Genomic DNA, 288,358 nt, shown 5'->3' on the forward strand with positions numbered 1-288,358 from the left:
CAAAAGGGGTGGCCAGTCATGAGAAAACACCTGCTTATCACCTGAGATGTCTGCTGGATCCAACAAAGACTGTACTGGGGAAAGGATTGGGCCCAGACTAGGAAGGAGTCTAGTCTGTGAAAGAAGCTTATTGGAACATTCTTGAGGGTGAGATATTACCTGTAATCAGTTTCTTAATGTATTAAGCTTAGACTTGCGTAGTTTTGCTTTATTTTGCTTGGTAACTTACTTTTTTCTGTCTGTTATTACTTGAAACCCCTTAAATCCTATGTTTTGTACTTAATAAAATCACTTTTGTTTATTAATAAACCCAGAGTAAGTGATTAATACCTGGGTTGGGGGGAGGGGGCAAACAACTGTGCATATCTCTCTTTCAGTGTTATAGAGAGAGGACAATTTATGAATTTACCCTGTATAAGCTTTATACAGAGTAAAATGGATTTATTTGGGGTTTGGATCCCATTGGGGTCTGGGTGCTGGAGACAGGTAACCTGCTGAGCTGTTTTCAGTTAAGTCTGCAGCTTTGGGGGCGTGGAAGGTTCTGGAAGTCCTAAGCTGACAGGGAAAATGGTCTCAGAGGTAATTTCAGCACATCAGATGACAGTCCCAAGGGGGTCTCTGTGACTGAACCCATCTCACACACATGTCACAAGGTAGCGCTATTATGTACATTGTGTACAAGAAGCAATAGCTTTGAATGATTTGTGATGTAGGAGACAACATACCATGTGATTATATAGACAGTAGCTTTGCAGAATTTTCCTCAGCCACCCACCTGTGATGAGTAACTTATTTAACAGGTAAGTTAAAATATCTCTCGTTTTTTTGTCACCAGGAAATTATGGGTAATAGACTTTGTGGCCTGCAGTAGGAACTCCCTGAGCTGGATAACATTTGATGCACATTGTGAACAGAGCTGACACCTTTCACTTTACTCCCATGCAACCAGTTAAAACAATACAGATCTCCATATTTAGCTCTGATTCAGGGAAGCACCTAAGCACATGCTTATATCCATACCTGTGTAGAATAGCTCTTAAGAACATGCTTAGTCTGTGTGCTTAAATCTTATTGACTTCAATGGCACGTACTTTTAACAAGTACTTAGAATTAAGCAGATGTTCAGGTGCTGTCCTGGATAGGGATGCTTTCCTAAATCAGGGCCTCCAAAGTGTATTGCACATTCTATAGACACTCAGCAGAGGTCACAATGCAAATATACTACATGAATTCACCACTTGTAAGATGGCAGCATTGTCTGTGATAAAATGATGCTGAAATAGATATTAAATAGACGGGCCCCAGCTGCAAATGTTGAATCTGGATCCAAACTCCAATAAAGACTGTGTTTGGTTCAGGTCCATCTCTAATAATTGTTCTGGAGTAACAATTTAGGAAAGTGCAAACTATGCTTTGCTGGAATTGAAGTCAAGATTTCAGCCTGTGGCTCTCGTAAGTATCCTAGTTTGTCTCTGGGGAGATAACATCTGTTCTGCTTTGCTTTCCTTATGAGGGAGCTGGAGAACAGGAACCGGAACAGCATTTCCAACCCCAGGGCTAAGGTGCCAAAATGGTTGCTTCACTTCTCACCTCCTCTCAGAGGGAAATTATCAGGGATGAGTAATAAAGCAAAGCCCCCTCAAAATGAATGAGACTCCTTGGGAAAATTAGTGCTTAGATATGTTAATCTGTCAGCAAGACTTAGGGTGACTAGATGTCCCGATTTTATAGGGACAATCCCGATATTCGGAGCTTTGTCTTATATAGGTGCCTATTACCCCACACCCCCATCCCAAGTTTCACACTTGCTATCTGGCCACCCTAGCAAGACTAGAACTCTTTCTTAATGTACCTTCCTGGAAGTATGTCACTGGTGCATGTGAAGAGGGGCATGGGATAAGGGGATAGGCGAGAGCCAGGTATAGGTCAGGTGAGTACTGTGTAAGCTTCCACACGCAGTTCTACTTGAATTCTGACCTGCAACAGCTGTGTGTGGCTCAAGTAGAGACTAAACTGTCCTCAGCTGCATGGTAGCTTTCAAAATGCCACAAGGGGCTCTGTGGAGGGACTTGGAGAGAGTGCAGAATTGTCGTTGACTGTCCAGATAGCAGAGCTCTGCTGGTGGTAGCCTTTGATTTTAAGGTTGTGTTCTTGTCAGAGAGACAGTGGAAGGTCACTTAAGTTCCCTCTGTGCAGTCCTTTCTTCTAGGACAGCACATTCAAGCAGTGACCTTCTTTCGTGGCTCATTGAGAACCACGAGGACGATGCTAATGTTAATTTAGTCAGGGGTAATGTTATTGTGGTTGTGATTTTCCCACCTGACTGCAGCAATCCTGGCAGCGCTTTCCAGTGCTATAGAACTTATTAGCTAGAGCTACCGTACTCCACTTTTCATTTCAAGGTCTATTGCTTCTGTATTGTATAAAGTGCTGCCTCATTCTCTGGCAGAGAACAAGCAATATGCTCATCCGGGAAATGTAATTATTTGAAAGTCACGCCCTCATTGGCCGCCTCAAATTTCGGCTGCTGCTCATCTAACTGTAGTTCTCTTAACAGAGTTAATGGGAGATTTAAGCAATCATTCATATTTCTCTGATTTAGATAGTTGCAGATGGCTTGCTCTAAAAGCCCATTTTTATTTTATTTTTTGCTTAGACTCAGGCCTGCTGGGTGCCTGCATGGTAGTGGTAGCTGCTTAGCACCTCTTAACACTGGGGCCCTGTGATGGAGAAGACGGCTGGCAAGTATCCCTTCTCCTTAGCAATGGTACTCTGAACAGTGCAATTGAACCTCATTCTGGGAAGAGCCTTCTTATCAGAATGGTTGATGCTTTGATGGCCTTCCCAGCAGCCACACAAACCTATCTTTGTTTCCAGTACTTTCCTGGAAATACATTTTCCTTGGAAGGAGAGGAAGGGAGGCTGGTCAGGAAGCTGAAAGGATATGATCTCCATGCTCAATACTCTTACATTTTCTCATGTACCCAGAGTGGTGAATTTCATTTCTCTAGCCATTTCAGAAAGTAAACAATTGGCCTGGTTATACAGATGCCCCAGGTAGCTTACAAGGCCTGATCTTAATTAGTTTTCAGTCCAAAAGCATAATCTCTTGAAGAAATTTGTCTCTAATATCTGAGATCTGAGTAAGAAAGATTTAAAAGGCTCTTACTGTAGCTCCTTTAATGAAATTTATTTAATCTCTTTATTAGAGCATTGCAGAGATATCTAACTGTTTATGAATTAGATCGTCTACACTTTACAACAGATTATTGATTGAATCAGATACAATGCATCAGGAGAGTAAAAGTTGATATGTAAAATAAAACAAAACCCCCATAGCATTAGCATGACCAAACTGCATTGCTGAGACTAGATATTTTTATTTTCATGGTTTGTTGCTGTAGCATGTCCCTTGGCTGAACTCTAAACTTTGTTACATGTGACATAATAAGGACTCAGCAAATGTGACTGAACACACTAAAGAGGAAAAGATCAAATTATGGATGAGCACAGAATCCCAGAGGCGCTACTGGTGCTAATGATTCATATTCAAAATGGATTTTGTGCATTTCACTATGGGCTAAAGAGGGCAAAGTGGGAGAAAAATCAAATACTGTAGTAATAAAAAGGCCTTACAATTGCCTAAGTTAAAATACAGCCACTTGTTAGAGGCAAGTTGGGAGAACAAAGGATTTTTTGCTTTCTTTCCTTTTCCTTAAACAGGTTTAAGTCATAAACAAGTATTTAGAAATTTCACTCAAGAAAAGCAGAAGAATGAAGTTAGGATATTTTTCTATATTAAGGAAATGTCATGTAATGGACCATGGTTCTATGAGAATGAATCTCTTGTCACTTGTTTGTTTTTCACCTGAATTTGTCCCTGTTGGAGAAATGTACTTAATGTTAAACTATCAGGAGACAGTATTCCCAAAGTTTTTCCGCCGCTTGTGCAGGGAAAGCCCCTGGCGGGCCAGGCCAGTTTGTTTACCTGCTGCGTCCGCAGGTTCGGCCGATCGCGGCTCCCACTGGCCGCGGTTTGCTGCTCCAGGCCAATGGGAGCTGCTGGAAGCGGCGGCCAGTTCGCCCCTCGGCTCGCGCTGCTTCCAGCAGCTCCCATTGGCCTGGAGCAGTGAACTGCGGCCACTGGGAGTTGCGATCAGCTGAACCTGTGGATGCGGCAGGTAAACAAACTGGCCCGGCCCGGCAGGGGCTTTCCCTGCACAAGCAGAGGAACAAGTTTGGGAACCACTGGGCTAGTGGATAAGGCACTGTGATAGGAGTCAGGAGGCCTGGGTTCTATTTACAGCTCTGCTACTGACGTGTTGTGTGACCTTGAGCAGGGAATCACTTCACCTCTGTTTCTCCTCCCATCCTATATCTATTTAGACTCCAGGATCTTTGGAACAGGGACTCTCTCACTGTGTATGTGTGTGTATTGCTTAGCACCATGTTGAACTTGACTGGTGCTATTGTTTATGCAAATAAATAATAAATGTTAACATTTGTTTTTGGAGGAAAAAGGGAAGTTGCAGTCACGTAACTCTAGGAAGAGTTGGGCCGTGTGTGTGTCTCTCTCTAGGATAGCTGGCAAAGTCGCAATGTACTATGTTGAAGTAATAAGATTGTGATACAAGAAGCCTATCAAAAACCAAGAAATGCAAAACTAAGACTGATGTCTCACATTGAATCTTGACTGGATCCTTGTGAAAAGAAAAGCCCAACAGTAGGAGTATAAAATGGAGCATCAGCCTTATAGTTAACTTTCCTCGCTTCTGTTGCCTGGAGTCAGAACTATAAAGTTATTGACTATGCATTGTAGTTTTATGCAGTTTTCTTGTTTTTTGTTTTCAAAAGGTATTTAAATCTATAAGAACCCTTTTCAGACATTATAGCCTTTCATATAAACATATAAGTCTCAGGTAGTTACATCACATTTATTTACTACCCCAGAGGAATTTAATCTTCTGGAGCCACTGTTGACTGTCCTATAACTAAGATCTATAAAACCAAACAAACCTAGATTTAGCGTTTGGCATCCTTGGAAAAGGGTATCCTCGATTTTGCTGTAGAAAAGGTAAGGCAGCAGGACAAGCTTTCCCATACTTCCCTGTGCTTTAGTCCTGATGTGAAGGGACCCATCCTGTTTTGTGAGAAGGGAACTCCTTAGATGGCTGAATCTCTGGCCTCTTCTGAGATAGCAAAATAGTGCTAACGGTTATTATGATTGTCATAGTCATTGAGGTCAATGGAACTTATGTTTCTAAGGCCTGGGCTAGGCAGTTTTAGTACAGATTTAACTATTTAGTTTTGATGTATGGGTTTTTTTTAAACAAAAATTTTATTGACAGACCTGTACAATCCATACCACAAATGCATTTGTACTGGTATAAAAATGCCTCATACCAGTATATTGTTAGGCAAAAAGGTGCTTTTCCCCAAGAATCAGGCAAGCACAGACAATACTGAAGGGGTTTATTTACGGTACCGGGAAGACTGACAAGCAGCTTCAAAGATATGATGCCATAGTGGCCAGTTATATACTTTTTTTTATTAATTCATTTGCGTTTATTTGTACATACAGAGGCAGATATTGTTACAAATCAAGAGAGAACCCTAAACAAAGATAAAAATAAGAACAGTATATATGTATAGAGGTCATTCTATTGCATTAAGCCTCCATGGCTACCTTGCGGGGGAAGAAGGCAGGGCTGAGGGTGGGGGAGGTAGGGATGAGTGCCTACAGATATCCAGTGGGCTGTGAAGGAAGGGTTTGTCCTGTTCTAAGAACTGAGTTACCAGATGGGCATTGACCATATAAGCTCAGCTAAGTTATCAGGTTTTGACAGAAACTATGTCCTTGCTTTTCAGCCGTTTCTGTCTTTTCTGCTGGCTGAATTTTAACTCCTTCCTGACAATTCCCTCCTTTTGACAAATCGAACTTTTAAGTGAGATAAAGTCAATACAGTACTTTAAATACTTTGATATACATGATTTGTTTTAGGGTTGCTTGAGGAAGGTGGGGGGGAGGGAGAGGGGAATTGGGGAAGGGGGTAAAGGTAGGAAACATAGTAAGATTTTTAAGCGTGTGTTTAAAGTACTCATATACGACAAGAGAGGTTAGTAACACAAATACAGAAGCGGCAGCTATTATTTGGATAATTGTCCACTAGGAGATGGCGCTGTAAGATGCATTACAAACAGGATTTTTTAGCTGGATGATGGTTTGATTGAAGAGCTGGACCTGAATGCGACCTTCGGTGACGTGGTTATGAATGGTGATAAACGCAGACGCAACAGCCAGGACCATTTTTAGAAGTAGCTTTTTGGCCAGTTGAACTGGTGTATTGTCCAGATGTATTGAGGAGCTGTTGTCATTCCAGTGAACACACGGCCAGGGAGGTGCACATCACCTAGGGTAAATGAGTCAGTAATTTGCAGGCACATGGAAGCGTTTGCCTGGCACTGTAATGGTCTGTACATGTAATAAGATGTAGTGGTGATGAAACACCACTGGGTAGGGGATACTTGGACAGCAATTTTATTATTTGCAAGAGGAAGGACATTCATAACAACAGAAGAGGACAAGGTTAAAGGACAAAGGGTAGAACAGGAGCACACGATGTAACTGTTCTTTTCTCAGCAACAGTTTGAGGTTATTATTAGTGTAGCATTGTCAGGGGATGATGTCAGGTATTTAGATAGCCCTACTTTATACACTACATTATTAGCTACATATTTAATAGACTTGAAATGGAAAGAAGAACTAAACACATGAGTAGGAATGACAGAGAATACATAAGAAGGAAATTGAAGGATGAGGGTGAGTCTGGAGGAAGTAGAGAGGCTACTATTAGTTGTGTAGAGATGCCTGCAATGTGGGCAAGGGTGGGGGGAGGAAAGGGTATGGGATGGGGGAAAACCCAGGCATACATTTAACATGGGTTTTTTTGCAATGTTAAACAGAATACGAGCCAGCATATCACAAGCATGACTTTTAGCTTGTGACTTGGCCAGGTTGACTACAGCATTTGGGGTTTTTTTAATGATTTTGTAAAAAAATGTTATGGCTGTATTAATTGCAGTTTGGGCATAAGATAACCCAGTGTTAGTATGCTTAAGGGCTTGGGTGGTTTAGCCTTTGACCCAAGAATTGTATGACCTTGTATTTCAAAATTGGGGGTCCTATATGTGTGTGCCCACATCCCCTGAAGCTAAATACCCAGTTACAGTCCAGATCCAGTGAAATGCTTGGAGGGAGCTGAAGACTGCTCCCAGGCTGTGGTAGTCAGATTGAGACCTTAGAGCCTGGATGTTTTTGGAGGCGAGCTGTAATCACGATAGGTCCCAGGTGGTCTGGTCTCAGGGTAAGCCAAGTGTTTGGATTTTTATTTATTTGCTGCTGTTTATTGTAGGGAGTTGCACAAACTGGCCAGCTTTGAAACCGGTATTTTGTGTAACATGTACCAAGGGGAGATCCCAGGAGGCTGCATTAGGTTTGTTTGCTAGGAAGATTAACGTGGGGAGTTACATTTCATAGAATCATAGAATATCAGGGTTGGAAGGGACCTCAGGAGGTCATCTAGTCCAACCCCCTGCTCAAAGCAGGACCAATCCCCAACTAAATCATCCCAGACAGGGCTTTGTCAAGCCTGACCTTAAAAACTTCTAAGGAAGGAGATTCCACCAACTCCCTAGGTAACGTATTCCAGTGTTTCACCACCCTCCTAGTGAAAAAGTTTTTCCTAATATCCAACCTAAACCTTCCCCACTGCAACTTGAGACCATTACTCCTTGTTCTGTCATCTGGTACCACTGAGAACAGTCTAGAGCCATCCTCTTTGGAACCCCCTTTCAGGTAGTTGAAAGCAACTATCAAAACCCCCCTCATTCTTCTCTTCTGCAGACTAAACAATCCCAGTTCCCTCAGCTTCTCCTCATAAGTCATGTGCTCCAGCCCCCTAATCATTTTTGTTGCCCTCCACTGGACATTTTCCAATTTTTCCACATCCTTCTCGTAGTGTGGGGCCCAAAACTGGACACAGTACTCCAGATGAGGCCTCACCAATGTCGAATAGAGGGGAAAGACATCCCTCGATCTGCTGGCAATGCCCCTACTTATACATCCCAAAATGTCATTGGCCTTCTTGGCAAAAATGGCACACTGTTGACTCATATCCAGCTTCTCGTCTGCTGTAACCCTTAGGTCCTTTTCTGCAGAACTGCTGCCGAGCCATTCGGTCCCTAGTCTGTAGTGGTGCATGGGATTCTTCCGTCCTAAGTGCAGAACATTTGTTACCTAAAAGGATACAATATAAACAAAATTAATTTATTTATACATTTTAATTTTGGTTTTATGAACCCATGTTGGAATTTCTTGCACTTTTACAGAGGTATTTGTATGGGCCAATACCATGTGCAGGCCGGAGTATTTTGGCTGAAGTACTCCGGGGTTGTATGTTTTTACCATGACCTGATTTCCCTCCTGTTCATTCGCCCAAGAGGGGGTTTCTGGAGGGTTTTGGGCTTAAGCGGGTGCATTTTTACAAGGAACCAGTATGCCTTGCTGAAGTAAAGAGTGAATAATGTTACCTACCGCATCCAGGTTTGAGAGGGTATTGCTTGGTAGGTGGAGGGAATTGACTGGTAGCCTGGATGCGTGGGCAAAGATGAGTAGGCATTGAACTGCAAGACAGCTTATTTTTTGCCCAATCAGAGGGGAACCTGGAACATAACTTTTGAAAAGGGTTAGATGTATCCCAAGTAAGAGCCACAGATTTGGCAGTTGCATCAGAAGAGAGGGATGTATTGTTGTGGAGGGGGATGGTATGAGTATGCATAAGTTTATTAGTAACTGTACTTTGAGCGAGGTTAAGAGTTGCTGCAAGGTCGCAGAGGGCGACCATGTCCAGAATAGTCCCCTTTGCATTTGGAGCTACATTAAAAAAAGACTGAATCCAGAAGAATAGATTAGATTTTACAAGAACAGGATAGCTTTTATAAGCTATGAGTTGAGCGCCTCCTACCCCTGAAATAATAATATACTGTTTAGTAGTGGGGAGGGGGAGTTCAGTAATGGAAACAGGAGCTTTCGTGTCCACGAGAATTGTGCATGGCCGACCCCTTATTTATGCTTGTAAGTGTGGCCGTGAAGGATTTATATCTGCATCAGCAGTATTGACAGGCAAGGGGGGGGCTGCTGGATCCTAGCGGGTCATGGAATTTAAAAGCCTGGCCATTTTTTTTTTTTACTTAGGTGTGAGTAAGGGTTGGCAGCTAGCTGAGACACTGGTTGGGGCCATTCGCCCAAGGCTACTTGGCTTGGGCATCCAGCTGCTCAGTGTTTGGTTTCCCCACATACAAAACACTGTGAGGTAGGGGGGAGGGTGGGGACGGGACCAGGACCAGATTGAAAGGCAGTGAGGTGCTGCAGGGATTTAACTGGCCGTGATTCTGTCCCTGACTAGGCTTCTGGTTTTTGTGTTTGCAGTTTTTTGGGGGTATGTTTAAAACATTTACAGTTATAACAGTTTACTTTATTTTTTGCTGTTATTATGGCAACTCGAATAGATTTGCTTTTTATTTTTTTGGCCTGTTTGGCTTTGCATTTAGAGGCCCACATACAGATGGATTTATAATTAGAGCCTGGGTTTACTCCCAAATTAAGGGCTGTTTGCAGGTGGGAGTTAAAACCTTTCTTTAACATTTTTAAAAATGCCTGATTTGTTTTTTGTTTTTGTTTTTTTTTGAGGTGGGGGGTCTGCAATGCCTGCATTGCTGGAATACATTTCCCATTTTTTCCCCATAATATTGAGAGGCAGGCTCGTCCTTTCCTTATACGCAGCTCACGATCAGTCCCCAATTACTGGCTCTGTTCTCCAAGGCTTTTTGGACAGCTTCTTTACACTCAGTGCAGGCACGGGTTATATTATTTTTAGATTTAAATTTAACAGAGGCCCAAATGCCGTTTCAGTGTCCTTTTGTAGGGATCTTGATTCATGATAGATTGGGGCAGCTAGCTTTTGTTAAGATATAAAGATTTCTGGGATGTAATGTATAGGTGGTAACCATTTGGCTTTTTTTTTTTTTTAAGCATATTAAGTTTAGGTTTTTGGGCTTTAGATTAGGGAGACTTTTTAGTAAGCCCCTCATTTCCTCTGTGCTGAGAGGAGTGTACTTATAAGTATTATGAGCCACTTTGTTTTTACCTGTTCCTGACTACCGAGTGGTCACTTGGAGAGGGGCCAAGGGAGCACTGGCACCTAATTTTGGGTTAAAGTGGGGGGAGGAAGTGAAGGGGACCAATTATTTTGATTTTTTTTTGCGTGTGCCAGGTTCCAATTTTGAATTTGTTTTTTAAGGTGTTTTCAATTAATTTTATTTTGGTTTTTATTAGTAGTGCTGCTTGAGTCAGGGTTAGTAAAATTACCCTTCTGTTGTATGCTAGCAACCATACAACGTGCAGAGGAGTTTTTTTTTTTTTTAGTTTTTCTTTTAAAGCCTTGTTTTTTGCTTTAAGCTCACTCAGCTTGCGGCTGCTATTTGCCTTTTGATTTAGCTTTGATGTAAGAGCTTTTTGGAGTGTTTTTAATTTTTGTAATTTTTTTTGTATTTGCAATACATTATTACGATTAAAAATTTTTTTTGTTTGACTAGATCACCATAACACGCTATTTATTGTACTCATACCTTTATTTTATTTATTTATTGAACCCTTTTATTTATTTATTTATTTATTTTAAATAGAATTAATGAGTCTTCCTCCCGTGCAGGGTATTATTGATGTTCCCTGGGGCCAGTCAATAAGTCTTTTTTTTTTTTAGAGGGTATTATTGGTGCACCCTGGGGCACGCCAACCAGTCTCTGCCCCCCCCCACCATGGAGGGTATTGTTGACGCATTTTGGGGCAATTTATAAGACATTGTATCCCAGCTTCCTGAAACCCACTTCAGCGGCACTTCAGGGGAGACTGACTGAGCACACCCTTGTCCTCAGTTTACCGCAGCTCACACCCTGGTGCTCAGTACTTGGCAGTGCAGCCTTCACCTCCAGCGATCCCTGCACCCCAACAATCTTGGCCACAAACACAGTTCCGTTCAGTCCTCTTGCCTGTGCGTCCTATATGAGGTTCAGATTAAAAAAGGGGTGTGGAGGGGTGCCTCGGGGAGTTCCAAACCAACGTGTGCGCTAGAGGTGGTGAGTAAAAGGGTACTTACCTCTATTCCGGGTTGTGAGAAACTTTTTGAGGATTCCCATCACACCCTGCTCGCTGCGCCAAAACTGTTAGGCACAAAGGTTCTTTTCCTCAAGAATCAGGCAAGCACAGATAATACTGAAGGGGGTTTATTCAGTCGGGAAGACTGACAAGCAGCTTCAAAGATATGGTGCCATAGTGGCCAGGTATATACATTTTTTATTAATTCATTTGCATTTATTTGTACATACAGAGGCAGATATCGTTATAAATCAAGAGAGAACCCTAAACAAAGATAAAAATACAAACAGTGCATATGTGTAGAGGTCAGTCTACTGCATTAATTATTTATGGCTACCTTGCGGGGGAGGGAGGCGGGGTGGGCAGAGGGTAGGGATAAGTGCTTACAGATATCCAGTGGGCTGTGAAGGGAGGGTTTGTCCTGTTCTAAGAACTGAGTTACTGGGTGGGCATTAGAATAATAGAGTATCAGGGTTAGAAGGGACCTTGGGAGGTCATCTCGTCCAATCCCCTGCTCAAAGCAGGACCAATCCCGAATTTTTGCCCCAGATCCCTAAATGGTCCCCTCAAGGATTGAACTTACATCCCAGGTTTCGCAGGCCAATGCTCAAACCACTGAGCTATCCCTCCCCCCAATTGACCATATAAGCTAAGCTATCAGGTATTAACAAAAGCTATGTCCTTGCTTTTCAGCAGTTTCTATCTTTTCTGCTGGCTAAATTTTAACGCCTTCCTGACAATATCTTATTCTCCTTTCCCAAAGGGAATAAGCTACATTGATATAAGCACCGTTCTACTGGTATGAACTGTCAACACTAGGAGAGTTGTATCACTTTAAATAGACTGGTCTAATTAAAAGCAGTCCAACTTTTATGTGTATTTAAGACTTAAATCACTTAGGCACTTTCAAAGACTTTAATTGTGGGGACCTGTCCAGTAGGGATTGCACTAAGGCCACCAACCAAGCTTTCAGTCAATTGTCTGCTTCCACTTTGTGGAGAAGTGGGACCGAGGGATGCATAACTGTACCTCTCACTGCGGAGGCCACAAATAGTCTTAGGAATAAGGATTCTATTTTTTTAAATCCTGAATTCTAGTGATCACCCTGGCTGTTTGCTACTCTCCTTCCTGAAGCTCCAGCCAGCCTTCAGTGGAAACCTATGTGGTTTTGTGTCTGAGGCGATGTCCTCACTGCAGAGTTAACACCTGAATAAGAGTTTGGGTTGCCCCAACCCAGCTTCCAGCCACACACACAAACCTCTGAGTGGAGCTGAGTGGTGCTTTTAACCTGAGCTAGCTGGCTTGCCTGGGGCTACAGACTAGAGCCAGCTTTAATTCAGGCTGGTAACCTGCCCGCTTTGCAGTGAGGATGCAGGTTAAACCACTCAAGTGCTGATCATCCTCCCATGCCTTCCCACAAATCACCCTGTGTGCCCAGAAGGAGACACAGGTTCTCCCACCACTTACTGGGAGGGAATCATGGAGTGGCTCACTTTACTGCAGCACAAAGAGCCATAAGCTATGTCTCCACAGGTCTTGGTGACACACACATGGGAATGCAGCACCAGTGAGGATGCTGTGGCTAGGCTAACGTGAGTGCTGTGACCCAGGAATCTCTAGGTACCAACTAGGCATGGGATGCATAAAGTGTACCAGGGATCCCATGGGTCAATATATGAATAATTATTCACTATAGCAGGGATCAGCAACCTTCGGCCTGTGGCCCGCCAGGGTAAGCCCCCTGGAGGGCCGGGACAGTTTGTTTATCTGCAGTGTCCGCAGGTTTGGCCGATCATGGCTCCCACTGGCCACAGTTTGCCGTTCCAGACCAATGGGGGCTGCGGGAAATGATGTGGGCTGAAGCTTGTGCTGGCCGCGGCTTCTCGCAGCCCCCATTGGCCTGGAATGGCGAATCGCGGCCAGTGGGAGCTGCCATTGGCCAAACCTGTGGATGCAGCAGGTAAACAAACCGGCCCGGCCCGCCAGGGGACTTACCCTGGCAGGCTGCGAGCTGAAGGTTGCTGATCCCTGCACTATAGGGTGTCAGGTGAGGTCTCTACCCAAAGCCCATTGTGAATGTATGTCTGGATAATATGTAAGGAGTTATATCTGTATTGAAAATTAGGTTCTTAAATGCAGGTAACCAGGAGGGGACACGTCTCATACTGGTTCCTTTCACTCAGGAGGTAACAGATGCTTTTCTCTGTGTTTGGTCATGTGCATATTGGGCATTGTGTATGTCTCACAATGGATGTCTGTTTGCATACTGAGTCGAATGCTAATCAAGAGATTATGAAATCTTTAAGAGGATATTTACAGGAAGAAATAAACACAGAAGGGGATCCGGTTTATGAATAAAGACAATGACTGGGGAATATTGGGGGGGTGCAGCGGTGTACCCTGGATCCTTCACTGAGGAGGCACATTGACATTGTGTTTGTCTTATGAATGGAGGTCCTGTAAAACACTAGAAGAAGGCTGGGTGAGCATTGCTTTATAAGACATGAAAGTGTCTAGTTAAGTAAGTCTAGGTTCTAAAATGCATGTTATGGTTTTATTTTATATGTAACCATTTGTTTCCAATACTTCTACGTCAGGTCATTTGAAGTGCTATTCTTTGTTTCAAAACTTTTTTTTTTACTTTTCACTATAAACATATCTACATGCTGCGTGTTAAGCAGAGCGGTGATCTGAGGTGGAGCTGGTAAACTCGGGTGTATTGCTTCTTTGGAAGCAGCGAATCTGTGAATTCCGTGTGTGTCCAGTGGAACAGGAGGTGGGCACTTCAGTGAGATGCTTAAGAGTTGGAGCATGCCTATAGCTAACCTGCAGAGATTGAGAGTAGGGCCTGTGTAGGCTTAGAGGGGCGAGCTTGTGTTGCCCGGGGCAGGTGGAGTCAGGGACCTGAACCCTGGCAGGCACAGACAAGGCTTCCTCATGCTAAGGGCAGATGGTAGCAAGGTGTCTCTCAACCCTGGGTACCCCTGGAAGTGTCATAGGTGCCAATCACCCATTTTAACTCTGCAGTGAAGATATACCTTGAATATGGGGCTGGGGGCCAGGAATCCCTGCACTCTCACTGACTTTGGTCTTTAGCAAATTACTTATTCCCTTCATTTCCCCATGTGTACAATGGAGGTGATAAATACCACTCCCCCAGGCATGTTGTAAGGGTGACTAATTGTTAATGTAGGCAAAGCCCAGGTGCTGTTAAGCATTTCTAAATATTCATTAATAGCAAATCTGTGGAAAAACTCCACATTCAGAAATCCCCTACTTTGCACTTGTTTCCTGCACTGACTGTCCCCAGAAGTCTTCTGTAGGGGAACCAGTGAGCCCTGCTTATTTCATAGGTGATTTCCCCCCTCCCCAAACTCCTCTCTCCCATGCCCTCCTGCACTGTGTGCCTGGGATACTTCAGCAGGGCTGCGAAAACAGTTCAACAATCAAACCCCAACCCCACTGAGGAGGTGGAGCAGGAGTGGTCATTTGCCCTCAACTTGTCTGAAACCTTTATATAGACCAGATTCAGATTAAATTGCTGAGCACTGCTCTGTTTCACTGACTGAACTACTGTAAATGATGGGTGTAACTGTGATCATGAATAACACAAGCAAAGCTGTTACTGTCAGGTTAAACCGAATGGGAGACCAGACATGGATTTCCAATGCAGAAGCAGCAGCAAACCCATAATTAAATAAAGCAACAGGTGGTGTATTTTTAATTTTTAAAAACAATTACTTTTTCATGGCTATTGGGTATGTCAGAAGGAAGCCTCCTAGTTCTCCTTCCAGACCTGTCTGAATTCTTTGTGCCAGAGTAGTCTCATTTTTCCAGACACACCACCTACGCCAGTTTTATTTCATTCCCGACTTGCAGAGAATGTTAAAGACTTTGGAACCTCCTGCAGTAAAACAAACCATCTGATTAACATGCCAAGCTGTACAATCCAGGAAAGAACTTTCCCAAGTCTCCAGTAAGAGGCAGTGGTGCTTATGAAGAGGAAAGGACACAAGGACTTTCATTCTGTGTGGGCATCCACAATTTGCCCAACTGATGGCAGCCTTGGTAACTTGGCAGGAGCCCAAGGGCTCTCCAGAACTTAAAATGGAGTAGATTGTGGCCGTCCTCACCTTTTTAATAAGGAGCAGGCTGCTTGGATTAAAATGGACCTCATTGTAGGCTGAGGGTCTGTTGTCTCTGCTGTCAGGTCATCCATTTTTAAAAATGAGTGATTGCTCTTGACCAAACATTTCTACACTTTAGCCATCTCACTGAGGGACATCATAATTAGGGATGTGTGTAGCTGTATCTGAAACTCGTACACAATCTGAATCCTATTTTGGATTCAAAAGAGTTCGATTAGTTTTAAAATAATAATTGTACAGCTGAGAGGTCTTTTTCTTGCATTAGTTCTGAACCTGTTAAAACCATGACCTTCTGGGACTCTCCTCAATGGGGCTGATTTTTACATTGGTGACTAAGAGTCTGATGCAGCCTTCTCAACTCCACTTGAATTCAGTGGGAGACTAAGGGCACTTCACATCCCACGGAATTGGGTCCGAATGCAGTTCAGATATGTTCAAATAAGGATCTTAACCTGGGACTGTCCTAACTAAATTGAACCAGCAAATCTTTTCAGGCTCACTCACTGAATGCACTGTTGCATTGGAATTCATTGTAATGACTATGAAAGGTGACTTAAAGGGAAAGGAAGGGGTGTCATATTGTTTTGTCTGGTGCCCCTCCAACCTGTAAGGCTGCTTTCAAAATAACGTTTTTTTAAAAATAAAACCTATTTGTATTACAGTAGCTCCTGGTCCCAGTCCTAGCTGAGATCTTTGCTCCATTGTGCTGAGCACTGTACCAACAGGAGACTGTACCAACAGGAGACTGCCTGCCCCAAAGTGCTTACCATCTAAATAGACAAGACTGATGACAGGTGGGAGAAAGGTATAGTAGTGTCCCCATTACTCTGCTAATCCAATCACTCTGTTCTGCTAATCAAAGGACATAGTGTACACAGTGTTTTGCAGTGTGGTCATTCTCACTCAAGCTAGTCTAGTTCTAGTGGAGTATCTCAAGTGTAGTGGAACAGCTTCAACAGAAAAGACTGAGAGAACTCTGCCCCAGAATAGTCACTAGTCTGGTGGTTAGGCACTCATCCGTGGGACCTACGTGTGAATCCCCAATCTGGAGCATGGACTTTACTCCCCTTCCAGGTGAGTGCCCTAACCACCAGCTTTTGGGCAGGGCACCACCATTTCTTTGTGAATCTAGCCTTTCACTTCCAAATTTCCTTTTGCTTTTATTTATTTATTTTTCAAGTTAAAGATGCCCAAAGCTGAAACAAAGAATCTTATATTGAGTAGAATGAAACACCTTGTTTGACCTGATTACAAAATAACCTTTTCAGACATAAAGTAACTTTTCAGTTGCTGGAATATTCTCCTACACCCACCCCCCAAAAAATTATTTTCAGGTTGACCCAAAATGATTTTTTTTATTTCTTTGGAATTGACAGAGAACTAAAAAAAATAATAATAATAATAATAAAAATCAACTCTTAGCATCATATTAGAATTGTGTGATCTTTGTATTTCTATTTTTCAGGCTGAGAATACACTTATTAAATAAAAACATAAGAATGGCCATACTGGGTCAGACCAAAGCTCCATCTAGCCCAGTATCCTGTCTTCCAATTCCAGGTTCCCTAGAGGGAATGAACAGAACAGGTAATCATCAAGTGATCCATTCCCTGTCACTCATTCCCAGCTTCTGGCAAACAGAAGGCTAGGGACACCATCCCTGCCCATCCTGGCTAATAGCCATTGATGGACCTTTCCTCCATGAATTCATCTAGTTCTTTTTTGAACCCTGTTATAGTCTGGGTCTTCACGACATCCTCTGGCAAAGAGTTCCACAGATTGACAGTGCTTTCTGTGTAGAAATACTTCCTTTTGTTTGTTTTAAACCTGCTGCCTATTAATTTCATTTGGTGATCCCTAAGTTCTTGTGTTATGAGGAGTAAATAATGCTTCCTTATTTACTTTCTCCACACCAGTCATGATTTTATTAGGGTGACCAAATAGCAAGGGTGAAAAATGGGGACGGGGATGAGGGGTAATAGGCATCTATATAAGACAAAGCCCCAAATATTGGGACTGTCCCTATAAAATTGGGACATTTGGTCACCCTAGATTTTATAGACCTCAATCATATCCCCCTATAGTAGTCTCTTTCCCAAGCTGAAAAGTCCCAGTCTTATTAATCTCTCCTTGTATGGAAGCAGTTCCATACCCCTAATAATTTTTGTTGCCCTTTTCTGGACCTTTTCCAATTTCAATATATTTTTTTGAGATCAGGCAACCACATCTGCATGTAGTATTCAAGATGTGGGCATACCATGGATTTATATAGAGGCAATATAATATTTTCTGTCTTATCTATCCCTTTCTTTATGATTCCCAACATTCTGTTCGCTTTTTTGACTGCCGCTGCACACTGAGTTGATGTTTTCAGAGAATTATCCACAATGACTCCAAGATCTTTCTTGAGTGGTAACAGCTAATATAGACCCCATCATTTTATAAGTATAGTTGGGATTATATTTTGATGAGGTTTTGATATTTGCACAAGTGGTAAATAGAAAGAATCACTCAGAGATAGAATTGATGCTATTACAGTACTTTTTAGGAGTTAATGCTAAAGCCTTAGTCTTTATTAATATTACAGTGGTGCCCAAAGACCATGATTAGGATCCTATTGAGCTATGTACTGTACAAACAGTTAGTTGCTGTCTTAGTCTTCTTTTCAAACATCTGCTTTTGATTTCATTTTACCTTTCCAAAAACCATTAACTACCTATTTAGATCTTTTGTCAGACCAAATGCCTGTGATTCACAAGGTACAGCACAGACCTGGAATTCTACTCTCCCCTTCTTTCTCATGCACAGTGGAACTGTACAATGTCTTCTGTACCCAAAGTCCTCTAGATTTGAGGATTTGGCCCCAACTTGCATCTGGCATGTTTTTAGAATGTAAATATGTTTTCAGTCTCAGAATAAAAATGCATTATTATTTAAATAGCACAATTTAGTTTTGATTAAAAAAATTCAAGACTGCCATTTTCTGGAAATTGTATTTATTAGCTTTGAAAAACATTCAGGGAAGACAAAAAGACATTCACAGTCTACCAATAAAAACTATTAACCACAGTCTAAACCGGACATAAGTAAAACAATTGATCAGTTTCATTATTTTTACATGAACATGAAGACATGACGAAACTACATTTTACCTTTCACGTTTCCCATAAAAACTTCCATGGCAACATTTATAATGCAAGGATACGAAATGGAAACATTTTATGCAGAATGTAAAATAGGAGTGTAATTTGGCTTACATATAACCACAAATGTAGAGAGACTCTATGATATCCCTGAAGGAGAGAAACAGACCTACACAGTACAGAATCACACTCTAAGCAAAGGTTTGTCTGCTTATGGACAGAATAACAGATTTAATGTAAGATCTTGTACTGAGACTCCCTCATATTCGGGCTTATGTATTTGTATTACATAATAAAGCCATAATCTGCCCCCAATGTGCTAGGTGCTGTAAAAACACATTGTAAGAATTTACAGTGTAAAAAGATGAGTAAGGATGGGTGAAAGGAAAGATTAATATCCCCATTTTGCAGATAGAGAGCTGAGGTACAGAGATGAAGTGACCACCCTCCTCTCTCAACCTTTTGCAATGGGATTGCTAACAAATGTAATTACCAGTGTTCATGTTTGCAGGATTAGGGGCTGTGTGCTGACCCTGAACTGACTGAGTATGTGACATCCTGACCCACTCGTGTCAACAGCAAAATTCCCATTGGCCTCACCGTCACTTTATTTTCAAAAAGAAAAGGAGTACTTGTGGCACCTTAGAGACTAACCAATTTATTAGAGCATAAGCTTTCGTGAGCTACAGCTCACTTCATCAGATATTCTCTTCAAATTATATTATGTTGAGAGACTTAGTGATGCAGAATGCATGTCCTAATAAATCAGTCCATAAATATAAATGGATAATTGGGTATCTGTTTTGTACACTAGAGGGCAATGCTCCTTTCAACCCAAGTGACTAGTTGCTTGAGCAGTTTTTGTGGGAGATTTGGGGGGGTGGGTGAGAATTCTTCAGAATGTTTTTCAGATTTTTGATGGAACTCCTCAGCTAAAAACAAGTGTGTCAATGTTTGAAAACTATTTTTTGGCTTAAAAAAAAGTTCAGTTTGTATAAAACCAAACCCTGAAAAATGTTACTGAATATATTTCACTTTCTGTTTTTTCATTAAAATCTGAGAATTCTGACCCAAATGAAAATTTGTATTGAAATTTTCATGGAAGTTGAAAAGCTATTTTTTGTTTGTTTTTTGTTTTTGATGAAAAAACTTCAACCAGCTCCACTAGATACCCAGTCAGGCTCTGATTTCACAATACTTGAAATCTGCTTAATTTTAAGCATGGGGAATCATCCCTCAGAAGGCAGGACTAATGTTATGGCCATTTAAATGTGACTCAAGCTATTAATGCAAAGAGACAATCAAATCTTTACATTCCTCCCCACTGCCCTCTTTCCATAGTTTATAATAATCACTTAAAATTGAAACTATTTCCACACACACATCTATCTTTCTCTCCTCCCCTTCCTGTCCCTCCTCCCCCCGCATCTTGGTACTTTCCATATGATAAACATTGCCTCCTGTATTTTAAAGGAGTAAAAAGTAATATGGCTGGCATTTAGCAATAACTACTTTTAACTGTTTAAAAGATCCTTGTTTGTACATTTGCTAAACTAACCTCCCATTGGTGGAACAAGACCTTAAAGATATGGGGAATGAAATGCACTGATGTTGGTCGAGCTGTGGGTGCTCACAACCTGTGAAAGTTAGGCCAACAGTATCTGGCATTAACCTTCCAAGGGCCCTGTCTAGACTAGGCAAACAGGCTGGGGGTAGAGGGCCCAAAAGCTAAAAGCTAAGTAGAGAGGGGCCTGAAAGGGATTGTCTGGAGCATAGAATAGCAGCACTCAAAACATCTTAAAGTGGCAACTAGGGTTGCCAATTTTGGTTGGATGTATTCCTGGAGATTTTGTCACATGACATAATCTTTAATTAAAGATGAATCTTTAATTCCTGGAGACTCCAGGCCAATCGTGGAGGGTTGGCAACCCTAACCTAGACTTAATTGGTATCACAAGGATGAACTAGAAGAGGCATCAGAGTACTAGGCCTAAGAACCCCCATAAGGTAAGTTTACCCTAGTACCCCACTATGGGACTGCTCAGTAGGGGGTTGAGTTAGAAATTACAGGGTTTGTCTTTACTTGTTATTGGCTGAGACACTACCAGGCGTACTGGTATCCTGTCTTTTCTGCTAGCCCTAGCAAATCCTTTCATTTGGGAGGTGGGTAGGAGTGCTCATTGGGAATCCACCAGCTTCCAGAGCCCTAGGGTCTAGTAGTTGAAATGTCAAAAGAGAGACTTTGCACATACGTGGTTACATGCTAAGGTCTACTCTAGGGCTCCACCCAATGGATGGCTGGAGTGTCCATCACAGAATAAATAGAATGCCACCCTTATAAAATGGCAATGTCACCTCGGGGCTAGAGAAAGGGACTGGTAGGCAAGAGATCTGGTTTCTACTCACAGCTGTCACAGATCTCCAGTGTGACCTTGGGCAAGAAACCTCATTGCTCTGGGCCTCAGTGTACCCATCTACAAAATGGGGATAATATTCACATTTCTAAAGTGCTTTGATTTTCTTGGATAAAAATCTCTAAGTGCCTGGTATTAGTATTATCAAATATGGTTGCTTACCTAGACTTTTTCTCAATGACTTATAACATTTTTATATGAGCTTGGTGCTTGTGAAAGTGCTAGGTTGGCAGCCCTACAGAATGAAGTTCTCTGTCCCTGGAAGAATCTCAGCATGGGCCATATGAACTATGTAGTGTGCTTCAACTTGGGCTTGGTGGAATCATCCTAAGGGTAATAAAAGGTCAGTCTCCATGTCCAGCCAATTTTTGTCCTCTCTAAAGAGACTGTTAACAAGCTTCCAGCTGTAGTGACACCTCATTACTAGAAAATGGACTGGACTGAAACAAGCAACATCCACTACTGACTTCAAGTTAAATCCTGCTTGCCTTACTTATGTGAGTAGTCCCACAGGCCTCAAGGCAAGCAGAATCTGTGCCCTGATTTGTTTAAACAATGAACTAGTGAAAATGATTTTCCCAAAGCATTACTGTAGGTCAGTGGTTTTCAAACTGTGGGTCGGGACCCCAAAGTGGGTCGCAACTCTATTTTAATGGGGTCGCCAGGGCTGGCATTAGACTTGCTGGGGCTCAGGGCTGAAGCCAAGGTACGAGCCCTGCCACCCAGGGCTAAAGCCCTCAAGCCATGGTGGCAGGGGTTGGGCTTTGGATTTGGCCACCCTGCCCTAGATGGTGGGGGTCAGGCTTCGTCCCCCTTTCCGGGGTTGTGTAGTCATTTTTGTTGTCAGAAGGGGGTCACGACGCAATGAAGTTTAAGAAACCCTGCTATAGACAATCTAATGAATGGCCAGTAAAACACTTTCTTTTATAGAACTCAAGTGTTCTGGCGTATAAATTAGTAAACTATAACATATAATAGAGATGGCAATAAATAAAATGTAGAAACCTAACCAGCAAACCTACTATAACTATTCCCTGATGGATGAATCAACATAAGTTATAAAGAGCTGACTATGCTGAGAAGAGTTATAATTCAGCTGAATTAGTGTCATGGAGATGTCAAATGTAATTGCGGGGGGTTGGGGGGGGGGTGGGACCGGAAGGTGGTGGTGGTTGTTTTTTTTAATTTTAATTATTTAAAGAATATGTCCTGGACACTGAATTAGAAATGAATGTGATGGCAGAGTAACCAAAAGAAAACAGCAATAACTATAACTAGTAACTTGGGCTGATATTTTTTTTATCCAATTAAGTCTACATTGTATTCGTACTGTACATTTTGTCTTATAGAATGCAACTGCCTACTGAATTGCTTCAATATTTGCTGTCAGTGTATCTAAAAGCACAAGTTAAGACAGTGCAGACCAAACTTGACAAATATTTGACACATAGACAATAAAGCCTTGTCTCCACTAGGGTTTTGGTTTTGATCTTTGTTTTTAAATCTCCCATTGGTGCAGTTTTCAGGGTGGAGGTAACAGTAGGAGTGTTAGTGTTGAAAGCACAGGCAATTTTACCATCATGACATACAGATCTGCTCTGAGCAGGGTTAGATGGCATGATAGTAAAAATGCTTGTGTTCTCTCTATGCTGGCAATATTATCCACGGAGCTGCACTAGTGGTAGTGCAATGGTGAGAGATTTCCTGAGAAATGCTTATGTAGACATAGCATTAAGGGCTTGATCCTGCAAATCCTTCATGCATAGAACTCCCTGCGGCTTTAACTGGAGTTCTGGGCAAAGAGCCCACAGGACCAGGCTCTAAGCAGGAAATTGCCACAATTACCTGGTGACAGCTGTTAAACTGATATTACTGATAACTGATCTTGGTCAAGGGGCTCAGAAGAAAAGATCACCTCAGGCCAAGATTCAGCATTCAGGTTTGAGGTAGTCTCCTAATCTAAGGGCTTGTCTACACAGGCAATTTACAGCGCTGCAACTTTCTCGCTATGGGGTGTGAAAACCCCCCCCCCTGAGCACAGCAAGTTTCAGTGCTGTAAAGCGCCATTGTAGACAGTGTTCCAGTGCTGGGAGCTACACCCCTCGTGGAGGTGGGTTTTCTTTAGAGTGCTGGAAGAGCTCTCTCCCAGTGCTGCATCGCAACCACACAAGCCACGTTAAAGCATGGCAGCGCTTTAGTGTTGCCAATGTAGACTAGCCCTAACTCTCCAAATCATCAATTTTCAGTGTCGGCTGAGTCATTCCATCAAAGGCCGTCACTGCACTATGACACTTGATCCTATGTTGTTTCAAAACAAATATTCCCAAGAGTGATTTTTCATGAAGACAGTGCCGTCTGGTGGCCAGATGTGTTTATTCCTGATAGCCCTAATCCAGAGAGAAATCTGGGGCCTCTGGGATTCTATTCTTTTCAGAACAGAATAATATTGGAGTGCCTTCCAGGAGTGCAACATGTCTAGCATCTGCTACATGTGGTTCATTCTCTCCCTCTCAAATTCTCCCCGGAAGGAGAATTGTGGGTTTTGTTTTGATAGGGCTTTCTTTTGTTTTGTTTTTTTAATGTACACAGTGCTGTGTGTTTGTTAGACAAGGCAAGTCAATGAAGCTTGCCTTGCATTTGGAGCTGAAAGTGGTGAAGTTTATGATGGTCCTTACTTCGTGTGGGAGTTGACTCCACAGTTGTGGACCAGTCCCCAAGAAAACTGTCCCTCGCACAGTTGAGCTTTTAGGTGCTAACTCCGTGGGTGCTGCGAGGCTGGAGCTCCCATGGGGAAAAATTAGTGGGTGCTCTGCACCCACCGGCAGCCAAGCTCCCCCCACCCCCACCCCCACCCCCTCCTCCTTCCCTGAGCACACCGTGTCCCCGCTCTTCCCCCTTCCAGTGCTTCCCACCTGCTGCCTAACAGCTGTTTGGCAGCGCTTAGGACTTTCCAGGAGGGAGGGGGAGGAGGCAGTAAAGAGATGGGGTGGGGACTTGGGGGAAGGGGGTGGAATTGGGGCAGGGTGAGGGCGGGGCCAGGGGTGGGGCCGGAGGGGTGGGGGTCAAGCACCCACGGGGCAGAAGGGAAGTTGGCACCTACCTTATGATAGAAATTTCAATTGTGCCTGAAAAGTGGAGTTGTCAGCCACAGTCTTCATCCCAGAGCTTTAGGCAATCTTTTAGTTGTATTGGGCCTAGGCATTCAGCACCTTGAAGATAAAGCCCAAGATCTTGAATTTGATTCACTGTTCTATGGGAAGTGTGGAAAGGAGAGGGTTTGATGTAGTGGCTGAGGAAACATGCTGCAGCATTCTAGCTGGAGTTTCCTAAGAGCTGATGACTTCATGCCCAAATGCACTGCACTGCTTGTGACACACAGGCCCACTTGTGGTTCACTACTTCATGTTAGCAACTCTTGTCAGGCCTGACATTCTCATTACAGCTCACGCACTGGTGTCATGATATTTAGTTAAAAGGTGACATGTAATATAATATGTCTATCTAATGAAATCTAATAACACACTGGCCCTTAATGTCACTGTAAAATGTTTGTAACACCTCCGTAGGTGAAATCATGGATACTCTCTGATGATATGTCCAGGAGACTATAAATAGACAAAGGTGACAAACAGGTTTCTTCTATATAAAGGGGAAAGAAAGTATGGTGGCAGATACCCTGTCTAGGAAAGAGGGTTCTGACCTACTGCCTCAAAGTCAGTGGATGGCTCCCAGGCTGGGAGCTACAGTGGCAAAGCATTGTGGGACACTCAGGGTTACAGGGTAAAAAGTAACACAACTTCTCACTGGTCTGGATTTCACCCCGAATTCTGTGATACTGCTGTAGTCCAGACTGGACATGACAAAAGTATGTATAACCAAGGTCAGGATGAGATGGTGTCTCCTACCTAGCTGAAAATGATAGCATCTATGAGTAATGCTTTCTATTACATGAGAGCTTAGCATCAGTGAGGAATCCAAGAACACTCCTAAATTACAAACTGAACTGACAAATTGTAGGGTGTGTACCTTCAACCTAAGTGTACTGCACCGTCGCTGCAAACTCCTCAAAGTGCTTTCTTCTGCCCACCACAACTGAGGAGACTATTGATGGATTCATTCTCAGGCAGGTTAGGAACACATTCTGCATTAATTTCATATTAGCCTTTTGGCTAAAATATCTGTTTCACAACTGATATGTTCTCTAGTGGCAGAATCTGTCCTGCACATGATGTTGTTTAGTAACTACAGGAGCCATTTGAGAAGCTTTTTCTCCTTCACAGCTTGTCTGCTCTTTCATCTTACCCATACTGCCAAATTCCTCTCAGTGAAGCTGCATGGGTGCAAATCAGGGCAGAATTTGGCCTATTATGCTGAATTTGTGACATCACAATACATTCTGTATGTGGCAATTTCAACTTTAACATTAGGGATGGTGACATCCCTGCAGGATCTAGCAAAAGGCTTAGTTAGGCTATGAGAGAGAAAAGCCCTCTTTTAAAACATAAATATCTTTACTAATAGCAAAGTGTAAACAGGAAAATCAAACTATACATGTTTGGGTGTTCTTTCAAACTTTTTTTCAATTTTGATATAGTATTAAGGAAGGTCCACCTTTAAATACAAAGTTGAATGTGATGTGTTATAACATGTGTCTGCTTCTGGCTTGCAAGTGATAACTTTTTGTAAAACTTTAATCAGACGCTCTACTTTGCTTCTGGAAACAAATGTATTTTTGAGTAACTCATAGCATCAAAGTAGCTAATCACAAGTAAAGGCAAGTTTTACCAGTTTGGGCATAGACAAGTCCTTGCACATTTCAGGCCTAATCTTTAAGGTGCTGAGCACTTCCTGTAGGGTGCTGAATTCCATCAACTTTCCTTTAAATTAGTGGGAGTCAGGAAAGCTGAGCGTCTCCTCAGAATTAGGACCCTCAGGGCAGAGACAAAGCTTAATTTGGGCTGTGGTTAGTGATTTGGTCGAAAGCTAAATTAAAAGCAGCAACTGGATATTTTCCCTTCTGTATTGCTCAACCCTAAATTTGTTTGAACATATGGGGAAAAATAATCCTTGTTCTAACTTCTTTGAAAACAATTGAGTTACAGCTCCACTTAATTTGGCTCATTGAGTGACAGAATTTAGGAAAAGTGCGCACGCTCTTGCTCTCTTTCTGACACACACACACTGGTGGGCAGTGTGACACCCTGGCACCAGGGTGGTGTGATGGCATGGAGGGGGGTAGAGTGACACCCTGGCATAGGGGTGGAGTGGGGTGTGTGTGGAGTGACACTTTGACCACAGCATTCATATCAACAATGTTCAAGGCACAAAGACCTCCAGGAAGTTGTCATTTAGCAGTCCTCAGCAATGTGTGTCATGGTTTGGGGCTGCCCACATTGACATAGCGGACTGTCTCTGAAATGTTGCTGAAATTCCGCTGCAGCACAAATTCCATGTCCAGTATGAAACTGGCTCAGAAGGCTCCATTGCCTTAGTGGTAAATCAAATCTGGGTTGACGTTGAGTGGGGTCTCAGAAAAGATAATTGTCATTTTCTCTATGGACCACGAAGCTCGCCACTCGTCCTCTATTGGAAATCCCTTGTCCGATAAACTTATCCACAATGGGCAACATCAGGGCAGATGACCATTTGGTTGATTAAACAAGTCTTTATTTAACAGTAGATGTGGCATATCATGCAATTTTGTCACGAGCTTTGCTATGCTTTCCTCTTTGTGAACATTGGGTGGAGCAATATTGCAGAGACCTGGTGACCATGGTAGAGGAGTCATGCCCCTGGCACTGGGGCAGTGTGAGGGTATGGGGGGGTGGGATGAGTGCTGGCAGTGGGGTGGTATGATGGCGTTGGGTGGGATGCTTTTATGCCTTGGCATTGGGGCAGTGTGAGAGCATGGTGGTGGGGGTGGTATGACCCCCTGGCACTGGGGCAGGTGCGGGGTGTTGTGGGAGCGGTGGGATGCCCTGGCACAAGAGTGGTCTGAGGGCGTGGGGAAGTGGCATGAATCCTGGCACTGAGGCAGTGTGAGGGTGCAGGGGGGGTGATGGGAGGGCATAGTGGAGGGTGGTGGGATGCCCTGGCATTGGGGTGGTGTGAGAGCATGTTGTGGGTGGGAGTGGAGTGATGCTACAGCACTGGGGCAGTATGGGGGTGTGATGGGGGGCAGTGTGAGGGTGCAGTGTGACACCCTGTCAGGGGGGCAGTGTGGGTATGCCCTGGCAGGGGGGTACAAGACTATGGGGGGGTGGGGAAGGGATGACGCCATGGGGCGAGCCCTGACACTGAGGCGATGTGAAGGAGTGGGGGAAGAAGGAGCAGGGGAAGGGGCCGTGTGAGGCCGGGGGGTATGACGCCGTGGTGGGTGGGGGATTCCCTGGCACGGGGGCGGTGTGAGGCCGGGGGTGCGCTATGATGGGAAGCGATGGGTTCCCTGGTACTGGGGCGGCGTGAGGCGGGGGGCAGCGCAGCAGGCAGAGCCCCGCCCGCTTGGGCGAGGGGCACAGAGAGGGCGTCTCCCCGCCTGCCTCGGGCGCCGCCGGCAAACCCTGGGTCCTGTGGCGGGCGGGAGAGCTCCGGGCCCGGCCAGCCCCGCCGCCTCCCCCGCCCGGGGCCAGGCGGAGCCAGCCGCGGGAGGAGGAGCGGGTGAGAGGTCGGCCAGCTCCGGTCGCCCACAGAGGCTGAGTCCCGGGCGGAGAGGGCGGCGGTGAGTGCGGCGGCCCAGCAGGGGGTGGCAGGGAAAGGGCTTGGCTCGGCTCGGGTAAGCCCCGCAGGCGCTGGGGGGAAATCGCGGCTGGCGGCGACCCGCAGAGCAGTGGCCAGCGCCGTGCCCGTGCGGCCGCTCTCAGCGCCGGCCCTCCCCGGCGTATCTGGCTCGGCGGGTGAGGTGACTCTTGAGACCCCACCGCCCCGGCATGCCTGGCTCTGCGGGTGTGGTGCCCGAGACCCCCCCCCAGTTCCCCCCACCGCCCCGGCATGCCTGGCTCTGCGGGTGTGGTGCCCGAGACCCCCCCCCCCCAGTTCTCCCCACCGCCCCGGCATGCCTGGCTCTGCGGGTGTGGTGCCCGAGACCCCCCCCCCAGTTCCCCCCACCGCCCCGGCATGCCTGGCTCTGCGGGTGTGGTGTCCGAGACCCCCCCCCAGTTCTCCCCACCGCCCCGGCATGCCTGGCTCTGCGGGTGTGGTGCCCGAGGACCCCCCCCCCAGTTCCCCCCACCGCCCCGGCATGCCTGGCTCTGCGGGTGTGGTGCCCGAGACCCCCCCCCCTAGTTCCCCCCACCGCCCCGGCATGCCTGGCTCTGCGGGTGTGGTGCCCGAGACCCCCCCCAGTTCTCCCCACCGCCCCGGCATGCCTGGCTCTGCGGGTGTGGTGCCCGAGACCCCCCCCCCCCAGTTCCCCCCACCGCCCCGGCATGCCTGGCTCTGCGGGTGTGGTGCCCGAGACCTCCCCCACCCCCCTGGCATGCCTGGCTCTGCGGGTGTGGTGCCCGAAACACCCTCCCCCCCGGCATGCCTGGCTCTGCGGGTGTGGTGCCCGAGACCCCCATCTCCCTCCCTGCCCCGCCCCGCCCCTGCTGAGGCTGGCCCTGGAGGAAGGTGCCTCCTGAAACACCCCCGTCCTCCCCCACGCCTGCGCGCCGTGGCGTGGCTGGCGGTGGGAGAGTGAGGGGTGATATTCACATGCTCCTCCAATGTGGTTAGCACACAGGGCAAATGGTTATTGAACTTCTCTCCCTGCATGGAGAGTGTGCCTGCTTATATGAGTGCCAGAGTTGGAAGTGATGGCAGGGTATTGGGAGTGACTTATTACAGGAACTTCCCAGCAGGTGTGGAAATAGCGCCTACCCTGGCTGGCTAGCCTAGTTTTCCACTTGCTGCTGTCCCTTCAGCCACTTCCTTAGAGTTGAATCAACCCCCACGCAAACACCTTCTGCCCCATCTTTGTGATACTGCTAAATTTATGGGGTAATAGTCCTTGATACTGTTACAGGCAGGAAAAGGAAATACCTTGGTCCTGGATGGGAACAATTATGACAGAACTTAAAACCTATGGTAGAACACATGGTCTGGGGATTGTCTGGTGATAGTTGTCACTTTATTACTTCATATTTACTATATTTCCCCCCAAAACTAGTGGCAAAACTAGTCTTAAGGAAAATGTGGTAACAGAAAGAAAGAAGGGAGTTAATTAAGGTGTCCTGTCATGTTTAGTGTTTGTCTGTTTGCCATGTTTGGCCTGTTTGCTGCTGGGAAGAAATATGCAACTTGTTGAAAATTCCATCTGGATCTAAACTCTGTTATCTATCTTCTCATCCTTATTACCTGTTTATCCTCTACTCCCCAAGCTGCTTTTGGGGACAGAATATTTACATTCACTAGTGTAATGACAGTTGTTTCAGAGGTTGGTATACTGTCTACAGATACACTTTTTGACATCAGCTAAAAGATTATTTGTTTTAAGAAAGAGTTTGGCTCTGCTTTTAAAGTGTATTAAACCTTCAAAATATTGCACATCCTCTTATGCTTGTGTGTAGCAATCTCTGGTGTTTCAGCTGCAGAAGTGAATGGATAAATCAGATAATGACCAATCTAAATCAGCAAACATTTTAGTTAGCAAGTTTGTGCTTTTTTTAACTTCCCCAAATTTCAATTTTGCATTAAAGCCAACATATATTTAGACTGATTTTATTTAATTTCAGTTAGTTACATATTCCTACTAAAAACCCCACTCATTTATTAAAAAATACACTGAGTATGTAGCTATAAAAGTTCTGCTTAAACAAAAACATATTTGGAATAAGTATCTTGTCCATCCATTGTGAATACTGATTAATTTTTATTCAGTATGTCTTTATAGTGTATGTTAGTGATCTGAGCATGAGGCTGGAGTCAGAAATTGCTGTGCTCTAATCCTAGCATTGACGCTGATTTGCTGTATGGCCATGGACAAATCACTTACAGCTGTGTCTCATTTTCCACATCTGTAAAGTGGGAATCACAAAATTCCACAAAGGAAAGTTGTGTTGATTAAGGCCCCAGTCCTGCAACTATTTGTGTGGGCAGACAAGAACTTCATTGGGGCACTGTGCTGGTCTAGTAGTCTGTCTTCATGCGACAAGTTGCAGATTAGGTCTAATTAGTGCATTTAGGTAGAAACATGTTATATTATTAATCAAAATGTGCCTCACCAACACTTGTGACTTGTCTTATATATAAATTGACTTTAGTCATTCTTAAACTGCAATATCTTATGCCAGGCTAATATTCATGATGTTTTTAATGAGAGAAAGTCTTTAAGATCCATTTAAATGATGTTTTTATTGTATTTTTTAGCATTATGTATAAAATAATATTTAAAGTGATTTGTCACATTTTCCCCAATATTGCAATTAATTTAGAGCTAATCATAATAGGTTATTAGTTTGTATTTATGTTAATTGTAGATTAGCTTGAAAATAAAACTCCATGAGTAAGTGACCAGTACTGTATAGTAGTAGTATTGTCTGCTGGTCCAACACAAACTAAATGAGGTTAAAGGATTAGTATACAGTTAATGACTTCTAAATCTCCTATTTCATCTCGCCATTGTATATTTTAGAGTAATTTGGGAGCTTTTTAGTCAAGTGCTAAATGTCAGAATACATTTCATGAATTGCTTTCCCTTAGAAATTTAGTGCAATAAAGCAATCTTATCTGCATAATTATAAAGCTAATCAAGTTACATACATTTAGTAATGAAACACTTTGAAATTGTTCTGAGACTTCTAACTTCATCTCTTTTTTGGATATATTGCTGTCTCAGAAGTATACACACTTTAATTCTATTTTTAATCTTTTAGCACAGATACTGAGTTATAATAAACATACATTTTCAGCTACTTGTTTCATTTTAAATAATATGTATAATTCAGATCTGTAATTATGTAGTAACTAATTCTGTGGCTACTAAAGGTCTGAATTCTTGGGCCCTGATCCTGCAAAAGCTCAGGACCTTGGAGCCTAACTCATAAACAATGTGTCTATGGCTCTAAGAGTACAACCTGTGGAATATCTTAAATGCTGGCTTCACAGCAGGCTTACGTGTTCTTGGGATATTGGGTCTGTCTTGGAAGATATTGAACATCATAAGTTTTACAGAAGGTAGTAGCTCAGTTGCTGTACAGACAAAGCTCCCCAGCTCCTGATTCTTGGTCTGTTGGTTAGGCCCTGCAGCAGAAGCAAACCAATAGGAATTATTCCAGCAGCCTGGTTCTAATGAACTGACCTACCCTATCCCATAATACAAGAACAAAGACAGACTAAATGAAATTGACAAATTTTAAAATGAATAAAACGTCCTTTTTATGCAATATAAAATTAACTTGTGAAACTTGCTGCCACAGAAATAAGTAACTTGGCAAGATTCATAAAAGGATTGAAGCCATCTAGAAATGAAATTAGCATCTGCATTTATAAAATAAAGGATAAAAATGACAAGGGCTATCAACCCTCTTGCTTTGGTGCAAGGACCAATGGCCTGCACCTGCTTAAATTGAAATCCGTAATAAAATGTATTAACTTCAGTGAGAGCAAGGAGCAGGATCTTTTCTCAAATCCTGAGTTGGGCTGAGGACTTGCAATTCCCAGTGGTACCAAACCGGCAGATTGTTTGGCATCTCTCTGGATTCGGTCCAGTTTTATCACTGCTGGACTCGGGTAGCTTTTTTCCCCTCAATGTGGTGATATTGCTCCTGCCGACAACACCCTGTTCAACTTGTCACAGCAAAACTTTTGTCTTTTTTGGGGATGGGGGGTGGGGGTGTTTGTGTTTTAACTTTCTGAAAGACACAAGTTTTGTTGCTCAGTTACCAGTGTAGACATAGCCTTAGTAACATTACATCAATAGGTGATGATACTGTGTCCATGGGACAGAAAACCACATATTGCTGCATGTTCCTGGCAGGAAAAATCAGTTTAAAAAGGGGGCGGTGGAGGGCTGCTGCTAGTCAGAACACAATTGTGCTACTTTGGTAGTGTATACTAGTATCAGATATATGCGTAGGTCAAGAATTTTGTCCCTGCTATTTAGATGTCAGCTAGGCTTGTTCTGTTTATACCATCTTTCTTTCCATCCCTTTTCCATATTTTTTTTAAAACTTGCAGTACAAACATTTCAGTTTGACATGATTTAGTTTCAGGTTTAGTCATAAACTTGTTCTAGGCATTATTTTTTCACTCTGCTTCATGTACAACCGTTCTATCATACAACATCTCGTAAAAGTTGACAGTTAAAGTGAAGGGTGAGATCCTTGGATGTTTGGAGAATGTAAAACTGAATTTTATCTTGGTGGGTAATGTATATAGAAAACCCATTCTTTCATATGGGCTAGTATTTAAACGTTGACTTTACAGCTGCAGAGACTGGTATTTTCAGTTCCCTGCCCAATCGTCGTCTTGCATTTTGTGACCCACCCTTGTTAAACAGGGAATTGTAACACGTTAAATGAAGTCCTGCTGGATCTTGCATTCTTAATAGATAGTTATCTGTGAATGCTCATGCAGGTAGGTGTTCTTAGGAAAACACAGTGTCTGGAACAACTTTTCTCACTTGCATGGGTGGAGATTGGGCAGTTTGTATTGAGGCTCAAAGGCAACTGTAAATTTCATTTAACTATTTGAGATTAAATACTCACATGTAAGGCAAAATAACAAAGGTGAGTTATACTATTCCTAGTGTTGATATAGGATACAAACAATAAACCTTAATTAGCCTTTCATTGCTAGAAACTGTAGGGAGGTGCGGGGGGAGCCACAATTATTATGGTTCTAAAGGGATTGATTTCCTCCGAGCCAGATTCTGATACCTTCACTCCTGCTGAGTAGCACCTTGCTCTGCAAGTAGTCTGATTGAATTGAATGGGACTGCTTGCAGAGTAAATTACTACTCAACATGAGTGAGGGTGTTCAAATCGGGTGTGAATGAGGAAATGTTAAACATACTGTAGGTCTTGGCTAAGTGGCAGCTTAGGGGATGTGGAGTCGTAACTGTCTGCAAGTATTTGAAGTATGTCAATACCAAGGAGGGAAAAGAATTGTTGATTATGATTCAAGGGGCTATAATTAGGAAAAATTGGGTAACAGTAAAAAGGGAAATTGTAGGCTAAATATCAGGTGGAATTTTATGACCATGAGACTTGTTGCTATGTAGAATAGTCATCCAGCGGAAGTGGTAGAAACCCTGCTTTTACAATTAAATTGAACAAAACCAGAAGAAAATGTATTGTACAATGCATAAGTGTTCCCATGGGGAAGTATAAAAGTTATATAATCTAGTCTTACTCAATGACTCTTTCTGTTTGATCCAGGTTGGCATTCATCTTTGTGCTTTAATAAAATGGCTGGAGCTAATTGCTTATAAATGAACACTAGTGCACTTCCACCATCCTCCATCAATTACGTCAATTACATATTCATCTGAGAAGCCAGAACTGCTTTTCTGGTAGGGTATCTTATATTATGAGTATTTTTTGTGTGTGGTTAAGGCCCAGAACTGTACACCTCAATGTATCTCCATTTCCTTTCCTGCAAATGAGACCTCCCTAACTCAAAGGAGCGTAGTGCGGTTTGGTTTGCTGATATTCATAGTGCATTGAGGTTCCTGAGTGGAAGTCTCTCTGAAAGTGTAAAGTATCTTCTCTATTTCTTCCTGGAGGTAATTTTCTTTCCTTTTTTTAAAGTAACACTGTCAATATCTATAGACTTAAAGATGTAGCAATTTAAAAACATTCACTCCAATCAGAACCTCCTGATGTCTTACATATAATTGTATTTCTTTTAAAAAGTTTAAAAATTCTTTGGGTCTACAGCAACTAACAGAGCCCCAATGTTGTGCCCAGTGTTCCCTGCATGAAAAAATAGAAGGCTTATGTTATCTTTCATCAAAAGATCTCAACGTGCACTAAATTTGTGAGGTGTATACGTTTTATTTTGTCCAATTTGAAGGTGGAGAAGCTGAGAGGTGGAGAAGTTTGGATTTGACCACAAGGTCACCCAGTGAGTCAGTTGCAAAGCCAAGGTTAGAATCCAAAATTACTCTGTTCTTTGCCAAAATAGGCGATGCTCCCTTCCTACACAGCACGCCACTACTACATATGTAGATTTAAAGGGTTGGATCATTTAAAAATGGTGGTTGGCCTGCAACATCTAGATAAATAGTAGGTGGGAGGTGAGCAATGGTGCAGGGATTGGTTTCCAAAGTACTGTGTATCGTAGCTAATAGCTGAGTCAGGGGGAGAACGTGACTTGGTGGATAGTTGGTAGGCACTGGTGTGAACAAGTTAAATGGAGGCACTATTACTTGGCACTTAGTGTTTACAGGATCTTATCCTAAGGTGGAACAAACTATCATTTATTTATTTCCCGTTCATGACATCTTGCTTTGCAATCCTAGGCAGGAGACCATCAATCGAATTAGATGTTAGAAATTTTCTCTTTTTTCTTTTTTGCCAAATGCCTATTTGTTTTTAAATTGTTTGTACATAGCAGACAGGAATTCAGTCATTTTAATCAATTGTAAATTTTTTTATTTATAAATTAAATGCTCTGTAGGAAGCCTCCAGAAAAGTTTTCTGTAAACTGCCTATCCCTAATAGGATATGTTTAGATTTCTGTTCTGTGTAGTTACGTTTTCATGCTTAAATTTTCTTAACAGTTGGTTGAATATACAGTTACATGCTATTTGAACTGTCTGTGTTTATGAATTTAAATCCTTAAAACTGGCTCATTGCTTTAAGTCATTAATCATTTCAATAAGTAATTAAGCTTTTCAGGAAGAAAATTTCCATTCTTTTTTTTTTTTTTTTTTAAGTCAAGTTTACATAAACAGGAATTCACAATTTGTTAGACTTCAGTGTCTCAGTGGAATAAATGAAATTCTGTTGTAGAGCAGTCCATATCAGTTCATAGATGGAAATGTTGACCATATTATTTCATCTGGAATGTATAGTAAGTCTAGAAAAGATACGGCAATTCATCTGTGGCTGCCATAGTTCATTTCTGCTTTGAGTTTACTAAAACACAACGGAAATAATGGTGCAATCCTGCAACCTTTACTCAAGTTAATAAGCCTTACATGAGCAGTTCCGTTGGCCTCACTTGGCCTACTCTCTTATGTAAATGGTGCAGAAGAGTAAATAATTTGTGTTGCATTGCAGCTGCTTTGTTCTCCTTTTTCTCTTAAGAAAAGGGAAGACTATAGAGGGATCTGCCCAAAGTGGCATATACCGTGTTAATAGCATAAGCCTGCTGAGCTGGATTTATCTACCTAAAAGAAAAAAATGACTGAGATAATGGACTATTGAGTTTACAGAGGCATAGTTAAAATAGGTTGATGTGGCAGTAGTTTAGCATAAATTGGAAAACTTTGGATGCAGAATTTTTCAAGAATCTTTGACTTGTCTTTCACAAAATAACTCTGCTTTCATATTTAAAGTATTGCACTTGTATAAACTAGCAAAAATACTTAAATGGGTTTTAGTAAGTATGTAATTTTAAAACATAAATATTAGGGCTGTGAAGCGATTGCAATGAAAAAGATTAAGTGTGCGATGTTAATGGAATGCCATTTATTTAAATATTTTTGGGTGTTTTCTACTTTTTTAAATATATTGATTTCAGTTACAACACAAAAAGAAAAGGAGTACTTGTGGCACCTTAGAGACTAACCAGTTTATTTGAGCATAAGCTTTCATGAGCTATAGTCTCTAAGGTGCCACAAGTACTCCTTTTCTTTTTGCGAATACAGACTAACACGGCTGTTACTCTGAAACCTGTCAGTTACAACACAGAATACAAGTGTATAGTGCTCACTTTATATATTTTTTATTACAAATATTTGCACTGTAAAAAATAAAAGATAGTATTTTCAATTCACCTCATATCTTTTGTTGATCATTTTTACAGTGCAAATACTGCACTGAATTTTATGAAATCAGTAAAGGAACAAATGATATAAAGGAAGGCTAATGCTGAAGACACAATGTGCTTTATTCATTTATTTTGACAATTATAGTTATTTATAATACTTTAGGGCAGTGGTTCTCAAACTAGGGCCACCATTTGTTCAGGGAAAGCCCCTGGTGGGCTGGGCCGGTTTGTTTACCTGCCGCGTCTGCAGGTTCAGCTCATTGCGGCTCCCACTGGCCGCGGTTCGCCGCTCCAGGCCCATGGGGACTGCAGGGAGCGGCGAGGGCCAAGGGATGTGCTGGCTGCCCTTCCTGCAGCCCCCATTGCCCTGGAGAGGCGAACCACGGCCAGTGGGAGCTGCGATCGGCTGAACCTGCGGACGCGGCAGGTAAACAGCCCGGCCTGCCAGGGGCTTTCCCTGAACAAGCAGCGGCCCTAGTTTGAGAACCACTGCTTTAGGGTACATCTACACAGAAAAATAAATAAAACACTGCAGCAAGTCTCAGAGCCCTAGCATAAATATCTACACTGCTATTTTTAGCCCTGTGACCCTGAGTCAGTTGATGTGAACTCTGAGGGGTAGTTCTGACTGCAGCTAGACACCTGCGGCTGGCCTGTGCCAGCTGGCTCATGCTTGTGAGGCTCGGGCTCAGGGGCTGTTTAATTAAGTCCTAGAGCCCAGCCTGAACATCTACACCACAATTCAAGAGCCCCTGAGCCTGAGCCTGAATGTCTACACCACAACTAAACAGCTTGTTAGCCTGAGCCCCATGAGCCGAAGCAGCTGGCCTGGGCCAGCTGCGGGTTTTTAATTGCAGTGTGGACCTATCCTGAGACTTGGCGCTACAGATATTTTTGCAGCGTAGACATACCTCTAGCATGCCATTTTTAAATGGTAGTGCAGGATAGTCTTAAAGAGAATAAAGATTTAGCAAAGTAAGAATTCACTTAACCTCTTTATTATAGGGCTTGAAAATTTAACCTTCAGGCCAGTACACATTAGGTAAGTCTAGCCAGGGTGAAAAATACTTACGCTGCTATACACCCTGGAACTAATACATCAGTCAACTCTCTATTTAAAATATTAAAAAAGAAAACACTTGCTCTGTCCCTCTTGCTTTTGTTATGCCTGCTTTCCTTTCCTGTCTTGATGGCACTTTTTTTTTTCTTTAAGTTGGCCTCTTCCTTAAAACTGCCAACAAGGTTGACATGAGCTTGTCTTCGCTAGAAAATTTGGCTGTACCAGGATACAATGTACAACTGATTTTGCTGTCAGTGTAGATGAGGACAAGTAGTGTTTAACACCTGACTCACAATCAAGAGACAATTTTAAGCATTGTTTGCCCCCATCATGAATGAATGCAAAGTTAAGTTTACCATTGCAGTGTTGCCTGCTCTACTGACTTTATCTGAGTCTTGTGATATTTAGTGTTTTTCTTAAAGCTACAGCTGCTTCAACTAAGGGTATGTCTACACTGGCAGAGTTACATCGCTGGCAGTTACAGCGCTGCTCAGGGAGCGCTGAAGGGGAACCGCTCTTGTGTGTTCACACTGTCAGCTGCCTGCGCAATAGCGTGTTCACACTTGCGGCACTTGTAGTGGTATTTGGAGCAGTGTACTTTGGGCAGCTATCCCACAGAGCATCTCTTCCTCTTCTGCCGCTAAAAGTTGTGGGAAGGCAGAGGGTGTCGCGGGGCATCCTGGGCCCTGTCCCAGTGCCTGTGATGCATTGCTTTGCATCCCAGCAATCCCTGTGCTTCCGTCCACATTTGGCACCATCCTTCAACGGTTTGTGTATTGCGCGCTCTGCCTCTTTGGTCTGCAGGAATGGATCCCAATAATGCTGCTCGCTCTCACTAACACATCATGAGTGGCAGTGGAATTATTCCTTAAACTTCAAAGGTAAGAGGAGTTCAACATTGATCTCTCCACATGTAGTAGCTATGACACGAGATTGCTTGTGGCATTCATGGAGGAGCTGATCACAGTGGAACGCCGCTTTTGGGCTCTGGAAACAAGCACTGAGTGGTGGGATCACATCGTGATGCACGTCTGTGATGACGAGCAGTGGCTGCAGAACTTTCAGATGAGGAAAGCCACATTCCTGGGACTGTGTGATGAGCAAAATTTAGCAGAACACCTAACAGCATGAGGACTAAACTGAGGGGTGGTGGGCTATTGTCCAGGGACAAAGCTCAGGTGAGCAGCCAAGGGTAGTTGGACTCATACCAAGGTGCTCTCCCTGAGTCCTCTGAACAGAGTCCTGTTTTGTAGCTTCTGACTAGCAGGTGTTGAATAAATTGATTCGAAACCCTTCCCTATGTGCAAACCTGGCTGCTGAAAAAAGAGAAGATGCTTATATTCCTATTTTCCTCCCTTCCACTTACTCCAGAAGTTCCTGGGTACAACATGGGTGGAGGGAAATAAAGAGAAATCTCTTCTTCCTCTCTGACTCCATTTTTAAGTCCTCCTTGCCAGTGAGTAGATCCAGTGTCTGTCTCTGCTATTGCTCATAGCCTTCTTAAGAAGCAGCAGCATGAAATTCACTGCTCTGGGTGAAGGAGTCTTTTGTTCCCATTTTCCTTTCCTCCTTCTAAGTTTTTGTTTTTGTTTTAAACCAGTGCCCCCTCCATTTATTTGCATTGAGACCCTGGAGTCTGGTGTCTCTTGTTATGGGAAGGTGGTTTCTGCCATTAGGATGATCCAGTTGGCTGTCAGTCTGGGCATGAGGCATGTCATTCTGATGCCAAGTTAATGTGGTTTAAAATAACCCCGACCAGCCCTTTAAACCTGATTCTGAAGTACCATAGTGATGGGATGTGTGGCAGCAATTTGACTAATATAGACATGCAAGTAACAGAACAAGATAAATACTGGATTATATGATGTTTGCCACCACTTACAGTATTAAATGTCTGTGTGGTGAGCCAGGTCACCTGAGGGTATCTTGCCCATGTACCACTAAATCTGGGGACACGGTAAGACTGTGGGGCCCAAAAATAGAAGGGAGGAGGCTGGGACATTACAGGGCCAACAGAAGTCCATGCCTGCCCTCTGGGATCTGCATTGCCTCATTGCCCTAGAAGTTGCCCTAGATGATGTGCTGTTCAGGGGTCAGCCCCCTGTTGTGACCTGATAGTTTTTACTTGATTGGAAACAAGTCCTAGACACTGGAGTGCCTTTTTGTGAAGCAAACAGCTACAAATTCTGGAGAAGTGGATCCGTCTGGGACAGTTTTTAAAATGGCTAAGCTTTTGGGAGGTCCCTGAGTTGCTGGCTGTGACAGCTGATGGAGCCATGCAGGCTCCTGGGGAACAGGTTTGTGCAGTGTCAGGTAGAAGCTCCATGCCTGGGGTTCCCAGTGGTGCCCTGCTTCCCCCAAGTGTGGTGAGTCCACTGGCTTCAGATCCTGCATTCCATGGTGGTGATACTGAGTCTCAGCCTCAGGCTGCTCCACTCCCTGCTCCTCTGAGGATGGATCTGATTGATGTGCCCACTACTTCTCCTATGCCTGGTTCCCTTTTGAGCAATGGGGATGCTATTGCAGAAGCCTGATATTCTTCTGTGTTCGTGGAGTCCAAAGGAGATGAAGAAGATGATGATGTCTCTGACTTCTTGCTGGTCCCTGATGTCCTCACAAGTCAGCTGGACAGGAAGGGTGGTACAGCATGCAGGAGGTGAATGACTTTTGAGATGACACTAAAGGCAAAAGGGGAATTGAAGTTGAGGCCTGTTTCCCTGATCTGCAGTGCTTTGTTCATTTGGCCTCTCTTGTTTTGAGGGATACCTTATTTGATAGCAGGAAACGTTTCCATTTCAAGAAGTTGGTAGGCAAAGTCAGAAAGCATGCTGGGGACTGTTCAGGGCCTTAAAGCTCTCCTATGGCTCATGTATCTCTAGGTCGTCCCACTCTGACTTGTTTCCCTCTGCGCTCTATCTTTATCCTTCTAACTTCTGTGGTGCTGCTCAGCCCTGGCTCTCTGAAATATTAATGGGTACCAGGGTGGTTGTTGAAGGGCACAAGTTCTTGAGCTTCTCTGATAAAACCTGGACAGTCTTTTTTGCAAGAGATTTGTTTGGATCCTGTTGACCAGGAAGCTGTCTGAATGAAGAGGAAGGGGAAGCTTGTATGAGCCATGTCAGTGCTAGGATGATGTCAGTGCTAGGGTGGCTGTACTTTTCTCCCAGAGAGCAGCTTTCCTTTGTGAAAGAGATTATGTAAAGTCAGATCCTCCAGATGGAGGTGTGTATTGGTGCTGTGTTGGTTAGTTTTTTACTGTCTGTGGCCCTACTCTTGGGTAGGACCACGTTTCCTTTTTGCAGATACCCAGTTCCTGCTTGGCTCTGGTCCTGGATGCTATTATTGTCTGCAGGGGCGGGGATGATGACTTCATTTGTACTGTATATTGTTTTAGACAGGAGCCGTCTGGAGCCACACCCTTCGCTGGCCAAGGAGCTGTATTGTCTCTTGTAGAACTTTGGGTTAGTGGATGACTGGAGGTTCTCTCACACCACTGTTAGGCAGTATTTTGGCTCAAAGGCCACCCCAACCAAATCTCTGGGGCTAGACTGGATTGCTTTTATGCTGTAAAGTCCAGTATGATTGTTTGTTCAGTTCTGCTTGTCTCCCACTCACTTGGCTGATCATCATTGTCTCTGTCAGTGTTTCTCTGCCCTGTCCTGCCTATGCTTCCCGCTGGTGTTTTTATCACCAATTTGTTTCAGAACCTGAATTTCACCCAGGCATTAACTGTTTTTTTGGGAACATTGGCAGCAGCAGAAGTCCTTAAGACAGTGGCAGAACATGAGAGGTCCAAATTCAATTGTTTTGCCAATGCTACACTCAGGCTGCTGTGAGGGCCTTGCGTCATGGTGAGTGCCCTGGGATGGGACACTGTGGATCTTCGTGACAGCCTTGAGGCTTTCATTTTTTATGAATTGACACTAGGAGTTCATGGGAGAGGTCCGAAACAAGCCATTGTTTCTCTTGGAAGTACAGCAAGACTTCTTGGCAGAGTGAAAAGGACCAGTCATCAACTACATAACTGAGTGGCACAGGGCACATTTTCTTCCTTTTCTGTTTACCATTTCTGAAAATATATTAAAGAAGACCAGGGAGAAAACCCCTAACCAATCAAAAGGACCAAAATTTGAGCCTTCAGAGCACTTCCTGGAGGAGAACATTTCAGGGAGCTCTGGTTTGGGCCTATTGCCCTCATTTCTTTGGTTTGGAGAGGAAGACTGTGGACTGTCAGCAGATTCACTGTCTCCAGCTGCCCAGGCATATCTGACATCTGATTCTGTGGAAATCCAGAAAGTATCTGTGTCTTTCTGTGGTGCTTTGTACTCACTTGAGTCCTGTGACATGTTGGCAATGGTGGAGCTGTACCACAGGTTGCCCTGTCTCGCTAGTGAGGAACAACAATGTCTGGAGCCCTTCTGTCCTTGCAGGAGCTCTGTTGTGGTCCAGCAGCTCTCTACAGGCAGAGCCTCGGGAAAAGAAAGCTGTCGTCTAAATTTTATAAATATTTCTAGGATCTTATTGGTCCTGATATTTTCCTGGGTGGTTTCTGGAGTGCTGCCTGGGGATGGAGCTGTCCCTCAGTTATCACAGGGCAATAATTACCCTGCTGCCCAAGAAATGGGACCTTTATGATGTGTGGAACTGGAGACCTATTTTTCTTCTCTGTCCCAATTACAAGATCCTATTCTATCCTATTTGGATGCAGTGTTTCATTTTTTTCCTCAATTGTTCCCATTTGATTAGTCTCTTTGGGTTTGTGTGATAGCTTTTCAATGGCTGGGAACTGCTTTTCTCCAGACTTGAGTTTATTCTGGGAGTGCAATACCCAGCCTGGGTTTTTTTAGTGTGTGGTGGTGTTACTGTATCAGGTCAAACTGGTCATTCTGAACTTTCCCAAGGACAAAGTGACAGGGATAAAGGGATGTGATGTACTGGAGTTGTTCTGCATGCTGATCGTTGCCTGCCTCTGGGTTTGTTACCTTTTTATACGCTCACTTTGAAGTCTGGATATGTTTTGATTGACCAGATGTATTAATAATGTCTTGAGCAAACTTGATTCTGGTATCGCTATAGTGATCCATGTGTAATGTTTGTTCGGGGTGGGTTTATTGCTATTTATTCCTTTCTTTATGTATATGTAATGTATTTAATGACATTTTGAATATATTTAAATGTTTTTTTACAGTGAATAAAGGTGTTATTCACATCTCTCCTATCCTTCCCGTGCCCCAGACCTAAAGACCTTCCTGAATCCTGACAAACATTTTTTGGAAACTGATATATGGAGATTAAACTGATACATCTGCACAAAACATTTTGGTTTCAGTGAAAACCTATTTTGCTGAAATGACAATGTTCTGACTGGCTCTAAGTTCTGAATAGGCACAGAACCTGCCAGAGGTCTTTCTCACTGCTGCAGTCTATGTGCAGATTTTGGAAAAAAGCACGGCATTGGTTCACACTCACTTAACATTTGGAAGGTTTTGTTCTTTGCCAGAAGTGCTAGGAACTTAATTAAAAAAACAATATAAGCTTTCATTTTTTATGAATTGACACTAGGAGTTCATGGGAGAGGTCCGAAACAAGCCATTGTTTCTCTTGGAAGTACAGCAAAACTTCTTGGCAGAGCGAAAATGACCAGTCATCAACTACATAACTGAGTGGCACAGGGCACATGTTCTTCCTTTTCTTTTAAACATTTCTGAAAACATATTAAAGAAGACCGGGGGAAAAACCCCTATCCAATCAAAAGGACATAAATGTAGTGGTTGGAATGTGTCCTTCAACCCATGTAAATTTGTTGTATCAACTATCTGATGCCACATCACAGTGAGAACTAGGGTGGCTGCATGAGCTAGAAAGGCAGAGCAGAAATGCCAAAATCTTCTCATACTGATTTCTAATGTTATGTAACACGTTATCTATGTACCATTTACTTTTGTTGGTCACTCCTATCAGTTAATCGTGCTAAGAAACATATCCATTAGTACCAGGTTGATGTTGCCCAAGGGTGCAGAAATAATGGCAAAGGAGCAGAACAAGTGGTTACTTGGAGATCATAGCAAATGGGCTCCATTCATGAGATATAAATACTGTCCTTTTGTACTCTGTGCACATGGACTAACAAAATAAAAAAGCAAACTATATGGAATGGCTCTGTGAGAGAGACTTCAGTGTGTAAAGTCTCTTATTACTTCAGCCTTTGCTACACAGTTTCTCAGTGTTCTCTAGTATTTTCTGTAACAACAGCTGAACTGTGTGATGAATTCTAAGTTATGGCACAATGAGAAGTAAAGATGGCTCCAAACTCCATATCTGAACATCTTTGAATTTTGGGAAATTTCAGATCCATGTCAAAACTTTGAAGCTTAGATTCCTCTTTAACTGGAATTTTTAAGAACCACAGGCCTATTCAGGTAAACTTTACCTGAATGGGCCTGTGGTTCTTAAAAGGAATCTAAGCTTCAAAGTTTTGACATGGACCTGAAATTTCCCAAAATTCAAAGGTGTTCAGATCTGGAGTTGGCGCCATCTTTAATTCTCATTGTGCCATAACTTAGAATTCATCACACAGTTCAGCTGTTGTTACAGAAAATACTAGAGAACACTGAGAAACTGTGTGGCAAAAATATATATTAATTATACACATTATTGAGTTTTAAGCAAATAATCAGAGCCTTTCTTAACTATGCATTCTCTACAATCTGCATAAAAATGAGCACTCAAAATCCACTCACTTATTAGCTTAGTAGCATACTTCCAAGGTGAGTGCCGTCTACTTCTGCAAAAAAATCTATATTATTTATTATATAGGTATTTAAATACTTGTCCAAAATATATGAGAGACTCTGCAGGAAGAAAAAGAGTGGTGTTTCAGATTTTTGTGGAGGGCAGTGGAAAGTATGAGACAAGCATTATACTGGTTGCTAGTCTAATGGAAATACTTGATACCTAAATTGCTTTTTTGAATGTTCACAGCAGTGTACAGACTTTTACTAGTCTTTACAATATTCCAGTGAGATAGGAAAGTAAATACCTTCATTTTATAGATGAAGAAATTGGGAAATAGAAGTATTACATGAATTGATTATGTTTATACAGTAAATCAGTGACGGACCATGATTTGTTTGAGCTCCTGGGTCCCAAGCCTGTGCTCATTCCTGTAGATTATGTTCTCACCTTCTTACTATCTCTGATAAAGAAGAGTAATGTGGGTGGGTTTTTTGTTTTGTTTTTTTTTAAAGTTTTTGAGGTTTTTTATGTATCCAGTATTATTAAAATGTTAAACAGGCAAGCTGCTTTTTTGGCAGTGCGACAGAGAGCCGAAGTTTAAAAATTGCTTGATCATTTTCAAGCACTGAAATCAGCCTTTCATAAACGTTTTTAGGTAAATTCTATTTCTAACCAAAAAAATAAAAAAAAGGCTTTGGTTTATTTCACAGTTAAATGAACAACTAGAAAATTAATCAACATTTTTAAAACTAGGAGCTCTACTTTACAATTGTTTTGAAAGGCCTTGGATTTCCATTGCTTGCAAATGGTAAAGTCGATTCTCTGACTATATGCAGCATTGACAGATTTCAGCCACCTTTTGGGATTGGCACTGAAATGGCAGCCCCCAGTGAGTAGAAAAGCAGCCCCCATGCTAAAGAAGCATTGGGTATTTATAATAGCTGTTTGGAACATGTTTTTAAAAATACCTTCATGACTTACTAAATATTTATTTAAGTATCTGTTGTGTTATGACTAAATCATTATAGATTTCCCATTAGTTGTCACTGCTTTGGAAGTGTTTTAAGCTAAACTGGAAAGAGGCACTCTTATTCTGGAATAAGAGAATCCACATATGGAGTTATTCTGGAATAGATATTTTATATTAAATTCACACCTCCTTTATTCGAGATTTAGCTTTCATGTGTAGACATGCCCTTACTATCCATGTTGATGTCTCTCTGTAATTTTGCCTCAAGTGGTTTTTATGCAGCTGTACTGTAATTTGTATATTTGCTTTTTAAAATTACTCTGGGCTACAATCATTCCCTCTGTTCCTGCAAATGAAGGGAACCTCAGTCAGATGGATCTGTTATGAAGGACAGAAAAGGGGAGAGAAATTTCAGGATTCTTCTTGAAATTGTTCCGTTGACAGCAGGACTTGCCTATGGATCTCCATAGATACACTGAGCTCCTCAGAGCTTATGCACAGCTACTCTGCTGGCTCATCCTCCTATAACCCATGTTGCCATCAGGTAACTTTCCCCACCAGCTGCTCAGTAGCAGCCCCAAGAGGCCCAGAAAGAGTTAATATGGTTTGAAGCAACATGTACTCCTATTCATATAGTCACAGGATCAGCAGAAGCAGAGGATGTGGAAAGTGGGTGTTTCCTTTCGCTGCCCTCCCCCAAATTCTGGAGTACCAAGTCTCAGAACTGTAGAGGAGAGCTTCTACTATGCCAGTGGAAGAGATGGGGTGGTGGTGTCAATCTTACAGCACCATTGCCTCATTTCCTGCCCACTATATGTGGGCTTATTCTAAAAGCTTCACAAGCAAATCTTGATGGGGGTGCGGGGGAGCTTTATTAGGGGAGTTCTGCCCTGCTTTCTACATCACAGTTGTACTAGTAGTGGTTTTTAATAACTGGTTGATTTGATAGGAACTTTGAATTATTACATTTTTGGAGTGGAAAATGGCCATTAATATATGGCATAGTTTATTTGTATGTTCATTTAAACTGAAAATTCCCTAGCGTGCTCATTATTCAAAATATATATGGCAACTTGTGTAGCTAAACTCTCTCAGTTCATACTACCTGTTATGTGATTTGGATACACCAGATTAATTCCTGAAGTATCTGTTTCTTTGTCATTACATTAGTGATTTCCCTTGTTTTTCCTCAGATGTCAGAAAGCAGGTTATATATAGATATAGTTATAGATATATATAGTGCTTTTTTTATATCCTTAATGTTTTAAAAGACTGTTCAGTATCTGTGACTGTGTAGACAGAAACATGTATGTATAACCTTTCTTTTTTCCTTACAGGTTTTACTATTTTACATAATATAAAATTAGACATTGCACAGACATCTAGGGTAAAAGCATCATAAAAGCTTTGTTTTATGCAACACAGCTATTGCGTGTATTTCAGGGAAGAATAAAAGTGGCACTATTTTTTATGCCTTTGCTTGCTAAAGATTTGAAGCAGAAGCCCAGGAGAGAGAGAGTACAAGTGACGTGCTGCAATTCAGCAATCTTTGGGGGGGTGGGGGGTTGGATTTTTGTTTTTTTTTTTTTACTGCAAACAGTAATTTTGAATTTTACCAGTCAGTTTTTTCCTTCAATACTCAATTAATGGCATTTTTTGTTGTTCTTTGTTAATTATATTGGGCTATATTATACCCCCACTCCCAGGGAGATGGAGCCCCTTGGGTGGGAACACCAAGAGCCCAGGAATCTCAGCAAGGTTTTGTGCACACACAGCTTTGGGTGATTATTCCCTCTTCAGGAAGAAGGTTTTGGGGGCTACGAGGTGGAAGTATTCCAAACATCACAGATCTAGGGTCTCTGCCCAGAGGTTCAGCCCCTCTGCATTTTTCCAGGCTCCCTTTTAGGGGATTTTCTGACTCATTTTACTCTTCTTAGCTGTTCTGCTCACTTCATCAGAGAGAATGAGTAGCAGGACCATTAGTTTTTACAGTTGAGTATGTAAGGCTGTGTCTACACTACAGACCTTACAGCAGCATACCGGTTGTAAAGTCTGCTGTGTAGCCGCTCTATGCCAACAGGAGAGAGCTCACCCACTGGCATAATTAAGCCACCCCCAACGAGCAGTGGTAGCTATGTCGATGGGAGATGCTGTCCATACCAGCACTTTTGTCAACGAAACCTTTGTCAGTCAGGGGTGTGTTTTTGTTTTTTCCTCCACGCCCTGACCGACAAAAGTTTTGCTCACAGAAGTGCTAGTGTAGACAAAGCCTAAGTCTTTAAAAGTTTGCTTTAAAATGTATCTTGCTCTCACAAGTATACACAATTAAGTGTCAGTTTATTGAGTAAAAAGGATTCAAGCAAGAGAAACAGTTGGTCTATTACATTCTAAATCTAAACCTTTTCATCTTTAACATGTGAGCATTATATTTAACATTTTTTAAATGCCAGCAGGAGGGAGTTATGTATCTGTTTTTAATTTAACAGTCAGTACTTATGCATCATTCTACTTCTGATGTGCTGGAAACTCGTTTTCTTTCACTTCTTTCGTTTTCTTTACTTCTTTCAGTTCTGGTAATGAATAATCTGTTGCTCATCTACATTTTCAATGTAATAGTCACCAAGTGTGTATAGTATACATCCTGTGTTTTTTGATGGAGGGCATCTACTTTAGGCTATAAAGGGTTATCTATGTTTTTTTTACACTTTGTTTTTTACACTTTGTACACGCTTAAGTGAAGACGCTTCTACGCCAACAGGAGATCTCCTATTGGTGTATTCAATTCACCTCCATGAGAGGCAGTAGCTATGTCTATGGGAGAAGCTTTCCCGATGACATAGTGCTGACTACACCAGGGGTTAGGTCGGCATAACTATGTGCTCAGGGCTGTGGATTTTTCACACTTCTGAATGACGTAGTTATAGCGATCCAAGCATGTCATGCAGAGCTGGCCTAAGAAGAGTATAACATATCAGTACTGATCATAAATACAGGTATAAAATTATATACATAAATTGCAATATATGGCTGGTACTGAAAGATATCTTGAAGCACATTATAATTAACTGTGGGGAAAATAACATTTATTTTTTTACAGAACAATTTCAATAAATGTTACTGAAAAAGTACTAATTATGCCTGGCCCTGAATGCATAACTTCTGGGATCAAATCAATACAGGCTTTAAGAATCAATGAAAATGTTATTTGTAACCTGTTTTTGTACCTCGTTAGTAAAAGTTACATTACTTTTTGTATTTGACCACTCTCTCTTATCCAAAGTATTATCGACAAGGTATGAAAGTGCCACATTAGTCTTCACTTAATTTGACACCCAGGTTTGTTTACCCAAATAAAGAAAAGATCTACTCACTCCTGTGATGGTGCACAGCTTTTTCTTTTATTTTCAATTGAGGCCTCAGCTAAATTATGCTTCTGAACCATACCTGATCCCATTACCTTTCTTTCATGCACAACAACTTTATTAAATCACAATCTCCCAGGGGCTGTGATTAAGTCTTAGTTTTAAGTTTAAATCAGTAAATCTTCAATGAAGCAAACATTTGAGATTGATGTTAAATACAATATCAGGTAATTATACCTGAAATTCACCGTTCTTGCAGTGGTGAACATTGGTTGCAATGAGAGCCAATGAATCTTAGATCTCCCAGACTCTGAGAGCTCTTTTCTGGGATCATGGGACTTTAGAGGAATCCGGGACTGTAAGGGCATGTCTATACTGCAATAAAACACCTGTGGCTGGCCTCTGTCAGCGGGCTTAGGGGCCTCTGGCTGCAACGCTATAAAATTACAGTTCAGATGTCTGGACTTGGGCTGGAGCTTGAGCTCTGGGAGCCTCCCCCCTCACAGGGTCCCACTACCCAGGCTTGGCTGGAGTCCAGACATCAACACTGCAGTTTTATAGCCCCGCAGCCCCATGAGCTCGCTATATGGGCCAGCTGCAGGTGTCTTATTACAGTATAGACATACCCTAAGACTTTGTCTAAAGTCCAGCGTTTCTCAAATATGGCTGCATGTGGCCACTAGGGGCTTTTTGTGTGGCTACAGATTCCTGGGCAATCATGGGGATGGGTGCAAAGCAGTGGTAACAAACATACAAATATTACTTTTCACAGAAAAAGACTTGCTAGCTAGCAAGTCTTTAAAAAAAAAAAAAGCATAAGCAACAACAACAAAAAAAGCCAAGAACGTGCAAAGCACACTTGTTTCTGTTCTGTTTAGGTCCAGTAAAGAATAGAGACCACTGTACGTTATTTTTATTGAGTCTGCAATAAAAACCTACATAAATAAATTATGATTTGGACTTGTATATGTGCATATTTATTTGTTTTTTTTCCCCCTAAAGTTAATTAAGTATTTTAGGAAAAATGGTCAGAATGGCCACCAGCAAGAGTTGGTGGCTGCACTCTGAGGCCACCAAAATTTTTCTTTTGTGATCCCCTGGTCTAGGCTAGGATTTAAGGGAACACTGTCAGCAGGTGTTAGCCAGCACCTTCTAATGAACACATTTGAAAGTCTCTAGCATAGACAAAGCATTGCATACTCTTAATATGGGTTAAAATGGCATTAAAGCTTAGGTTCCCTACTTCAACCTGACCGGTTTAGCATGTGTTACAGGCAGCCTGACTTGTTTACACTAGGCAGCTAGAATGTGATCGCTAACACCGTCTAACAATGTACCTTTAAATCCTAGGCTAGGCAAAGCCAGTAAACCTTCCACCTTCACTAGGAGCTCAGCTTTGGGAGCAGTGAGCTTCGGAAAGGGAAAATTTTTATGCAACTAAAAATTATGATTTCCTTAAAACGTTGATAGAGGGTTACGACGACTACTACTACTCTGAAAAAAAAAGCAAAAAAAAAAAGCAATAGCGAGTGCAGCAACTTGCCAAAAACATGACACCAAAAGCAAAGGGGGAAAAATTATACCCATGATCCTTAGTTATGATGTAAGAAAACAAATATATAAAACACTCTAAAAAGGTTTCTCTCCCAGTTATTTAAATCCTGGTTTTCTCACTGATGATGCCTGAAACCAAACTTTCCCTCTTCCCTGGGATGCCTGAAACCGACCTTTCCCTCTTCCATTGATTGTGCACAGAGGTTTATTGGCTCTGCTCTGATAGTGCAGAAAAATTATTTCTAGACTTCTAGCTAGAAGTGTTTCTACTCTGTTATAGCATACACTTTTATTGTGCACTTATGCATTTTTCTTTGATTTAAAAGTAATCTCTCCCAAAATGAAAAATGAATATAATTTTTTGTTCTAAACATTAAACCATATCAAAATCTTTTAGCCAAAAGCTTAAATTTTTTGCTGATTTTTATCATATTTAAAGTGAGACAGAATATGTAAAATATCAATAATTGTGGTAGGGGAGTGAGCAGCTTGATTGTTGCTAAAGGCCTGATGCTGGGAGGGGCCGAGCCTCTCTTTACAGTCAGGCTCAATAGTCAATAAACAGGAGCAGGAACAGGGATGAAATCCTGACCACACTGTAGTGAATGGGCGTTTGGCTATTGACTTCAGTGCGGGCCAGGGTTTCCGACACTGAGGTTATGTGTACAACATAGAAACTATGCTTGCATAGCTGTGTTGGTTTATGCCCTAATATAGATGCAATGTACACCCACAGAAGGCCTATTCCTACCAGTGTAGGAACACCCCTGCCTCAAACAATGTTAGCTACCTTGACAGAAGGTCAACAGATCTGTCTCTACACTGTTTTGTGAGCATAGGTGTCAGACAGGGGTGTGACTTTTTTCACAACCCTGACTGATGTAGCTATGCCAATATAACTTTTAAAAGTAGACAAGCTCCAGCTGACTTTTCAAAGAGGCATGGGTTCAGATCGTTTTTCAGAATGATCGAAGTACTATTATTTTTTATTATTGCTTTAGTGTCTCCTATATGCCAGGCTCTTCCCAGACACAAGGTGCTGTTCCTGCCCCATAGAGCTCTCGGTTGGAAAAGACAAAGGAAGTGTGAAGAGTTGGGAGATGGATAAAATATACAAAGGATTATTTGTCAAGTAGATACCAAGTATGCTCACTGACCCCCTATCTAGCCATTATCTGCTGGCTAGATAAATCTGTTCTGGTTTCTTGTAGTTTAACCGTCGAAGGTGGTCTGGAGGGGAGACGTAAAACTGTTCCTCTTGGCGGCTCCTCTGGGAACTTCCCGATTTTTTTTTTTTATTTTTTTCACCCATCTTTGGGAAAACTTCCTGTGCTGTGGCCATAGCCGCTGCTGGGTTTATGCTTTGGGAGGTGAAAGCAGTGTGTGGGGATATTTTTTTTTTAAATTTTTATTTTGCTTGGTTTTTTTGTTTGTTTGTTTGTTTTTGCCTGTATATAAGGAAACTTTCAAAATATTGTAGTCTTCTTGTAATAAGAAATGTCAGCGTTCGATTCTAATCTTTGGCTTTCTTATACTGTGGGTATAGCTGTATTTTAATTTTACTGTGTTATAGATTTACTACACTAATTAAACCTGAACAAGCTGGGACAAGTGGAAAGACTGCTTGTCTAGGTAAGTGTTCAGCACACACCCTTTTCTGTCTTTGATTGCAAAATATAAAAAGGCATGATATTCAATTTCGCAAACCAAGTTGCCTTAATTTTACTCTGGAGTAAAATCAATAAAATCAGCATTTATATTTGGCTCTGAATTTGAACATTCTTGTTGCTCTGGAATAGTTTGCATATCCTACTTGGCTGGGAGGCAGTAGTAGCGACTGAATCTCTTTTTATTATGAAGAACCTACTAAACAAATTAAATGTATTGGATGGTCATTTTTCCTCGTATTTTCTATGCTTTTATCTTCTCTATTTTCTCCATTTTCTTCTGTTCCTTTCTCATCTGTCTTTTCCCTTGCTTCAACCTTTTTCAGTTTCCTTCCTTAGTTATTCCCTCATATCTTCCCCCTGCAAAATATCCTCTCACACATCCACTCTCAATCTTTTTTCTCCCTTTTGCTCTTCCACAATCGTCCCTAATGCCCAGCAACTGTCCAGTGCTTACAAGGTGCAGGAGAGGTGGTGCAGGGGAGGTGAACAGAAGCATGGATGGCACTTCCAAGTCTAGGTCAGTAACTGCCTGCATATAGTAGCATGACAGCTAAGCTTCCTGTAGACTTGCCACTTGCAGCAGCGCTCAGAGTCTCAGACTCTGCTCACATCTGATTGTACAGCCCTGTCTGTGCTATGGAAAATTTCTAAAAACTTTCCACAATAATTAACACTTGTTTAGCTTCACTGGTGTTAGCATATTAGGAGACTTCGTATAGATGTCAAGTATCAGGTGGTAGCTGTGTTAGTCTGTATCCACAAAAACAATGAGGACACTTCAGAAGTGGGGTTTTTACCCACGAAATCTTATGCTCAAATAAATCTGTTAGTCTTTAAGGTGCCACCGGACTCCTTGTTGTTTTTTTGGTATAGATGGGCTGCTGGCATCTTTAACATAGTATCATAACTCTTTTCAGAGCAGCTCTAATCAGCACTTGTTTGTTAATAATAATTAATAATAAAAGAATCAGCAGCAACTGGTATCCCATCCATACTAAGACTTCCAGAGATGCTAACACTAGTGGCGCTGAACAGATATCTGCAATGATGGGAAACTTTAAGAAGATTTCCTATGTCTGAGGAAACCCAATGCTGGCTCATAATGTTGCTGATTGTGAGATTTAATTGAGTGGGGATATGATCATTCGGTAAATCTGTGGATGGTCCCTGAGGTGCACAAATGCTTCCTAGTTCACTATCAGTTCCAAATAATTATTATCAGTTCCAAAAATTCAGTATCCGACAAGTCTACTGGTGTTTACAAAAATCAAGACTAAACAATGTCTTCTGTAAAACTGACAGGGACTTTGTCAGTTTTCAGGGATACTTGGTTGCCCATTTATTTATAAAACCCTGAAACTGTGTGGTGTTAATTCACATAAGTACAGGGTGGGTGTGATCATGGTGGACAAGAGTCAGTTTGTTTGATTTTCCTGCGCGGAAATGGGTAGGCAGAAGTTGGCAAATGATTTTTATGGGCATTTATATCAGGATACTATCTTGTGTGAAATCAAGCACTCAGATAATACTGTGATGGAGGCCATATAAAAACCTGGATACATTACACGTTATGGACCATACCTCCAAAACCAATAGTGGTGGCTGTTTTGGGGAGGCGGATGAGAGAGGAAGAGAGCACTCGCAGAAGCAGGCATGTCAGACATCTGATCAATGCCATTTCACCTTGAATAAAAATGTAGTGACCTGGACTATACTTCATTTTTCTGTGTGCTGCTCTGATGGTGTGGATTGCACTCTCAGCAAATTTGCGGATGATACTAAACTGGGAGGAGTGGTAGATACGCTGGAGGGCAGGGATAGGATACAGAGGGATCTAGACAAATTGGAGGATTGGGCCAAAAGAAATTTGATGAGGTTCAATAAGGATAAGTGCAGGGTCCTGCACTTAGGACGGAAGAACCCAATGCACAGCTACAGACTAGGGACCGAATGGCTCGGCAGCAGTTCTGCGGAAAAGGACCTGGGGTGACAGTGGATGAGAAGCTGGATATGAGTCAGCAGTGTGCCCTTGTCGCCAAGAAGGCCAATGGCATTTTGGGATGTATAAGTAGGGGCATAGCGAGCAGATCGAGGGACGTGATTGTTCCCCTCTATTCGACATTGGTGAGGCCTCATCTGGAGTACTGTGTCCAGTTTTGGGCCCCACACTACAAGAAGGATGTGGATAAATTGGAGAGAGTCCAGCGAAGGGCAACAAAAATGATTAGGGGTCTGGAACACATGACTTATGAGGAGAGGCTGAGGGAAATGGGATTGTTTAGTCTGCAGAAGAGAAGAATGAGGGGGGATTTGATAGCTGCTTTCAGCTACCTGAGAGGTGGTTCCAGAGAGGATGGTTCTAGACTATTCTCAGTGGTAGAAGAGGACAGGACAAGGAGAAATGGTCTCAAGTTGCAGTGGGGGAGGTTTAGGTTGGATATTAGGAAAAACTTTTTCACTAGGAGGGTGAAATGCGCTACCTAGGGATGTGGTAGAATCTCCTTTCTTAGAAGTTTTTAAGGTCAGGCTTGACAAAGCCCTGGCTGGGATGATTTAATTGGGGATTGGTCCTGCTTTGAGCAGGGGGTTGGACTAGATGACCTCCTGAGGTCCCTTCCAACCCTGATATTCTATGATTCTATGATGCATGAATTTCAGGAAACAACGTCCCTGCTCCAGTGTTTTTAATTGTAATTTCCGAGCGTCATCTGCTGCTTTGGATGGGGTTCTCCTCCCAAGCTGACACATGATGCTCCTTCTGGCTTGTTCATTCAGTTTACTGGCAGTCAGTCAGTTGCAGATGACTTCTTGATTTGTATCTGCTAAAATAAATTGATTTTGTTTAACAGTCTTGAAATACCACACACCTTTCTATATGGGTTTCTCTTTCTTGTCTCAGAACCAATAAAATGGTCAAAAATAAAAGCTCTGATAAATTCATAAAACCTTGACTTTGCATTTATGTAGTGCCTTCCAAACAAGGACCTCGAGTACTCTACAAATAGCCTCCCGTCAACCCTTTCAAGTGGATGTTATCCCTGTTTTACAGGTTAAAGAATTTGCCCAAGGTAACACCCCACTGTGTGGCGGAGCTGGAAACCGAACACAGATCTCCTGACTCCTACTCCTGACTCCTGTGTTTTGACCACAGGACCATCTCTGCCCTACATGCTGTAAGGTAAGCTATTTTTGATAGACTAATTTATAAAGAAAAGTTGTTTATAGTTACTTTTAGATGATTGGAAAACTTTCCAATTGTAGGCCGACAGCACCATCTGGAGGGTAATTGGTATGTCCCTTAGAGAGAGATTTAGAGAAATCTCACTACAGTTTGAGGAGTACGAATTGTTTTTTTAAATGACATTTTGTTGATATTACCTGAATGAGATAATTTTGAGTGGTTTCAAAGTAACTAGGTCTAGGGTCAACTTTCACTTTGATACTTTTATTTACTGGTAATGGTCTGAGTTTTGGGAATGTGATCAGTAAAAATAGAGGGGGAAAAAGACCTAATATTCTCCACTGTTCGCATCTCTACCAATCAGTTGTGCTTGACAGAATTGCACATGCCATGTGACATGGTAAAGGAGAGCTTGACCTTAAAAAGCCTAAATCACAGAAGTAGGCTCCATTAGTCAGTGGGACTACTTGCATAAGAACTACTCTTGGGAGTAAGGCTTTGAAGAATCCAGTCCTTAACTGAGTATCCAGTATGATGAATCCAGTTGAGAAAATTGGAAGTAAATGCCTTATGCTTTCATTCACTTCCTTACACCTTAGTAGGGTTTTTTATGCTATTCAGGAATACAGCCAAACTAAAAGACACTGGTAAAAATGGTGTTTGTTTTTTTTAAAATGTACTCACTCTGAATAATCTCTTGAAAGCAATAATCTGAAATCTGTTTCCTTATAAAAAGGGATCTCTTTCACTGTGCACATGCACTGAACTGATGAATGACTTTGGAAAACTCACTGTACCTCTGTGTTCCTCAGATTTTTCAATCTATAACATGGGGAGAATGATACTTTTCCTTCATAAGTGTTTTGAGATCCGCAAATGAAAAGTGCGATACAAGAGTTAAGTGTTGTTGTACTATTTATTATGGAAGTGATTGTGAAATGTATTAATGTACATCAGAATCTAAGCAAGACATAAACGGAGTATTCCAGTCCCATGCTTAAACCACTAACTTCAACTCTCTCTCTTGTAGAAAACCATCTCTTGGTGCATTTATTTCAGTTTCACATTGCATACTGAAATATACAGTCTTTTATACTGACTCCACTGCAAGCCCTAGCATAGGCGGTGTGTTGGGGTGGGATCATAGCATGCAGTGTGGTAGATTCTAGGCAGCACTGGGGCCCTTAAGACAACCAGGGAGGCTTCTGAAACTTAGGCCCCAAGGGCTGTCTTAAATTACTCTCTAGGACCTCTGTCCCCCAAAACAATTCAGGATCAGGAGGGCAGAAGGCCACCTTAACTATTTCCTTCCCCTGGGCTGCATGTTCTGGCACAGCACAGAATCTCACCCTTAAGATCCATTGTGCTAGGAGCTGTACATTCATATAACAAACAATCCTGTCTCAAATAGCTCATAATCTCAGTGATTGTAAGGCATCTTTTTTTTTTTTATCCATGTTTTATTTTAGCATCATGTCCTGTATTTCTCGATGAGGACAAAACTTTAAGATTTCTTCTCAACACACAGTTTTTCTTACACTAATCTCTTTAATGTAACTCAAAATTAAAAATATAAAACAAAGGACTACAAATTCCAGAGTATCAATTTTGTTGATGGTCTGATACATCTGACTTATTTGCTGTCCACTAGGTGTCACTCTTGTTCTAATATTAGAAGGGCAATGAAAACGCTTGCGTTCACAAGAAAGTGAAAGAAGTAGAGGCCTATGTAAGAGATAAATTAAGTAAGTCTTAGGATTTTCTGTCTGTATTCATAATTAGAAATGAGGCTAGCTATGTGACAGCTGAGCAAGCCTGAATCGGATGTTCAACTTTGAAATAACAGAAGTTTCTTTGAGAGGATGCAAGAGGTCTGTTAGCTGGGGAGTCATCATTATCAAAGGTTTCAGAGTAGCAGCTGTGTTAGTCTGTATTCGCAAAAAGGAAAGGAGTACTTGTGGCACCTTAGAGACTAACCAATTTATTTGAGCATAAGTTTTTGTGAGCTACAGTTCACTTCATTGGATGCATAAGGATCACTCTCCTTACAATGTGTATGATAAACACCCATTTTTTCATGGTCTGTGTGTATATAAATCTCCTCACTGTATTTTCTACTTTATGCATCCGATGAAGTGAGCTGTAGCTCACGAAAGCTTTTGCTCAAATAAATTGGTTAGTCTCTAAGGTGCCACAGGTACTCCTTATCATTATCAAACGTGCATAGCCTACGAAGGACTGTTACACTAATGACAGTGACTACAGTGGATGGTGTCACACCAGGTGTATGGTGAAGTTGCCAGATAGGAGTCAATCCTGTGAATTCATGAATCTCTGGGGTGGCCCTGTGGGTGGCACCAGGAAGTGTCAGAGCATGCACCACTTCATGTGTTGATGGAGAGTGTGAAAGCATAGTATGCTGGGGTATTTTTGTCCATCCTGGAAACATGGCTGAAGAACAAGCAATGCTGCTTTTGGATATAATGAGGGCTTGAAGGAAGGCTGGATATTTGCAAAACTGACATTTCACACAAAGTCAAACTACTTTATGCTCAGGATTTAGTGCTGACAGCACATATGGAATACCTCTAGCTGCTCCAAGTGTGCTTGTAGGAACTGTGACACTGGAAGACCAGATTTCAGCTTATGCCAGGGCTCACTGAACATTGACAAATATATAGCTGGAAACCAGTCTGGCTCAGCTGTGTGTGAGTACTGTTAAAATAGATTTTAGAATTATAAGTATGTGTTTAGTCTTTATGAAATGCTTGTAGGATGCTGTATGTAGTTATCTTACTTATATTTGTATCCCAGGTTATAAGGTAACATTTAAGTGTTTGCAACTGTAAAAATGTTTGCTCAGACTGTAAACCCCCACAGTCAAGGGAGAAACATTAGTGAGATGCTAGTTTACCACATGAGGTGTCCTCTTCTCCCACAACAAAATAAGGTCAAACAGACAAGCCATTGTGGAACATCAGTGGACAAAAGACTTTATTGATTGCTTCCCCCACATCCATGAAAAGGATATGTGTGCACAAGCCCTCATCCCATCCTTGCTTGAAAGCTGGGTGAAGGGAATAAAGATCCCTGTCTAGGAGGAAATGTGATCACTATACTGCTTGTAATTCAGAGACAGCAAATTTTTTAAGCATAAGCAAGGGATCCCCAAGCTTTTTGGCTTGGTTAGCCCCAGGGGACATACAGAGCTTGCATATTATACCAGCTAGTATAACTTTTTGGAACCTAAGACTGTACCTTATGTATATACGTTTACCTGCTTTATCCATTTAAATAATTCTCTTACTACTTTTTCTTAATAAATCATTAGTATTATAGGATTGGCTACAAGAGTTATCTTTGGTTTGAGATCTGAGGTACAATTGACCTGGAATAACCTGAATATTTCTGGACTAGGAGTAACCTGAACATTGTTGTGATTTTTGGTGTAAGGGGCCATCTATCACAACAGCAGGCTTGCCTGGGTGGCAAGATAGACCAGAGTGCCCAGGAGGATTGTCTATGACTCCATGTCAAGGGTGTTATAGTGCTTTAGGAGTTCACACTTATTACTGGGTTGATGAAATCTAATTATAGAACTTAAAACCAGTTTGGGGTTTGCATCTTGTTCCTTGACAGTCTGCCTTGAGATTGGCATCATGCTTGTGAGCTACTCGAGATAGCTTGACAAGGTCCAGGGTTCTGACCCATATTGCAATACTGGTAATACACAGGTTTGATAGATCCTGGGCTTTGTTTCAGTGCAAAGACATTTTTGCACCCATTTCTCTCATGTGCATGTATGGCATCTGCAGAGCAACAGTGTGTAGATGCAGTTGTTGGTCCATAAGCCATTTCAAGGCCTCCTCTGTTACACTGTGGATATCATCCAATTCACCTTTCAATTCATATTTGGGTCACTGCATTATGATGTATTTGATGGTTTGGATGTTCTCATCACAGTTGCACGAAGGGGATTTTCCATTTTTGTTTCAAGTAGCCTCATCTTCCATGGTTTGTTCAGATGCGGTTCAGTGTGGTCCAAAGTCTGTGTGGCAGGTCAAAACTAGGATGGTGGCTTGCTGGGTAAGTAATAATGTACTTGTTTGAAATGGTTGATGAGGTCTGGACACTTTGCCATCCCTGGCCAGATCTAGAGACATGAGGTGGTCATGTGTGGTCCATAGTGATTTTCATGATTTCAGGTGTTTTTGGGGTATGTTATCCATAACCAGTTGAATTGGAAGTTCTGGGTAGTCTTTGGCACGTTTAAGTTCTCATGCTGTGGCTATATCTCGGCTGATAGCTGGATGTTCAATGTTTGCTAACACAGAATGTCACAGTACAGGTGTTGATTTTAAAGTTCCCATAATGATTTGCATGATCTGATTCAGCTGCCCATCCACAAGTTGGGTATGGCAACTTCTTGTCTACACTTGTGCACGGTACTCTGCAACTCTGCTAAGACCAATGTTCATAGCACTGCGGCAGTTGATTCCCAGCTTATTCCCACTAACTTCTGAATAATATTGATGCAAGTCTTACCTTTAGAGGCTACTTTCTCGACGTGGTCATGAAAGGTCAGTGAGCAGTCCAGAATGACACAGAGATATGTTAGTTTTGGTTCATAACCTTTCCACCACAAAACTCAACAGTTAGTATTTTGTGTGATTGTATTGTCAAAGGGGAAAATAGAAACTACTGATTTGCTTGGATTTGATCTCATCTTCCATTTTTGGAAGTACTCCTCCATGATCTTAAGGTCAGATGTTAAGGTCACTTCAAGCTCTTTAAAGCTATGGGCCTAAGTTGCAAGTGCCAAATCATCAGCATATGCAAATTTCTGAGCTATCATTTCAGGCATATCGGTCATACATACATTGAAGAGTGTCGGATCATGAACAGAGCCTTTTGGTAGCCCAACATTCAAAGTGCATGGTTTGCTGATTTGACCTATATGCGCATCCTTCCATAGCTAAGCATGGTGTTCAGCAGCCTGTGAATTTGCACATGGGATCACTTTGGACAGTTTTGGTAGCACACCATCCTTTCAAACTGTGTCATATGTCTCTGACAGATCGATTCAAGTGGTACCGGTCTTGAATTTTCATTGGAATCCAGCCTCCATGTCTGCAGTGAGGTCCAGATTTAAATGCGTATGCTAATTGTGGTATCTTCAATAAATGCAGCATATTGCCTATTCCCCTTTAAAAAAAATAAAAATCCCATGTGCTGCTTATAAGTATAACACAGGACCTGGTTGCAACAATTTCGGTGCAGTCAAAAACCAGCTTGCTCCTTGGGTAGGCTGGCATCCACAGTGGTCCCAATTCTTTTCAGAATTATACACTCCATCAGCTTGTAGGTGGTGGTTGTCAAGAGGGAGATTGGCCTATTAACTAGAAGAATGACAGGTTTCAGAGTAGCAGCCGTGTTAGTCTGTATCCGCAAAAAGAAAAGGAGGATTTGTGGCACCTTAGAGACTAACAAATTTGTTCGAGCATAAGCTTTCGTGAGCTACAGCTCACTTCATCGGATGCATTTGATGAAGTGAGCTGTAGCTCACGAAAGCTTATGCTCAAATAAATTTGTTAGTCTCTAAGGTGCCACAAGTCCTCCTTTTCTTTTAACTAGAAGAGTGATCTGCAGGTTTTCCAGGCTTTAGGATTGCAATGACCTTGGCTTCTCTCCACACAGGGAATTTCATTGGTCTCCAGGATGTTGGTGAAAAGCTACATCATCCATTTCCATGTGTGTGGATGTAGGTTATATAGGAACTCAGGATAGATACCATCTTTTCCCACTGCTATTCCCAATTCTATAGCTGCAATGGCTGTGTCAATTTTCTTACTTGTGGATGATCCAGACCATTGGGACGACAGAGCACATGTGGACATCACCTGCTGAAATTGATGCTGGACTTGTTTACTATGTTTGTCCACTGCACCCATAAGTGAGACGTGCAGGAGGCAGTGAGACTTATTCGTCAAAGAACGTCCTGTTGGTTGTGACCGTTTGAACTCTGCTTGCAGCCTAGGTGGATGAACTAGTTGATGGTCTCCACAGAACTCGACCACACTTGAGTTGGGGGATGGTGGGTCTGAGGGCCCAGCTCCGAGATTCTGGGAAGCAGCTGTTAAACTGAAGGAGTTGCTTTTAAATTGGCTAAGTCTACAAGAAAGAAGCAGATAGTCAGATGAAGGGGGAAATACTGAATTTGGGGTTGTCATCAGAGAATTTTCCAATTTTAAGACTATGCATAGGGCATTGGACTGTCTTTAATAAGGCTGAGATGGATAATTTTGACATTTGTGACTAAACTGGGTATGATAAACTTTGTGACCAGTAAAGTGACCTGACCAGATACAGTAACTCTTCACTTAATGTTGTAGTTATGTTACTGAAATATGCTACTTTAAGCGAAACGATGTTAAGTGAATCCAGTTTCCCCATAAGAATTAATGTAAATAAGGGAGGCTAGTTTTCCAGGGAAATTTTTTTTTCCGCCAGACAAAAGACTATGTGTGTGTGTGTGTTCCCTCCCCACTCTGAACTCTGGGGTACAGCTGTGGGGACCCGCATGAAAGACCCCTTAAGCTTATTTCTATCAGCTGAGGTTAAAAACTTCCCCAAGGCACAAATCCTTTCCTTGTCCTTGGACGGTATTGCTGCCACCACCACTAAGTGATTTAGACAAAGATTCAGGAAAAGGACCACTTGGAGTTCCTATTTCCCCAAAATATCCCTGCAAGCCCCTTCACCCCCTTTCCTGGGAAGGCTTGAGAATAATATACGTATCAACCAACTGCCTTTAATAAAAGTACAGACCAGACCCTTTATTTTTAGGACACTAAAATCAATCAGGTTCTTAAAAGAAGAACTTTATTATAAAGAAAAAAGTAAAAGAATCACATCTGCAAAATCAGGATGGAAGGTAACTTTACAGGGTAAATAAAAAAGATTTAAAGCACAGAGGATTCCCCTCTAGTTTAGCTTCAAAGTTACAAAAAACAGGAATAAAACTCCCTCTTATCATAGGGAAAATTCACAAGCTAAAACAAAAGATAATCTAACGCATTCCCTTGCCTTTACTTATAATTTTTGTAATATTAGATGCTCATTTCAGGTAGGTTTTTAGGAGATTTTTTCCCTGCCTGGTCCCTCTCTTGTCCAGAGAGAGAGCAAAACAAAGAGAGCACAAACAAAACCTCCCCCCGCCCACCAGTTTTGAAAGTATCGTCTTTTCTTATTGGTTCTCTTGGTCAGGTGCCAACCAGGTTATTTGAACTTCTTAACCCCTTACAGGTAAAGTGTAAGTTTTAAACAAACAATTTAATACTGTACACAGCAGTGATGATTGTGAAGCTTGGTTGAGGTGGTGAAGTCCGAGGGTGGGATATTTCCTGGGGAATGCCTTCCTTCTAAATGATGAACTAGCACTCGGCTGAACCCTCAAGGGTTAACACATTGTTGTTACTGTGGCCTCACACTCTACAAAGCAGCACGAATGGAGGTAGGGTGACCAGATGCCCCGATTTTATAGGGCTGCTCTTTCTGCAAGCAGTGGACAAAGCAGGCAGCTGCCAAACAAGGTTATAAGGCATCATTGTGCAACTTTAAACAAGCATGTTCTCTAATTGATCAGTAACATAACAACGTTAACCAGGATGACTTTAAGTGAGGAGTTACTGTATATGAAATGCAAAATCAGCACACCAGTCAGTGTAGAGCTGGGGGTGAGCAGTAGGGTTTTGATAGCATAGGCAGGTGCCATCCCCTTAGCTCTGCTGTCTTTGTTGTGTCCTGGTGCTGCTTCAGCTGTGGCAATTACTTTTCTCCCCCTCACTTGTGCTGCTAGGTGTCGTTGTATCCTGGGACTAATTACTCCACCTCTCTCCTTGTTCCTATACATTAGATTATGAAACATCTCATATTGCAGTGCCTGGGTAGCTAGACTATTTTGTTAAGGAAGCAGACAGCAGTGAGGAACCTGCCCTCCAGAACCCCAGCCATCCAAAGCAGTAAAGATGAGACTGGCTCAGCTAGCTAGCAGTAAGGTGTTTGCACTGTGGATCTCCAGCCCTGGAGCACATCAAAGGAAAGAGCTAATCATCTGACTGGCATTATAGAGCATGCATCCCTACTCCTGTGACGGCTGGCATCTTGGCCGACACACCAGGGAGCAAACTGGAGACCTCCAGAACTAAAATCATGAACTGCTATAGCTTGAACCAAAAAGCTAAGGCTCTCTAACTGCATCTGTAAATTGACTTGTATCATCTGCAGACTGCATTCAGTACAGCAGTGGATTACACTCATACTCTTGTCAGCAGTGTTCCTCTTCTCCTTAAGGAAGCTGATGTTAAACAAAAAATCAAAGCAATACCATGGAAAAGGGGGTGTGTGATTATATCACATCAGGAAAAAATCACATTTTCCATAACCTTCGTGACTGCCTGAGACTTTACATAGCGCAAAATAACTTGAACTCTTGTAGTATTTTAATTCTTGTCAATGTTTAAGTGAAACAGAAAAAAGAGCAGTCATTTTCATACATCAAAATGCCATTCACAAATGCAGAAAATACAGTGTATTATAGAAGATAATGTATCACACTTTTACTCTCCTTTGTGTTGTAGGTATTTAATAGCTTTGCAATATGCATCATAGAATATCAGGGTTGGAAGGGACCTCAGGAGGTCATCTAGTCCAACCCCCTGCTCAAAGCAGGACCAGTCCCCAGTTTTTGCCCCAGATCCCTAAATGGCCTTCTCGAGGATTGAATTCACAACCGTGGGTTTAGCAGGCTAATGCTCAAACCACTGAGCTATTCCTCCCTCCAAATCATATTTAGTAACATTTTATTTTTGCAGAAATCCTTTAAATAAGTCCTTTTCAATTAGGTCATCAACTTGACCCCACACTTTTGTGTTTAAATCCTCAGTGACTTTGAAATTTTAAATAGATCATAAACATATAAAACCCTTTTTTTCTCATCACTGGAGTTTCTGGTGAATGCTTTTATTTAGTGGGTCTCTTTTTGGGCATGATCCTGCAAACCTGAACATGTTTAACTTTGTGCATATTAGTAGTACCACTGACTTCCCTGGGAGTACTTTTGCATAAAGTTAGGTACATGCATATGTTTTTTCAGTCTTGGGGCCTGCAAACTCAGGTCTATGACCTCATCTGGCAAGGATTAACTCTGTTTTTATATATTGGACATCATTGAGCCCAGTGTTGGTGTTAAACAAATAACAAACTTATTCAGAGTTTAGGACCCTTAAGGAGGGATCTGCAGAAGGACTATCACTTCAGGAAGAGCCTCACTGGATCACCACAGACTGCCTGTATGGAAGCTTATCCGTAAAGATATGTTTGGGCTTCAGAAGTTCAAGGAGTCTAAACATAGTCCTCTGGGCAAATTCCAATGCAGGGAACTAGGCAATTCAGTAGGATGGCAATGTCAGGAATTCTTACAAGGTCCTTCAATGGGTAATTCCCTCAGGGACCTGAAAATAGTCAAACTTCATTGTGAAATTTCAGTTACAGAGACATTTAAATACCTACACACAGCACAGGTTTTATAGTCTGACAAGTTTTGTTGGGTGCTCAATCGCTTTTGTTGGGTGCTCAACTCAATCATTTATTTATTTTAGGTGCCTAACGATGGACTTTGGTGCCAAACTTTAGGCTCTCAAGTTTGAAAATTTTGGCCGAGGCCAATTTTTTTTTTTAAATTACACGACTCATTTCAAAATAGCAAACCTGGTCTCGAACAACCAGAACCCCCAGAGCTAAATTAACTAACCAGCACTCAAGTAACACTTCTCCTTCCCTCACAACAAACCCCATACCTTTTAAGCCTCCAAATGCCTGATAAAATAGTTGTCTTGAAGCATGCCTTCCAGGGAATAAACTTGAGCTGTTTCAGACCCAGAGGCTCAGATGAATTCCAAAGTCCAGGTCCTTTCACAAAAAACACATTGTCAGAAGCCTGTCATAAATATAAAGGGAAGGGTAACCACCTTTCTGTATACAGTGCTAAAAAATCCCTCCTGGCCAGAGGCAACATTCTGTTACCTGTAAAGGGATAAGAAGCTCAGCTAACCTGGCTGGCACCTGACCCAAAGGACCAATAAGGGGACAAGATACTTTCAAATCTTGGTGGGGGAGGGGGAAGGCTTTTTGTTTTGTGCTCTTTGTTATGTGGTTGTTCTCTCTTGGGACTGAGAGAGGCCAGACAGAAATCCATCTTCCTCAACCCATCCTAATCCAAGTCGCCAATATTACAACCAGTATAGGTAAGCCAGGCAAGGCGGATTAGTTTATCGTTTGTTTTATGTGAATTTTCCCTGTGTTAAGAGGGAGGTTTATTCCTGTTTTCTGTAACTTTAAGGTTTTGCCCAGAGGGGGATCCTCTGTGTTTTGAAACTGAATACCTGTAAAGTATTTTCCATCCTGATTTTACAGAGTTGATTTTTCTTTTCTTTTTTTTTTTTTAAATAAAATCCTTCTTTTAAGAACCTGACTGATTTTTCCATTGTTCCAAGATCCAGGGATTTGGGTCTTTGATGATTTTGGAACCAATTGTTTAGGATATTATTCTCTAGCCTCCCCAGGAAAGGGAGTGTGTAGGGCTTTGGGGGAAGACATCTCCAAGTGGTCTCTTTCCCTGTTCTTTGTTTAAAACGCTTGGTGGTGGCAGCATACTGTTCAAGGACAAGGCAAAGTTTGTACCTTGGGGAAGTTTTTAACCTAAGCTGGTAAGAATAAGCTGAGAGGGTCTTTCATGCGGGTCCCCACATCTGTACCCTAGAGTTCAGAGTGGGGAAGGAACCCTGACAAAGCCCTTCCCATTTTAATCAAGATACCAGCTCAAGTGCCTCCAACAATTGTAACTGTGGCAGAATGTCAAGAGAAGCATTATAGTTCAAAACCAACATCTGAAAGGAGCTGATGTATTGTGAAATATACCTTATAAAAAATGACACCTCCTTACTCAGCAGATCTGCTTTCCCTCAGTATTCAGAAGAAAAACTGATGACTTAAGTGACAGTAAGTTCACTGCTTTTTACTCCTGTTAGCTCTGAAGAGTCAAAGCAGCTAAGGAGAGACTGAGCTGGATTCTGTTCCTCCTTATGTATCACCTACCAAATTGTCTACAAATTTCCATGTAAGGGTAGTGCGGTTCAAACATGTCACTGGGAGCATAATTAGAAGATAAGGTCATTGCACAGGTATCCCTAAGGGCATAACTTAAAAATGATGGGGTGGTACATATGTAACTTGCCCTGCAGAACCTTTGTTGCTGGTGGTGATAACCATCTGAACCCATACTGGGGAGTTTGCAGAGCTGGCAGTTTGAAAAAATGTTCACTTGTAAAGTGAACACATTTAATATGAAATCAGAGACCATAAACATGGAACTCTACAATGTCATTTTTATAGTCCGTTTTCAGATCAGAAATAGAATGTAATTACCACTTAAAAGCTAATAAAGAACTGATGCAGAATTCAGAGTATTGGTGTAATATGCTGCTGGTACACTAGGCGGCAGACAGGCAGCTGTGTTCTGATCTAACTTTGGTTTCTGAATAGTTGTTAGGTGCAGCACTATGTAAAGCATAACAGTAGTCTAATCTTGCGGTGACAAAGGCAGAGCAGGTGGTAGTGAAATCCACATTCAACATTAAAGGTGTCTGATTGGATGTGGAGTTCCAAAGTTGTGTTACAGACAGAGAAATGCCATCAAAGAGACAAGAGAAACTTTTGAACATCACATCCAATCAATTCCAAAATTGTCATGTTACAGACAAACAGAAATGCTGTCAAGTTGAGTGTAATGCCAGTCGTCTTCAGATGGGTATTGTGAGAGTTAATTTAATCATGTTTGCAAAGCACTATGAAATTCTCAGAAGATATTAGTTAAATGCAAAGATTATTATAACTTAGTAGTAGTATAATAAATGTATGCAGTGTAGGAACCACTAAATATGTCCAAAATATTAGAGGCCATGTTGAGGCCTATTTAAAAATTGGGTTCTTAAATTCTAACATAAAGGTTTGTTTTCATTTGTTTTAATCTTAGTTGTATGGATGTTGAAAATGTGCTGTGAAAGGTCACTAAATGCATTAAAGAACTGTGGGAAACATCACCTGCTTTGTTGACTTTATTTTCAGGTGAATCGCCTTGATACAGGTGAATCACTTATGGAAAATCCTACGTAAGTGTGGGGAAAATGTGGCAAAGTGATATTTACATTTAGCTGCCTTGATCATGCAAAAATGTCAACGCATGTAGCCATATTCAGGCCTAATATTTTTCTACAGAACGGTAAAGAATCATTTCTCTTCTGTTTATGCTTTCATTAGCTCAGAGTGGCTACAGCAGTGAGAACATGCCAGATGATCTGATCACATCATGCTGAGTAATTTAAGACCTAAAATGGCATGTGGATTACCTTATATGGCAAGGCTCAGAGGATGGTTTTAGGTGGGTTTTTGGTTTAAGTTAAAGGTGATCTTCTAGGCTGTAGTTTCTCTCTGGAAAGTTAGATAAGGTACATTAAAGATCCATCAGTGTATTAGTAAATTAATCCTGTTAGAGATATACTAAAGGTTCACATGCTTATCTCAGTAGCAGGAAAAAATGGACTGTACACATTTTATAAGATGAAGAATTAACAGAAATATGTACTCTGAGAAAGTATGAACAAAGGGAATATATAATACGTTACTGCAGCTCTGTAGTTAAAATAGAACTTAAATCCATGTTTCCATGGTAAATATCCTTTTGAAAGGCTTTTAGTTCAGCTGTTTAATTTACTTTTGACCCCAACAAAGTGGTTAAGCAGGATTGTTTTCTGTGTTACAAAAAGAAAAAAAAGTCTGGCAAGGAAACTCATTTGCCTCATCTACCTCAGCATTTCTCCCTCTGGTGGTGAGGGCCTGGAGTAAATCAGTCCTACTCCGGAGGTTTTTAATTCTTCACTTTGGTTTATTTTTCAGTATTTACAAGGTGGGCCTCAGGGTAGGCCTGAATAGTTCTTTTAAGCAAAAAACAAACTCATAACACACAAGAAAGATGTACGTGTCCCTGCCCTCTTCCCAGGGTATTGCCTTATTGTGCTGGCTTCTGGTCACCAATCCTTTCCCCAACACAAGTTAACTTGATTGTTTCCTCTATCGAGAGAACAGACTTCCACCTAGGAGCAGCCTTTTCTCCCTGCTGCAGCTTGTTTTCTCATCCCTCCTTCTCTCTCACCAGAAGAGACATTTTTAAAGGTAGTGGCCATTAAATTGAACTCAGGTGTGTTGAATTAACCTGAGGTGATCTCATTTCAGCTCATGGGGAAAAGGGTCTTCACCATTCAAGACCTGATATACCAACCTTCCAACACTCTTGTAGCTGTCAGTTCTGACTTTGTCACACAGAGCAAGTGAAGTATATTGTAATTCCATAGTGTTGTGTTTTCCATTGGTTTTCATTATTGTGATTTAAAGAGAAACTTATTTATGGTGGATTAGTATTTATGATGATTGCATATAGTATTGAATGGGTGCATATGTATAAATAAAATGTAAAGTTAATTAAAATATGCTCCCCTTCATTGACATGAACCGCATGATGATGGCATTTTTTGCATGAAGAAGGAGGCTGTAGGCTCCATGGTTTGTTCCCCGTGTCCTGGCACCACCAGGATTCCACAAGACTGAGGCTCTGTTGTTCAGAAGGTGGTGAACTGGGGGAGCAGCCACTCTTTGGGTCTTGCTCCCTGTAGAAGTGCATAGATCTGAGTTAATACTACTCCAATATCACTAACTCCTGTTTTATGCCTACACCTTTCTCAGTGCGGAGGGATTCCCTACACTTGGGTAGAGGAGCCAACAGCAGCATGGCCAAGGTCGTACACTGTCATGGGGAGCCCTGCAGTACCATAGAGGGCTCAGCACACCATGTGGGCATCTTCTTTTGCCCACTGTTCCTGTGATCTGCACAATTTGAAGGCAGTATCCCCTTCCACTGTGCAGCCCCCCCAAGCCTCAGTGTATTCAGGGGTGTATTCAAAGGACACCTTCATCCCAGAGCTTCCTGGCAATTCTGCTGCCCCTGTGGTGTTTCTATGGGAGTGCAGGGTATGGCCTTTAGTTTTACTTCGAGTTGGTATCACTTTTTATATTAAAACATTACTTAGAAACTTGGGACTGCACGTAGACTGTGACTTGGATCCCTGTTATAGTTGGCCTCATACTGTGGATTGACACAGTGCATGGTGATAAAGTCACTGTTAATTGGTGTGTTAAAATTACACATGTTAAGTACTGTAATGTTCACTGTGGTTCTCTGTTCAGTCTGGTTTATTGCTGGATCCACATTTTTAAGTCGGTCAATTTAAAAGCAGTTCTCCGTCAAAAGAAATAGTGGCAAAATACTCAATATTTTATTCTTCATCTTTATTTAGGTCTTTGTTAGATTAGAATTTTTGATGTATTCTTTTAAAAGTAGAGCATCAGCTGAATTTATGCAACTGTAGTGAACAGCAAATTATCTACAAAGGAATGCTAAGATGGAATTCCCTTGTGTACTTTTACAGGAGTGAGTTAATTACACTTCACTCAGCAGGTTGTTCATAAGTCCTAGATCTAAGAGTCAGTAAAAAAAGATAGATTGGCCTTTAACTACCCCAGCTGGAACTCAGCTTTAAGACTGAGCCATATACCTGCTGAGACTGTTGTTTTAAACACTTATAGTACTGTATCTTCGACGTTTAACAAAGTCTGCAAAAAGAAGCAGGATGACATATTGAAAATAATGTATGCATTCTAGTTGGGGAAAAAAGTTTTAACTTTGTGTATGAGTTTTTCTGTTTTTTGCTTGTAAAAGGGAGAATATGCAGAACACACTAAATGCACATTGAAGGACACATTTTTTGCCCTGTTTGTTAAACCTTTCCTTACCAGTGTAATGCTCTCCTGGTAAAGGTCATTGTAGAAACAAAACTAAAACCTCTTCATTTTTCTATGGAAAAAACAGGCATTTTCCCCAGAGGCTGAATTAAGCCTGCCTGTTGGCAGATCTGGTGTGCTCTGGGTTTTTATTTATTCTCTTGCTAAATGAAGAGCTTTAGCACAGTGGATACCTATATAGCTTTGAAATATGTAGACGAGCACAGGCGATTTTGCTAGTTTCTAGTGCTGATTAATTTTCCTGCACAAACTTTGTTTCTTTTCTGATTTTAGGTAATTTATTTTATTTTTCAAAAGTTCTCATGTTTTTAAGGGAAGAACTTCTTTATGACGGATTGATGCAGATAACAGCTGCGGTGCAAATATGTGACCGTTGTGATGTTGCTTTCTGAACTCATCCATTGATTTGGTTTGTACTCAAACACTGAGTGTGGCTCCATACAAAATCTGTGTGACCAGTACTTCTGTACAGATGTTTCCTGGTGTCCAGCTGTGACCTAAACATCCAACTGTATGCTCAAAAGGGCTTAATATTTCTGTAAATTATGAGCCCTAGGGCAGGTTCTTTTGGAGCAGGGCACTTTTTAAAAAAGGCATTTTCCCAGTGGGTAGTTGATTCCATCATTCAACCGTAAAGCGGGAGTGTGGAGGCAATAAGAGAAAACAACTGAGCCAGGGAAAGGGACAGCAGAGTGAAAAAGGACAAAAGGTGATAGAGAGCACACAACAAAATAGAAGATGCTGCTCTGGGGGAGTAGCTGGAGGATGAAGGTTGTTCACGATCCCGTGGCTCAGAAGTAATGGGAGCATCAATTCAACAGAGTGGTTTGAGGGTTCAGATTGTGGTTATAGGGTAATCACAGTTTAAAGAGGCCACGGTGAATGATTTCATTGCCGATTGGTTTGATGTTGATTGCCCCCCAAAAAGAAATGATCATCATCAAATTGCAAGATGAATTGTCTCCAAAGCCCTTTCAGATATCTGAAATGTGCTCTGTCTTTGACACATCTGACAGAAAAGGTTACAGATAAACCTGATTATCTTATTCCTATTTGTAACTTGTAAGTAAGGCCTGATCAACGCTAAAAAGTTAGGTTGACCCAGCTACATTTCTCAGGGGTGTGAAAAATCCACACCCCCGAGCGACATAGGTAAGCTGATCTAACCCCTGGTGGTGACTGCAAGAGGTCAATAGAAGAATTCTTCAATCAACCTAGCTACCGCCTCTCAGGTGGATTACAGTCCTTCGCTGATGGTAGAACCCCTCCCATTGCAGTAGTGTGTGTCTACACTGAAGTGCTACAGTGGCGCGGACAAACCCTAAGACAGTTGAGTGTTATGGTAGTGTTGAGCCAGGTTTTTTGGGGGCAGCATGAAGGGGAGGGATGCTTGCACTCCACATCACCTCCTCCTGGAATCCTTTCTTCTGCTTCCTGTCTCATCACATACGTTCAAGCTTCTCTTCCACAAGGCTCTACGTAATCTTGTCCCTACCTAAATCTCTGCTCTCTCTTCCTCTTATCCCCATCTCACTCCCTATGCTCTTCCTAAACCTCTCCCCACTTCTCCCTGTGTCCCAGCTTCATGCCTTCTCTCTTGCAGCCCCATGAGTGCAACAGTCTCTTTGTTCCCTGCCACCAAGAGTCCTCGCTCTCCTTCAAATTCCTCTTTAAATTCCACTTCTTCGGGAAATCCTTCATCTCATCATTAGTAAATACCAGACCCTCCCTCTCGTCAATTGTTGTCCTTAACCTATGGCTAAGTAGGTGGCGACCTGGATTACTGCTCCTGACTGGCTAAAACTTGCGCACGTCGTATCATTGTTGTTAACCCCACTCACTTCTTTATCTCATCTGCTTCTTATGCCTAATATTTTAGGCTATGTCTACACTACGGCCTATGTCAGCAAAAACTTTTGCCACTCGGGGTGTGAATGTTCCACCCCCATAAGCTTGTGTGCACAGTGTTATGTCGGCGGGGGAGCTTCTCTCGCTGTCATAGCTTATGCCGCTCGTGGAAATGGGTTTTTTTATGCTGACGGGAGAGCTCTCTCCCATTGGTATAAAACATCTTCACCAGATGTGCTGCAGCAGTGCAGCTGTATCAGTACAGCTGTGCTGCTACAGCGATATCTGTATAGACATGGCCTTAAATTGCAAGCTCTTTGGGGCAGGGGCTGTCATTTGCTATATGTTTGCACATCATCTAGCACTGTGGGGCTTTATGAGGCTGACATCTAGGTGCGAACACAATATTACGTTAAATAATAACTGTCTCATGTAGATTGTGTACCGTGAGGCCTTCGGGGTAGGGAATGTGCCCCACCTATGTTCTGTAAAGTTCTCTCTAATTTTACAGTTGCATGTAGACGTTTTATAATACAGTGATGCCAAAGTTTTCTTGATGAGTAGAAAACAATATGTCCATTTCAACAATGCCAGAGTTTAAGCAAGCTTTTGAGAATCTGTTTAACACACCCATTATTTCCAATTACACCACATGCAACTCAAACCACTACCAAGTGCAATACTTAAAATGGGGATCAACTTCCTCTCCCAAATGTAAGGCGAATCTAAGTGTAGCAGGAAATGACAGATGAATGGGTATCCTACTGAGAAAATTACTAGGAAGACTTGGAATCTCCTGATGTTTTTGTCCTTGTACTGTCATGCTCTACCTGCTGATGGGAGTATATAAACTGCATATTTACTGGTAATTGGAAGGATGACCTATTTCTACCTCTTTGAGGAGCTTTTTAAAGAATCATCTGCTTAATAGCCTATTAAGAAAATCCTTCTCCTAAACTTTGAGCACAAATAAATATATAAATTCTTCAGAGTTTATTCAAAATGTATATAAAGTTGCAAACAGCTCATCACCATAGTCTGAAGTAGAATGCAAATACTGCCACTGAGGATTTTTGTGACTGTTTGTGTTGCGTAGATTCCTCTAGACTCTGAAGGAAAAGAAGATTATTGGGTAGTAGTCTGGTTGTTTAAAATTAGGACTTTATGTAGGCAGCCAGCCCGTCTTTAAAATCACATAGCTAGTCTGTATTCTGTTTAAAAAATCTGCAGAAGAGATCTACTCAGTTTTGGGAGGACTGTGTAAAGTCGTGCTTGCTGCTGCTTATGTTTGTTTGAAGATGAGGGAAGAAATAGTATAGGTTCAGGACCAAACTTGGCAATTTAATTTCCAAAGGGCATGAATGTCTTGAATGTCTGAATTACCAACAAGCCTAACTATTTAAGAAAATGGACACTGGAACTTATTAATAAGGTCATTATTAGAATTTCCTTTTGTCCAGTACTTTTTAAGGTCAAATTTTACAATGTAAATCCAGAGTAACTCAATCAATTTAAATGGGAGAAAATGTTTTTCAATGAAGCTAATCTGTATTTACATCAGTGAAACTGAGAGAAAAATTTAGCTCTTAAACTTCTTAGTAACCGCTCTTTGACCTATTTTTCTTTTGGCCAAGGAAGATTTAATGCAAAAGGTAGGGAAATCGTCAAGTGTGTATTCCATTTTAAGAAGAAAAGGGAATCTCAGATTTTCCTTTTTTTCCCCCGCAACTTTTTTTATTATTTATTTTTGTATTGTTATAGTATCTTTGAGCACTAGTTATGGATCAATATACCACTGTGCTATGCACTGTACAAACATAGGACAAAATTTTGTAGTATATTAAGTAAAAATTGAGAGGCATGGAACCAAAGTTCGGATTGTATTTGTTGGAGTGGATCCAGGCTCTCTGGGAAAGGACTTCACACCACTTAGCAAATACCTCTTCGTTACTCCAAACATTTTTTTTAAAAATTACAATCAGTTTGCTCTGTTGATAACCAGTAAATCTTTGAATCAGGATATAATGTATTTAATATCAAATTCAGTGGCTGTATTGGTTGTCATATCTAACAGCATGTGTTGCAGGTTAGCAACTGGAAGTTTTGTCTTTTAAACAAAAAACAGCATGTTCAAACAAGCACATTTTATTCTTGAAACAAGGGACCACGTTTTTGCGAGGCATTTGCACAGTGCCTAGGACAATGGGGCTGTGGCCCGTGACTGGGACTCCTAGGTGCTACTGTAATACAATTAATAAATAACTGAACTAGAGAATACAACTCTCAATCTGGCTAGATTGTTTAAAATGTTTTTTAAAAAATCTGCGAGAAGTCCAGTTAGGACCTGAGTTCTCAAACTCAGGCAGTCTCAGGCAATGTAGTTGGACCACATTTGAATAGAGGCACACTCCCCTGCCCTTTTACAATCACATAATATCCTTGTGGCAACCACAGCGATTGTTTGTGTAAATGCAGTAAGTTTAACTTGTGCCCAGCAGTCTTTCACTACACTCCTTACCTTAGGCCTTAGTTCCTCCTGTGCCACTGACACATTGCTTCACTGATTACAGTCACTTGCTAGTTGTGGTACTTCCCAAGTGATGCCAGCACACTCAATATCCTATCTCATTGTCTTCTGCCAGTTCTTCCTTGACCTTCCTTGCTTTCTTTCCTCTCTCGGTACCCAGTTGAGTGCTTGTTTAGCATGTCTTCCATCTGGCATACATGTCCCAACCACCTGAGCCTTCCTTCTGTGATGATTTTTTCGAACATCCGGCTCTGTTAGCCCCCTTACTCTTCCATTTGTTATGTTGTCTTTCAATTAAATGTGTAGTCTCTTCCTCAGCCATCTGTGATGGGCAGCTTCTAATCTCTTTTTGTTAGTGATTGTCATTGGCCAAGTCCTTGCTCCATACAGTAGCATGCTCAGTACAATGCATTGTGTAAACTGACCTTTAGTTTGGTGTGGAGACCTCTGTTTGACCAGATATTGTTCCACCTCCAAAAGTCATGCTTGCTTTTTCCGACTCTCATATGCCTATTCTTTATTACAGCCACTTTTGAATGTCATCACGCTCTCCAGATAGCAGAACTCTTCTACCTGTTCAATTTCTGTTCCATCCACATACACCTTTGCATCTGTTGTCCTACCTTCATAAATCGGTTTCTTTTACATTTATTTTCAGTCCAATTTTTGCTGCTTCCTGTTCAATCTCTGATGTAAGGGCAATCATTCTGTTCCATTTCAGACTTAGTAAAGTAATGTCATCAGCAAAGTCAAGGTTATCTAACTCATCTCCATTAATCCAGGTTACAGCATCCATGATACCTTTTGTTGCCTGCTTCATCACCCAGTCTACTGCTAATCCAAAGAGGATTGGTGATATGTGATATATCTTGACTTTAGCAAAGCTTCTGATACGGTCTCCCACAGTATTCTTGCCAGCAAGTTAAAAAAGTATGGATTGGATGAATGGACTATAAGGTGGATAGAAAGCTGGCTAGATTGTCGGGCTCAACGGCTAGTGATCAATGGCTCGATGTGTAGTTGACAGCCGGTATCAAGCGGAGTGGTTTTGTTCAACATCTTTATCAATGATCTGGATGATGGGATTAATTGCACCCTCAGCAAGTTCACAGATGACACTAAACTGGGGGGAGAGGTAGAGACGCTGGAGGGGAGGGATAGGGTCCAGAGTGACCTAGACAAATTGGAGGATTGGGCCAAAAGAAATTTGATGAGGTTCAACAAGGACAAGTGCAGAGTCTTACACTTAGGAAGGAAGAATCCCATGTACCACTACAGGCTGGGGACCAAGTGGCTAAGCAGCAGTTCTGCAGAAAAGGACCTGGGGATTACAGTGGACGAGAAACTGGATATGAGTCAGCAGTGTGCCCTCATTGCCAAGAAGGCCAATGGCATATTGGGCTGTATTAGTAGGAGCAGTGCCAGCAGATCAAGGGAAGTGATTATTCCCCTCTATTCTTCACTGGTGAGGCCACACCTGGAGTATTGTGTCCAGTTTTGGTCCCCCCACTACAGAAGGGATGTGGACAAATTGGAGAGAGTCCAGCAGAGGGCAACAAAAATGATTAGGGGGCTGGGGCACGTGACTTATGAGGAGAGGCTGAGGGAACTGGGGTTATTTACTCTGTAGAAGACAAGAGTGAGGGTGGATTTGATAGCAACTTCAACTACCTGAAGGGGAGTTCCAAAGAAGATGGAGCTCGGCTGTTCTCAGTGGTGTCAGATGACAGAACAAGGAGCAGTGGTCTCAAGTTGCAGTGGGGGAGGTCTAGGTTGGATATTAGGAAACACTATTTCACTGGGAGAGTGGTGAAGCACTGGAATGGGTTACCTAGGGAGGTGGTGGAATCTCCATCCTTAGTGGTTTTTAAGGCCCGGCTTGACAAAGCTTTGGCTGGGATGATTTAGTTGGTGTTGGTCCTGCTTTGAGCAGGGGATTGGACAAGATGACCTCCTGAGGTCTCTTTCAACCCTAATATTCTATGATTCTATAACTCATGCCCTTGTCTAACTTGTTATAATATTGAACTACTCTCCCAAGCCTGTATCCAGTCTTACAGTACAGTTTCCGATTTTATGTGTGCATGCATATTTTTGCTAACCAGTCAGCAATCGCATTCTTCACTTCCTTCAGAACTCTTGGGTGTACACCAACTGGTTCTGGTGACTCTTTGCTCTTTAATTTATCTGTTTGCTCCAGAGATTTATTTTTAACACCTCAATCTCTGAGAGATCTAAGATTGTAGAGGAACAGACATTATTTTCAGGTTGAGAAATTATTCCATTCAGTTCAAAACATCCACGTCTGATGTGTATCTTGGGTTTTTGATTTGCAGACATAGTAGCACATAAAAATGCATTTTCTGCAATAATTACCCTGGTATTGGCCTGTATGACTAATAATATCAATTGAACTTTTTCAAATGCATTGACATTGCCTGAAGTGTGAAATAAATTTATCCAAATAAATATGTTCTTTGTTAATGTGCAGAGGAAACTTTTCCTACTTTCTCTTACTGTATGACTTTTACATTTTCTGATAAAAACTAAAACCTAGAGAAAAATGGCCTTTAATATTCCTTATCATACTTTTTTGCTGAGTTAATTTTCAGCGTTGGTCTCTTTTTATTCTATTATCTTCTATGGGTATTATTTCTCTTATTAATAGTATTAACATAAGAGAATATCTTGAATGGGAGTTGATGGCTTTAAAATTGTCTTACTAATTGATTTCCCTGCAGTTAAAGTATTATTTTGAAATTGCACTTGACTACTTCTTGCAGAAAACAGACTTACTTTCCAGCACAGAAGCTGAGTCATATCTCTCTAGTGCTTCTTTTCTTTCTCTGATTGTCTCACAGTAAGATGAAACAATCTATTTAATGAAGGGGAACACAGCCCATAGCAAAAATTTCCATCAAAAATTAATAATGTAAACTCTCCACCCACATAAAAGGAAAACTGATAGAATAGCTGTACCTTTTTGTTCTGCTATGGTTAAGGTTCTGTTAGTATTTCCATGATAAAGTTCTAGTTTCAGGGGCTTCGTCTAATATAAAAATTCACTGTCAAATTTTACTTGTAACATTTCTAGTGAAGGAGGACTTAACTTGTGTAAATTAAAATAAAAGCTTGTTGCGCTCTTTATAACTATAGAACCAGTAGAAGTGAACAGTTTAAGATTCCTTTTATATTTATAGAAGAAAAATTGCTTTAATTTATAAATAAAAGTTTGATCCTGTGGTTCTTAGGCAAAACTCTTCTTTGAACTCTTTGGGAACTTTGACTCAGTAAAGAATGTAGGTTTAGGCCCTGAATGTATTAGTGGATTTGTGTAGTATAAGTTCTGATTGCTTTTTATATGAGGGAAAGAGAGATGTGTGGGTTTTTGAGTAAGACCTTAAAGGAGTCTTTTCTCTCTTTCTTTAAAATTCCATTTTATTTTTAAATGATGTTTTTAAACTTAAACATGCTGCTGTAAAAACCCAGGCAGTTTGTTATTGTACATGAGTTGTGGCTTTCTAACTCCTTAAGCCAACTCCTCTTTTTTTTAAATAGTTGTGCATCACTGACCAGTAATGTTCCAGTCTCCTGGCTCAGTTCACTGGACAGTGGTGTAGCTATGTCATCTGAGTAGTTTTACTGGCAGAGCTGTAAACATGTCAGCTCAGGTGCTGCCTGGAGATAGTGTCATAAGAACTTTGGCTTGGCCATTGTAGTAAGTTTCTGGTACGCAATCCTTTAAAGATCATATTGCTCACACATGTCTGGTACAAAACAGCCAGTGCTCTCATGGGACTGGTTTCCCTTTTGTAGTTGCACAACAGGAAATCTGAACTGTTATGAGTTCTTTAGACTGCTAACTACAGTTTATTTTGTGATTGTGTGGAACTAAAATGTCTTAACTTAGGCATCAGTAAGTGTAAGATTTTAAACTAGACTAAGCTGTTTTTCAGTGTTAAATTATTTCTTCCCATTTTAAAAACTCTTCTTCCATATTTGTGATCGACTATATAATACATTCCTGGATGACCAATGTCACTTAAAAATATCCCTTATTGAGCTGGCTATCTCTATCTTGTATTTGAAAAATAGCCTGTTTGCTGTGTAGGCCTTTAAATCTGGTGATTCAGCAGATGGTTAATTCACCGCATAATAAACCAAAACAGAAAGTCTCTTGACTTTTTAATTCCCAGCAATTTTCAGTTAGGATGTATTTTCCAAAAATAAAAAGTGTACCTGAAAACACTTCACCACCACCACCAAAACCAGACGTCTTGCTCAAATAATAGCATGCCATTTCCCAGCCAAAAATGAAGAAATATCTGTCTTGTGAATATTTTTCATATGCGAACTGTCACTGTGTTCAGACAAATGAATTGATCTCAGTAGAATTTTCTCCTCAAGTCCTTTGCAAATAAAGTTGCTAACACTGCCATACTGTGCATTTTAATAGTTGGGTAACGCAGTTTCCCTCAGTGCACACACTGTACACTACTACCAGGAATGTCTCCCAGTTTGTGCTGGTATTTTAATTTAATATGGTATAGATGGTAGACCAGACTGGAAGGTGATTAGTATCTGTGTTAGATTTTTTGTGTGTCAAAATGTTGATACACATGATATGTCAGCCGTCTGTGAACCCTTGACTGTCTTCCACACAGCCAAATTACACAAAGACTTCTCACTCCCCAAAACAGACACTCTTCCCAGAGCAGTTTAAACACTGCTTATACCAGATTAAGCAGTTAGCAATGCTAGGGCTTATTTTTCCTTTAAATTTAAGAAGATAAACTTTTGTTCCTGCAAATGTGGGACTTGGGCAGACTGAGTGAGTTGTAACTTACAGGTGCTGTATGAGCTGCGCCAGACATTTCTGCCAGTATACTACAGTCCTGACCTGTAGCACCTCAGCTACTCCAGTCCTGCACCTCTTTTGAGCATTGTCTGCCAATTGTGACCAAAGACTTTTTTTCATGTGTGACTTAAATCAGGAGTTTAATATAGGTCCACAGAGCTTGAAAGGCTAGGGAATTAGTGCTTTGCACTACCTACCTTTTCCTTTATCCCGTCCTATTCCTCCCCTCCCACCCTGTCCAGAAATCACACTGATTTTCAGCTCTTTTGGAAATGAGGAAAGAATCAATATCTACCAAATGAAAAGACAAAATCAGTTTGGGGGTTGGGGTGAGGATGAGGATCTATTTTCAGGTTTCTAAGAAGGCATACTATTGCAGAGTCAAAAATATACTAATGAAGAAAATGCTTTTGACCACTTTTCTTTATTTTTGGAAGTATGTACTAATTTCCTCAGTTTTGTTCTGAACTTTGAGCAATATACGGATTTATCTAAATTGTTATCCCCAGAGGGCCACATTGACAACTTTACAGGAGCATGATAGGCACTGCTGATTTGCAAAAAATTGTAGTCACACTCCTCATATGTGGGAAAGTATCACCTGGGAAGATAGCAAGACCCAGCAGGTATTTTTCCATCCCAAATGGAGCATTGTATGCTGTAGTTTCTGTGGACCACACCTCTGTATTCAGGATAAAATGGTCACAATGCATTGACCAGATTTTCATCTGCAGATAAATGATACTTCTTCAGAATTTCAGGACAGACTGTCTGTTACTATGTGTATGGGCAGTGCATGATATGAGCATAATAGGACTAGATCTCAGTTGGGGATTCTAGATGGCTATTGTATTACAAAAAACAACACATTTAAGCCCTTGAAAACCAACTGTTCCAAAGGAAGCACTATCAGCATTTGGGTTTTTGTCTTGGAAAGATTTTGTGTTGAGGACAGTCAGCGCTGAATAGGTTCTGTAAAATGGAGTGTTGTAAATTTGACAAAAGTCTAGGTTCAGGTCACTGATACAGTAAACTTTGGAGATGAGGGAGCTACTTGTACTGCAACTAATCGGTTAATAAGTTTTTTTCCAATCACAGAATTTGGATGACTTCCTTCTGGTAGTGATCTGTGTTTGAAAGGGCTGGCAGTGTGTGCTGTCTACTCTGCCTTCCCAACATACAATTGTGAGAGATGCCTTTTCTTTCCAAATTGCAACCATCTTTGCTCCAGCTCTGCTAAGGAAAGCTGAAATACAGAAACCCTTGATGGAAATACTCTGTGAATTGGATAGTATGCAACCCAAAGCCAGTTCAATTCTGAAAATGCTGCTTGCAGTGTCTGCACTAGAGACTATCCTAATCTTTGAACTGTTATGATGATTTATAGACGAACTCCTTCAGTCATGTTTGCTGAAAGTCAGCCGTTTAGAGTGGTAGCTTCGTTTAAATTTATTCTGTTTCATTCTTCTCTAGTCTCCTTGTCCCTGATGGAAATAAGACAAGGAGAAAAGTGTTACTGTTACTAGAAAAGTGGGGCAGTGCTGCGAAAGCAGGTTATTATTTAAATGGCCAGATTCATCTAGATCTGTGAGATTTATGAATGTGTTTATTTTTTGACATGCATGGTCCAGAAAATAAGTTTTAAATGATACTTGGAAATCTGTTATTTAGTGTCCCTTCTGCTTGCTTTTCAATAGGAGGCACTGTCTGTCATTTTCTAATTGAGTCCTTCCACATTGTGCATTTGGCTTTCTTCCAGCTGGAAAAGCTTTTGCATTGTGTGTAGCTTGTTGAAGGTTGACAGCATTCATTATAAAGCTGTTTCACTTTTCTATGTTCTGCTTATGTGCAGCATACTTCTACTCCCATTGAAGTCGATGAGAGTTCTGCTACTGACTTCAGTGAGAATGGCAGCAGGCTTTTGATTATCTTTGCATTGTCTCCTGATTCATCGTTGTGATTATACAGTAAAAGCTGTTTCAGAGTAGCAGCCGTGTTAGTCTGTATTCGCAAAAAGAAAAGGAGGACTTGTGGCACCTTAGAGACTAACCAATTTATTAGAGCATAAGCTTTCGTGAGCTACAGCTCACTTCCTCAGATGCATATCGTGGAAACTGCAGCAGGCTTTATATATACACAGAGAATATGAAACAATACCTATTCCCACCCCACTGTCCTGCTGGTAATAGCTTATCTAAAGTGATTTCCAGCACAAATCCAGGTTTTCTCACCCTCCACCCCCCCACACAAATTCACTCTCCTGCTGGTGATAGCCCATCCAAAGTGACAACTCTTTACACAATGTGCATGACAATCAAGCTGGGCTATTTCCTGCATAAATCCAGGTTCTCACATCACCTGGATTTGTGCTGGAAATCACTTTAGATAAGCTATTACCAGCAGGACAGTGGGGTGGGAATAGGTATTGTTTCATATTCTCTGTGTATATATAAAGCCTGCTGCAGTTTCCACGATATGCATCTGAGGAAGTGAGCTGTAGCTCACGAAAGCTTATGCTCTAATAAATTGGTTAGTCTCTAAGGTGCCACAAGTCCTCCTTTTCTTTTTAGTAAAAGCTGTGTTATCCGGCACCTCCAAACGGAAAGCTCTATAAACCGGCATTTCTGAATGCCTGGTTAAGAAAGAACCCTGGTGGCTCCAGTCAGCACCACTGACCAGTCCATTAAAATTCCGGTTGACGCAGGGTCGGCCGGCTCCCTACCTCCCTACGGCAGGCTCCGTATGCTGCCCCCGCCCTGAGAGCTGACAGTTGTGGCCAATGGGAGACTCAAGTGAGTCACTGTATGTAATCCTTCTGTCAAGTTAACAAGAGGAGATAGCGAGACCAAGTTTTGAAAAGTCAATTGAAATAGTGATCCCAAGGGAGAAGGGAATCCTGCAAACTCCAAGCCCTTTTGTACAGTAATGAGCCTGATCTTCTGAGATGTCAAGTATCCTTAACCTCCTTTGAGTCAATGGAAGTTGAGGGTATTCAGTACTCTGTAGGATCCATTCCAATGTGAGTAACTGTGGGAAGTAGGAATCTATCATCGATATTTGTTAGAGCATTCCTCATTTGAGTGGCTAATTCTATACTTAACTTCTCCAAACCAGCAGCATAAGAAGCAACACCTGTTATATATATATATACACAACTCCCCCAAAGGTGCAGAAAATTAATTCTAAATATCCATACAAAATTGGGAGAGTGGTCTGCCAGATGTGTATGACACAGATAATGTAAGATTCCACTTTGTTCAATCCTCTGAAGTGCACTGCTCCTGATTCATGTGCATTTGGGAGAGTGCTGACTAAGCAGACCCATCAGTGTGATAGCAAGGGCAATGCCATTACACTGCAAGTGGGAATGCAATGAGATAGCCACTTCACATGGCCCATAAAAACAGAGGGACTGGACAAGTTATAAAGAGGTGCCCTGGTCAGAAACCAGGCTGCTTAACCTTGAACCTGATTCAACCAGCGTTTATGGCATTATTGAGTCAAACTGGTAATGGACAGTAGCTTGATTATAAAGACAGCTGTTACCCACAGATATCTTAGTGCTTATCGGTGATACAGCACTTCAGGTGGGCTGTAGTAAAATGCACTTTTCTAAAGTATATTTAAATGTGATGCATCCTAATGCTCTTAAGTGTCCTCTCCAGCACACACCCAGAACCCCCTTGTCACAGGGTAGCTGGCTCTCTGATGGGGGTCAGGCCTCCAGTTACCTGTGACAGGCTCCACTAAGGAGAACGAGCCAATCCAGATCCACCTTTGAATAGTTAGTTGCTGAGGTGGGTGGCAGCAGTTGTTAAGCTAAGAAACACCTGGGCCTAATAAAGGGCTGTGAGAGCTCAGTTAGGAGGTCCCAGAACACAAGAAGCTCTTGAGGAGAGGGATGACTTGGGAGAGCTGGTTAGGTCACCATGAAAGGGAACCTAGGAAAGGTACTCCTAGAGAGGGAAGAGATTCTGAAGGGTAGAGTTGAGTGCCAAGCCGTAAAGAGAACTGGCTCCAGTGCAAGGAACTGACCAGATGTTGGCAGGTGGTCCAGATGGCAGAAGAACTACACACCATTCCAGAGAAGAGCAGCCGTGGTTTGATTTCTGGGGAGGCTGAGAGTCCAGAGAGGGAACCCTTCCCCAAGTGATGACAATTAGACTGCTGGTGTGCAGAGGCCACTGCCTGTCATGCTGACCAATGTTGTCTCTGTTTCTCTTCGTAATCCCTGTCTGTCTGTATCCATCCATCTGTTGTCTTGTGTTTTATACTTCTTAGAGTATGTCTAAGACCGCAAACAGGACAGCACGTGTATACATGCTCAAGACAGCTTTGATTGACAGAGCTCACGAAAGATAGCAGAGTAGCTGCTGCAGCATCGGCTAGCTGACAGAGCACATACCTGGGGTCTGGGCATAATTGCAGTGTGCTGCTACCCATGCCCATGCCGCTACTCTGCTATTTTTAATGAGCTAGGTTGATCAAAGCTAGCTTGGGTATGCCTACATGTGCTGCAGCCATGCCTCCTGACTGCAGTGCAGACATACCCTTAGATCAGTGGTCCCCAAACTGTGGGGTGTGTCCCCCTAAGGTGTTGCGGAGGAATGTTCGGGGGGGGATGCGTGATGGGGCCCAGGCCAGCCCCGACAGGGTCAGAGAGGGAGCACTCCCAGCCCCCCTCTGCCCCCAGACCACCTCCGATCCCAGCCAGAGCTCCCCTCCACCCCCTGCCCTGCCCCCAACCCATCTCTGCCTCCAGACACAGTTCTGTCTCCAGCTCCGCCTTCAGCCAATTGTGCAGTAGTGGAGGGGAGGCAGATTCCATTGCTGGTAAGGAGTTGGGGATGCAACAGGGAGAGTTTGGGCGTCACTGCCTTACATTGTAAGTGCTTTGGGGGGGGCCGACTGTCTTTTTGTTCTGTGTTTGAACAGTGCCTTGCAGAGTCAGGCCCTGATCCGTGCCTGGAGCTCCCGGGTGCCATGATAATACAAATAATTACTAAGGGAAATGAAGGCAATATCTGAAAAGTCACGCAGGAAGTCCATGGCAGAGTAGAATAGAGATCTTATGGTTTCCAGTTCAGTGCCTTAGCCACAAGACCTTCTTTACACTTGTATAGATTGTTTGTTTGTTTCTTCTTTACTCGTGATTGTATTTTACTAAACAAGAAGCTATCAAAATATGTGTAAATGAAGATTAGTTACTTTTGATATTTTCTTTGTACTCATGGCATGAACATAACACACACTCTTTGCTCCTTCTTTGTCTCTGGGACCCCTCAGTGTAATTACATCTTTATTATACATGTTCAGCTAATTCTTTATAGTAGAATCTGCTAAATTAGAATGCCACTATAGGTTTCAGAGTAACAGCTGTGTTAGTCTGTATTCGCAAAAAGAAAAGGAGGACTTGTGGCACCTTAGAGATGAACCAATTTATTTGAGCATGAGCTTTCGTGAGCTACAGCTCACTTCATTGGATGCAGTGAGCTGTAGCTCACGAAAGCTTATGCTCAAATAAATTGGTTCGTCTCTAAGGTGCCACAAGTCCTCCTTTTCTTAATGCCACTATAGATGGTCTTTAGTTCTGATTATATGGAATTCACAGTTAATAGAAAATACCGGATAATTATTCATGTCTCTGTCTGGGGAGAGCAGTGACATTAATGAAGAGGCCAAGGGAGTTGGGAGGAGACTGTTTGTGCTGGGACAGGATCTGAGCCTGTTGCTTGTCCAGCTTTCACTGTAAGGAGTCTTGAGTTCATATTTGGCAAGAAGCTAGCAGGGAGAGTTTTGAAATACTGTAACTTCGTATACTTTCTGCACATATCACAGCTATTGTTAATGTATCTAATTCTTGATATGTCTTAGCTCCTTTGCAATGCAGAACTGTTTGATCAAATCTAGAAAAGTATTGGAATACGGTTCAAATTCAGAGAGGGAGAGAATGCTCTATACTATTCTGTGCAAAGAGGGCTTTTAAAAAAAGCAAGGTGCTGCTGAACAGGCTGAAAACTACAGTATGTGGGGAAAACGGGGGGGGGGGGGGAGAGGATGCTTTTTGTTAGGACAAAATAATGCCATGCTTGTTTGGCTAGACACATGCAAGAATCAAGAGAGGAAAAAATGGAGTGGTGTGGATAGCTGGACAAAGGTGAGAAATATGAAACTTCCTCTGAAACACTATATTCAGGGTCTTCGAGAGGTGATTTTTTTTATATGTTTGAGTTGAGTCCATGTAGCATAAGTGAATTTAAACACAGCACAGCAGTAGTTGATTATTCACTTCGTCTCTAAGGTGCCACAAGTACTCCTGTTCTTTTTGTGGAGAATAAGACTCACTGCTGAGTTTGTATACAAATCCTATTAGAGACGTGCCAGTATTTTCATAGAAGTTTGACATAGTTTAAATTACAACCTGGCAAAGTGGCTTTGTCCTAACCAGATTTTTTTTGCTTATCTAGATATAGAAGCACCATAAAGGCATATTCAAAATATTGCAGTAGCACTGCTGAAACAAATACCTTTTTGTTGATTTTGTTCTATTAACTATGCTCCTCTACCTTATGTTTCCCTGTCCAACCCCCTCCAAACTGCCATCTGCAATAACCCGCAGGCTAAGGTCTTCGCTAGGCAGAAGTAATACCATTCGGCTATAAAATCCAGAGCTAAACCTGCGCCTCTCTTAATTCTGGCTTTTTTACTTGTCATCCCTGCCATGTGAGGGACTAAACAAAGGAGCTTATTTAATGCCACTTGTGATCAAGCAGATATCTTCACAGTGTGACAGAAAGCCAACACTTGTCTCCTCCAGCAGTCACATAGCAAAGAGCTACTGCTAGGCCAGGAGGCTGACCTACAGTATAAAACCTGCTAAAGAGACACCCCCGCCCCCCCACACCCCGCCACACGAGTGACTACTTGCAGCGGCCATGGAACACCACCACTCTCTCATGTGCAAACCTTTGGAGAGAGACCACTCTTACAAGTGACCACATTTGCTTGCTCCCATGAGTGGTCACTCTTGGCAGGTTTTACTGTATTTGTTTTTCTGTTTTCTAGAAGTATTTGAGGAGGGTAAAGTTTACTAGTTTAATCTCTTTGCTGCTGCATAAGGAATTAGTGGAATTCGAATATTATTTCGAATTTGATGCTGCAAACTGCTCAAGTTGCCCCTTCTATCCTCATGCTGCTCTCTGATCAGTGCTTGTTTCAGCAGAAATAATGCTTGTTTCTGAAGTGTAGGCTGTACTTTCTGCAGAGATGAGAAACTTAGATTACATAGGACAAATGGCACGAATGTTGCTGCCCTAAAAATAAATAATAATTATACTTAGCTCTTATGTAGGACACTTACTAGGTGGAGAGTCACATGAGAGTGGCATGGTCTAGTGGTTAGAGCAGAGAACTAGGTGTCAGGGCTCATGTGGCCTTACTTTTTGGGAGTGCTGCACAAGCTAGCTCCAACTGAAGTGCAGAGGAACTATGTTCAGCACCCAGAGAATTAGGCCAAGGGGATCTTTTCCCCAGCTCTTTCCATAATTCGCTTTGAGGCTTTGGGCAAGTCACCCTAGGCCAAAATTTTCAAAGGGGGCTGCAGTTGCTCATCGAGGATAATTTTTTGAACGTAAGGGCCAGGATTGTCTGTCTTCACTATGAGTTCCGGTATAGCCCTTTCTACCTTTAGGTTCAACATTTTCTGCTCAAAAAATTAAACTTCAGCCTCAGTAGTGATTAAATCCATCATGAAGTAGGCAAATTCCTTGGACCCATCTTTCTTGATCTTTTTAAGAGTACCCTTATGCATCCTAGATGTTTCTATTCATGTGTCGTTTAATTGGCTGCATTGTTTTGTGGTTGGTCTGGACTGATGATATGCTTTATTTGCATTTGCCTTAAAAAAAATAAAAAAATAAAATAAAATAAAAGTCTAAATGTAACAGCAGCTAGCTGTGATTGGATATAATGGTTTGTGACTATGACCCTAGCCTATGATGAGGGTCAGGAAACAAAGATCCATCTCTTGCTAGCATGCCAGGTTTTGCACCTTGGTTACAGTATTATTGTAATAAGGAAATGATGGTAAATCAAAGGCACAGAGGTCTTTTAGAAAGAAGACTTTGCAAAGATTATGCTTCAGTAGGACTTATGGCGGGGGGCAGAAACAATAGTTGAGCAGTGAAGTCCTCTGCAATCCTGTAGTCCTCCATGCATGTGTAACAAACTGAAAGTGGCTTGATCACATTATGTCTTTAGAACTTGCTTATTATACAACTTACAGAGGCCACCCTGTGATTTGATAGATATTGAGGTGTGCATGGTGTAGAAGTTGGCAGATTAATGTATCCTCAGCAGACAGCCATTATGAAATACACGTCTGTGGCCATGATCGTGGAATCTTTTAAGAGTCTTTGTTGTAACGAGACCAACATTATGCCTGCCAGATGAAAACACCAGTCTGAGCAAACAGTTATGCTTAATTATTTACTTTTGCTGCAATTTTGATTTAGACAGCAGTTTTCTTTCTTTTTTTCTCCTTCATTATCATTGAGTTGGATCTGGCAGAGTGACAGCTTTGCTCTCATGCTTGTCACAGTGTGGCTTTACACAGGGTTCTCATTAGCTACTTCTTAGGATTTGGTTGTCTGTGATTCTGAGAGCAAATCTGGTGTTTCTGTGCATGACTCAGTGAGATGCTCTGATTTACTGGCAGTGGTTTAGTCACCGGCTTGAACTGCCTGTGATCAAAACCTGCACTCTGATCACTCACATGCCTTCACAGAGGCTAACTTTACACACTACAGAGTCAACGTCCGAAAGCTTTGATCAAATTTCAGGCATGTGCTGCTGAGATCAACTGAACACAATGGGTAGTGTCCAAGTGCAGCACTGTTAAAACTGTGTGGCGTGAGTGCTGCTTTGAATTCTCATCCTGAGAAGAAAAGTATGATCAATATCAAAGTTGCTCACTCTTTTTACCAGAAACACATTTTGAACCAGCCATGCAGGGTGTGTGTGTTGGGAGGGGGGTTGGGTTGTGGAGTGGGAGTATTTCTCTAGACTTTGGCAGCTGTTATGTCTGATTCCTGTGAGAAGCTGGAAGATTGTCCTTAAGTCACTACAAAATCCAAACATAACCTTATCCGGGTGTGTGGCAAAGTGGTGGTGGGGGAGAGCAGGAGGTGCACACATGACATTCTCTCTGCTAATGAGCAAGTGGGCCATGTCTCTGCCCCTTTCCTTCTCTGCTGACCCGCAGATGTGCCTGGGGAAAGGATGCTGTGCCATGTAAGGACTCTTGTAAAATACTCCTCCAGAGGCCAGCAGGAGAGAAATGGCATCTATCTCAGACACTGTGTCTCCTGGCACAGTCTAAATTCCACAACTTCCCCTTGCTCGGGGTTGTGCTAGGGGGCAAATTCATCCCCTGATAATCAGTAATAATACCCTAGCTTTGGAGAGGTATATGTGGCTCTAAAGCTAGCATCTGGCTCAGTATACAACTTTCTCAAACCTTCTGTGCAGAGATCTCTGTTTTTAAAATGAGCATAGGAATACTTTTATGACTGTCTTCAACTTTAAAAGAATAAGTAGATTAATAAAAAGCTGCTGGGAGGGAAAGTACAAGTGGCGAAACTATTAGTGGAGGCTGTATTCATATTATTGGGCTTGGAATTAGGGAGAAAAAAGATACATAAAAGTTTAAACAGTGTTATGCGCTTTTTTTCTTGCTAGTATTTTCTCTCTACAATATCTGATCTGTTGACATTTCACATAAAAGAACTAAAAATCCTTTTTCAGCCTATGACATTGCCTCTATGCAGGCAATTTTTTAGAAAAATAACCAATTGTTTTTCTTAACAGAGTTTGAGCGGTTTCATTGAAAATGACTAGCAAAACAACTAGCACAACAAACAATATAGCTCAGGCACGAAGAACTGTACAGCAGTTAAGAATAGAAGCTTCTATCGAAAGAATAAAGGTGAGAAACATTCTTACTGGTCTTTCTCTCTTTTTGTATGAACCATGTGAATTATGGCAGATATATTTTAGTAAACTCACGATATATATGTAGAGTTTTTTGTATTATGCATTACACATCACAGGGGTTATCTTTGAATGTAGTCGTTTCACTCATACCTGTGGTACTGAATTTTACAGATTTCCATATTGTTGCTATAGAAGAAATTGTACCAACAGTATAAAAGGTACTTTATGGATATGTGAGAAGACTACTGTGCATTTATAATCTAAATCTGTAATACATAGCGAGTGGAAGATGAGATGTGATGTAAAGCAGTTTTTTCCAATTTACCATGTTGGTTTTGGATGTTTAAATTTTACTTCATATATCTTTGCAGGTAGGTCAAGGGTTTATAGCCCTCTTGAAAGAGGAGGAGAGTTGAGACAAGGTGCACCTAAATTATGATGGACAAGGAGCCCAAACTCCTCCCTTTTTCTCCCTGTCCCACCCAGTGGTTAAGGAATTTGATTAAGCTAAAATCTCACCTACTAAGATTTGGCTTTTTGTTGTTCTAACCATACCATTCCTTACCTTCGTTCTCCATTTTATTAATACTTTTATTAATACCAACAGTCCAAAGGTCAGCAGACTGGTTAATTCAACTGACATAGGTGCTTTTCTTACAGTCAGTTAGAGATTAGGAACATGCAATGTCTTGCAAGGAAATGACTGAATCAATTTCCTAGAAACTGTAAGTTAGCTGATGACACTTCAGTGATTATTAACAATGTCTAAAGATATAAAATCTTCTTACTAGAAGTCTGCTCTATTATTCTGAACCTGCTGTTCAAATCTCAGAAAAATGTAAAGTTACTCATGCCTATCTTCCCAAACTAACCCCAAAGTACCTTTAAAGACACCACATCCTGGGTTATCCTTGTTTTTGCTTACTTTTTTCCCATTCTACCAACCTCTCCAAGGCCAGTCCAAAAAGCAAAGCCCAGAAACCTTTGCATTATGCTTGGTGGCCTTAGCTCTGGACCTGAAGATTTTATGGATTTCTCAAACTCTGTTCTTCCATATGCAGAACTAATTCACTGTAGCTATGGATGCATCCCACAGCCCATTCCATCCTATTGCAAATGATTTGGGAATATTTACCATTTTGTGTGTCTTTTTTTTTTTTTTTTGCCAGGTGTCAAAAGCATCAGCAGATCTCAGGTGCTATTGTGAAGAACATGCCAGGAAAGATCCTTTACTAATGGGCATACCTGCTTCTGAAAACCCTTTCAAGGATAAAAAAACATGCATTATATTATAGTAGAGCAGTGAGTACCTCCATAGTTTTCCCAAGCGAAACAAACTACAAGCAAATTCTTAGAGAAATAACTGATATCAACGGTGTAAAACAGCAATGTATTTACTATGTGTGTAAATGAATTTTTAAGCTTAAGATTTTTTTCTTTATAGCATCCTTACTGGGAACGAAGATTATAAACTAAATTATCTTATTTCTTGTAAAATGGAATGTGGTCTGTGGCATGCAGCTGGTAATTCTCTTGTGTTGGTTTTTATGTAAGGCCAGGTATACACTACACACCTATGTCGATATAACTATGTTGCTCAAGGTGTGAAAAATCCATGCCTCCTGAGTGATGTAGTTATACCCACCTAAACCCCTGTGTAGACAACTATGTCGGCAGGAGAGCTTCTCCCGTCAACATAGTTACTGCCTCTCTGGGAGGTAGATTAACTACGCTGATGGGAGAAGCTCTCCCATTGGTGTGGGAGCATCTTCACTAAAGTGATCCACTGTAGCGCTGTATGTGAAGACTAGCCCTAAGGAGATAAGGTTGGATGAGGTGAAGGTCTTTTTTTAAAACGTGTAATATCTGCATTTCAGTTTAAGGTATTAGGCTACACAATCAAGACCAAAGTTGCCTGATCTTCACCTACAGATCAACAAGGTAGACCCGTAATTTGGCTCTTAATCAAGATTAATTTACTGTAGCTTTTTAAAAATAGTGTATTTGTATTCAATTAGTATATTGGTTTTGTGTGTGTGTGTGTGTGTGTATATGTGTTTGTGTATATACACATTCCAAAGTGCATTCTCTGACAAGACTCCTTGCAAACTACTGCTGCAATTATTGATAAACTCCATAGGTTCATGCCTTTACCTTCAGTTATGTCTTAATTCTTTTAAAAAGTGAAAAATCTGTTTTTGTGTCAAGAATCAATACATTTCTGATGATGTATGTAATTTTTCATTTTTGAGATGGTCTAATAAAGGAGAATTTTAATCCTTTCATTCGGCCCCTCTAAATTTTCTCCTCAAATTATGATCATCGTAGCTCCTTTGATAGGGCTACAGTAAGACTCCAACATTTTGGAATTAGCATTTCTCTTGCCCCACTGCTAAGGTGAGGGGGAGGATTCTATCACTCCAAGCCACATACGTCACCTGTGCAAGTCTCATTTAGGTTTTGTGCAGTGATCCAGGATTTGGTTCTTTTAATAATTGAGTTCACCTTTTTTTATGGAAAAAGAAGCCAAATCCTATCTGGATTACGATCAAGCAAACGTAATTGGAAGGCCTTTCCATAACATCACTGATGTACAAATAGCCGAATAAAGTTTTACATATGTCTTATGTATTGATGGCATGAGTGAGTGGAAAGAAAACAATATTGACTTCTAGTAGGTTACCAATGTGCTGTTTTGTGTGTGTGTGTGTTTCTCTATAGCCAGCTATACAATGCCTGAAATTGTGATCTTCTGTAACGATATTTACAGAAATCAACCACTTTTAATTTACTGTTTTATGTTGCATGTGTCTAATTCTGTATTAAATTATATATACACTGTTGATAATATATTGAGAAATTATATGTTTTTAACAAATCTCCTTTCAAAAATCTAAATTTGAGACTTCCTGTAAGAAAAAATAAATGCACGGATTGTTCTGTGCTGACATTCAAATTATTTTTATAATTAGAATATTTTTCTAATAACAATTTCAAAACTATCTAGATTTTTCACTGATTTTATTTACCATATTTCAGTCTATCATTTTATAATGTGTCTTGTTAAAAACAGTAATTAACTTAGGTATATACTTTCATAACTGAGCTGTTAGAAGCAATCATTCTGTATTTCCTCAGTTCTGTAATATCTTGGTTTTTTCAAAGTATCTTTTTACAACCCAAATATTGCCCTTCTATTGATCTATTATGGCCCGTGTTGTCAGCACTTTCGGCTAAATGTTTGAACTGTTTAGAAGCCAAATGAATGTATGAAAATGTAATAGATACAAATATGGTGATGCAAAGGTTATTTTGATACCTGGCTCTTTCTCTTTGACCATTTCTAAGCTATTGGTTTATGATCCTTCTTACGCATAGCATTTCATGTCAGAAGTATTCAGCTAAATTTGAACTTTACTAACTTGTTTTATAACTACTTACGTTGCATTAATTTGAGTAATGAGTTTAACTGAAGACTTTTTTACATAGATTTTCTTTTGACCTGAATCCATGAATCCATTTTGTTCAGTTACTACTTCCATATCAAATCTACCCAGTATTTTTACAACTGGAGTCATAAGTGCCATGATTGTGTTTTTCAAGTTACTGAATCAAAACATGTAAATGATACATTTTAAAGTATTATCACAAACATGTTGCCATAAAACATACGCTACCAGAAATATTTTCATAAACAGCTGGGGCCTGACTCAGTTCCCATTGAAGTCCATGAGAATTTTGCCATTAACTTCAGTGGGAGTATGATGAGACTTGGGGTGACTAGCATAACCTGTTGAAAATGTCTTCATAAATATTAGGATTTTAAATGTTCATAGTGCCACAATATATGCCTGTTTTTAAAGAATGAGTCAATAGTGATCTATTCAGCCCTGTTTAATCTGAAGTGTATTTTTCTACTTTTTTTATACACTTTTGACATCTTTACAACACCAGGACAAAATTTATAGCAGCAGCTGTTTAATTCTTTCTTATACCTAGGCATTTAAATAGCAAAAGAGTTTTATTAGAACATAATTGCCCCTTTACCCACATATGTATGATTAGAAATAGAGCAAATAGTGTGCCAACTTCTTTCAAATGCTTTCTAACTTTTAGCCTAAAACACATGGAAACTACAATAAAACAGTGAAATACAACTAACTGCTTCTGATTACTTTTGTATAGGTTTTTAAATAAACTCTGTGTATTGTATTTTAAACACAGTATGTAGTGTCATCTGAAGCTTCAAATTGCTCCTTACATTTTTGTATTACTCTTTAAGTACACAAAATGCACTATAAAGTAGACCTTTTTGTTCAGTGAACTTGTGAAGAGAATGAGTCGTGCAGATTGTGAAGAACTGTGAAGACATATGGACTTTCTAGTTAGTGATATGAAATAATGAAAACCAAACCCACCCACCCCCATCGCCCCCAGATTCATAGCTGTAGGTTTCAGGAATGATTTTCGGCCGGGCTAGCTAAGCATAACAACTGTGCCACAATACTGCAACTTACTTGGTGCTTTGAGTGCAGATACCTCAAATGTAAAATCTTTGTGATGTAAAATGAACCTGATATTATTTCAGAAAATTTTAGGGCTCTTTTTCTTAAACTAAGAGGCCTGTTTGCTAGATTTTTTCCCCCCTCTGGGTTTATTAATTTGATTGTTTTAATACTGTGTTGTTTTGTATTGTCATTGTAATTTCAGATTCACATGAGTGTTGTCACAATGATTTGCCTTTGACTTACAAATGGTTTTATGGAATTCTTTTGTTTTCTCTAACATGCTTTTGCCATTCATCAGTGAGCCTCTTAAAGTTGTTCATTGTGGTCTTTCTATGAAAGAGGGCTTCTTATAGCAATGAGAGAAAAAACTGTTAACCAAGAAAATTTGATGGATGGCTAACATGTTCAATATTATGGATATGAAACACTTTATTAAAAATATCACTGCTTTGTATATTGTTTCGGTTTGTCATTGTGGTTTAGTTTGCTTTCCAATGCATATAACCTGTTGAGGAATTAGACAAATGTCAGCCATCCAGAGGGTCTGAAGGCTTTCAGCACAGTGGTGTCGAACACTGACAAAGACAATGTTCTTGGAAGAAAGACAGACTAGATATAAATTTTGGGGGAGTGCGGGGAGAGGAAGGAATGACTCACTTTGTAGGTCAAATTTGCTAAGCACCAGAGCTTAAATTGGGAGGGTGGCTGTGTATATGCAGTGTTACTACCAACTGTAATCTTATGCTCCAAATCGTAGCTTTCCTCTTTTTAAAAAAGTCTCTCACCCTGTGGTTACAAAAAACAAAAAAAAGTCAATGGTACAATTACTGTTAACTTCAGTGAGAGCAGGATCAGGCCCTTATCACAGTACACTCATTTTAAACTACTGGTGGCGTGGCACTTGCAAATGCAACACCATTCCACATCATGGCCCATGTGGGAAGATCCCTGCATCTGCAGGGAGTCCCACTAACGTCAGTGGGACTTGTCGTGGGCCTGATTGTAGGACTGGAGCATATAATGCAACAGAAAATATTACTACATTTAAAGGGCAGGGTCTATTTACATTACCATTTTCACAAACTCACTTAGTAATTAATCTGCAGAGTTACAAAATGTACATTTGTTGATGCACTCTCTTCAATTAAAATTATTGGAAATCATATGTGGGGACACGAAAAGGGTGAAAACCTGGCTCCACTGATGTCAGTGGGGTCAGGATGTGTTTATTTTGGCTTTAACTGTGCTGCTCTGTGGTCATTTTGCATATGGACACATCTAATGCCTTTGTGAGTCAAGGGAAAGTGAGAAATCTTGGCTGCCAAAGGGTTTCATCCGAGTCATAAAGCAATTCCAAGACACTTACTGAAGTAAGAGCCCTGAGCCTGCCATGAAAAGGTTTAGAATTTCTACTGTTCTCAGCCAAAAGTTTTGGTTTTAGAATTTTGATAAGTGCAAAGTACTTCACACACACTAAATCCAGTAGCATTCAGGTAGGAGAGATACATTCATTTCATGCATGGAGACGGAGTGTGGTTAAGTTCCTCATAAATAAAAGAAGACTTTAGGATTCTGCAAAAATGATCCAAAATATGTCTTACAACAGCTCTTCCTGCTTGCATGCTTATAGTTAGTAATAGAAAGTGTCTTGCCCATTGTCACATAGTAAGTCAAGGTTGGAGCCAGCAAATTGTATCAATGAATACTGACTCCCAGACCTGTGCTCTAAACACGAGATGTCATATAGAAACTATTAGGCCCACTTAAGTCTTTAAGTGCTTAAGTCTTTTTCCATGACATTATTTCACAATGATTGGGGGGTGGGAGAAATCTGTAATTATTAGTCTGAAACTTCCATCTTGTAATGAATTTGCCACTGTGTACCACTGTCCTGTATGGGGTGGGACCCAAACTATTCAGTTGTGTTATAGGGCATGTACGGCAAACAGATAAAAGAGATTATCTTTTTAGATCATGTCCTAGAGATCTGTGTTTCTGGAGTGGAAGGATGTGTGTTTTAACCCTATTCTCGCCACAAAATTCAGAGTAGCTAAATTGTGCTGCAAAGTGATAGCAATGATGTTGCAGGTAGCCACAGCTGTTTTACAATACCTTTCCAGAAAATAGCTTATATTTGTATACATGCTAAAATGCCTTCCAGTGAGAATGGCCACAAAGAACTTTCTGTTCTCCGAGGGATTGCACACATTCATTCCGCTCTTGTTGTACACCCAACGTGCACACATCGGACATTTTTTCCCCCTCTGGTGTGGCTCAAGCACTGCCTGCTGCTGCGCACCACTGCACGCTGGCATAAAGGGCCAAGCTGCCCCAGAGCACGCTCACTTCCTTCTTGCCATCCATGTCGGTCGTTGGAATCGCTTGGCTTGCCTTGCCTTAGCAAGTGCTCTCAGTGTGTTCATTATAAATTAATTTAGATAGTTTCTAGATTTATAGTGATAGCTCTTAGTTAATAGTGTAGATAGCATAAGTTTTTCTTTTTTGGTCCCAATTGGAGTGTTTTTCTGTTACTCGGTACTGAGGGATAACTTGGTCACTGGGCTTCAAGCCCTGAAGTCTCTTGCCAGGAGGTACCAGAACAGTGGGGGCGGGGGACACAATGTCATGTCGTCCCCCCCCCCATTTTTCACTGGCTGTAAGGGTGAGCGATGGGAGGAGAGGGCAGAGAGGAGCAAGGGGGGGTGGGGTCTTGGGGGGAAAGAGGTGGTGCAGGGGCGGGGCCTTAGGGAAAAGGCCAGTGTGAGGGTGGGGGCTCAGGGAGAAGGGGCGGGCACAGGGGCTTGGGGTGGCATGGTGCATGGGACCATGGTTTGGGCACATGTGCCCCCCCCACTTTTAGGGTGCTTCTGCTTCTCCTGTATCTTCCATTAAGCCAATGCCCATAAGCAACCCACACTCAAGCTGCTTGAAGAGTTTAGGGGAAGCTCATATTCAGGATCACTGCCAGATCTGTGAAGACTTTAAGCCTCAGACAAGGAAAGACGGAGAAGCCAGGTTACAGTTTTTGCGCATGGAGGCAGCCATGAGACCTCTGTCAGAATCTGGTCGATCAGGCTCAGCACCGAGTGCATCCTATGTGGCCTGAGTCCCGACACTGCTCACCCTCCTTAGTGCTTAAGAAGAGGTATAAGACCTGTAAGCAGACCACCAAGAGGGGATGGTCACTGGTACCGAAGTCATCTAGGCATGGGCATAAGAGTAAAGTGCAGCTGAAACCTAAGCCCTCCTCTTCGACCTGGCACAGCTAACTCTGCACCTGAGGCAAGCACCGTCCTGTTTGGAGCGTGAGGGATTGCCTTCTACATCTACGGCACTGCACGACCCCGAGACCAGCATTGGCCAAGTGGACGATACAGGAGCGGCGGAAGCAGTGGTAGCTGGTGGCAGTGGTAGCCGATGACAGGACAAGGAGCAATGGTCTCAAGTTGCAGTGGGGGAGGTTTAGGTTGGATATTAGGAAAAACTTTTTCACTAGGAGGGTGGTGAAACACTGGAATGCGTTACCTAGGGAGGTGGTGGAATCTCCTTCCTTAGATATTTTTAAGGTCAGGCTTGACAAAGCCCTGGCTGGGATGGTTTAGTCGGGAATCGGTCCTGCTTTGAGCAAGGGGTTGGACTAGATGACCTCCCGAGGTCCCTTCCAACCCGGATAGTCTATGATATTCTAAGCACCCTAAAAGTGGAGGTACCACAGGTGCCCAAACCATGGTCCCACCCGCCATGCCATGCCGAGCCCCACCCTCACACTGGCCTTTCCCAAGGCCCCGCCCCTGCACCACATCTTCCTGAGGCCCCGCTCCTGTGCCATCTCTCCCCCCAAAGCCCCACCCCCCACTTACTCCTCTCCACCCCCTCCTCCCATCACTCGCCCTTACAGCCGGTAAAAAATGGGGGGCATTTGCTGCACCGAGAGAGCTGCTTAGCCTTTCAGTGCTGGTATACCCAGCGGTGCAGGAGACCACGCACTAAATACCAGCAGATGCAGGAGGGCAGCAGCGCTTGGTACCATGTCAATCTCTGTTCCTCAAACTGCACGTCCACCAGTACTGTTGAAAGGGAAGCCTGAAATGTTGGTGGTGCTACTTCCAACTCTGCACCAGACTCCAACATTGTAGAGAGCAGCCCATCCTCAGTCAGGGGCGGGAGAGTCACCCTCTTCTGAATTGGAGATTTGGCTCTTATGTTTCCCCGCCCTGGAGCTGCTCTCACTACTCTCCACTAAGGCACTACTCCCCTGCTAGGGAACTTTCAGCAGGAGTAGTACCATCAAGTAGATGGTCAGTGGGTCACTGGACCCACTACCAGCCCAGTGGCCTTATTGGAACCCGTAGTTCCCCCGCACCCCCCAGTTTCTAGGTCATACATAAGACGTTCTTGTTTTGTGTCCTTAGAGAGGCATGGGGCACCTACTCACCAGGCACTACCTTTTCCAAGCCTGATACCGAGCAGCAAGAGGTAGTTAAGGAGGACCCTGCTGGACAGCTAGTGGAGGAAGAGCCACCTCAGCCTGTGTGGGCCTTTTCCTCCTCTCCTGATGAGGCAATCTCCTCAGGGGCCATTTAACCTCCACCAATGGACTATAAGGCCCACCAGGAGCTGTTAAGAGGGTGGCCTTAAGGCTGGTGGCAGAGGCTAAAGAATTCTTGCACAGCTTTGTTGACATTTTGGCCACAGCAAGGCCTTCAAGAGTGGCCTTACTTATTAACAAGGCAATTATGAAGGCTCTCTGGAAGACCCCTTTGTCCCTTCCCCCTACCTTAAAAAGGGCTGAACATAAATACTATGTAGCTTCCCAGGGGGTTGAAATTTATATATATGTCTGTGGGAGCTGCTTTCCTGAAGACACTATGAGTACAAGTCCACCCTTACCTGAACAACTTGCTAGTCAAAGGCTGGTCCAGGGCTCGTGTTGGCTCCGATGTACAGCTCATCCAGTCAACCTTCAAAACTTTAGGTCTACAGATCAGCTTAGACAAGTCTACCCTTTGTCCAGTGCGGAGGATAAAGTTTATAGGAACAGTGCTACTCTACTCAAGCTTTCCTTCCAGACACAAGATTTCAAATAGTTGGCACATTTTAAGGTCCACCCTCAGCTTTTGCTGACAATGGTGATGGACATGTCTCCCATGGAATGGGGAGCTCATCTGGGACCCCTCCAAACTCAAGGTTCTGAAGGGATCTCTCTCTGCATATCGATATCAGAGAGCTAAGGACTGTCTGCCTCTCCTGTCAGGCCTTCCTACCACATGTTAAGGGGAAAAGCCTGTTTGTTCTCACAGACAACACTCTGGTGATGTTTTACCTCACCAGACTGAAAGGCGCTCATTCTTCCCTGCTTTGTCAGGAAACAATTCATCTATGGAACTTTTGCATTGCCAATTCAATCAATCTCAAAGCCTCTTACCTTCCAGGGGTGCAGAACAAGCTGGTCGACTGCCTAAGCAGATCATTTATGAGCCACCATGAGTGGTCTCTGCTCCTGGATGTAGCCAGATACGTTTTTCAACAGTGGGGACTCCCCAGATAGACCTATTTGCAAACAAACCCAACAGGAACTGTCAAAAATTTTGTACCCTCCAAGGCAACAGTCCCAGTTCCATCACAGAGGCTTTCCTGCTTCCCTGAATGAACAAGCTCTAGTATGCTTTTCCTCCAAGCCCACTCCTACACAGAGTGGCGCTAAAGATCAAGTGGGACCAGGCCCGAGTTACATTAAGAGTCCCAACATGACCTTGACAGCACTGGTTCTCAGTCTATTGGATCTGTCAGTGGCACCTCCAATTTCACTCCTGTCGCACTCAGACTTGATCTCCCAAGATCATGGTTGGCTGCTCCACCAAACCTGTGGGGCCCTTCATTTAATGGCCTAGAGGCTCTATGGCTAAATCCTAGGGAGGAGTTTTGCTTGAACCAAGTTCACCATGTCTTGTTAAATAGTAGAAAGCCCTTCACCAGAGCTGCTTCCATCTCAAAATGAAGGTGTTTTTCTTTCTGGTCTCCTCAGTCCAGGGTCTTGCCAATGCAGTTCTCTATCCTGGACTATCTATTGCACCTACAACAGCAGGGGTTAGTGATTTCTGCTATCCAGGTCAACCTGGCAGCCATATCAGCTTTCCATCCCCATGTGGATAACCATTCTATATTTTCTAATGATATGAGAATCAGATTTGTGAAGGGCTTTAACCTAATTTTGTTGAAGCTCATGGGGCCACCGTTTGAGCCTCTATGAATGTGCTCCTTACTACGCCTATCTCTGAAGGAGGATTTTCTGGTAGTTATCACTTTGTCCAGGAGGGTGGCCAAACTGCATGTTCTGACATCCAAAATGCTTTCTACAGTCTTTTTTAAGAATAAGGTGTACTTACGCCTTCATCTAAGATGTCTCTCTCTAAAGTGGTATCTAATTTTCATATTAACCAGTCAATTTACTTACGTGCATTTTATCCCAAACCACATGTGAACAGAGAGGAGCAACATCTGCTCACCTTAGACATTAGAAGAGTGTTGGCATTCTACAGAGACAGAACAGGACAGTTTTGTTTGTCAGACCGACTATTTGTGGCCTTAAAATCTATGCTATTTATTCAGAATGAAGGGTCTCCTGGTCTCTTTGCAAAGAATTTCATCTTGGATAATTTCCTGCATTCATGTTTGCTGCTGGGCACACTGATGGCACATTCCACAAGATTGCAAGCAGCCTTGAGGGAAGTCCTTGCACAAGTCCCTATCCAGGACATTTGTAGCACAGCAACCTGGTCTTCAGTTCACATCTTCGCATCCCATGATGCTATTACTCAGTACTCCAGAGACGATGCTAAATTTGGCCAAGTTGTACTACAGTCTGTGTGCATGGGAATTCCAGTCCCTCCTCCTACGTTACGGCTTGTGAGTCACCAGGAGTGGAATGTACATGCGCAATGACTCAGAGAAGAAAAAGCAGTTACTAACCTTTCATAGCTGTTGTTCATTGAGATGTGTTGCACATGCCCATTCCATGACCCACTCCTCTGCATCAGAGTTGCCCGGCAAGAAGGAACTGAGGGAGCTCAGGGGCAACTGGGCCCTTTATGCCAGCGTGTAGCAGCAGAGGGTGCTTGAGCTGCCCCCGATGGATAGCACTTAGGGAAAAATTCCCAATGGCTGTGCATGCGGCATGCACACACCAAGAGTGGCATGGACATGTGCAGCACATCTCGAAGAATAACAATTATGGAAGGTTAGTAACCATTTTCTCCTTCTCCTCTGCTGAAACACAGCCTTGAGAAGAGTTGGAACAGGGCAACTACTCAGCATCAGCAACACTGTACAAGCTTCAGGCGGTGAAATGAACAATTGCTGCAATTAACATTACGTGGGAAATTTAGGAGATTTTTGTATGCAATTACAAAACAACTCACTTGCATGGTCAACCTATGGAACTCATTGTCAGGGGATGTTGTGGAGGCCAAAAGTATAACTGGATTCAAAAAAGAATTAGAAAAGTTCATGGAAGATAGATCCATCGATGACTATTAGCCAAAATGGTCAGGGACACCACCCCATGCATTGGGTTTCCCTAACCTTGTGACTGCCAGAAACTGAGACTGCATGACAGGGGATGGATCAGTTGATAGATTGCCCTGTTCTGTCCATTCCCCCTGAAGCATCTGGCACTGGCCACTGTTGGAAGTCAGGATACTGGGCTAGATGGAGCATTGGTCTAACCCAGTATGTCCATTCTTATGTTCTAACTCTGGGGAAAAACGACTGGACATGGAAGCTCTGCTCCCGTGCCCTTCAGATTTGTGATTGGGCAGATCTCACACAGCAATAACTTTTAAAATCTATGCTATTTTATTCTTCCTAGGCTTTTATACTGAACCAATTGCCATGTAGTCTGGGTACTGTTCATGTAGGACTCCAAATATGCTACAAGTCTATCCATGCCTGCTCATAGTGGTTTTCCAGAGTTAGGAGTGTCTGTATTCTAACACTGTCAGTCTGTGCTGTGCTTCTCTAATAATCTTTTATAACACTACCAACAAAAAAGACAGTGTTATACCAGGTGGATGCTCCTAACAATGCTGGACAAATTTCTGCTCACACCATTAGATTTGTTGTGTAGATGGGGCTTTAATGCCTGATCAAGGTAAAATGAAGCTACTGGCTCGGGACAGTTAGGGACTGTAGCTAATCCTCCAGATCCTGATTCCAACATTTGTTACACCATTTACCTTATTGACTTAGGAATTAGCAACAAAAGGAACAAAGCCTGGGACATGGAGGTGAAGAAAGATTAAAGATCCAGCAACCTCTAATTACATGTTTATAGTCACATATATTTAAGGGATGACTAAACTATTTCCTTAATATCTACATTTCTGCTTCTATATTACCTCCAGGACAACAGGAAGAGAGGGGATTTTTGAGATGGGCATGAGTTGGGGGGAAACCTCTAACACATTCAGTCTTCAGTGTGTATTTACTTTTGAAATGCTGATAGTAAATTTAAATGCCATGGTAAAGCAGCACATCAGAATTTAAAGAGACAATGTCAAGTTAAAAATGTTTTCCAAAAATTCCTTTCTTTTGTTACTAATGCTATCTTAGAATAATTTACTCTTCACCCTTTCTGCTGTAAACATATCAGCATCACTTGTGGTTAGAATCACAGTCACATTCTGGTGATCCTGCATTTATGTAATATGTGGGATGCAAACACTGCGGGGGAATGTTTAAATCTGAACTAAAGAATTGTTACTGGCTTTTTGTTTCAAATGACAAAACGTTTCTATTAATATCCAGTCTGGAAAAAAATTAGTAAATGGGGGCCATAAACATTTCCTTTTAACTTTATTATTTGTATCACTGTAGCCATTCGCACTAGTCATGGCCCACAACCCTGTTTTTCTAGGCGCTGGACAAACACGGAACAAAAAGATAGTCCCTGCTCCAAAAGGACTTACAATAAAAGTAGAAGATGAGACAACAGATGAGAAGCACAAGGAAACAATGAGAAAATATTCATTAGCAAGACAGATAGTTGTCTCAGAACACCTATGGTCTCCATATTGTGAAGTTTTTTGTAGGTATCAGAACAAAGGAGAGTTTTGAGGAGGGATTTGAAAGTAGATTATGAGGTAGCTTTGCAGATGTTTATAGGGAGCTTCTCTGAGACATGGAGAAAGTATACTCTTTGCAGCAGTAATCAGAAGGGATATAAATGGGGCAAGTTAACCCACAGAGGCCTTAATCCTTCAAAAATTTACACATGTATTTATCTTTAATCTTGGGAGGAGTCCCATTTCTGGGAGTAAAGTATGCGTGTAAGGACATTTGCCAGATCAGGGCCCAAGTTTGCAATTAGCTAAAAACAGCTGTCTTATAGTGCAAGATTCTCACACTCTGAGAAAGCAAGTGCTACAAACAGGTTCTAAAGTTACATGTCAGATGTCTCCTACCAAACACTGACCCTAATAGAATATGAACCAGCATATAACACTTTTGTATTTCGTAGTTTGGCCCTACAATTAGTCTGTTTCCTAGAACCATACTAAAATTGGCCATATTCTGCCCTGCCTTAAACAAGGTGCAAACTCAGTCTGGTCATTGGGAGAACCCAGAGGTGTAAATGAGGGCAGGATTTGGTTGGTCTCTGTGGATTGCCTGTCAGGCCCAGCTTTCTTGTCTGTCAGTCTTCTTTTACGTGCAGTTAATCTGGACACAAGGCTTGCTTCAGAAAGAATGCCATTTGCAGGGTTATACTGGCTGCCTATGTAACCTCCAGGCCATGTGTCTGAAGTATGTATCCTGCTGTCCAAACAGAGGTCAAGTGTAACTAGGCCTGAAACCAGGTAGAAGAAGCATATAGAGCATGAGGAGAATCTTCCCAGCTAGGAATGCTAAAATGACAGTCCTTCCAGGGTTTCTGGGCCTACAGTGAAGTTGATGTATTGGCAATGACCCTGGCCAAAGATGGATTAGCCTCTAAATTCGTTCTTGGCCTGTAAGGCCTTCTTCATCAGGTCCTGTATAGCTGGGCTGTAAGGAATATGGGTGCATGTTGCTGATGGAGAGATTCTAATGGCTAACCCACCCACCCCTACTCCTCTTTTGTCTGTCTTTGATTGTGGTGGCTGCTCCATACCATCTAAGCATAGATTCCTTGTAACAGAACTGGTAGTGTTTGTCTGAATCTCCCCACCCCATTAACAGGTGTTGATCCAGCAGGGAAAGTCTTAAGTGGGTTTTACTGACTCATTAGTGCAGGTACCTTGTTACCCTTCTCAAATACAAAGGAGGTAGGAGTTGCTAAGCGGTTCATGGACTAAGACATGAATTGCTTTTCAGCGTAGGAACCTTGCTCTACAATTCTCAAAAGCACCTAACTCATTGACTTTCAATAGGACCAGGGCTCCTAAGTCACTTAGGTGCTTTTGAAGTGCTTGAATAATACGTAGCAGGCCCCACTCTCACCCATGTACTCTTATTTTTTTAAAACCATGACAGCGTTTAGGAATTAAACCCACATCCCACTTTCAGGCTTGGTCCTGTAACTTCTGAGTATATAAAACACCTATCTGCTAAAATGAACTGTAGCTGCAGAATCAGCCCTTAGCATTGCACAGTATTGAATCTGGCAAGAAAGTAAAAAGCTAACACGAGGATTTTTGAGGTTTTAAAATTTTTATTTCAGTAAAATAAACACCATCCAGTTTCAAACAAATTATATTAATGTAGCTGTTTTAATATTTTATTTTATTAAAACAAGTGGTGTAGTTGTATATCAGTTGCTTAAGGGTATTCTGGTTCTGAAGTTCATAGCATAAATAAAATCTTTGTCAATATCATAAAATAACTTAGTATATCTTAGAATAAAACCTTGAGCATCAACATCCCAAAATACAATACATTTTTTAAAAAGTTTTGATTAACCTTTTTGCTCTTTCGCGTTAAAGGCGTTTTAAACCAGAAACTACTAGTTGCACTTTTAAAACTTCAACGTGTTTGGTGCATTTTGAAATAACTCAACCATGCAGCTTCTTAAATCTTCCTGCCTGGTTTTTAGTTCCATTGTGACACACTTGCTTACAACTCTTTCAGCACAGGTTCTTTTTTCATTCCCTTAACTTTTTGGCTACAAAGTCAACTTCCTTCAGTCCCACACATCATGTTCTTCAATCTCAGTCTACCCACTTGACATCAGTTGTTTGTAATCCTTTCATCAGGTATAGGGATTTACTTCCTGACCAACCACTAAAGTATTTCAAAATTTCAGTGCAATTTTGTTCAATTAGTTTTCATCCAAATACCATCATCGCTCAGGGAGATTAATCACTGGGACCCACTGATCCATGTAGCGACTTTCCCGGCAAAAGCAAATCAGCTGACTCAGTGCTGGATCCTTCCATTGAGATGCATGGGGATTCTGGAAAAAAAATAGTTATTTCAAAATAAAACTGAATGGTCTTAACTCACTAGTGCAAAAAGATGGTGCTCCTAACTAATATCCAAATGCAAAGCTAAACTGGATCCTTGAACTCAGATTTTAGTTTGATACAAATAGTCTCCTCAAGTCCCTTAGCGGTTTTGTGAAATCCTATGCTATATACATAACTGCATTGCAATAGGGATTCAACATCTAAAAGCTGAGTAAGGGGTTCAGAATTTGGCTGTGGTGGAGGTGTGGTCTAGTGGTCAGAGCATTTTAAATACATTCCTATTTTACGTACTGGCATTTTCTTGATGTCTTGAAATTTTGTTTCATTCTAGTGTTAATCATGCTGAAAACCACACACAAACATTAACGATCTGGCTTCTTATTTGAAAATGCAAGATTATATATGATGGACCATAACAAGAGTGTCAGGATATTGTAGAGAGGTTGTAGAAAATAGCTTTAACATTATACTGCACCTACACTATTGCATATAAACGTATAACAGCAAAGCAAACAAAACCACTTAAGATTCCTTTCATGTTTCTTCTGCAGTATGGGCATAATGGAAATACTTAACAAGTGTTTTGAGGACTATTTTTAGCATCGGGAAAAATATTAAAATAAAGAACTGCATGCATATAAACTTCCTCTACTTTTTAAGCTGAAAATTATTGACCCATTTCCTGCTCTGTCTCTGAAGAGCAGATGAATTTCAATTGAGTTGAATTATTTCCCTATTTTTCTCCAGAGAAATGTACACAACAATTTTTGACCATGGGCTAGAGTTAAGAAATTATTACTAGTGTTCAGACTTGCCAAAACCTTTAATGAAAATTTCTTCCCACTCTAAGAGCTCCCTCTAAAAGCAACTAACCTGTGCTATCTAATCTCTACTCTGAGCCAATTTGTAATAAGGAAAGACAAATAGAAGAGGCTGCTGTAGCAAGGTGACTCATGGGGATCTCTCTGCTGCTGGCAGGATCTTTAACATGTTTGAACATGCCCATATGGGGAAAATCTTTATGATCAAATCAGGAACAGCTCTGATGCAATGTCCTTAGTACAGGAAATAACTAAGTAGGGAAAAGGGCATGTCATTCCCCATAGTAAGTTAAAGATAGGCCTGATCCAAGTCCCAGATCTGAGTACTCCCAGATCTGGGGGTGGAGGGTGTAAATCCAAACCCAGATTTGAATATATAATGGCCAGAACCCCAGATCCCAAACTCCATGTGTTCAATATCTTATCCAAGGGCATATTTTAGGTTCTCTCTAAAGTAAACCCAACCGTAATCAGGTAAGAAACAGGCCTCAGAGACCCAGCTTAAGCTGCAGCAAGGGAGCTCTGTGCCAGTGAGTCTTTTGTACTCCTGCTACTGGGGAGGGAGGATAGGATGGTCACTTACTGTGACAAGCACACAGTGCAGGTCTGCAGGCTGCTCAGCTCCCCCACTTGGCCCCAGAAGCAGCAGCTCAGCCAGCCGGCCTGGGTTGCTCACTCGCAGGATGTTAATGTCATTCTCACAGCAGAAAGCCTGGATCAGGGTGAAGTGGATTTGCAAAGCAACATCCCGATCATCCTCCTCATCTGCAGCTAGCAAACAAAGCACCACATTATCCGGATCCCTGCAAGGATGAAACAATACAGCCTAATTAGTCACAGCTAACACACAATTACATATTTAACAGAGACACATACCGATGAAACAAACAATGTCTCAGTTTATACACATGCAGAAGCTACTAGGTAGGCTGATGGTGTGTGTCTGAGCCATGAGTAATCAAATGCACACGTATGTTCACAAGGGGAGACCTGTGTACACACAGTACATACCTGCAGTACATACCGATGCGTCCCTATTTATCTGCTTTACATGCACACAGGTGTACTTCCCCCAAGCCCCACTGTACATGCACAGAAGTGTTCTTCCCCCAGCACTGTACATGTGCATAGGTGTACTTCCCCCAGCCCTGCTGTCCATGCACACAGGTGTACTCCCCCCCCGGCCCCTCTGTCCATGCACACAGGTGTACTCCTCCCAGCGCTGTCCATGCACACAGGTGTACTCCCCCCGGCCCCGCTGTCCATGCACACAGGTGTACTCCCCCCCGGCCCCTCTGTCCATGCACACAGGTGTACTCCCCCCGGCCCCGCTGTCCATGCAGACAGGTGTACTCCCCCCCGGCCCCGCTGTCCATGCACACAGGTGTACTCCCCCCGGCCCCGCTGTCCATGCACACAGGTGTACTCCCCCCAGCCGCGCTGTCCATGCACACAGGTGTACTCCCCCCGGCCCCTCTGTCCATGCACACAGGTGTACTCCCCCCGGCCCCGCTGTCCATGCACACAGGTATACTGCCCCCGGCCCCGCTGTCCATGCACACAGGTGTACTCCCCCCCGGCCCCTCTGTCCATGCACACAGGTGTACTCCCCCCAGCGCTGTCCATGCACACAGGTGTACTCCCCCCCGGCCCCTCTGTCCATGCACACAGGTGTACTCCCCCCAGCGCTGTCCATGCACACAGGTGTACTCCCCCCCGGCCCCTCTGTCCATGCACACAGGTGTACTCCCCCCCGGCCCCTCTGTCCATGCACACAGGTGTACTCCCCCCAGCGCTGTCCATGCACACAGGTGTACTCCCCCCCGGCCCCTCTGTCCATGCACACAGGTGTACTCCCCCCGGCCCCGCTGTCCATGCACAGCGCTGCGCTCCCCGCACAGCGGGCGTGTGAGGAGGCGGTTAGCCCCCAGCACACCGCACAGACCGGCAGTGGCGGCAGGCTGCGCCCAGGGGCACCTCGCCCCCCGGAGGGAGGGCGGGCCGGGGATTACCAGACAGCAGAAGGCAGCCGGGGGCCTCGGGCCTCCCCACTTACACGTTGAGCAGCTTGGCCGCCTCGTAGACCCCGACGGTGACGCTCCTCTGAGTCAGGGCTTTGCTGAGAACTTCCTCCAGCGCGCTCCCCGCCGTCTCCATCCTGAGAGCAGCAAGAACAAGCCGCGAGGCTCCTGTCAGCCCCCCGCGGCGGGGTCCTCGCTGCGCCCGCCCCGCCCCGGCCCCGGCCCCGGCCCCGGCGATCGGCTGACAGGCAGCCCCGCAGCGCCCGCGCCCCCGCCCCCGCCCCCGCCGCGAGCAGCCCCCCGCGCCGCGGTACCTGCCCATCGCCTGCTGCTCTCCAGCCAGCTCCTCCAAAGTCATAGTGCAGCCGGAGCGCAGCGCGCCCCGCCCCGCCCGACACACCGGCGGGGGCCCTGCCGCGACCCTCACGCCAACTTGCGCCGCCCCAGCTGCGACCCCGGCCCCCGCCGCGCCGCCCGCACCCGCCAGCAGCGCCGCAGCCTCTGAGGGACAAAGGCGGCCTCGGCCGGGGTTATCCTGCCAACATCCAGCCAACCGTCTCCTTCCTCATTTGCATGCGGCCGCCCCATTGGGCCATGCAAATATAGTTTCGCGGCCCACTTGCCCCCCTTGCCCGGGCCCCGCCGGCCAGAGGATGGGGCCGGCAAGCCGGGCGCGGGACGACAGCGGCGCCCCTCCTGCCGATTGGCGGGGCAAGCGGGTTGGGAGGCGGGGTCTGCGGGGGCAGGGCGCCGCCGGTCATCGCGGCAGCCTCTGTGGGGCTGGTTCAGCTGTTTTTCTGGTCGGTGCACATTTCTCCCCCCTTGGAGTGGGGGAGGGGGCTGCTGTGCCGAGCTGTTGCCAGGGCTTAGTGCTCGCGGGGCACCGGGACAATAGGAGTTGTTGGTAAGCAGGTTAGGAAAGCCAAGGGTAGCTGCCCGCGTGCAGCGCGCTGTCCCTTCCAGCTGATGTTCATTGAACTCCTGCATTGTGCTGCCTGGCTGTGCAAGGGGGCCGCATTTCAGCGGCGGGGTGTGTGACCTGCCACCCAGATGTCACACGGCATAGGCAGGGGAGGGACACGGTTTCTGTATCCACCTCTGCTGCTGCATGGACTTTGGCATACATATGGCTCCATTTGGAGAGGTGCTAAGTACCCCCCCCCCCCAGCTCCTCTTGACTTCCCTGTAGCTGTTGACTGGCAATAGGAGCTGGGGGTGCCCAGTGCACCTTTAAAGAAAAACATCTGGTTTCTGTGCCTCGGTTTCCCCATTTGAACACCTCCCAGGGATGTTGTGAGACTTGGTTCATTAATGCTGGTGAAAGCTGTATGAGAACCTCAGATAGAAGGTGCTTAGGAAACACAAAACAGCATTATTGGGAACCTGGTTATTGTCGCATACCCATTTTTAACATATGTTTGAAGAATGCCATTGTAAGTGTTACTATTAGTATTCATTAACATCAGAAGAGAGGTTACCAGTCGCATGTAATATAACACCATTCTTGTGAAGCGGCTGAACTAGAAAGTAGGGGCCAGATTCTCAGCTGATATAAATGGGCATAGCTCCATTTAAGTCAAAGTAACTATGCAGAAGCTGGCCCTTGACTCCTAAAAATCAGGACTTAAATAGGCTTAGTAAGCCAAAAATTGTCTATGCCCACAAATACACACTAAGGGCTCAATGCTGCAAGGTGCTGAATGCTCTGGCATTAATCCACAAAAGCACTTAATGTTTAAGCATGTGCTTTTCTGGTTCAGGGTCAGAATGCTGATCTCGCAGATCCAACACTTTGCTAGCCAGCATTATGGTTACAGTCAGGGAGAGCTGGGTTACTGGGAACTTTCCAGTTTATGGGACCTGTCTTGCCCTCCTGGTTAGGTTAGTTTCAGTTTCTGCTGAGTGAATACTGGAAGATATGGCTGCGTCATTGGCCTTGTGTGCTGCTTTGGAGTTTCTGCGGGTCATGTCTCAGCTGTGCACTCTGACATCATTTCCTGCCTGCTACAGAGTAGGTCTATTTCTGTCTCCTATCTTCAGTTTAGGTCATTTTCCTGCACCCCTCACTCCCAGTCCGTCTATTGTTGGACTCCAGGCATATTTTTAGATTCCTTCCCTCTGCCCTAGGGCCTCCATTTCTGGCCTCCAACCTGCTCCAGCTTTTTCTCTTCTAATTTCCGCCCCTCCCCCACAACAGCTCCTTTTTTACTTTCAGGTACCCCTTTCCCCTGGCAAGATCTCCCCCTTCTCTTTTGGTAACCCTGCGATAGAGGTGGGGAGAGAACGAGCAAGGAAAAGACATTGGAGGAAGGTAAGTGGGAGACTGAGAAGAAGCTTGAGGGAGAGCTGATACAAGAGAAGAGGAAAGCTGTGTAGGTAATGCTGGCTGGAGGAAGAGAGAAAGCATAGGGAGCAGGGAACAGAGAGAGAAGATGAAGCACCGAGAACTTAGGGAGACAGAAACTCAGAGAAGCAATAAGGAAATAAGGTTGGAGTAAATTAAAAAGGGAGCAAAGCCTGCAAGAGGTGGGGCTGAGACTGTGGAAGCCCTGACTAAAGGAAGCACTGAGATGTAAGGACTGTTTTTTCCCCACTTCATCCTTTACGGTAATAGTCCTGGTTTCTCTTCTGGAAGAGGGGCACATGGCTAGCTCTGGAAGGGAGTGTCAGAGGTGCCTTTTAATGCCCAGGCAGAGCTCTGGCCTTTCCACCCACAATCTACCATGGCAACTGCCCTGGTTTTCCACTTCAAAAATCTGATTTCCCTAGTTAAGGATGGTAACTGAAGGAAAAACAATGGGCTGGAAATAAGTAAGTGCATATCAGACCAAATCACCCTAAGTATTCCCAGTCATGCACTGAAATGGATTTCCCAACTCTTCCTCAGGTCCGAGACCCACCCAAATCTGCTATCTCACATTTGTTACAGTAAGTTACTGACGTAAGATTATGCTGACTCATGCAGTGGAAATGACAGAAAACGTTTTCTCTAGGCCAGCGGTTCTCAACCCACTGGCTGCATGCAGCCCAATTATCACACAGCTGTGGCCCAGCTGTGTGCGAAAGGCTGCCAGGCCACACAGCATGGGTCTGGGCTACCGGCTGGTCCTGCATAGTGGGAGGTCTGGGGCTGCTGGTTGCCCTGCACAGTGGGAGTCTGGGATCCAGGGCTGCCGGCTGGCCCCGCTCAGCACAGGTCCAGGGTCACTGCCCGGCTCCATAGGGTCCATGTCCGGGGCTGCTGGCTAGCCCCATGGGGTTGGAGTCCTGGGTTGGTGTCAGGGATGCCGACCATCCCCAGGGGGTTGGGGTCCGGGCTGCTGCCTGGCTGCCCTACCACGCAGCGGGGTCCAACAGGTCAGGGCTGCTGCATAGCCCCACATGGCGGGGTTTGGGGTCCCTACTCCCCGGACCCCCACCCAGGGCTCCACTCCTGGCCCCATTCTGTGGAGAGGTCTCTTGGTCGGCGGCGCTGGGCATAGGGGTCAGTCGGGAGAGGTTCGGGGGAGGAGGGGTACGCTGTTTTTGGCTAACGCAAGAGAGTGCCCAAAAGTAAAGTCAGTGATATCTGTGTTGGCAGTCAGCTGAGGTCAGGGATGGATCAATTTAAAAAAATCCTGAAATATGAGGTTATATCACCATTAGAAGCGTGAAGTGCCTGAACTTGTACTTTCCTTGAGAGAGAAGCAGTGATAGCTCGTTGACTGAGATCACCCTTTAGATCAGGGGTGGGCAAACTTTTTGGCCCGAGGGCCACATCAGGGTGCAAAACTGTACGGAGGGCAGGGTAGGGAAGGCTGTGCCTCCACAAACAGCCTGACCCCCGCCCCCATCCACCCTCTCCCACTTCCTGCCCCCTGACTGCCCCCCTCAGAACCCTCAAACCATCCAACCCCTCCACTCCCTGTCCCCTGACCGCCCCGAACCTCCGCCCCATCCAACAGCCCCCTGCTCCCTGTCCCCTGACTGCCCCCCGGGACCTCCTGCCCCTTATCCAACCCCCGTGCCCCTGCCCCCTTACCATGCCGCTCAGAGCAGCATGTCTGACAGCCACGCCGCCCGGCCAGAGCTAGACACACTGCCGCACTGCCTGCATGAGCACGCAGCCCTGCCACCCAGAGAGCTGCCCACGCGGTAGCGTTGCTGGGGGGACAGCGGGGGAGGAGGCGGGGCTAGCCTCCCTGGCCGGGAGCTCAAGGGCTGGGCAGGATGGTCCCGTGGGCCGTAGTTTCCCCACCTCTGCTTTAGATCTTGTGCCACACAATGAGTCCCCCTGTGAAAAGAAGTGACTCTCATATCATTTTAAGGCCCACATTCAATCTTGTACTGGGGATAAATGTACATGCAAGCCAGGTCTAGCCCTGGGCCCTTGGCCAATTGCCAATACAGCTCTCGGTGACGTTACATTCAGGTGCCTCTGATTTAGCATAGGTACAAAGTTTTCTATCATATCCATTGTATGAGTCAGAATTTATGTCAATAATTCACTGTGATAAAAGTGAGATAGAAACTATGGCTGGCACAGAGGTGAGTTGATGCTTAAAATGAGGGCATTGCATTTCACTGCATAACTGGGAGCAGCGTTTGGTCCAATGATTCACTCTTCCTTCTGCATCAGAATTTCTTAAGTGCAATATTGCCAACCCCAAGCATTCAAAAATCACAGGTCAGGCCCCCCCAAAATCATGACACTGGCATAAAAATAGTGAAATTTAAAAAAAATTGGGGGTTCTCTTTAATTTGCCGTCTTGTTTCTGGGCCTTTAAGGTACACTCAGGTCACAGGTTTCAAGTTGTTCTTCATAACCAGGAAGTCTAGAGACTTACTTTGCTTTTTTTAATGAAAGTTGAGATACTCGGCTCATTATGGCATACAGCAAACAGGAAAACATAAAAAAAAGAGCTCTCCAACCTGGAGACTCTCATAAATAACCAACCTTCCATACAAACGGACTTTACTAAAATAAGACAGGAGATCTACATTACACACTTCACCTCTCTACAAAGGAAAAAGGACCATCAGCTGTCTAAAATCCTACCTGCCACATGGGGCCACAACAGTGATACCCCTAACTCACCCAGCAGTATCGTCAATCTATCCAGCTACACACTCAACCTGGCAGAAGAGTCTGTCCTATCTCGGGGACTCTCTTTTTGCCCCGCCACCCCCATAAACATGATAGTTCTGCGGTGATCTGGAAGCCTACTTTTCCCATCTCCGACTCAAAGAATACTTTCAAGATAACACTGAACAGCACACTGATACACAGATACCCTCCCACCAACAGCACAAGAAGAAGAACTCCACATGGACTCCTCCTGAGGGTCGAAATGACGGTCTGGACCTATACATAGAATGCTTCCACCGACGTGCACAGGCAGAAATTGTGGAAAAACAACATCGCCTCATAACCTAAGTTGTGCAGAACGCAATGCCATCCACAGCCTCAGAAACAACCCTGACATTATAATCAAAGAGGCTGATAAAGGAGGTGCTGTTGTCATCATGAACAGGTCTGACTACCAAAAGGAGGCTGCCAGACAACTCTCCAATACCAAATTCTACAGGCCACTTTCCTCAGATCCCACTGAGGAATACACTAAGAAACTGCACCGTCTACTCAGGACACTCCCTACACTAACACAGGAACAACATACTCTTAGAGTCCCGACTGGGGTTATTCTATCAACTACCCAACATCCACAAACCCGGAAATCCTGGACGCCCCATCATCTCGGGCATTGGCACTCTCACTGAAGGACTGTCCGGATATGTGGACTCTCTACTGAGACCTTACTCCACCAGTACTCCTAGCTATCTCCGTGACACCACTGATTTCCTGAGAAAACTACAATGCATTGGTGATCTTCCAGAAAATACCATCCTAGCCACCATGGATGCGGAGGCTCTCTACACAAACATCCCACACACAGATGGAATACAAGCTGTCAGGAATGGTATCCCTGATGATGTCACAGCACAACTGGTTGCTGAGCTCTGTGACTTTATCCTCATGCACAATTATTTCAAATTTGGTGACAATATATACGTCCAGACCAGTGGCACTGCTATGGGCACCCGGATGGCCCCACAATATGCCAACATTTTTATGGCTGACCTGGAACAACGCTTCCTCAGCTTTCATCCACTCACACCCCTTCTCTACCTATGCTACATTGATGACATCTTCATCATCTGGACCCATAAGAAGAAACCCTGGAAGAATTCCACCACGATTTCAACAGCTTCCACCCCACCATCAGCCTCAGTCTGGACCAATCTACACGGGAGGTCCAATTCCTAGACACCACGGTGCAAATAAGTGACGGTCATGTTAACACCACCCTATACCAAAAACCCACCGACTGCTATGCCTACCTTCATGCCTCCAGCTTCCATCCCAGACACAGCACACGATCCATTGTCTGCAGCCAAGCGCTGAGATACAACCGCATTTGCTCCAACCTCTCAGACAGAGACCAACACCTACAAGATCTTCACCAAGCATTCTCAAAACTATGATACCCACACGAGGAAATAAGGAAGTAGATCACAGAGCCAGACATGTACTCAGAAGGCTCCTGCTGTGAGACAAGCCCAAGAAAGAAACCAACAGAACTCCACTGGCCATCACATACAGTCCTCAGCAAAACCTCTCCAATGCATCATCAGTGATCTACAACCCATCCTAGACAACGATCCCAAACTTTCAAAGACCTTGGGAGACAGGCCAGTCCTCGCCCACAGACAACTCGCCAACCTGAAGCATATTCTCACCAGCAATGGCACACCGCACCATAGTAACTCTAACTCAGGAACCAATCCATGCAACAACCTCGATGCCAACTCTGCCCACATATCTACATCAGCAACACCATCACAGGACCTAACTGGATCAGCCACACCATCACCGGTTCATTCACCTGCACGTCCACAAATGTAATATACGCCATCATGTGCCAGCAATGCCCCTCTGCTATGTACCTCGGCCAAACTGGACAGTCCCTACGTACAAGGATAAACGGATACAAATCAGATATTAGGAATGGCAATATACAAAAACCTGTAGGAGAACACTTCAACCTCCCTGGACACACAATAGCAGATTTCAAGGTAGCCATCCTGCAGCAAAAAAACTTCAGGACCAGACTTCAAAGAGAAACTGCTGAGCTTCAGTTCATTTGCAAATTTGACACCATCAGCTCAGGATTAAACAAAGACTGTGAATGGCTATCCAACTGCAAAAGCAGTTTCTCCTCCCTTCGTGTTCACACCTCAACTGCTAGAAGAGGGCCTCATCCTCCCTGATTGAACTAACCTTGTTATCCCTAGCTTGATTCTTGCTTGCGTATTTATACCTGCCTCTGGAAATTTCTACTACATGTATCTGACAAAGTGGGTATTCACCCACGAAAGCTTATGCTCCAATACGTCTGTTAGTCTATAAGATGGCACAGGACTCTGCCACTTTTACAGATCCAGACTCACACGGCTACCCCTCCGATACTCGGCTCATTATCTGACTCCAGCAGCTGGGGCTTCAAGAACAAAGCACAAAATATTGCAGGATTTGCAATACAATCCGGAGAGCTGGCAACTCTGAAGCGAAAGATGCAGCCACAACTTAATAGGTTTATTTGTGTTTTTCTCCAAGAAGCTGGTAAAGAAATATCCCCTCTGCTTTTTAAATTTATTTTAAGTATTTTATAATTTTAATTGTGCAGCAATTCAAATTACTTATACTAAAAAATTGCTAAGAGTGAATAGAAGAAGGGGGCATGTGTGCAGCAGATACTGTATATCCTGATTGCACAATGGAGCCTATCCCTCAGCCTTTGTGGCTTTCTGTACATCTGGCCTTGTTAGGCATTTAAGCACTGGGGTTAATGTCCTCTTCATACATCGTCCTCCAAAGAATATAGGAGTTTTTGTCAGTGACTTTGTAGAACGCTTGGGTTTGTTTTTAGGAGCCTAAAGGTTTCTCATGTCTATAACTTTTATTATAACATGTTTTTTAATTATACACTTGTTAATTGTGTCATCTTCTGCCATCGCTAAATTCTGTCCTGCACGTTCTGTAAGTCATGCACGTGCCTGCTGTGATCTTTTCACCAAAGATTTTAACTGGGGGAAGCTTCCTGTACTAAACTGTGTGGTAAGTCAGATGGTTAGACAGAGAGTCTTGGGGCTGGTGGTCACCCTTAGATGTTCCTCCTAGAGAACATGCTTTCTGTCTTAGACAATTACTGGATTCAGAATACTTTACTCTCTGATGCACATAAATTTGGATCTGTTGGGCTCAGAAGGGCACAGGGTCCCTAAATATGGCACAAAGTCTTAATATAACAACACTATCTCTACAGTGGACACCCTGGCTACACTTTATATCTGCCCCTTGCTGATAAGATACCACTGATAACTGTGAAGTAAGGAGAGCCGCCAGTGCACCCTCAGCTCCCATTGGCTTCAGTGGGATTTGAGGCTGCTCAGCACATTCCAGAAGCTGCTTAGCACCTCTTAGGGTTGGGCCCTCCTCCTAGCAGCACCATGGCACTTTTTAAATGTATGGTTTAAATAAGCCCAAAAAAATAGTAATTCTCGCAGGTGGATCCCCGCTGTCAGATCTGACCTGAATGAGCCTACACAACAAGCTGCATAGAACCAAACTGATCTATGTTAGAACTGATGGGAGGTGAGCATTTCGTTCTAGTGAATCTAGTTACTTCAAATTTGAGACTTGGCCCTTCAGGCTATGCTTTTCTCCAAAAGTCAGATAGTTATTTGCAATCGCTGCAATATTAACAAAATAACTTTTCTAAAAGGTACTGTGAGAAGCCTTACATTTTGTTCAGTGTCTTGTGTCTTTAAGCCCTGTATGGCATCTTTAGTTGCCACACACACATTTTCTGGCACCGCCCCCAAATCCAGCCATTTTGATCAGACTTTACAAAACCTTTGACAGACCAGAGAGATTAATAAAAAATCACAGCCCAATCCTCAGCTGGTGTAAATCAGTGCAGCTCCACTGACCTCAGACCGCTTTCCCGGAGATAGACCCCAAACCTACAAAAAAGTAACAAAAGCTATTAACTGAAGCAGCAAAGACTGTGACTCGTAGGAAAACTACAACAAAATATGAAAAGAGGAAAGGGAATAGATCTCTTCTTAAATCAGACAGTCTGTAACTTGTTTGAAGAGCTAACACACAGGAAACAAGTGGCAGTGCCTTAGGGCTAAAGCTCCACTGTACTGTCTCTCAAAAAATATCAATCACTGAATAAATTCAACCTGAACACAATGCTGTACAAACCACCCATGTATCTGTGTATCACAAGTTCAAACCTACCCTACCTGTGTGTAACCGTGCCGCACTGAATACCTTTGAATATACAATAGTTAAACTCAGTAGCTATACACATACCTATCTATAACAATAGCACACCAAAACACACCGTCCCTTTCTGTTCTGCAATATTATGCCAAATATTTACATGGATATTTTACCTTTGGACTTATCAAGAAGTGCTCCTATAAAATGCAAATGAACAGCTAAACAAAAGGGTGCATATAATCTCAGACTTCCCCATTCAAAAGTGGCTTAAAACCAACTTTGTTTCTTCCCCCTCTCGTTCTGCGCAGAATATTGCTCAGCTTGGACAGAGAACTGGGGCTCAAGTTTGCATTTCACTCTCTACCTTAGCTAACCTGTTGGGGTTTTGTTTTTTTTCCCTGGCTTTGAGGAAGGTGCTGGATTTACCTTTGAATTATACTTGTATTTGTAATAGGTTGCCACACCTTTGCCACTTATTTCCCTACAGGAGAGACTGGGGTTCATTTTGCTGGTGATTACTGAGATGTAGAAGAAGCAGGTGATTGTTTTCCATTGAAATTCTTGCTCTGATGGAAAGGAGATGGTGGTCTGGGCAGTTGGGGTGAGGAGACTTCCCACCACCCTCTATGCTAGAGCAACTCTTTTATCTATTTTAACTAGTCCGTATTTGGAAGCTTAGTTTATACATAGCCCTTTTTTATTTGATACTTGCCTATCATAGAGGTGAAGGACTGGAAGGGACCTCGATAGGTTTTTTTCCACTGCACTGAGGCGGGAGTAAGTATTATCTAGATAAGTGATTCTCAAAGCCGGTCCACCGCTTGTTCAGGGAAAGCCCCTGGCGGGCCGGACCAGTTTGTTTACCTGCCGCATCCACAGGTTCAGCCGATCGCAGCTCCCACTGGCCGCGGTTCGCCGCTCCAGGCCAATGGGGGCTGCAGGAAGCAGTGTGGGCCAAGGGACGTGCTGGCTGCCCTTCCCGCAGCCCCCATTGGCCTGGAGCGGCGAACTGCAGCCAGTGGGAGCCGTGATTGGCCGAACCTGCAGACACGGCAGGTAAACAAATGAGTTGGGCCCGCCAGGAGCTTTCCCTGAACACGCGGTGGACCAGCTTTGAGAACCACTGATCTAGATCATCCCTGACAGTTGTTTGTCTAACTTTTTTGTAAAAACTTCCAATGACAGATATTCCACAACCACCCTAGGAAATTTGTTCCAGTGCTTAACTATCCATAGAGTTAGGAAGTTTTTCCTAATGTTTAACCTAAATCTCCCTTGCTGCGGTTTAAGCTCATTACTTCTTGTCCTGTCATCAGTTGTTAAGGAGAACAATTTATCCCCCGTGTCTTTATTAATAATCTTTCACATACTTGAAGACTGTTATCATGTCCCCCCTGTCTTCTCTTCTCCAGACTAAACAAACTCAGTTTTTTTAATCTTTCTTTCTAGGTTATGTATTTTAAATCTTTACTCTTTTTTGCTACTCTCCTCTGGACTTTCTCCAATTTGTCTGCATCAGTCCTGAAGTGTGGTGCCCGGAACTGGCCACAATACCTCCACTGAGGCTTATCAGTGCTACATAGGGCAGTAAAATTACTTCTCGTGTCTTGCTTACAACAGATGTGCTAATACAACCTAGAATGATGTTTGTTTGTTTTTGCAACAGTATTACATTGTTGACTCATATTTAGTTTGTGATCCAATATAGCCCCCAGATACTTTTCTGCAGTTCTCCTTTCTAGGCAGTCATTTCTCATTTTGTATTTGTGGACTTGATTTTTCCTTCCTAAGTGGAATACTTTGCCTTTGTCCATATTGAATTTCATCCTATTTATTTCAAACCATTTCTCCAGTTTGTAAAGATCATTTTGTCCTCTGACGTGCTTGCAACCCCTCCCAGCTTGCTATCATCTGAAAACTTTATATGTGTACGCTCTATTCCATTATCCAAATGATTTATGAAGATAGTGAATAGAACCAGGCCCAGGACAGATCTCTGCAGGACCCCACATGTTATGCCCTTCCAGCTTGACTGTGAACCACTGATAACTATCCTTCAGTTTTCTAACCAGTTGTGCACCCACCTTATAGTAGGTTCATCTAGGCTTTATTTCCCTAATTTGCTTATGAGAAAGTCATGTGAGACAGTATCAGAACCCTTACTAAAGTCGACATATATCAAATCTACCGCTTCTTCCCCCATCCACAAGTCTTGTTACGCTGTCAAAAAAGGATATTAGGTTGGTTTGACATGATTTGTTCTTGACAAATCATGTTGGCTGTTACTTATTACCTTATTATCTTCTAGATGCTTACCTTCTGTGAAAACTTTATAACTTGACTCCTGAAGAAGATAATCCACCACCTTTAGCTAACACAGACTACTTCTACCAGTCTATTCTCTGGCTAGCTATTATGCTTTACTCCTGCACTTGGTAAACTGTACTGACTTTCTGTAACATGGTAGACTGTGGTTTCAGATTCTACAGTTGACCTGTAAGGCTTTGTAAGGACAGTAGTCAGCCCAGTGCTTCTCTTTGAACTTTTGCTGCCATATGTTCCCATTCACCCTGTAAGACCTACAGGGGAGGGTTTATTATAATCAGAACTGTGTCAGAGATCATGCTTTCTCAGCTGCTGCCCCAAGAAGCAAGCCTCCCTTTTCCAGAAGACCTGTATTCTTTGTACATTATCTACAGAAACAGAGCTGGAGGGTCAGATCCTCCGCTGGTGTAAAATAGCATAGCTCCCTTGACTTCAACAGACCTATGCTTATTTACTTCAGCTAAGGATCTGGCCCTGAAAAATCTTTTAAAGACGCCTTGGCAATATGGTTTAATATAGTTTGTTGTTTGTTTTCAGATTTGCTTTTTGCTTGTTATAAATGGCAACTTGGATTTCAGAACAATTAAGTCAATCTAGTGCAATGCATGCCTGAAACCCTCTAAAATCATAGCTTGAAGCATGCAGCTAAATGAGGTAAAGGTTTATTCTGTATGCTGTACTTAGAACCATTTATTTGAGCATCTGTTAGTAAGAGCTGGGTATGAAACTACCTGCCATAGCACAATACAAAGGGGTTATTAAACACAAAATCAGTGGATCTTTAATTGCTTCTGACATGGGCAAGAAAACAGTTGTGGGCACATTTCACTAGCTTAGCTCAGCCTGCATTGTCCTTTTCTATTGTCCTTTTCTCATTTCTAAGGTGGCACTGAGTGTATCAGATGTGACATGACGTGACTTAACAATATGTATCACATATGGGGAAAGGGAAAAGCTTCTTTTGCAGCAGGTAGAGGGATGGCAGATGGTAAGACAACAGCAAAACAGGTGGAACCATTGTTTGATGATGATCTGAATTAAGTTCAGTTAATTTACTATATCTTTACATATCCCTAGCAACTAAAATCTCAGACTTCATTGCACGAGATCGAGATCAGGTTTATATTTTGCAGACAAACTGTCAGTGCAAGTTCATCTGTGACTGCTTGTAGAGCCAAATCTGTCTTAAAGTCAACTGCAAAACAAAATGCCTGTTTCTATCTTCTGGGTGTCAGTAACCCCCTGAAGCCAGGACATTAGACACCATGTGCAGTGATGTAAAAATGTGTCTTTTCTCAGGATTTTCATGCACAGGGCAATTCCCCTCCATTCTCCTTTTACTGATAAGCTGCAAAAAAGCTCTGACAATGACACAGATTCGTCCTTCTCCACTATAGCCCTACCCTGGCATTTTCAGAATCAGGGCCCCCTCTCATGCTGAGGTTGCTGGCTAGAACTTGGGGGAACTTTTGAGTTGATTTCCAAAACAGATTTACTTAAAGTGGTAAACCAGATGCACCCTTGCCCTCTGTCAAATGGACCACGGTCAGCCTAGTTGCTTACTCAATGATTTTTAATCCTGGGTCACATATTGGCCAGGATAATTCATTTCCCCTTGAAGAGTGTGGCATGTCTTTGTGTACTTAGATGCACTATTTGTTTTGCTGAAAAGACCTCTCCCCCTTCTCCTCTCTTGTATGGACTAAGATCCTTTCAGACCTGCTGATTTGTGAGCACGGTTGTAGGGAAAGGCGTAGCAATGCATCCCATCTACCTTTGCTCGTATGAAAATTCCCACTTAGTTTTAGATGTAGACACAGCATAAAGACAGACTGATATGGGGCTGCTAATACTGCCACAGCAAAAAGGTGTTTTCATCTTGTCCTTCTTTATATTCTTTGTATTATTACGGATGACTAGAGCTGCTCAAAAATTTTCCGATGGAACATTTCAGAAAATGCTGATTCCACAAAATCAAAACATTTTACAGGAACATATTGAGTTAACAGAAACTTTTGATGAAAAATTATCAGAATGTTTTGCTTTGATAAGGGGAAACCATTTTAGTTTGATAAGATCAAAGAGTTTTGTTTTGACTTTATTCTTTCAATTTTTCTCTTCTAGGCTATTCTAACTCAAAGTGAAGTGCTTTGACCTTATCGAAAGGAAATGTTTAGATAAGGCCATTTTGATATTTCGGAAACAAAATTTGTCTGAAATTTCATTGTGCAGGAAATTTGAAATTTTAGCTGTTTTGTTCTGATTTTGACCAATCTTGAAATGTCAGGATTTCCCACAGAACAGATATTCAGAGTTTCAACCAGCTTGATGCACTAGGTCACTGGGTTCTTTCACCCCTGTGAACACATGGAGGGCCTTTGAGGTACTGTCATTACCTAATTTAATCAATTTCCCTTTAAATGTCTTTCAGCTGGCTCAGTTATTCTGGGATTCCTCTGCTTTGTGACCAGCCTATAGATTTACTTTGCAAAAGTGGCTAAGGGAACGGGGGAAGGGTAGGCTCAGTGCTGTCTTAACATCAGCTGGTCAGGATGGAGTGTTTCAAAACTGGTTCTGGCTCAAGTCAGATAAAGCTGATGTGATCCTGACTGGCCTGATGTGCTCTCTGAGTCAGGCTCCCCCATTACTCCCACCACATTACATTAGAAGATTCAGAGCTTGCCAACAACCTAGAGATCCATATGGATTCAGTTGTTCCTTGACTCTCATCTGGCAGCTGTCACTAAATCTGCCTTTCATCACCTGCCAAAAAGTGCTGAAGGCGTTTCACTCTCACACAAACTCTGAGCTTTAATCCCTACTTTCATAATTTGCCAGGTTGATGCTTGTAAATCCCTCTGTATGGGTCTCCCTGATAGCTCTGTCAAGAAACTGCAATTAGCCTGAGATGCAGCTGCTCAAGTATTTCTCCACACATGCCCCTTGTAGAGGACCTTCTCTGTGCACGCTTGCGCACAGGCCAAGTCTTCAGGCGATGATTTGCTGAAGTCTGCCAGGATGAGGGTGGGTTTGCAGGGCTTCATGGCTCTGCATTTGACTCACTGCTGATATTAATGCTCCTTTAGTAGCCAAGTGAGGGCTCTTCTGTCTTCAGTCAATTTAATTCCCAGGAAAGGACTACGCGAAAGTCTAAAGTCTTATGTGTACCCAGAGGTGCACGTACTGCACGGCCAGCAGGCGTGCAAGCTTCCTCACACTGCCCCACCAATGTGACTCAGCACCGACCTGGCAGGACCACTCCATTGAAAAGCTAATAGCAATAATTAGCCCTTTGCCAAGCATGAATAAATTAATCCTCATAATGCCCATGTCAGGTGGGTAAGTGAGTATTAACATCCCTGTTGTACAGATGAGAAATTGAGACACAGAGACAGATTGAGAGGCAGCTCTGAGCTGGGGTAACTTTTTTCCTTTTTCTAGCCCCTTCATGCTTGTAAATGAGACCAACTAATTCTCCCTTAGATTCAGACCCATTTGCTATTACGTAACTAACACATCACCTGTGAATTTGGCCCTCTCAGCCTAACAGAATCAAGGGCCTTGGCTACGCTGCAGTTTCGTCAACAAAAGTTATGGCACTTTAATTAAAGTGTTTTAATTAAACCGCTGTTGCATGTCCACACTATGCTCAGAGCGCATACACACTAGCAGCTCTTACATGGACACAGAGAGCAGTGTCCTGTGGGTAGCTATCCCACTGTGCAACTGGTCGCAGGGTGCTTTGGGAAGGGTTTACAGTGCCTCATGGAACAGGTACAGAGTCACATGATGCAGGTTTCTCAATCCCATCTATCCCTAGGCATCCTACTAGATTCCCAGCCACTTTTCACCTGAAGTGTATGGGGTGGGGGAGAGTGCGTGACAGTGAGTGTGTGTATGTGTTGTGGGGGAGAGACAGAAACAGGGTGTGCGTTGGGAAGTGTGTGCGTTGGGGAAGAGTGAGTCTCTTTTTCAGATAGCAGCCTGAACAACCAATCCGGGGGGAGGGAGGGAGGGCATAGGCAAATTAGTGGGTGCTTAGCACCCACCTGCTGTCTGGTTCCCCTCACTCCTGCCCAGCGGCCCACGCCCATCAACTCCTCCCCCTTCCTCCCAGTGCCTCCTGCACACCACAGAACAGCTGTTCCCTGGCGTGCAGGAGGCGCTGGGAGGGAGGAGAGGAGCGGGGAGGGGGCATGCTCGGGGGAGGGGGCAGGAAGGGACGGGGCGGGGGTGGGAAGAGGCAGGGTGGGGATGTGGCCTTGGGGGAAGGGGTGGAATGGGGGCGGGAAGAGATGGGACGGGGTGGGGGCTTGGAGGAAGGGGTGGAGTGGGGTCGAGGCCTGGGCTGAGTGGGGGTTGAGCACCCACTGGGAAAATTAGAAGCCGGCACCTGTGGGGAGGGGGACACCCCCCACATCAACCCCCAACTGAGCACAGCAGTCTCTTCTTCCCTCCTGCACCCCACCGCAGCAGCAGCAGCAGCCTGCTCTGCCTGCCTATGGTTCTGTGATTGCCTCCGAGTTCTCCCACAGCCTTCTCAGCTACCAGGAGCTGCATCCTGTGAGCTCCCCGTGCTGAGGAATGTCAAAGCTTCCTGGAGCTTTGAAAGAGGAGGGCGCATGCCTGCAAGGCAGCTGAGTTCAAAGAAGTGAGCACAGCGGTCACAGCAGACATTGTGGCATACGGGGGAGGCCAGTTATGTTGATATAATGAACGGCAGTGTCTACACCGGCACTTTGTTGACAAAACTTTTGTCCAAAAAGCCCTATGTCTCTCATTGAGGTGGTTTTATTTTGTTGCCAAAACCGAGGAGTTTTGTCACCACCAGTGGCATTGCAGTGTGTACACCTCCTCTGGTTTGCTGCCAAAAGCTGCCTTTTGCCGACAAAACTCTGCAGTGTAGACGAGCCCTAAGTTGGTATAACTCACATAGAATCATAGAATATCAGGGTTGGAAGGGACCTCAGGAGGTCATCTAGTCCAACCCCCTGCTCAAAGCAGGACCAATCCCCAATTAAATCATCCCAGCCAGGGCTTTGTCAAGCCTGACCTTAAAAACTTCTAAGGAAGGAGATTCTACCACCTCCCGAGGTAATGCATTCCAGTGTTTCACCACCCTCCTAGTGAAGAAGTTTTTCCTAATATCCAATCTAAACCTCCCCCACTGCAACTTGAGACCATTACTCCTTGTCCTGTCCTCTTCTACCACTGAGAATAGTCTAGAACCATCTTCTCTGGAACCACCTCTCAGGTAGTTGAAAGCAGCTATCAAATCCCCCCTCATTCTTCTCTTCTGCAGACTAAACAATCCCAGTTCCCTCAGCCTCTCCTCATCAGCCATGTGTTCCAGACCCCTAATCATTTTTGTTGCCCTTCGCTGGACTCTCTCCAATTTATCCACATCCTTCTTGTAGTGTGGGGCCCAAAACTGGACACAGTACTCCAGATGAGGCCTCACCAATGTCGAGACATGATACAGCTAGTCCAGAAGAAGATGTAAGTTACATCAGCTTAGGTCTTATCTCTAGGCGAAAGTTGCTAACTAGGGCGATGTTTACTTGACAAGCTGGAGGTGTGACTCCCCTGCTCCTGTACACAGACCCCTGCTAGCTCAGCAGTGCAGTTGCCGTTGCACAGACATTGGCAGCAGAGACACAGCTGAGCCGTGCTGAGCACAAACCCACCAATTTATACTGGGCACAGCTCAGCCATGCCTCTCCTGCCGTTACCGACGCTACCCCCGCTACCCTGCTATTGATACTTGCACTAGGTCAGTGAGAGCTGGGAACACCCCTCGCTCATAGTGTTAATGTAGCCTAAATCCAGTTTCGTTACGGTGTTGCAAAAGGCTGCTTGAACACTCTTGTTTTGGTTTAACGGAAATAAACCTGGTTTAAACCAAAATTAGAGTATTTGCACAGCTTTTCGCACTGGTTTGATTAAATCGATTTAAAACCACACCTTTGGTTAAACTGCTATAACTCTGTATGAAGTCTCGCCTTTTGATTCACCTCTGAATTTGGCCCAGAGAATTTGAAGGGACATCGTCATCTTGAAATCTAAGGAGTTTAAAGAGGAGATTCAGAGCAGTTTCAGGAATTACTCCAGTCCCTGCCGAAGTTTCTGGCTTCACAATCTCACTTTCTTATCTTTGTTTATGTTTTTCTCCTTTGTTGCTGTGTGAAAGGCCCATACAAAGAACAGGGGGAAACAGGGGACTGGCATGGGGAAACTCCTAAACTGACTATACACAATGTACTGTCAAATGCCTAATGTAAACAAACTGAAAATACAGAGACATTTTCCCCTTTAATCTTTCTGTTATTGGAAACTATAGAGCAGGGGTGGCCAAACTGCGGCTCGCAAGCCACATGTGGCTCTTTTACCGTTAAAGTGAGGCTCGCAGAGCCCCTCCCCCACTCTCCACCTACCAGACTGGTGTGGGGGGGAGCTAGGGACCTGTGCCTTGCAGCGGGGTGGTGGGGTAGGGGCTTCTGCCTGGCGGGCAGGGGGGTTTGAGGCGTTAGCACCACAGGGTGCACCTGCCAGGGATTGGGGCTTCAGCAGGAGTGGAGCTGAAGCCTTGAGCCTCATCAGATGCCTCCCATGGGGCTCAAGCCCCGAGCCCTGGCAGGTGCATCCCAGCTCTTGAACTTCTGAAGATTGTCGTATGCGGCTTGGAGGTTCAATAAGTTTGGCTACCCCTGCTATAGATGTTACCAGTAATACTAGTACATGAAAAGTTTTCAGACAGCCAAGTGGTTTTAAGCTGACTATGTTCATAGAGTGACAAAGGGTAGTCAAGCGTACCCAGACGCATGGAGATTTTCTCTTTCTGATTACCTATGTCATGGAGATCCCCATCCCATCCCTATGCTACCCTCCACTTTTACACCATATCTTAACTTGAGATAACAGAGTTTTAGAATCACAGTCTGACTTCCTGCATAACACAGACCGTACAACCCCCTCAGTAGTTTATGTATCAAACCCATCACTTCAGTTTGAGCTATCGCACATCTTTTGGAAAGATATCCAGTCTCGATTTAAAGACTTCAAGTGACGGAGAATCCACCATGTCCCTAGATAATTTATTCCACTGGTTAATTACCCCCACCAGGGCTGGCCCTACATCAAATGGCACCCCAGGTGGGGAGCATCTTTGGCGCCCCTCCCATTTGTTAAACTTTTGAATACCTTATTTTTTTATTGCATTTGTAGCCCATTTCACAACTTTGATGCATGATTTGCACACATGATTTATCCCTGTCATATAAGACTGACTGGCGACGCCCTACCCTTTATATACCTGCAAGGGCATGACAGACAACAGTCTAAGAAGTTTGAGGAAAATGTAGTTCTCAGAAAGTCTGGAAGGTTCCATGAGATGCTACAAAGGTCCAGAACATTCTAGGAGGCTAGTGAAAAATGAATCCACATACAGAATACCTGAAACATTTTACTTCAAACACTCTATTTTCCCTTTTGTCACTAACAACAAAAGCTGGCGACCCCCCAAGCCCAGCACTTCAGTTGGTCACCTGCCCCTAAATCTGGGCCTGACCCCCAGCGTTACAAATGTATATCTTATTTGTAGTATGAATTTGTCTAGCTTCAGCTTCCAGTTTTTCTTTTATATAAACAGGGTTCAGTCTTTAGATCAGCAAGTTTTGGCTATACTGATGCATGGAAAAGTTTCAGTAAATGAGCACATTCTCTGACTGTTGACTTTGTAGGTGACATGCAAAGACCACAGGGCAAATGTGAGAGCTAGCATTAGAACTGCACAATTACTGGCCACACCACAATGTTCAGACGCTAGGGCCTAGGCCCGTGGTTCTCAATGAGGGGCCCAGGGCCCTCTGAGGGGGCCGCAAGTAGGCTTCAGGGGGCCCGCTAAGCAGGGCTGGTGTTAGACTCACTGGGGCCCAGAGTGGAAAGCCGAAGCCCCACCGCATGAGTCTGAAGCCCGAGGCCCTGAGCCCCGCCACCTGGGATTGAAGTCAAAGCCTTAGCAAATGTAGCTTCGTGGGGGCCCCCTGTTGCGTGAGGCCCCAGGCAATTGTCCTGTTTGCTACCTCCTCATGCCGGCCCTGACTTTTATATGCAGAAATAACAGTTGTTGTGGCACACGTGGGCCATGGAGTTTTTATAATATGTTGAGGGGGGCCTCAGAAAGAAAAAGTTTTGAGAACCCCTGGCCTAGGCCACGCTGTCTCTATGGTGATTTACTCTACTTGCCCTTTCAATCTCTGGCTTTAAAACCATTATGCTATTACAGCCACTAGGAACCAGACTGACACCACCAACTCATTTCACATAGGTCACCATAGCCAGCTAAGCCTTTCAATCTCTGCTGACCATAACCAGACTCAGCTTTGTGACACAGAGATGAGAGGTTTCCAATCCTCATCAACTAAGCCTTGTCAGGCCCATGTAAGATGGAGGAGGGTCCAGTGCATCTGTGACTGATTACACACTGTCCAACTGGGAAGGCACCTGGCCCTTATAAGGGGGAGACAGTAGCAAAGGAAGGATATCAATGGAGGGTGCTGCAAAGGAAGCTGTGGCAGAGCTGCAGGACAGAAAGGAGACCCTGAATAACCACAAGAGCAGCAGAGGGGGTTTGCCCGCTGACCTCTCTCAGACAGTGAGAAAGAGATGAAGAAGACTGAGGTCCAGTGAGGAAGGGCAGGAAGTGGCTGCTTAGTGAGGAGCAGACTTGGAAAGAAGAGCACTAGGACTGGCTGAAGATGCGAGAGCTAAGTATGAACTTTTGTGTTGTGGTCATGGACTTTGTTTTAGGACTTCAGGATTGTTTTTAACTTATCCTATTAAACCAGCCCCAGGCATGGGTGGCAGTAGCTCTGAGAGAGCCTGTATGGAGTTTATTAAGGAGCCCTGACAGAAGGGGAAACTGAAATTGGTCTCCTGAGAACCAGCAGGGGGTGCTAGAGGGCAGGTATACCCATTTACAAGCCCAAACAAAAATCCCCCATTCAAACCTCTCCTAACTTCAGGATTTTTTAAACCCTGATCCAGCTTTAATTGTAATCAAGTATTTGTTTAAGAGCCACCTCAATTGCAGAGTGTCGTGTTTAAATCCCATAGTCAGCCATTAATATGAGACTGGGTCAGTCTGACAACAAAGTTACTGACATTTAGTTAGAATTTATTCCAGTAAAATACCAAATAAAGCATTTTGCAAAATATGTGTATTTTGCCCTCTTGCTTATACTTGCAAAATGAAGCTCTTCACCCAGAGATACAGTTGTATGTCTGTCGTATTTTCAGAAACCCTTCGATTGTGGACAAAAACACTCAGACTATGGTGGTGGGTGCATTAGCAATACCTACAGAGAGAAATGGACACAAATTATAATTAAGAAATGTAACTGAGACTTGAAAAAACCCTCCTGATTTAGGAGCAGATAATTCTCCACAGGTCAAGCTAAAATATTACACCCCACCATGCATGTAAGAACACATTTCACCTCTCTTGGGCTTTTGGGAATGAGGCCAAAAATCAAATCCTGTAGGTGGGAAGTTGAGCTGTGCTCGTGTCAAATAAACAAGAATAAATCAAGCAGGGTCGACTTGCTTCCTCATAGTTAACAAATTAGGATTTGGTGGAACAACAACAAACTAAGCAAGCCTGCCCAGCTGTGTTTGAAGTTGTTTGAATCCATTATACAGGAGGAGTCTAGTTTTACTCTCAGTGATTCAGACAGCTCCACCACATGCAAATTATGTGACCCTTGCACTAAATGTGTTAACTAGTGAAATTAACTGGCTGGAGCCCACATTACAGGCACAGTGTCTCACTCTGCTCCCAGGATCTACCTGTTTCTGAATTTTCTAATTGGAAATGAGCTGAAGCAAAGAATAAGAACAATGTTAAGAATTTGTGCAGTATTACATGCTAAGTGTGTCTTAAACCCTATATCATTGCTATGTTTCTGGAAGTACCCAACAGAAGCTCTTATTCAGCAAAGCACTTCAACACGTGCTTAGGTGCTTTCCTGAATCGGGGCCTCAATGGCGTGTTTAGTTTTAGAACCCGAAAAATACAATGCTAAATGAAGTAAGTGCATCACAGCATAAATATCAGCGAGGGAAAAGGGCTGAATCCTGCTGGGTTAAATGTATCCTGTGCGCTGCATATATTAGAGCAGGGAAAATACTGCAAAAGTTTGAGGGATTATTTGTTTGTCTTTTTAAACACATTCACTTTGATTGTGCCCCTTCTAAAATCACTTTCTCTGACTACTCGAGCAGTTGTAGTTTCTGGTAAGAGGCAACAGATCTTTGATTTGCAGAATAGTCACACGAAGCTTATTTTGAATTTGTAATTGAGAGCTTTCACACTGATTCTAAGGGCTAGATCGCAAGCTGGACTACACACCTGTGCAGGGGAGTAAGAACCCTCCTAACACCTGTGCACTGGCTATATGGGGGTTGGCTTCAGGCATGCAGTGGTAAATGGGGAGAATATGCTCACTGATGCCTCTCAGACCAGGTGGCGTTGGCCAGTGCAGCTGAGCCAGCACAAGAGGTGTTGTAACTTGCTGCTGTTAGAGGCCAGCAGCAAATGTCTGCCCCACCGTACCCCAATACACACTCCTGCACAAGGAAGATGCAGAGCAGGCTGGAATTCTGCCTTCAGAGCATGTCTCTAAGCAACAGTTCCCCTCTGTGCTGGCCCCCTGAGTAGCTCCATATACCACATCCCTTGCTCAGAACAGTGCCTAACATCACAACCTAGCCCTTAAAGTTAAGCTCTTCCAGTCAGGGGGTAGGATGGATACACTGGGACCTATGTGCTCAATCGGGTTGTTAAACATTGAGCACTCACAGCAAGTGTTCTATGAAGAAAAATTGTTTGAGAGCATTCAGTAAATCTCAAATAGCAAATAAATTTGAGAGTCATGACAATTTGCTCACAGAAAAAGAGGAAACTCTTTGTTATCCACCCATCTGGAGGGTAGAGACACATCCAGTTACTGAGAGAAGTTTTTTAATACTAGAAAAGTACTTTTTTGTATATGAATGTCTGATCTGAAACTGGGGCTGAGGGGAAAGGTAACTTTTAGTTCTTTACTCAGCGAAAAGTGACACTTCATTTATTCCAGAGTTGAATGTCCTTTATTTTAAAAAAAAATTAAAGCCGCATTTCTTTTCTTCCTACAAAAGAGGACACAGAGGCTGCCTGCATTCCGGCTGCTCCACATTTACTCAATCCCTTGCTGACGTGCACGTTTGGCCCAGTTTCCATCTTATGGTCCAATCTCTGCTCTGCCCTGTTGTCATTTGCATTGCCTCCTTCCTGCTGTGGAAATCTGTCACCAGCTGCCTGCTGTTGTTGACTTTATTAGAATCTTTAGTCTGCTTCACTGAGCTTTCCTCTCTGTCATGTTGTTGCTATGTAAAGGCCCTGGATTTGGTTCCTTGGTCAACAATGTACAGAAGTATGTTGTCTGCACCAGTTAGCCGGCTCTGTGGCAGGCAAACATAGCAAAACTTTCAGGTTTGCCTCAGACTCTGGATTGTAATTTTAATTTCCCATTAAATCTGTGAGAAAACCTATGGTGATTCACACTGAAAAGTGAACAGTAGCCAGCAGATTCCACAGACCCCTTACAATCTCCACAGTTATTTCATTTTCCAAATAGCGCAAGTTCCTGCGAGCTTCCTGAATTAACACACTAAGTATCAGTAGTGAAGTAATTAGCAGTGTTGCTGATATAACAACACTGCATGGGCCATCTACACAGAACTAATAAAAACCACCCAAAATCCTGTTACAGATGCTGCTTGAGCTGAAGGAGCAACTCAATTAACTAGTAATGGTAAGCTGTTGTCTGCTAGTAGACCAGCCAGTAAAGGGGTGTGAGACACCCTGCCAACGTGCTACTCTTGCACTGACTCTGCCTTTGTTTGGAGAAGACTTCCCCATCCAGCACCTTTCACAAGTGCTACATTCACTAGAAGGGCTTGTCTACACTGGCACTTTACAATACTGAAACTTGCAGCGCTCAGGGGGGTGTTTTTTCACACCCCCGAGCGAGAAAGTTGCAGTAATGTAAAGTGCCAGTATACGCAGTAAGAAAAGGAGGACTTGTGGCACCTTAGAGACTAACCAATTTATTTGAGCATGAGCTTTCATGAGCTACAGCTCACATAGGCAGGGCGAGGGAGGCCCGGGGACTGGAGCACCCATGCTGTGTATGAGCTGGGGCTCAGGATCTGCCCTCTTCAAGAGACTATTTACAGTGTTAGTCACTGAATTGCCCTCTGACACTATATCCCCAAGTTCAATAATCATTCTACAGCCTTCCCTTCTGGTCTCTGGTGCAATCTGCATATAATAGCATTGTGGAGTGGCTATCATTGCCATGAAAGCAGCTAGAGTCCAGCAAGCTTTCAACTTGTATGTCTCATTTTGACGAGAACACATTACTCAGAAAAACAGCTGCAGAGGCAGCTGTTGTGATGCTCCCCAGGGGTACCCAGGGTTGGGAAGCACCTTGCTATTACTTGCCCTTAGCATGAAGGAGTCTTGTCTGTGCCTACTGTGGCTCAGCTCCCTAAAACCACCAGCCTATAGCAGCACAAGCCCTGCCTCCCAGGCCTCGCTCCCTCTTTCCAGGTAAGTGAATGGTACACACTAGCCCTCTGAGCATTCCCTGTAATGTCCAGCCTCTTATCCCCTGAGCACTCCCAGAAATACCGGGCTGCTGTTCCCAAATGAACTGTGTGCACACCAGCTTGTAAGAGTCAGCTCAGCAACAGCTCTTAGATATATTTATAGTGAAAACAAGAATACGTTTATTATTAAAGACTAGAGATTCAGGAGGGAGAGAGAGTAAGCATAGTGGAAACAAATGGCTACATATAAAACAAAATCACCATATACTTTCTACCTAAAAAAGTTTATTTCTCCCACAGTCTTCTTCAGTGTTTTCAACCGAGGTTGGCTTAGATGCCGTTTTCATGAATGTGAATGCTCCGTCCATTTACTTTCTACCAAGGTGTCTTCTGTGCCTTCTAGAAATATCCTAGACAGGATAACTGCCTTGAGCAGTGTTTTTGTGTGCTCCTTCTCTGTTGACTTCACATCTTTGTTATGATGGAACCAGGCATTCATTGTGTTAGCTTACAAAGCTTAATTTACAACCGCAGAGGTACACATTTCTTCCCTCTTGCCTGGACGAAAACCTGGTTTTCACCTTTCCTGGTGACTAATACCTTGATACAGACTTTAAGAACATCTTTTCAGTGTGTGTATATATACGTAATTCCTTACACCGTATCTCTACATACATTTCACAATGCTATTAATGACCCGTGGGACACTGGCTGTCATTTGAGACTCTCATGACATTCTGTGGTGAACTAGAATGTACAAACCAGACTTATGAGATATCTGCCACCCCTTGCCATTTGGCAGTATGAGATTCCTGGCTCTCAGCTGTCCTCTACTCTCACTTGCAAAGGGCACTGAGGACAGAACTCTGCACAGAGAAGCAGGTCTGAACTTCTTCCTTTCTTTCAGAACTCAGACACCAGCAGTGCTGCAAAATAACCAGGGCAAATATAGGTTTTTTTGTACAGCAACTCAAAGAGTAAAAGAGCCTTTAATGTTAAAGGCCAGGTTTTCTGCCAGTGGAAATCAGGGAGCAAGGCACTTAGTGGTAGAAAATCTGCACACAAGAGGGGTTGCATAAAGTGCCCACTCAACCAGGGGCCCAAAGTGGGCAGCACTGGCCATAGCGAGAGTGGCCACCATGCTCAGCAGAGATGTTGGCTTTAGTTATTATTTATCCAGCTTGTAGTAGTGCCCACAGTATGCTGTATGTGTTCCAAACCCAGAGACAGACGCAGCCCCTGCTCTGGAGAGCTTCCAGACAACGAAGGACGGTGGCGTTGTAACACCCAATCACGGTGATCAGGGCCGTGACTGGCACGTGTCTTGCTAAACGATAGGTTTGGTGGAAGGTCTTCATCTATGGGGGTTTTGAAGTTAACGCACAGACAATCCTCCCTTCAGGATCCTGCCTACTCCTTTCTCCCACGCTGATTCCTTTGTTGCTTCAGTTCCAGTGGCCTTACCCTTCTCTCCATGTCTATGAGCAGGTCACTCCTGAGAGAGACACAGGAAATAGATAAGGGCTACATCCGAATGCCATCGGATACATCCGATGAAGTGAGCTGTAGCTCACGAAAGCTTATGCTCAAATAAATTGGTTAGTCTCTAAGGTGCCACGAGTCCTCCTTTTCTTTTTGCGAATACAGACTGACACGGCTGCTACTCTGAAACCAGGAAATAGATAAGCTAATGAACTTGCCAGTTGTCTCTTGCTAGAAGTGGGCCCTCCGCGGGATCCAGATGAGGTGAGGATAATGGCTTTGTGGGCGGCAAAACTGTGGTAGCCTCTGCCAATGATCCCCAGTTTGGGGGAACTGAGGTACTGAGTTAAGTGACTTGCCCAAGGTTACAGGGAGTCAATGACACAATGGTGGATCAGAACTCAGCAGTTCCTGGCTCCCAGTCCCATGCTCAGGTTGTTAGATCATTTTGCCTCTCTGAAGTTAAAGACTGAGCCTATTCTCATTTATACTGAAGCCCCTTCACATCCCATGGCGCAAGAATTTCACCCTTTATCTCTGAATTGCAGATTCCAGTTGTGCTATACCACATGGGTGACAAATACACATTGGTAGAAGGCTCACACATGACCCTCCATGTCATGATACCCTTATGGTACCCTACACACAGAGGAAACAACTTCACGTTGGCTCCCACGATACTGGCATAGGGGGAAGCATTGGGGACAGATGAGGGAGATACTTTATATGTGGATCTATTCACATATGAATCCAGTATCTAGGGACCCTACCAATGGGTTACAGCTCATCGGTGCGGAACGGTCATGGAGGGGCTGCCCATGGCCTGACTGAGGATTACATCCTTCCCTGCATTCTACAGAGTTTTTAGTACAAAGATCATTTATTTGGGCTTTTGTACACGGAGGGTGTATTTCAGCCAACTGCACACCATTCCTATCCTAAACATGAAAGTTAGATGTGTTCATCTCGGAGAGAATATGCTCCTAACCCTTGGAAATTTGTTTCCCACATTTTTACTTAGAGGCGTTTCTTGAGTCTTAATGAAAATAAAAAACAAAGTTCAGCTGAAGCAACTCCCTCTCCTCTGCTGGCTTGCCTGTGTCATTTTTATTGTTTTGGCCAGACATTCAGTGAATTCATAATGCAGCTGGGAAAATGCAACTCTCTCAATTTGTTTGGCTTCTGAGCCATATGGGTACACATGAGCCTAGGCATCTGGCCAACAGCTTTCCTAAAAGTCAGGGTCAAGGCAGTCAACAAGAAGTTGTTGTTTGCTGCATAGTGCTTTTTGCATCAAGTGAATTACAATTACCTACATGTCTTGCTAATTATTAGCATTACTTCCTGTAGATGCAGGAGAGATGTGCAGTAAAGGAAACTCACTAATATTGTTCTATGCTTTACCTATGTGCTGAGCAATGATAATAGTACGTCACTGATACTTAGTAGTCTAGCACAGATGCATAAGAGCCTCCATTTGAACACAGCTTGAAAAGGCTACTGAATCCAAGCTTCTGTTAATTAGGATCAGTCCTATGCTGAATCTGCAATGATTATTCCAATGAACTGGCTGACCAAACAGTTTACCAGAAGGGTATTTTAAAATGCCTCAGGTCTGAGGAAAAATATGATTTCTCAAACTGCACAGCAGTTAAAAACATGTTTTAGAAGTTAATGAAGCAAGAACAGGACTTGCTTGGCAGAAGTCAAGCCTTTTTTCCTGGAAGGTGCTGGCTAAGCTGGCTGCATAAAATCTAAACAAAATCCACAATTTCTGAAATACTGTCCATAGCTGCTGGGGTTTTGTTTGTGTAGCTGTAGGTGACAAGAAGTTAAACTGTAACTGCCAGTTAGTCACTGGCATTTTTTTAACCCTGTGACACTGGGAACAAGATTTCACAGCGCTAACCATCACTAAGAAGAGAATTACTGGGCTAGAATGAAATCCCGATGCCAGGAAAACAAGTTGGCTCAGAAGGAAATAGATTTTGATGACTGATAAGCTGTACAAATCAGTCCTTAAATTACTATGTTTAATGCAGCTCTGGAACTTGTTTCTGTACACAAAAGCCATTTAAAGCTGAAGTTTTTGCTATTTATTTTAGAATAAGGAAAATGAAAGAGAACAAATGTAAAACTTACATGTGTTTATCACCTCTGTAACAGGCTTCAGAAACTCTGGGTATGTCTACGCTGCAATTAAAAACATGCCTGCTGGCCCATGCCAGCAGACTCAGGCAATGGGGCTGTTTAACTGTGGAGTAGATGTTCAGGCTCAGTCTGGAGCCCAGGCTCTAGTACCCTGTGACGTGGGAGAGTCTCGGAACTTGGGCTGCAGTCTAAGCCAGAATGTCTACGCCACAATTAAACAGTCCAGCGAACTGGAGCCAGCTGGCACAGGCCAGCCATGAGTGTCTGTTTTCAGAGGATATGTCTGCACTGCAATTAAAGTGCCTCTTGGAGTTAGAACGGTGGAGGTGCCACAAACAGAGCAAGGATGTTACAGTTTTATTGCCATCTAGAGCATTGACCCAAACTGCAAAGTTTGGATCTAGAGCTGAACTTCCCCAAAGTTTGGGCATGTTTGGGTGCAGAGAGTTTAGCCTAGTTGATTTTAACCCATGTATCATACTGTCAAAGAGAAGTACCCATGTGCAGATGAGGTGGTAAATGGCTACTGCTATCCTCAGAGAAACAAAGTCTCATAGACATTAGAGATGGGACTCAGTAGGTTATCTAGTTTATCCCCTGTCAGTGAAGAGCGTATTCAGTTTTGGGGCTGAGCACTGAGCTCCTATACAGTGTGGATTAAAGAAAAGCAGCTTTACATGAAACTGGGAAAGAATCCACATCCTATAAGTGCTCAGGAATGAATAATTCTACTGATAGTCAGCCTCCTACAATGTGCCTCTGAAAAACCTCTTTAGTGATACTGTCTTATTTTCAGACTAAAACACACATCCTGCTGGATTATTAAATCTCAAGGAGAAAACACAAATGTTGCTAAAGTCCATGCTGGGAATGGAAAACAAAGTTACAGCAATGTTTTGTCTGAACTTTGAGTTGTGCAAAAAGGAGCACACAGCTGGTCCAAGAATGCTGGGCCAAGAACGCTTGTAAGTCTGGCTTGGTGCCTCACTTTGAAAAATAAGCAAATAACCTGCATACGAGTTAAAACCAGAGTTAAATGGAGAATACTGTACTCGCCACTGGTTCTATCCAGTGGCAAGAGGATCAGAGTTAAAGATCCTCGTGTTCCATTCACTGCTATTAGTTTTACTTGTGGCACCTCAGAGGCTCAGTTTTATCCACCTATGCATGTGTTGGGTTGTTTTTTTTTGTTTTTGTTTTTATTGTACTGCCCAGAGTGTTACATTAACAATGACAGCACTGAAAACAGGAAATATAAACTAGAATCGTTTTATTGTTTCATGATGGCCCTAATTTATTAGATTATGGTCATTTTTCTTCTCATCTAAATGGAAAAAATACCAGTCTATTTCTACATAGCCTCAGCAAGGGGAAGGTGGCTTGTTCCTTTTCATGGTAACTAGGTTTCGTTCCAATCAGGGAGTAAGGAGTGAAGGATCAGGTGAAGATTTTAGCACCTGTTAGCTTGAGGCAGCAGAACTCAGTGCCACTTAGTGAAGCCTGAAACCTGCTAGAACAGTGGTTTTCAAACTTTTTTTTCTGGTGACACAGTTGAAGAAAATTGCTGATGCCCGCAACCCAAAGGAGCTTGGGATGAGGGGTTTGGGGTGTTGGAGGGGGCTCTGGACTGGGGTGTGGGGTGAGGGCTGTGGGGTGGGGCTGGGAATGAGGGGTTCAGGGTGTGGGAGGGGGTTCTGGGCTGGGGCAGGAGGTTGGGGTGCAGGTTCTGGGCTGGGGCAGGGGGTTGGGGTCCAGGAAGGGGCTCTAGGTTTGGGGGGGGCTCAGGCTGGGGCAGGGGCACAGGTTGGGGCACAGGCTTACCTCGGGCAGCTCCTGGTCAATGGCGCAGCGGGGGTGCTAAGGCAGGCTTCCTGTCCTGGCACCAAGGACTGCACTGCACCCCAGAAGCAGCCAACAGCAGGTCCGGCTCCTAGGCGAAGGCACGCAAGTGGGTCTGCATGGCTTTTGCCCACAAGCACCGCCCCCCGCAGCTCCCATTGGTCCCAATGCTCAGGACAGAGGCAGCGTATGGAGCTCCATGGCCCCCCTACCTAGGAGCTGGACTTGCTGCTGGCCACTTCTGGGGCACAGTGCAGTGTTAGAACAGGTAGGGACTAGCCTGCCTTAGCCGGGCAGCACCGCTGATTTGAGTAGTAAAGGCTGAAGAAGGGCAGAGAGGAAGGAAAGGAAATTGTCTCTTTCCTGCTGTCCTGTTAAATAATTTTATCCAATATGCAAGTGTCTGTGCTTTTGAGGCTTGGTTCAGGCAGCCTGACTGGTTTAGTGTTAGGTGGATGGCATGTGGCTAATTCTATAACAAATAGAAATGCCACCAACAATATGTGCAGTATTATTATTTATTATTTATGGTGCCAAGTGCTTTGCAGGAGACAGACGGGGCCTATCCTGAAGAGCATACGGTCTTGACTGCGACCCTCTTATTCACATTAGTGAGCAGTTATTCACATAAGGAGTTCCACTGATGTCAACGGGAGTCACAGTGTGGACCTAAAACTGTGTGCACGTCTCTTTTGCCAGCCTTCTTTCTTTAGGGCAGAAACAAGGCTGGCTTTAATATCTGGGGAGCTGTTACTGAAGTTACTTATGGTGTTGGGGAAACCCATTCCTTTGATTTCTTCTCCTCCCTGCAAATTTCCCTTCACAAATTGCCCCCTCAGTTACATCTCATGCTGTCTTCCCCCCACCCCAAATTAAATGTGGATTCATTTCACAAGTCAGAACATAATGGTTTTCCTTTATCTTTCCTTGCAGCATGGTTTGGACTTATGGGAGGATGGGTAGGGTTGCTACCTATACAGTTTTCACTCAGATAGTCTGGGTTTCGACTTGTGTGTCCGGGTGCTGTTTGACAAACCCTGATGTTCGGTTTTCTTTATCTGGGGGAAGAGGCGGAGCAGGAGGAGGGACCATGGGGAAGAGCAGGGGGTGGGGCCTTGAGGGCCTGGTCAACCACCAGTAGAAAGGTGGAACCCCTAGTGGTGGGTGGGTGATGTACATGTTTGGGTAGCCATGTAGTAGTGAAGATGGGATATAACGGGGGGATTTATCTATGGAGATGGAAAGCAAAGAAGAGATCTTGGAAAAAGCATCATCAAAATTTTCAAATGGCCTGGATGTATGAAGTAAGCAAGAAGTCAAAACTCACACCCGCATTATGGGCTTGAGTGACAGGGAGCATAATGGTGTTGTCAACAGTGTCAGAGAAGGTGGAAGTAAGGAGTGTAGTTTGGGCCATGTTCAGACTAAGCTGATGACAAGATATCAAGGAGCTGTCAGAGGGTCACTGTTGGACGTGAGATTGGATGGGAGGTGCCAGGTCAGGGTTGGAGAGGTAGATTTGTGAATCATCAGCATATTGGTGACCACTAAAGTCATATGAATAGATGAGATTGCCCAGAGAGCAGGTGTAAGGAGAGAAGAGCAGGGAGCTAAGCACAGAGCCTAGGGGTACCTCCTGCAAACAGTAGCAGTGGAGGCCCCATAAAGAGAGGCTGAAAGAACAGTCAGAGGTAGGAGAGGAGATAGCATGAAGACCCAGTGGGAATAAGATGCCTAAGAGAAGAGGACAGTTGACAGTATCAGAAGCACTAGAGAGATCAAGGAGCAGAAAAATGGAGTAGAGACCCTGAGAGCTGGCCAAAAAGAACTAATTAGAGACTTCTGCTTTGTTAAATGCACACAAGTAATAAGCTGTGGCCAAGAAAAAGTAAGCAGGAAGCAGCAGGTGATGTTCTGATTCTGACAAGGACATAGAAGGATAAGGGTGCAAGAATCATTTTTATTTTGAGAACAAAAATGTTCCTCACGTTTCATTCCGGTCTAGTCACATAGCTGGTTTGATCAGCTTCATTAAAGTGCTGTACACCCGGTTAGGATTCACCCAAGTGTGCAAAGGCCAAGATGTGAGAGAGCAGTTGGATTATTTTTCGCACAATGAAGCAAGCAAGTTCTTCTGTGCTTGTTTTTGACGTCTAGGGAAAGAGGAGGTCTATTTTTGTCCCCGCTGGATTTTGGGTAAGGGAGGGCACTGAGGTCTTGTTTGCTATCCTTTTTTACACAATGCCGAGAAAACTGCTCTGAATTGACAGTGGCATTTCTGTGTTGGAGATTAAGATGGAAAAGGGGATTAGTCATTAGTTAATGGGTAGGCAGGAAGTGAGTGGCTACAAACTGGGCATGCAGCTAGTCTATGCTAAAACAGCCTATTATTCTTGTTACCTGCTCTCCCACTCTTGCCACCCCTTGGTTGATGTAACCCATCCTTTAAGCCTCATCTGTTTAGGCCTGATGCAGCAAAGACATGCACGTACTTGGGTGCTGGAAGTAGTTTTCCATTGACTTTCATAGGACGGTTGATAAATTGTATAGTCAATTGTTTGACCACACATGGCTATAAAATATACTCAGGAGACTAAATAACCAATACTAGTTAGGTTTATTGCTTTAAGCCAACAATAGCGTAGTACAGGGAAAAGGTTCAATATGATACCAGTCTTTGGGAAGCTGTCTCGCGCAGTGTTATATTCACCTTATGCAGCAGGGGTGCTCCCAAAGTTGCATATTTCAGCTGGCATTATTTGTAGGATGATTTCACAAGTTACACATCTCTTTACATATCACTAAAATCCAACCCATCAGTTGTCCTAGTTCTTTAACTTGTTCTGTTCCTTTCCTTGTCTTTGTTTTGGATACTAGCATTCCAGGTACTGATCTGTGCAGGTACCGCCTAGGTTTGTACCAGGGTAGAACAATCCTATATCTTGTCCTTTTCCTTTAGGATGTTCCAGTACTGGCCTGTGAGAATAACTCCCTACCTGTTGCTATGGTAAAATACTTGTATGTCCTCATCCTGACAGTGTTCTTATCTACTTAACTGAAGTAAGCTTTTGCTGAATGCTAGGGGTTATGGATACTTAGCATAAATGAACAGGGTTTTATAAAAAGCATAGGCCAATTTAGGCTAGATAACTACTCCATGCTTAATATATATAAAAATCAGTATGTATATGTGTGTGTGATTTATACCAATATATAGATCTATAATATGCTAGCCCAGAATATAGTAGTCAACACAGTGTGTGTAAAGTTCAGCGTATGCACAAGTCTTGGCAGAATTGGAGCCTGATGTTGTAAGCTCTTTGGGGCAGAGACTGTAATTTACTATACATTTGTACAGTACCCAGCACAATGAGACCTCAGCTTCGTTAAGGCCTCTAGATGCTTCCACGATCAAAATAATTGATCCTTATTAGAAGCTGGATTCTGCTTCCTTTGAAGTCAAAGGAAAAACACTCCTTAAGTCAAATTCTGTGTCATTCAGCAGCCTCTAGTCTCTGAGTGGCTCCAGCAATGCCAACCAATCAATTAAGGCGAGTTTGCAGCTGCTTGGCATTGCCAGAGTGGTGCAAAGCAGCAAAAGCAGACCAGTGAATCTAGCCATTCTCTCATATAGGGGAAAGTGGTGCTTTGAAACTGATGGTATGTCCACTGTGCAAAAAACAACCCACGGAAGCAGGTCTCAGAGCCCAGGTCTACTGACTCAGGCTCAAGGGCCTCACACTGTGGGACCTTCCCAGTGGGGCTGGAGCCTGGGCTCTGAGACCTGCCTCTCTTGCTGGGTTTGAGTCTGGGCTCCAGCCCCACTAGGAATGTCTGCTCTGCTATTTTTAGCTCTGCAGCATGAGTCCCACAAGCCCGAGTCAGTTGACCTGGGCTCTGAGACTCAATACCATGAGTATTTTTGTAGGGTAGATGTACCCGAAGCATTGCAATATCAGCGCCTTTCCAACTGAAGCTCGGTGCCATTTCTCTCAGAGCACATATTAAAAAAAGGTGTGGTGACAGGATTTGGAACAGAAAATGTTTGAATCAGAGTGTAAAATACTCTGCCAATGCTTTTAGGGCCAATTCTTGGCCTACATTTTTAAAATATATTCTAATTTGATGGGAAGGGGGGAATCACTCAGACACATCCCCTCCCTCAGCTGCATCTTGTGGATGCGTCTTCACTTTACAGTCAGGGTCTTTGATTAAAGCCTCTGGACTTATTATACAATGGGATGTTTATTATCTTTAACTACATAATTAACTCGGTAAGGTGCTTCTTTGGCAGAACTGCTGTAAGTCCACTTCAGAATGTTTGCCATTCTTTATGTCCATTTCGGGCTCAGTTCTGCAGAGTGCTTTTTGTGCCACTCCAGAGTGCTTGTTACCTTAGAGCAGTGTGTAACACCTTGCAGGACTGAACACTTAGAATTTTAGTAGTCTCTTCTCCAAAAATGCTTTTCAGATGACCTGATACTAAATTTGCTGGCTAACTGGGCCATTTTCGTGTTTCCATCTCCGTAATTGGGTACCATTTAGGGCTGCCAACTTTCTAATCCCACAAAACTGAACACCACTGCCCCACCCCTTCTCCAAGGCCCCACCTGGTGCTAACTCCCTCCCCGCTCCCTCCATGGCTCACACTCCCCCACCCTCACTCAGTTTCACCAGGCTGGGGAAAGGGGTTGGGGCGTGGGAGGGGATGAGGGTTCCAGCTGGCGGTGCAGGCTCTGGGGTGAGGCCAGGGACAAGGGGGGGTTTGGGGTGCAGGAGAGGGCTCTGGGCTGGGGCAGGGGTTTGGGATGTGGGGGGACTGGGGGTGCAGGCTCCAGTTGGGACCATAAATGAGGGATTCAGGGTATGGGAGAGGGCTCCAGGCTGGGGCAGGGGGTTGGGTTGTGGGGGTAGGGGGAGTGAGGGCTCCAGCTAGGGGTGTGGGCTCTGGGGTGGTGACAGGGATGAGGAGTTTGGTTTGCAGGAGGGGGCTCAGGGCTGGACAGGGAGTTGGGGTGTGAGGGGAGGTTGCGGGGTCCCAGCAGCACTTACTACAGCCCCACATGCTGCTCTTGTGCCCACAGTTGCTGCCCCCGCAGCTCCCATTGGTCGTGGTTCCCGGCCAATGGGAGCTGCTTAGCTGGCACTTGAGGCGTGGACAGCATGCAGAGCCTCCCTGGATGCCCATGAGCCTAGGGGCTGTAGGGATCCAGCGGCTCCTGCCAGGAGCTGCACAGAGCTAGGGCAGGCACCTCCTGACCTGGACCCTGAAACCTGAGCTCGGGCAGGCACGGAGTCTGCCTTGGCCCTGGGGCCCCGCTGCACTGCCGACCAGACTTTAACAACCTGGTCAGCAGGGGTGACTGGAACTGCTAGGGTTCCTTTTTGACTGGGCATTCCGGTCAAAAACTGGATGCCTGGCAACCTTAGATACCGTGTGCTGGACACAGTACAATAGCCCTAATGAACTTCTATAAATTACCAGTGCCGCTACCTAGAGAAACTCTAGATCTCGAGTTCAGCTCTGTAGCTTACGCAGCTGATGTTGTACAACAGCCGGACACCTATGAATTAATGATACTCTTCGCTATCTTGGAAAATTGGTGTCGTCGACTTGGAATTGCAATAAATGCCAAGACAATGAAGTGGTTGTAGCTTGGAAAAGGGACGATTAAGTGGTGAAATGCAGTAGTGGTGAAGTCACACAAGTAAAACCTTATGTGTACCTAACATAAGGCCCTGCAGGTCTAGAACCCAGGCCTGAAGAGCTGCTAGGAGCTGTACCAGCTTGTGCTCCACTGCCCACAAACCACTGTGACCACAAACCATGGGAAGTCCCACCTCCAGGGACTATGTACTCTAGGGGTCTGACAGGCAGCAGCCTTATGGCTCCTGATTGGCTCCCCACCTTATATAAACCCACGGGACATTCCGGGAAGTATCCAGGCATCTTCTGTAGCTGCCATGACCATTTCTGGTCCTGAACTCCTGGTTTCAACCTCTGCTTGATTTGTACTTCACCTCCTGACCTGGACCCTGAAACCTGAGTCTGACCCTTGGTATCAACCCTGGCCTGGAACCTGACTATTAACTCCTCTGCTACTCCCAGCCTCGGGTTTGACCCTGCTCAGACCCTTGGTCCCTACTTTCCTTGTTAGGATCCTGACCCCCTAGGAAGCTTTATCAGTGCCAATGGTTCCATCAAGGATGAAGTTAAAAGGAGATGTGCTTTAGAGCCAACAGCTGCCCAGAAAGTGGTGAAATTCCTGATTAATAAAAACATTGTTTGGTACCAAAGTGAAAATGTATCAAACCAGTGTACTAACAGTATTACTCTATGGTCTGCAAGCAACTGCCTTAAATGAAACACTGTAAAAGTGCCTTAGGATAAATGAGAATCAGGCCCAATACCTTTTTATCTCCTTCCTTCACAAAACCAAGAGATGTGTATCCAGCATTTCTCCACTTTTCCTGCTCCATGGATTTCCCAGATAAGAGACAAACTAGAAGCTTGTTAGACCTGACAACAGAGAACTTTGTCTATAACCAGATGTGGGTTGGAACTTTCATATTACTGCTTTATGACATTACTTTCCTAGTGTTTTTGTGGTGAGAACAACTTAGTGCATAACGATGAGGGGAACTAAAAACTCTCTCTACAGTTTATACTATGTGCACGCAGACTCTAGTGCAGACAGACCAGCAAACTCCTGATTTTTGGTGGTGGTGTGTGTTTTTTGTTTTTGTTTTTTTTCAGTGGGAGAGGGAGATCCATTTTCAGAGCCAAAATTTAGCGTCACATAAATACTTCTTTCCAGGCATTCTGGGTATGTCTACACTGTAATAGAAGCTGTGACTGTAGCCTAGGTAAATCATCAAGCACCCAGAGAGGAGAATGTTATTTTTAGCTCACTTCACAAGCCTGGGGTGAGTTTTCCACATGTAAACCATTTCCTCATAACAACTTCAGTACCTAGTAATTGGTCCTGGACCTGTCTGACTCAACTGATTGCAAAGCCGGAGTGCACTGTACATATTTATAATATAGCTAACTAATTTAGCCACTTCCTCTGGCTGAGCCATGCTGAACTGAGCTCCACTCTGTAAAAGGGAAGGTCACTGAATGGCATGGGTGGGACTAAGACGAGGTAGTGAAAGAGAGGATCTTGAGGTACCCTGCCAGGAAAAAAAAATTGGGGTATTTTTTTTCCTTCCGTAAATAGAATGGACCCATTTGAAATTAAACAATATAGTTCTCCAAACCAATCGGCTTTTGCAACACAGAGTGGAAACCTGTTCAATATATAACTAAGGTGCTCAGAAAGTCTGTTTTTGTACATGTAGGAAGTATTCATTTAAAAGGGCCCCATTGTGTCAGAATATATGTTTGGCTAGGAGTACAGCAACTGTATTCTTTCATTGTCTTATTAGGGTCGTTTCTTCAAAGATTAACTTGGGACTGTTTACCTTCTGTTATGCAGGAAGGTAATTCCCCCCCCACACCCCTTCTAAAAAATAGCTCTTTGCTTAGCAAAATTGCTCTGCAGTTCTTTCCCTATGGTTTTTCTGGCTGAGTGCTAGTCATAATTAGCCAACATATGTATTTAATAATGGAGGCTAAAGGAACAAGAAGAGAAGTGGCCTGCCCTGGACAGCTTTTTCTTTTCAAAGTGCAGTTCTGAAGAGTGAATCTGTCAAAATGGCATGGTGAGTTCCATGTTAATTGATGTGGGCATGGTGGCAAAATGAGGACAGAAACTTGCATGGAATTAAGTAGCAGGCTGCAACTTTTTGCACAAGGATGGAACACTACCTGCTGATCACCCACACTCTCCTATGCCAAGCATTTAATGGGTTCCAGTGTCGGGGCTCCTTACCATATAACCCATAACATGGGGTAGGCTCTCTGCAGCTTTCACCCCAGGATTCAGTTCTCTTTGAACCCTAGCACCCTCCCCCCTGTGAAGGACGGAGGATGCAGCATGGTGAGGACCTCGGCCCATGAGGGCCACGAGGTCTGACCTTGGCCTGCAACGACCACAACGTCTCACCCTATCACATGAGCCCAAGGCCCATCACCAAATTCCCAGGTTTTTTGCTTCTGGGAACCCTTTCCAGTGTGGTTAAGAGAATAAAATGAATGAACGGGTTCCCCATGGCCCCTGTGCTGGGCTAAATCCTGAGAGCTGGGGAATGCTGGCCAATCAGCACTCCTCTCCCCTGCTGGGCAGTGGGTGCCAGAGACTCATGAGAGGAGTTACCTATTGTCCCTTGGCAAGTGCCTCTCTCCCTTGCTATTGGGGCTATCCCCCTTTCACCACTAACCCCATCAATTTCCCCCCACCTGTTGATGCAGGTGGGTGGCATTGGTACCTCTGTGATTCCTGATCCAATTACCACAGCTTGGCAAACTCCACCTGGAATCTGGAAGTCACGCTGGATTCTTTCCAGCTAGTGCTTCGTCGCCAATAGAAATTCCTATACTAGAAAATCATTAATAATTCTGTTGATGATGCACAAACCCAAATACAATCCAGTCCTCTCTCCTAGAGCTGAATCGGTGCTGCACTGTGAACTAAGTAATAAATCCAGTAGTAACTTACTTTAGGGCCAGATTTTGCTCTGCGATATTTGTGTGCAATTTGAAGTGATTCACACTAAGCCAGAAAGGTAGTGAAGTGATTACAGCAGAGTCAAAGTGAATGATTGTTGCTTACAACTAGGGTGGAATGTGGACCTTAGTCAAAGAAGGGAGCAGAGTTGAATCTGACTCCATTGAACAAGAATGCACTATTGCTACTTGGTTGTTTTCCAGAGCAGAACCAGCCATTTAAGTGGGAGGGTCAGATCATAATGTGCAGTACACTTTGCACCACACTGCTGTCACATGCTGGACTGAAAGTAGGTGTAGCTGGTGCAGTGAAGGGAGACTTTCCAGTGCCATCAAGACAGGGGGCCCAGTCTATGCTGATTCTTGGCTGCTATAATATTGGGGCTATTGGCAACCACTGTAGCTTAGAGCAGCCTTTAGATCACATTTACCACCTCCCTAGCTGTATTGTGTACTCCTCGGCCATACTGATAGTTTGGGCTGGAATATTTTTTTTATGGTAAAAGAAAAAGAAGGCTAGAGTGTGACAAAGTAGAAATATCACCATCAGCTGGGATCTTGACACCAGTCAAGATAACTGGTCAGTGCTTGGCTCAGAGACCCTACTGATCCCACAAAGATAAATCAAAGGTGCCACAGGGAGTGGAATCATTGATACAATGGGTGGCATTCTTCCTCAGAGTGAGTTCTGAACCAAAGTCCATGCATAGTTGTAAGGTAACCTCACTTGAAGGGTGACCTCCAGAAGTGCTGTAAACCCAAAGTCCTGACCATTCATCATTTCAGATTCCTTGATAAGATCCTTTACTGGTGTCCTGGCCAAACTACTATATTGGTAATTACATTCTGCCTACCTAAAATTATTTTGTGTAGTTTAACTTGGGTATGGTAGTTGCAGCAGTTCAGAAGTGAAGGAGGGGTGTTGCTGTCAGCTGTTAAACAGTCACCATGTTTTGCCCAAGACGTGATTGCATATTAGCCATGCCAATATATGCATGGCATTGTAATATGTGTTAAGATTCTTTTGGACAAAAGCCAGTATATAAGCATTACCATAGTGTGCAAGAGCCCTAGTCATGGGCCAGGACCTCGCTGTGATAGGCACTGTACAAACACAACAAAACAATAGTATCCACCCCAAAGAACTTATCATCTAAGTAACATTGTTCTCAAAGGGGCCTCATCATGGCGTATACATTTACCCAATTCTGCATCTAAAGCCATGCTACACTGCCACTGATGTCACTCAGGGGGGTGAAAAAAACACACCACTGAGCGACATAAGTGTCACCAGCACAAGCAGTAGTGTGCCTAGCACTACATTGGCGGGAGAGCTTTTCCCACCCACATAGCTGCCGCTGCTCACTAGGGATGCTTTAATTATGTCACCAGGAGAGCTCTTTCCCATCGGCATCGAGCGGCTACACGCGAGATCTTACAGTAGCGTAGCAACATCAGTACAACTGTGCTGCTGGAAGGTCTCTAGTGTAGACACAGCCTTTGACTCTGCTTGCAATTGCCATTTGCACACACACTCACCATGTTTGTGTGATCTAAAATTTGAAGGCAGAGAACTTGATTCTCAGTTGCCCTGCCCCTTCTGTAGATACTTATGCCAGGCCAGAGTGCATGCAAAGTGGGTGTAACCATGGGGGGCGGGTGAAGCGTCTCTTTGGGGAGACTAGCCCCCTGCCCTGCCTCTTCCGGCTGAGGCCCCCCCCCCCCGTATGGCCCTGGCTGAGAAGGGGACTGAGAGTGCGGCTGGGACTGCAGTGGAGCTCTCTGCCCTGGCTGGAGCTCTGAGCCCAGAGTCCCTCCCCCATTCCGCCTGCAGCCCCATCCATGGTTCCACCCCTTCCCTCTGTCCCTGTTCCACCCACAGCCCTGTCCCAGTTCTGCCCCCACTCCGCCTCTTCCTCCCCCACTGTGGTCCCAAGACCGGGAAAGCTCTGTGCCCCTGCCGCAGCCAGCCCTGGGGCCACAGCAGGGGGAGACTTTTCAGATGGCCCCCAAATCTGCCACTGCGCCCGCCCCCCCCACACCCCTTGGTGGCATGAGGTTTGGGGAGCCTTCGCCTCCCCTAACCTCCATTAGGGCCATGCTTTGGTGTAAATGGCTATACAAGCTGCATGGAAATGGAGAATAATGCTCAGTTTTTTGCCCGGAATTTTAACTGCTACTTTTGAATATCTGTCTCATAAAGCATGACTGTGAGTGGAGATGAGGGGCTCAATAGATTAATGGATTAAGAAACAAAGGGCCTGATTTCCCCAGGATTGTGCACCTTGTGTAAGCATTTACAGCACTGGTGCTGTTCATGAAGAGCTGTAACTGGTAGTGTTTTACATCCACTTGCATAGATGTAAAAGACTCTACAAGGTGCAAGGCAATGGAAAAATGAGGACTTGAATCTAACAAGTGAGCAGTTTTCATATGGAATTCTGTTTTATGTATTTCTCTAGTGCCATCTTGTGGCTGCTCCTTTTATTCAATCCTATTATACCCCCCCGTGCCTCTAGTTTGTCTTTTTGACTGAAGAACTTATGTTCAATGTTGCATCTATATTTTAAAGACCATGAGAACTCTATCTTTAGTACCTTATGATGATGTCCCGTGTATGTTTGTTTTGAATTGCTTTTGATAGATATCCAGAAGAAAGGTTTCAGAGTAGCAGCTGTGTTAGTCTGTATTTGCAAAAAGAAAAGGAGTACTTGTGGCACCTTAGAGACTAACCAATTTATTTAAGCATAAGCTTTTGTGAGCTACAGCTCACTTCATCGAAATGCATTTCAATGATGTGAGCTGTAGCTCACAAAAGCTTGTGCTCAGATAAACTGGTTAGTCTCTAAGGTGCCACAAGTACTCCTTTTCTTTTATCCAGAAGAAAGTGGCCATTAAAGCTGGGTAGGAAATGGGTTTCCCATTTTGTAAACATGTCTAGATTTAAAAAGAAAAGAGAAGTCCCATCCTGAACTGGGTCAAAAATTTATAAACAAACAAACAAAAAAAGGGTTTGGGTCAATTGAGACATTTCATTTTTGATAACTTTGAAACATTTCATTAGATTTTGAACATTAAAAAAAATTACTAAATTTCTAAATGAAAAGTAATTTTGAAAATGTCAACATGAAATGTTTTGACAACTTCCAAAGGTTTTGTAAAAAAAAAAAATATGTTGAGAAATTTGTTGAAACCAGTAATTTCCTGTGATGTTTCAGCTTCAATGATCAACGTTTTCTGATTGGGCTGAGATTTTTGATAAACTTTTTTTCACTCTATTGGCCATCTTACAACATGGCTCTTCTCTGAAAAGTGACTCTGTGTGTCATTGTGAGGTTGCATGTACTACATCACCTCTCCAGGATTTCAGGACAAATGTGCTCAGGTTTCAAGTAAAAAGATGAGTGGAGAGCTGAAGGAGTGGTTTATCTGCTCACCATGCAGGCAGCCTGGAATCTGAGTCAAGCTGAGTTCTTTCCACATCACCACCAGTAGAAAAGACAATGGCTTTACAGGACTAACAGGAGTAAAAAGTAGCGAGCTAAAGTACTCACTGGTTACAGACAGAGCAGATCTGTTGAGTAAGAACGTGTTTGTGTGGGAAATTTCCCCCAGAATTCTAACCGATTTAAAAACTGGTTGGAGCCACAGACCAGGCAGCCTGGATTGTTTTGACTAAATCAGTTTCAAATGTAAATTGGTACACTTTAAGGTGTAAATTTTGACTTATAAAGCCTAGATCTTGTATGCCTCGGATCATAGCAATGTAGGGCTAGAAGGGAGCACGAGAGCTCATCTAGTCCTTCCCCCGCCCATGCTGCAGCAGGATTCCATATACCTAGACTATCCCGGACAGGTGCTTGTTTAACCTGTTCTTAAAAACCTCCACAACCTTCTTAGGTAACTCGTTCCAGTGCTTATAGGTACAAAGAGTTTCCTCTCTAAGAGTGTGTCTACATTGGAGCTGGAAGGTGTAAATACCAGCTTGAGGAGACATACCTACACTAGCCTTGATCGAGCTAGCCTGCTAAAAACAGCAGTGTAGCTCCAGCAGTGCTAGCCACCCCAAGTATCTACCTATGGTCTCAGACAGGACTGTACTTGGGATGGCGAGCCTTTCCCATCCCTCATGCTGTTGTGGCTACACTGCTATGTTTAGCATGCTAGCTCAATCAGAGCTAATACAGGTATGTCTCCTTGAGCTGGAATTGACACCTTCCAGCTCCCATGTAGACACAGACTGTCTCTCCCTTTACCATCCTGTCAGAATTGTAGTGAGTGGGTCTGCTCAAGCTGGAACTTCCTCAGTATTGGGGAAACTGTGTGCTTGCATGCGCGGGGGAGGGAATGCTACCAGAGCCCTGCCAAATAGCCTGAACCATGGTATGCTGAAAAGCCCATCTAGTCTCTCTGACTTTTCAAGAAGGGAAAGATTTATGAAGGTTGTGAGCGGTGAGAAGCAAGGGAGGGGGACATAGTTCAGTGTCTATTTTTTTGCTGGCTGTTGTTGGTTAGGGGAAACCGAGAGAATTGTGAACTACAAGAATAGTGGCCAAGAGTTTAAAAAGTGATTTTTGGGTGCCTCTATCTTTCAGTGCCCAACCAGAGACACCAGGTAGATGCCTGACTTTCAGAGGGTGGCTGCTCAGCATTTTCTGAAAATCAGCTAGTACCTAGGGCAGCTAGTGCCTCGGGTAGGCGTTCTATCTTTTATCTGTTTTTTACACATTGTTCAGTTCAGTAACAATACTGTTTTGACTTGCAGGTGAAAGTGTGTGTGGGGAAAGCAAGCAACCCCCATCTTAAGAGACCACCCATGAGGGATGGTATTGACTCAGACGACAGCCTCCTTCTGATACACTTATGGAGCTTCAATTACCTCTAATAGGAGTTGCATCAAGGAGGTATGTGTTTGTATCCACTGAGTAAACCATTTATGGACTTACTGAACAAAGGGCGTGAAGAGCTTTATAAATTAACAGTGCTGATGTAGAAAGAACTCTAAATTACCCTCTAATGAAAACTCTGAGTTAAGAATAAACCTGAAGCTCTTAACAAGAGAGGAGGCAATTAAGAAGATAATGGTGAGCCTCCGCTGGCTTTGTCATTATGTCTGAGAGGATCAGGTCTGACCAGTAATGATTCTGCAGTGTCAGGGTTTAAGTTTGGGGAACTGGCACGTATCTGTCTGCATTTGTCAGCCAAACAATGTGGCAAGACTAGAAACCGGGCTAGAGTCAGAGCACATTAAAGCTGTGCATTATCTGCTTATCAGCAGGAACTTGACCTATAATAACACAAAAAAGCAAGGAATAGCCAGACCGGAAGAGGGGGTCTGAAAACATATGGTATGGAAGTTTGGCCATTTGGTTGTTCAGCACCAAGTCCTTGTTGAATTGTCCATTGTTGGCTTATGAAAGTCAAAATCTACATTTCTTGGACCTGTGCCTTAGAACAATGATTAATAAAGTTTGTTTAAAAGCAGGAGAAAAGAATCAAGATGCAACATGTTTAGGGACAGAAAACCATAGCCATGAAAACATGTCCTCCTTGCCATCCTACTTCCCATTCCCACTCTACCACTAGGATGCTTACGGATCAGTATTCCTTTCTGAGTAATGTAGTTCACTGAGGTCATGATTCAGCAGAGCATTCAAGTTCTATTGAAATCGGTGTGATACGCGAACATGTCTAAATGAACGTGCTTAAACGCTTTGCTGAATTGAGACTGGATTTTCTTCCCTCTTTGGAGGGATTATTCTTATTCCCTTAAAGTGTATTTTCTTTCTGAGAAGTTGCTATGGCCTCAAGGGCTCTGTTCTTTTATCTTTCAGTATTTGAGTGTTGTGGGATAGAGAAACTCAAAAGGCCTAAGAGGTTTTGCAGGATGTGCTCCTCAGCCAAGCCCATGTCTGAGATTCTCAGTGACAAGCTTCTCATTATGACTGATCAGTAGTGGGTCATCTGACTGTATTTGAGCAACATACCTGCTGATTCCATTCTTGCTTGTTATGTGTGGCCAATGTGATATAGATGAAAGAAGATCAGCACAGGTTATAATTTAGCTAAAAAATCCCATTTACAAAATATCCGCAGACAGTGATGTAGCAAAAATGTCATAGTCATTATTAATTTATTATGGTAGCATCTACACTGCAGCTGGGAACATATCTCGCCACCTGGGTAGACAGACTTGCACTAGCTCTTCTCTAGCTAATGCACTAAAAATAGCAACATGGATGTTGCAGCACGGACAGCAGCTCGGGCTTGCCGCCCAAGCCTGCCCAACACCCTGGGTCCGAGATGAGGTGGGTAGCCCGAGCTACTGCCCATGCCGCAACATCCACACTGCTATTGTTAGTGTGCTAGCTTGATCAGAGCTAGTGTGAGTCTGTCTACCCAGGCCGGGAGGCATGTTCCCAGCTGCAGTGTAGAGATACCCTGTAAAGCCGTCATGGACCAGGACTCCACTGTGCTAGGTACCAACACAGCGCAAGGACTGTCCCTGCCCCAGCGAGCTTAGACTCCAGCTGTTAATTCCACCATACGTAGCTTGACTCCTGGGTTTAACCTGTGCTGGGGAGATGCCCCGCCAACACGCATTAACGTTACAGCTTAGCCATAAATCAGCAAGAACATTTGTTCCAAAAAATTTTCAAATTCGAAGAGGATTTTTCCAAACAATCAAGCAATTTTTTAATGTTAGATTAAGTCTAAAGACTGGGCTTTGATCTGAAAAAGGCTTCAAGTGGTCAGATTGCATCCTCCGCTACATAGCTTCAAAAGGCCTGAGAACCAAATGGCGGCAGCCACTCTGTTTCAGGCTTAGTCAATAGAACTTCAATATACCTAAAGTGTTTCAGATTTTAAAATGAAATAGAAATGAATTACATGGGTGTGGGGGGAAGAATCTTTAAGAGGATTTTGTTTGGTTCTATAGTTCTTTATAACTGAGTTCACTTGGCTATGGACCATTTTGTTCACACAAATTTTATCATCATATAGATAAAGGCGCAGCTTCTGCTGTGCTCCCTTTATTCTTGAAGGGCTCTGCACAGAATCTGACCCATAGATTTCTTTAGGGCCTGATTCTGATTTCACACTTCTGTAACTTTACTGACTTCAGTGAAGTTATTCCTGATATTCACCAACCTAAGAGAGATCAAAATCAGGCCCACAATGTACCTGTGTGTGTGCATACACACAAACACACACACGAGGCCAGTGGCAAATATTTTCCCTTGAAGGTCCCTGTTAGGTTCTATCACAACATTTCACACCCCCACCACACACACCCCAGCATTTAAGGCCATCTTGTCAGATGTTCCATTCACTTTTTGTTGGGCTTTTGGCATGTGTCCAAAGATTAAGCAAACATTTCCCCAAATGTTATAAAACACTCCAGTGCTTAAATTAAGGGGTAAAATTTCACACCGACCCATGGAGATAAGAGGTTGATGTCCCCACATGTGAACTGTTACAGCATGGCTCGTGTCTTGTCATATTTTATTGCATAATTGAAGACCATTTTGTTTTACCAACATATCCACCAGGACGAACATTCTGTTTCAGCAGTGATGTTGATTAGGTGGTGATTATCCTAGCAGTCCTTACATTTGTGTCAGCATTTCCAGAGCATACTAGTAAGACCTGACTGTACCACTAAGCCCCAAGAGCAGCACTGCCCCAGGGGAAGTTCCAGGCACTGTAGTGCCTTCCTAAACTGCCTGGCATATAGAGGTAGCACGCCTACTACATCAGCCATTTCTCCTTTCCCTGTAGCCTGTCAGCATTGATGGCCAGTGTGGAAGGTGACAGGGCCATGATGGCTCTGCTTCCTCCAGACCCTTCCCTGCACCTACAGAGCATTAGCAGTGATCAATCCCTTCATCCAGGAGAAAACAGGGAAAGCAAGAGAAGGAAAATATCTTTTGCATTGACTATTATACAAATATTGGCTTTGTTGGTCCAATACAAGATATTACCTCATCCACCTTATCTCTCAAATATTGGCTTGTAAGACTGAGTCTTACCTTACTGAGTATACATAGTTTTGGAAGGGGCAAAACAGAGTGATACCTTGACAAAGCTCACATGAAAAAATCAGCTAGAAGACACTGGAGGAAAGTTTTCTAAAGGCTCCTTACCAGACATCCAGGCATATACTTGTGCACCTGCAGAATTGTCTCTGCACATATTCATGCCCAAACTATGCAGGGATTTGTACCTCCAACACACTTTAAATAGTCTAGCAGCTGCACAGGTGTGTTAGAATTTGCACTTACAGAATCCACTAGTGGCAGTAGATTGCATAGGTGCAAAATTTTAAAACACAGAGGGGTTAGTTTATTGAAAGTGAGTGCACAGGTGTTGGCATCTGTGAAGTGCAAGTGCAAAGTCAGAGGCTGGCTCTGAAACTGTCACCCTTTGTATCACCCTGGCAAAGTTTGTTAGACTCTAGTAGCTGATGATTCACATTTAGCAACTATGACGGTAAGACGTTTTGTTGCCAGCCCCAAGTGTTCAAAAATCATGAGTGAAGGCTCCAAAAATCTTTGTTTTGTTTGTTTCATAAAAATCAAGAGGTGGGTTTGTTTTTTTTGTTTTTTTGGGTTTTTTTAAACCACGTTAGGGGTCTTTTATCTGCCTTCTGGCAGTTGAGCCCATAGAGTTCACATTTTCATGCTTCTTTTCACAATGAGTAATCATAGAATCATAGAATATCAGAGTTGGAAGGGACCTCATCTAGTCCAACCCCTTGCTCAAAGCAGGACCAATCCCCAATTAAATCATCCCAGCCAGGGCTTTGTCAAGCCTGACCTTAAAAACTTCTAAGGAAGGAGATTCTACCACCTCCCTAGGTAACGCATTCCAGTGTTTCACCACCCTCCTAGTGAAAAAGTTTTTCCTAATATCCAACCTAAACCTCCCCCACTGCAACTTGAGACCATTACTCCTTGTTCTGTCCTCTTCTACCACTGAGAATAGTCTAGAACCATCCTCTCTGGAACCACCTCTCAGGTAGTTGAAAGCAGCTATCAAATCCCCCCTCATTCTTCTCTTCTGCAGACTAAACAATCCCAGTTCCCTCAGCCTCTCCTCATCAGCCATGTGTTCCAGACCCCTAATCATTTTTGTTGCCCTTCGCTGGACTCTCTCCAATTTATCCACACCCTTCTTGAAGTGTGGGGCCCAAAACTGGACACAGTACTCCAGATGAGGCCTCACCAATGTCGAATAGAGGGGAACGATCACGTCCCTCAATCTGCTCGCTATGCCCCTACTTATACATCCCAAAATGCCAAAGGCCTTCTTGGCAACAAGGGCACACAGCTGACTCATATCCAGCTTCTCGTCCACTGTCACCCCTAGGTCCTTTTCCGCAGAACTGCTGCCTAGCCATTCGGTCCCTAGTCTGTAGCTGTGCATTGGGTTCTTCCGTCCTAAGTGCAGGACCCTGCACTTATCCTTATTGAACCTCATCAGATTTCTTTTGGCCCAATCCTCCAATTTGTCTAGGTCCTTCTGTATCCTATCCCTCCCCTCCAGCGTATCTACCACTCCTCCCAGTTTAGTATCATCCGCAAACTTGCTGAGAGTGCAATCCACACCATCCTCCAGATCATTTATGAAGATATTGAACAAAACCGGCCCCAGGACCGACCCCTGGGGCACTCCACTTGATACCGGCTGCCAACTAGACATGGAGCCATTGATCGCTACCTATTGAGCCCGACAATCTAGCCAACTTTCTACCCACCTTATAGTGCATTAATCCAGCCCATACTTCTTTAACTTGCTGACAAGAATACTGTGGGAGACCGTGTCAAAAGCTTTGCTAAAGTCAAGAAACAATACATCCACTGCTTTCCCTTCATCCACAGACCAGTAATCTCATCATAGAAGGCGATTAGATTAGTCAGGCATGACCTTCCCTTGGTGAATCCATGCTGACTGTTCCTGATCACTTTCCTCTCATGTAAGTGCTTCAGAATTGATTGTTTGAGGACCTGCTCCATGATTTTTCCGGGGACTGAGGTGAGGCTGACTGGCCTGTAGTTCCCAGGATCCTCCTTCTTCCCTTTTTTAAAGATTGGCACTACATTAGCCTTTTTCCAGTCATCCGGGACTTCCCCCGTTCGCCACGAGTTTTCAAAGATAATGGCTAATGGCTCTGCAATCACAGCCGCCAATTCCTTTAGCACTCTCGGATGCAACTCATCCGGCCCCATGGACTTGTGCACGTCCAGCTTTTCTAAATAGTCCCTAACCACCTCTTTCTCCATAGAGGGCTGGCCATCTACTCCCCATGTTGTGATGCCCAGCGCAGCAGTCTGGGAGCTGTCCTTGTTAGTGAAGACAGAGGCAAAAAAAGCATTGAGCACATTAGCTTTTTCCACATCCTCTGTCACTAGGTTGCCTCCCTCATTCAGTAAGGGGCCCACACTTTCCTTGGCTTTCTTCTTGTTGCCAACATACCTGAAGAAACCCTTCTTGTTACTCTTAACATCTCTTGCTAGCTGCAGCTCCAGGTGCGATTTGGCCCTCCTGATTTCATTCCTACATGCCCGAGCAATATTTTTATACGCTTCCCTGGTCATATGTCCAACCTTCCACTTCTTGTAAGCTTCTTTTTTATGTTTAAGATCCGCTAGGATTTCACCGTTAAGCCAAGCTGGTTGCCTGCCATATTTACTATTCTTTCGACTCATCGGGATGGTTTGTCCCTGTAACCTCAACAGGGATTCCTTGAAATACAGCCAGCTCTCCTGGACTCCTTTCCCCTTCATGTTAGTCCCCTAAGGGATCCTACCCATCCGTTCCCTGAGGGAGTCGAAGTCTGCTTTCCTGAAGTCCAGGGTCCGTATCCTGTTGCTTACCTTTCTTCCCTGTGTCAGGATCCTGAACTCAACCAACTCATGGTCACTGCCTCCCAGATTCCCATCCACTTTTGCTTCCCCCACTAATTCTTCCTGGTTTGTGAGCAGCAGGTCAAGAAAAGCTCCCCCCCTAGTTGGCTCCTCCAGCACTTGCACCAGGAAATTGTCCCCTACGCTTTCCAAAAACTTCCTGGATTGTCTATGCACCGCTGTATTGCTCTCCCAGCCGATATCAGGAAAATTAAAGTCACCCATGAGAACCAGGGCGTGCGATCTAGTAGCTTCTGCGAGTTGCTGGAAGAAAGCCTCATCCCCCAGGTCCGGTGGTCTATAGCAGACTCCCACCACTACATCACTCTTGTTGCACACACTTCTAAACTTAATCCAGAGACACTCAGGTTTTTCTGCAGTTTCGTACCGGAGCTCTGAGCTAAATGTACTTTTTTAAAAAAAGGTGCAGCTGAGATTCTCACATAATCACTTAAGTCCAGGAGCTGGGACTTTAAGAGAAACATAAAATATCACAAGACTCGTAATAAAATCCTAATAGTTGGCAACATTAAAAATGGCTTTACTGGTGCCTTCTTTGCAGTATGTATATGGCTTAGCTTTGCAGTCCTACAATGCAATCTCAACAGTTCAAAAGATAGGGGCATCCTATAACAGGCTGGTGATATGCCAGGGCAGTAAATAGATGTTTATGGTGTAGCTTTTGTTAGAAGTCACGCTTGAAATTCTGTACTCTATGGCCTACTCAATTGCCTTCATCCATCTGTTTGAAGTGGGAGCATTCTTTATTTAAAGCTTGTGGCCACCTGCTGTCCAAAACAGCAGATTAAACTAGGGTGCGTTGGTTTGTGTGTTCAGCTATTAACTGTTGCAGCCATGTCATACCAGCTTGTGTTGTGATCCTGTCAGCTCCCACAGGCTAAATAGTAGGGCCGTCTCAGACCTTGCGCACATTCAGCTCTTACATGGCCTTCAATCCCTATCATAGTATGATATTTTTAAAAATTGTGAAATATGTAAACACAAATTCTGCCTCAGTAACAATGGGGTTCCATGGATGTTTCTGAGGCAATATATGGCTCAGGAAGTGAAAACTGTTTGTAACTTCAGAGATCTCGATAAGTGGCCACAAATCCAGCAGCCTTTCCTTCCATTTAGTGGGGAGATCTAGGCAAAGTGGTCCTGACTGTTTGTTTGCTGACGCAAGTCAGACTCATTTGCATGTGGACGAAAAGGTGGCTTGGGCTCAAACCTGAGTCAGAATCTGAATTTAGGGTATGTCTACACTGCAATGTTATCCCAGAGTTTGAACTCAAGCTCAACCCTAACCTCCCTTCTGTCTAAACACAAATCACACTAACCCATGGCTCAGACCCAGAGTCCTAGAATCCCATGGGGGTGAAGGGCCCTAACCAGAGTCAAGCCGAGACCCCAGGGTTCTAGCTCTGTTGCTTTGTTGTATAGACACAGCTCCACTGGCCTCATGGTCTGAGAGTTTGCAAAAAGCATCCCATGGGCCAACTTTCTTTGTCCTCTGGACAGTCAAGTTTGTCAGACATTCAAGTTTTCTCACCTTGCACCATGAACAAAGGCCTAGAGTGGCCATGTTTAGGAAGGTGCTAGGAAGTCTGGGATATAGGTGGTTGAGAAGTGGTGCTGATCATGTTATACTTCCATCTCTGCCCCTGCTCACCAGCACTGCCTTTGCTGTGTTCTGAGGTTCCAGCACCTAACCCCGCTCTTAATGATGTCACGGGGAACCTCACTACTGCTGCTGCTTCATCTGCCTTGTCTTTCACTGCCACATTTGTCCTCAGCCAGGTCAAAGGCTCAGCACCCTATACCAGCCTGTCAGTGATTTCAGCTTTAGTGATCACAGAGAAGAAACAGACTCTCAATTGAGTCTGATCAGCTCTGTCTTTAAACACTTCAGGGGAAGGATCAAGCATCCTCTAGGATCCTATATTAGAGTCTACACCACCAGATCGGAACATCTGTCCCCCCCACTCTGCCTCATCTCATCTCACCTCTCTCTTTCAGATGGTGTTGGCATACTACCCCGTGCTTAGTGACTGGGAGCACAGTTCTGCTGCCCTTTATTCATACAATTAGGATAACAACATTTCATTACTCTGGCATCCAAGATTTAAGATAATTTTAAACCACAACAGCCAAAAATGATCACTTTGGCAAAGCAGGTCTGCCTGCTGGTCATCTAGGTGAAGTAGATATGTCTATCCAAATACTAACAAATTTGTTTGGGCATAAGCTTTCGTGGGCTAAAACCCACTTCATCAGATGCCCACAAAAGCTTATGCCCAAATAAATTTGTTAGTCTCTAAGGTGCCACAAGTACTCCTCGTTCTTTTTGTTGATACAGGCTAGCACGGCTACCACTCTGAAACCTATCCAAATACTGTCTGCTTCTGAGGTCTTCTACCACAGTTTATCAATAGATGGCGGGAGAGAGCTCATTCAGACCACTAGCTCACATTTTTTTTAAACCTTCAATAGAAATGTGTAGCAGAAATATAATTTTCTATTAAGTCTTATAGAATAGTTAGAAAATAGAACGTGTTAGTTTTTTAAATTAAATTTTTATAAGACTTTTCTAGGAGTATATTTTCTGACACAGATAGGTAAAATAGCAAATAATCAAACACTCAATTTGCAAACACTTAGATAATAAGGTGATAAGTAGCAGCATGGATTTGTCAAGAACAAATCGTGTCAAACCAATCTTATAACGTTCTTTGACAAGATAACAAACCTTGTGGGTAGGGGGAAGCAATAGATGTGGTATATCTTGACTTTAGTAAAGCTTTTGATATTGTCTCGCATGACCTTCTCATAAACAAACTAGGAAATACAACCTATATGGAACTACTATAAGGGGCTGCATAACTGGTTGTAAAACCGTTCCCAGAGAGTAATCACAGTTATCAGTGGTCACAGTCAAGATGGAAGGGTATATTGAGTGTTGTACTGCAGGGATCAGTTCTGGTTTTGGTTCTAGTCAATATCTTCATAAATGATTTGGATAATGGTATAGAGAGTGCATTTTATAAAGTTTGTGGACAGTACCAAACTGGGAGGGGTTGCAAGTGCTGTGGAGGATAGGATTAAAATTCAAAATCTGGAGAAATGGTCTGAAGAAAATAGGATGAAAATCAAAAAGGACAAATGCAACGTACTCCACTTAGGAAGGAACAATTAGTTACGCACATACAAAATGGGAAATGACTGCCTAGAAGGAGTTCTGCAGAAAGGGATCTGGGACTTATAGTGGATCACAAACTAAATATGAGTCAACACTGTTGCAAAAAAAGCAAACATCATTCTGGGATGTAGTAGCAGGAGTACTGTAAGCAAGACACAGGAAATAATTATTCCGCTCTGCTCTGATCTGATTAGGCCTCAACTGGAGTATTGTGTCCAGTTCTGGGTGCCACATTTCAGGAAAGGTAAGGACAAATTGGGGAAAGTCCAGAGAAGAGTAACAAAAATGATTAAAGATCTTGTCAGGGTTCCCTCCCCACTCTGAACTCTAGGGTACAGATGTGGGGACCCACATGAAAGACCCCCTAAGCTTATTTCTACTAGCTTAGGTTAAAAACTCCCCGAAGGCACAAATTCCTTTTGTCCTTGGATGGTATGCTGCCACCACCAAGTGATTTAAACAAACATTCACTTGAAGCCCTGTCTCCCCCCCAGATATCCTCCCAAGCCCTTACAACCCCTTTCCTGGGGAGGCTTGAGAATAATATCCTAACCAATTGGTTACAAAGTGAGCACAGACCCAACCCCTTGGGTCTATAGGCACTGAAAAATCAATCAGATTCTTAAAAAAAGAATTTTATTTAAAGAAAAGATGAAAGAATCACCTCTGTAAAATCAGGATGGAAGATTACAGGGTAACAAAGGATTCACAAACACAGAGGAGCTCCCTCTAGGCTTAGTTGCAAAGTTACAAAAAACAGGAATAAACCTTCCTCTAGCAAAAGGAAAATTCACAAGCTAAAAACAAAAGATAATCTAACGTGCCTTGCCTTCTTTACCTACTCTTTTTGCAATATTGAGAAAAGATTTTCTCAATCTTTTGGCATTTTAGGAGAAGGAGTCTTCTGACCTGATGCTTCTCTGCTTCCTCAGAGAACACACAAACAAAGCCTTGCCGGCCCTCATACGAAAGTATCTTCTTTCCCCATTGGTCCTTTTGGGCAGGTGCCAACTAGGTTATTTGAGCTTCTTAACCCCTTACAGGTAAGGAGGAATTTTAGGCTACCCTTAGCTGTATGGTTATGACAAATCTAGAAAACATGACCTATGAGGAGAGATTAAAAAAACTGGGTTTTTTTTAGTCTGGAGAAAAGAAGACAGAGAGGGGACATTACAGTTTTCAAATACTTAAGAGGAGGAGGGAGAAAAACTGTTCTCCTTAGCCTCTGAGAATAGGATACGAAGCAATGGGGCTTAAATTGCAGCAAGGGGTTAGACATCAGGAAAAAATTCCTAACTGTCAGGGTGGCCAAGCACTGGAATAAATTGCCCAGGGAGGTTGTGCCCATTGGAGATTTTTAAGAACAGATTAGACAAATACCTGTCAGGGATGGTAATACTTTGCCCTTTCATGAGTGCAGGGGACTGAACCAGATGACCTCTCAAGGTCCCTCCCAGTCCTATGATTCTATGAAAATATACCTGATCTAATAATATAGAAATATGCCTATCTTTCTAATGACAGGTTTCAGAGTAATAGCCGTGTTAGTCTGTATTCACAAAAAGAAAAGAAGGACTTGTGACACCTTAGAATGCATCCAATGAAGTGAGCTGTAGCTCATGAAAAATTATCTTTCTAATGTAACCATGATCACATCCCTTTCAGACCAAACCTGTTTTTCCCTCATTAAGAAACATATAGTGCTTTTAAAGGTCCGAGACTAATGGAGTAGGGGAAGCACATGCTAGTTTTATTTTCACTGAAAACTAGAGCTGCCAACAATTTATAACAGCTAATTAATTTTGAAGTTCGCCTCTTCTATTCATGAGCTGTCTGACAGCAGGTTGCCATTTTGTCCTTTTATTTTAAATTACTCCTGTAACAATTATCAATATTACGAGAGTAAGTTCCAATTAATCAGAAACTATATAGTTTGTTTGCATGTCAATAGCATGCAGAGGCCCCAGCTGGACACATTATGCTAGACATTCTACAAATATGTAGTTTCAGTCACTAATTTTTGGTCTATAACTTGTTCATAAGCATTTAGTTGTGAGTGTTTGTCTGAGATTCAAACTCTTTTGAATGGACACATAGGTCACGTGGAACGTTTCTCTTACCTGACTGGATGAGCGCAACTCTTACAACCAGGTTTCCAGATCAAATACTAGCATTTGCAAATTCAGAATTCTCTTCCTGCAAATATTCTCCAATATTAAAAAACTCTTTTTTTTTTCCACAATCATTCTTGCCACTAAACATGTTTGCTAGAATACTTGCCGAAAGCAAACTTAAAATGGAGCAAATACAGTTGCAGTATATGTGGTTTAAAAACTTAAGCAAATATTCAAATAACATTTTTTCATTATTGGCCCAGCTCATCTTATTACAATAATTACACACGTGTGTGCATGTACATGCAGACAAAACTGACAGAGGAAAGAAGGTAGAAGGTTAGAAACTGACCCCCATTCAGCACAAGACTTAAGCATATACTTAACTTTAAATAAATTTACAAGGGCTAACTCACTTCAGTGGGACTAAGTGTTTGGATGAATCAGGGTCTACAGCAGAAATTATTGTCCGGAGGATGAAAAAATAGCAGATAATGAGGACCACTGATCGAAGCCATAGGCTGAGGGCTTTATTGCCAGCCGCAGATTCCTTTCTAAACTCAAGAAATAAAAGTTTGCGTGATCAACTAGAACAATGATCCTAATATCTTTTCCTACCACTATGCAGTTAATATGGGCCAGATGTTTAAAGGTATTAGGCACCTATGGACCTACACCAAGACCTGTCACCAGAGAAGTCCCTCCAGTATTTTTTGCCTCCTTTATGTCAGCCCTTGTACAGAAATGTCACATCTCATCATTTAGTAGGTTGATTTAAGGATAATAATAGAACAGTAATAATACTCAGTTCCTTTCATCTGAGGAACTCAAAGCATTTACAAGCAGTAATTAGCTCTTACAACACTTCTCTGATGAAGGCAAGTATTATTCTTCCTAATTAACAGATATGTAAACTCAGGCAGGGTGAAGTTGTGATTTGCCCAAGGCCACACAGCAGGTTGCAAGCAGAACTAGGCATAAAACCCAGAAGGCCTAGTTCCTGTTGTGTTCTAAGCAGTGGATCACAGGTCTGACAAGGAGGTGTTTTAGCTGATACCTCCCAACCCAAGTGGCAGCAGGAGGGTTCTTACCTCGGGGGAACACCCAGGACCCCCATGTTCATCCTTTAAAATGATTGTGTGGTATCCAATGCAAAGTTTTTCTCATGTCAGGTGTCTTCGGAAGGCTCATAATGTACTGAGCATTGTTGTTACAGTAATGTTATAGGTTATAATTTCATGTATGTAGTTATGAGGCTGAAAATGTATCCTCATGGCTTAAAATAAGCCCAGGCAAAAACTCTCCAAGAGCAGAGAGGCAGTTCACACCTCAGCAGGGCAGGTATGGGACAACCTCAGCCTAGCCTCACAGGAACAAAGGATGCTGGCCTAGGCAGCAACAAAAGAATCTGTTGGACTTCAAGTGAGTCACCCTCCTTTCTTTGGACAGTTTGGGACTGAGATGAGGTAATGCTCACCAGACTCTGAAGGGTGGGGGGCAAAGCCAAGAGGGAAGAAAGAACATGATAAAAGGGAGAGACATTTGCCATTCTCTCCCTCTCTTCCACCTACATCTACAGACACCACACCAAGCGATTGAAGTGCTGATCAAAAGGGAAAGCCTGGCTGAAGAGCAACCAACCAGCCTGTGGTGAGAAGCATCTAAGTTTGTAAAGGCATTGAAAGTGTTAAGATCAGCTTAGAATGCGTTTTGCTTTTATTTCATTTGACCAAATCTGACTTGTTATGCTTTGACTTATAATCACTTAAGCTATTTTATAGTTAATCTGTTTGTTTATTCTACCTGGAGCAGTGCATTTGGTTTGAAGCATGTCAGAGACTCCCCTTGCAATAACAAGCCTGGTACACATCAATTTCTTTGTTAAATTGACAAACTCATATAAGCTGGCAGCGTCCAGCGGGCATAACTGGGCACTGCAAGACGGAGGTTCCTAGGGTTGTCTGGGACAGCAGATATTGGCTAGTGTCATTTGGTTGCACAACCCAAGATGCAGCTTACATGCCATAAGCTGTGCGTGAAAAGAGTAGGGTAAGGCTGGCACAGCCGAGTCAAGGATTGGAGTGACCTAGCAGATCAGCGGTTCAGATAACACCGGAGAGGAATGTCACAAGTGGACTGAGAGAAACATTCTGTCAGTCCAAAGGGAAACTGAATGCCACAGTGGATTGGTTCAGCCGCAGAATGGTCCAAGGGTTGTGGTGTCTCCACCAGAGAGATTTTGACTGCATAGCCCAGATCTTTGGGAAACCAATGTGGGATCTCTTCGCATCCAGCTCCAATGCCAAGGCAAAAAACTTCTATGCCAGGAGGAGAGATCATAGGGCTTGGGGAACTGATACCTTCTACCAAGTGTGGCCAAGGACTCTGCTATATGCATTCCCTCCTTTTTCCTTGATAACACACATCATCCAACAAATAGTCAGACAACAGGTGACCGTTATTCTGATTTCACTGCTGGCCCAGAGATCCCTGGTTTTCAGACCTTGTGGAGATATTTGTGGCCCACACCACATCTACTATTCACTTTTAGCACATCTAACAATTGATAATGAAGGATCTACTACAAAAAAATCCCCTCTCAACGGAATTTATGGACCAATCCTCAGCAATGAGAATAAGAATTGGTCTCCCTAGGAAATTTTTGTTCTGAGCAGGGGGTTGGATCCAAAAATTCATCCACCCCATGCACTTCATCCTCTTCTATGAGGAAGTAAACTTTCAATAGTGCTGTCCTATTTTTCTTGTTTTAGGGAAAAACATGGTTTTTACATTGAGTCGGGATTATCCCAGTTTATCTTTGCCAGGTTGGATGGTGCTATTTATTGTTGGGCAGATTTATCTGCTATTGTGAATGTGTTTTGAAAGATTGTTTTATTCAGATGCAACAGTTACCTTCTTTGGAAATGATGTTCTGGAGGGACTCTTCAGGGGGAGAAGTCCTCTGGAGAGTCAGTCCAGCCAATCAAAAAGTTCTGACTCCTACCATACAGTGAACTGAAGAACCCATCATGACTGAATGTATGGGATACTCCATCCTGAACCATCTTGTGCTTGATTTTTCACAGGTGCTTAGCACCTCTGTGTTCCATTGGCTTCAGGTGGAATTGTTGGTGCTAGGCATCTCCGAAAAGCAGGTTCTGAGTGGCTGAAGCTGGGAACCCAAAGTCATTGCCTCCTTTGACAATGTTGGCCAATATCTTTACAAGCTGCTCATTGATCAGAAAAATACTTAGAAAATCCGAAGTTGGCTTTGTTTTGTTTGTTTTAGTTTTGCGATTATGGCACATTTGTGGTCAATCATCAGCAATGTAATGATTTAAGTGCCATTCTTCAGTGCTGAACTAATGCCCCATGATGGTGTTGTGGGCACTCTGCTGTTAGAAGTGCCCCTTTTGAGATGAGACTTTAGAAAATAAAATATTGACCACCACGGGCATTATGAATACTGCAGGGTGAGATTTTTAAGAGAGAAGTACTCCAGAAGTTCTGGCCAAACTCCCAGCTGGGTAATTAATTTCTCCCTCTTTAAATTTCCCTGAAGTTTCAACTGGAAATTGTATTCTACACTTCCAGACTGTGGTACAGCATTGCTGTATATTGCTAAATGTCAACTGTGTTCCATCCAGGAAGTGGCTTCATGTGTGTGTGTGTGTGTGTGTGTGTGTGTGTGTGTGTGTGTGTGTGTGTGTGTGTGTGTGTGAAATGACTCCTATATGTATGTTTGTAAAGAGCGCTGGGATTTTTTTTGAGACAAAAGGTGCTTTATATAATGCATGTTTTTTTAATATTAGTTTATTAGATACTGAAAGTTACTGTAGTAATTCTTCCATCCTGTGCTCATTTTTATCCTAAATATTATTCATCAATGTAATCCCTTAAATCTGATCCACATAACAGTGAATGAACAACCCACATAAAGCAAAATGTTTTGCTTCCCAGATTCAGTCCCCTAAGTCATCCATTGTCCCACATCATTATATTTTGTTTGTTAGCTGTGGACTTTGAAGAATTAGTTAGATTGAAGGGAGACCCCTAGAGGGTCATCTATTCCATCCACCTGCATCAGGGAAGAATTACTTTAATTATCCTCACAGTAATAATCTTTAATGAATAATTGTATAGGTCCAGCAGATGCAATTACACAATCTCCCTTTGATATGTTCAAATAAGTCCTGGTTTTCCAGTACTATATTTCCTTACCCACATTGTAAAATGGCTAATATTTTTTGCATTTCAGACCCAGCACGTACACCACAGAGATGTGTGGAATTTATACACCTATTAAAAGAGACCTCCTTTCAGCAAGCAGCTCCAAAATGTCAGAACTTTTTGTGTGAGACATAAGAACAGCCATACTGGGTCAGACCAAATGTCCATTTAGCCAGTATTCTGTCTTCTGACAGTGGCCAATGCCAGATGCCCCAGAGGGAATGAACAGAACACGTAATCATCAAGTGATCCATGCCCCGTCGCCCATTCCCAGCTTCTGGCAAAGACAGGCTAGGGACACCATCCCTGCCCATCCCGGCTAATAGCCATTGATGGACCTATCCTCCATGAACTTATCTAAGTCTTTTTTGAACCTTGTTTATAGTCTTGGTCCTCCTCACCTTCAGGGAATTAGGCACTAATCGATGAGTGACCGTGCCAGCATGAATCCGCCTAATTGCTGTAGCATGACATCTTGCTGAAGTAGAAGGTAATACCTTCAGAGCACTTAATAATGTATTAGAATCATCAGCATCTTTCTGATACTTCTGTGCATCCTTCACCCAGATTATTTTGTAATGCACACTGGAAATGTCTTTTTCTACATCTTTTTCCTAAACTATATTGAATGCTTTGTAAATTTATTCTTCTTTCTAGTTCTTGGTTTCTCTTTTACCTATCTGTTCAACATTGCATTGCATTGATTTGCAAAATGAACAAAAGTTCTTTGTAGTAAGTAGTCAATATTTAGAAGTCTGCTGTATATGTGAATTGCGCCTGTTTTAATCCTTATGCAGTGATATGCTTCAAACACCAGTACCCCAACCCCTGCTCTGAGGAACTGATATCCTTCAGAATAACATTAGGGCCCTTTCATGAAATCTTTGCTTATGTTGGTGATTCTAGAGTATCCCCATCTCACAAAAAGGAATCTCTGCCAAAAAACCTTTTGTGGAGTTTTGCAGCTCCAAGCATTCTTCCCCAGGTATTTCTGCAGGAGGAAATGCTCTGGGCCCTATAACTTAACTAATTACTCTTCTGGAGCCACTCTGTTTTGGTAACAATACCAAAACTTAGGATTTTCAGTTCCAAGAAATTTTGATATATTTCAGAATTGTGGATGGGCGGGGAGGGTAGATTTCTGGTTTGTGAGAAATTTTCAAAAATGTTGGCTTCAGTCTGATTCAATCTTGATTTTGAGAGCCCTCACTAGAGCTGGGTTTGCTGGACTCCTGGCTCCTCATCCATGAGCTGCCCCAGAGCCATGGACCCTGGAACTCTGGGGTCCCTAGAAACCTGCCAGACGAGTTGGCAAGGAACCAGGCAGGTTTCTGATGGAAACCTACCTGGCAGGCAGGGTTCCTGTCATTCAACAGAAGTGTGTAAAACTGGATTTGCTTTCATGCGACTTTTGGGATTCAACTAATTGGCATTCTCAGAGGAAACTTTGTTTCATCAGTAAATTTCCAACTAGCAAAAAGAGTACTTGTGGCACCTTAGAGACTAACCAATTTATTTGAGCATGAGCTTTCGTGAGCTACAGCTCACTTCATCGGATGCATACCGTGGAAACTGCAGCCTACTAGCCAACTAGCTTTACTCTACCTAGTAACTGGGCAAATAATTGGGTGAACTTGAATGTCATTTGTCTGACTCCTAAAACTTATTTAATCCATGTGAGTGTGGTCCCCACAGACATACAAAAGTCCCCCACTTGCCCAAAAGTGACTCTAGTACTTGCCATGTATCTATTATATTAATGCAGTGACTGATTCAGAATATTAATGGTGCTTCTGACCTTACTAAGAGGGCCAGGAGAAAGGCAAGAGAGAAGAAAAACTCTGGGGCAGAAGGACATCTGAGAAAAGAATGTTTGATTTCAACAGTCCTCAACCAAAGAAAAAGCCACGTGAGCAGGGAATAGGACTTTAGTGGAACTCCTCACGTGAATAAAGACTCCATGTAACAATAACTGTTTGTTTAATCCATCCCAAAGGCATTAATTTGTCTCTTGATCTGACTTTTGTTAGATAAATCATTCCAGTTATCTTTTTATCATAATAACGTGATAGCATTTTGATATGGTTCAACCTACTTCCATGCAAATCACAATAACTTCAGATGTAATTGGACCTTTCTGGGTTTCAGAAAGAGCTTGTTCTACACAGTGTTATTGTGCTGTCTCTTTCCTATTTGCTCTGGAGCAAATCCTGCTCCCTCTCTGGGACTGCAGAAGGTCCTGAACCCACCAGGAGGCTGGATGCTGGGAGGCCATGGAGAGGGTCTGCCTTGCTGCCCTTGTGCTGTGGAGCTGTGCTCTCTGGAGGCTTCCTGTGACCTATCCTGCAGGGCATTTTTGTTGGAGCGATTCATGGCCCACGACTAGGCAGGTCCACCAGCCAAATCTCCCACAGGGTGAGGATGGGGCTGGGGACACATTGCAGAAGCTACAGCCCTAAGGAACAGCTGAGCAGCAGGAGGGTGTGAAGAAGTGTCTGTCACCTCTGATCCCTGTGGACTTTCTCTGTGCCCTGTGTTGACCTGGGCTATGCACTGGGGAGAAGGCGCTAGCCATTTGTGGTTAGTGTACACTCAGGAAGAGTGCCACACACTTAGAGCCATAGAGGATTCGTGTACATGGGCCTACAAGTAATGGACTGGAAGCTGCAGCTCTTGAGACAAACAAGCAGATTTTATTTGGCTAACATAACTGTTCCCTTCAAGTGGGTTTATTTATTTATTTTTGGCCTATTAGCAACACACACAAGGTTTGTTCTAATCAAATATATCAAAGCAAACAAGAATCTCAGCTGACTACAGTGCTCCAGGGAGACTGCAATAAATTTACCCTTTGTGTCATATGCACCACGAGCCTTTCAGAAACCCTACAGGAGTCTGCTTGTCCCTCCTTGGGGTTTTTCCCAGTTGGCAGCGAGCACCGAACTGAAAATAACCTGCAGGAAATGCTGCCTTTTATCCAGGCATTACTTGACCCCCTTAAAGCTACAGAGCCGTGAGATGTCTGCAGCTGTATTACAGAAATCACTCTATCCATCAGCTTGTCTGTGCAGAGTCTGACTGGTGTTCTCTTTGTCACCCTAAACAGAGAGGCCATTTTCACCTCAAACATCCAAGCCTGTTACAATCCATTAATCCAAATAATTTTCTTTTTAAATTACCTCTTGGTAGAGCTCCATCAAGGTCAGATGAAGAGGTGAAGGTGAGGAGGTTCAGAGGTCGCTTGGCGCATCAGTGTTTAAACCACAAGGTAGCAGCCTGAAGAAAGGGATAGCGAGAGCCAGGTGCTGAAGTCCGAGAGGAGCGTAAGTGGGTATATACGCCATACACGCACTTCCACCAAGCTCCCATCTCATGCTGCAGAGTCTCCGTTTACCTCACATAGAAGAGGAGAGGGAGGGTCACACTAGGCGCAATCTACTGTGCCCGACACCTGGTTTTGGTGCTACCAGTGTAGGCAGCACCAGGCAAAGTTCTACCACTTATTTTCCCCAGTTCTGAAGGAGCCAATTCTAAGGAGCCCAGCAAAGCCCAAGGGTGTCTCCATGTCCCAGTGAGGGGAAATTGAGCCAAACAGGGCACCTGAGTCCCAGCAAGCGGGGAGCCATCAGAGGATGCCAGCAGAGCCCACATGATTATATTAAAACAATTTACTGTCAGTGCCATCTAATTTTGGGGCCGAATCGGCAGAGCTTTTTTTGACCAAAGCTGGGAGGAATCTTTCTTCCCTCCCCCCCCACCTCCAATTTTGACCCAAGGCAGATGCCAGCAAAAGGAAGGGAGACAGGAGAGTCAGTGCTGTTCAAAGGGGGAGAATGCATGAGAGGGGAAAGAGGGAGGAGCTGTAAATGGCAGCAGAGGAGAAGCCCAGCATCCCCACCCCTTCCCTTTCATAATTTGGGGTAAGGAGCGTGAGAGGAGGAGAAGTTGCTGTGAGAGTGCCCGCTGAGGTGGATCCAGGTTTCAGTGTGTGTGGGGAGATGAGGGAGTGAGAGATAACAGCAGGTGAACGGCTGGGATAATTTCTGAGGCAGGTTGGGCATTCCCAGGGTGCTGCTGGAGGGAAGTGAAGAGGATGGGATGAGGGGAGTGAGAAGGGGCAGGAGATAGGGGATGAAAGGTAGGCCAAATCTGGATCCAATGGCACCATAGGACGGTTGGATGGGGAGAGGAGGGAAGGTGAGCAGGTGGGATGTGGGTTTCTGCGCCAAGAAGAGGCGAGAGCGGACAAGGTTGAGCTAGTGGGACTAGTAGAGGGGAAGAGGTAACAGGGAGGGGGAGATGGACTCGGTGGGAGAGTAGCGAAGGGGTGAGAAGGAGAAGTGGAAGGCCAAAATGTAAAAGAAATGGTCAATGACTATTTGGGGAAGGAATCAATGGGCTGTAAATCAGGCAATCAGCCAGTAAGGAGCAGCTCAGTTAGGCCAGATGATTAAATAATAAACAACTGCTAATCAATTAAGTCAGGAAACAGAACAATTAGGCAGGTGGAGAATCAATTAAGCTCTGAATAAATTGGTTGGGAAGGGTGAGAGCCAATTAGCAGTTAATAAATATGTTAGGCTCTGTCTCCTCTACCACCAACACAGATGCAGTGCTGCAGCCAGACTGCTGTAGTGTAGACACTTGTTATGGTAACGGAAGGGTTTTTCCATTGCTGTAGTAAAGCCACCCCCTCAAGATTTGGTAGCCAGGTTGATAGAAGAATTCTTCGGTTGACCTAGTGGTATCTATAGTGGGGCTTCTTACATTGGCTTAATTACTTCTTCGGTACAGGTGTGAATTTTTCACACCCCTTGCGTGTGTGACCTACGTTTTAGATAGATGTACACCAGCACAGGCAGTCAACTGGGGTTTGTCTTCACCACAGATTTTTTTTTTTTTTTTTTGCCTCTGATCTCTATGGTAAAGCACAAACACTTGTAGCCTGGAGCAAAAATTTGGGGAGTGTCCACACTAGCCTTTACAAATTAACTAACTTGCTTTTGTTGGCAATCAATTAACTTGAGGTAAAAACTCCCACTGTAGACATTCCCTTGGAGGGGACTGACAGACCATGCCATGTGTGGAAGGTCAGGTCACATGAGTTCACCTGCAGAACTGCAAAAGTTCTGCTGGGTTCCTCTGGCCAATGACAGCAAGAAGAGGACCTGTAACTGCCATACAGGACATGTCCCAGGGGCCATCTTTGCTGTCAGGCATACTTTGCTGGAATAATTTAAATTTAACATTTTTCACTCCAATTGTTACCATTTGCAGTTCAGTATCCACCTTAGATATTGTCCCGTTTCTGTCTTTCCCTTTTCACGTGCTTTTTCTGATCAAACTCCCCATTTTCTATCACTGATCGTTCCCTTCCAATGAGATCACTAGAAAAGAGCACTCCATCCCACTGCCCCATTCCTACACGCTTGTTTACAGCTTCCCTTCAAACTTCCATTAGCAATACCTCTGTCTCAGGCCATGTCTACACTACAAACTTTGGGCTATCAAGCTACATTGGTGTATAGTTGCTGGTTTGTATATTGCTTGGTACATGCATTCTTGGCTGCTTGTGTTACGCTAGGCGTTGTGGTATATTGGAGGGGGGGGTGTAGGGAGTAGTGGCCATGGAGTTTTCTGAGGAGTGGAGTTCAGAATTTTTGAACCTGTAGGTCAACTAGCGTCTGCAGCCTTTTGGTTTGCTGCCTGAGAAGATCCATTATGTTCTAGTGCATATCTCAGTGGTTTGAGCATTGGCCTGCTAAACCCAGGGTTGTGAGTTCAATCCTTGAGGGGCCCATTTAGGGATCTGGGGCAAAATTGGGGATTGGTCCTGCTTTGAGCAGGGGGTTGGACTAGATGACCTCCCGAGGTCCCTTCCAACCCTGATATTCTATGATTCTGTTTCAAACACTCTGTTTCATTCCTTGTCCTGTGGGGACTCCTGGGCCTTTTTCCTGTCACTTGTCTTTCTTCATGCTGTTGGACATACTGGCCCTCCAAGCCTTTGTTCACGGTCCTATGCAGCACTGGCTTGCAGGATATTGCTGAACATGTCCTCCCTCGTCCTCTTCCATCTCCTCCTCCACAGGGTCAGAAGCTGCTGGTAAAAACAGACAGATGTATCGTTGGATTTAGTCACCAGGGAAATGGAAATGTAAGTTTCAAAACTCCCTTCCCTTATTCCCACAAACACTTTTGATAAGAAATGCTTATTGATACCTCAGTTTTGGAGCGCCTTGGCACAGTATCGCTCTCCTGTCTCAGCCATGGTGAGTATAGCCCACCAGCGACAAGAGGGGGTGGGGGTGGAATTTTCTGTTGTGTGACTCTATAAAATTTCAGTCCTTATTCTAAGAGTACAAATGAAGGGCAATGGCATTGAATATTGGCACTATTTCCACAGGTGGTGGTGATTTTAGCCTATCTCACTCCTGAGTGTCACAAAGGCATAGAGAACACAGCTGCTTCTGGAGCCCCAAGGCCACCACCACTAGCCTGTTTCCTGCAGTGGTGCCAGTTGAACTCATCACAGAGTGGCATGGGAAAGTGTCTTACTCTGGAGGAAGAAATAAGGCAGCCAACCCTAGAAACCTTTGGCAGAGGCTTGCAGAGGAAGATCTCCCTAGAGAATAAAAGGGACACCCCTCTGTACGTACAAAAGTGCTTTACATGGCGCCCCCGTCCGCTTAATCCAACAGAGGAATGAAAAACAGATACCAAGTCTGCTTCTTCTTGAATGAGTCAAACAATTAATTGTTAGCTTTGGGCTGGGCCAGGCACCAGTTAAATGTCAATATTGTAAGGAGAAATGTATACACACACTTCCCCTTCATTGGGCTCATCGCTTGGCAGGCCTGGCTAGACTGTGGTAAAATCTCAATCAGGTGGTTGCTTGCGCCATGGCTGGAGTCCTCCACCAAGTCTCCCCACCTTCTCTTCCTCCTCACTGTTCATGGCAGGCATCTCTGTCTCAGGCTCCTCTAAGGTATCCACAGTGCTCTGTGGGTGCTGGCAGGGTCTCCACCAGGTATGGCATGTGGGTCATTGTAAAAGCAGCAGGTTTGCAGCATAGCACCAGATCTATTGGTGCACTCCCTGGCCTTGTGGTATGCCTGCCGCAGTTCTAGGGTTGCCAACCCTCCCGGTTTTGCCGGGAGTCTCCCAGAATCAGGCTCTATCTTCCAGAGGCTACTGAAACCAAACCGGGAGATTTTAGGCCACTGAAAGTCCAGCGGCAGAGTGTGGCTAAGGCAGTCTCCCTGCCTTCTCTGGCTCTGTGCTGCTGCCGGAAGCGGTCAGTACATCCCTGCAGCCCTTGGGGGTGGGGGAGCAAGGGGTCTCTGCATACTGCCCCTGCCCTGAGTGCCAACTCCGCAGCTCCTATTGGCTGGGAACTGCGGGGGCAATGCCTGCAGGCAGGGGCAGTGCCCAGAGCCCCCTGCTTTTTTCCGCCCCCCAGAGGCTTCAGGGACATGCTGACCACTTCCGGGAGTGGAGTGGGGCCAGGGCAGGCAGGGAGCCTTCCTTAGCCCTGCTGCACCACCAACTGGGAGCCGCCTGAGGTAAGTGCCGCCCAGCCAGAGCCTGCACCCCTCACTCCCTTCCACACCCCAAAACCTGCCCCAGCCCTGAGCCTGCACCCTGCACCCAAACTCTCTCCCAGAGCCTGCACCCTGAACCCCCTCCTGCACCACAATCCCCTGCCCGAGCCCTGAGACCCTCCAGCAACCAAACTCCCTCCAAGAGCTTGCACCCCGCACCCCCTTCTGCCCCCCAACCCCCTGCCCCGGGCTCAGCCCACAGCCCCCTCCCCCACGCTGAACCCTCAGCCCCAGCCCAAATCCTGCACCGCAAGCTCCTTCCCCAGCCTGGTGAAAGTGATTGAGGGCGGGGGAGACCGAGTGACAGAGGGAGGGAGGTGGAATCAGCCGGGGGGCCTCAGGGGAGGGGAGGGGCGGGGCAAGGGTGTTTGGGTTTGTGTGATTAGACAGTGGTCAGCCCTATGCGATTCTTTCACTTTCATGTGGCCCTGCTGCTGCTCCCTGTTGTACCCCCGTGCCTTGACCTCCTGGGCAATCTGCTCGTAGATGTCCACATTTCTGTGGCTGGTCTGTCGCTGTGCTTACACAGCCTCTTCTCTCTCCCCAGGCCCAGGAGCTCCAATTCTTCCTGTCTACTCTAGGCAGAAATGTGTGCAGTGCTTGTCTCTGTGCATGGAACTAGCACACCCAACAAGGGTGAGCTCCGAGGTTTGCTCACCAAAGTGGACAATCAGGAAAAGGAATTTCAAAAACACATGGGAGATTTGAAAGGGAGTGGAGAGTGGCTTCCAGTCTCTGTGACCTGTGCCTTGTAATTTGTAAGTTTATAATTGTGACCAGAGCAGTCGTTGTCGTAGGGAGTGAGGCATTGTGGGACAGCTGCTGGAGGACTGTCAACACGGGTCATGCAGCATCTACACTTGTACTGTACCAGCCTCAGTAGGCCTCTACCACATTCAGGGAAGTGATTTTTCCTGAATCATTGTAACAGAGCACTGACGTTGGTCTGAGACAAAACACATGTACAAATAGGTTAATGCAAGGCAACTTACATCAATCTAACTTTGCAGTATAGACCAGGCCTTAACTAGCTTCTTCTTAGAGCTCTAGCTGTTCTGATGGCAGAGACCATGGGCCTTGAACCCTGGTCTACAGAGTTCTTCAGCCCTAGCAGGCTCCAACCAGCTATCCAGTGACCTGTTAAAGGGTGGCAGATTAGAAGCTGAACTCTGACAGAGGACCCCATTCTGGAATCCGATTGGCAGAATGCTGGGTGTCCTGATTGGTTCACAGCTTCTATATAAACCCAGCACAGGACCAGGAGTTGTCTATGTAACTGGGTTTTGCCTATGTTGGATTGCTTCGCCCAAGAGACTTGCTCCTACTGCTGGTTGCCTTGTAACCTGACCCTGCCTGCCTCCTGATCTCGGTTTGCCCTCTGGCCTGTCTCGGACTCTGACCTCCTGGTATTAGACCCAGTCTGACTCCTGTTCTGACCACTTAGTTAGACTGCCCACGTCCCAGCTGTGATGTCCTCAGCACACTTTCTGATTCCCCAATTCTAATCCTGTTTTCAATCTGTTTTTCACTAAATCATCTGACCATCTATTTCTCAATAATTCCTTTAGTAGCAACCAATAACTCCTTCGCAAAAAGAGTGACATCCTGCTGTGAGAACTATGTAACTCAGCAGAGGTGCTACTGTAGGTATGTTTCAGAACATGTACTACGGTACTTAGATGCCTCTCCCGAGAAGGTTTCGGAAAACCAGAAAATTCTTCACCTGTGCACATAACAAAGTTGTATGTAGCGATAGGTTTCAGTTGCAAAGTTCTCTAGGTTTTGGATTAGGACTTTATAATAAACTACTGAAAGTGATACAAGAGCGGCAATAATGATGTCTACTAACAATTGGCTTTAGGCCTGATCAGCACTTAAGTTTTGCCATCATAGCTCTCCTGGTTAGGGGTGGATTTGCCTTTATTTTTTTGTCTTTGCTGCTGCCTGATTGCGTACTTCTGGTTCCAAGTGTGGTGTGTGTGGTTGACCAGAAGAATAATGAAGAGTAGAGAGGCCTCTGCTAAAACCCTGCATCCAGACACTCCTGAACTTTGGAAAAAGCCAAAGCTTGCTGGGCCCTCACCTAATTAGGACAGAGTGAAAGACCCAAGATGAAAATGAAAGTGCTTTAATGCACTAGGTGTGGCTGCTTCTTGGTTATGCTTCTCTCCCCTTACACCCCAGGTGTGGAACTTTGACATTGATTAGGACCTTGTTGCCTGCAGCTCCCACTTCTCTGATTTCCCCAGGTCACTCTGCTGGCTTGTGCTGGCCTCCTCCTGCATGTTGGCACTTGGCGTATTGGTTAGAAAAGCCTCTGGAAGCACGAGATAAAGTCGTGGAGCAGGCTTCAAAGAGCGGGGTGTGTCTGTGCAGAGTGACAGAGCAGCACCACAGCCGTTGGGAGGTGGCGGCTGAAAATTGAGGATGTGTGCTCCCGAACATTTTATAACTGCTTGTTCTTACCCCATGCCCTATCACACAAGCCCCCTCTCTCTGTGAAAAGCTGGCAACCTGACTGACTTGGGTGGTGAATTCTGGGACATAACCTTGCTCCTCACTGAGCTGCCTAGTGTGTCATTTGAGCCTGCACTTTCACAATGTCCATGTTTTCAACCCCTTCCCCAACTTCTTATGGGATGTAACCTCTCATGCTTTATGAGGCTGCATGAAGTCCAGTGGGAGCTCACTTAATGCTAGCTACTGCTTCTAGGTCAGTAGATGGCCCTGTAAAGTGATCATCCCTCTAGGGCTTTCTGCTGGGTCTCTTGAGTGTAATTTTGCATCATCAAACCCCAAAATGTAAAATCTAATAACCCAAGTCCCATATACAGCATCTATTCTTGTTACATGGGGGATGGGGTGGGAATGAATTGGCTTATGAAAGGTGCTGGTTTGCCCGGAAAATGAGGTCTTTTATTTAGCTACACAACAGATAGAGCCCTGGTAAATGCAGCGCAAGCTTCTCCCGTGCTGCCCTACCTATGTGCCCCAAGCCTGGTCTGGAGTGGGACCTCCTTTAGCTACATCTTTGTTTTCTCCATGATAGGATGATTTGTTGATCTAAGTGTTTTAATTTGAAACGAAAATATGCCACTGAAGGGGCATCTCAGCGCTCAGCCACATGGCGGAGGAGGCAAATCACAAGGTCAGTCTGTGTCCAACCACAGATAAAGCCATCCACATTTAGGATGTGGATCCAGACCCTGTTTTATATGAAGCTGTGTTTCTGTAACCCATGCTTCACAGGAGATCAGTGCATGCAGCCCAAAAGGTGGTTTTTAAAATTATTGTGACTTTGGACATCTGATTTGAACGTGGTACCTGTGACAGGGGCGGTACCAGCTGCTGCTAGTGCAAGCTTCCCTGTGCTGTCATGACAATGTGCCTTGATGCGGTTCTGAAGAGAACCACTCTGGGAGTGAGAGGGGAGTCTCCATGCGTGCTCAGTTCTCGACCTCTCTGCTGAGGCTGCCACCAAGGGTACAAATTGGGGTGGTGCTTTTGTTCCTGAAAGTGTCTGTCCATTAGGAACTGGACTGAGATCGCTAACTCATTAAACAGCTACCAGTTTGGTGGTAATTTGTGGTCTTGGGGTAGATTTGGGCTGTTGAATTAGAAAAGAAGAGCTGTGTATCCATTGCCACTCCCCTGAGCCATCCAGTCCCATCACATCCCAAGCACTACCTCCAGTGAGTGAATTCTGCACTGTACGCATTCTCCCATCTCCGATAAATGCACAGTATTTTCCTTAAGAAGGAGATACAACAGATTAACTCAGCCTTAGTACATGGGGGACACTTAGAAAGTGATGCCAAAGCCACCATGAGGTGCACATGAAGAAGAAAGGAAACGTGGCTAACTATGCAGGGCTCTGGGCCGAGAAAGCGCTTGCCTCAGCACTCCTGCTCTAGGGTGGAGAAACGGGCACCGTACTCAGCAAACTGAAAAACCCTCGACACCTGCACGGAACTGAGCATGGGTAAGTAGGGGAGCGAATGGGAGGAGCTGGAACAGGTGGAGTTGGCCAAAGTGTGTGGATTGCGTATAAACACCTATGCCAAAGAATACAAACAATGTGAATCTCAGATATTTTAAGTATTTTCTATTACTCTTACTGCCCATAAGAAGCAGTGGCTACCCGAGTGTGTTTAAGAACTGCACTTAGAAGAAACTGGGAACAGGGGAAGCCATGAAGGCCAGTGACTGACACACAGATGTCCAGGGGTTTTAATAAAACCATCAATTCCACAGCCAGTTGCTCAATGTCTCATGACACATGCCGAGCCAAAGAATTCTTGCCAACCCCTCAACCTGCACTGCCTGCTCTTTCCCTCTTAATTTACCTTCTTGGAGTTTAACAAAGCAGCATGCTCAGCAGCTTTCCTTGAGGTCTCACTCTGCTTTCTCTCAACCCTCTTCCACACCCTGAAACATCAAACTCTCAAAGTTTGCTCTGTGTGTACAAACAGGAAGGGCTGGTTTTCCCTGCAGAGATGGGCTTGGCATTGCTACTGAGTACAGCAGAAGAAGGGAAAACAAATTTCTACATGTCTCTTACTTGAATAAGAGAGTACTATGAAGCAACCTTCCCGTGTAGGAACAATACTACAAAAAAGAGCTTTGAACTCTAGAAGTAATAGCAGTGTAAGATCCAGTATTTTAAAGGGTTATTTTCTGAGATGGGTTTAAGCCACAAATTGTTTTTTGCACAGGAAGTTTACATGTGTTTGACTGTGGAGGTCTGGATCAGCCCGTTGTAAAGATACACTTGCAAAATGTAGAGCTGGGCAAGGATTTTTAACAAACCCAGTGCTCAGTGTGTGAAGAGGGAGAGGTTTTGATTTGGGCCCAGGCCTAGTTATTTTTACAAGGAAAATAACAATTGAGGGGTTGGGGTTTTTTATTCCCTTATAGTTGGAAGACTTCACCATGCTGAGATTCATAGCTGTGTACTATTTGACACATCTGAACCATTGGTACAAATCTGAAGACTGAGCAGTTGCATGGATTGAGGTTGGGACTTGTAGTGTTCACTGCAGTGTTCACTGTCACAGGAAGTGTCACCAGTGGCTTTTATCTAAAACAAAGTTAACTAGAATCCTAGAATATCAGGGTTGGAAGGGACCTCAGGAGGTCATCTAGTCCAACCCCCTGCTCAAAGCAGGACCAATCCCCAATTTTTGACCCAAATGGCCCCCTCAAGGATTGAGCCCACAACCCTGGGTTTAGCAGGCCAATGCTCAAACCACTGAGCTATCCCTCCCCCCAACTCTTTCACTGTTTTTTAAAAGAGGGAGGAATGTAGGCAGGAAAAGTGCAATACTAAGCTGTCAGCACTGAGCTACAGGGAATCACCATTTAAGGCATGGATGGGCAAATTTAAGATAGTAGAGGGCAACTTAAAACCCTTTGGCAGGCCAAGGGGTTTGACATAGGGAGTGGTGCATGTCAGGTCCTGACCTGGGGACTGTGACTGGGAGAGGAGGGGTTTGGGTCCTGCCCCTGGGAGGGGGTGGGTTGTTGGAGCTCAAGGGCCGCCTTTCCCAACCCCACAGCAGCAGCTGCTGGGCTGGACTCTACACTCTCTAGCCCGTTGGCTTTCACCACAGCGTCATGTGATGGGTGCATCTGTGTGCAGACAGCCCTCCCCCATCTTATCCCCCTGCAATGCCCTGCCCTGTCCCCTTCCTAGTCCTGATGCCAGCAGATGGCCTGTCTCAAGCTGGGCTATGGCAGGCCAAATAAAATGATCTGGTGGGCTAGATGGAGCACTGTGCTGCCAGTTGCCCATCCCTGATGTAAGGTCTGTTCCTGCTCGGTTTAAGATGGTCAGGTGTACCATACAGACCTATACCAGTATAACTACATTGCACAGGGGTAAAAAATCCACCCCCCTGAGCAACACAGTTATACCAAACTTACCTCCCATGTAGACAGTGCTGTGTCGGTGGGAAGGCTACTGCCTCTTGGGGAGGTGGCTCACCTTTGCCGACAGGAGACACTCTCCCATCAGCGTAGGAGTGTCTTCATTTAATTGCCATGCAGCACCGCTGCATCAGTGCAGCTGCACCAGTGCAGTGTTTTTAGCATAGACCTGCCCTAAGCCATGAATCTGTTCCCGGGGCCCCGCGTCTGGCCCCATGGATGAGGCTCTGCTCCTGGCCCTGCACATGGGGTCCCACTCCACTCCTGGCCCCAGGCCCACTCCCAGCTGTGGCCACAGCCTCAGCCCTCTTACTCCTGTCCAGGTTCCTCTCCCCCAAGAGACGCAGCCCTGCTCCCCACCTCCAGCTCAGGGTTGCGGCGGGGGGAGGGGTAAGGGGGCTGGCTGTCAGCACTCCCACTACTACAAATGTTCCAGCACCAGACTCTGGTTGGCTTGGCAGCACTGACTGACTGCAGGAAACATATTATACCAGCCAGCTGTACTGGCTTCTTAGTCCCTTCCAGATGCAACATAGGATGGTAAGCCCTCTGGTATGAGACCTGGCTCTGAGAGAGACTGCTCTGTCAAGTGCCATCTCCAGAGTTCAGGTCTATGGCTCTTGCTGGTGGCCTTTACAGTTAAATAACACTTTGGGACCTTAGTTCTGGAATCCACTCTCTCTTCAGGTCGATCAGAGCCTAAATTTGTTGACATAGGGTAAGACTCCTCTGTTTACTCAGGCTTCCGCTTTTGTTTGTTTTTGGGGTGGATGGAGGGGAGTAAAAGGTGCTTGTGGGGAAGACCAGACTTTGAGACCCTTTGCTAACAACTCATCTTGTTTTATTTTTAACTCTCCAAACACAGACAAACCCAGCTCCTGTTGAGGAATCTGGGTCATGTAGTCCCACAAATTCTTTCTAACACTAAGGATTATATAATTAGAACTACCGCTATTGTTCATATATTACAGGATGAAAGTTTTAGTTGAAATTTGTTCATGTTGTACATTGTTAATCTTTGGAGGCACACCCAGAGTTTTGGATAGGCGCATTTTATAAAGCCATCAATAAATGAGTATTAAATCTGTTATTTTAGTATGTCTAACTGTGTGCTTGGTGTGCTGCCATCCCTGGCTCTGCTCCAGCATGTTGTTCCACACAGGCACCTGTGCAGAACCCCACTGAAATAATTTATTCACATAAAATTAAGCATATGTGTATGTGGTTGTAAAATGAGGGCTTTTATCTTTAATTAATTAATCTTCTTATGAATGAAGGATGACGGTATATTGGATTGAGTGATGTTAAGTAGGCTCCAAAACACACATGATTGTGAGTAGTCACACCTCTCTGCCCAGACCTGGACTTCAATCTGGGCCTTAAAGACCTTTCTTGGGAGGGGAAATACTTTTCTTCACCTCTTCTATAGTCAGCTTCTGAACACAAGCAAACTGGAGTGCTAGTGAGAGTAAATAAAAATTCATTTGGAATGATTTTCGTTTGAATTTCCTGCTTTGGGGCTATGAGCCCCTTTAAAAATCCTCAGTGGGATGCTAGCTTGCCTTTAGGAAGCTTGTACAGAGCGCCCCATGAAAGAATGAGATTTAGAGGAGTCAAACAAAAGTGATTATAAAAGGGTTTTTATGTGTTGAGCTCAATTTTTAAAATACAATGTGTGCTTTTACATATTGAGTATCTGTCACCTGTATCAATCATTTCGTTTTCCTCTCTATGAAAGGAGTTGAAAGTTTGATTTGCAGATTACTGAGCAGTCAAGAGAAAGAAAGGCTAGAAAGAAAGAAATTAGTCTTAATTTCCAATCAAATGTGTATTGCTGCTTTGAAATTAACATGCACAACAAAACTGAAATGTGTCCTAATGCTGAAAGCCCTACAGCTAAGTCTGCCTTCATTATTTTATAATGATGTGAATGTTTAATGCAGATATATTGTAGTAATTCAAATATTTAACCCTTGCCATAAGAAAATCACCATTTTCTCTGCTTGGGAAAAGTCTAGTGCTATGCTGAAATGTACAAGTTCCTGCAGGATAGCTGTGATAGCAAAGCTGAGTGGGGAAATTTGTGTGACTCCTGCCTGTGCTATGCCTGCCTCTATGGGTTTCTTTGTTAGACTAGGATGATAGGTGTAAGTGCTGTATAGATCTAACTAGCGTTCACACTCTTCCTGTCGTGTGCCACAAACTCCGTATTACACACTGGAAAAAAGCAAGCAGACAAATCAACACCAAGTTTCCTTGGTTTCTTAGAACCCATTTAATTCGTCACCTGCGCAATATCTAGTAGTCGAGAACAAAACAAACATTAAGCATCTCTTTGGCCCTTCTTATGCATGTGGTATTTATGTAAACTTCAACATCCATAATTTTGAATGTAATGTCTGTTGTTGTTTGATTTCAGAATCGACCCTCATTGAAAGTTAATTGGTGTTCCTTATTCAGAAAGAATAAGGTGCAAGGAATAGGTCACAGTATTACATTTTACTCTGTCAAGGTCTTCATTAAAGCTGCATAGAGGCTATGGTTGTAGAACAGCAGGTTTTGAATGCTTGGTGGTTTCATGAAGCAAATTCCAAGTCCTCTGAAAATGCTCACCAGAATGACAAATTGAGCTAAATTAAACAAAATCCATTCAGTCAATTAGTTAATTGTTTAATACCATAAAGTAGTATATTGAATATTTATTGAGATTTGGTACATAGGATCAGGTTTCTCCTTGTTCTTATGCAGACATGTATTTTCTATCCAAAAACTCTCAATATTCCACAAAGAGTGGGAAAAGATCTGTCCCAAAAGAAAGCTCTTAAAATTGTTTTTATCTTCACAATACTGGTTTCAGAGTAACAGCCGTGTTAGTCTGTATTCGCAAAAAGAAAAGGAGTACTTGTGGCACCTTAGAGACTAACCAATTTATTTGAGCATGAGCTTTCGTGAGCTACAGCTCACTTCATCGGATGCAGTGATGAAGTGAGCTGTAGCTCACGAAAGCTCATGCTCAAATAAATTGGTTAGTCTCTAAGGTGCCACAAGTACTCCTTTTCTCTTCACAATACTGTTCACTTTGACAGTGAAACATTCTGAAAAACCTACATCTGACAACTATCTACAAGATTTAGAAACCTTCAGCTTGATGTGGAAACCTCAGAAATACTGTTAATGGAGCCAGACTCCAGACAGGTGCTCTTTCTCCTACTTAAACTTGTTGCATTTCTTATTACCCACTTAACAGTGCTTAGTAAGCTGCCAGTCAACAGCTGTTAGCCAAGCTTGACAACAGTGTAGCATGTCATAAAGCTCTCAGCTCCTCTTTTGGTAAGGAGTACAGCAGTAGTTCCTTTGATAGGTTATCTATAGGTCAGTTGCAGCCAAGTAACATTGTTGCATGTTACAGCTATAAATAGCACCAGTGATAGGTTTCTGTGGATAGTGAACCTGTTGGTTTTGATGCAATGTTAAATGGTAACTGATCTAATGAACCTGTCCTATACAAAGCCCAAAGCTGCATTAATCTATTCAGTATTTAAGAATTTTCAACTCAAATTATTTTTCATTTGTTGTCTAATAGTTCATAAGGTTCTTATCAGTACACAATACTAATAATGTGACTAGCCTGAGGGCAATGTGTGGCAGTTCAGTGCTTTGCAGGTATTAATACAATACACAGACTTGATTTACAAGCAAAAGTGCTAGGTTAAAAATGCTTGCCAAATGCTGTTGAACTCTCAAGCAAGGACTAGTCACAGATCAGACTTTTAGGATTGACTACAATTCTATATCCTGGAATGTGCATGAAAACAACATGTTTCCAGTAGAAAATCAGTGCGATTTCCCTGACCTAGCTGCTTATTTTGCCATGTGTCTGGCAGTTAGAAAGTAAAGAAGCCTAAAACCCCATCACTTGTGTCTCTCTTTCCTGGCTGTAGCACGAATTCTGTTCTTACTTAGCGTAAAAAGTATCTGGGTTTGTTTCAATAGAGTTTAACTCGGGTTGGCTAACACATGTGTGCATGCTCATCTGGACACTCCACAGACTGTTCTTTCCAGGAAACACAAGTCTGTAAAGTGCCTAGCGCAATGGGCCCCATGCTCGTTTGGCCCTTAAGCCCTACCAGAGTAACCTTGGTTGAAAATGAATCTCATGTACAAACATGTTTGCTAATTCAGGTTAATTGGCAATCAGTGTTAGTTCAATTTAAAAAACTCTGCTGTCCCTGAGATGAAAAGGCAGTGCAGCCTTGGGGACTGAGCACAAGGCTGGGAGCCAGAAACAGCTGGCTGTAGGGACCTTCCACTCAATCATTTACAACGACATTTTGTAGAAAAAATCAACTTCTTTGGCTTACCTGACTGAAATCTGCTGTGCTATGTTTCCGTCCAAATCAAATACGTTAAAATGTCACCTTTATTGAATGGTTTGCCACCGGCCCATTGGCGGTATGCATCCGACGAAGTGAGCTGTAGCTCACGAAAGCTCATGCTCAAATAAATTGGTTAGTCTCTAAGGTGCCACAAGTACTCCTTTTCTTTTTGCGAATACAGACTAACACGGCTGTTACTCTTATGATGGCTCTTCCAAACATAACCTTGTCTTCTGCCTGTTTTTCCAATGGACTGTCTGCTTGGCAAACAGCCAAAGCTCTTTAACCTGTCTGTATTCTGGCTCAGCGCAGAGGGCAGCAAGAAATGGACGGGGTAAGGATGAAGACTTTTGAGGACCTTCCAGCTGTACTTTGCTCCAGAGAGATGTTCTACAACAGTAAATTACAATACTGAATTGGAAGGGGGGAGGGATAGTCTAGTCCTGATTTCTATTACACTGTATTTGACATGGTCTAAAAGAAGGCAGAAGTTTATCAGGTTAAACATGTAACTTGGTGAGTTGGGTTTCAAGTTTAACTTAAAGCCAATTAACCCTTTCATTTTACCAAAGTTGTTCTGTTCCATCATTGAAAGGTAAGATGTCTGTCCATTCTATACATGAGTCAAGGTTTCTTCCTATGCTTTCATAGCAGATATAAAAATTGTATGTAGGCTCTAAACACACTACAGTATTTCAGAATGTTAGAAATGGATATTGTTTTTATGGCCAGCAGTAGTAGAAAATTGCAGATGCCTGAAAATTGAATTCTGCAATTTATGAATTAATATTTTTGGTCTTCTGTAGAATTTGATTTAAATATTGGTGTTTGACTTACATGGCTGAATGGAATACATGCTTAGTGTCAAAACCAAGTACCTATACTTGCTGGTGTGCAACTAAAGTAGGTACGTAGTCCAGTGAAAAGTTAAATAATTCATCATGTATCTCCATAATATTCTGTTGCTTTTATACAACAGAATAACAATTTATTAATCAGTGATCACATAAAAATGGTAACCTCTGGGTTACTTTTAAACTGATGTTCTAAAATAACAAGTCTAGTCTAAGACCTTTGCTACACACACCGCTTGGGTTTAACCAAATGTGTGCCTCAAAACAGATTTAGGCCATATTTACACTAGGAGAAGGTGCAGTTTGAACTCGTTGGTTAAAACATGTTAATTTGCTTTGTTTCAGAGTAACAGCCGTGTTAGTCTGTATTCGCAAAAAGAAAAGGAGTACTTGTGGCACCTTAGCCCTGGTCTACACTAGGACTTTAGGTCGAATTTAGCAACGTTAAATCGATTTAAACCTGCACCCGTCCACACAGTGAAGCCCTTTATTTCAACTTAAAGGGCTCTTAAAATCGATTTCCTTACTCCACCCTTGACAAGTGGATTAGCGCTTAAATCGACGTTCCCAGCTCGAATTTGGGGTACTGTGGACACAATTCGATGGTATTGGCCTCCGGGAGCTATCCCAGAGTGCTCCATTCTGACCGCTCTGGACAGCACTCTCAACTCAGATGCACTGGCCAGGTAGACAGGAAAAGAACCGCGAACTTTTGAATCTCATTTCCTGTTTGGCCAGCGTGGCAAGCTGCAGGTGACCATGCAGAGCTCATCAGCACAGGTGACCATGATGGAGTCCCAGAATCGCAAAAGAGCTCCAGCATGGACCGAACGGGAGGTACGGGATCTGATCGCTGTTTGGGGAGAGGAATCCGTGCTATCAGAACTCCGTTCCAGTTTTCGAAATGCCAAAACCTTTGTCAAAATCTCCCAGGGCATGAAGGACAGAGGCCATAACAGGGACCCGAAGCAGTGCCGCGTGAAACTGAAGGAGCTGAGGCAAGCCTACCAGAAAACCAGAGAGGCGAACAGCCGCTCTGGGTCAGAGCCCCAAACATGCCGCTTCTATGATGAGCTGCATGCCATTTTAGGGGGTTCAGCCACCACTACCCCAGCCGTGTTGTTTGACTCCTTCAATGGAGATGGAGGCAATACGGAAGCAGGTTTTGGGGACGAAGAAGATGATGAGGAGGAGGAGGTTGTAGATAGCTCACAGCAAGCAAGCGGAGAAACCGGTTTTCCCGACAGCCAGGAACTGTTTCTCGACCTGGAGCCAGTACCCCCCGAACCCACCCAAGGCTGCCTCCTGGACCCAGCAGGCGGAGAAGGGACCTCTGGTGAGTGTACCTTTTAAAATGCTATACATGGTTTAAAAGCAAGCATGTGAAAGGATTACTTTGCCCTGGCATTTGCGGTTCTCCTAGATGTAGTCCTAAAGCCTTTGCAAAAGGTTTCTGGGGAGGGCAGCCTTATTTTGTCCTTCATGGTAGGACACTTTATCACTCCAGGCCAGTAACACATACTCGGGAATCACTGTAGAACAAAGCATTGCAGTGTATGTTTGCTGGCATTCAACCAAAATCCGTTCTTTCTCTCTCTGTGTTATCCTCAGGAGAGTGAGATATAATTCATGGTCACCTGGTTGAAATAGGGTGCTTTTCTTCAGGGACACTCAGTATAGCCCATTCCTGCTGGGCTGTTTGCCTGTGGCTGAACAGAAATGTTCCCCGCTGTTAGCCACAGGGAGGGGGGAAGGTTGAGGGGGTAGTCACGCGGTGGGAGGAGGCAAAATGCGACCTTGTAACGAAAGCACATGTGCTATGTATGTAATGTTAACAGCAAGGTTTACCCTGAAAGAGTGTAGCCACTGTTTTATAAAATGTGTCTTTTTAAATACCGCTGTCCCTTTTTTTTTTCTCCACCAGCTGCATGTGTTTCAATGATCACAGGATCTTCTCCTTTCCAGAGGCTAGTGAAGCTTAGAAAGAAAAAAAAACGCACTCGAGATGAAATGTTCTCCGAGCTAATGCTGTCCTCCCACACTGACAGAGCACAGACGAATGCGTGGAGGCAAATAATGTCAGAGTGCAGGAAAGCACAAAATGACCGGGAGGAGAGGTGGCGGGCTGAAGAGAGTAAGTGGCGGGCTGAAGACAGGGCTGAAGCTCAAATGTGGCGGCAGCGTGATGAGAGAAGGCAGGATTCAATGCTGAGGCTGCTGCAGGACCAAACAAGAATGCTCCAGTGTATGGTTGAGCTGCAGCAAAGGCAGCTGGAGCACAGACTGCCACTGCTGCCCCTCTGTAACCAACCGCCCTCCTCCCCAAGTTCCATAGCCTCCACACCCAGACGCCCAAGAACGCGGTGGGGGGGCCTCCGGCCAACCAGCCACTCCACAACAGAGGATTGCCCAAAAAAAAGAAGGCTGTCATTCAATAAATTTTAAAGTTGTAAACTTTTAAAGTGCTGTGCTTAAAGTGCTCTGTGGCATTTTCCTTCCCTCCTCCACCACCCCTCCTGGGATACCTTGATAGTCATCTCCCTATTTGTGTGATGAATGAATAACGAATGCATGACTGTGAAGCAGCAATGACTTTATTGCCTCTGCAAGCAATGATTAAAGGGAGGAGGGGAGGGTGGTTAGCTTACAGGGAAGTAGAGTGAACCAAGGGGCGGGGGGTTTCATCAAGGAGAAACAAACAGAACTTTCACACTGTAGCCTGGCCAGTCATGAAACTGGTTTTCAAAGCTTCTCTGATGCGTACCGCGCCCTCCTGAGCTCTTCTAACCGCCCTGGTGTCTGGTTGCGCGTAACCAGCAGCCAGGCGATTTGCCTCAATCTCCCACCCCGCCATAAACGTCTCCCCCTTACTCTCACAGATATTGTGGAGCACACAGCAAGCAGTAATAACAGTGGGAATATTGGTTTCGCTGAGGTCTAAGCGAGTCAGTAAACTGCGCCAGCGCGCCTTTAAACGTCCAAATGCACATTCTACCACCATTCTGCACTTGCTCAGCCTGTAGTTGAACAGCTCCTGACCACTGTCCAGGCTGCCTGTGTACGGCTTCATGAGCCATGGCATTAAGGGGTAGGCTGGGTCCCCAAGGATACATATAGGCATTTCAACATCCCCAACAGTTATTTTCTGGTCTGGGAAGAAAGTCCCTTCCTGCAGCTTTTGAAACAGACCAGAGTTCCTGAAGATGCGAGCGTCATGCACCTTTCCCGGCCATCCCACGTTGATGTTGGTGAAACGTCCCTTGTGATCCACCAGAGCTTGCAGCACTATCGAAAAGTACCCCTTGCGGTTTATGTACTCGGCGGCTTGGTGCTCCGGTGCCAAGATAGGGATATGGGTTCCGTCTATAGCCCCACCACAGTTAGGGAATCCCATTGCAGCAAAGCCATCCACTATGACCTGCACATTTCCCAGGGTCACTACCCTTGATATCAGCAGATCTTTGATTGCGTGGGCTACTTGCATCACAGCAGCCCCCACAGTAGATTTGCCCACTCCAAATTGATTCCCAACTGACCAGTAGCTGTCTGGCGTTGCAAGCTTCCACAGGGCTATCGCCACTCGCTTCTCAACTGTGAGGGCTGCTCTCATCTTGGTATTCATGCGCTTCAGGGCAGGGGAAAGCAAGTCACAAAGTTCCATGAAAGTGCCCTTACGCATGCGAAAGTTTCGCAGCCACTGGGAATCGTCCCAGACCTGCAACACTATGCGGTCCCACCAGTCTGTGCTTGTTTCCCGAGCCCAGAATCGGCGTTCCACAGCATGAACCTGCCCCATTAGCACCATGATGCATGCATTGGCAGGGCCCATGCTTTCAGAGAAATCTGTGTCCATGTCCTGATCACTCACGGGACCGCGCTGACGTCGCCTCCTCGCCCGGTATCGCGTTGCCATGTTCTGGTGCTGCATATACTGCTGGATAATGCGTGTGGTGGTTGATGTGCTCCTAATTGCCAAAATGAGCTCAGCGGCCTCCATGCTTGCCTTGGTATGGCGTCCGCACAGAAAGAAGGCGCGGAACGATTGTCTGCCGTTGCTCTGACGGAGGGAGGGGCGACTGACGACACGGCTTACAGGGTTGGCTTCAGGGAGCTAAAATCAACAAAGGGTGTGCCTGTACATCAAGGAGTATTTCAGGCAGGACTGCACGGAGGGTTCCAATAAGAAATGGTGCACCAAAGTTATCGTTGTTATTGGAACAAGGAGGTTAGCCTGGCCTCTGATTGATACATGGCTAGATTAACCTCGCTGCGCCTTCTCTGTGACTGACTGCAGTGTGACCTAGAGGAATGCGTCCCCTAGACGGGGGAGGAGGCAAATGAGTACAAAACAAATCTGGTCTATTTCTTGTTCTGACCCACTCCATCTATCCTTTACATCTTTGGCTGGCAGCAGACAAAAAAGGCACGAAATGATTGTCTGCCCTTGCTTTCACGGGGGGAGGGAGGGTGGGAACGGGGTCCTGACGATATGTACCCAGAACCACCCGCGACAATGTTTTAGCCCCATCAGGCATTGGGATATCAACCCAGAATTCCAATGGGCAGCGGAGACTGCGGGAACTGTGGGATAGCTACCCACAGTGCAACGCTCCAGAAGTCGACGCTTGCCTCGGTACTGTGGAAGCGCTCCGCCGAGTTAATGCACTTAATGCACTTAGAGCATTTTCTGTGGGGACACACACACTCGAATATATAAAACCGATTTCAAAAAAACCGACTTCTATAAATTCGACCTAATTTCGTAGTGTAGACATACCCTTAGAGACTAACCAATTTATTTGAGCATAAGCTTTTCGTGAGCTTCATCGGATGCATCCATCCAATGAAGTGAGCTGTAGCTCACGAAAGCTTATGCTCAAATAAATTGGTTAGTCTCTAAGGTGCCACAAGTACTCCTTTTCTTTTTGTTTATCATTTTAACTTGTTCGTTGATTGAAGGAAACCTTAGTGTGGAGCTTAAGCAAAATGAGGTTGAAAAGAATCAGACAACTCTTGCAAACCAAAGCAACAGGATTTTATACCTATGTGCTATGAATATTTTAACAAGGAGTGCCCACAAACTTCCCCTGGGTGTATAACAAACCCCATGTACTATGGGTACTTGACTGTGGAATCTCTTCCTATAAACATATGCCTTATCATAACAAACCAATAAAAAACTATCAATACCACTCAGCAAACAAGTACATTAAGTATCTCATGTGGGAAATGTTTATACTTTGTTCCTGGAAAAATATGTTGTGTATTGACGTTTTAGCAGAGCGTTCAACTTGTGTAATTTGAAGGGAGGATGGGACGGGCTGAATGCTTATCCAGGGGTGTTTTCCCTTTATTTTTTTTATTTACCTGCTATTTGGTGAAATCTGATCCATTCCAACAGCAAAATATTTTTTTGAGTACTAGGGATATCTTTGTGGTAACAATGAGTTAGCAGTATCCTGAGAATGGGGTGAGCTTCCTTACAAAGGACAATCACCCCAAAACTTTCCTTCAATTTGGTAGCAGCATTTTAATAAGGGACTCCTGAGAGCCCCCATTGTAGGAAAAAGAAAAGGAGGACATGTGGCACCTTACAGACGAACAAATTTATTTGACGAGCTGTAGCTCACGAAAGCTTATGCTCAAATAAATTTGTTAGACTCTAAGGTGCCACAAGTCCTCCTTTTCTTTTTGCGGATACAGACTAACATGGCTGCTACTTTGAAACCTGTCGTAGGAAAGATTGTTCAGCTAATGCAATGAAACTTGGGCTGCTATGGTGAAAATACAATGATTTCAGCGTTGTCTTAATGCAAAAATTGACTTTTTTTAAAAAAAAACCTGATTACACATGGTGTTGCACCAATTTAATGTAGACACTCTTAAACTGATTTAATGAAATCAGTTTCTAAGGCAACTACTTTAAACTGATGCAACTTTCTTGAGTAGACAAGAAAAAAGATGTTAATATTAAATTGTCACTTAATGGATTTTAAAATCTATTGTAACAAAAGCTTTGCGACTGATTTGAAAGGCATAGAATAATGCATAGCCTAAGGTAATTATAGTTAGAAGGGTATGTATATATTAAGTGTGGACCTATGAAATACATTCTGATCTGTAAATATACTATAGCCTATACTTTCATTGAGCCCTGGTCTACACTAGGACTTTAGGTCGAATTTAGCAGCATTAAATCGATGTAAACCTGCACCCGTCCACACGATGAAGCCCTTTATTTCGACTTAAAGGGCTCTTAAAATCGATTTCCTTACTCCACCCTTGACAAGTGGATTAGCGCTTAAATCGGCCTTGCCGGCACGAATTTGGGGTACTGTGGACACAATTCTACGGTATTGGCCTCCGGGAGCTATCCCAGAGTGCTTCATTGTGACTGCTCTGGACAGCACTCTCAACTCAGATGCACTGGCCAGGTAGACAGGAAAAGAACCGCAAACTTTTGAATCTCATTTCCTGTTTGGCCAGCGTGGCAAGCTGCAGGTGACCATGCAGAGCTCATCAGCACAGGTGACCATGATGGAGTCCCAGAATCGCAAAAGAGCTCCAGCATGGACCGAACGGGAGGTACGGGATCTGATCGCTGTATGGGGAGAGGAATCCGTGCTATCAGAACTCCGTTCCAGTTTTCGAAATGCCAAAATCTTTGTCAAAATCTCCCAGGGCATGAAGGACAGAGGCCATAACGGGGACCCGAAGCAGTGCCGCGTGAAACTGAAGGAGCTGAGGCAAGCCTACCAGAAAACCAGAGAGGCGAACGGCCGCTCCGGGTCAGAGCCCCAAACATGCCACTTCTGTGATGACCTGCATGCCATTTTAGGGGGTTCAGCCACCACTACCCCAGCCGTGTTGTTTGACTCCTTCAATGGAGATGGAGGCAATACGGAAGCAGGTTTTGGGGATGAAGAAGATGATGATAGCTCACAGCAAGCAAGCGGAGAAACCGGTTTTCCCGACAGCCAGGAACTGTTTCTTACCCTGGACCTGGAGCCAGTACCCCCCGAACCCAGCCAAGGCTGCCTCCTGGACCCAGCAGGCGGAGAAGGGACCTCTGGTGAGTGTACCTTTTAAAATACTATACATGGTTTAAAAGCAAGCATGTGAAAGGATTACTTTGCCCTGGCATTCGCGGCTCTCCTGGAGGTACTCCCAGAGCCTTTGCAAAAGGTTTCTGGGGAGGGCAGCCTTATTTTGTCCTTCATGGTAGGACACTTTACCACTCCAGGCCAGTAACACGTATTCGGGAATCATTGTACAACAAAGCATTGCAGTGTATGTTTGCTGGCATTCAAACAACATCCGTTCTTTATCTCTCTGTGTTATCCTCAGGAGAGAGAGAGATCATTCATGGTCACCTGGTTGAAATAGGGTGCTTTTCTTCAGGGGACACTCAGAGGAGCCCATTCCTGCTGGGCTGTTTGCCTGTGGCTAAACAGAAATGGTCCCCGCTGTTAGCCACAGGAAGGGGGGAGGGTTGAGGGGGTAGCCATGCGGTGGGGGGAGGCAAAATGCGACCTTGTAACGAAAGCACGTGCTATGTATGTAATGTTAACAGAAAGGTTTACCCTGAAAGAGTGTAGCCACTGTTTTATAAAATGTGTCTTTTTAAATACCGCTGTCCCTTTTTTTTTCTCCACCAGCTGCATGTGTTTCAATGATCACAGGATCTTCTCCTTCCCAGAGGCTAATGAAGCTTAGAAAGAAAAAAAAATGCACTCGAGATGAAATGTTCTCCGAGCTAATGCTGTCCTCCCACACTGACAGAGCACAGACGAATGCGTGGAGGCAAATAATGTCAGAGTGCAGGAAAGCACAAAATGACCGGGAGGAGAGGTGGCGGGCTGAAGAGAGTAAGTGGCGGGCTGAAGACAGGGCTGAAGCTCAAATGTGGCGGCAGCGTGATGAGAGGAGGCAGGATTCAATGCTGAGGCTGCTGGAGGACCAAACCAGTATGCTCCAGTGTATGGTTGAGCTGCAGCAAAGGCAGCTGGAGCACAGACTGCCACTACAGCCCCTGTGTAACCAACCGCCCTCCTCCCCAAGTTCCATAGCCTCCACACCCAGACGCCCAAGAAAGCGGTGGGGGGGCCTCCGGCCAACCAGCCACTCCACCACAGAGGATTGCCCAAAATAAAAGAAGGCTGGCATTCAATAAATTTTAAAGTTGTAAACTTTTAAAGTGCTGTGTGGCATTTTCCTTCCCTCCTCCACCACCCCTCCTGGGCTACCTTGGTAGTCATCCCCCTATTGGCGTGATGAATGAATAGAGAATGCATGAATGTGAAGCAACAATGACTTTATTGCCTCTGCAAGCGGTGATTGAAGGGAGGAGGGGCGGGTGGTTAGCTTACAGGGAAGTAGAGTGAACCAAGGGGCGGGGGGTTTCATCAAGGAGAAACAAACAGAACTTTCACACCATAGCCTGGCCAGTCATGAAACTGGTTTTCAAAGCTTCTCTGATGCGTACCGCGCCCTCCTGTGCTCTTCTAACCGCCCTGGTGTCTGGCTGCACGTAACCAGCAGCCAGGCGATTTGCCTCAACCTCCCACCCCGCCATAAACGTCTCCCTCTTACTCTCACAGATATTGTGGAGCACACAGCAAGCAGTAATAACAGTGGGAATATTGGTTTCGCTGAGGTCTAAGCGAGTCAGTAAACTGCGCCAGCGCGCCTTTAAACGTCCAAATGCACATTCTACCACCATTCTGCACTTGCTCAGCCTGTAGTTGAACAGCTCCTGACTACTGTCCAGGCTGCCTGTGTACGGCTTCATGAGCCATGGCATTAAGGGGTAGGCTGCGTCCCCAAGGATACATATAGGCATTTCAACATCCCCAACAGTTATTTTCTGGTCTGGGAATAAAGTCCCTTCCTGCAGCTTTTGAAACAGACCAGAGTTCCTGAAGATGCGAGCATCATGCACCTTTCCCGGCCATCCCACGTTGATGTTGGTGAAACATCCCTTGTGATCCACCAGAGCTTGCAGCACCATTGAAAAGTACCCCTTGCGGTTTATGTACTCGGCGGCTTGGTGCTCCGGTGCCAAGATAGGGATATGGGTTCCGTCTATGGCCCCACCACACTTAGGGAATCCTATTGCAGCAAAGCCATCCACTATGACCTGCACATTTCCCAGGGTCACTACCCTTGATATCAGCAGATCTTTGATTGCGTGGGCTACTTGCATCACAGCAGCCCCAACAGTAGATTTGCCCACTCCAAATTGATTCCCAACTGACCGGTAGCTGTCTGGCGTTGCAAGCTTCCACAGGGCTATCGCCACTCGCTTCTCAACTGTGAGGGCTGCTCTCATCTTGGTATTCATGCGCCTCAGGGCAGGGGAAAGCAAGTCACAAAGTTCCATGAAAGGGTCCCTACGCATGCAAAAGTTTCGCAGCCACTGGGAATCATCCCAGACCTGCAACACTACGCAGTCCCACCAGTCTGTGCTTGTTTCCCGAGCACAGAATCGGCGTTCCACCGCATGAACCTGCCCCATTCGCACCATGATGCATGCATTGGCAGGGCCCATGCTTTCAGAGAAATCTGTGTCCATGGCCTGATCACTCACGTGACTGCGCTGACGTCGCCTCCTCGCCAGGTATCGTTCTGCCAGGTTCTGGTGCTGCATATACCCCTGGATAATGCGTGTGGTGTTTAATGTGCTCCTAATTGCCAAAGTGAGCTGAGCGGCCTCCATGCTTGCCTTGGTATGGCGTCTGCACAGAAAAAAGGTGCGGAACGATTGTCTGCCGTTGCTCTGACGGAGGGAGGGGCGACTGACGACACGGCTTACAGGGTTGGCTTCAGGGAGCTAAAATCAACAAAGGGGGTGGCTTTACATCAAGGAGTATTTCAGGCAGGACTTCACGGAGGGTTCCAATAAGAAATGGTGCACCTAAGTTATTGTTCTTATTGGAACAAGGAGGTTAGCCTGGCCTCTGATTGATACATGACTAGATTTACCTCGCTGCAACTTCTCTGTGAGTGACTGCAGTGTGACCTAGAGGAATGCGTCCCCTAGACGGGGGAGGAGGCAAATGAGTACAAAACAAATCTGGTCTATTTCTTGTTTTGACCCACTCCATCTATCTTTTACATCTTTGGCTGGCAGCAGACAGTGCAGAAGGACTGCATGCCATCCACATCTCTTGCCTGCCCGGCAGAAGATGGTACAATACGACTGCTAGCCATCCTCATCTCTTGCCTGCCTGGCAGAAGATGGTACAGTACGACTGCTAGCAATCTGTATTGCCTGCCTGCTCACCATAAGACGGTTCAATAGGACTGACTGCAGGACTAAAGAGAATGACCTGGTCAAGTCACTCCAAATTTAGTCCCTGCGCCCATGTCTGCCCAGGTGCTCCCAGCCGACATGGCCAGGAGCACCTCGGACATGACGAGGACGGCTACCAGTCGTATTGCACCGTCTGCTGCCAGAAGGCAATGGGTTGCTGCTACTGTGTAGCAATGCCATACCGCGTCTGCCAGCAACCAGGAGACATACGGTGACGGTTACCTGAGCGGGCTCCATGCTTGCCGTGATATGGCGTCTGCACAGGTAACTCAGGAAAAAAGACGTGAAACAATTGTCTGCCCTTGCTTTCACGGAGGGAGGGAGAGAAGGGGGGCCTGACGATATGTACCCAGAACCACCCGCGACAATGTTTTAGCCCCATCAGGCATTGGGATCTCAACCCAGAATTCCAATGGGCAGCGGAGACTGCGGGAACTGTGGGATAGCTACCCACAGTGCAATGCTCCGGAAGTTGACTCTAGCCTCGGTACTGTGGAAGCGCTCCACCGAGTTAATGCACTTAATGCACTTAGAGCATTTTCTGTGGGGACACACACACTCGAATATATAAAACCGATTTCTAAAAAACCGACTTCTATAAATTCAACCTTATTCCGTAGTGTAGACATACCCTGAGTTGTTGTACATATTTGCAATACTAATTGTTCTTGTTTCAGACTCTTCACTTGATGCTGCTTCATTCTAATTGATTATTTCCTGATTAGATAAAACAAATAATCTTAAAATTCATTTACTTACTAATACATTGGGAGCATTTTCATTGTGGCTGTTACTCACTTGTAAGACTGTCTCTCTTTAAAACAATCAACACGTTTTATTGATTACTGTAACAATGACTCTCTGATCTGGTTTCTTTGAGTAGGATACATTGAAGATGCCTTTAGTGGCAAAACACTTGAAAAAGCAACACTTAGGTCATAAAGATCAGCTAGTATTTTCTTTTAAATGTGAATTTTAATGCTAATGAAAAATGCCACATTGATAGTGCTAGAGCGTAAGGTATTCTGTAATCCACAAAAAGTGCGACCCAGGCAGCAATAAAGCAAGATTTACCACCAACGCGTCTCTCTCCTGACAGAGGTGTCATTTATATAATTGAGTATGGTGGTAGAAAGGGGTTGGATGCCAAGTAATTTTCAAAGTAAAATTACCAAAATAAAACAATTATCAAAATTAATAAGGAGAAAACAATTAACTAGATTACATTATTCGTTGATTCTCCTATGACTAGTTCAGGAAAACCAACTCAAAAGATGGAATTATTGATGATTGTTATTGAGATTGCATTCAAGGAGCAGTGTCATAAATATAAAGGGAAGGGTAAACCCCTTTGAAATCCCTCCTGGTCAGGGGAAAGCTCATCTCGCCTGTAAAGGGTTAAGAAGCTAAAGGTAACCTTGCTGGCACCTGACCAAAATGACCAATGAGGAGACAAGATACTTTCAAAAGCTGGGAGGAGGGAGAGAAACAAAGGGTCTGTGTGTCTGTCTATATGCTGGTTTTCTGCCGGGGATAGACCAGGAATGGAGTCTTAGAACTTTTAGTAAGTAATCTAGCTAGGTATGTGTTAGATTATGATTTCTTTAAATGGCTGAGAAAAGAATTGTGCTGAATAGAATAACTATTTCTGTCTGTGTATCTTTTTTGTAACTGAAGGTTTTGCCTAGAGGGGTTCTCTATGTTTTTTAATCTAATTACCCTGTAAGATATCTACCATCCTGATTTTACAGGGGGGATTTCTTCATTTCTATTTACTTCTATTTTTATTAAAAGTCTTCTTGTAAGAAACTGAATGCTTTTTCATTGTTCTCAGATCCAAGGGTTTGGGTCTGTGGTCACCTATGCAAATTGGTGAGGCTTTTTATCCAACATTTCCCAGGAAAGGGGGGGTGCAAGTGTTGGGAGGATTGTTCATTGTTCTTAAGATCCAAGGGTCTGGTTCTGTAGTCACCTAGGCAAATTGGTGAGGCTTTTTACCAAACCTTGTCCAGGAAGTGGGGTGCAAGGTTCTGGGAAGTATTTTGGGGGGAAGGACACGTCCAAACAGCTCTTCCCCAGTGACCAGTATTAGTTTGGTGGTGGTAGCGGCCAGTCCAAGGACAACGGGTGGAATATTTTGTACCTTGGGGAAGTTTTGACCTAAGCTGGTAAAGATAAGCTTAGGAGGTTTTTCATGCAGGTCCCCACATCTGTACCCTAGAGTTCAGAGTGGGGGAGGAACCTTGACAAGCAGCCACATAAATTTCACCAAGGATTCTTTCTCCTCTACACTAAGGGATGCCCCAAAATAAACAATTGAACTTGACTTTGAAATAAAGAAATGTTTATTTAAATCAAAATGATAAAAAACCCCAAACAATTAAATCAACAATGATTAGGCAAATGTGATACACCAGATAAAAAGGTAAATAAAACAAGTGATTAGCAATAAGTAACAAGCAATATTTAAAACAACACAATTGTAAAATATAAAGTACAATAACACAAAATTGGCTAACTGTATTGAATGGACTAGTAGTATACAACTGAGTATAAAATTCAAAACCTATAGCATCAACCACAGTGGTATTCACTTAGGATACTAACAGCATCAACAGATAGTCTTAATTACAATAAACAAACTAGCAGCAAACATTATTAACATCATCTAACAACTAAGCTTAATACTTTGTTATATACTATTCCTTTAATGAAATAACTAGATTACAGAAATTATAATTCAACTTTACAGCAAAACTCTTAAACTAATGAATGAATTAGGATGAAACTAGATTGAATAGGACAATTTAATTGAAAGTAGTGTTAACTTAAACAAAAGCTAGTAAAACCATTACTACTTCTATTACTTCTGTCTTAAGAAAATAGTAGTCTGAGGCCTGGTCTACACTAGGAAATTAAGTTGGTGTATAACTACGTCGCATAAGGGTGTGAAAAATCCTCTTGGCGGGGGTGGAGTACCTGTGCTGACAGGAGAACTTGTCCCATTGGTGTAGGTAGTGTCTTCGCTGACGTGCTGCAGCTGTGTTGCTGTAACGGTTTATGTGTAGACATACCCTGAAGTTAACCATAATTCTTAAAGCAAGTTCACAGTCATATGACCATTACAGCTCAAAATTAAGCTGTGTTTAGAAACATGTACCTAGCTGGAAATATTACCATGATGCATACAAAGCTGAAGTACCAGAATCGCCCCATGAGAGATCGGCTATGTCTACACTACAGCTGATGTCAGCAGAACTTAAGTCACTTGGGGTGTGAATAAAGCACGCTGCCTCCTGAGTGACATAAGTTACACTGACAGCGCTGGTGTGGACAGCGCAGATATACCTCTACAAGCGGCAGAAGCTAGTTTTGTTATGCCGGATAGGGAGAGCTCTTTCTCATTGGCCTAGGGCGTCTTCACCAGTCGTGCTGCATCAATTCAGCTGCGTCACTGCAGTGCTGTATGTGTAGACATGCCCATAGATACAACAGCCCAGAGCAGATCAGATGAGTCAATAGTCAATTTACAACTGTAAATGTTTAGAAAGCAGTTTGATTAAGCAAGGTATTAAAATTAAAGTTAGTTAAACAGGTTGAGGGAGTGTTCGTAGAGAGTATTGAAGGGAGATCCTGGAGTCTGAGTTAATTGGCAGAAGAAATTATTAAAGGTAATACTATGCACTTGTTTAAACACTGCAATACTTTTCTGTATTTAAATATTATAAAGTACCCTGCTTTTGGTATTTAAAATAGACAAAGTTAAGATAGTCACTAGTTAGGTTGCCTCATCAAGATTGGAAGAAGGCTAGTGTGGAATGTAAGGTATAAAAATACATTAGATAACTTGTTAGTTAAAAACACACACTGTTCTCTCATTGCTTCTCTCACCGACAAGTAACTTGTGTTATTGTAGCCATGTTGGTCTCAGGATTTTAGAGAGAGAGAGGTGGGTGAGGTAATATCTTTTATTGGAGCTTACACAGAACTCTTTTTAGGTCCGGAGAAATATACGCAGAGTGTCACAGCTAAATACAAGGTGGAACAGACTGTTTAGCAGAAGTAGTTAACAGTTATAGGGAAGAAATGGGGGGAAGGTTATATAGATTGTTGTAATAAGCCATAAATTCAGTGTCTCTATTCAGTCCATAATTTTTAATATCTAGCAAATTATGAATTTAAGCTGCTTGTCGTTTGAAGATGTTATACAGGTTCCTTTAAGGATAAGGACTTATAGGTCAGATACAGAGTGATCGTTCTGTGCAAAATATTCACTCACAGGTGATACGGTGTTTTTGTCTTCTATCATTTTTCTGTGTGAGTTCATTTGAGAGCATAGTTATTGCCTGATTTCACCTACATAGTTGTTGTTGGGGCATTTAGTGCATTGGATGAGGTACTCTGTGATAGGCATGGATCTTGAAAGATGTGTTGTGGGCAGTGTTGATCATTGTAGCTGTGCAGATGTGTCTACAGGTTTTGCATCAGTTGTTGTGGCAGGGTCTGTTGCTGCTTTGAGTTGGTGTGTTTGGGGAGCTTGCTTCTGAGCTTGGAGGCTGTTTGATGGCCAGAAGTGGGGGCTCAGGAAAGATTTATTTCAGGATGTGGTCCCCATCAAGTATGGGCTGTAATTGTTTGATGATACTCAGTATGAGTTTCAGTGTGGGGAGATACATGACAACTAGAAGTGTGTGGTCAGAGGGGGTTTTATTTCAGTATTGTAGCAGGTTTTCTCAGGGTATTTGGGTGGCGCATTTCACAATACAATCTACTTATCTGGTGGGATATCCTTGTTTGGTGAAGGCAGTTTTAAGTGTGTTAAGGTATATATCCTGGACTTTCTCTTCAGAGCATATTCTGTGATATCTGAGTACCTGGCTATAGCTAAGAGATTTCTTAGTGTGTTTGGTGTGGATACAGGACCTGTGAAGGTAGGTGTGGTGATATGTAGGTTTCTTGTATATTGCTGTCTGTAGGATTCTATTGTTGAAGCTGATTGTGGTGTCCAGGAAGTTGATTCTAGTGTGGGAGTGTTCTAAAGGGACTTCACTGGTGGTGGTTGAAGTTTTGGTGAAAATTTATGAGGCAATTTAGGTTGTCTGTCCAGAGGATGAAATCTCATTGATCTATCTCAGGCATATCACTGGTTTCATGGTGATTTGTCCAGAAATCCTTCTTTAAGTTGGATTTGCTAGATACTAAAAATCATAGGCTGAATAGAGACACTTGATTTACAGCTTATTATAACAATCTATAGCCACTTACCTCCCTACACCCAGATTTTTTTTTCCCCTTTCCTCTCCTCTCCTCCATGACTGGGCCACTTCACCTTCAATGGTCCCTTGTTGTAATATGGTTACTAGTATGCTAACTACTTATGCTAAATGATCTGTTACACCTTGTATTTAGTTGTGACACTCAACATTTCCAAGACCTGAAGCAGAGCTCTGTGTAAGCTCAAAAACTTGTCTCTCTAACCAACATAAGTTGTTCCAGTAAAAGATAGTACCTCAACTAACTTGTATCTCAGGTAACTTTCACTCACACATGCAAGGCAGCAAAGCAAAATTAACCATTAAAAATGAATTTCTACAAAAATATGATAACTCTCTTAACTGTACATGTTATGTACTTATCAAACCAAAGATTTTAAGGTTAGCTCTCAAGTAGTAAGCCAGATAATTTTGTAAGCCAAGTGAAGTGAGCTCAGCACTAAACACCAGGTGTGAACAGTAACTCTCACAGTTACAGGTGACAGCATTGGCACCAAATCAGTTTTAAGTACAACGGTGTTTGATTTAAATCCTGTAACTTAGTCCAGTTATGTTTGTAGGAGAATTTCCCCAATTTTAAGCTACTTTAAGGCTCTGTTTCATTTTACATTTCATGTCTACTGTAATTCTATTCTTTGGCTTATTTGGAATCAGGTTATCTTCTAGTATCTGTGGAAACTGATACATTTATGACTTTGGTATTTTCCAATGAAGAGGATTTTTTACCAGCCTAAGAGTCTTGTTTTATGGAATAGGGCTGAAATCTAATGGGTTCAGTGTTCTAGGAAAACAATAATTATGCTCTTCAAGGCCAAATTCTGACTTCCTTTGAAGCCAGAAATAACCCATGGAATTTTAGCAATAAGCATTGATTTCCTAAATCTTTCTGCACATTTAAGCAGGTGGAATTTCTCACTCTTCCTTCTGTTGTTTGGTGTGCAGTCTTCTTTTTTGTGGTGGGACTTAGGATTCTGTCTTCAGGGAAATCTCTTTCCCCAAGATGCTAATAATTGTGATTCTGGATGTTAGTTTTCCAGGATCTAAGATTTGTTCTTAGTGAAGGACTCTTAGTTTAAAAAAAAAAACCTCTCTGAGTTAAACAAACACTTTTATTATGTGGAATGTCCAGCTCATTGATCTGCTGAAGGTAGGCTTTGCTGGACAAAGATTTGAGCTTGACAATCCTTTCTGTGTATAAATCTCTCCTTTGGTTGCACTGGGGAGCTTGGTCTACCCCAAAAAGCACATATTTGGCAATTTTCCATTGGCCCGTTTTCTTTTGGGGAGGTGGTTGTTGATTAACTGGATAGGTCGAAGTGTCATGGCAAGTTTTCTGCCCATCCAATAGACGGCATTCAAGCCTCACACAAAGTTCCTTTCCAAGGGCTTCCAGCCTTTCCTTGGAATCCTTAATGTCTTCTTTAGCATAGTTAATTAAAATATACACTAACAGAATTCTTCAAAGTGTCTTTTGGATCACATTTTGTTTCTAGTTCTTGAACCACCATTTAACAACAGAATAAAGCTTTCTCATATTGTAACTAGGTAATTATCTTCCAGAAGTTGTATTCTTCTTACTCTTAAAATTTTCCTCAAATTAAAGTTATTCCAGCCTACTTCTAAATGTGGGAAGAAATTACCCCCCATTTGATTCTAATTTACAACTTCCAGGTTCATTATAAAATCAGTATCTTAACTCCAAATGGTTAGACTAGATTAGCTGGCTTTAAGCATTACCCCTGATACTTTAAAACACTAGCAAAACAACAAGAGTGCTCCTTCTTACTAATAATGGCTTCTAGTGTAATTTAACAGTTGCTCCACTTAACCTTTTTATACCATGTTTCTAGATTTATTAATATGTGAGCATATACTACAGTTCTATATACCAAAATCATCTTTTTGTTAGTAAAAAGATATTTTCATATATATGTTTGTGGTAGTGTTGTAGCTGTGTTCATCCCAGGATATTAGAGAGACAAGGTTGGTGAGGTAATATCTTTTATTGGACCGACTTCTGTTGATGAGAGAGATGAGCTTTCAGGGGTGCTGGAACTAAGGATGAGACCCACACCCTCTGGCTTGAAGTAGTTTCCATCATGTACAGGGTTTACAGTTTTGTTCAATGGCTTTCAGCACCCCCCACTATAAAAATTGTTCCAGCACGACTGCAAGCTTTCACAGAGAAGCTGTTGGTAAGGAGAAATGAGTTTCTCTGTGAAAGCTCATCTCTCTCACCAACAGAAGTTGGTCCCCTTAAAGATATTATCTCACCCACCTTTGTATATATATATATATATATATATATAATATGAACTTATTCAGTGATACAAAAACTTACTTTATTAGAAAAATCTTTGTTTGATCACTTTAAACCAGGGGTCGGCAACCTTCGGCACGTGGCCAATGTAAACAAAATGTCTTGCAGCCCGCCCGCGGATTACCCTGATGGGCTGCATGCTGAAGGTTGCTGACCCCTGCTTTAAGCCTTAACCAAAAAGTCATAATGTGATTTGGTCTTAGAGTTTTATGGCTCTCTAGGTGGCTAAAACATTCGTTGTTTACTTTTGTTCACCTTATGAACTAGGGAATGTTGTGAGATTACTTATTAAGTAATTTATTTATTTGCACATTGCTAATTGTGATGGAATCATTTAGTTTGCTCCAAGTGAAGAAATAAGCATTTCCAAAACAATTTCGGAGATGTTGATTTTAGAAACACTTGGGTTTATAGTCCCACTTTACTGGGACCTTGACTCATTAACAAGGAGATATTGCTGGAATGGGAACAGGGAAAACAGATTGTAGCATCCTTTGTGAGTAGGTTTCTGTGTCACTTATGAGGAGATTAATTGAAACATTTGTTTTGATATTACCTATATTTTGAGAACGCTTTGGCATGTTACCTTTTGTTTCAGACTTCATTAGTGATTTAGTTTAATACAGGCTTATTCAAGATGTTAATAGAAATCTAGATGAAAGCGGGGAAGGACAGGTTACTCTTTAAGGATCTTGAATGTGTGGAGATATGAAGGCCTGGTCTCCACTGCAAAGTTAGGTCAACATAAGATGACTTGGTGTTGATCTAGTTGTGCATGTGTCTATGCTTAAATTTGTGTCCCACCCTGGGTGGCGGGTGGAACCCCCCTTTGGAGAGGCTAGCCCTTGGCTCCGCCCTTTCTGCCTGTGCCCTCCCCATGGCTGAAGCCCCCAAACTCCCTGCGGCTGGAGCCACTAGCCCCCTCCACCCAGAGCACAACCCCCTCCCTGGGCTACAGGAGCCACAGGCCAGCTGCAGCCTGGAGCATGCCACCCCACCCTTGGCTGCAGAAGCCCTGGGCTGGCTGCAGCCCCGAGGCACTGCCCTCCCCTCCGGGCTGTCTGAAGCCATCTGTTAGAAGACACTTTTGATATGCCCCATGCAGGTTCTGGGGCAGCTGAGGAGGCACGCCTCCTCAGCTGCCCCAGAACCTGCATGGGGCATAATAAAACAAACCACCTCCAAACTCTGCAACCGGGGGTCTGGCAGCCACGTCAAGGGAGGCAGAACCTCCCCGGCTTATTATTCCCACCATCCATCTGTCCCACCATGTAAGTGCCCCATTACAGTGAGGCAGTAAAACCACCTTCCTGAGCAGCGGTGAGCCATGGTCAGTGTATTGAGGTCAACACAGCATGAGTGTAGACTCTGCAGTACTTATGTCAGTCCTCTAGCAGCTGTCCCAGAATGCCCAACACTGACCACTCTAGTCACAATTGTGAACTCCACTGCTCAGGAGTCACAGACACCAGAAGCCGCCTCCTCCCCCCCGTCCCCTTTTAAAGCCCATTGAATTTTTGTCTTTTCCTGATTGTCCAGCGTGGTGAGCACACCTTGCAGCTCTCTGTTGTTGTGAGGAGCTGACCCTGCCAGCGACACGCTCTGGCTTAGAATAGACAAGATATTGGATCTCTGCTGCCTGTGGGCAGAAGAGGCTGTGCACGCACAGCTATAGTCCAGCCATAGAAATGTGAACATCTACCAGCAGATTGCATGGGGGATGCAGAAGGGCTATGACAAGGACCAGCAGCAGTGACGTGTGAATTGAAGGAACTGCGTCAGGCATATCAGAAGGCCAGGGAGGCCAACACTGCAGTCGATCCAGTGCCGAGCCACAGACCTGAAGCTTTTACAAAAGGCTGCATGCCATGTTTGGCAGAGACCCCACCTCCACCCTGCAGACCAGAATGAATACCGCAGACCAGACTGAATACCACAGCCCCCTGGCATGAACCGTGAGGAGATGGAGGAGGAAGATGTGGGACATACAACCAAGGGATCAAGTTATGCCATTAGCCAGAACCTGTTTGAGACTCTCCCACAGTCCAATCAATCCAAGCAGCCAGGCATGGGTTAGCCCAATGTAGGGAAAGGAAGCTCAGGTAAGTGTAATTGTATTTCCCATTGCAATGACATACTGATGGTGCCCCCAACTTAACAGGATTCATTAACTTTCTCATACTAGAACAGGTTGCAATACAACAAAGAGAGGAAGAGTTATCTCCTTTTCATTCCCCTGTAGAGTTGGGCAAGATGGGTCATGCAGAGCAGTTTGTTTGTTTATATACACAGGGGTGTTCCTTGAATCCTCCTGAGAGATCTCAATGAAATTTATGTGACGGTACTCTGCAGTCCTCTCCCCACTGTTTCTAGGGTTGGCAGTCTTATTTCTTTCTCTGCGGTAGGATGCTTCCCCACACAGCAATCACTTCAGCAGGCACCATTGCAGCACGCAGCAGGCTAGCAGCATACGGGCCCAAGCGGCTCCAAGAAGCCCGCAGAAGCTGTGCTCTCTGTGCCCTAGTTACCCTCAGGAGTGAGATATTAACTAAAATCACCACTACCTGTGGAAAATGGTGCCAGTGTTTAGTGCCATTGTCCTATACTTATAGTTTCATGTAACCAAGCAATTCCCTCCTCTTTTCCCTCACCCCCTGGTGGGCCATACTCACCATGGCTGATACTGTGAGTGGTGCCATACATGAGCACTCTGACGCAGATGTGTCAATAAGCATGTCTTGGTTAAAACTTCAAAGGGAGCAAGGGAAGGGGGAGTTCAGAATCTTAAGTTTCACTTTCCATTGTGACTATACTGGTAATACTGTATCTGTGTTTTTATCCGAAGCTGCTGCTGTTGCAGCCTTTGGGGGTCCCTAGAAATAGGGGGCCATCAGTATTAGAACCATGTCCCACCCCCCACTTGCTCCTCTCTGCCCACTTCCCCCATTGCTTGCCCATAAGGCAGGAAAAAAATGCACTCCCACTTCTGTAAGTGATGGGGCCATGGCCCCCCTGTTCAGATGCCCCTTAGCTGAGTTGCTCCAGTATCAGCACATACAGCCTCTCACTGGTTTGGCTCAGCTGTAGGACTCCTCCTGGTGTGTGTGGAGAGCCCAGAACAACTCAGCTAAAGGGTGCCTGAATGGGTGGGAGTGGCATAGAAATGTAGATCTTTCTGTGGCAATGTGGTCTGGTGCCAAAAGAGGGACATTAAAAATGTATGTGCAGGGGCCAAAATCAGACCCTTTAGGCACTCCAAGTAATTCAGCCCCTATGTCTATTAATCCTAGGAACTTCTGCCAAGTTTGTAAATCGGGTAATGGGTGCTTTTGTCTGACGATGTGAATATTCATCCACCAGTACCTAGGATGAGATCACCCAAACATTTTGTAGAGGACCCAAGCAGGTGATAACTAATGTTGATCATTAAATCAAAGCTGGATTTGACTTGGTGACCTAGAGGTGTGTAATCGCTGTGAAATATGATGGACTAGGTGGAGCACTGTTCTCTTCTCAAATTTCTGATTCTCTGAAGGACTAGGATTGCACATCTCAAGCACTAAAGTATTCTCCCTGGCTCATAATACAAGAGTAGAGGGACATTTAATTATATGAAAAGGTGGTAAATTAAAAACTTATAAAAGGACTTTTTTTCACAGGTGTGGTTTAAGTGTGAAACTTACTGCTTTAGGAAGTCACTGAAACCACCAATTTAACCAGATTCAAAAAGAGACTGGACATTATTTATTGTAACTCTGGGTATTTTTAATAGCCATATAAATCACTATGAAAGAATTGGAAGGGATATTAAACTCATGCTTCAGGGTTTAAACCAGTCTCTATTGGAGACCAGAATGAGACCTGTGTTAGGGGCAGATTATCTCACATCTGCCTACTGCAAGGCTCTTACACTTTCCTCTGAAGCATCTGGTACTGGCTGCTGTCAGAGACAGGATAGTGGACTAGATGGACTTTGGATCTGATCCAGTCTGGCAATACCAATGTTAATGCATCTTGCACATCCTGGGTACACAATTCTTTAGTGACTTTGCTGGAACATGTTTATCCTCTAATTATGTGGGGGATAGAGAGGGTGAGGTTTCAAATGTTCACCCAGGATTTAACATGCATGTGATCTTCACACCTTATCTGCATTACTCCTAGGACTGATTTAACAGTTCTTCATCATCATCATGTAAGACTCCTCTTAATCTCCAAATCAAATAGTAGATAACAGTAACTGACATCTTTCTGCCATTCAGTGCATAGCGCACTAACATTGTTTCCTCCTCCTTAACATGTGAAAGTCCTGAAACTGGCTATTAGATGCATCTGAACTCAGAAATAATACAACAGTAGAGGATATGGGAGCAACAGCGACATTTTGTCACATTGCACGGAGCCAGAAAGGGCTCTATGTTTCAAAAGGTTTGTGCTAGGAGCTTTAATTGCAACAAAATACCAATTACTGAGTACAGTACTTTCAATATTAAAATGAGAAGTGGGGGAATCTAAACAATGTTTCCCACTGGTCAATAGGGCAGTAAAAATAAAAGTAAATGAAGTGATCTCAGATTTCATGGATGGATTGATACCTATATTTTAGATTTTAAAATACCATGTAAAATTATCTGAACATATAAGTCAGTCACAGCTCTGTGATTCTTGCCTTCTGTCAAGGTTCCTCCCCCACTCTGAACTCTAGGGTACAGATGTGGGGACCTGCATGAAAAACCTCCTAAGCTTATCTTTACCAGCTTAGGTCAAAACTTCCCCAAGGTACAAAATATTCCACCCGTTGTCCTTGGACTGGCCGCTACCACCACCAAACTAATACTGGTTACTGGGGAAGAGCTGTTTGGACGCATCCTTCCCCCCAAAATACTTCCCAAAACCTTGCACCCCACTTCCTGGGCAAGGTTTGGTAAAAAGCCTCACCAATTTGCCTAGGTGACTACAGACCCAGACCCTTGGATCTTAAGAACAATGAGCAATCCTCCCAACACTTGCACCCCCCCTTTCCTGGGAAATGTTGGATAAAAAGCCTCACCAATTTGCATAGGTGACCACAGACCCAAACCCTTGGATCTGAGAACAATGAAAAAGCATTCAGTTTTTTTACAAGAATACTTTTAATAAAAAATAGAAGTAAATAGAAATGAAGAAATCCCCCCTGTAAAATCAGGATGGTAGATATCTTACAGGGTAATTAGATTCAAAAACATAGAGAACCCCTCTAGGGTTCTTAAGTTACAAAAAAGATACACAGACAGAAATAGTTATTCTATTCAGCACAATTCTTTTCTCAGCCATTTAAAGAAATCATAATCTAACACATACCTAGCTAGATTACTTACTAAAAGTTCTAAGACTCCATTCCTGGTCTATCCCCAGTAAAGACCAGCATATAGACAGACACAGACCCTTTTTTTTTTCTCTCCCTCCTCCCAGCTTTTGAAAGTATCTTGTCTCCTCATTGGTCATTTTGGTCAGGTGCCAGCGAGGTTACCTTTAGCTTCTTAACCCTTTACAGGTGAGAGGAGCTTTCCCCTGGCCAGGAGGGATTTCAAAGGGGTTTACCCTTCCCTTTATATTTATGACACCTTCACTCTGGGTTATCAACATACTCTTAAAAGTTTTTGTACACAGATAATTATATAAAAGTACCTGAAAATTGTAAATATACAGTGGCCAAATTGAGTCATCCCTGAAATAATGAAATATGAATTCAGCCATCCCTGAAATGGCTTCTGTCTCATTTTAAAAGTAGGATTAAATGTCCTCGGAAGGATACCTGAAGGAATATTTCATAAGTGGTTCCACACCCACAGGGGAATCCTGAAATGCAGTGTTTCTCTATTGACTCCTTATCTGTGGGTACGTACTAGGCTTGTGATGAGGTGTTTTGGGCAGGTAGCTGACATGGATATTTTTTTAAAATATCACATTCAGATATGAGGAGTTGAGAGGTGCGACACCTATTTGGATTTTGCTGATTGCTTGATATTTATATTACTGTAGCATCTGTGATTATTGAGCCATGTTAATACTAAATCATTTTTTGTTTGTTTTAAAGTATTTAAGATACTCAACAGCTTTCAGGCATGAGTGCTTTTATTCATTAAAATGTGGTGTAACTTGCAAAAATGTTTAAAAATTAGGTTTAATTGTAGATTTACCAACCTTGACGGTATCTCTTTAAGGTAATTCCTGTATTCATGAAGTTTTTCCATTTCAACAGTTAATTTTGATACATTTCTGATTATTGCTAATGTAACCCCCTGGTCAGTGTGTGTTATGAGGTACACAGGCACACAGAGGGTAACAGAAGGTGTTAATAAGTTACAGCCCTGATCTACAGCACCTAGTTCAAGTTGCCAAGACTCCTGCTTTCAGCTCTGGAAATCCCCCTGGTTCAATCTTTAGGTTGGTGAAGATGGCTGCCATCACACCAGCCGTATGGTGGGTATAGTTAATGACATAGCTCAGATCATATTGTTAATGGATGCGTTACATATATATCTGCTGTGGAGCCCATTTCAGGCTTAGAGAGAGCCATATGAGCAAACCTCTGTTTGCAGAGAGTTTCAGTAGGGGACTGTACAGGTGCAGAGTTCATTGTAGGAGTGGAGCCTTAATTATTAACACCTAAAAATATTAAAATTGACTTTTATTGTCCATGCTGAGATGGCTGACAAGTTAAAAAAAAAAAGCATAAATATGGTAAAAAGTAAAATAGAGACTTAAAAATGGTCAATTTAAAAAAAAAACAGTTAAAAGTCTTGTCAGGCTTGAGAGTAGAAAAGTCTGAACAGCATAGTTTCACTTTGGTTCATAGCCAATTTGTTTCTACTATTGTAAACTATTAAATGTCAGGTTTACAAATAGAGAGACAAGGTGGGTGAAGTAATACTACAGCCAAAGTTTTGTTTTAAAGTAATTGTTTATACTCGCACTAAAACAAACCTATAAAAAAAAACTTCTTCTACCAGTTCTAAAAGCATGATTTTACCATGGCCAAATTTGAGTTGCCCCTTAACTTGTATGGGTTTACAATCAGATTTTCCTGTTTTAAAAAGTGTCTTTCGCAAAGTGTGAGGGAAAAACAAATGCACTGTGAAACTGGCCCCAAGGTGCTCTCATGTGCAGAGTAAGCTGTAGCTCACGAAAGCTTATGTGCAAATAAATTTGCTAGTCTCTAAGGTGCCACAAGTCCTCCTTTTCTTTTTGCCAATACAGACTAGCACAGCTGCTACTCTGAAGAGTAAAACACTGTACATTTCCCCCCCTTCACTCACTCATAGTAACCTTGTAACAATAGAAAACAAATATCACTTTTGCCCTTTTTTTTTTAAAAAAAAAGCTGTAGGTATCCCTGTAGCAGGACCCATCTGTGTTCAAACACAACAGGGGCTAGGAGACGTTTGGCTCCAGTGTGGACATGAGTTAGCTGCAACCAAGATCCGCGTGATGAAATACACCCGTGTTCACTCACTATTTATGGTAAGACAGTGGGAAGGGGGTGGGGGGCTGCTCCCTGGTCATTTCCTGCACAGGCTGTGAACACCCTTATTAAAAGTGGTGGGGAGCCAGCCATGAACAACGGCGCTGGCTGCTGCTGCAGCAGCACCAGGGAGGCTGGGCTTGTGCGGGGCCTTGTTCCCCTCGCAGCAGCAACTTGCTGCCCCGCCAGCACAAGCGCCGTGCGAGGCGCTGAGGGAAGGGGAGGCCCGGCCCACGTGGGGAGCCACTGCAGCTGGGCCTGCGCGAGACAGGTGTCCGGCCCGGCCCCCGGTCCAGCTCCGCGTTGGTCTCCTTTCGCCTCACACCGACGCGCGTTCGCCCCCCCCCCCCCGCGCGGGTCCTGCGCTGCATCCTGGGAACTGTAGTCCCGCCCCACCGCCCGCGCGGGCTCCCGTCGCGGTAGGCCGCCTCCAGCTCCCGCGATGCTCCGCGCGCGGCAAACCCCGGCTGTTCCTGGCGCCGGAAGAGAAGCGGGTCTCTTTGGGGCCGGCCATCTTGTGGGGTATCGCGAGCAGGGGGCTGGGGCCTGGGCAGCATCGGAGGAGGATCCCGCCGAGAGGGGCCCATCATGCCCGGACACCTGCAAGAAGGGTTCGGCTGCGTCGTCACCAACCGCTTCGACCAGCTCTTTGACGACGAGTCGGACCCCTTCGAGGTGCTGCGGGCGGCCGAGAGCCGGAGGAAGGAGAGCGGCGGCGGCGGCGGGAGCCAAGGGGGCGGCGGCGGCGGGGCCCGCAGCGGGCAGGCGGCCCAGGCCAACTCCTCTGGCGGGGTCGGCAGCGGGGGCTCGGGCCAGGCTGGGGGAGGCGGCGGCGGCGGCAGCAGCAGCGCGGCCAAGCAGCTGCGCAGGGAGTCCCAGAAAGAGCGCAAGAACCCGCTGCCCCCCTTCGCTGCCGCGCCCGGGGGCGCCGGCGACCGCAGGGAGGAGGGCAGCGGGCAGCCCGCCGCGCCGCTGAGGAAGGAAGGTGAGCGGGGACGGCGGGCGGGGAGGCGGCCCATGCGGCCCGCGCACAGTACGCCAGGGCGGCGGGAGTTTGAGACGCCAGACATGCGCTCGCGCTCCCTGCCCTGGTGTGGGGCCCTGGAGGGTCCGGGCTCAAGCCCCCGCCGGGTTCCCTTGGGGAGGGAGGCTCCACAGCCGAGTAGGGTTCAGACTCTTTAAGCCCCCTTGGGTCTGCAGAGAAGCGGCGCATCCCCCTCCTGGCCTGCTGAGGGAGAGCTGCCGCCCCTGGGTGACAGCCCGTCCCCTCCACACGCGGCCTGGCAGCGCAGGCTGAACTTCGTGAAAGCCCCAGGTGGGCCAGCTCCTGCTAGATCCCCTCAGAGACACCACCTGCTCCTTGGGGTGGCGGGGGGGAGTAGTCGCAGGCCGGGGCCGCTGCTTCTCTACCCACGTGGGGGGAAGTGAGGCCTGTCGCACATGTTCGTTGGGAAAGAAGGGGCTGCATCCAAGTGGGGGCGAGGGGGTGGGCGGAAGGAAGGGGTTTTAACAATGTTAGTGGCCGGGGGTGGGTGGAGGAAGCTCGGGGTGACCCAACTTTGCAGGGTTAGGAAAGAGGATTCAGTAAGGTCTGCTGGTGCTTGTATGTTACCCAGTACTTGTGGCCCCGGAGCATTGCACCGACAGACTTGTGGAGGCTGGATGACCCTGCTGACGATAAGAGTCTGGGTGGGATGGCAGCCCGCGTGTGAGGACGAAAAACTGTCCGCAGACTCTGTTTTTCCAAAGGGAGTTGCATCACTTTTTAAAGCACGGTAGCCGCATGTTCGTGTTAGTGCAGCTGTGCTAATTATACCTGAGCCATGTGCGTTTTCAGTGTGTTGTCGATCCCTTTTCCTTAACGCAGTAGCCGAAGCTATCTGCCGCCGCCTTCCATCGCCTGGGAAGCTCAAAATGGAGCCGTTTAATTTGTGGTGCATCTGATGTCTTTATTTTTGTATGTTTGGACCCAGTTATGATAAAATTTTCATTGTTGAAGTGGGGTACCGATCTGGCAAGAGAGGCATGAGTAAGGAAACATATTTGGGAATATGAATTAGAGACCGATTAATAATCGACTGTTAAGCTTAAAGTGCATCTCTAAGGACATGTCCCATTTAATAGTTTCATTCTGAAATACTGTTGGTTCACTAAGGATAATTTGGATTGAGATTAGTAATAAAAGTACATTCTTTCACATGCATTATTACTGAAGTTACACTCTTATATAAATGTATGGTAAACATTTTTATGGACTGTAACAAAGTTTAATTTCTCTTATGATCAAGTGAAGGAATACGAAAACATAGTGACATTAAAATTAATGTCTGATTTACTTTTTTATGGGTTGATTCTGCAAAAATTATACTTAATTTTAAGCATGTGTATAGTTCATTGGCAGATAATGTGGCACACTAGATCTCAAAGCACTTTAGGGAGGAAATCAGTATCATTTTCCCTGTTTTACAGATGTCGAAACTGAGGCATAGGGAGGGAAGATACTTATCAAGGGTCCCCTAGCAGGACAGTGGTAGAGGGCTTTTTATGTACATAAACTTCGGCACATGCATGATTGAAAGATTGTGGCCTAAATTTGTAATGCTCATCATATAATTTTTGAGTGCATTGAAAGTGCTTGGTAATATTTGGATAAAGAACTATTTGGCAAACTAATAAGATAATTATTACTTAACCAACACTAAAGGAGCTCTTAAAAATCTTACTCCCCAGAAGAGTAGAAATGATTACAGTACTAAAGATTAACACATTGCATTTCTTTTAAAGAAAAAATACATTGCAATATTGTCTCGGGGTGCTTTTTTTGAACTTTGGTAAGAGCGAAATTATCTTTAACAAAATATGTCACTTTAACCAAGGAAATACTAAGTAACGCATTTTTTGTGAAGGACAAATAGGAAATAAAAATCAAAAATGTGTGTTTTACATTACTGTTCCTATGGACATCTTGCACATCAAAGTCTGGTAGTTGGATTTTTTTTCTGAGCTCTGGAATAACAGGTTCAGAAAATACCAGCTGACATTTACTAACCTGGTAGCTTTTTTGAAAGACCAGGTATCATAAACTTGCTCTGTCTTCCCTCATGAAATAGATTTTTAAATGTGGGTAATATTCCTGAGTAAAGCTACAGAACAGAAAGATTTTGACCCTTAAGACAGCTATCATATTATAAGGGCCTGACTTACTTCTGTTTCTTCCTGACCAACATGGGTATCTACAAGTTCTAAAAATTGTCTCAAAAGTGAACAGTATCTATATGGAAAGAAATAACTCAGTATTTCGGGGATTTATAATAGAAATCTATTACACAAGGGCAAATCCATTCACTGGAATAATAAAGGTAGAGGGAGTTTTAAACTTGGCATATTGTATTAAGGGAAAATTCACTCAAGTTTGTAAGCATGCCTGATTTTCTATAGAACACAATTGTTTTATTTCACTTTTAATGACATGCTTAATTTTATATTCCAAGTAAATTTGTATATTGGTACATGTGTAAATACAAGCGCCAGTCATGAATAGTCATGACATTGTCTAAACTGCATCCCCAATATATTAGTCTCCAAATATAAGAGCTGATGAACTGCACCTTCAGGAACTCATAAAAAAGGCTGCTAGAAATGAGAATTTTGTGGTGAAAGCACTGAACTTGTACTTTTGAGATCTTAATTAAATTCCAGGTTCTGCAACATATGTCCTGTACGGCCTGAGGCTAGTTACTTAATTTCTCTTCCCTTCACCTGTGCATCTGTAAAATTGAGCTAATACTACTTTTCCTCCAAAGAATTTTATTAGAGTAAATCTCTGTGAGTTTAACGTCTATCTTTTCATATGGAAAAGGATTATTTATCAAGAGTTTTGGGTCTTGAAAACATGTTTGTAGGGTAAGGAAGTTATTGTTCATTTGTGTGTGTTTGGCTTGGATATCATTACAAATGTGCCAGTTCTTATATCTCCACCCAAATATGGCATTGCTTGTTCTGCAGGCGTTTGTTCAGCTGGCTTATAGAGATTGAAATTTGGCAGTTTTAAATGTTGGGATCAAAGACAACATGGCTTGACTCTCGTAGGCTCTTATTCATAAAACAGTATAGTAGGTTAATGGGGAATATGGCTGTTTTCATAGCTGAATTGTGGTTTTAAAAAAAAGTTTAAAAATTACAGTTTCTGTGGTTTTGTTGCTTTTTTCTAATGCTGATATACATTGTTTTCCTGCTTGTTTTGATTTTATGTTAAAGCAGCTGATATCTCATGAAAATGTGTTCTTTTTTTTTAAAAAACCAGCTTTTGTATATTTTTAGCATTCTGAACTTTGCAATACAATACAAAAGAAATTTTCATAAAAACAGGGTCGCTTCTTCCTTGAGTTCTTTTGTCCCTTCTGATCATAACTTATGAAGTAATAATGGTCTTTTTGACATAATCTAATTTTGAAGATATCAATTAACTTCTTTCCACATGAGGAGCGAACAGCATGAGGATATTAATACAAATAAACAAAGGTCCCTTTTTCATGAAAATAACCTTAGTAGCATAAAATAGGGAAATGAAATATCTAAAATTCTCTAACTAGAATGTGTTTAGGAGAGAATCCTAGAAATCAGGGTGTTTCTGTTGCTTTGAAATGGTTTGTTATGGAAGATAATGGCAGAGTGGAAAACAAGCTTAAAACAAATTTGTTCTGGTGACCTAACTGTTTTCATTCTAAAGAGCAGTAAGCTAACTTTTTCTAAAAGAACAGTACCATACCATTGTCTATTTGAGTTCTCCAGACATACCACAGTGAAAAACTGGTAATAGCCCTTTAAAAGTGACCTGCAAATGGGAGTGGGGAAAGTGAGCTCCTGCAGGAAGAAAATAAACTTACAGCTGGTGGCACAAAGTGTTCCTAAAGCTTATAAAGGTTTGGGTGAATCTTGCGCTGTCACAGAGCCAGAATAGCTGGTTCTACACCATTTGGTGGGCAGAGGGAAAAGTTTATCCGGTGCATATCACAGTGGGGTCTCTATGACTAGGGCTCCTAGGCACCACAGTAATACAAATAACAAACAATAATATCTGGGGTAGGAGGATGCTTGGTTAGAGCACATGGGGCCCTGGCAATCGCCAGCCACTTACCAGTTCCTAGGATGAGTGAGGATGCAGCAGAAATGTGATGTAAAAGCACTTTAATTTATCCACATCTCAGAGCAGAGCTCCAGTGCATCTGATGCAGATGCTAACTTACTTTCTCTAATGTGCACCAAAGCAGTGACACATCTGAAGCACAGTTGCCAACTTTCACGTGGTGAATAAGCACCCTGACTTTCACAATAAGCCAAAAATCAAGCTAATCCCATTTCAAAACAAGCCAATCCCTAAGAACCCCAACACTCCATGTGACTAGATCCCCTGGGCGTGCAGTCTGGGACTGGTGGGTCTGCTGTACACTGCTGCCCCCCTTTGCCCCTACTTGCCAGGAGCCAATTGTTCCCTCTTTTTTTTTTTTTTTTTTAAACAAGCTGCTACATCGTGGTAGTAAAAGGACAAAACATTACTTGTAAAAGGAAATCCTCCCAAACCCCTGGCCATCAGGAGATTGGAAGTAAAACCTAAATGTCAATTCTGTATTGTGTTTTGTTTTTTTGCTGGTAGAGTCACAATTTCTTGGTTGCTCAATAATTTGCTGATGCAGATTGTCTACTATTTTAGGTATAAGACGAATTGGCAGACGGCCTGATCAGCAGCAGCCTCAGGGTGAAGGCAAGCCTATTGAGAGGAGACAAGAGAGACGACCGCCTCGTGAACGCCGATTTGATAAACCTGCTGAAGAGAAGGGTGAAGGAGGGGAATTTTCTGTGGAGAAGTAAGACTTTTTCATCTTGCAAACAATCTTTGTGGTGATTTGGGTCAGTACTCTTATTTCCATCTACTGGTATACAAAATTAATAAAATCTTTGAGTTGATTGGATTAGAACATTGGTATCTTAATTTTGTTAACTTCATCAGAAAAAATGTGTAATCATGTAAAGTAGAATAACTATCTTTATCATTATTGCATGACTTTGTTTATATACTTGACCCAAATTATTGTGGACCCAACGTTTAGTGTAAACAGATAGTTGAACTGATTTAACTAAAGATGTGTTTTTTTTGAACTTGTGCAGAACTCTGTCCGGACGCTGTTACAGGTCTAAATCAGTTTAGCTTATGTCATTCAGTTTATAGTCAAAAGCTAAACTTATAGATCAAGTTTTAAGCCGGTATAAGTATGTCCATACGGGGGATTCTGTCAGTTTAATTAGAGGTTTTCAAACTCATTTTAGTTAGACCAATGCAATTTGTGTTGTAGACAAAGCCTAAGTTATGTGAATTCCAGAATTGTGAGTTTTAAATACAGCACTACTAGGTATTATAATTTTTAAGCAATTGTGCCACAATGAAAATATAAAGAAATAAGCTAAGGGGAGAAAGACCATTATTAAAGAGAAAATGTAGTGCTTGTGATATTTGTTGTATTACTTGCAATAATATGGCTGATTACTAGATGAAATAAGGTAAGCAGTTGACTTTTTAAAGCATTGTTTCAAGATTTTAGAACTCAGGCAGCATTTAAAGTGCCATTTTTTTCAGATAGTAATTAGATGGTAGTATTCCTAAATGGATGTTTATATTTGACGAACAATATACAGCATAGAGTTTAAAAACAAATATATTGAAAGGCTCTGTGAGCTGTGCTTTACATTTTGGAAATGTACTATTTAATGGCCTCTGTTCTGTGATAGACCCATTATTGACCGACTTATACGTGGTCGTGGTGGTCCAGGCGGAAGAGGTGGACGTGGTGGTCGTGGACGTGGAATGGGCAGAGGAGATGGCTTTGACTCCCGTGGCAAGCGTGAATTTGACAGGCATAGTGGAAGTGATAGATCGTAAGTCTTAAATTTAAACTCTTCCTATTGTGTTTTTCACTAGCCTTTAATAGAATACAATTCTTAATTTGCCTTTGAATTTCTGTATCCAGACACTATTATGTTAACTCAGTTTTGTTAGTTCTCTCTCACATTCCCATTTCAGTGGCCTAAAGCATGAGGATAAACGTGGTGGCAGTGGATCACACAACTGGGGAACCGTCAAAGATGAGCTAACGTTAGTAATTTGTAATTTCTTGAAATTTTAAAAATTAGAAAAGTTTAAACAGGTCCCCCTGTTTCCATTGTTCATAAAATATAAAAAATGTATTTGCCTCTCTGGAATTTGTAGTTTTTTGTGGGACTTCTTAAGTCTCCAGTGTTAGTGGAAGCAGCATTAGTTTGTTTTCTTAAACTCAGTTTTGAAACTTTATTAACACTTGCCAAGCAAAAAGTTACCTAATAGCTTGCTGGTAACATATGAGGTTACTTGGACTTTGACTCTACGTTTAAACTGATGTTTTTCTGTTGCACGTTTTGAAAAACTGTGATTGTCACTTTGCATCATTTTACAGCTACACTTTCTCAAGGGCTTCATTGTCTTTCTAGTCCTCAATTTAATGCCTGGGTCAGTTTTACGTTTGAGGAGGAGGCAGGACACTTGAAGTATTGGGGATTGATACTAAGAGCAATACAAATCTTGGGGAAAACTGCCCAGAAAATTGCAGCAAATGGCCTTCTTAAATCTATAAAGAGACTCTCATTTTTCATGAAATAGTGAGAAAAGTTCAACTTCATGACTAAGGCTCTGTTTCACACAGATTCCGTGACCTCTCTTGTGACTTCTGCAGTGGCTGGCCTGCCTGGCCCGGGGGGCTGCCTGAGCAGTGCGGGCAGCCTCTGGGCCAGGTGGGCCAGCTGCTGCTGGGGCAGTCTCGGGCCCCCCGTTCCCCAGCAGCAGGAGTTTGGGGGTGTGTGGGGTCTCAGGGCTGGGGATTGGGGTGGGGGTAGTGCTTATCCGGGGGGGCGGGGGCGGCGCTTCCCGGACGGGCGACAGCAACTCCCTTTGCTCAGCTCCTGCAGTCACTGGCCACGGCTCCCAGCCAATGGGAGCTGCAGAATCGGGGTTTGGGGCGGAGTGGAGGCAGCAGGTGGAGCTAATAGCTGGGGTCCCTGCTTCCCAGAAGCAGGATAGGGGGGAATCAGCACCACCCCCCCACCCCCGAGCACCCAGGCCATGACCCGCGGTGCCCCCAGGGCTGCCATCCCGAGTTGCCCCCCCCCCCACCCGCCCCCACCCCCCAAGTTTTACTGAGGGGTATATAGTAAAAGTCATGGACAAGTCACAGGCCATGTATTTTTGTTTATTGCCCGTGACCTCTCCATGATTTACTAAAAATACCCGTGACTAAAATGTAGCCTTACTCATGACAATTAAGTGAATCTGAGTTAGAGATTCAGTAACATCTTAGTAGTTTTAAACAGTTAGGTGCTGGTTTGGAGAAAAATCTCTTAATTGCAGTGATTTGGATCAGTCAAACGTGACCGAGGAAACACCAGAAGGAGAGGAACATCCACCTGCTGATTCTGAGAATAAGTGAGTACTCTTCTTTTTACAACTTTCTCCAATTGCTTCACGTACCATTTTTGAACTACACCTCTACCCCGGTATAATGCAGTCCGATACAACGCAAATTTGGACGTAATGCGGTAAAGCAGTGCTTCGGGGAGCGGGGCTGCTTTACCTCGGTATATCTGAATTCATGTTACCGCAAGCAGTTCCTTTGTGCCCACCCCCCCTTACTTGCTGTGGCCCCCCCGCACCAGCTCACCTCCGCTCCTCCTCCCCTGAGTGCGCCACCGCCACTCCGCTTCTTCCCCTCTCCCTCCCCCCAGCTTGCTGCGAATCAACTGTTTGGCACGGCAAGCCTGGGAAGGAGGGGGGAGAAGCGGAGCGGCGGCCGCCGCACTCAGGGGAGGAGGCGGAGGCGAGCTGGGGCAGGGAGCGGTTCCTCTCCCTACCCCAATATAACGCAGTTTCACCTATAAGATGGTAAGATATTTTTGTTCCCGAGGACCGTTATATCGGGGTAGGGGTATATTTTACGCTTTAGTTTCTTGGGTTCTTTGGCCAGGGTGCCATTAGCATGAGCTGTTACCTGTGGGACCACTGGTATTTCTTCCCCAGATATGTAAATGGTCACAGTACTGTTGAAAGACTGGGAAGAAGAGAGGCATGTTCTAAACTACCTTTATTTCTAGATGGTTACATGTTGTTGGTTCATCAACTGCTAGGCCGCCTTTAGATTTATTTTGCTAGTAATCAGTTAAATGATAGTTTTAATATGCTTCCAAAATAAGATCTTCAAATCAAAACAGAAAAACTTGAAAGCTACCCAGCCACATCTGAGCAGAGTAACTACGCAGGAGGAAATAGTTGGTAGGCAGCACGTTTTTACTTCTGGGTTTCCAAAGTAGTTGTATTGATGATGGCCAAACTTTTGAGGAAAATATTGCATGTCTCCCCAGTTCTGTTGTTGTGTGTTTGTAGGGTTTGCAGATTAATTTTACTACTTTTAATTTAATTTAACTTGACCCTCCAAGAAAGAGGGAACCAGAGAATTGGAAATCAGTGATTTTAACAGCTGTTGGATTGGTTTAATAAAAGCAAGTGGCTATAGGAAACAAGATAATCAGTAGTGGGACATGGGGTTCATGAAAACGTAATGTGAAACTTTGATAAAATGATAAATGTAGCAGATGAATGAAATGTAGTTTGTCAATTTTAGTATGGCATGTGATACGGTTTCATGTGACAATGTCATAAGAAAATGACAACTGGATTAGAGGGCATCTCAGAGTATACATTTGTCTAAGAAAATTCTAATAAGGGACGTAGTACCAGTCAGTTTTCTCATTAATGACTTTGTGGATAGTCATAAAGAGGAGGGCAAAGTTATTATTTAGTGAGGGGAAATTAGATAAGAACATGAGAATCGTCAGACCAAAGGTCCATCTAGCCCAGTATCCTATCTTCCGATAGTGGTCAGTGTCAGGTGCCCCAGAGGGAATGAACAGAACAGGTTCTCATCATTCCTTGTCCCCCATGATCCATTCCTTGTCCATTCCTAGATTGAATATTAAAGGCCAGTTTTTGCCCCTCCAAGGCTGTGGAAGACTCTGGTACAGCAGAAGTGCAGTTTGCCCCATGTCCCATGCATCTCTGTAGTGGTGAAGATCCTCACCTTCTAGTATGTAGGTGAGCAGAAGTGGGGTCAGTGGATCCACCAGCAGATTTCCCGTGCACTAGGGTTGGTGGGGAAACGCTCAGGATGTGGAACATCTTGGTTGGTCCTCCAGAGCCTGAGGCAAGTGTATGTGATGCATTTTCAGGGATTTCTGGCTCAGTCTAACCACTTGCTGTACGCTGGTGTTTGAGATTTGGCCCCTAAAACAACCAACAGTAACACAAAAATCTGCTGTGGAAGGGAGACTTACTCAACAGGGAGGGTTTACAGATAACCACATTTTCCACAGTGCAGCAGAATTGAGTATATGATGCACTAGATTCCCACTACCCAAAATGATAAATCAGTTCTTAATATAAAAATGTTCTTTAAAACAGATTATCTCTGAAACACTTGATGTGAAGTTGGGTGGATGAATGAATGAAACTACATGCTTAAATGTTAACGTTTTGTTTTTTACCCAAATGTAGCTCCTGACATCACCCAAAATGCCCAACTAGTAAGAACAGGGGTGTGGTTATTTTTGTTTTTTAAATCAGCTTTGAGAGCAGTAGTATGACGAACATATTACTGATCAGATTATTTATTTAAAATAATTACATTGACACAATTGAAGTTTTGGAACGGAGTCCATTACTACTTGTTACAGCTGTTTAGACAGTTTGGTTCATGTTGAAAATCATTTTTACAGTGTGAATCACATGGAAGTCTTGCATTAGCCTCTCAGAAGTTCATTCAGTATATACTTTATAGGAAAACAACTGTTAAATTAAAACCACTAATTTCTGTAGCCGTAATGTTAAGCATGTTTTGCTGGATATGTTAGAAGCTTACAGTTTTGTCATTATTAAAGCTTGTGTTAAAAATCAAGTGTTTCAAACCAAAACAGACTAATGTTACTAATATTAAATATGTTTAATAGTTGATCAAACAATTTTTGCTTCTCCTGGAAGTTATTGGAGTAATATCCTATTCCAGCATGCATCTGAGTAGCATACTAGTGTGAATCTCAGGTTAGCTGCATTTAATGAAAATCAGGTTTCCCCTGTAGCATGGAGTAGCTTAGGTACCTTTGAAGCAGATCTGGAGTATAGAATGCTAAAGTAGGAGAAAGAAGTCTAGTCATTTTATTTTGGTCAAGTTTAGGTAAAAGGTGGGTGGGATAGAAAATAAGAAAGAAAGTTTGCAAGCTCACACACTGCTGTACATCTTCAAAGAGCAGTACGTAAGTTTATTAGTGTTCTTATTGAATTAGGATGTGTTTATATTGAACCATGGGGTGGTTTACATAGAATTTCACCGTAAATTGGAATAGCAATTTGTAATCTGTTTAAATAGCATGTAGGATACTTTCCGTAGGTAAAATATGTAGAATGCCAACAGAAGGGACATCCTTAGCCAAATAGGGACAAATAGGTAGAAGGTAACTCAGACACGGGGCACTGGTCAGTAAAGTTAACTGTGGATGTGTTAGTCTACATAAACTTCATGGACCAGATTGGAAGGGAAATTATCCATTGGGAAGCTGCCCCCACCACTTGAGACAGCATAGAAAGTAGCATGGAAACTGGAAATTATGCAAAGAAGATAAGAGGTGGTTGGTCAAACAGGCTTGAGTGGGAGCATAAGAGATGTCTGTCTGGATGAAAATGGAAATGATGTGGATAAGTGGGTACTGATGTTGTGTTCTCATGTAAATGGGGCTTCTGTTTGTACAGATCTATTTATATATCTTGGAGTTTACACTGAACTCGTTTATTTACGTTAGATTTATTTTAAATGTTTACTCAACACTTTGGAAGCATGATCATACATTTCAATGTTTTTTTCCTTAAAAATGTTCTTTAAACGATCAAATTAAAATTATTTACCCCTTGTTAGTGAGACAGGTTTATAGATTAACAGAAAGCTCTCTGAGGTTTTTAAAATTTTATAATGAGGTATTTGGTAAACTTCTTGTTGGAAACGGAGATGAGGGAGGGAAAACTAAACAAATCCAAACTACTTTGCCACTAATTTTTTTTTTATTATTTCTTTCATTGTAAGTAAAGACTTTTGAATTCAGTTTTCTCCTGATTGATCTCATACTGAAGCCACTATGGCCGTATGATATTAAGGAATTGATTGCCACAACTGATGACTTCAGTGTAGCATGAACTAACAGGAGAGGAATATACTTGAATTGAGAAAATCCTGGCTTGAGCGCTAATAACTTATAAAGTCCTTCTTTAGGCACATCATGACCTACTGGTATTTGTTAGAAAGGGCCAATGCGGTGACTTACTGTAGCTTTTTGTATTGATAGAGAATTTTCCAGTGCTGGAGAAAGAGAGAAATCTCCTGGATGTGTATTTGATTTACGAGGCATAAAGCTGTCTGATTCAATGGCAGCATGTATTCCATCCAAAAAACCTACACTAAAAGAACATTAAGGTTGCAAAATCAAGTACTCAAAATTAGAAAATGCCAGAATTAAGGGTACCTGTGGAACCTTAATTTGACGCTCTTCTGTGTATGCATTGTGAAACAGTCCTTAACTATAAGAGCACATGACCCTTGCTTCATGCACAGGACAGACTGTGTCCTGGGGGGTGAATCAGGGTTTTGTAGTTGTCTGTAAGGACCCCCTACCTCGTTTGTAGTGGAAGTTAGAAGATGTACAGTGAATGAGGCATGGAATTGCCGGTAGAGAAAGAATGTGGTTAATATAGTTGAAAGCCACCCTTGAAAGATGGATTCTATCCCTGCCTCTGCCAGAGAGGAGTTATAGGATTCTGGGAAAGTCATGTAAACAAAAATTTTCATAAGTAGTTCTAGGTTTCTCATTTTCTGGTTACCCTGTGAGTTGCAGCGGTTGGGAGCACTCAGAACTGCAACTGTTGTAAATGGGGGCTCTCGTTTGAATGTAAAAGTGCTATAAAAAGCTAAGTAATATGAAAAAACAGGCCCTAAATGTAAATGAGGTACTACAGCAGACCCTCGCTAGAGCGTGCATCGCTAGAGCGCGGATTCGCGTATAGCGCAGTTGCGGCGCTGTATCCCAAATTTAAATATTTAAATTGGGATCCATGGTAACGCGGCCTCCGCTGTAACACAGTACCATGCACGGATCCCGAACCCCGAGTTCTAGCGAGGGTCCAGTGTACATTAAAATAAATAATTAAAATTTGGTGCTCGAAATTAGTTTACATTTCTGACAGTTTTGGCTTTAATCTCTGTCTCAGTGGATATAATGCTACTTCGCTTCACACGCGTGTTATGACAATATACTGCATGAAGGTAAAATGATTCATAAGCGCTATAGAAAGGGTCCAGAAGAAATTAATGATACTGTTTTCAGCACGGGTTTGGATGAAGATAAATAGAAATATTGAATAGCTTCCTTGTTAGTGAGTGCTGTCCATCTTGTGTTGAATGAGGCTGGGTCATATGGGGGAAAATAATATGTGATCATGTAATTAAAGACAAGATCATAATGCATATGTACCAGAGGGGCTAATGCTGTACAAGCAAACTTAATTTTGGAATTTCCTAACTTTTGAGTGCTTGACTTAGCAATGTTAATGTTCTTTTAACATGATTTCTGGATGCAGTTTCCGAAGGTTTTTTATTTTTATTTTTTTTTAAAGCTTAAAACTTGAAGTTAAAAAATCACGTGGAACTATATTGACTACCCTGCCCATGAGTCATCAGCAGGTTGGGATCTTTAAATTCACAGTAGTCCTCTACTGCTTGAGCTAATAGAGTAACTGTGGTAACAGAAGAAGGTTGTGTATCTGTGTGTACCTGCCATTAGAAGGATATGGGGAGACACTTTGCTAGTGGGTTTCACAGCTGTTTGCTAGACAGTAACAGAAAGTTCACTCAAGAATCATGAAATCAATTCTAGGTTCTCTAAAGGCACATCTACACTACAAAGTTAAGTCAACCTATGTTAGGTCGACTTACAGCACCCGCAGTAATTACTGCGGTTTTTCATGTCCACACTGCTGTCCTTCTGTGGGTGCTGTGTCTCCTCACTAGGAGGGCTTGCACTGACTGAAGGGGGCGGTGTGGGGGGCTGAGAGCCCGGGCTCTCAGCTTGGCACCTCGGTCAAGCCGGAAGCTTGGCTGCTACCCAGGTTCTCAACTCCCCAGGGAGCTCCCAGTTGGAGGTTGGGTACTACCGGGGCTCTCCGCTCCCCAGTCCGTGTGGCAGACAGTATACAGATGCTGCGTCACCCAAACTACATCAACCTAAGCTGTATGCCTCTTGTTGAGGTGGATTTACTAGGTTGTTGTAGCAGGCAAGTTACTGTGGCAGGAGGAACACTGTAGTGTGTACGTTTTACATAGTTAAGTTGGTGTAAGCATGTCCTAAGAGAATGTGCTTTAGTGGTTACAGATCCTTTTGCCCTTGATCCCTGCCACTTCTGCTCCTGTCCCCTCCGCCGCTACTCCTTGTTGCCTCTAGTCGTCTTCCCCATGCTTTTTTCCTATCTGCCTAGCATCACTTCCCCTATCATCCTCTTCTGCATTTGAGCTGCTTCATTTTCCATCCATGCTCCATGGGCACCAGGAGCGGGTAGTATTGAGGGTGCAAGACAGGCATTCCTGTTTTTGGATCCAGTGCCCCTAGGGATAGCACATGCAGTCTGATCTCAGGAGCTGTGCTGTGCTGAGGAAATGGAGCATGCTGAGTGCATACAGAGTGTTTGGAGAATTTAGCTGCCAAACTGTAACAAGCCTCTGCTGAACATGTGCAAACTGAGATATTTTTGGAGGCTTATCTTTGTACATCTGTGCAAATTTTCACAGAGATGGCAAAAGGCATATTCCTGAAACCTGGGTGATCCTCCTCGCCAAATTTCAGATCCTTCCTCCAAAGCATGGAATAGTAGAGCTTCTCAGCAGAGTAGCTGAAAACAATTTTTTTAACATGTCCAAACATATTTTTCCATAACCGTGTTCTTTGAAACAGCTGAACCATTTCAGCTGAGTACTTAAGTCTGAGTCTTTGTTTAACATAAAAAAAAACCTTTCCATTATCACACCAAAAATTAAGGTTACTATATAACAAGAAACTTTTATTTATCTCATTTAGTTGATGCTTTTATAGTATCTTACATATGCCTGTGTATACCATTCTCCCAAAAAGTCCAATGAAATGTAAATCCTGAATGTAAGCGGTATCATTTGCCCTATATAAACATACTAGGTGAAATAGGTACAGAGTTTTAGTGTTCTCAATATGGGTAACTAGAGCACAATCTGTTACTGAACACAGTGATCGAGTATGTATTTAAGTTACAAAATAGTTTTTTTGGTTCGGATCAGAGACACTTAGTGAAACTGCAAAACTTAGGAATCAGATCTTAAGTTGTTTACAATTACTGTTTCAAGCCAGGTGAAACTATAACTGTGATCAGCTGGTGGAGGTGTAAACCATTTTGCGCATTTTAAGATGGGAAATTGAATGAAGAAACAAAATTATTAAAATACGTATTTGAAAAATTGCTAAGACTGAGAACAGCATGTGACAGTGTCCCTCACTTAATTTGCTTACCAGTCTTATTTTCATCATCTACTATGGGACATCTGAAAAACTGATTCCATGGCAAAAGATAAAAATCTCATTTGCAGTGAAAAATAACGTTAATGCTTATAGGGATACCTTGGGCCACCACTAACTTGAAACTGTTTACTGTGCTATACTCCGTTTTGTTGTTCAGAGGCACCTTGCTCTGCTGTTGCTGAGTGTTTATTGGTTGGTTGCGGTGGACATCCTATCTTACTTTTGAAAAGCAATACACCCTTTCTGTAGGGCAGAGTTCTAAAGATTTTCTACTCTGTGTCCTAATAATTACTACTAAATCTTTGACCTAATGAATTCCCATGTATTCTGACACTGATGCACTGTTTTTGGATTTGCTATGCATAGTTATTTAAAATATTAATGAATAGAAATTAAGTAATCATAATAAAAATGAATTTCATTCAGAGAGAATGAGGTGGAAGAGGTTAAGGAAGAAGGCCCAAAAGAAATGACCCTGGATGAATGGAAAGCTATTCAGAATAAGGATCGTGCAAAAGTTGAATTCAACATCCGTAAACCAAACGAGGGTGCTGATGGGCAATGGAAAAAAGGATTTGTTCTCCATAAGTCAAAGAGCGAGGAGGTAAAGTAAAACTTAATGGTATTCCAAAGTAGCTAGATCTCATGCTGTTAAAATATATTTACTGTTTGACTTGCAGATTTTACTTCTTGACATGTGAAGATTATGGCAATAAAACTGCTGTTTAAAAGCAGGAGTAGGGTGCTTTGATACTAAAATTTTTAAGCAGCATAAATAAAACAATGTTTAGTGCAGTCAGTTTCCGCTACTGGGCTGTCTCTTTTTAGCTTAGTGGGTATTATATTTTTATCCATAAAAGTAATGTGTTAAACTCTGGAGAGGTAATGCAGTTTTGATAGGTTCATAAGGAAGCTCTTTTTGAGCATTTAAAATAAAACCTTACCTTATCAACATGTAAGTGCATTTAAACAAATTATATCTTAAACTTTGAAAGGCATTTGATCAAGTATCAAATAATACATTCAGTAATTTTTTATTGTTACTATCATGCCCAAAGGTCTCAGTCAGGATATGAGCTCATTGTAGTAGGTTCTGTACAAACGTGTCTGAAGATATGGGCCCTGTCTGAAACATCTTAAAATCTAATAGAACATCTAATTTCATAATGTTGGTATCTTGATGTTTTGCAGTATAACTGCATGACTACCTGGAGTGCCTGTAAAGAATATTAAATTCAAGAAACCATGGAGTACTTGCTATTTTTCTGTAATGTTTTATGAATCAGAAGCAGGGAAGTCCTGTGTTGTGAAGAATCGCAGTATCCAATTCCCACAATATCTAGCGGATTATTGGACCTCGCACACCGATTTTAGAAGAGTCACAGATGCAAATTCCTTTAAGTTTCAGGAGAGGAAGCAAATTCAAACTGCATCGTTTTCTAATGCAGCCTAGCCAGTGGTTTAAAACAGCTTTGAAAACAGCTGTTAAGGGTTTTTTTTAGTTGGTCTTTGTTTTAAATATTAGCTTCAAAAAAGGATGAATGACCTGGTCTGTGACAAGCCAAGGATCTAGACTTTTGTTCCGTAGTTTGCACTGACTCCACTAAGCCAGTATATTGTCATTACTCTCCTTAGTTTTTCTAATTGAATAAATTGATGCTCTCAACTTTTTACATCTCACTCTTGTTAAGTATACATACCCAGTTTATTTTTCATAGAATTTAAACTACATGTGTGGATAGATGAGCACTCTAGCCCCAGTTCATTGTCTATAAAATGAGGGTACTGATATTAGCCTCTTGTTGAAGAATACATTCTGAGACTAGGCAGTACTTGGATAATACTGTGATTGTGGCTATATAAGTGCTTAGATCTGTGCGCTGTTATACACTCAATACTTTCCATTTTAGTTAAACTAAAGAATATTTAAAATTTGTCAATAAAAACACTTGAATGTGATTGGCATCAGTAGAAAATATAGGTTTTTATAATTTAGTTTAAATTTTACCTCACAGTATAGAAGTAAACGAATTCACTCTTTTGAAAAGCCTTTTACAATGACATCATTGGGAGTCCATATTTTATGGGGAAAATAAGTTGTAAGCGGGGGGGCAGTGACTATCTTTTTATTCTGTGTTTATACGCTGCCCAGCACAGTGGGGTTCTGATCCATCAGTAGGGCTCCTAGATGCTACAGTAACACATAAAAAATAATTTCCTGGGTTAATTTGTTTCTGTAATAAGACCCAGCCTTGCTAGAAAGGCTAAATTGTGAATGACCTGAGATTATACTGAGAAAAGCTGACTTCCAAGGCATATATATCATCTAATCCCTTTAGAGTTAGTGGCAGAGAGAGAGAGAATTTTCCAGTGATAGATTGATTTTTATTTACCTATATGTTTGTGCGTTAAGGCAATCTAATATGGTTTTGGAAGTTTAGCAGCTCTTGAAGTCATGCAGACAGGCTGGAATCTTTTTCTCTAAACCAGATTGGTTTGGTGTCTGGCCAGGGAGACTTGAATTTTATTGTCTCCTCTAAAAAATAAAATAAGGGTAAAATACTGCAGCGATACTGTAGTCATCTTAGCAGCACATGCAAAGGTACCTACGTACTATATCTTTTATCATAATTAGTAACTATTTGGTTTTCTGGAGTTGCAGTTTTCAATATTTAAAAATGTTTATAAAGACTCTCAGTATTTCAGCCCAACAAACATCTCTCCCCACCCATATTGATCTGTCATTGAGTCAAAGAAGGGAGATAAATTTTTGTTAGCAAAATATAGAAGGGGAGCTTTTGATAACACAAAAGTCCAGAATAGCAGTTGCATGAGCTCTCTACCAACAGATTGAGGAGTACAATACTCCAAAAGTGGTCAAACAAAATCCAGAAATCGATTATTTCTTGCTATTTCCATTCTTCCTTCTCTCAGACCACCTGATCAACCATGAAAACTGATGACGTGATATGGAATAGTTCACATTTAGGCCACTTGTGCAAACCTTGCTCTGGTCGATAGCAATCAAAACTTACCATGCAACAGTGGTTTGACTTGTATATAGGTTTGAGGGTTCAGTCCAGGTCCTTCTGGACTGTTGTGGACAATACAGATGATCACAATGTGTCTCAATTGATAGTCTTAACAGAGTAATCAGGGATTGAATGGGCTTGGTGATGGATCAGTTTTCAACCCTTCAGCTACATTTTGAGGTAATTGGTGGGCAAGTGCCACCCCGAGCCTTTTTAAGGATGGAGGACTAAAGTGTCCAGTGTTCACCATCTGCCTTAAAGTTGTGAAAGAATTGTCCCCCATATCAACCTCAATTTTCTTTTTTGCTATTTCAAGGAGTTACAGCCAAGTATTTATCTAGCTGTTTTATCCTTTTCACATTTTCCATGAAACAGTAAAAAACCAGTGGATGTCTAGTAAAATTCACTCAAAAGTGTTTCTCATTGTTAGATTTAAGATGAGATCTGTTGAATTTTGGGAATCTTGATCCAAATCCAATAAAACCCTTTGCACATACACATTAAATTGCATTGTGTGACATAAAACAAGTCTCAGATGTTTCCTTTCAAATTTGCTTTACTGAGTCAAATACACAAATTCTGTTGACGTACTTGAAAAATCAAAATGTAAATGGCATTGTGAAAAGCATTTAAAGTTTCAGGTGTAAATAGTTTTACTGGTGAAAGACTTGCTTGCTGGAAAATCAGTCTATATCAGACATGTTTGCTATGCTTCCAAGCTTTCTTGCCTCTCCTAATTTTCATCGTGAGAGATGTAGTGTGATGGGAGGTACCTGAAAAAGCTTTAAATTGTTTGTTGGAAAATACCTGATATCTTTGAAAATTTAGAAAATAGTAAGTCGTCTTTGAAAACTTTTTCTTTGGTTTTTTTTATGACCCTTTGTGGAAAAACACAAGATTTCTTACATTGAAGGCTTATATTGGCCTTACAGTTGGAACAGTGACACACAAATCCAAACTGTATGTAGATATTCTTTTACCGGATGAACAATACTTTAATCTACCAACCTAGGTTCTTATACTGTACCACTCACTGTGGTGGCTGAGAACCTGAGATGTGAATTTGCATCTTGGTTTCCTCACAGGGTTTGCAGTTGTGGTATTTTAAATTTGATCGCTGTTGAATCAAGATAAGTCACTCCATCAGTCTTCTTTGTGGGTACTTGTGTAGCCTTTTGTTGTTTCATATACTGAGTGACGTATGTATTCAGTGGTTTCACTTAACCTTAGTGCCTGGTATTTCTGTATGTAATGGAGTCTCATTTCTTCCTTTCGTTTTTATATCTTGGGTGTGGACACACAACTTGCATCAGACAAAGGGGATGACAGAAATGCCGGGGAGTCCGCTGGAGTCAAATGAGGTACCTGATCCTTTATATCTGTAATTAAGGAGGTCACATCAAAACATAAATATCACTAATCAGCTAATCATTAGATGAAAACATTTATATGTAAGGAAATTAATAACAGTAGAGTATATAAATATATGGTATACAACTCTTCTGTCCATGCCCGGTGCCTTGCTGTGTATCATGTATGACCGTTTCACAACTAGCATGTTTGCTTCCTAAGTGTCTACTTGTCTGCTTCTTTCATAAGTTCCTCTTACTTTTTTCATCCAATACCTTATACACAGAAGCCACTTCTCTGAGACAGCCCATAAAGTTCTTTTTCACAGCCCACCTCAGGACCCACTTCTGCCGTGATGCCTACAGGAAACCATCAGCTAATAATGGCGAGATAGTGCCAGAGAGAATTGCTGATTTTTTTTCATACTTAGAATAGCTTTCATAATGAGGTGGAAACATCAAGCCATGCATATACAAGCCTGTGTAATCATATGTTCTTATTACTATTACCCTCATCCCTCTCCTGTTTTTTTACTCTTTTGTTAGTTTGTCTTAAATTAGATTGCAAGTTCTTTTGAGCAGGGACAATATCTTCAGATATGTTTGTATAGAGCCTAGCACAATGAGGCCTCCTTGATCCTCAGTGGGGCTTTTATGTGCTACCACAGTTTACTAAAATAGATTCACTTTTTGATGTGTTATATGCAGCCTGTGGTTGTTCAAGCCATAATGTGTATTTATTGCAATAGTTGAATCCCACCCAAAAAAAGCATAGTAGAAAATGATTGTTGCACTGAAGTTGACAAATATTTATTTTGTCAGCGAAAAAGGGGAGATTATGTTCTCTTTGAAATTAAATTATTTAATGTTAAGTATTGCTAACTGACAATTGCTGTTTATGGCTCTTTATTCTGATAAAATCTGTTTTTGAGTAAGCTAACTGTTTTATTAAAACTCATTCTTCTGGTGGGCCATTAAGTTTTCAGTTACAGTAAGCACATTTCAGGAAACCAGCTCAAAAAAGATGCATGTAAATGGCTTTTTAATGTTGATACAGTTTTCTTGACTTCTCACTTTTTTTTTTTTTTTTCGGTTTTTTTAATGATTAATTGTATTATGTATGTGTTTGTTAATAACACCCCCAACCTTACTGACTTGCCAATATATATTTTGGTACTGGAATTTAGGATTTCTCAGCACAATAAATGGTGAATACCTGAGGGATCAACTAGCTCCAGAAGACTTTTTTTTTTTTTTTTTTTTTTTTTAAGTATATGCTAATATGGCACAAGGTTGGGGCTCTTGTGTAATTTTCACTATAGCTCATGATACCAATTTGTTCTTTATTTAAGCATGGTATATTAGCTGCCATCATGGTTGCAGTATATTGTGCATACATCTCATCCATTGGCCATTGTGGCAGATGGATTGTATGGTGAATAAAGTACTATAAAACTTTTTTCTTGGCTTTAGATAGTACAGCGGGATATACAAATGGAGAAAGTTAAAAAGCAATCATGTTAAATATGCAAAGGTTATTGACGCTGAATGAATAACAATTGAAATATAGAACTAGCAGGAGTCCTGGAAGAGGACTTTTTATTGTTTTTAGTGAGAAACATACGGATGTTAAGTAAATTCTTTCAGTTCTGTTTTCAGAAAGCTAAATCAGCTCTTGTTCCTTTAATGGAATACAAGAAAGATCTAGGAATAGCCCAGTGTGTTTCATTTAAAGTTCTTTTGGTAAATGTTTCCTTTGCTGTATGCTAGCTAGTATGTTAGTGGAGTTCCTGTATTATTCAAACAAAGTTGATATATTTCTCACAAGGAGAAGAACCTGCTGGTTTCTTGATCCTTAGACTCTGAACCTAGCATACTTTTGTACTACTTGCTTAAAGCTAAGCTTATAGATAGGTGATTGTAAGATTAGGGCTTTAAATTGGACAAAAAAAGTTAAGTGGTGGTGGATGCTCTCGTTTTAATTTTAGGCTCATGCTGAAGACTCTGTAATGGATCATCACTTCCGTAAACCAGCAAATGATATTACGTCCCAGCTGGAGATCAATTTTGGAGACCTTGGTCGCCCCGGACGTGGTGGCAGAGGTGGTAGAGGTGGCCGGGGACGTGGTGGAAGGCCCGGGCGTGGAAGCAGAACTGACAAAGTAAGTAATCTGTGCTTAGATCCACAAATTATTTTCTTTTTAACAGTCTCTTTTCCGGCAATTTGGGTTAATAAATAAATAAAGCTTTTCCAGAAATCTTTGCCATTTTTAGAGAAGCCATTATTTTTACCATGAGAGTAGTTAACAACTGTAACAGTTTATCAAGGGGTGTGGTGGTTTTCCATCACTGACAATTTTTAAATCAAGATTGGATGTTTTTCTAAAAGATATTTTCTAGGAATTATTTTTGGGAAGTTCTGTGGCCCGTGTTGTACGGGAGGCCAGACTAGAAGATCACAGTGGTCCATTCTGGCTTTGGAATCCGTGATTTATGTGTATTCTTTTTATAGAGATCATTGTTTTAGTAGTCCATCCTTTTTCCTCCTGCTGGAGTGGAGAGAGAGCCTGTCACAGCTAGGAAACATATAATTAGCACTTCTATGGTACTTACACGCTAATTGTGCAGTTTATCCCTTTAAGTTTCAGGTAAACTAGCTTTCTACTAGAACTTAAGGATGCAACTTGGTAATGTTTTCGTTATTGGCAAAATTGACTCTAAAATGTTAGTCTCTCTCTACAGGGATTCTTTCAGGTTTCATCACAGGTTACACAGTGCCTAGGAATGCTTTGTCATCTCTAATTGTCTATATTATCCCTGACACACAACTCCCAGTTTATGGTTGCATTTTCTCCATTGACTCAGACATGTTCCAGAAGATGTAAATTTTCCTCTAGAAAAGTATGTAAAGTTAGCAGACTGTAGAAATCGTGTCTTCATGTTTTCACCTAAAATACTTCTTAGTTTCCTCTACCTTTTCTTGTCCTTGTTAGACTTCTGTCATTACTGTTTTAGTAGTTTCTGTTTTCCTGGTTTCTGCAATAATTCTCTCACTAGAAAGCAAAAGCACCTAGGGCTTGTCTGCACTGGAAGAACAGTGTAACCCTAAAGCAAATCATCCCTACTATAGGTACAGTACGAGCAAGTTTAGTTGGTCATTTAACCAGTTTAAGTGCATCTGTGCTGGAGGTTTTCACCTTTAAATTTATTTAGTTGCAGCCCTGGTGCAGTTTTTCAAATGGTAGGCCTGCTTGTAGTCACGCCTTATTCAAAATACCTTGCTCACTTGCACCACTCACAGAAATGTGGTTTTCTTTTCTCTTCTGTATTAACTCAACTTGGATGTTCAGAGTTAGTAGTTGGGAAATGGTTCTACAAATGCAGTTGAATTGGGTTTTCTTTCCTTAGAAGCATGCCCAAAATCCAGGTATTTCTTGTTCTAACTTGGTACTCCAGTATGACATCTAGTCTCTTTGACTGTTTTTGTGATGGTATTCTTAAAGGCTTTCGGGTCTTGCAGCTATTTTGTGTTGACTTTGTGTGTTTCCTTCCAGTTGGTGAAGGAGTTTGATGTGATCCACACACCCAATCAGGTTGGTGATTTACAATGATAGTGTTTTGTTCATTTTATCTTTGAATTAGGCTAGCCTATTGTGGAGATAATTGGTTTCTGCGTGGATTGGCTTTTATGGCTAATCTTTTAGTTTTGATGGAATGGAAAAAGGGGAGGGCTAGCGACCTGTCATAGCAGATCCTTGCCCTACTGATGTCCAGCAATGTATATGTGTGTATGGAATAGGGGACTACTTTCTTGCCTCAGTCTTATATTTGCTTTTTGGCATTTCTGTCCCCTCTGTTTGTTTGAAATTCCTTCTTGCTTGCAATTGCAGTTTGGATTTTTGGGTTGCGTAATAATAAATAAATGGTAACCTATACTGTAGTGCTATAACTAAACCTCTTTGCTCCTCGTGAATGAGTATGACCTTTTCTCTTCTCCCCACCTCCCCCACCCTTTCCATCCCCTACAATATCAAGGGGTTAGAAGCCTCTTAATTCCTAATTTAGTCATTACATCCTTATTCAGGTTCAGCCTAGCAACCTTCTTCATAAAAGATGGTTGAAGATGTGCTTAAGGGACCATTTTTTTTATTATTAAAAGTTCAGCTTTAGATTGCCAGTTGTTGCTTGGTGTATTTCAACTCTAGTATATGTTAGCACAGGTTTCCACTTGAACTCAGATTCACATTTAACAGAATTCTGTTCCTGAAAAACTAATCTTCCTTAAAATTCTGTGAATTCCCAAGAAACCTATTTTTCTCCAGTTCTATTGTATATCTCTGTATTGGCATGAATAGTTACATATTTTAAAGTAAAAAAAATTTATATTTTTATCGATGAATAAAAACTATACAGTCAACAAAACAGTTGTGACCCATCCCTTCATGCCATGACAAGACTTAGAATTTGTGTCAATATATAGCCACATCACAGGTTGTTACTTTGTTCGTGTCTTAGGTTGTACTTCTAATAGAATGGGATCAGCCATCTGTAAGGTACTTCACACACAGAGAGAGTTGTTTTATACCTTTTGAAAAACACATGGCACTATGAGAGAGAGGTTCTATAAGTATAGTGAGTAGGTTGACCAGATGTCCCGATTTTATAGGGACAGTCCCGATATTTGGGGCTTTTTCCTTATATAGGCTCCTGTTACCCCGCACCCTTTGTCCTGTTTTTTCACAATTGCTGTCTGGTCATGCTAATAATGAGGCGTGAACATGGTTAATAGATGCCCAGAATGGGTAACTGAATAGTGGAGTAGCAGCAGTAAAATGTTAGTGTGAGAGATCTGACAATACTTAGCCTAAGTCTCAGTGTGATTTACTGTGGGGAAAAAAATCATAGGAAATTTCAGTAATTTTATTTTGACTGTTTTATATACTACTTTAAAATGCCAAACAATGGGTTTTCAGCCACTTTTCTTAATTTTCAGCTTCCAACTTGCTAGATACAAGTGTATCATTATGCATAACATTAAAAAAGATGAAAAGTGTAAAGATTAAAAACTTTGTAGTTCTCCAGTTAATTTCTATAATATGTTTTTCTTTCAGTCAAGTGCTTCTGCTCCTGATGTAGATGACCCAGAGGCTTTCCCAGCTCTGTCCTAAACTGGATGTCCATAAGCCAACTTTACCCCCTCGCTGGGCCCTCCTCTACGAGGCTTGCATGCTTAAGGATCCTAAACAACTAAGAAATTTAAAAAATGAGACTGTCATTCATACCATTCACACCTAAAGACTGAATTTTATCTGTTTTGAAAATGAACTTCTCTCGCTACACAGAAGCAACAATATGGTAGTCAGTTTTGTATTTAGAAATGTAATGGTAGCAGGGATGTTTTCATAATTTTTTCAGAGATTATGCATTCTTCATGGATACTTTTTTGTATTGCTGCTTGAAAATATGCGTTTCCAAACTTGAAATATAGGTGTGAACAGTGTGTACCAGTTAAAGCTTTCACTTCATTTGTGTTTTTTAATTCGGGATTTTAGACGTTTTCCCCAAACTACAAACTGTTTTTTAAATATTGCACATTATTTCTGTTTCCTTTAGTACCTACGTAGCAGATTTTTATCAACCCATGGTCAGTTGGGATATGTAGAATTTAATTTGGCAAATTGTTAGTACCATGTGGAATACTATTCTGGAATAGTTTAATTTAGTTTTTAATACTTAATTTCAGACTTGGAAAAACAGTCATTTTTCATCTATCTTTGGTAGTTCGTTGTGTTTGCAGAATCTTTATACAAAGTTGATATCAAATACTTGAAAAATAGTCAAAGCACATTGGTTTATAGTCAAATACCTGCATATCGATCCAGCAGTGATGTGCAGATGATTGGTCTAAAAAGTTTTTTAAAATTATATTACACCCTTCACTCACCCTTTTTTCCTTTATTCCTTTCTCCTTTCAACAGAACTAGATACTTTATTGATAAAAGTTGTTTATCCTACTGAATATTATTCTTTGAGAAAGTATCCTCTAGACTGGGGTAATTCTTTCTGTTCTACAGGACTGGGAGGTGAGAAAGAGAGCATCGTCTATTTCTAATACAGTCTATTTAAATTCCATTTGGAATATGGAATTTTGGCAGTGCAGTCTGTTTATATAAATACATCACTATCTGACGTATTTACGCACTGTTCCATTAGCTGCAGTTCTTATTCTGAAGAGGAAAACGACACCATCTAGGTCTGGGAGGAGAATATTTGACTCTTAAGTCTGAGAACAAATCCCTTCAAAAGGAGACATCTGTGGTCTACATGGGATACAAACCAAAAAAACCTTACCTTTTTGTTCTGAATTTTTGTTCCATTTCTTCACCCTTTGGTCTCTGATTACTCGCTGACAAATAAATGTTTTTCAGAGGGTGATTGTAAGAAGACCCGCTACGCCTTGTAGAAATTCCTTCTAGGTTAATTTAATCCCTGTGAACAGGAACATTACCACTTTCCAAATATGAAAGGACTTGAGAGAATGACTAATAAAAAAAAAAGATTTCTTAGGTTTTTTCTTTTGTCTGCAGCATTTGTTAGGAGACTAGAAACAGGTTGCTCATTTTATTTAATGTTTTATTCTTAGAGTAGTTTATAAAATATTTGTAGTTTCTTAACCAGGTAGGTAGAAAACAAATGGTAATGCCCTATTTTTTTAAAAGCTGTATAGGACAGGCAAAAAGTATTGGAAGCCTTTGGATATGAAACTTTTGCTGTTTAGCTGGCTTGCTTTATCTAAACTATTTTCTACCCAAAAAACCCCAATACACATTTGTGCTGATTTAAACAAATGTTAATACCATTGGATTAGACTCTTGTAGTGCACTCACTTATCAGTTTAAAATAGAAGGCTGTGTGATGGAGTAAATTTTTCCAAACAGTGGATGGTAACATTTTTTGTTCCTGGGTCAGATCTTCTGACACTAAACACGTTTTACACAGGTGCTTAGCATTGGTGTATTCCAGTTACTGGCACCAAGAAGTAAACCTTCATTAATTACTTTTGCTCCCTTTGCAATTGCACATTCCACACCATGGAATGTGTTGAAGGTTGTAATGGCATCTGTCAATTAGGAATACAACTGATAATACAACTGTGCAAATAGCTTGATTTCCAGAATCACCTTAATTGGAAAGCTTTTGCTGTAAAAGAACCCCTTCCACCCAAACTATATATTTGCGCTCTCTACCACAAATCTTAACTCTTTATCCAGACTACTCCTGTGCCAGTCGAGCATTTTGAGCCTTGCTACCATGACTTTGTCACAGAAGTTGTCTGCCTCTTTGCATATCAGAGTATAGAGCAATACCTTGAATAACATGTCAGATATAATACACCTTTTAAAGACAGCTTGTACATAAAGTTGGTCCATCTGCTGTTCTTCTGATAGATGTAAATTTGCCTCTTTTAGTCCATTTATGTCAAGAACTGAAACTGACGTTCTCTCTCTCTAATATTAGTGGGTGTTAACTGACGTAAAGGTTTATTTTCATGCTCTTTTAAAAATGTCCTGAAAACAGATATAAGAATCCATTTAGGTTCAGGCGTCTCTTCTAGTTTGTCCCAAGTGTTCTAAATCTTACGGAGGTAGTGCCTTGGCATATCCATTGCCAGCAGTGGACTTTGGGTAAATGTCTCCCTCCATTGAGTAGTTCCAATATTTGCTATTGATGAGCTTCTCTTCAGTAACTTGTCTTGTCCTCTTGCTTGCTCATCATGCTGCCATGCTGTGACTAGAGCTTGTTCGTATTTAAAAAAGCTGGGTCAGAACAGAAAAGTTCACTTAATGTTTGTGGAGGGAAATGGACAGAATCACAGTACAAATTGGCTTATGATTGTACTAATTCAAAGGCTTGAGCATGAAAGTTCATCTTATAACCTGAATACCATTGATCCTGGTAGAAAATATTAAGATTGATAGATAAATACAAGTGTTGGCCTCATGGAAAAGGGCATAAACTATTTGAAGGAAAATTAAACAAGGATAAAAAGCCTTTTTTGTGGATATGGTGTTTGCACCTGTTACTTTCAAAGAGAAAAGATTTACTGTCATTTGACCCAATACCTTTTGCCCAGTGACATTGATTTGTATACCCATGTCCCTTAATAAATGCAGTACATCTGCTTAGGACTGACACTTCCAAGCGTTTTCTAACCTATTTTATGATTGATTATAGGGATAGCGTCAGTATCCCTCCCACGCCTGCATTTATTTACACTTGAAAAATTGCTAGTTGTAAAGTTAAAAGCTACCACTTTTGTGTGATGTGATTAACACACAATCCAAGTCTGCATAATGCTCTACAACAGCACTAATGAATGCACAGATTCCTGCTGATCTCTTATGATCCTGGTTCACTGATCCATACACCCAGGCAGCTGTGTTGGCTTTGCAATAAAAACAGAAAAGTAACATTCTTGGTAGTGAAATAAAAGTTGGGGAAAGAAATGTTTTATTCTCACGAGCATTTATACAGACTATGGAGTTTAAGTACTTTTATCTCTGGGTCTGAATGGATTTTATGATTGATGCCAATCAATCTTTCAAGCTTGAAATGAGGCTTTTAAGCAAGTTTCACATTGAAACTGACTACTGGGTCAACAGACTTCATAGATCTTAAATTCTATAATAGCAAAGAATATATTAACTGCTTAATTACAGTTATTGATGCTGAACTTCTAGAATCAGCTAGCTGTACTTGAAGTGATGTGCAGCAGTATGTAAAGCCTAAGTGGTTGAGTGCTAGGAGAATGTTTGTCAAATAAAATAGCTGTTTTTAGACTCCCATTCTCAAATGATTTATAATACAGGCATCTAATTTGGTTGTGGGAAGATGCCATAAGGTACTTACCCTGAGGTACTAATTTTTCTTTGACATGCCCTACCAGAATCTTCTACCAAAGTTATTAACGAATGAAATATGTGGCTCTTGAAAAGGGTGAGATCTTGGATGTCATAGCCAAATATGTTGTATTGTCTGACTGTTAAGTCTAATGATAAACCATTGGACACACAGGACTGAAGACCTTTGCATGTACTCCAGGCTGTGTGTTGCTGTAGAGCAATAAACCTCTGGGACCTGAAAATGAAGCAGATAGGGTAAAAAGCTGGTAGTATTTCCTTAGGGAGAAAGTGTCTCTTTGTTTTGCAGACCGCTTTCATTAGAAAGTGGTCCTGTATAAAGCTAGGACAAACTTCAAATGTAGTATTGGCTGTCTGCAAGGCTGCTTGAAGCCATGTGGCGTGATGATTTAAGTGTACTTTGTTCACAGGTGAATTTTCACTTCCATTGTAAAGATTGCTCTTCCTTCAGAACAAATCTTTGTCCTGACATGAAGCTATTTTCATTTTGCCTTCAGCAAGCTTTCAGTTCTACATAGAAGAAGAGTAAAAGAGCAGTCATTTCTGTTCTTGTCACTAGTGAAGTAGTTGCAGTGCGCACTGCTCTGATAACCGGCCGTCTGCTCAGTCCTGGGACTGTCAGCGCTGGTCCAGGGTAAGATGCAGTAGCAGTCAGAAGAGGCTTGCAGGATACCACACACCTGCACTACTAAGGACCCAAAAAAGCGGCAGTTCCACTTTGACTAGTTGTAGCCTCGCACTTACACATGAGAAGTCAGCGCTCTCTATCAACATTCCCACTGCTGGCTGGAAATTCAGTGGAAACTGCGGTGTTCAGCATCTCTGACATGCATTTTAGGGACCCAAGTAGAATTCTGGCATCAAATTCGAGGGTTATAGTCTACCAGGGTTTCAGGCAGCTAGGTCATTATATGACCACTTCTATTCAAAGATCAAAGTATTGTTTGCTGGCTGCTGTTCTTTTTGAGCTGAAAAGAAACCATTTTAATATGCTATGTAGCCTCATATATACTTGTCTTTTTAAAATGAATTTAGCAGTGACTACAAATACTAAACGTTTTTCATTTTTTTCAGCTCTGTGGCAAAACAGTGCTGGACATACAGTATACCTGTTACATGTGTGTGAACAGTTTAAAATAAGGCCATTCTTTATTGGATGTAATGACATAAAACCACTTCTGTGTCTGAGAAAATTTGTCTATGCACCAAATTCTGTAACGGCCAAACTTATTTCAAATGTTTAGTCTTAGACAAGGCCACCATGCTGCTTAATAGTGCCAAGTGTGGGTGGCTTTACTCTTGCCAATGTTAGCACTCTTACTTACATAAACACTGAATTTTCCCAGTGTTTAATGGTGGGGAGAGTATACAAGTGACATGGGATTGGTCTCAGGATATTGCAGTTGAGTTAATTAACATGTGATCAGTATATTAAGCAACCTTTAAAATGTGCACTTCAGAGAGTTCACATTGTCTGTTGTAATTCACTTTTTATACAGAACACGGAACAAAAATGAAGACTTCACTGTTCTCTCTGTGATCACAAGGCAACAGTTGCTCAGTTTTTAAAGTCTGATTAAATCCAAAATGAAATACTGGAATCACAAGATAAAATGGCAATGAGCAATCCTGTTCCTTCAGCAAAATGGTAGCATTGAGACTTGCATTGCTACATAGAAGATTAACTTTCTAACCATAGATATTTAAGACTGTTAAGGTGAAAAGAGACTGAATTGTCCATTGCTGGTGATAGTATAAAATAAACATGCAGGTTTGGGGGTTTTTTATAAAAAAAATTTCCCCTTCAAGCCCCTTCTAATATCACTACAAGTCACCATCTTTTTGTTCTGTTTGTATATTACAAAGGGCTTCTGGTCCATGACCTGGTTTCCTAGGTGATAATACAAATATGTTCTAGAGTTCAAATACCTTTATGTTGTACTCGAGAGAAAATATGCTTTGTCAGTAGCAGCACAAACGTGATGGTGATATTCTCTCTCATTGCAAATTTTTGTGAAACCACTTAGCAAGCAAATTTTTTGGGAATGAAACGACCAATTTATTGCTGCATTCGTTTTCAATTGCTATGACTGTCTCCATCCTTAGCTATGGTTTGGCCATCCTAACTGCAACAATAAAATTAATATTGAAAGTGATCCTAGTGATCTTAAAACACTTGTTCATCCTGACTCCCAGGATCAAATGGTTTGGGGGAGGGGGAGATCCAGGTTCCTCCCACTGATATCTGTGGGAATATTCTGATCAGGGCTAATGGGTTTGGGGCATAAATACCTTGCATGTCAGTGGGAGTATACACCCCAAACACAAGTGGTGGGTAGTAGTAATTATGCACATACATTGGCATGGGAGGGAAGCTTGCTTTCTGCCTTTCCTTAGTCTATATATTGTGGATAATTTCTACAACATGCTTGATGACTATTACAGTGTGAAGTGTTTTGACAATAAGCATAAGTAGCATCTGTTGTCAAGGGAGCACAATACACTTTACAGTACTAATAAATAGCCTTTACAACAGCTGTGAAGAGTAGAAATATTCCAATTTTACCATGCAGAAACAGGCTAAGGGACTTGGCCGGGGTGGCACAGCGAGTTGGGGATTGAACTTGTCTCCTAACGCTGGTACTGGGCTTTATATTAAGTTCCAGTCATAGCAGATTGAAACTCTGTGAAGCCCTTGACACAATGAATGTCAAGTTGTGTAGTTCCTCTGCTAAGGCTTGTGATTGCAAATGAGCATGGTCTTTTTTTGTATTGGAGCGGTGGCAAGGGAGCCATTACAAAGCTTTGTGAAGATTTCCGCAGCAATAAAGCACATCACTAATTTCCAAATTAAAAAGCGGACTGGAAGAGTTCTTTAAAACTGCTCTGTCCCCATTTTTCATTGCAGAGCAGCCTAAAATATGCATAGGAAAGACTTTTAACCCTTGTATGATTTGAGTGGCTTTGAACTCTCTGCTGATGGCCATTATCTGCTAAGTAAGATATAAAATGAGGTTCCTTTGTAGAACTTCACGCTATTCCAGTGTGCCTTTTTGTGGTACAGTTATTTTGCTGAAAAGTTTCTGGAGCTTCTAATTTTGTGTAATCCATTTTCCTGTTCCCAGATTTCCTTCCAGCTCTGAAAAATTGCCTCTCCAAATTACATATAATCCTACCTCTTAAAGGCCAGCAGACTCCAGATCTCCCGAACGTTAGTTCAAGCCCGAATTAGGTGTAGAAAAGAGACCATGAGGACAAGGTTACTTATTTTTGTCTCAGTGGCAATTGGCAGATGTTCAAAAAAAAGACTTTAGAGCTGCTAGACAAGCTTTGTGATATATTGGATTCAGCTGTCATTCATTGATCAGATATTAAAACCTTAGCTCAAATGTCTTTAAAAGTGATTGTAATCTTTTCTACCTATAAAGGACCTTTCAAGGGTGGGGGAAGAATAAATTACCAATTCTAATTTTGAAGTTCAGTGACCTATTGCAGACTAGCAGAAATGTGTAGCACTGAAATAGTAATGTTTGAGAAGCCATTGGTTACTTGCGATCAGACTACTATACAATTTAGAGATGGAAAGCATCAGTTGAAATCTTTCAGGCCACCCACTGCAAAGGTAGGTTATAGATGGGATAAAACATTAAACAGACACTATGCCTGATGTTAACCAGAAGGCCAAGGAGGAGCAATTATTGAGGTAGTCAGGTTGGTCACATTAAGCCTTGTCTACACAAGGAAATTACTGATTTAGTTAAATTGGGGCAACTCCTTTGTGCAGAGACTTGTACTTTAGTTAGAGTACAGACCTTAGGCCGAATGTTGCAGCTTCTGTTGTTGTTATGGCATTCATCTGGAACAAGATGTACTATAGCAGTTCATGTACATTTGTCAGTTTTAGTCCTCCCTCAGGCTTACTTGTTGATTTATACCAAAGCACTTTTTTAATGTATCAGTTTTGCTACCCAAATTTAAAAGTAGGTGTTTAAAAAAAAGACTAATAAATATGATGGAAATAAACTTTCTTCAAGACTGTAGAAGTATATCGATGACAACTGGCTAGATTTACTTTATTTGTATGTAACCTATTTTCATAAGCCTAAGTTATATTCTTGTTCGTTAAGATGCCATAATTGGTTGTATGACGGTAACACATGCACATGTCTAATCGTATGACAGAAGGAATTTGATGTAAGGCTCTTAACTGAGTCTTCTTCTCAGCCCAGAAATAAAGAGGAACAAGATGACAATTTTTCGGAAGGGCTTGTTAAAAGCAAAATGTATTTGAAACCCTGCAGGAACCATTTCAAAGGTGATCATAATTTGACTATTTTAATTCTAAGACTAAAATTTGCTTTAAAAGAAATCTTGCGGGCATTGGAGCCTCATTCTGCTGCTAATCTGTACAGCAACCGGAAGGGCACTCCACCTGAGAACCTTCACATCTCTTCTTTCCAATTAAAAAAAAAAAAAAAACTAAATAAGCTATTTTTCAATATGTAAGTTATTTCACATGCACAGCCTCTAATTTAATAAAATGAATCCCTATGTACAAGCAATATCAAACTATTAGAGTGATGTATAAGATCATAAGATAGTATTTTGTTGCTGCTAATTACCTTTGATTGTTTTGATGCTTGACTACAGACCAAGTGCAATGACTATAGGGAAATGTGGATTTTGCATGAAATACAATCACACAGGAATGTCATGACACATCTTTTGATGTTGAGGACAGATGTGCTAGGTTCCACAATGGTAAGTTTCTATGTTGATAAAGAGGCAACAGTTGGAATAAAAAGTCTTTTGGAACTGTGCAGACAAATAAAGGGCTTCCTCCTTGACCTGCAAGAGTTACCTGAGTTTAGGTCCTTCACTTCTGAGTATGGATGCTATGTTGGTCTCAGTGGAAAAAGCTATGCTTCAAATGCAGCAGTCTTTTGCAATAATGGTGTGTTTCTACTACGTGGGGGAGAGGGGAGTATGGGAAATTCTCCTTTTGTATTATTGCTTTGGGAGTATAGATCTCTGCAGATTCACTGAGGATTGTTTCATCAGGAAATTAGAAAATAGCATTTCAACAGTAGCAGTTTGGGATAGTATTGAAATAGTTGCAATGCAACAAGCTAAAATCTTAATCCATTTGTTGAAGCACTTGCTTTACCTGCCTTGAAAGGGGAACTGCTGTTATAAATTGTGAGTAAAGAAGGTCAAAGGAACACATTAAAGGTAAGTCAAAAATCTGAACTACTTCAGATCTGTTTGAAATGTCTACCTTTTAAAAAACCTCATATTAAAAACACAATCTGGCTGTAGCCCAGAACGTGTGATCAGTCATACGGCAGCTAACAAGTCAGTATCCAATGGAAAAGAAGATTATGTGAACAAAGCAACTTCGTTTTCAGATTTCCAAGATTTTAAGTGAATAAAATCACAGAATGTATAGAAAATATTTTAAAATCTGTATCTAGAATATTTTAATAAACAGTCAAAGATTTTGCTGTTGGCAGATTCTTGTTGCCTGTTTGTTCATTCCTGGAAACTATTCCTCCTAACCGCCATTGGTTCACCCAAAAAAGCAAGATCACTTTTGCTTAGTGATTCATATAACCTGCTGCAAAAATGTAGTAGGAAGCCCTTTCTCCAGTTACCCAGGTACACCTCTGTAATACAGTGGCCAATGGCTACACGATACGTAAAGTTGAGACTAGTGTACTGCTTAACCAGGGCAAAAGAAAAAATCAGTGAAGTGCTCTAAAATTGTGCATATTTCCGGTGCCTTGCAGTGAACTGTGCTTCAGCAAGGCTCTGGGTGTGGTCTAAGGCTGGAGTTTGAGCGTGGCGCTCTAGTGTCCTTAAAAATATAAAGACCATGTGACCTCAGTTTTACAGTGGGTTTTTTTGCTCCTATTGGGGCTCAAAATGGTGATTCTGATTCACACACTCAGCCTGGACTCAGCTCATGTCAAGCATTCCTCTGCCCCTTTGGCGAAGCAATAGTTAAAAAGTTATGCAGGGTGAAAGTTGGATCTGCAGGTGGCACCAGCCAAGTTGATGTGAAGTCATTTTGTGCATGTGCAGCAGGAGAGGGATTCAGACTGTTAGCAGGCTCCTGCCATCAGAGGAACCAGAGCAACACCCATGTACTGTGAGTTCACATCCTCCCCTTTGCACATGACTATTCTGCCTGTACTCGAATGGTAAATGCAGTTGAAGGGCTCCGGCACTGAGAGCTTAAACAGCCTCATTTTTCAAAATGAGGAGCTCTGAGGAGTACAACTCCCTACCTGGCCCTGTTTGCAGCTGAGTTAAGGTGGGACCTGCATTGCTGTCAGCTCTGGCCTCCAAACAGTGCGATGGGCAGTGCTAGGGCTGTAGTGCTCCTGGGAGCCCAGCTCTGCCCCAGTCCTCAGTGGTGCAGCTCCTGGCTGTGGCAGGAGAAGCTGGGTTGTTCACAGCCTCTCAACTACCAGAGACCCTTCTGTCCCTGCCCCCACCCCCAAACCTGATGGGGCACAGAGGGGGAAGCTGAGGGTTGCAGGGCTCTGAGGTCTGTGGTTCCCAGCCATTCCTGCTGGTCCTGATGATGAACTCATCCATGGCTTTACTAGATGATGAAAGTCGTGTGTGTGTGTATATAAATAAAACAGAGGTAATTTACTGTCTGTGTCTTGTATGTTTACTTTATAGTACTGCTGGCAGTAAGCTGACTCTGAAGTTAGATATTGCAGGTGATGGACATTCATAACCCTCTGAAACAAAATGGCAACAAAGGTCATTCTCACTCTATTACTTAAGTACGCTGCTTTTTAAAAAAAAGATTGTAAATGAAAGATTCCTCCTACTGCAAGCTGTCTGTACCACTGTCGAGGTGATATAACTTATTCTAAGCCCAGTTTTATAGGGAAAATAATAAATTGTAAGGACTATCAAAATCTATTTAAACCCTTATCTCTAGCACCACACCAAACTGCTTGGAGGAAAAAAAAAATCTTGTTAAAATTCATAAAAACCTAATAAGACCTTACTTTCAAACAGGAAATCTTCACTTGAGATTTATTTGTACTGAGCAATAAAATTCATTTCAGAAGTCCACCAGTAACAGTAAAAAGGTAATTCCCACAACAAACTAACGTGACAATTATATTTTGAAATTCAAATGTGTAATCCACACAAAACACAAATTGATGCCAATCCTCAGCAGTAAAACATGGTAGGCAGTCCATAAGAATAGCGCAAAAATTAAGTTTACTAACCAGCTGATCCAGATTGTTCAGAGATGTCCATGTAATCATAGTCAAAGCCATTACTTCTGAAGAGCATTTTTCATGTTTCATTCGGACAATCAGGTCTTGCATCTGTTTGTTTACGTGTGGTATGTGTTCCTTTTTTTTTACCCAGAGGTCCGGGCATTTCTTGAAAACATTCCCAAATAAGGTCTTTTTTTTTTATGACCTGCCAGCCTTGGTAGTTTTTTCCCCTATAGTTCCCAGGTGTTGAACTCACACTAGAGGCTGCAATCTCAAGACTTTTGTCTCTTCCCCATGTCTGATTTTGACACCAATGTTGTTCCTTTCTGGTTGCATACTTGCTGCTTCTCCCTTGTAATGCAGCTCTCGTGCCCCACTCCCACCCATACCCCCAGAAAAAACAAAAGAACTAACAATCCAGGACTTCTGCTGATGAACCCACATGTCGTTTGCATGGTAGCATTTTGTTTAAAGCAGTGGTTTTCAACCTGTTTACCATTGTGGGCTGCATATACAGCTCTGTATATTCTCATGTAGGCTGCATCCACGCTATATATATATACTCCCTATATGGCCCTGAGGATGTCACATGGGCTGCAGCCGTGTGCTGATTGGACCACAGGTAGAGAACCATGGGTTTAGAGATGGAGAGGGCAGTTGAGAAATGGATTTCTTTGTATCTCTGTCAAGGTACAGGTTCAAGTAGACAAGTGCCCAGAACCAGCTAGAAGCAAGGACTGGTCGTTTCTGAGCAGATCAGTGTTTCCCCATGGGCTGGAGAGTAAGTTTCCGTGGTAGATGGGGTCACAATTGGAGAACTGAACCAATCGGCACTCGGGGAGAGAAGCTATAAAATAGGAGTATGAGACCACCCAGTGGCTCACTGTATGATCCTGATGAGATGATACAGAATGGTGTCTCCTGGAGTCAGAGGCCAAGTCCCGATGCCTGTGATGACTTTGCCAGGGTCTTGCAGCCAGTAGCACAGCGCCTGGGGTCCTCCACAGGATAAGTCCTTAATACTGTACAGGACCTATTTGTGCCATATTTATAAAACTTGACCTCAAAAGTTAGAATCGGGGGGGGGGGGATATCCTTCATCTAGCAAAACAGCCTTTAAGTTTTAGGTAGAGGCTCCACCATGGATTCAGCATATTTATTTAAAATGTTTTAAGAGATTATCATAAATTTAGGCTTTAACATAATTCGTATTGGATTCAGATTTAATTTTAAACAGGGTTTTTAAAAAAAAAAATCTAAAATATTTAAATAAAAAATCCAATTGAAATAAAAACCAGGTGGTTGGGGTCCCCCCACCCCCAAAAGAAATCAATTATTTATTTATTTAACATCACCCTGGTGGGGGTGGTTTCTCCTCCTCTCCTTATGGCTTTGCCCCATCAGAGAAGCAGCCCCTTTGGTGGTGATCTCTTATGCAAATTTTGGAGAAGAGGCGTGCTAAGGGTGAGGGAGGAGCTGTCCCACCAGGGACACTTCTGGGGCGGCAGGAGCAGAGATGAGTCAGAACCTAGAGCCCCTTCCCCTGACACTCCCTCTGTCACACTCAGGTGCAATCCAGGCCAGTGAGGGGTTGTCACCTCCTGTAGGCTACCTCACAACACCTTGCTGCTGTCACTCCCAACCTGGGCCACTAGCAGCATGGAGGTCACATGGCTGTGGCTGGTCCAACAGCTTTGACCCCAGCAACCTGTCAGCAACACTCCAGTCACGCTCTGGCTTCCACCAGACTTAGTTACAACCTGCAGGGTGACCCCAATGCATGCCCAGTCCTGGAGTTCCGCAAAAACATGTGTTCTGCAATGTCCAGCCCTCTCCTGGACAGTTCAGACGTTATGGTTTATTGCTCCTGTAAAGAGTCAATATTTTACCATTTGTTAATTTAATTGGTGTTACCAAACAGTTCAGTTCACACATAGCACTGGATTGGTTTAGATTAAAAATAAAACAAGTTTATTAGTAAAAAAGATTTTAAGTGACTTCAAGTATGAAATAAAGTGAGATTGTTACAAGCAAATAAAAGTGAAACCACGTGTCTAAAACTTAAACTACCAAATTTTGGTTGAAGGCTTTGTTTTAAGGTGGCCTTTCTCACCCCCAGTCTTCCAGCACCAGGGTGACTGACCCTTTCCTTGGTTAGGATCTCTCCTAGAGGCCCAAAGTTGCTGGTGCCTTTGTTGTCTTAGGTGAAAGATATAGCGTGGGCATCTCTGCCCCATTCTTTTACAGTCTGATGAACCTTTGAAGTGGATTCTTCTGAGGGTCACTCTTCAAAGTAAAGTGAATTCAATCAGCAAAGAAGGTGACATGGAGTCTGGTGGTGAAGGAGGCTCCATGCTTTCTTCCCCTACTTGTGTTTGCTGAAATCCAAATGGTTTTGTTTCCTGCCATCTTCTCCCCCTACTGTCTTGAAGGCCCTGTTTACATCTTATATGTAAACTGAGGTAAACTCACAGTTCTTTCCTTAGAACAGGCTTGTTCAACCACTTTTGCCTAGGCAGAGCCAGCTGGTTTTGCAATATGTGCTAATATCAGACAGGGGGACTTCATAACTTTACATACTATATAATGCTGCGACGTCCATTTCACCATATTTTGACCAGCAAGTTACTAATTTTCAAAAGATACCTCACAAGGCATAATTTGCACAACGATTATTACAGTAATGCGTAGGGTGTGAATACAGGGATGCTTTCGATCACGGTCTCCCTCCACAAAAATAATCTGAGACCTCAAAGATGGGGGCGGGGTGGGCTGTCTAAAGTTGATGAGAGAGGGTTGTGTGGATCTGCCCTCTGTATTTCTTCATTTTCAAAGGTTTCAGTGTAGCCATATTCTGCACAGGTACAAGGCAGGGAGGGGCAGCCTTTACCCCACATCAGTGGTTCTTCAATTTATTTGATCGCATCCCCTCCTCCCCCACTCTGCTTTGTGTTTGCAGTAGCCCCCCCCCCACTAGCACATATACCAATTTAAAAAAAAAACCATGCAACTCTCACTAAATATTAAAAACAGTAAGGCACTGATTCAAACAGAGCCATTTAAGTTTAAGGGACTTCCACCTTACCACCGTCCTTCAGCTCTGAAGGCAGTGTCACCACCAGCAGCAGTGCAAAAGAGTGGCATATTGAACAGCTGCTAGGGTGTAAGATGGATGCCCTGTCTCCCTCAAACCTCAAGAGTTCGTCATAGCTGTGGGTACAATCTGCACAGTAAGGGTTTTTTCCCCCTAAAGCTTCTCATACACACCCAGAATACATTCAGTGCCATTTCCCTCCCTCACCCAGTTAGGGAACCTCTGCTCTACATTAAAATGGAACTTTTGGCAGTTAATATATAAGTATGCTCTGCTGTAAGAACTCTCAACTTCTTATCTGTATGAACATGTCACCTACCTCAAAAGCAGGTTCTCATAAGATCCACACAAGAAAGAGATGTAAAACATGTACTATCTCACAAAGTAAGACACAAAACACAACTCGAACCATTTGTATGTTTAGATTTTACACCTTTCCTTTAAATTTCATGAAGTGGATGAGTTGGTACTATCTAACTAAATACAATTTTGTGATTTGTGTATTTGACTAAAGTGCACAGAACCTGGCCAGAATACCAAAAAACAGACATACAAGCTGGACTGCTTAGTCTGTGAAAGAATTGCAGTCAATTTTTACTGCATCCAAAGTAAGTTTCCCTCCACAAGAAAACATTGGCATCAGAACAGAAGTTGCTGGGAAAATGGAGAAGGATTTGCATTCAAATTCATTGCTTTCTTCATTCGTGTCCATAATGGGAGACAATATGTTTGAAGGCAAATAGTTCACAGTCACGTCTGTAAGTGGATTGGAAAGGTGCTCAGAAACCGTTTGAACTTGCTCTGTTTCCTCCAGTACTACCTTTTTGTACAAGTAAGGCAGGTGACACTTATAATTGTCTCCATCATCTGGTGAGCTGGGGGCCAAAGGTTTGTACTCAGAGTTCTTTTCAGTGGATTCCTGTTTCTCGACGCTGTTTTCTATTGTTTGCCAATCATGACCTTCACTGTTTTTAAAGTTGTTGAAGCTGGGTATGTCCTTGAAAGCCATTGGTTCCCTTTTTATGAAGACTTCCTCTACTTCTATAGTTTCAGGCTCTTCAAAACTGCTGAAGTAGCTTAGGAACTGATTGGAATCTAAGTTCAGCTTATCCTGATGGGTGAGGAAAAATATTAATTATTCAGATAGTATCTTCCACCTTGTCAAAATGCAAATAGCTTCCACACAACATCCTTTCTAATACGGCTACTCCTAAAAATAAGTTTCTGCATTGTCCTTGTATCAGGCTGATATGTGATAATCTTAACAGGCCATAAGATTCACAAAGTAATTTCCTGCAATCAGCCCACTGATAATAAATTCACACTTTTTTTGTACCGAGAGATTATGGACATGTATGGCCAAAATCATTTTTAAGGTGAGCTTGACAAGCTTAGTATAAAAATAATTTTGAAAGGTGACTTACCTCTACAGAGGAGTACTTTTTAGCCCACGTAGAGTTAGCTGGGTCTGGAATGGCTTTTCTGTACCACTGAGGTACAAGGACAGAAAGGAGTGAGCATAATCTACAAACAAATTGAACATGTTGGCATTACAATCACAATTGCTAATTCCTGCAAATGTAATGGCTTCAAACTATATTGCATACACCCTCATGTTTAAATCTGACGTATTAAATTGGGACACCACACAATGCCGAGATACCAAATAATCAATATTTTACTTAGTGTAGACTGCTTTAGTCTGGACCAGTAGAAATTCCAGCCTGCCAGTATTTGGTAATTTGCAATTTACTTTGTTGGAACCTGTATTAAAGCAATTTAGTTTTAAGATCAATCTGGATAAAACTGTTGTGATGTTGACTGGTAGGTTCTCAAATTCTTCGCTTTGTTAACATCTGTGGCTGCTCTCTCAGCTGAGGGCACCTGCCAACCTACGCTCAGACGGTTTGCAAACTCAGGGTCTTGCTATTTATTGCTGCTCCTGGATTCCCCAGATGGCAACAGTGACAAGAAATCTCTTATTCAGTTTTCAACTGGCCAAGACATGCACTTTTTCCTCTCTGATGTGGACCGCACATCTGTTTACCTCAAAGCTTGACTATTGCAGAAACCTCTGCCTTGAGTTGACCTTGAAGAAGCTAGTCTGGAATGCAGCTGTTTGACTTGTCCAGGTAAACAGGAGCACTCTTACACCTGTGCTCTGTCCCAACTGCCAGTGACTTTCTCAACTCATATATGACCACATTGAACCCTAATGGAAGATGCATCTCTGTCCAGGCTTTCCATTAGATGGACTTTCAATTTAAACCATGTAAAGTGTACACTAATATTGCATGATGTACACCCCTACAAGCCAATAAACTGTCTCTTCCCATCCCTGCTCCTAGTGCTGGGATGTAAAAAAGGGTCCTCAAGCATGTTTGTCTTAGCCCCAGTGACTCTGTGCAGAGCACCTGACAAGGCTGAACTTTCACCTAACAGTGTAACAATAGCTTCTAGAGGCTCCAGTCGGGGATTGGGGGCCAGGGTGCTAGGCACTCGTGTGTAGGTATCTAACCCCCCCCCCCGCCCCAAAAGTCAATTCCTGCCCCCAAAAGCTTAGAATCTAAATTTCTGGCCAGTTCTATTAGGGATTGTAGTTCAACTCTACATTCTGGGCTGCTGTTTTCATATCCTATCCTAATTCTTCACAGCTGCAAACACTACTCTCGCTCCTGTGGCCAAGAGGACAAGGGACTGTTTCTGAGACACTGATTCTGCATCATAATTTACCACAAAGTAGACAAAACACTGCAAGTAGCTCCCACCTGTAATGTATCACCTCTGTGATGCTGCTCCCTTAGAAGTATAGGAATTGCCATACTACATCAGACCAGTAGTCTGTCTAGCTAGTATCTGCTAGAGGCCAGCAACAGATGCTTCAACAGAAACTCATGCAGTAAGCAGTAATGGAGTGGTCTGTCTTCAGGAAGTTTCATCCTAACTCTGATAGTTAGAAGTTGTCTTATGCTCAGAAGCATGAGAGTTACATCCCTTCCATAGCTCTTGTTTTCATAGCTCCTTACTAAGGTAATGCTGGATATTTTTGTTAACCATATAGACTGAAATTTGCTAAGCTGGAGGCCCAGATAGTGACTCTTCTGATGTAGCTCCCAAACTTCGTTGTCTCTGCTGTTATCATTTTGTGGTGGTCATTGAGTCAACAAGCTAGTATATAATCTACTTTGCCTTTTAACTTTAAGTATATCTTAAAAAAAAGTGGACCCTTCAAGTTTTTTAATGAATTAAATTCGGAAGGTAGCTGATATAGGGAAATCCTTGTGGCATCAAAACTGTTCTGTAACCTCAGATAATTAGAGAGCTCTTCTGTTCTATGACCTATATTTTGTTCTGGTCTCTAGACATCTATTATTTCCTTGGTGTGTGTTGCTTTATGAAGACAAATTCCTCCTCCTAAGAGTTTTCAGTCTAAGGGCTCGATTGTGTTCTCAGTGAAGTTAACAGGAGTCTTGTCATTCATTTCAGTGGGAGAAGGATTAGGTCCTAAGGGTTAAACTTGAAAAAAAAATTATATATAGGGGGTCTGTGCGCATTCTCAATTGGTGCATTTCTGAACCTGCATCTATTTACATGTACAAATACCTAACTTTGTGCTCTGTTTTTATTTAATATCATTTATGCATTTTGTTTGGCATCTTATAAATTTCAAGTAAAATTTCAAAGACGTTTAGAACAAGTTGTAAAAAGACATGATTATACATTCTAAAGAAAACTCTACTTTATTTTTGGAGTTCAGATATGATCAAAAAGAATTCACTTACGCTTTTTGAACAGATTGCACAAAGCAAATGCAGGTTGAAATGCCGAAGAAGATGCAAGCAGCCGAAACAATAATCCATTCAGAAGCACCTGCAAATCCAGCAAATCCATGTTGATAAACAGCAACAATCAGGTTTTAAATATGCTAACTCAACTGTGTGGATGGTTTAACTATGATAGTCCTGGGGTATGCTCTCTTGCTCATAAACTAAAAAGAACTGAGTACATTTAAGAACTGGAATTTGGCACTGCTGAAATGCTAAGAAAAAAGAGTACTTTGTAACAGGGGGCTCTCCATTTGGCAATTTCACCCAAGACTGTCTAATATATGCAGCCCTTTAATCTTTGTCTTGGGCCACTGCACTTAACATCGACATATGCAGCAAATAAACCTAGAGTCAGTAAGAGGGACTGTGGTAGCGAGCGCTAAGCTAGGCAGAAAAGCTTTTAAACAGTAAATATACTATGCTGTATCTGTGAAAATCAAAATTAGAGCTGGTCAGGAATTTTTCTGACAGACAATTCACTTTTTGCAAAATCATAATTCATTGAGGGAACATTTTGATTTTGCTGAAGTTTTTAATTTTTTTGTTAGGGAAACTGAAATGAAATATTTTGGTTTAGATCGATTCAAATCTGAATACTTCAGTTTGTCGAACTGAATCAAAATATTTCATTTAAGGTCAGTCCAACATGAATCTGTGTCTGCCTCAGCTGCCACAGTGCCTCATGGGAACTGTACTTGAGGTGCCTCATGCCCCCATTCGCTACAGGCCAGGCTCCCTACCTGGACATCTCCCATGATGCACCATGGCCTCTCCTCTGAACTGCTGTGGTGCATGATGGGAGTCACATAATCACTGTACATTGTAGGAGAGCTGACAAACCAAAATGAAACTTTTTGATATTTACTAATCACAATTTTTCTGAACTTTCTGTTATATGTGTAAAATTTTGTTCTTTGACTTTCTGTCCCAATTTGGGATGAAAACAAATTTCAAACTATGGGAATTTCCCAGGGGTTGGAAAGTCTGATTCTACCAGCTCTAGTCAAAAAATGTAAAAAGGGGTCTGACTTTGTAACTGGCATTACAGGCATAATTGTGTGGAATACACACACAAAGAGAGAAAATTCTGAATATAGGAAACATCTGAAATAGCTGAGAATTACAGGAATTCAGAAATAATACTATTTTATTTTATTTATTTACTGGAGTCAGTGGGAATTTTGCCATTCTCTTCAATGTGAGCATAATCAGGCCCTACTTTATCCCTAGCTTAAATATGTAAGTAGTAATTTGAGGCCAATGGGACTGTTTACATTGAAGTCTGTGCCAAAACTCCTATTACCTTCAGTGAGGTCAAACTTGCCTTACTCGTGTGAACAGTCCCACTGGGCTCAAATTACTACTTGCATATCCTATTTGTCTCTACAGATGTCTTGGGGGAAAGTGGGCAATTGGAAGAAAAAAAACACATGCACAATTTTATAACCAGCTGAAAATATCTGATTATTTACTCTCTGTAAGGATTAACGGGAGTAGGTACAATCCAAATCTGTGTGAAAGGGCTGGGGAAAGGGATAGGCTAAGGTGTCTTTCTGCTAGCTCCTCACACAAAGATCTTAAGATGAAGCTATTCGTTACTTTCTAGGTAAACCAGTTCCTCGTTCCCAATAGGGCTTTCTCCAGCCATGGTTGAAGCTGTCATCCACAAAACATAGTTCACACCATGCTGCAGGTTTTTCATTAAAAATGAATTTCTGGAAGTTTCTTTATGGATGACTGAAAAGAGTGAAAAAAAGAGAAATCAACAAAGAATGCAGTGTTTTTATTTCTCTTGTTTAATTCTAAAGAACTGAACCATCAATTCTCCATCTCACTTCTTGCTCCCTTCCTCTCCTTGTTCTCCAAATCTTTTCTTCACTGCTTTCTCCTACTCTTGGCTACCCATCTTTATTTTTCTTTATGACCTGTGCTCTGAACAGGCTCCTCCTTCACCAAGTGCCCTGCTTTCTCCTCTAAATCTCTGTGCAGCTTCTTTCATGAAGCTTTTTCAACCCAGATCTCTGTCCCCTTTGCCCTTTTGAATCTGAGCCATTGTCTTGTTATCCTATTTGTCTGAATTAGATCATATGCTGCTCAGGGTAGGGACTATGATTGCTATGTTTGATAAGCACTAAGTATGCTTAAAGGACTTCGTAAATAACCATGTCCTGTACATAAAGAATTTAACAGTACCATTTTCTGCCCTACTTTAACTGGTGTGATTCCTAAATTGTAAAGGAACACTAAGCATAGATTAGTAGTGTTCATATTTGAGCAGCTACTTTTACTTTCTATCGGCTGCTCCTGCAATGAGCTCCAAGAAGGATGGACTCAAATTCCCATTTGGAGCCCTACTTCAAGTCAGTGCAGCTCCATGTGGTCACAGGGGTCTGCTTATGCAGCATTTGTAATAGGACGTGGTGGGGCAGGTTTACAAATTATATAAATGTGCTTTCATTTTCTACCCCAATGATTAAGGCTATGATTCTGCCATGGAGGTCATGGATTCTGTGACTTTCCGGGACTTCTTTGGGGGCAGGACTGGAGCAGCTGTCAGCCCCAGGGCTGCTAGAACAGCTGACTAGCGGCAGCCAGCCCAAGCCACTGAACAGCTGACCAGCAGGCAGCCCCAGGGCCACTGGACCAACTGACCAAGGGCTCAGCCCCATAGCCTCTGGAGCAGCCGTCCCCTGGAACAGTGCCGCAGGAACAGTGGTGGGGCTAGAGCAGCTGCAAGTCCTGGCAGCACTCTGTCCCTCCTCCTCTCCTAGGTATTTTTAGTAAAAGTCAGGGACAGATTGTGGGCTTCCATGAATTTTTGTTTATTGTCTGTGACCTGTCTGTGACTTTTACTAAAAATCACCTTGCTCAATCGGTCCTTCAGCCCTTGTATAGTTTGCACCGATCACAACACATCTGCCATTCTTCTCATATCCTGGCCTCCCTTCTCCATGTACGGCCATGTCTTTTCACAATAAAATCTTCCCATCTCTTTGGAGGTCAGCCGAGTGGTCGTTTCAGTTCCCATGGGTACCACTCAGCAACAGCTGCAGTCCATCGATTGTCAGTGAGCCTCACTATATGCCTGACCCATTGCGTTTTACTATGCCTGCTCTCAATAACAACGTCTTGCACTTCACTCTGCTGTCTGATCACTTCTTTGGGAACTCGGTCGCGGACTGAAATTCCCAGAATTCTTCATCGCCCTCTCCGTGACAGACAGTTGCTGCTCCTCTGACTTCATCAGCGTCCATGTTTCACTGCCATACAACCTTGCTAGCAGTACTGTTGAATTGAAGAGGCTGGCGAGTGTTGCCTTGTTGATTTTTTCCTTAGAGAACATCCTCGATAGAATTGGAATGCGCACCAGCCTGCTTTCTTTCTTCGCAAGAGTTCACCTTCCTGATTGTGGAGCGTGTTAATTTCTTGGCCCAAATAGACATATTGCTCAACTTCTATTTGTTCTCCCTTGATTTGTTATCTGGGTTTTTGGCAAGGTATCAGACTGCATAAATTTAGTTTTGGAGCAGTTAATTTTCAGTCTGACTTGGCTGCTTTTTGTGTTGAGTTCTTGCAGTATTTTCTGCAGTTTGATAGTATTTTCGGCTATCAACACTTACTAAAAATACTGTGACAAAATCTTAGCCTTACCGATGATTCATTACTAGTTTTTCTGAATGTAAAAAATCCCTGCCTGTAGCTCCAAATGGATCAGAAGCCCCCAGACCACAAAGTGGTCTGTTCACAGGATTAGGAGCTAGCTAATAGTTGCTCATTGAATAGATCCATAGTGAGTGTCCTATATCTAAGCTTTTATTATTTTATTAAATCTCATCAAAATCCCTGTGGTAGCAAAACTATTCCTCAAACTGTGAACTTGGATGTAAATCAGTGCAGACGGTGGCATGTTTTCTTCTAGCCCTGTGGTTCTCAAACTTGTTCTGCTGCTTGTGCAGGGAAAGCCCCTGGTGGGCCGGGCTGGTTTGTTTACCTGCCGCATCCTCAGGTTCGGCCGATCATGGCTCCTAGTGGCTGCGGTTCGCTGCTCCAGGCCAATGGGGGCTGCGGGAAGAGGCGCGGGCTGATGGACGAACTGGCTGCCACTTCCGGCAGCTCCCATTGGCCTGGAGCAGCGAACCGTGGCCACTGGGAGCCGCGATCGGACGAACCTGCGGATGCGGCAGGTAAACAAACTGGCCTGGCCCGCCAGGGGCTTTCCCTGCACAAGCGACGGAACAAGTTTTGGGAACTGCTGTTCTAGACAATAGCGATCTTGTATTGCCCCATTACAGTAGTACATGAACACCTCATAATCTTTTAATGTATTTATTCTTTCAACACCTGGTGAGGGAGGGGAGTAATACTGGCTTTTTTTTTTTTTTTAACTGACAAGATGTTGAGGGACAGAGAGGCTAACTGACTTGCTCAAGGTCATACAGGAATTCTGTCAGAGCAGGCAACTGAGCCTACATGTCTCAAGTCCTAAGTTAGTGCCCTAACTGCTGTCCTTCTCTGTGTTAGCTATTTGTGTAGAAATAAACTGCATTTACATAAGGAAGAAAACCAACTGGATAAAGCACAGAGGACAAAATTAAAAACTAAACTGGCTCCTATAAAATTACTTTAAAGGTGAATGAGAGTGTGTGGGTTTTTTTGTCTGCTTCTTTCTAATATATTTTTAAAAAAGGGCCTGAATGCATTTTCTCAGGAGGCTGTTGGGAGTAAGGGGGCCGTGGGGGGGGGGTGCTTTTGTTTGTTTTTTAAGTGGGAAGTGGTTTTTGCTTTTTTTTTTTCCTCTCTCTTTCTTAGAAACAATAAATCGTCTCTCTGTCTGTTGGCAGAATTCTTGGCTGCCTCAGAAATGTGAGCTGGGAGGGTTCTCATTCCATAATGTAGGAGCCAGCTGGCCAAATCCTTATCCAAGAAGTTTTCTCCAATTCTTTAGTTAAAAGGGGTGTTGTTAAAAAAGAAAAAAATCCATAGTTTTAAGCAGTGACTATAAACTGCTTCCTCTCTCAGGTTCCAATTCTGCAAACACTTACATTCTTAACTTCATTACTATGTACTGTCCCATTGATTTCAGTGGAACTACTCACAATAATAAAGTTAAACTCATGCACAAGCAGCATCAAGGTCTCAATTAGGTTTCGCTTCCTTGGTATCTCTGATGTCATAAACTTACTAGTTCTCTGGTCACCCAAAATACCTGGGTAGATAAGACCTGAATTTCATTTAAAGAAAGTCAAAAGAAACATGTCTTCTAGGCCATCTTCATACATACTTAATGAGCAGAAGACCCACCCCAGCATCATGGAGGTACTACAGGCTGAGATTTGTGGCCTTCCCACAATGATTAATTGACCTAATCTTACCCACAGGTGCTGTCAATAAGAAACTTGAGAGCAGAGAAAAAAGTGGGATTCAGGGTTTGTTTTGTTTGGTTACAGTGTAAAAGGTGAGTCTATATATGGTTTATAGCCGAAAACAGAATCAATAATGAAAAGAAGCTATGTAAAGACAAAGATGTGTGACTGGGGAGAAGATATTTGAGAGATACAGTGTTCTAAAACAGTAAAGGACCTTGCAGTTGAAGTGATGCAAGTAGGAGTAAGGAGAACAGAGGGGCATGTGTGGCTGCAACGAGGTAAGTTTTTTTTGTATTAATCTTGAGAACCTAGAAAGCATACAGAAGATTTAACACTATTGTGGGTGTAGTAAGACTTATTGCAGTACAATGATTACTAGATATTGCCTGATGACTGGATATTTTTATCCTCTGCATATCACTGGTTAGTGGTGAAAGATCACCCTTGCCTCAAAAGATGTTTATGAGATGACATTTTGAAAGGCATATTTGTGTTTTAAGAACTCTGTTGTTGCGGTGCCTGGATACAATTGAGAAAGGAATGTATATGGGTTTGTCTCTTCTGAGAGGGGGTGGTGGATATAGGAATTACAGTGTTCATGGGATAATAGATGATTTGCACAATAAGAAAGTGGTGTGTATGTATGTATGTATGTATGTATGTATGTACTGCTTAAAAACTTCATTGGTATGTGTATATCCTGCATGATTTCTGGGTAAATCTGTTACCTTATCCAATCTATAACTAAAAAGGACTACATCAATTACTGTTTAAACAACTTTAAGTAGATAATTCAAGAGTAGCAGTTTGCACAGATATCAAATAGCATTAGTTTATTCTACTTTCGTCTTGCTAGTACAAGTGACACATTTTTTAAAAACTGACTCTCCAGTCCCTTCTGCAGATATTTTTAGTAGAGAGGGGCCCAAACCAAAACCTGGAATCTTTGGCTCCAAACTCTGGGGAAGTTCAGCTCTGGAGCCAAGCCTTGTGGCTTTTGGGCCCACGTGTATCTTTCTGAATGCGTTTTTTCTCTTACCTAGAACAATGGGGTTCATATTTTCAAATGTCCTGTACAAGAATAGGGTTTATGTTCTACTTATTTTTTGCCAGATACCTACCATAAACTTTAGGGCCTTCCTCTGAGTTTTTCTTCTGCAAGTATATTTTGTAGCTAGTGATACAGCCCATTTGCTGGTGGCCTGGAATTTCTTCCCATGAAACCCAAACACCATCTCCTTTTACTGCTGTATAAACCTGGGGGCCAGCTGATGGTGCTGCAAAACACAAGATTTTCTTTTAAGGACAAATGTTTAGGCTAGTTTAAACAAAACGTCTCAGACTGAATAGCCAGAGCTTGCCTTCCTGTTTCGAGTATCCTCTAGCTGAAGCCACTTGCCCAGTTCTGTTCCTATAAAGTGCAAATACGTTGATGTCATAGCACACATCATGCTTTATGTTCTCTGAAACGAGAGAGATTGGATATGTGGTCAATTGAAATATTATTAACCCAACTAACCATCTAAAGTGGAGACTAGTCTTCAATTTTATTGCATGTATTCTTCACATTGAGCAAGAGGCTCTTTATGTTCTCCTCTCTGGCAGCTTTGCATCATCTCTCTGTTTGTGTAAGTAGCTTTAATGTTTGTGAAAGATGTCAAGCTAACAGTCCTGAAGACTGAAGTCCTTTATATAGCCATGGAGTGGGTACAGCACAGGCCACCACAGTGGAAGAAAAGTCAAAAGTCTGAGGAAAATCTCTTCAACCATTTTTGAGTAATGGGAAAGCAGAGGAGGAAACAAGCTGTTACACGGTTCACAGCTTTAATATATATGATAGATGGCTGCTGTAGCAAAGCCAAATTGGAAGCAGTGCCAGTGATGGCCTCCTATCCCATATTCATAACCATGGAATATGAGCACCTTCCCACTAGAAGGGTCTCCGGGGGTTGTGAGATGCTGCTAGTAACTCACTCTGCTCCTGGAGAGTACAAGATAGTAGTAGCATGAGCTTGCTTGTTGTTTTCTGATCTACTTCAGAAACAGCATGGTCCTTACTCCTGAAAAGCCCAGCCAACAAGGTACAGTCCTAATACAGTATATTAGAAAGACTATTTATAGCTGTAAAAAGCAAAGTATTAATGCCTAGATGGTCCTTCAGCATACTTTGTACTGATTCTGTGGTACTGGTGGGATTAATGATAAAGTTGCCTTGTTAATCTGTTTGTGTTCAGACTTTGTGTAGCACTGTTCTTAAATCATCTGGAAGGACTACTACATATGGAATGCGAGAGAACTGACACAGAACAGTCCATTTACCAGTTACAAACATACAAGGAGTCACTGACAATCTTAGTTGCGCTAGGTTAGACTATTATATAGCAGCCACTAAATATTTTTTAAATGCTTTAAATACTGTAACTGTTCATCTTGGTCTAGTAGAAATTAACAGTGAATCAGATGGTTCCTAACAAAGAGCTTTCTAATTGGAAGGAGAATCCACTTCTAAACTGTACAATTACCTGATATTGTTGTCGACAAATTGGATACTGGAATTTTTATCCAGTTCAGATGGGGTTCAGGGCTACGTGTCTCTGCCCATTCCACTATATATCCATTGATGAAGGCTGCGGATTCAACGGGAGGCTCCCAACTGACAAAGATGCTGTTATTCCCCATTGGTTTAACAGAGATGCTTTGTGGAGGAGGTAAATCTTAAAAAGGAGGAAAAAAAACACACAAGTTGCCTGTTACACTCCCTTAAACAATATGACTTATTTGAATCTGTTACTCATGGTCTGTTGTATTTTGACTTGTGAGAGGACACATATCCAATCTACTGCAGTTGCTGCCTTTCTTCATCTTAGTGCTACACGGTGTGCAGAATCCTTCATCAGAGGGAAAAGCTCTTTGTGCTAGTCTGATTACTAAGCTGCTAAAACAATGGGGTTTGTTCGTTTGGCTGTTTTTATTGCTATCTTGTATCATGGTACAGCAACCGGAGCAGTGCTAGCTTTACACCTTTATCCCCTTGGTCTTCACATGGCTTCTACCTACCAACCATTCTAATACTGCCCATGCTTCCACCAAGAGTCTGGAACATGTGTGATCCACATAATAGTAAAATTTTGCTTTCAGACACAGGGCCACATTACTCTCTTCTGCAGGGAAAAGCTGTGGGAGGGAAGCTGGTGACGAAGGTGGGTTAGGAAGTTTCTGTCTACCACTGAAGTATGACCATGCCACAGATCTGACCTTGGTACAACAAACATGGTTGAGGTGTGTCCACGCAGCTGCTTTTTTCACAATACAGCCATGTATCAACTGTCTCTAGCCATCTCAGGCAGCCTAAATAAAGAGGGCCTATATCAACACATTCTCAGCAGATATGCCGTACTGTCTCAGCTGGGGAGAGAGTATCTAGAAACAGTAATGCAGAGCAGAAAAAGCAACACGTGGAGTAATGCACCCTGTGAATATCCTACTGCAAAGTTAGGACAGGGCCCAGTAGGGGATCCTATCAATAGTTTAAAAATAAGCATTACTCCTGGGCTACAAGAAGGCAACTATGTGCCAGCCTAGGCTTCAGAGAAGGATGAAACCTGGCTAGCTGAGTCCAGCTGCTGAATATTAACCATGATACGTGGACACAATGTGCTTAGAGCCAATCATATTGCTCATTAATTACAAGCTCTGACAAATTATAGCATATACAGCAAGCTTCATAAGCACTAATCTTAACTGTATAAAGAGGTAACAGGGCTTTGAATGACCTTCTAGTTTAGGCTGCTGTAGCACAAAAGCTGAATACTTCAGAACGCAGAGTTCTGCTCTGCTCAAAAGCAAGAGCCAATATTTCTCGTAACTCAAGCAGTAAAGGTGTTACCTAAAATACTCAGATCAGTAATGATGGATGTTGGAGGTGAGTTTCCTTTTGAATTATGAGCATAGACCATTATGTTATAATCCACCTTGGGGAGGACTCTTGTGTAGTGGGTTTGTGTGGTAATGGTCACGTTTGTTGTTCTAGGACTCGTCTGGTTTAGTGCTTGAAAGTCCAGTATGTAATGCAGGATCTTTCCTCTTGCTTCTGACTTGCTCATAACCTACGAAGAAATATACTGTATTACTTTTCCCCATTATTTTCCTGGCAAGATCACAAATATTCAAAAACAGGAATTTGTCAAAACTGTTAAGAGCACCTTGCACTAGCACTGTTCAACTGAAATTAGTTAACTGAAGTGCTTCAAGAGACTTTGGAAAGTTTTCACATCTGCTCTTGGATAAAGATGTTGTTAGCTGTCTGAGAACTACACATCTTACCAAAAGCTATGGCTAGCAGTTCACAGGAGCGTCTGGTGCCTTTACAATAGCCTGTGCATAATGCAAGTACAATATAAAGGTCAATATAGTAATAATTAACTCAACAGTAAAAGGTACAATGCCTAAAAAAATTACCATAAACAAACGTGCCAGCAGAAGAGGCTGTAATAACTGATGAGGAATCATGTCTAGAAAAATACATGAATTCAGATCAAACATTTGGAATATAATTGGGGTGTTTTTGTTTTTATATACATAAAGGCTTTTCATATTCAAGATGTACCAGAGCCTTCTACACAGTAACATTCTGTTTCTGAGAATTCTGTAATTATGAAACAAATGCAGCAGCTATTAAAGAATCAGCATTGGATGTTAGAAAAGATATTATGAAGACTGGAGAAAGTTTATGAGGATCCTGCCATTTCCACTCTATCAAAAACAGCAATGAACTCTTCCAGCAGATACAAACAGAATGAGATACAACAACCCTAGATGACCTTGTAAACTGGAGTAATAGTAATAGGATGAAATTTAATAGTGAGAAGTGTAAGGTCATGCATTTAGGGATTAATAACAATAATTTTAGTTACAAGCTGGGGATGCATCAATTAGAAGTAACAGAGGAGGAGAAGAACCTCAGAGTATTGGTTGATCACAGGATGACTATGAGCCACCAATGTGATATGGCCATGAAAAAAGCTAATGAGATCTTGGGATGCATTACGCGAGGTATTTCCAGTAGAGATAAGGAGGTTTTAGTTATACAAGGAACTGGTGAGACCACACCTGGAATACTGTGTGCAGTTCTGGTCTCCCACGTTTAAGAAGGATGAATTCAAACTGGAACAGGTACAGAGAAGGGCTACTAGGATGATCCAAGGAATGGAAAACCTGTCTTATGAAAGACTCAAGGAGCTTGGCTTGTTTAGCCTAACCAAAAGAAGGTTGAGGGGAGATATGATTGCTCTCTATAAATATATCAGAGGGATAAATAGCGGGGAGGGAGAGGAATTATTTAAGCTCGGTACCAATGTGGACACAAGAACAAATGGATATAAACTGGTCATCAGGAAGTTTAGACTTGAAATTAGACGAAGGTTTCTAACCATCAGAGGAGTGAAGTTTTGGAACAGCCTTCCAAGGGAAGCAGGGGGGAAAAGACCTATCTGGCTTTAAGATTAAACTTGGTAAGTTTATGGAGGAGATGGTATGATGGGATAATATGACTTTGGCAATTAATTGATCTTTAAATATTCATGGTAAGTAGGCCCGATGGGACGTTAGATGAGGTGGGATCTGAGTTACTAAAGAGAATTCTTTCCTGGGTATCTGGCGGGTGAATCTTGCCCACATGCTCAGGGTTCAGCTGATAGCCATATTTGGGGTCGGGAAGGAATTTTCCTCCAGGGCAGATTGGAAGAGGCCTTGGAGGTTTTTCGCCTTCCTCTGTAGCATGGGGCATGGGTCACTTGCTGGAGGATTCTCTGCTCCTTGAAGTCTTTAAATCATGATCTGAGGACTTCAATAGCTCAGACATAGGTGAGAGGTTTATTGCAGGAGTAGGTGGGTGAGATTCTGTGGCCTGCATTGTGCAGGAGGTCAGACTAGATGATCATAATGGTCCCTTCTGACCTTAATATCTATGAAAACCCCTACTGTTGAAGGGAAGTGTGCTGGTGAAAGCCCCATCTACTGATGGAGAGTGCTGCAATTACACTGACACAGAATCCTCCCAAAGTAGCATCAGGCTTACAATTTTTGTTTTTATATTTTTGCCTTTGCATCAAAAACTGAGACTTCAACTTTTGTTATGTACTTTTGTTATGAACCTGCTATCTTCAGTTTTTTTAAAGAATCCATTTAGATGGCATAGGCATATCTTGGGTTTTTTTTTTTAATTTATTTATATGCAGACACTAGAGCGATCAAAGGGACACTACTCTGTAGCTTAGATACCAAATTACAATCTGACAACATTCTCTAGTTACCTCATTTTTATTATTGTTCATAAGCCCGTTGCAATTTATACAACAAAATATACAGCAAAGAGATGTGGGCTGAAGTTCTATGGCCTGTGTTCTACAGGAGGTCAGGCTAAATGATCATCTAATGGTTTCTTCTGTCCTTAAAATCTTTGCCAAGATAAATACTAATTCTATGGCAGAGAACCTTAATTATATAGTAATCACAGAGCAATCTCTCTACCTGTCTATGATTTCTACAGCTTTGCAAAACTTTTAGCTCATAAATGAACTATTTGAGGTGCAATTATACCTTTAAGAAAACATCCTAGGCAACTCAGTAAGGCTGTACAAACCACTATCTTATCCCTGCTACAGGATTTTATAGGTTGGTTTCAAATTATACAGAAAGGTCATCATTCTGTTAAATTACTTTTCCTTAAGGGAAACAAATATATAAAACTTTAATCCAGCTTTCCCTCTCTGTAGAGGAGAAGAATGGAAAGCTGGTATTTGTGGGACCTGTGGTAAAACAATGGCTTATGTCCTGGGTGGCGGTTCCATGGAGGCTAACACACTTTGTTTCCCAGAGCTGTGTCCGTAAGCTAACAAACCTGAGATCAGCAATGTTAGCTGACTCCATTCAAAAACCCAGAAAAACAATGCAATTATTTGCTAGATAGCTTTGTGTGCATCTAAAATAACCCACTGTGTTTCTGCTTCTGCTCAAATGCATCTTCTACCAGGTAGCTACGCGTAATTAAAGTAACGCTTATGGCTAGGATTTTCAAAGGAGTTTAAGGTAGTTAGGCACCTAAATCCCATTCAATCAGATCAGTTCACTGGGAATTGGTCACCTAACTCCTCCTCCTTTGAGAATCCCCATTGCAAAGTTGTGCCATTAGCTGCTACCTTAGCTTCTCTTCAGTGCTGAAAGGATCTCTTTTTTTTCTTTTTTTTTTTGAGAAAACGATTAATTAGATGCTGCTATCCAGGGAGAAGGAGAGAGGGAGGTGGAAGTCCTGTCACTGAGAAATATAAAGAAGAAAAATCGCTGCTCATGTAATACCTGCAAAAAGATATTCTACCTGTGCTCCCCCTGCTGTGGAAAATTACTAATGAACACCATCTTGGGATCTGTGACAGTTCTGGAAGCACTGATTAGAACAATAGAAATAGTAATTCCTAGATCTGTCTGTCTGCCTAATGAAAGAAAACGGATTCTTGTGCCTCCTCATATACAATCTCCCTGTTGTAAGTTTTTATAATATGAACATACTACGTGTGGGCTTTCGCTTGTCCATTAAAGGCTTGATTTCAAGCCCACTGTCCTCCATGTAGTCTTTCCATACAAGCTTTGAATCAGGCCCTAATTCAGCATCTCCTCTGATGGCAGCTGGGAGAGTTGTCATTTCCTGAAAAAATATACCAGCACATCTTTCCTCCTTTCCAGGAAGGGGTACAGTCTGATGTGCGTGTATTCCTTATAAGAATAAAGAATTGGAAAACAAACTCAGGAAATCGGAATGACTTCAAGAACAGCTGCTGTGCCTACCAATCGTCACTACTGTGGTCTGTCACTAATCTGAATGACAAACTATCTGTTTGTTCAGTGCTTTTCACATCTTCCACATCTTGCTTCAGAAGCTCAAGCTGCCTATTTTAAGTAACTCAGCCACTGTTCCTTCCAATACCCATTTCAAGGTGAGGTAACGTTTTTCTGATTCAGACATCTATTTATAGTAATAGTCCTCTTTGCTAGAAAATGACACTCGTATCAACAACTGTCCTTTAATAACAAATTTTCACTTCCTCCAGTTTCTGGAATAGAGGTAGGAAGGAAGTACAGTAGCACCCTAAGCATTATTTGAAAGCTTATTGAGACTGGTTAACTTAACTCATTATCAGAAAGTAGCTGGTCAGCGGTGGCACTTCATGTTGGAGAAGGCCTGAATATATTGCTTTTAATTAGCAGAAGCATATTTGTTGTGACTAGAAGTAGCAGCTACTGTGTCAATAACTTACCAGATACAAAGGAAGTGTTACTACTTCATATAACACAAGGACCTGGGAGTCACCCAATGAAATTAATAGGCAGCAGGTTAAAAACAAACAGAAGGAAGTATGTCTTCACACAGCGCACACTCAACCTGTGGAACTTGTTGCTAGGGTAAGTTGTGAAGGCCAAAACTATAACAGGATTCAAAAAAGAACTAGATAAACTCATGGAGGACAGGTCCATCTTGGCTAATAGTCAGGGCTGCAACCCCATGCTCTGAGTGTCCTAGCCTCTGATTGCCAGAAGCTGGGAGTGGATGATGGAATGGAACATTTGATGATTGTCTGTTCTGTTCATTCCCTCTGAAGCACCTGGCATTGGCCACTGTCGGAAGACTGCATACTGGGCTAGATGGACCACTGGTCTGACCCAGTGTGGACATTCTGATGTTCTTAAATTTTGAAATGCCCCATGAAACTTTCTGCATTTTAGAAGATCCTCAGACTAAGATGATATAAATAACACCACAAAAGATATTTCAAAGTATGTCTCCCCACAGCAGGGATGAGAGTTGAAATGTTGGGGAGGAGGATGAGAACATGGGTATTGTCTCTCCTATCTCTGTGGAAGGAAGAGGGAAGTAGTGATGAAGAGCATTCCTTTTAAAGGAAAGGGGTGGGAAACCCTAGCTGGGACACTTTTACTCCCCTTATCAGGTACTGCTACTCGTACTCCATCCACTGGCAGGAAATGTTGGAACCCCAAAAACTCTTCAGCCAGGAACTGGCTCCTCTTCCTCCTCCCTCTTCACATTCCCCTGCCTGGTGAGTCTTTTGCTGACCTGATCAAAGAGGAGAAGAAAACTCACAGGTAGCTGGATTTCCTCTCCTTCTTGGTCAGTTCCCTTAAGAGAGGCAAGGAGGTAGCGCTCTCTCTCTGCTCTTAGCAGGGGAAGAGCAGCTGTGTTTTTCCTTGCTCTGAGACCTTTCTCTTCAAACACATGGTAAGACACAGTCCCTGCTTCAAACTTAACTATATGCCTTTAAATTCACTTAGATCAGTAAAATCTTACCTTCCAAAAGAGCATGATCTTCTGTGTTTGGGAGTCCATATCCTGCCTTATGTACCAGACATCTAACAACCCACTTGGCACTGGTTGGGGGAGAAAAGATGTGTAGAGTTTATGACTGCACTTTGATACAAATCTGCAAAATGTTGAAAGGTATGAGGGAAAACAAAATTAAACTGAAACAGAAATGTTTTTTAAATTGCACAAAACCATGCAGCCTGGAATTCCTGAAGGGACCCTTTTGAATTTTTCATCTATGTATGGTACTTAGAGTCTAGGGTGAGAGGCAATTTAGAAATGTTTCTAGATGAATGGCAATATAAGTACTACGACAGGTAGGTTATGTTAGTGGTGTGATTAAGTACAAAAAACCCAAGATTCTAGGGCATCCACCCAAACCATAAAACTCAGATACATTCTTAAGACTACATCCTGCCATCACTTGATCTATAATAAAGTGCTAACAAGATCAGCTGCTAATAGTTGCATAACACTTGGAGAGAGTATACCGTTTCAGCACTAAACCAATTAAACTTGTGGTTATGCCACAGCACTCAAGCACTGGATGGTTTTTTATTCTTACTGGCGCAACATCTGCAAACTTTTCTGTGACCACTCAAGACAGATCAACAGCTCCATAGATAACATTCTGGTAGGGTTTTTCTTGTACGATTTATATCTATTTGTGACTTACTTTCTTGGTAGAAAGAACACTTGTTCTAAGCTTAATGGGAATATACTGTTTCTTATTATGTTACTGAAAATAATAAATGTTCATAATAATTAGTGGTGTCAAAACTTGCAGTTAGCTCAAAGAAGAAAAATGTTCATGAAAGACCTTTTAAGATTTAGCAGAAATAAGATATCTGATAAGCTTTGGCTAAAGTTTTTAACAAACCCACAGTAGCAAAAATCAAGAAAATTGAGTGTGGAGAATGTCCACCAACTTTTGGTCTATGTGCTCAGGTAGTTCAAAATCAGAAAAGTAGCAAGATAAGAAGAAAACTAGTAAAACAAAAGATACTACAGATTGGTTCTTCAAAACTGATTTCACTAATGTATGCTTAAAGAAAAACACCACAACTCAAATAAGAACAAATTGTTACTAATAACCCTAAAACAAAAGCAAGGAGCTCTTGGATAAATCTGACTGGAATGTGACTGGGACTGCATGCAAGGAGGAGATAAATTCTCAATATAAGCAATGCTAAGAACTGTTGCCCGTGATCACCTGTAAATCTCCCACAACCTTATTAATCTTAGCTAAAGGAGGGAAAAAAGTAGGATTTAGTTCTCCCAATTCTAAGCATTATTAGACAGTGAGAGGGGTTGTTTTTCTTTCTTCAAAGAATCAAAAATGAATTTATCAAACTCAAATATTCCTCCTTCAAGGCTATTTTCACATACATCCTATACAAGGTGCTTGAATGAACAGAAATTTCAGAATGGTGCTTAAATATAACATGTCCCATGGCAGGACCAGACCTGTAGAGACCTGAAAATAAGTAGCTTTTTAAAAAAATGCATTATTATATTAAAAGCAGAGCTTTGAATTCTGCACATTAGTTACTTTAGGTAGTAATGTAGCCATTTTGTACCTATGACTTCTCATTCACTACTCCCATTGAGATCAGTTGTAATGAGGCTAGAGCATACTTGTTGATTAGTTTGAGATTCTTATTTCACATTTAGCTGGGAAAAAGACAAAATGCTTCTCCCCGCCCTAACTGAAATCCTAACATTTAACTGAAATACTATAGCAACCCAATGTGCGTACAAAGGGTTACAAGAAGGAAATTGTTAGTGGGGAGAAAAGTTCACACTTCTCTCTTGCATCAGTCAATGCTTCATACAGAAACTGATGCTGTCAATGGTGGTAAATTGCATGAGTCACAGTAAGATCCAGTAGGTTTTATAGTAACTTACAAATATATCAAAGGTATGTGTAAGATCAAAGGAGTTGGTGCCAAATTAACACAACTTTGGGAGACAAACTTCTGAGAAGTCTTCTTCTTTAAGAAGAACTGAAAATCCTGTACTATGTGAATTTCATAGGGGGTAATTTGAAGTCAAGCAAGCAAACACATGACCTGATAGTGAGCATCACACATCTTATATTAAAGCTGGCACAAACTGATTAATACTAATTGTCTTACTATGTGTTCCTGGAAACTGTCACCTATTCCTACAATATGGAATAGTGGCAACATCTCCTGTTCACCTCATACTTTACTGTGTGTTTGTTTGACTGTCAGAACACATGGCCAGATTATGCTCTGTTACAATAGTGTAAGTCTGAAGTGACTCCATTGACTTCTGGATAGAGCTGTTGAGAAATTTTCCAATAGAAAATGCCAATTTGGTTCAATCAAAATGTTCCACAGAAATATGTCAAGTTAGTTGAAACTGACAACAGAAACCAGGCAGGTTTCTAATGGAAGCCTGCCTGGATTTCCTGCCACCATTCTTGGCCTCTTGGAGACCACCTGGTAGACTGATCGGTAGCTGAGAGCTTGAAAGTCCTGGCTTTCAGGAGTGCAGCTCCTTGGCAACCTCTGCTCTCAGGCTTGTGGCTCATTGGCAGTCCGGGCTCCAAGGGTCCCCAGCTCCAGGGCAGTATGTCAGGCAGACAGCCCCAGAACCAGGGCTTCCAGGTTCTCAGCTCCTCAGCATTCTTAGGAGTCCTGGCTCCTGGGCTCCCTGCCTGTGGGCTCCTGGGCTTCAAGAGCCTTGGAAACATTTCAAAAAGAAAAGCTGAAGTTTTATTTCATCTTGATAATAAACAACGTTTTTGGAATTCCTGTTTTGCAGGAAACTTCAGAAATTTAATTTTTGTTCCATTTCCAAATGAATTATTTTTTCTGACATTTTGGAATTTCCCAATGAACACGAATTCCAGTTTCCGACTAGCTCTACTTTTGAATTTACATGGCCGTAACTGACGATAGAATCTGCCCCACACTTTGCATTTGTTAATATTAAACTGTTCTCAAACAATTTCTAAATACATGTTAAACAATGGATTAATGTGGCAAACTGCATATTTTATTACCTGCTTCTGGAGTCTGTATTCGAAATGTGCTCCAGTCACTCCATATTCCTCTGTTAGGGTGAAATTTGCAGCAAACCTGAAATTCATACTCTGTATGTGGCTTCAGATCATGTAGATTGTATCTTGTAGAATTTAAAGTTTCAACCTTTAATTGCATTAAATGTAAAGCATATGTAATGTTAAAACTTAAGAGGAAATAAAGGTTGAATGAAGTAATGCTATGAATTATGGATAATTTCTATTCTGCTTGAAGCCTGTACTTTTACCCAGGGTTTTCAGAACCCAAAGCAGTGGTAACTTAATGGTTTTTTTTCGGTGGTGTCAGGAATAAATCAATGGGGATAGCTCCTCCGTTTGAAAAGTAATTGGTACAAACAAGAGTGCTTTTACCTAAAACTACCTTTTTTTTTAATTAGGTCTTAATATATACTGTTCCGAGTACCCCAAGCCCAGTTACCCAAAGTCTGAGATGATCACCAGTCAGACTTCCGGGAGCCCTTCTTCTGTCTGATTGGGAGTTTAGGTGTCAGCTCCTTGCCTGAAGACAAGTTTCCTTGAACTTCTCCAAGGTGTATTATTTTGTCTAACATTTTATAGCTAACTTAAATAAAGCACATAACTCATAGTGACTCCTAGTGTGTCACCATAGTAACTCCTGATGGCTCACTAATTTTCTAGTTTTAGCAAACTGCTCATTACTGTAGTACTGTCAAGTTCTGGGGTTACTCACTGAAATATGAATTTGGGAGTTACAACTAGCCTCACGTAGCAAAAAAAAATAAAATACAATGCTTAAAACCAATGGCAAACTAATTCAGTGCAACCCTGAATAACCTTTTCAAAAAGAAAAGTGTAATGAATATTTTGGCTTACAGTTTTCCTACAAAATTCTATAGTTAATAACCTGAAGATAACAAACTCTTCCATTGTTCACAAATTCTGTTCTCAATACTTTATATGATTTGTACTTTTTAAAAAAACCCTAATGTTTATTTGAGGTCCAACTTGGATCCTGTTAAAGTAAAAGGAAAAACTTCTATTGACTTCAATAGGAGTTGGATGAAGCCCTTCTTCAGCTTAACAAGGGTTGTAGTTTATATCTTGTAACTCTGAAAGCATAATTAAAAAATTTCTGACTTTTGTTGAGGTGTAGCAAGTTACTTAATATATGTCTGAACACAGGGCTATGTCAGACATGAGGGCCCTGATCCTGAAAAGATACAAATAAATATTTGACTTCACTGGGGCTATTCATATGCATAAAATTAAGTACATGAATACGCTCTTGCAGGATTAGGGCCTCACATGCAGAAAACTTCAGACCAAAGATGGTGTTTATGATGGATGTTTAATTTAAAGTTAATAATTTCTGATATGGATTATTGCATTATCCTAAATATGGTGCCAACAAGAAGAGATGCAAATCTGAAGAAATAAAACCTGGTAAAAATAATTAAACAAAACCAAACATCAATGACCAGCTTTTTTTTTTTTCTTTCTTGAAAGAATTATTACCATATTCCAGGAGTGACTGTTAACCGGTCGATATCTTAGTCGAAAGCTTTGTGTCTGTTGTTGATCCTGCCACAAGACAGTGCAATTTGTTTCAGAAACGTTGTCAAATTTCACTAAAATATCTGTTGGAGAATGAGGTTTCACTAAAGCAAAGACCCCAAAAAAAAAAAAAAAGCCAGTTAGATATGCAATGTGATTAGAAATAGTTGTGTAAGATATGATGGAATATAAATTTCCAGTAAATTTACACTGGGTCGCTTGCTTGTTTATTCATTTATTTAGATTGCTGTTACTTTACAATAAGAGCCCCCATCCAAAGCTCTGGGTGCCTTTGGCAACCTTTTGAAATTGATTCACTAAGGCATATATTGGTATATTCAACCTCTTCTTACCAGCTCCCTAGATCTGCTCATTTAAGAGACAAGTAACACTTACCTATGTCTATCAACATGAATGCAAAGGGTAGGGAAGAAGCATTTCCTAGTCTATTTGAGGCAGCAACCACAGCTGTATAATTGGATTCAAAATTCAACTTGGTCAGATTCAGTGAGCCGTATTTAGGATTCATACTTTCTTCTGCAAAACTTAAGCATTCTGTCTCATTTGTTAGCCTAGAACAAAAGATAAACCTGTGATTAAAATCTTCAACACACACTCTGTGGGCCAAATCCTCAGATGATGTATATTGTAGTTTCAACTGAGTCATACTGGATTATGTCAGCTGAGAATCTGGCCCTAAAGTTCTTCTTTGAACAACAAAATATTATTAATATGGGGTTGTACTGTTCAATTGCTGGGCAGTTCTGCTTGAAAACAGATGGCACGGTCTATACATGACGTAGCATTTATCTGTAGCTTCTAAAATGCCTAAAATATCATCAAAGCAATGGAAGGTTTTAAAGTAAACAAAATTATACCAAGATGATAGCACAGGGCCCATGGTGTACTTTTAAAACAAAATTATTTCAAAAACTATACATTTCTTGCAGCTTAGAAGGAATCCAGGATAGGTTACTCTTGTAACGATGGGGATAGCAACCTACCTCGTATTTCTTTACAACAGTGAGATACACGCTTTCCTCCTAGTCTATAATCTACTTGTATACCCTCTTATCAGATTAGAGACTTGAAAGCAGGTTTCCATTATTTATACAAGCACCATTGCTATTATGGCAAAGAGCACAGCATGATAGGTGCTCTAGGAGGACAAAATGCCTTGTTGGTGTCCAAAGCCTGGTTGGGCAGCAGCTGAGCCTGTCCAGCTGGGCTGTAAAGGATGATATGAATACACCCCAACTCCATGGCAGATTTGGTACAGCCACTTGGGTGGGAGGAGAGTTTCTGTTAAGGAGTTTCCCACCTCCCGTGCATTTTGACTCCCTAAACGATCTAGTTCTCTTCCTTTCACATACCAAGGTAGCCTGTGTGGGCTGAGAACAAGCTCCCTAGGTCTCCACAGCAGGATATAGGGATATAGGAATATAGGTATTCCCTCAATAGGATCAGAGGAGAAAGTTCCCTCCGGTCCCTGTGTTTGAGCAGCAAGTTTGGGGGATATATTTCAGAGCAATGGCCACTTTCCATTTCCCTAGCAGAGTTCCATGGCAGAGATACAAGCTATAGGTCTCTTAGTAAAAGTAATTTCAGCTCATGCCATAACTGAGCAGAGAAGAACCTGCCCTGGACATATATTAGGACACTGGATAGTTTGAGAACATTCCCTAGGAAGGGGCAAGCTTAAGCAGCTGTTTTAATACCAGTTCCGGTATTAAACATCCAGTTTCAAGGGGGAAGCATGTCTAGAAATGGGGTATAGTCCCTGCACCTGCCTAGCCCAGAAGGTGCTGAGGTAATGTGGTGCTGCATCTGCAGGGAAAATGTGAGCTGAATAGGCTCCTTATGCAACTAGACTCACTTTCATGAACTTGAGTCATATACTGTCTCCATTGTGCTTTTTCCCAAATGGTTTAAACATAAGACAACTGACTTTTTTGGGGCCTTAATAAAAAGAAATAGGCCTGCCAGAAATAGTAAGTTTTCAAGCTATTATTCAACTGTAGGTTTAAAAGAACCTTGTCCATCAGTTACTTACTGTACCACATAGGTAGTTTCTATGTGAGTAAGTCTTCCTTTATCCCAAGTGCAAGTAAGGTTCCCATCTCTTCCATACAGAATACAGGATACATTTCCTGGCTGGTCTGGAGGATCTGAACAGACACTCTTGTCAATATTTGAGGTAAACACTGGTAACAGAGGTAATAAGAAACCCTCTTTGACACAGTCTTGAGTTTTGTTTTGTTGCCTTTGTTTTTAAAAACAAAGAATTTGGGGTTCAGGCTGTCTTTTTACCTAGCTCTTTTATGGGAGACTGGCTTTTTACTTACTTAGAAGAACAAATTAAAGCCTTGATTTCTACAAGCTGTTTTGCATGGGCTGACCACTGTGCGGAGCCCCAGTGAAGACAATGGGATTCCACATAGATGCAGGGGCCTCAATTTGCACAGCCTGGATAGGATTGGGGCCCAAAAGCCTGCCTACAGCAACTGACAACTGCTCTTCAAAAGCTTTCTTTCCCCATGAGACAAAAGAGATGCAACCCCAACCCACTTCAGGAGTATTAGCTCCCATAGGCTACTAGAAACTCTGTGGGATTCCCATTTCACAGTTTCTTATTCACAATAGGATTCATAAGGAACTACTGGGAGTTTGTGCCCTGAATCACAAATCTTGGGGATCCACTGGATCCATCAATGCCGAGACCCTATGTCTGCATTTTGGGGAACCCTGCACCCTCCAATGGAGGAATCTGTTGGGGATTTTTCCATCTACCACTGCCTTGGAATCTTTTGTCCCCATCACACTAAAAGGGGCATTCCACTGAGGAGGGTGGGAGAGGCACAAACATTAATAAAGCCTCATGTAGTATTTTACAAAGGGGGAAGGGTCAATGTGTATACAGTGGGCTGGTGATACATATGTCCAACCCCTTCCCAAAGTAAAGCATATTATACTACAATGGTGAACGCCCACATATGCATGGGGGGAGATCAGTGTATGGAGGACCCCGAGGCACAATCTGGCCCAGATTAAATAATTAACTAACTCTGACTATAATAACCTATCCATCACCCAATGGACTCACTAAAGTAGTTATCCCACTACCACTTTATGATGTGCTTCTCAGAGGTACATCACAGCTGATATCCTAAGAAGTGTTAGAATAAGAAATAGGAAATGGCTTCTCCTTACTTCCAACATAGATGTCAATTCCACAGATGATTTTTCCATTCGATTTACATTTGCAACTAAATGTGTGTCTTCCATATGCAAGGACTATTTCAGACTTATTGAAAATTAGCTCCTTGCATTGTTCACCCTGTTTTAGCTGGCATGAGAGGGTAATGTTTGATCCAGGAAGGACTACAGAATCTGTGCTAGCGATCATGTCTCCTCTTTTGCAATTTTCTACAATACAATGGGAAAAACAAACAGTATAAATACTCACATGATCCCTTCTTAAGAGTGTGCAAAGCCTTTTGTTTGAAATTTCCTAGAAATGTATCAGTATTTATTGCAAACATTTATAAAAGGGGTGAAAATCAGTGCAAAAAATTAACTTCAGTTTTTGGGTAAATATCAGGGTTAATACTGGGGGACAGGAGGACAGGGGGAAAAATAGCAACAGATTACTGAGCTGCCGTCTCTCTTTCCACAGTGGGGAGCTGGGTCCAGGGAATTCTGTCACTTTTCTTTTTAAGGACTTGGGATGCATTTGTATGCACGTGCATCCTTCACTACATTGCTTTATTTTAACAGACAGCATCACATTTATACTTAGACTAATTTATACATTTATAATTTACACATCTATCTAATGTAATGTATTGGATTTTTTTTACCATAATCAGTATTTTCATGTAAAGTGGTCTAAAATTTGTGTAAAAGTTGTTGTTTTTCAAAACAAACAAACCAACCCAAGTAATAGCTTTTCTAAAACTTCAGAATTTTTGGAAAAAAATCAGTTATAAACTGAAAAAGAAGGGCCTTAAGTATAGGGTATTTTACAAAGCGAAGGAGAATCCTCCACCATAATCCAGTTTATGATTTGTGCATGGCACTAAATTTTCATTGATTTAAGGGACATCATGAATGAAAGCCAACCTACTTTCTTACTGAAAAAAGTACAATCCAAGGAGCCACCTGATAGCCGAACTTTATTTATCTTCTAACAAAAAACACTATGCATATTGGTGAAATAGCAGCAATCATGCCCCTACTGAGGTGAATGGTAAACCTCCCTCTGAATTCCATGGAAGATATCCCTTATTTTCCTTTTCATAGTTCCTGTGTAGATGTAAGGATAGGAAGGTGTAACACCCAATTCAAACAGATGTGCATATACATTTGATGTCGCTCAGTGGCCCTTCAGGCTACCCTTTGAATCAATACAAATCTAAAAGAAAAAGGAAACTAAACATTTTATAAAAAACTGATATGGGCAGTGGAAAATGATGGAGCAGAATTGCTATTTATTTGTTAACGTAGTCAGCTTGGCCTATTTGGAAATGGATTGTATGAAAGATGTGCCTCTCAGGTAACCAACAGCAAACCTCTATCTTTAAATAAATAAGTAACTTACAAGCAGTTATTTCCTGTAGTAGCCTTGAATTCACACATCAAACAGAAGTGAAACTTTGATTATATGCAGTATAAACAAATGAAAGTGAGTCGCCAATGGTTGCATGTATTGGTTCTTATCTTGTGCACCATTTGGTTCTGAAAAGTACATTCAATAAACACCAGGCCTGATCCTCCAATGCCTTGCACTTTGTAGGGTTGCTTATAGTTGTGCACCGTGGGTGTAAAATGCTGCCAAATCAGAACAGTAGTGTCATACATCCTCTATGACCAGGTGTAAGTGACAAGGCGGAAGGCAACAGAGAATCACATCCACTACTCTTAATAGCGTTATCCAATTACCTGAAAATGAATTTTTTTTACAAGAAAACAACCCAGCCAGGCATCGAAGTTACAATAGTGTGACCCTCTGGAACTAAGATATAAGGAAGGTATTTTCCAACAAAGCACTCAAAGACTGAAGGAGAAACAAATTAAACTGTTCAAGATTTTCTAAGCGAAGTTTCTGTTTAGAAATCAAACACTTACCTGTTACTGCTTGTACTAAACACCAAATTGCCAAATGCACAAGCCATGTGGAGAACATTTTGCTCTCTAAAGTGAAATAAATTTCTTTTCCCTGTTTTAAAAAATAAAAAACATTTTAAAATACTCCTTTTGTTACAACATCTGCAACTTAGAGCATACAAAGATGCTTGTTGCAATATTTAACACAAAAATAATCCTTTCACATTCAGATAAATTGTGGCTTACTGGGGGCATTGACTAGAGAGCTTATTGACTGCTTCTGGCAGACACTCTATCCATGGGAACATATGGACTAAGTGTGCCTCCTTCCACAGCACTTTAAAAGGATATAGCATATGCTTTTCCCACCCCACCCCAATAGCCCGTCTTTATCAGCCCACCAGTCTAAAAAGGCTATGTGGAGGTTAGCACCACTGCAAGTGCTAGCCATTGTAGTGTTTTATGGTTAGGAACCACAAAGACAGACTGTGACTAGCCCCTGTGCAAAGCAGGTGTAAGGGTCCCTGTTCACATCTTGCTCTCCTCCCCTTTCTTCCACTTCTTTGTATATCTGAGCAGGATTAGTCATCCAGAACTTCTTAAGGGTGACATTCCCCAGCTCCCTGGAGTTCCACCATATTTTAGTCCTTGCATAGCTACAAGGAAGAAGACCTGCCAGGTAGGGACACTCTGCAACCCTTGTGTGCTACAGAGTTAAACTCTGCAATTTTGCTCTGTAGGAGCCCAGGGGAGAAGGAGTTAGGGGACAGGACAAGCAAATGGTGAGAAGAGAACAGTAAGTGGTTTTGCGAACTGGATGATCCACTGGCTAGAAAGCCACGGGAGGGGGGACTGGGAAGGGCACAGTGTTTGCCGCCACTCTTCAAAGTCTGTGTTCTGACTTTTCTTGGTTGACCCAAGATATTGCCCTGAAGTGAGTGAGTGCTTGTGGAAAGGACCAGAATGCTGTCTTCTATACACAGAACAGGTAGGAGAGGCAGTGAAAGCTTCCAGGTTAATGAACTCCAAACTCCTCCAGGGATTAGGGCATAGTCCAGCCTCACTACTGAGAAAGCCACTATGGGAAGTGTTATTCCAGCATGAGGAAATTAGTTCAACCTTGCCACATTCAAAAGATAGGTTATACGTCAAAGGCTCTATGTTCTCCTAGGAATCAGTCTTGCTGACTCCAAGAAAATCATGGATCAGGCCCTACACAATCATGAATTTTTTAAACATAGAAGTGGGGTGGTTCTTATTTGCCTTCTGGCTTTTGAGCCTTTAGGGTTGCCAATTTTGGTTGATGTAGTCCTGGAGATTTCATCACATGTCATAATCTTTAATTAAAGATTAATCTTTAATTCCTGGAGATAACAGGCCAATGCTGGATGGTTGGCAACCCTACATGAGGGCCATACACAATTTTTTTTAATGAAACCTGAGATTCTCACAATCATGTGATTCAAGGATCTAGAACTTTACAAAAAACACCAAACAATGCAAGACTTGTAATAAAATTGTGGAAGTTGGCAATACCACAATTCTTTGATCCATCCACTTCCACAAAATGAAAGGCAGCACTCACGATAAAAACACTGCTGACTTTTAAACCATTAGTTAAAGTCTACCATACAATAAACAAATGCCCAGGCAGATGTAGTGGAGGCAAACACTCTTTTTAAAGACAGATTTCAGAGTAACAGCCGTGTTAGTCTGTCTTTGCAAAAAGAAAAGGAGTACTTGTGGCACCTTAGGCTGTACCTCACGAAAGCTCATGCTCAAATAAATTGGTTAGTCTCTAAGGTGCCACAAGTACTCTTTTTAAAACTAAAAGAGATTTAAGCTTCAAGCTTCCAAAGGATTTATTTAATTTATTTATTTTATTCTAAATAATATCTGTCTCCAACTGCAAACCTATACTAGTTCTGGTCACAACAAACAATTTTAAAACATAGATGATGTTGAAGTGTTTGAACTTCATATATTGGAGGAGTGAAGGTATATCAGGCATGTTGCAGCAGAGTGAATCTATTATGACTCTTATTGTTTGATATTTTGTAATGAAAATACTTCTATTGAAACATTTTCATGATTTAATTCTTTACTTTAAAGTATTTGTGCTGTTAAAGCTCTGAAAATCCTGACCCCTTTTCATGACATTTTGGGGGACAAGCCTGAGACATTGTTCTGGAAAATCCAGTCTTTGCTAATCTATTTTTACATTAATATGAAGTTTATTTTCCAGGCTTTTGGGGGGAGGAAAGCGGGTTTAGGCAAAGAAATGTGAACTATTTCCTTTTTTGAGAGTTATCTGAGGATGAAAGACAGAGGGGAGTTGATATGTGGTGGTTTATGAAATATGTAAGATTTTCAAAAATTACAAAGACTATCTTTTTAAATCTGTAATTATAAGTCCTTCAAACTGAAATCTTAAGTCTCACGTAAAATTCCTCAGCCTCTGCCAAACTTTACTTACAGCAGTCACTGAAATCATCAGCTACCATACTGATGAGCAATCAGAGCACTAATGTGATTCAAGTAAATGGGGTGTTTTCCAATAAACTGAAATTGCCCAGTAACTGTAAACATCCTTCAGACAGCTTGCTTTATGACAGCAAAACCATAGCCATAGTACTGAGTCAACATGCCAACAACGCATCTATTCATATCCTTCTTTGGAGAGTTGCTTATTGCATAAGTTCTAGACAATGAAACCACTATAAAATGAACTGCCCAAGTCACATACGCAAAATTCATACAGCATAAAATGTAAGAGCAAATATCAAAGGAGATCGGAGGTAACTTCAAACTTTCTTTTTTAAAAAAACAATAACCTTTAAGATTCTACATCAGGAAGGGGAAATTTTGCCACCTGTACACAGACTGAATAAAAGATAACTGAGGTTCTCTTTAAGCTTGTGAGGTAGCAGACCTATGAAGAAAAAGTAAAAGGTACCCCGTGTTTATGCATGCTTACAACTATGAAGTCTACATGATATGCAGAAGTGCTGATGACTGTGAATTCTGTGTCCATGAAAGTATTACAATTGTGTTAAAGTAACTGATCTACTAATTTTTACTTCTTAAATAGTTTGTGAAGTATATCCTTCACAAAGGCTTTGCAGTTCACCTTTAAGTCTCATGGTTCTCATTCCAAGAGCGAAGAAATTCAGAGTTCAGGCAGAAACTTCATTCTAAGCAGGATATACTGCCATTGATAGGAACATTTGAAATGTCTTTCTAATGATAGCATGATTTCTGACAGTGCATTACCTTACATGCATTACAGCAAATGCAGTATGACAGATCACATACTATTTAGGGATCATGAATACTATACTAATAAATCTAATATCTGTTTTTATGCACCATTACACCACCAACAAAATACCTGTAACTTACTTAACACAATCATATGGTCTTGGGGGGGGGCGTGGGGGGACCCTCCAACTTTTTTTTTTGAAGGTGGGGCTTTTATTCAAAATATTACATTTTTATAGTTTTCATTTGGATTATTGACAACGGAACCCATTACCCTATACCCAGGGTATAGTGTGAATCCAATAATAAGAAACCATTCCATGGTAATATGGATTTTTATATTTAGCGATAGTTATGCAAAGGCTCTTTAGGGTGGGGATGGTCTCTTTGTTCTCTGTTTTGTACAGTACCTAGCACACTGGGGTCTTGGTCCGTGCCTACAGTTCGTAGGTGCAATGGTAATACAAATAATAAATGTATAAAATATTTAACCATTAATATGGTTACTTTGGGCTTCATCCTCCTATTGAAATCAACGGCACAGCTCCTGTTGGCTTCAATGGGAGCTGGACTGGACCCATTAGATAATAGAAATATCTTAATTTCCATTCCTATGCATAAATGGCTTGCAAAATGTATTTTAAAAATGCATATTTGAATTGTGGAAGTATCCAATATGCATTGATATAACAATAAATGCAATTGTAACATAAAAAGGCAGGATGTCCTGCCTTAATAACAGAAGTAAGTATTGAATCGCTAATAATAGCGTTTAGCCAGGTGTAGTGTCAGTACTTATTAATATTCCTAACATTGTCTCCTAAAAGGCGTAATGACATCAGACATTCTCAGCCTGGAGTAAGAGTCTCAAAAACGTTTGTGAGCACTTTCTCAGGGATAAATATATTTGAACGCATGGCCTGCAGTTTATCGTTCAGGATAGTCTTTCCTCCTTCCCAAAAGCTTGTCTCAACTAACTTGAAAACAGGATGCTGATCCAGCAGGGCCTTTTCCATCTCTAACTTCTGTGGGCAAGATACTCCTCTCTCTGTCCTTTTATTCTGATCACAGAATAGACTTGCCTGGTTTCACTGATGTGGCTCCAGTCACCAGGGAAGAGCTCCTGAGGTACCCAAGAAAGGCCGGCTCCATCTCCACCACTGACCCACCATGACACGTCCCTTCCAGCGTGTCTCCACAGCGGGCTTCAGGGGGCGCAGCTTTCCTGCTCAGAGGGAATTTGGAAAGGGGGGGGGGCAAAGTCTGACCCTGCATGAGACTCCCTCAAAGCCCAGCCTGTGGGGCCCGGCGCTGAGCTGCTCCCCTCACCCCCAAGCCCCAAAAGGAGCCCCCTGTGCCCTGGTTGCAGTGAGCTGAGTTGAGGTGAGGGGGACAGGACCGCTCCCTCCAGGAGGGACCCTTGCCCAGGGAAGAGGCTGGAAACTCCCCCCACCCCGTTCTTGGCGGGCCGCGCTGCCCCCGCCCCCCGCCTCTCCCCTCACAGCCCGGGGGCCACTCACCCCCCCAGCAGCGCCAGCCGGGCTCCGCGCTTTCACCGCCCCGCGGAGCCGCGCACACGCGTGCGCCGCGCAGCACCAGCCGGGCGAGGACAGCGCTCCTTGCCCTCCCCCGGCGCCCGCCCCGCCCCGCCCCGCCCCGCCCCGCCGGCCTTTCCGGCTCGCGGCCTGGCCCCGGGGCCGAGCGGCGCTGCTGGCGGCGGCTCTCCGCGGGCGCGCAGCCCTCGAGCGCTGGGGGAAGTGCCGGGCTGGGGCAGGGCTCAGCCCTCCGCGTGAGCCGGGCTCCTCCGGCGGCCTGCCCGGGTCGTGGGCAAACCGCGCCGCGGGGGGCACCGGGGGAGCTCGCTGCTGCGGAACCCCCCGCGGCGCCTCTCTGCCCCTGTAGGCGCCGGCGCCCCGGCCCCGGGCAGGGCTGGCCGCAGGGCGGGAGGCGGGGGAGAGAGCCAGGTTTGTCGGGGGCGGGGATAGCGTTGAGCATACTCAGAGCGGTGGCAGCTGGTGAGAGGCGCTGGGTACCACCATGAGCCCCCCCGGCCCCGCCCCGCGTCAACTAAAGGAGCCACTGGGCAGAGCTCAGGGGTGCAGGTGCTGGAACTAGGGGTGCGGCGGCACCCCCTGGTTTGAAGCGATTTGCCTCATATTCATGGTTCAGGGTTTGGTTCAGTGGCTCTCAGCACCCCTCCCCCCTCCACGCACACACACACTATACAAATTGTTCCAGCACCCGTGGGTGCTTGTATTTATTAATACCACCCTTACTCGCAGTCTGCTCATGCAGGGCCAGTTGCATGGCTGGGGAGTATCCTGCCAGCCCTTTGGCTCACACCTTCCGTCCCCTCCATGGTTGGGGATGGGGGTGGGTTGTTGTTTAAAATCTCTGCAGTAGCACCATCAAATCTACAGGTTCTGCTCCAATGAGAGACTTTCTCTTGACTTAGGTGGGTGTTGGATCATGCCCCTCGTAATGATTATATGATTTGTAGTGCCTTGGAGCCCCAGCCACTGACAGGGACCCTCTTGTGGTAGGTGCTGTACAAATACAGACAGTCCCTGCCCTAAAGAGCTTACAGTCTAAAAGCTTGAAATCTGCTGAAGTTGCTTAAATCACTTGAAGGATACATTCTATTTTTAATCTTCACAAATATTCCAAAAAATCCCAAAATGCTTCTGGAGACAGCAAGGAGGCTGAAGCATTGACAGCAAGATGGAAAAGGACAGGTTAAGAAACAACAATTAGGGAAAGTCCAACCTTTTCTGCTGCTTAACCAACTTTTGAAAACAGTGTATTCCCCAACTTCAAGCTGACCCTGACCTACATTACAGCTGTTTAAGTGGGCAATGTCTAACCCAACACACAATCTGCTGTGTATGCCCACTCTTCAAATGTTAATTACTTTTAAAATTCTGTTTAAAAAAACACAAACAAAAATAGCTCTCAAGGAGATGGTGGGCTGAGGGGGGCAGTCCTCTGCATTTTTATTTTTATTTTTTTAAAATATGGGCTAGGTGACCAGAGTATAGGATGCGTGCCTATTGTAACATTCTAGAAATTTGGAGAGAAAGAAAAGGAATTGCTGAAAGGATTTTGCTCAAACATTCCCTCCCACCTAATTTTTTCCTTTCTCTGAGCAGTGACACAAAGACAAAGCTATTGTCATTGTATTTTCCTGTTATAGGAAAACTTGGAGAGTAGTTTTTGTTCTGTGCTTAATCCCATGTGACTTTTTCTTTCCATGTGCTGGAAATCCTTTGCCTTATAGTTTCTCCTGTTTCAAACTACGTGTTCCAAAGAGCTTTTTAAAGTTAATTTTCTGTAATCACATGCTCAGTATTATCTGATAGGACAGACTACAAAACTTTAAGGAAAAATATAGTCAATTTCTACCTAAATTTAGCTTTTTAAAAAAATGTATTTGTATATTTGTCCTTGCTGCTTCTCTTTTCAGGATCTGACAACAAGAGGGCACAGATAATAATGACATCCCCTTGACTAGCTTGAATTTCAGAAGACCGGTATTCTCTGGACGGCCAACCAAATGAATGCCCAAAGATGCATATAAAGTCTGAAGGGTCCAAAGGATTAATCTGTGAACTTCAGCTTCCTCAGCACCTCCATTTACCAAAACCCAAAGTAGTTTTAGTAAAAAAAAAAAAAACTGCTGACAGTTCACAGCACTGGTTTGTGTGAACAGTGCAGTTTTGGACCACATACATTATGAAAACACAAATTTCCCCAGTTTCAGTTTAGGTGTGAATTTTTTCCCCCCACTTCTACATGTTCTTATACTGAACGCTTAATTTTTCTCTTTTATTTTCAGAGTTCTTTGCATTACAGTTGGTTCCAGCATAGTCTTTCTACCATTTGTAAAACAAAGATTCCTATTATTCATAAAGGATTAGATTCTGACTCCCTTGCTCATGCTGGGGCTCAGTTCATCAATAGGGCACTGTGTGTAGTCCTTTGTATCAGTGGAAAGTGGGTGCAAAATGCTTCCAAATCAGAAGATCGCTCACTTCTCAGAATAATCACTTAAGCGAATGCATAGCACATTACTATACAAGTGGTGCCATTGAAGCAAGGAGCACCTCACAGTGAGCGAGGGTATCAGAATCCAGCTTAGTGTTATGGAGTCTGACAAGAAAGGAAACAAAACAAAAAGTCAAACTAGAAATTCAGATGCAATCTCTTTAAGCCTTTTAAAAGAATAACACTTGCTCAAGTAATTAGATCTTTTATTTTTATTTGTGTATTGTGGTAATGCTGTGGACTAGGACCCCATTGTGCTGGTCACCATACAAACCCCATTGCCCTTTTCAAGGCTTTATCATATTTGAAATTATTTTTATTATATCCTATATGCAAATGCTTTACTGACAATATACTGAGCTTGTCAAAAAGTGGAGGCACTAGACAGTCACGAAAGATTAAAGCAAAACTCTTCACAGTGTATTAAATCAGTAAATAGTTGTTTGTTTGTTTATAAGCATTTCTACTGTGTTCATCACCGCGGTCTCTGCGCATCATTTTGTTTCTCTACAAAGGATTATGCAGGCCAGTTTTACAAAGAGCAGTACATCATTTAGCAATTTAAAACAGTCTGGTGCAGAACTGGGCGATACTATTCACAGGGCAGCTAAAAGCTGGTGAACAACTTGAATAGTCACTCTTTTCAATGTGGTTAAGGGCTCAATCCTGCAATATGATGAGTATTCTGGCCCCCAATCCAGCTAATCATTTAAGCATCTGTGATTACTTGTGTTCAAAATTAAGCACATTCTTAAATGTTTTTCTTGACTGAGGCCAGCGTGTTCTGCACCTTTCAGAATTGAACCTTGAAAGAAAGAGCATTTCTTGCTATGTGTCCAATAAATCTGAGAAAAGACAAATACATCATCTACTCTGTTCCCCTGCCATGCAAACCATTGTTCTTTGTATTACCACATTATCCAATCCAATTTAGAAAAGTCCCAAGTCACCACGCTTCCATCTCCACTCCTTGTAAACAATCCCACACTCTGCTTGCAAGACCTCAGTCAACCTACATTTTCTTTTTAATTTTGTTTAATATTGCCACACTGTCCCTAGCTATATTTCCTTGTATCACCATAAATAATTCCTCTCCGTCCATGAAACATGCAAATATTTCTAGACTGTTACCGTATTGTCATCACTTACCTAAGCTATTAATACTTCTCTTTGAAGTCACTCCTTCCAATCATTTTTCTTCTCTGAATATCCCCGTTAGTCAATATTGTTCTGGTAATGAGGTACCAGAACTGAATGTTCTATTCTAGGAGTGATCATACCCTGGACCATATAGAGACAGACTTCACTATTGCACTACTGTGGCAACGCACTTCCTCCACCTCCGCAGGGTTAGCACTTCCCCCTCTGGCGGTGGGGGCCTGGAGTAAACCAGCTCCATTCTGGACAGTGTTTACTCTCCCACTTGGGGGTTTATTTCCCAATATTTTCTAGGCAGGCCTCAGGGCAAGCCCAAAGAGTGCCCCTCCACCAAACGAAAACAAAAATAAACCAATTTCAACACAAAACAGATGGGAATAGCTTTCCCTACCCTCGCTCTGAGAGTGGGTGGCCTTGTTATTGGCCTTGGGGGTGCCCCTCCTTCCTCTAAACTAAACAGGCAATCTGTTATGTAGCTTCCTCTGTAGAGAGGAGAGCAGCCATCCACCCGGGGGGCACCCTTTCTTCCTGCTGCCACTAGCCCTGCAGCAGCTTGTCTCTCCTCCCCTCTCTCACTGGAGGTGGAGTTTTTAAAGGTTTCAGGCAGCCTTTAAATGGACATAGGGATCCCTAAAGTAATCCCTTTTCAGTTTATAGGGAAAAGCGTCTTTATCATTCTAGGGTTAATATACCTGTCTTCCAATGCCAAGCAGAGATCAGAAGTATCCTGTCAAAAATACAGGAGTCTATTATCTAACGAGAAGTGGAACATAAAACAGTAAGGAAGTGAAAGATCAAGGCTCCTGTAGAATTATAGACTTGGGCTGACAACAAAGTAGAGTGTCTGACCTTGATCTTCCCATGGACTGTTGGAATCTGAAGTTCATTTTATGAAATGTATAACAGGACTGACTGTGTTTCATTGTGGAACATGTATGTTTTTGTGAAGGTTTCAAGCAATTCTGTATATTGAGTCGACCACCCTCTTACAGCTCTCTAGCCTGACTTTGTCACAATTACATAGTGTCTCCACTCAAGCAACCCAAAAATATGTTGACCATATTGCCAAGTGCCGTCATGTTGCATTACAAATTCATGTTTAATCTCACGTTCACTATTATGCCAAGGATACTCTTGTCATCACTACTTTCCAGTATTCTCCCTCCCATTGGATATGTAGTTTAGATTATTTTTCTTCAGATAGAATGAATCTCTGCAAGTTAACAGATCAGCATACCATTTTCCCCCAAGCTTTCATTTTGCTATCTTTGCCCATACCTTTAACTTCTCTTGCCCCTTTTGTTTTATTTTTCTGTTCTGTCTGATGTTTGCAACCCCTTACAATTTAGAAGCTATGCAAGTTTCACTAACATGCTACTGCTCTCTTCCTCTTTCAGATAGCTCTGGCCTTATTTAACATGCTCATGAACTAACAGTGATTCCTGTGCTACCCCCATAGACACCCATTCCCCAGTTCAATGCATTCCCATTTACCATTACCCTCTGCATGCACTAATTCAGTCAGTTTTCCTCCATGTGTTGTTATTCTTCTTGTCCCTCCAAATTCTGCTCCAGTTCTTACTCTGTAGGCCTTTCCCATGCTTTGGTCGGATGGCAGCCAGAATACCAATAACTCCTTAAGGCCAAGACTGTTGGTTGATGTCTTTGATCAAGAACACAAGTTGAGTGATGATCATTAAAATAGCTTGCAGCAGTAACACTGAGTAGCTTACATAATACAAAGTTTATTTAATGTTGAAAATATAGAATAAAGACAAATAAATTGCTCCCCTCCATATTGCTGTAGAGAGTTATCACAGGCCTCATGGAGTAGCTGGAAAGGCTCTTTATGTTACAGCTTAAATGAAGTGGAAATCAAAGAATCTTGAATCCTCAAGCCATCCATGTC

The 288,358-nt window shown here is 42.7% G+C and overlaps 4 protein-coding genes and 1 long non-coding RNA gene across 11 annotated transcripts; 3 read left to right on the forward strand and 2 right to left on the reverse strand.

Annotated features, from left to right (window-relative positions):
* The first annotated feature begins 27,396 nt into the window (after nucleotides 1-27,396).
* GNG12 (G protein subunit gamma 12) lies at nucleotides 27,397-93,511 on the forward strand. 2 transcript variants are annotated; one of them, XM_084636469.1, is made up of 6 exons: nucleotides 27,397-27,635; nucleotides 33,274-33,407; nucleotides 51,088-51,146; nucleotides 54,234-54,362; nucleotides 88,436-88,553; nucleotides 89,731-93,511. In XM_084636469.1, exons 5-6 carry the CDS (start codon nucleotides 88,458-88,460, stop codon nucleotides 89,854-89,856), a joined length of 222 nt encoding a protein of 73 aa, XP_084492595.1. In that variant the 5' UTR covers nucleotides 27,397-27,635; nucleotides 33,274-33,407; nucleotides 51,088-51,146; nucleotides 54,234-54,362; nucleotides 88,436-88,457; the 3' UTR covers nucleotides 89,857-93,511. The 2 variants fall into 2 exon arrangements, with proteins under 2 accessions (XP_084492595.1, XP_084492596.1); XM_084636470.1 differs by lacking the exons at nucleotides 27,397-27,635; nucleotides 33,274-33,407; nucleotides 51,088-51,146 and adding an exon at nucleotides 51,684-51,701.
* A 10,608-nt stretch (nucleotides 93,512-104,119) lies between these two features.
* GADD45A (growth arrest and DNA damage inducible alpha) lies at nucleotides 104,120-107,886 on the reverse strand. Of its 2 annotated transcripts, none has more exons than XM_084636847.1 (4): nucleotides 107,667-107,886; nucleotides 107,388-107,489; nucleotides 105,915-106,134; nucleotides 104,120-104,497 (listed from the first exon to the last, which is right to left on the reverse strand). In XM_084636847.1, the coding sequence occupies exons 1-4, from the start codon at nucleotides 107,708-107,710 to the stop codon at nucleotides 104,384-104,386; spliced, it is 480 nt and encodes a 159-aa protein (XP_084492973.1). In that variant the 5' UTR covers nucleotides 107,711-107,886; the 3' UTR covers nucleotides 104,120-104,383. The 2 variants fall into 2 exon arrangements, with proteins under 2 accessions (XP_084492973.1, XP_084492974.1); XM_084636848.1 differs by having other exon boundaries at nucleotides 107,671-107,883.
* A 228-nt stretch (nucleotides 107,887-108,114) lies between these two features.
* Nucleotides 108,115-210,371, forward strand: LOC311525474. Of its 2 annotated transcripts, XR_014712789.1 has the most exons (4): nucleotides 108,115-108,256; nucleotides 109,568-109,663; nucleotides 150,508-150,646; nucleotides 210,229-210,371. It is a non-coding gene; the product is annotated as an uncharacterized lncRNA (long non-coding RNA). The 2 variants fall into 2 exon arrangements; XR_014712790.1 differs by lacking the exons at nucleotides 150,508-150,646; nucleotides 210,229-210,371 and adding an exon at nucleotides 112,120-115,023.
* A 473-nt stretch (nucleotides 210,372-210,844) lies between these two features.
* SERBP1 (SERPINE1 mRNA binding protein 1) lies at nucleotides 210,845-238,656 on the forward strand. Of its 2 annotated transcripts, none has more exons than XM_084635761.1 (10): nucleotides 210,845-211,354; nucleotides 216,080-216,233; nucleotides 217,153-217,299; nucleotides 217,421-217,516; nucleotides 218,801-218,875; nucleotides 226,507-226,684; nucleotides 230,426-230,473; nucleotides 232,450-232,623; nucleotides 234,016-234,054; nucleotides 235,573-238,656. In XM_084635761.1, the coding sequence occupies exons 1-10, from the start codon at nucleotides 210,958-210,960 to the stop codon at nucleotides 235,627-235,629; spliced, it is 1,365 nt and encodes a 454-aa protein (XP_084491887.1). In that variant the 5' UTR covers nucleotides 210,845-210,957; the 3' UTR covers nucleotides 235,630-238,656. The 2 variants fall into 2 exon arrangements, with proteins under 2 accessions (XP_084491887.1, XP_084491888.1); XM_084635762.1 differs by having other exon boundaries at nucleotides 217,445-217,516.
* A 9,952-nt stretch (nucleotides 238,657-248,608) lies between these two features.
* On the reverse strand, nucleotides 248,609-282,872 carry IL12RB2 (interleukin 12 receptor subunit beta 2). Of its 3 annotated transcripts, none has more exons than XM_084636595.1 (17): nucleotides 282,768-282,872; nucleotides 282,330-282,472; nucleotides 278,008-278,098; nucleotides 276,091-276,306; nucleotides 274,934-275,048; nucleotides 273,277-273,452; nucleotides 272,842-272,984; nucleotides 271,327-271,471; nucleotides 268,278-268,357; nucleotides 262,809-263,028; nucleotides 261,445-261,636; nucleotides 260,284-260,385; nucleotides 260,044-260,199; nucleotides 255,156-255,293; nucleotides 253,512-253,599; nucleotides 251,154-251,253; nucleotides 248,609-250,840 (listed from the first exon to the last, which is right to left on the reverse strand). In XM_084636595.1, exons 3-17 carry the CDS (start codon nucleotides 278,063-278,065, stop codon nucleotides 250,295-250,297), a joined length of 2,475 nt encoding a protein of 824 aa, XP_084492721.1. In that variant the 5' UTR covers nucleotides 278,066-278,098; nucleotides 282,330-282,472; nucleotides 282,768-282,872; the 3' UTR covers nucleotides 248,609-250,294. The 3 variants fall into 3 exon arrangements, with proteins under 3 accessions (XP_084492721.1, XP_084492720.1, XP_084492722.1); XM_084636594.1 differs by having other exon boundaries at nucleotides 274,934-275,084; XM_084636596.1 differs by lacking the exon at nucleotides 255,156-255,293 and having other exon boundaries at nucleotides 274,934-275,084.
* Between the last annotated feature and the right edge of the window lie 5,486 nt (nucleotides 282,873-288,358).

Source organism: Lepidochelys olivacea (genome assembly GCF_965140295.1).
Source record: "Lepidochelys olivacea isolate rLepOli2 genome assembly, chromosome: 8".
Lineage (NCBI taxonomy): Eukaryota > Metazoa > Chordata > Testudines > Cheloniidae > Lepidochelys > Lepidochelys olivacea.

Bases quoted from the DNA above. Each gene is read 5' to 3' on its own strand.
- GNG12 (XM_084636469.1), top strand. From the start codon at position 88,458: ATGACTAGCAAAACAACTAGCACAACAAACAATATAGCTCAGGCACGA. The intron at 88,554-89,730 runs GTGAGAAACATT...TTTTTTTGCCAG, and splicing joins CTTCTATCGAAAGAATAAAG to GTGTCAAAAGCATCAGCAGA.
- SERBP1 (XM_084635761.1), top strand. From the start codon at position 210,958: ATGCCCGGACACCTGCAAGAAGGGTTCGGCTGCGTCGTCACCAACCGC. The intron at 217,300-217,420 runs GTAAGTCTTAAA...CAGTTTTGTTAG, and splicing joins CATAGTGGAAGTGATAGATC to TTCTCTCTCACATTCCCATT. The intron at 230,474-232,449 runs GTACCTGATCCT...TTTTAATTTTAG, and splicing joins GTCCGCTGGAGTCAAATGAG to GCTCATGCTGAAGACTCTGT.
- IL12RB2 (XM_084636594.1), bottom strand. From the start codon at position 278,065: ATGTTCTCCACATGGCTTGTGCATTTGGCAATTTGGTGTTTAGTACAA. The intron at 260,200-260,283 runs GCAAGCTCTGGC...TGTGTTTTGCAG, and splicing joins AGGATACTCGAAACAGGAAG to CACCATCAGCTGGCCCCCAG. The intron at 250,841-251,153 runs GTAAGTCACCTT...CTCACCCATCAG, and splicing joins AAAAGTACTCCTCTGTAGAG to GATAAGCTGAACTTAGATTC.
- GADD45A (XM_084636847.1), bottom strand. From the start codon at position 107,710: ATGACTTTGGAGGAGCTGGCTGGAGAGCAGCAGGCGATGGGCAG. The intron at 106,135-107,387 runs GTAAGTGGGGAG...TCATCCTTGCAG, and splicing joins GCGGCCAAGCTGCTCAACGT to GGATCCGGATAATGTGGTGC. The intron at 104,498-105,914 runs GTAAGTGACCAT...TTTTTTTTCCAG, and splicing joins TGCACTGTGTGCTTGTCACA to AATCCCCATGCATCTCAATG.